General features: G+C 39.6%; 1 protein-coding gene and 1 long non-coding RNA gene across 3 annotated transcripts; one reads left to right on the top strand and one right to left on the bottom strand.

Annotated features, from left to right (window-relative positions):
• Nucleotides 1-19,282: 19,282 nt before the first annotated feature.
• On the top strand, nt 19,283-36,676 carry LOC141931102 (uncharacterized). The gene is made up of 4 exons (XR_012625498.1): nt 19,283-19,327; nt 29,158-29,230; nt 34,330-34,443; nt 36,582-36,676. It is a non-coding gene; the product is annotated as an uncharacterized LOC141931102 (long non-coding RNA).
• Nucleotides 36,677-37,435: 759 nt separating this feature from the next.
• On the bottom strand, nt 37,436-210,251 carry PREX1 (phosphatidylinositol-3,4,5-trisphosphate dependent Rac exchange factor 1). Of its 2 annotated transcripts, none has more exons than XM_074842850.1 (40): nt 209,875-210,251; nt 142,075-142,146; nt 137,579-137,701; nt 130,948-131,052; nt 127,475-127,576; nt 114,367-114,528; nt 108,875-109,008; nt 105,411-105,526; nt 104,299-104,448; nt 100,796-100,943; nt 96,524-96,624; nt 92,908-93,011; nt 92,158-92,207; nt 87,680-87,755; nt 82,176-82,248; nt 80,717-80,859; nt 73,988-74,080; nt 69,821-69,969; nt 68,819-68,904; nt 66,972-67,108; nt 66,356-66,527; nt 64,870-65,063; nt 63,957-64,118; nt 62,476-62,686; nt 61,018-61,279; nt 59,785-59,991; nt 57,284-57,372; nt 56,806-56,888; nt 55,967-56,057; nt 54,112-54,240; nt 53,358-53,399; nt 51,297-51,514; nt 50,102-50,201; nt 49,303-49,446; nt 48,551-48,665; nt 48,035-48,101; nt 47,132-47,319; nt 46,342-46,444; nt 45,727-45,794; nt 37,436-43,507 (listed from the first exon to the last, which is right to left on the bottom strand). In XM_074842850.1, the coding sequence occupies exons 1-40, from the start codon at nt 210,034-210,036 to the stop codon at nt 43,465-43,467; spliced, it is 4,974 nt and encodes a 1,657-aa protein (XP_074698951.1). In that variant the 5' UTR covers nt 210,037-210,251; the 3' UTR covers nt 37,436-43,464. The 2 variants fall into 2 exon arrangements, with proteins under 2 accessions (XP_074698951.1, XP_074698953.1); XM_074842852.1 differs by having other exon boundaries at nt 61,018-61,276.
• Nucleotides 210,252-228,155: the final 17,904 nt, after the last annotated feature.

Genomic DNA, 228,155 nt, shown 5'->3' with positions numbered 1-228,155 from the left:
TATTCTGATTTCCAGTTTTGTTATAGCATAACTGTGCTGCCAACTTCATTGGAGATTGTCCTGGTTTTCTCTGGCGTTCAGTGAATCAGAGATCTCATGTTTGGGAAGCAGACTTGAGTTCTGTCAATTTTGTTTCATAAGTCTAGGACAAAATGATGTTCAGTCACTACTCATTTTTATTATCTCTGTTAAAATTCAACCCAACATAGTAGTACTGTGTGGGTTTATTGTCCCATTGCAATTTGCCTGGTTTTAATTCCGGCTGTCAGGAATATATACAGTCAGTATACTCTTTTTGAACTTAAAAGTTAAATAAAAACTGGGGTTTCATTGAAGCAATTTATATTAATTGTTTTGAAGGATTGTAGTGATAGAAAAATCATGCTTACCTTTCTAAACATAAGCACCTTTTCTATCCCAGCAGTGGGAATATAACTGGTGTGACTAAATTCCATAATTTGTAGAATATCAATATTCAACGTGATCATCTCTGAACCACCACATTTATCTGCCACACATACATCCTTGTCCCCTTTATCAACCACCAAGCTTTCTTACCCATGCATCTCTTCCACATTAACACAGAGCCAAGAGTAAGACCATGATACATATTTAACAGATCGTGTTCTCTCAGCCAAATTATTGCTGGACCTGGGTATGTAGCTGAAGCAGCTGCTTTGAGGAATTCTTCCAATGCTCCTAATTTAGTGACAATTGATTGATAGTTAATATGAATGTTCAGGCTTTCCAAAATATTCTGATTTTTCCACCTGTGTAAATTCATTTACTATTATGCAATTGCACCAATCATATGCATAAGAGGGTATATTTTTTAGGAATCAATTATTCTGGCTAAAGGCTCAGAACCATCCATGTGTTTCTGCTTCTGAAAAGTATGTATGTTCATATTTGTCAATATTGCTTGGAGATGCCATGAGTACATGTACCATTGTGCTAAGTTCATATATTGACATGCATTTTAAAAAATGCACAATCCTGAGAATGTGAAACAAGAATATTTTTCCTAATTCTGTGACTGAGTTTGGACAACCTATATCCTGTCTTTTCAGTACTTTTACACTTGCAGTTGTTTAACTGATGTTTTTTGTCTTTCCGTCCCATTCCAATGTGACTATTGGAAGGAAGTAGAATCTCACAGCTTTGTTATTTTGATTTTATTTACCTTTCTACCTGCTAGGGGATCTACCTCAACTGCATAATTATCACCAGCTGTTTTTACACCTCTCTATACATCAGAATTGGTCATTAAGTTCTTTCTCCTTAATAACTCTATACTACCTGACAGTCCAATTTGGGCTTTGTTTATACCATAATTCATCAAAACTGGAAGATTCTCAAAGCTGTTGAACAATTGTTTGGGATTTATGTAGTTTCATGCTACACGCTGTGAAACACATCTTCCATTTTGTAGTGATTAGACATGTTGCTAATGTGCAGAGGAAGTTGAGAGGAAGTTATGTCCAGGAGCTGGCTCACTCACTCTGTGTCACATATTAAATTATATATACTTTCTGAAAGAAACTTCAGTTATTTCAGTTGGTTTCTCTACCCTGTAATCTAGGTTAGACATTATGAGAAGAAATGAAAAGTGACAAATCTATTGGAAATTTTGCTACTTTCTAGGAACTGGACTGGACCACCAGTTTATTTACACTAAGCCTCCAAAGAGTTATAAAATGAAAATGAGTTTTGGTCATTGTTGACCTGAGGCTAAATTCTACTAGTTCTCTATAGCTGAACTGAAAAATTCCCTATCCTCATCCCAATTATCTGAGCAAATCATCCTGTATAAATAGTTGTTGATACGGGTTATTTTTTCCCTGCTACAGAAAGTTGAAAAAGCAGCCATATATCTGGGTAATGTCATAGGAAGGCTATAGGTTACCTTTATATATTCCTTTTTTAAGTCCAATACTCCAAAAGTAATCAGATAAATGAGACTTTTTAATGGCTGATGATTGGATGAAAGCTTCACTGATTAAAGACCAATACTGACAGAGTATCAATCACTGCTGGTTTTGATTAAGTACCTCACTAATCTCTGTCACTGTATAATGACTATCGTGGCAAACAGGAGTCTGATTGCTGCAGACAAATCATTTACATTAATCAAATAAAGTAAGAAAGATACTGATATACTTTGCTGTTCACGAAAAGATGCTGCATGTCTCTTGCTGAAAGAGTTGGATGGACAACATATCTTTAGAAGGAAAACCCTAACTGAACTAGATTTAATGATCTGTATTCTAAAAGCTGATATTAACAGCAGCAACTTTTGCTCTCACTGACCCAGATCCAGATTTCTAAGCTTGCCATAATCAGTTCATCAACAAGTCAATTTAGTAGGTAAGAAATTCCAAATATAAGTAGCAATTAACCTGAGATCACTACAAATTAACAGATATTAGACTTAATAAAGGGAAGGGACCTTTGCTTTTCTGACCAGACCAGAGAAACAGCAGGTGTTGTCTTCTAGGCATCTTTGTTATTTAATAATTTCTGGAGATAGCTAGTTATTTGAGGATGGGAAACAGCCTTTGTAGTAAGTTGTTAAAATAAAGCCATAACTCCAATTTATAAATACTGTTGCTCTCATACTTCAGTGAAGTCTCTGGATTTCTATAAAAGCATCTAGCTATCACTTTCAGGTCTGGGGAAAACACTGAAGCACTGCTGGGATGCAAAACACATGCTTCTCTGCAGCAAAAACCTCTTGGAGCTTAGATGCAAGTAAGGAAGCATGTATCTTGTAACCGCTGAAACTGTCAACCTTCCTAAAGAAATAATTCACAAATAATCCCCATGGGATTTTCAAACCAGTGTTTCTTTTCCATCTGTTAGTCTATCTGATAGCTGTTTTCAGGGCTTTGTCTCAGAGCTTTGCAGAGAAAGCAGCTGAGTATAGTATTTGGTGAATGTACACCTCATCAAACTCAAGAGCCTACTGCAAAGCATTCACACTTCTATGATGTGAGAGACTCAACCTGATTTGTAGCAAGGTCTTGAATCCAGATATCCCATGTGGCAGGAGAATGCCCTGCTAGCAGCTTTTGGGTACTCATGGAATAAGGGCATCCTTTTGAGGCTGTTTCATCTAGTGGAAATAACTAAAACATATGTAGTGGATGCAGAAGTGCTTTTTAACCTATTGATACTGAGGTTGACGTCTGCAAGGGTTGACTGAGGCAGTTCAGTACAAAGCAAAATGGAATGAAGTCTTCCATTCCTTAAATAATGCAACCTAAAAATTGGACTGTCCATCTTAAGGGCATAGAAGAGATAAGCTGTGGTGGCTAACTGTAAAAGGGCAGATAAATAAATGGGTTGTGAGCACATAATTCATTGCAGTTGTAGTGCTATTGGAATCAATGATGTTACCTAGGAATGAGTTTAGCCTGATGCTAATAAAGCTATCAGCAGAGGTGGGAAAATAACCTTTTTCTCTTGGCCATGATTGACTGAAATCTTTCTCCTGTCATCCAGTAATTCTAAAAAGCTATGTACACCAGTGATGCAATAGAAATAATAAATAACCTCTGTACAAAGGATATATGGTCAAAGACTCAGAGAACACAGCAGCTTATTTGAAATAACAATACATTACTAGTCTTTAAATTAACAACATAAGAAAAATGAACTCCATTTATCATGTAACTTACCTATCTCAGGTATAATATGTATCAAGCCTTTGTATTACTCAGTGAACATTATAAACAAAGCAGACATGGTTTGTCGACAATAATAAAGCAAGGCAAAAAAGATTTTGGAGAAACTTGAATTTACAATCCAAAACCTTGGTTTCCATCACTTCAGAAGCCTGGCTGAATGGAATTGAGTGCCCAATATTCAAGCATAGTTGCTGTAATTTTATGTGCCTGTTAGACATTTATTCATGTAAATGGATGGGCAGTGCCCAATTAGCCTGTGCAAATCAATATTCTATTTCTGTGTTCAATTACAGTAAATTAATGTAACCTTATGCTTTCAAAAATATCAAAATCATTTTTAAAGGCAGACAAAGTTTGGAAGAATGAGAAGCCAGAAATGGAGCTGTCTAGTAAGCATTCATATTTTAAGAAGCTTATCTTGACATTTGAGTGTTGGCCTTGAGTAATCATAATGGCTTTTGCCCAGATCTTGGTAGCTTAAGCAAGCCGAGGACATAGAGTATACCAAATCTTACATGTATACAGAATAAACATTAAAGTCACTTACCAGGTTACATTTCTGCTGTATACAAAGCGTATGAAGACATCTGCAGGGAGGACCAGATTTCATCTCTTTATATGAAGAGTTTTGTGTTTTAATGATATGGTAAGATTAAAATGAAACTAGTTGAATGTGAAATTTTGAATTAGGGGGTGAATTAAGAGATCTAATTTTCAGTAAGTCTTGCATATGTTTATGAGAGAGGGAGACCATTCTTTAAATGACAGATTTTTAATTATATCAACTATAATAATCTTTGGATGGGATACTTTGTGGCAGGCATATTGATATGAGCAAGGCACAAATTTGTTCCTTCTGAAGAATAAGGACACGTCTTCACCCTCCTCCCCACCAAGTGCTCATTCCATAATATAAATAAGCTTCAAAACAATTTGATTTCTTAAAAACTAATTTTCCAATGAATGTGGAAGAGACCTAATAGTGAAAGTGAACATTCAGGAAGTAGTCATGAAATGTTCAAAACTATTATTTTGGAGTATTTTGGTAAACCTTTCTTACCTTATCTTGCCCTTCTTGAAATATATTGTTTCTGTGAAGGAATATGAAAGACCTGCAAATTAATAAGTGCAGCCTAAAGGCTGTGCAACGCACAGTAAATATTTGTTCTGCTTTGAAAAAATGTTTATCCAGCTAGCCATAGCAGGTAGAACATATGGCAGGAGATAAGTCTATATAGCCCCTAGAGGATGATGAGAACTCAGTGATATTATAGCCAAGCCTTAGTAGTCTGTGTTCATTTTGTTTCATTTCCATTCAGTATTTTTCAGTGTGCCAAGGAAATGGAATGTTGTTGATGCTATGTTTCTGCACTTGTCATAATAATATGCCACAGGAGCAGGGAAATATCAGTGATTATATAGTCATGAGATAACATACTGTTACGTAACTGATTCTAGCAGGAACAGAAAATGCAGCAGACATCCATTGTTCTGACAGTCTCTCCATTTTGATGTCTTTTTCAGTAAAAATAGGAAAATATATTAAAAGATTGTTGATGAGATTTTGATGCCATTTCTGTTACTGGAGATGGCTGAAAGACTGAAGGAAAAACAGTTGGATATGTTGATATAAATAAATAAAAAATCAGAAACAAGAATCCAGTCCTTTAAAGACAAAATGAGCCAGAACTAGTAATTTAAGGTTGTGCCTTCCCTTGTGCAGTGTACAGCAAAGATATACTTTTAAAAAGTAACAAGATATGAATCTGAAATTATGAACCTAGCAAAACCCACAAGTGTATAACTCCACTTCTTCCACTAATTTCCTTAATATTTTATATGTCCCAAGTTTCCCTTTGTTGTTTTCTCTTTGACCTGCTGAAGTCTTCCTAATCTCTTAAAGCAATAGGAACATGGAATATGGAACATAAGAATTTCCCGGCTGGATGAAACTGGAGGTATATCTAATCTCATACATAATCTCCAGCAGTACCCAAATGCTATTAGCAAAAAAAGGTGATACAAGCATTCCAAACTTCTCAATGAGGTTTTATGACCTTCTATGATTACAGCAGAACTGATGTTCACCACATACAGGTTTTTTTCCCATTTTTTCAGTTTTGCATTCTTCACTTACTTTGGAAGAATACAAAGCCAATAGCAAATGTCTGGAAATGCTGGTCTTGAAAAGACAGTAGATATAGTTATACCCATAGGTCATAGCTACTCTAGAAAGGTCCACTACTTAGAAATTAATCTTGAGATGATTCTGCAATATTTCTCCAGTATATTGCCAACATTTTCCTACCTTACTAGCACATGAATAGCACACACTGCTGATGAAAAGCATTCTTATCATGTATGTTTCAAATTGCCTTGATTACCTGTAAAGGAATATACCAAAAGTGTGATTCAAATGAGCAACAGCTGTCACTTGCTTTCAGAATAAAGCATATTCAGACTATGGCTTGTGACCAGCAACAACTGATTCCCAAGTTGGGTGCCAAAAGATATATTTCACTGTAGGTCAAATAGGCATACCTTTAATGAGGCTGCTCATCATCCAATTTTAAAATATACTGAACTTTTTTATTAAGCAAAGCCAAATAAAAATAAGACTGCAGTGACTGAAAGACTGGGGTCTTTTTTCCTTATCCCACTTTGCACGCAGAGATCACTCTAGTGTGGTATACGCTTTTCATCTGTCTTGAGCTTTCCACACTGGGATTACTTTACTAAACAATTGCCTTTGGTAGCTCTTACTCATTTTACCATACGATCATATGCTCTTTTCTCACTGCTTTTTTTTTTGTTGTTGTTTTTTACATCTTCTGAGAAGTCAGAGACAACCTCTTAATTTATTCAAGTGCGCATTTATGGAAAATAAACTGAGAAAGTTGTGTCCAAAAGAGAACGCTCTTCTATAGTCTCTCCATTTGTTTCAGATGCTTGTAATTTGACTTTGTAGGGGAAACAAGTCCCCTTAGATCTCAGCACTAGGCATAAGAGGAAGTGGTTTATAAAGGTTCTATGGGAAAATGAATCTAAATCAAAACTGTAGAGAAAGGCTCTGTTTTGAAAAGGATTTAAATGAAATTCCAGATACAGATGGAATGGGACAGACTGAAGGGGTGAAAATTCTTATTTCTGACTGAAATCCTGGACCTAAATTAGAAAAACCTTCTTAGAAGTGCAAAGGGTTTATATTTTTTCTTGTGCCCTTAGATCTGCTACAAATTCATAATATAGCCTTTAAACATTGTTACACAGAATGAAATTCATTTTATTCTGGAAGTCCTTTAAATTAATACTTTGATAGTCTTATTTTACATCCCTGACATTACTTTCCGAACATGCACTAGCTACATTACAGTAGCTTTTCAACCTGCCAGCTCTGTCTTGTTAAGCAAATATCCAACTGGGTATAAATAGGAATGGTATTCAGTAATGGGGACATCCAAGTTCTTCACACACTCAAGACACATTCTGGCTTTTTGCTTTTGTAAAAAGACAAAAGTCTATGAAATGGTATCTTATATGCATATCCTTCTACACCAGAGGTGTTTCTCACTGGTCATAAAAGTTCAAAAAAACCCAGAAACCCCATGAAGCTACCCATTGCTATGAACTTTTTTGCCACCTACTGTCTCCAGTTATATCCCTATGCTGCTTGATAAATTAAAAGAGTTTTCAGAAGATATCCTGTGTTACCAATGAATATTCATGCCCACTTGAAGTCTAATTCTCAATTATAAAGAGGAAAGAACTAGTGTGGATTTTGTCTGAACTGTCCAACCATGAGAAATGTTTCAGGGTATCTGCATTTAAGAGAGTGGGGCCAATGTAATCCAAGGAAATAATTATCTCTGGCCATAATAATAATCACTGACTCATTCTATCCAACTTGAAGAGTCCCAAAGCAGCACTCTGCAGACAACTGGCAAGTGGTATATTACCCTGATTCATCTGCTTGGTGCAAAAAAACACAGCACCTATGTTTGTACAGAACTGCTTGTTGTTGTGTTGTGGGTTTTTTTCTTAATGAGAGACAGGGCTACTGAAAATAAAAAAGATAAAAAAAATCTTCCTTTCTTGAAGGTTTTCATGCCCCACAGTCCTTAGGCCTCTAGAACTACCTGAAAGGAGGTTGCAGAGAACTGGGGATGAGTCTCTTGAACCAAGTAACAAGTGATAGGACAAGAGGGAATGGCCTCAAGTTGTGCTGGGTAAGGTTTAGACTGGATATTAGGAAATATTTCTTTCCAGAACGGGTTGTTAGGCCTTGGAATGGGCTGCCCAGGGCAGTGGTGGAGTCCCCATCCCTGGAGGGGTTTAAGAGTAGAGTTGACATAGCGCTCAGGGATATGGTGTAGTTGAGAACGGTCAGTGTTAGGTTAATGGTTGGACTAGATGATCTTCAAGGTCTTTTCCAACCTAGACGATTCTGTGATTCTGTGATGGTAACCACTGTATTTTTAAAAAGCTCCAATTAGGAGAATTTGCTTTGCAGAAACACAGGTTACAATCACTGACAAATACACCTTTCTCCTGAGAACACAAGAAGAAAAACCCCATTCATTACAGAGTTAGGAGGGCACAGATCTCCCTGGTGTTCAGTCCTGTAGTGTCCAGAATAGCAGCACAGCTCACATAGCTCTCCTGGTATGCATTATCTTGCAACTGGAAGAAGGTGAAGAATCACTTGCTAGTCACTGTAGTCCTTATGGAAAATCAATTAATTAGAAAAATTAGATTAGCTTCAGGCTACAATACAAAGGTACATAAGCAAAGTTTATTTTCTGAGCTATGCAGAGGGTCATCACTGCAATATAATTTCTTTTTTTTTTTTTTTGGGGTACAGGTGAATAATAATTCTAATATCTTTTTTTTTTTTTCTTTTTTTTTTTTTTTTATTAAGTAGTTCAAGGAGACAGAGCTTGAAAGATTCTTTATAGGAGATGCCCGTAGAAGACCATGCCATCAATACAGATTTTGCAGAGATTTTGAAGCTCCAAAAGGATTTTAGATAAAATTTTCCAGAAAACTGTGATGTTGATTTGCATGCTGAGAAGCATGACATTTTTTACCCATCCCCTGCATAATGTTAATCAGTTTCTCACCTCTTTATTTCTGGTTTAGTGGTAGATAAGCTAAAGGGAAGACAAATAAGAAAAACCTTCAGGGAATTAACAAACCTCCAGTAGTTTCCCAAATGTGTGTGCTTATCTATCATCATTCCATAGTGATTTTAGTGAGGTTTATTCTTCAAAGTACTTTGCAACTAACAAACTGAAAACTTCCATATGGGCAATTCTGACAGAGTAATTCAAGTGGTGTCAGTTCATGTCATTGGTAATCTCACTGCCCTGCTGCACCCAGTGAGTGTGATGCTTCTGGAATTGTTTTGTTTCTTATGCACCAGGAGAAGGAAAACAGTATTTGTGCTGGGTTTGATTTGTGGGTTTTTTTGCATTTTACTCAGTGTCACTCACATTTTTACGGACATTAGTGATTTTTTTTTGCAATTATGTAAGTAGTCAAGAATTTTTAGATGTGTGTTAACACTTAGGGAAATGATGTTTTGGGGATTGCTGAATCGAGACAAAATTCCATTCAAATAAAAAACTTAAAAAATTTGGGGTCTTGGTGCTAGAAATGCATAAAATTCTGTGCTTGGCTATGCGAGTGTCTAACTTCAGCTCTCAGGTATCAGTGTGGTGGCCTTCTTGGTGAAGATAGTAAAAATGGATCTAGATGTTAAGATTCTCAGAATTCAGTGATTTTGGTTTGGTCACTTGAACTTTCAGGACCTGATAATTAAGTTCACAGGCAGATCCTGGTATGAGGATCTGAAATCACTCTAGATGTGCAGAGCTTATTTAGTTTGGCATGGGACCATTTTTAGTTTCTAGGTCTGGGCTGATGAAAGTTATTGTAATACATTCTCACTGCAGCGCTAAGTTTCTTGAGGAGTCATCCAGTTGTTGAAATTCATCTCTTAGTTTATCCTATGCAAGTAAATTAAGGTGTACCTTAAGTGCCTGTGGTGATTATCTGACTTTTGATATTTTTGTGAATTTCAAAGATATAAACTTCAATGACTTGGTTAAAACTCCACTAATTAGTTGAAGTTCAATTATTTTATGTATTCCTCTAGCAATTAGTGAATGTATATTGGTGCCAGTGTCAAAAACTGGATAGAAGCCAGTCCAGGGCTCATTATCTCACCAGAAATCCTTGGTTGCTAATCAGCATTTGATAAAGATTAGATGGTTCCCTGCTGGCACTTGGCTATTAAATTCCATTTATACTGTTGCCCCATAAATACTATAAATTCTCTTTCATTAGCAGACTGTTCACAAAATCCTTTGAAAATAGAAGTTTCATTTGAGGATGACTGAACAAAATGGAATCTAATTAGGCTAGAAGACCCCAAACCACCATAATTTCTCACAGTGTAATAGTGCCAAAGTAATGCTTTTGAAGCTGTTCTGCTACAGTATTTCTAAATAAATGTGTGTCATTAAATTAGGAGGGCTTAGCAAGCTGGGATACATGATAGTTCTGGTCTAAAGGGCAAAGATTTATAGATGTCTATGAAGAGAGCTGGGATTTTGTAAATTAAATTGCAGCCACAGTGCATTACTGCATTTGAAGCAACCATTTCACTTTACAGCAGTTTCAGAAGAAAATCAGTTTTCCAGCAGAAGAAGGTACTGGTAAGATTTCACACAGAAACTGGAGGGACACAGTCCCTTTATGTAGGATCTGTAGGGTTCATTATTGTGAATGTATTGTATATAGACTAATAAGAACACTTGATACTTCTTCTGTCCTAGTTATACTATAAGCTTGGGAAGGATGAAAATTTTATCTTGTCCCTGTTTCTCATGTATGTAAGAATAAGCTTGCAGAAAGAGCTGCTGAAGAAGGTGTTCATGTTTCTGAAGTGGTTAGACTCTAGGGTGAAATAAAATGCCATGCCACTGTGTCAGTCTTTCTGAGCATTTATGTGTAACCATAGTTTTCTATAGTATTTGAAAGAATTTTTGGAGATCACATATAACTGAGCATATTTCCTTGGTGGTATTCACAACAGTGGCAATGCTGAATCTCATTGGCACTTATTTGTCATTGATAATTAGACAAGTGGTGCTGCTACCTTAAAATCTTTTGCAGAACAAATAGATTACTGCTAATGCCATTAGTCTTTCATTTATTTTCTTCTTTTTCTTTTCTATTCTCTTCTCTGCTTACTTGCCAATCCATCCTTGGGTCCCCTTTCCACAGTTTGGCCCTCAGGAGATTTAGAGTTGCTGAAAAAGTATCTGATTCTTGATCTTAGTACAAACCAATTTGAGTGCAGATGAACATTTGGCAGCCATGCCACTGACATTTAATTTTAATTTCACTGAGGGAAATATTTGTTTGCTGTTCATAAAGACATTTGTTCATGTGCTGATAAATCTTTCTGTTTGCACTCACTGGGTGATGTGTGTAATGGCAGATCTGTCTTGGGAAATTATAGATATACACTGCAGGCCATAGAGAATTAATAGCCTGGTAGGCATAAATATTGCTAACTACACCCTGCATCCAGGTGCTGCATTCCTCCACTAGTTCCTGTGCTGACCTACAGGATTGATCTTGTTCCTTTTTAATGGCAACCTTGAAACAATCACTGTGCTTGCATCCATCTTCAGGAAGGCTGTGCAATACTGCCAAAAGAAGTAATTTGGGTACAGAACCACAAGGGTATTTAGGGACAAGATTTCTTTACTTAGATGTAGAATTCTCGTTTAAATTATTTGTATTTGGACAGGAAAAAATATGAGAAAAATTAAGATACAATCTAGCCTTTTGCATAAATACGCTATAATTTTCTATCACTTGGATGTTTAGAAGGATAAAAGGGATGTTAATTTAAAAGTTAAGTGTGCAGTTGCAACATGCAAGAAGTGATAATTATGCATTTAAACATGTGTACATAATTAGATGTGCCACTAAGGATCTGATACACAATTGAGTTACGTGGCTTAATGAGTTACCACATGACAACTGAATAACAGTAAAACTACATGCATTCTTTTAGCCTGTTCTAAATATGGATTCAAAAGAATTAAGTCTCTTTCACCCAGGTTTACTCTAACTGATTTACCTCACATTTGTTACTGGCTAAGACTATGCATTTGATAATCACAGTGTAGATGTGTGTAGTGTAGTATGTATTTGATGCATGGTGAATACTTAAATCACAGAAAATTGATTCTGTATCTGAGTTCTGAGGAGTGTTTAATCTCCAACGTTTCTGGAGTGGATCAATTCAGTCAGAACGACTTTGTCCTTATGACAAGGTTTGTAAAATCTGTGGGGATGCTGTTCTATTTCTTCAATAACTAGAACTATGTACCTGAAACTTTCTCAATATTTAGCTTTGTTCTGCTGTATTTAGTTTTGTTCTTTAAGAAATGCTGTTTTCCAATCCCCACCCACCTGCCTTGATCCCTCGTTTTTTTATTAATTTCTACACTAGAGACCAATGGAGAGTTTTCAGATTCAGAAGACCATCAACTATAGGAACAAGACTGAGAAAATTATATGCTTCCATTACTCCCCATTTCACTAAGTAACATCCTTATGAGGAACCTCCTTTGTTGGGATCTCTGCATCAGTAGATGCTGCTGTCTTCATTTGCAAGGAACAGGGAAGCAAAGAGAAAAGGAAATGGTCTGGTGCTTGTTTTTTTGGTACATAATGACTTCCCACCCTTCTGAAATGAGCTCTGGGCAAGCAGTTCAACTGGAGGAGCTGTTTTGCTGGTGGCATCTCAAATGTTTTTCATGCCATAAACTTTTAGCAAAACCTGTTGCAGGAAGCAACTGATCATTCCCAACAACTCAAGCAAATTAGAGCTGTTAATTCTAAGCACCCTTTTAGAATTGAGCAATGCCAGATTCCCAGCAACACAGCTGAATCATTCAGGATGCTCTATAAACATTGAAGCATGCTAGTCCTATATAGTTCTGTAATTCACAGATTTTCTACAAGGCTTAGAAGTACAAAGTACTGCTGTAAGAATGGTAAAGGCAATCCTAAGCAGCTCCTGAGCATTTCAAATGTATTTTCCCTTTTGGGCTGGGTTACCTGATGAGCTGATAGCTGTGCTGTTGGAATAAGGTCTGATAGGTATCCTGAACCCTTGCTGTTAGAGAAGGTGAGCCAGCAGAGGCTGCTGAGACTGATGGTGCTTGGTCACTCTGGGACCCAACTGCAGGTACCCCAAATCCCTTCTGTCATTTCAGTTCCTGCCTGTGACCTCTTGTCAAAAGTCCCTCTCTTCCTTGGACCTCTGAGCAAGTGTCTTGTGACTTTTGACAGTGAAGATCATTATATGCATCTTATTGCATATAGAAGATTGATCACTCTGTTATTTTGGATTGCCCTTTCTCATTCCCCACAGATAATTTGGGCTTGATCTCAGTGGCATATTTCTAGGATATGGTGTACTCTAGGGCACATATAAGCAGGAAAACAGACTGGAATATTTCACCAATACTTTTATAATAAACCTGTAATCACCAGAAATTATGCTGCCTCTCAGAGCAGACTAAACTTCAGTGATCAGAGGGGCAAAAAAAGCTCCATTAGCAATGGAAGATCTCAGACATCCCCTTAAACAGTGATCGGCACACTTAGTACTTCTTTTCTTCTTTATGTTAAAGTTCTCATGAGGGCTGCCACAATTTCTGCGAACTGCTAGTAAGAAAGCACAGTCTGTGTTTGTTCAGAGTGTGGAAACGTCTTCATTTTTTAGCTATGCAGCAGTTCTTCCCACTGAAATGAAGGAGTTAATATTATTTTGTAATCTTGACAGCAGTCACATACATAAATCAGAAGTATATTTCTTGATCTGGAATAAAAGACTGTGGAAGCAGTCAGGCTAGGGAAAGAAACAGCAGAAGCCAAGCTGAGTGTGATCCAGATCTTAGGCAAAGGAAAACAAAGGGGTTTCTGCACAGCACAAAGCAGATAGCTGAATTACCACCAGGGAGCTGCCAAGCTTGACTTGAGAAGCCCTGCTCAGCAAAGTCCTTCTCAACAAGGCTATTTAGCCCCTGTGGAGAGCTGCACTAATATGATTATGTGACTTCTGCTGTGCTGGATTTCTTGCTCAAAGGTACCTAAAATCTTTACACAGGATTAGATCATATGCCATAGAAATACTGTTAAGGAATTGCTTGACTGTATCTGAGAACATGAAAAGCAGGTCAGTGTCCTTGAGTGCTTTGTAGAGCAGAGCAATGAAGCAGCAGCAGAGGAGGGTGTGCGGTATAGGCATTCTGCTTTGTTTTGGACTCATCCCGTGAAATAAATACAAATTTTGACATTTAATTTGCCAGCAACCACCAAAAAGAGACTCTTTTGCTCTCTATGTTGTGGTATATCGTATAAAAATAAAGCTTATTTTTATTATTGGAACTGGCCATGGTAACACCTTAACTGTCCTCAGAATCTTCAATGCTGTTTTAGTTTGTAGACTTGCGCCCACCTGGACATGACATTTTTATACTAAAGTACTTTCTGCCTTTCATTTACCAGCTTGTGTGGTTTCACAAAAATGATTGATTAATCATTCTGTCCTATACAAAAGCCATAATCTGTAATGATAGCTTCAGACATGAGTGGCAGTTTGTGAAAAGTAGAACACACTGAAGGAACATCTCTATTCCTTGTTTACAATGAAATATGTGGTGGGAGGTTAAAGTGAATCATCATGTTCTTGTGCATACTAAATGATAATTGACATATATAACAACCAACTGCCAGGCCTAGAAATAAGCCCGTATCTTCTCAATAATCAAAGTCTGCAATATCACTCTTTTCAAATTCTGTTGTGAGTCTTATTCTCATTACGTAGGGACAAAGGCCATTCTGTTTCAGTGGAATCCTTGAAAACCCAGAGTCAATTTTTTCATTAGGAATGCCATGATTTTGTTGCATAGCTGAATTCTGTGCCTTTCAATGTAGAGATGTTGTTCTGTATTGAGTAACAACCAGTATTCTGGTAATGACAAATGATGACTTGAATTCTGTGCAAGTGCATTAATTGTATCCCTGCTTGAGATTTCCCCTACATGTATGTCCAACTGACAGATTAACACAGGATATATTGTTAATAATCTTCCTTTTCAATGGAATGTAGATCATTTGTATTGCTATGTATATAGCTTATTATCAGCATATCATATGGACCTATACAAATTCAATATAGAACTGTAACTATAAATGTACTGATCCAAGAAAAAAAATCTGTAAAATCTGGAATAGATCCATACACCGACAAACATATAGAATATGTTAAATGGGTGTAAGTGTATAGATATTGACTTTATGAGTGGGTTCAGTAGATGCAGTTTCTACAAGTGCTCAGGTGTGGCAACTGAGGCACGGACTCTCCATTGAGGTGCAGATGGAAAATCCTTTATTATGAAAATGATACATACTTATGCTCTCGCTACCTTAGCTCTTACTTCATAATAAGCAAATCAGCAGCTAGATGGTCATCAACACTCTTATCCCACAAACAGTTCCATAATCTCTCCAAGCTGACTTATCTTTCTCCTAAGGCCTGTTTCTCCTCCTAACCTTGCTGCTTCTCTAGGCCAGCGCAGAGTAGAGCTCCTGCCTGGCTCACTGAGCAGAGCTCTCACCTTCGCTGAGCTCCCCAAACTGAGCTCTCTGACTGAGCTGACCAGCTGATGTCAATTTGGCTCTTCAATATTGAATCTCCCACAGCTGTGCAGGGCTGACAGGCCAGTGCTGACTTCCCTCTTAATCATTTACCAGTAACATGTGATTTGACTCTTAACATATTGAACCTCCCACAGCTGCACAGAGCTGACAATCCCACACTCAGGTGCACTGAGGTATTGAGCTTATGGTCAGGACTGAGCATCTGAAGACAACAGAATGAAGACAACCTCCCCTGTGAGGACAGACTGAGAGAGCTGGGATTGTTCAGCCTGGAGAAGAGAGGCTCTGGGGAGACCTTATAGTGGCCTTCCAGTACTTAAAGGGGGTACAGGAAAGGTGGGTACACTACAGGGAGTGTAGGGATAGGATGAGGGGTAATGGTTTTAAACTGAAAGAGGGCAGATTTAGATTAGATAGAAGGAAGAAATTCTTTACTGTGAGGGTGGTGAGACACTGAAACAGGTTGCCCAGAGAGGTTGTGGCTGCCCCATCCCTAGAAGTGTTCAAGGCCAGGTTGGACGGGGCTTTGAGCTGCCTGGGCTAGTGGAAGGTGTCCCTGCCCAGGGCAGAGGGGTTGGTTTTTAAGGTCCCTTCCAACCCAAACCATTCTATGAATGACAAACAAAGGCTTTATTGGTCTTTTACAGCAGGTGGAATTTCTCCCAAGAAAAGAGCTACACAGATCTTTTATGTATAATCATAGGATGACTATTTTTAAGTATGATCATATATCAAAACTATGATTGATACCATTGGTTTTCCACAGGTTCTTGTGAGTGATTTGACAAGGAAGATATGGTACAGCCCTGTACTATCTCTGAGCTTTTTGTCTTGCCTTGTGGTAATGTCATTCTGCTTCTCTTCTGCCCAGACTCATATGCTAACTTTACTTCCGTTCACATCAGCAGGAATGCTAATGGTAAGGAAGCTAAGAACATATGTAGGTCTTGACAGAATATTAGTCTATGTATGCACTGGATGAAATGAATGTAAGTCCAGGCTTTCAGCATGTTAATTTTACTTGGTGTTCATGCAGGCTAACAAATTGACTTCTGTTTCCACTTCTCAGACTTGCAAGCAATTAAAATAGCGGCAGACATCACTTCAGTACATGGGTAATGAGACCAAATCAGGTCATAAGTAATTTGACACTACACTGATATATATGATTAGTCACGTGTGAACTAATGCTTCAGAAGTTTATGAAGGAGTTTTGCAATACCTAGAGGGCAGCCACATCCATCTCATTGACTCTTGTAGAGGATCTCAGATCAGTTACAAAGCCACAGCATCTCTTTTATCCAGCAATTAAAATAGAATCCTCCAGAATTAGATTGGTACAAGGATTTAAAATCTGTACTCAGCCTACAAATGTAAATGGTGTCCTTAGCTGGTTTGATGACCACAGAATATAATAATAAATTATTTTTTCTAATTTAGCAGTTGTATTTTTTACTTTTTGGAGTTATTTGGAAACAGACAGTGTTTTTTATGCATTTTTTTAATATTCGAATTTTGAATCTTGGAGGATTTTAGCAATTCTATACAAGTAATGTGGTACCTTCCTCCCTTCCCAAATGTTCTTAAAAACAGCATTAGTTAAAATAATTCATTGTTTTTCCAAGATAAATGCCCTTGCCTAGTTTAAATCATAATCTGTTCAGATGCTGCCTTTCTCACAGTCTGGGAGATGTTGATCACTTTTACATTGCACCATTGCGATGTCATCCAAAGAGACAGCAAATATTGCAGATTAATGCTGCCAAAATTGAAGTAATTACTCCCTGAAAGTGACAGGCATGTTATTAAGGCCATATGGCATTATACATAGTTGGTGTAATAACTAATCGGAAACAGCAGTATTTCTAGGACAAGAATGTTTGGCAACATATACTTGACTAAGTCTTAGTATTGTAAATATATACATTTCTTGCCAGGAAACCAAGGAAACCACCTATCCTAAGGATGGAAATCACATCTTCTTTCTAGCAACAGAAAATATTTGTGAGCTTCAGGTAAAAGTGACATTTGCCATCTCTTTTCTAGTCAGTTAGGACTAAGAACGGTCATTATAATCCATAAAGGCAGGCTAGCTAAATTTTTCTATAAGAATTTTTGTTCTGGTTGCAGTCTGAGTGTGCACAGTGTATGTAAGTGATACAAAATTACCTCTTAATGACCTTTGGGGAAAGTACAGAGACCTCCACTGTCCCTGGCAAAAGTAACAGTAGTGAGCTTTACTTGTTTCAGGTGGGTCTTGCACTGCTCTAAATAGAGTGCTGGTGCTGAGAGTTTTGTTAACACTGTAATGATATAAATGCATCAGGACTGCAATTTCCCCAGCCTCTGCAGCAAGTCTGGCCTTATAATGATAGACAAATTAAACCTAGAAAAGGAAAGCTGAGTTAACTGCTACTGGACAGATCAGCCTAATACTTGGGGGCACAGCACACTGCTCCACAAGATGTTGAGTGCACCCTCAGCAAGTTTGCCAGCAACACTGAGCTGTGTGGTGCGGTCGACACGCTGGAGGGAAGGGATGTGCCATGCAGAGGGACTGGACAGGCTGGAGACACGGGCCAGTGCAAACCTCATGGAGTTCAACAAGGCCAAGGGCAAGGTCCTGCCCATGGGTCGGGGCAATCCCAAGCACAAATACAGGCTGGGCAAAGAGTGGACTGAGAGCAGCCCTGTGGAGAAGGACTTGGGGGTATTAGTGGATGGAAAACTGCCTGTGAGGCAGCAATGTGCGCTCGCAGCCCAGAAAGCCAACCGTGTCCTGGGCTGCATCAAGAGCAGTGTGGCCAGCAGGTTGAGGGAGGGGATTCTCCTCCTCTACTCCACTCTCGTGAGGCCCCCCTGCAGTGCTGTGTCCAGCTCTGGGGCCCCCAACATAAGAAGGACACAGACCTGCTCGAGCGGGTCCAGAGGAAGCCACTAAGATGCTCAGGGGGCTGGAGCATGTCCCCTGTGAGGACAGGCTGAGAGAGTTGGGGGTGTTCAGCCTGGAGAAGAGAAGGCTCCAGGGAGACCTTATAGCAGCCTTCCAGTACTTAAAGGGGGTACAGGAAAGGTGGGGAGAGACTCTTTATCAGGGGGTGTAGGGATAGGATGAGGGATAATGGTTTTAAACTGAAAGAGGGTAGATTTAGATTAGATAGAAGGAGGAAAATCTTTACTGTGAGGGCCGTGAGACACTGGCCCAGGTTGCCCAGAGAAGGTGTGGCTGCCCCATCCCTGGAAGTGTTCAAGGCCAGGTTGGATGGGGCTTTGAGCAACCTGGGCTGGTGGAAGGTGTCTCTGCCCATGGCAGGGAGGTTTGAACTGGGTGATCTTTAAGGTCCCTTCCAACCCAAGCCATTCTATGAGTCTATGATCTCTTCCTCCTCTTTTGCAAGTAAGGCAGCAGAAAGATGGAAGTTTCAGGCCTGGATTTTTTTTCCATCCCTTGTATCTGACTTTCATCAAGGCAAGGTATCTTCTGCTTCAATCTACATAGCTAAGTGAAAAAGAATGCCTGTGCCCATGTCAGACTGGGCGCCTGAGCTGGCTCTTTTCCACTTGTAAAATTGGGCTAGTTATTAATCCTGAGAACTGGGAGGATCATTTAACTACCATTTATAGAGTATAGAAGAGCTAATACAAGTTAGACCTTTTATATTCACAGTATCTGTGACCTTGCTAATTTATGCTCCTTTTCAGCCCTAGAAATTGGTTAGACTTGTGAAAAGAAGAGAAAAAATTATTTCTAATAATATTCTTTTTTACTTGTACTTGAATTCAAGTTACTAAGTGGTCACGCACCTGACTGTTTTCTCAGGGCTTCAAGATATTTTATTGTTCCATCAGAGATGCCACAATGAAAACCCTCTAGTGCTTTTTTGGTAAGTACCTCACGCCACTGATACTTCACGTGTTTCAGGTACATAACGTTAATCACGCTTCTAACATGTATTTTTTTGGCATCCTTTCAACTCATTTGTAGGCACTTAAAATGCCAAATGTTCTCTTTTTTTTTTACATGCAAGAAAATGGAGACAAAATGTAGTTTTCATATGAAAGAAATTACAGAAGGGCAAATTCATACATGTCATTGCTCTGTAATTTGAATGTAGTTAGATCAGAAATTTAAACTTAACCCATGATATCTCAGAAAGTAATGTTAGTGAGAGCAAATACAGACAACTTGGTTTGTTTTTATTGAACTCGCAGACAACAGATTATAATTTTACTCCTATTTGCATATTCTGAGAAACAAATTTTCCTTTATCTGGGTTGTCGTATCCTGACTACATCCACTTTAAATCTAACATGGTGATGTGGTGCTCAGAACTGAGGCAGAGATTAGCAATCCCTCTGTTCTTGTTAGGTCAGAGAGGGGAAGGAAAGCTTCCGTTGGAAGTCTCCGCTCTGGTAGGACTTTCAGTCCAATATGTAATGAGTAGCACTGCTGTTCCACTTGAGCAGGCTGTCGAGTTAAATATGTTTCTGGAATGATGCTTCTGGCATAGCCTGCTTAATGCATATGCAATACATGTATTCAAGTAAAATAAAAATGAAATAAAATGTGCAGTGAGTGTGTGAGCTGGAAAAACTTATGCCATTTTTATGACTAACATTGATGAGCTTGGGTGTAAAGCTGTATTTCCCTAGAGCAGGGGGAAAGGCCTCTGGTGTTTACAGTTGTAACACTAGTACAGTCAGGGTTCCTGGAGATGTAAAACAGAAAAATATAAGACTACATGCCTATCCCCTTGAGAGTAAAAGGCGGAGTGACAGATGGACTGTAATTGTTCCAGCCTAAGGACAAAGGAAGGACATATTATGGTCTTCTTGCTAATGCAGACATATCTGTGGAAATAAATGGCAAAACCTATGTTGTGAGCTGTATGACAAAGAGCCTGACTTTGAGATCCAGAAACGCTCAAGTGACGTGAAAACCTCCACAGACATCTATGAGTTTTGGACCTGTCTTGTCACAAGTGCATTGATGTTTGTTGTAGCTTTTAGCAACTGGTGACCAGAAACTGATACAGATGCTTTTTTACAATGGATACATGGGCCTCCCTCTAGTTGGGAAAAGTTAGTTGACTTTCTAGGAGCTCACATGATCTACAAATATGGGAAAGCTCTTCCTGCATAACACTGTTTTGCCTTGTCTATGTTAGAGGGTTTTACTGACAACCTCCTGTTGTTGAAACCGGGGCTAATCCCTATCTGATATAAGATCGTAGATTTCTATTTCGCAGAGATACTAACTTCACAACCACCCCTTCTTCCATTTAGACAGGTATGAAAAATGCTTGAGTGAGGCAGACTAGCTTCTGTTTATTGTTTAGCAGGTGAATACTTCATGTGCTGGAGGGCATGGTGAGGCGGGGGGGGGATGACAGGGGGAACAGAAAACAAGATTGGAAGAGCAAGGACATCTGCTGCTTAAAGACAAATCTGGTGTAATAGGAGTAACTGAAACGTGGCCAGTTCAGGAAATAGGCTGTAATATTACATTACCCAGATACAGAGTTTAAGGACAGGCAATTCTCACTGAGAAAGGAGAAGGAGATATGACAGTATAAATGAGGAAGGACGTTATTCTGAAAACCAAATAACATTCATATGGATGGCAACTCAGACACCTTGAACTTGAGGCTAAAGACTGAAATGTTAAAACAATTATAATAGAAAACAATTACTGATCTCCCAGGGCTAGGTGAAAAGACAGATCAGGAAATATTTATGCAGATGGAGGACTGTACTTGGGCTAGGACATTGATCATATGAAACTGCAATTACTCTGACATTGACTGGAACGAGAATTATGGAGGGATTTAGGAAGCTGAAGCTATGTTTATTGACAGATATTTTTTTATCCTGCAGCTTGACAACCAACAAGATTAGAGGCCATTTGGAAAAAGTTGCAATGGTTAAGTGAAGGGACACATCTGCTGATGCCAGTGCTTAGGTTGGAATGACGTTAGCTGAAAGTTAGGGTGGAAGGAAATTGATGTTGAGTGTGAGCATGATTCTGATTTCCAGATGTGGGGAACTTTGTATTCTATTGTACTCTTGGAGCCGTAACTTTCAAGTGAATTGAAGCAGATATCATTTTACTGGATGACACACTGAGTAGTTTTCGAGGCTGTCTGTCCTGACCCTAAGTTTGAAATGGAATCACTGACCCTAATGGGGTTTGGTTTTCTTTGCCTTAAACTTTTAAGAATATATAGTTTCTGTAAATATGATTTCTGACTAGGATCAAGGAAGTGGACAGCAAGTATCTGGCCAAAATTGCAAAGGCTTAGCTTTTGTAAAGGACAAATTAAAAAGGAGGATTATGCTTGTTAATTAGGGAATAGATTACAAATTACTGGAAAATGACAGGCCTGGAGCACAATTTAAATCACAGTTTGTTTTGATTAGACAAAAGGAAAGAACTTGGTGTTTTTAACAGTAAATGTGAAGAGATAGTAAATCTAAACCAATGTATAATCAATAATATAATACAGTTGTATAATCAGTATATAATACTGACAGTGAAGCTATAGGAAAGAACGTAAAAAGTGTTTAAAAAAACTTCCTAAAAGCAAACTGTGTGAATAAATACTGGCTAATGGGAGAAAAGTCTTCACTCTTTATCTTAATCAAATAGTGCAGTAATTAGTAATAGTACAGTAACACTTTTTAATGTGCATATGATAATACACTATAAAGCAGATAAATATTAATACAAAGCCTGCCATTTCTGTCCTTGGATTGTTATAAGACACTATGATAAAAGTCTGATGGAGAGATAATGCTAACCTCCTCCATGTTGTTTTCATTTACGCCATGGCAGTGTTCTTCCATCTAGGTGACATACACTGAGGTACCCAGTGTTGATGTATATCTTCAGTTCATTGAGAGACTAAAGGCTTTGTTTAATTTATATATAATGGCTGAAATAGAAGTTGCTGTTCTCCCTAATGACAGATTGCAATAGCTACCCAAATGCAAGTGCAATCTTTTCAAAGCCAATGGAATAATTCAAAAGTTAAAAACCTCTAAAAACCTTTCAGTACCACTTATTGTTAACTCATTTGAAGGCACTGACAGTCTCTCCGGACAGGGCTGAACTGTGGCCATCACAGAGAACTTCATTGCCCCTTAAGATAAAGAGAGATCCTAAGTGGAGACTTGTTGCATCCACAACTAGCTAAAACTGGACTGGTTTTTGTAGATGCACAAGAATTATTGCTAGAAAGGCAATACCTGTCCTCCACCCTCTGGCTGATGTGAATTTACTCCACAATGCTCCAGGCTGTGCTAATGTGAATTTTCACCTTCTTGGCTTAAAAAGTCTTTAGCCAGCTTGCTTGAAGCACACACAGAGTATGCTCACTTTACTTGCAAAATACCATAGTGCGATCCAGCATAAAGCTATTGAACTTAGGGTGTGCCATCCACAGTGCTTCAGTGTAAGCCTGGAGGACAATATAACCTTGAAGAGGATGAAATTTATATGTCTGGGGGATGGAGGATAGGGTGATATGGAAGTAACTAATGCCAGCCTGCAAAAAGACAACTTGAGAAGTTATGTCTTGGTAGTAGAAGGAGTTTAGACTGACAAAGCAGAGATAAATATTTTTTCTATGAGATGCAGATGACAGCAGAGTTACATGGCTCAAACAGACCACTGAAATCATCACTCATACCTACAGAAAGTAAAATAAGAAAGACTCAGAGAAGATCCTAATTCAACAGCCCTTATTTACATAATCTGTCCTGCAGAAGTCTTTTAAAATCCACAAAACATAATTTACAGGAAGACCCTTGCCTTTTCTTACATTGACATACTGTTGTTGACTAATTGGTGGTGTATATTTGTAATGATGTAATGAATACTTAATGTAAAAAATGTCTCTCATGGGAGCTTCTGTGAGCAGTTTGCCAGGAATGTCCATCATTACTTTTGAAATGTTAACTCTTTTGAGTGGACAAAGGGGAACTGTTATATTCCTCCAGTCTGCCAGATTCTCGGTTCGTAAAAATCAGCATTTATCTTTTGGATTGAGATTAATGGGGCAGTATCAATTATACCACACATGGATATGTCATGGTAACTTAATAAATTTATAACTCTTGTATTTCCAGAATAAATATGATTTTGAAATGTGGTTATCATTAGCACCCTTTAATAGCCACACCAAACTATATCTTTCAGCAGTCCTGCCTGGATATTCCCTCTGTAGAATATTTATAGAACTTGAGGAAAATGAGGGAAATTAATTTTTTGTGCATATGCATTTTTCAGGTCAGAGAGTAAGAGTTTCATGCATAGGCACACAATTCCTAGTGCTTCTTTCAGAAGGCAAGTTCAGGAGTGATGCGAGTAGGGTGAAGGGTTTGGCTGAGACTGAGGCAGAAGAGGATTTACAGAACATACCCAAGATATGCCCTAAGGATAGCACAATAATTGATGAGATCTATCTATAAAGTTTCAAGGGAGGAAGAGGTATAAAACACAAAGGGGCAATAGCATGGAGGAGTGCTGCTAAGCTGCATGGTTAGAGCCACAGCACTGCTACAAGAATATTGTGCATTTCACTGTGGAGATGCCTGCTGGGAAAGGTGGTCTCTTCTGCATATTAAGATCTTTCTAATATACAAGCTTTTGAGCATATTTTCACAAATAACATTAACATACAGCTGCTGAATGCCAGCTAGAAATGTGTTGTTCTTTCTGCAATATGCAGATGTGATTAGTGCTAAAAATAATACCTAACTGGAAGCTCTGGGAGCTGTATATCTTTCCAATAATTTGTCTTTCTTTTAGACACCAGAGAAATAGTAAAAATAGTCACAGGAACAAGAAAAAGAGCTTAGCTATATTCCTTCTGTTATCTGCAATATAATTTTATTCACTTAGCTCTAGCAGGCTGTTTTCGGAATTTCTTCCCCCTCCCCTAAACGCCTTGGCTGCATTTCTGAGTATCTTTTTTGAGCTTTCTCATTTATGCAAAGGGAATTACCGCCATCTTCTGGTCAAGCACCAGGGAATAATAAAACACCTCCACCAACTTGTGAGCTGTACAACCACCCCACTCCCTGGAAGCAGAGATTTTCAGTGAGGATCCCCATGGATTTGGTGCAGGTCATTCTGGTATGATAATTATACCATTTATTTATCTGACCATTCAGAGAAAAAGGGAACACTTAACGCATCGTAGGTCGGCAGCCTGGTCCAATGGGTCCTGACTAGTCTGAGATTTGTACATGGTTCCATCATTGGTGTAATATGTGAGTGGAGACAAGTCAATTATGTGTGCTATAAAAGGAGGACAATTTAAGCATTCTTTCATTACACAATGTCTTAGACTTCTTCAACAATACCCCTTACAGATCAACAATACCCCTTTGTGTCACAAATCAATGTAACTTGTGCCTGTACTTTTATTTCTGCTTCCTGAAGAGATCGTTTCAGCACAGTCCATTCAAGAGCTTAAAAATCAGTTCAGGTGAATGGCTAAAGGCACAGCTGAATGGCATCAGTTCCTCTTAACTAGTCATATATTGCCAGTAAATGCCTTATGTTTGTTTTCTTTACTGTTTAAATAATATTCTTGCGACTTCACGTGAAAGGGGACAAAACTATTGCCATTCATTTAATAGGAGCAATCATTTCTATAAGGCATTTATGTTTCCCCTAAGAATCTAATCTTTGGTATGATTACCTCTTCTGTGATCTTTCTTCATCAGAAAATTCTGGCTGATATGTAAACCAGCTTAAATATTTATTTATCCAAATATCAGTTTGGAATGATCATCTCCTAATTTTTTATCTTCCAATACCTTGCCTTCATTGAGACCTCTGAGTTCCTAGGCATAAGTAATTTTAAAAAAACACTTAAGTATAGCTGCCTTCAGAGTGAATCTGCCAGCTAGTGAAGTATAAATGTTGGTCTTCTAAATGTTAGTGTGCATTGTATATTGTGGTGTCTGGAAAAGACTAAGTAAGGAGGCAAATCTGCAAAGCACCATTACTGCATTTTCAGAGTTTGGCTTGTGTTTTACAAGAAAAGAATCCTTAAAGAACGAGACCAGAGGCCTGCAGCCATGCACAGCATTGGACTTAACATTTAGAATCACTGTGCTTGTTCAGATCCTTCCTGTGCTCTAATTCCACAGCTCTCAATCGACTCTGCGTGCAAGAAAAAATTTGTCCAGAAGTTGACATGTCTTCTCAACAAGACTAGGAGCAGCATTTAATCTTATTTTTCATTATTCATAGTTTCCATTCATATTTACAATGAAGTGCAATAGTCTTTTATTCCCCACCATCTAGTCTGTGTGATTTTTCAGGATAAAGGACTTTGTGTCTAATCGTTTTTATGTTCTTACTTCTTAAAGAGCAGAGAGTAATTTATGGCATTCTTTCTCATACTCAGTAGGCCTCTGCTCATCCCATTAACTGTTTCTAGTAAATAAATGATCTCAGAGCATTTTGTTATGCCCTGAAGATGCACATGTTTGTATCACGTGTATTAGCCAAATGTTCCATAGTGCAGGAAAAAACAAATGCAGCAGAACAGATCATTGTAAAAAGCCAATCACCAGGAAATAATTTAGAAGAAATCAAACCTGATCCCTGTAAGTTTTGGGGTTTTTTTAATTATCTTCAGTAGATATACAAGATGAATGCAGATTAAGATTTTGACCTGTCTTTGATATAAAGCCTGACAACAGCAGAGAGCAAAGCAGGAATGGTAGCAGATTTAATCATGGATTTTGCCCACATTCAGCAGACCAGCAGGGCACTCATTTCAGAGATTCATAAGATTATTCTTTCCCCCTGTGAAATCCTCTTGATGTTTTCTGGTTCACTGACAGCATCTGAAGATGCATTCTGATCTGATGTGGTGCTACGAACAAAGCAATTCTCTCTGGACCTCATCAATGATAGAAATTGAAAAAGATTTCACTTCTAACCTGGTAACTGATCTTTAAACTCACTTCAAAAAAACACTTGCCAAACTTGCTGAGCTGGGAGTCAGTGAAAGATTGCATTTTTTTTCCAGTTCTCTTCTACAGCATCCTGCTTTTCTGTTGGTCAAAGGATGAAACCAGTGAAGACAGCAATGGTTTTAATCCTAATGGTTTTCATCCCTCAGGTTTACCATCAAGACTACACTTTTTTAAATCTCTAAACAGTACAGGGCCATTGGGTATAGTAGGCTCCACAGTGGTCCTTCCTACTGAAAAAGAAATCATTATTGTTACTATCTTTTCACAAGGTCCTTCACTTAGCTGAACCTCCTCATCTCCCTTCAGCTTTCCCTCCCAAGGTTTAAAACTGAAGGCCATGATCACTATGCAAAAGATGCTGGATGTTACCAGACAGTTTTCGCTATGCCTTTGGTGGAGGCACGAACAGGCTTGACAGGGTAGGTTAGCCATCTGCTCATGGTGCGTTTTATCACAAAGTCAGCCCAAGTTTACCACACAGCATTCAATGGTGGGATAAAGTGAGATAAAGTAGGTGGGTTGTGCTGGCATGAGCTGTTTGTTCAGATGTAGGGCCCTGAGCTGCAGCAGGGTGGCAACAGTAAGCCCCTAGCAATAGACCCTTAGCTGCCGGCAGCCTTCTTCATGGTAGTTATAGTGTCTATGGCTACACCCCTCAACTGGCCACCAGGAAAATCTTTTCTTAGGTACGTCTGTGTCCAGAGTTTCAGAGACGTGAATACTAGATTTTCCTAAAGTACCTCAGAGTGAAGTTACCTGACATGGAGAAGGCAGTACAACAGCTCATTTCTACTGACAGGAGGACAGCCTGCTTCCCCCATGCCTCACTCCATGCTTTCCTCCGTCACCTTGCACTGATTCATTGAACCTTGCTGTGAGCTGATTCAGCTTGCTAACTGAGCAGGAAACACACCAGCGAAAGAATGAATAGATTTATGCTGAGTTAGCAAGTTGAATCAGCTCACAGAAAAGTCAGTCCAAAACCAGCACAGGACGGGGCTAGAACTGTGCAGCTGGACCTCTTCTTTTTGGCTGCAGCAGTGGCTCTCCATGTACACTGTGTACCCTTGCTCTTAGGCAACCAACCCATCTGACCTTACATTTAAGCATACATTAACTGCTTTGCCAAGAAGCATCTAGAATCAAAGGAAGGGATTTTTCAGGGAACTAAATTAAATGAACAGAAACCTGTTGGTTTCTGTAGAAGTTTTTTCTAGGGAAAGAAAACAATAGCTAACGATTTCAGTGTTGCAGGACATGTCAATCACATGGGCAGATGCCAGCCTATCTCTTCTCACTGTCATATGTATAAAGTGATGATGGTTTGTGGTTCTGCAAAGACAGTTGGGGTTTTTTTTAAATCTCTCCCATATAAGATAGAAGATTGTGAAGAAACTATAAATAGAAAGAAGGAATTTACTATTTTACAATCTGGCATATTTTCATCTTTGTTGCACAGCATCCCATATTAAATCATACCATAGCATGCACTGCAGGACTGAAACAGCTGTATACAGGGTGATCTGAATGCAGGGAACCAATTCTCCTGCCCCTTGTACTGACTATACTTTCACTGCTTTCAGTGGAGACACATTTTAAAAAGAATTAGCCAAAAGCTTTTTAGATGCTGTTGATGAGATTCACCTGTAGGATTAGCTAATGATCCTTTAGCAGTGATTTTAATTTTAATATCAAATGATCATTCTTCCTATGAGGAAGCTGGCTTAAATGGGAAAAACAGCATCCTGACATGGTTTTGTGAAGCAATCATCCCTTATGGTATTTTCAATCAGGAAATGAAAGAATGTCTCGGTCTTCCCTTTGGCAGTCCCATGCTCTTTGCTGTTTTGTGGAAAGGGGGGAGGGGGGAGGAAGGTCAGGTGATTATAACATCTCCTTTTAACCCCGCTCTTGCTGAGACTTTTACCTTTCTCATTTTTTATTGCAAGAGTTGATGAACCATAAGTGATTGGCAAGAGAGAGGATAGATTGTGCACTCAGCCTTACCATCTGACTTAATCTTCCAAAATGCAATTTATTCTGAGTGCTAACTGTAGTGAGTTTAGTGGAACACAGGGTTAAAGTGAGAAACTGAAAACAAATGCTCTCTATCTAAAGGCCAATCAATAACTGAATAGTTTGAGAATCCAAACCTCTGCCACTTTAATGTAATTGGAGTGTATGGAAAAGACATTACATTTCAGCACCTACTGGCATCAACTTCCATTATTGGTGATACTAGTCCGAATGCATTCAAGTCATACTGTTGCAATAATGTGGAAGGAGTGGGAGTAGAAGGTTTTGCTGTCTTAAATCTATTTTGAGGGATTTTGCAGTTTTACACAGATTGCAGTTTGCTGCGTATATTGGCTTTGGGACACACATGGAACCTCTCAGTATGTTTGAAGATTTTTATGGGCTGGTCTGCCTAAATCTAGTGAGGCTGAACATGTTTGAAGGTAGTTATGGGGAGTCTCTATAGCAGTCCATCATCTGTGGTTTCTCCAGATGAGCAAGGGGGAAAAAAAGTAATATAACTGGAGTGATATTAAACAACAAATCACGTGAATGACATAATGTGCAAAAAGATATGAGCAGTGAAATTCATTTTTAATAATCACCCTTAATAGTGATCATTCAATTGTATCGATCAAAAATTGCTTTCCGAAAACAATTTCCTGTGACTGCTGGCATGTCTGCTTCTTACTCGTAGTAATAAGTGGGAAAATTCGTTTGGAGAGAGAGAGACTAGAAGAGATTCCCTTCATTTCCTCTGGCTTTCAGAGGTAAGAAACAATTTCACATCTGTTTGAGTGTCATTCAACTGCAGTAAAGAATACCACCGGGAGGACCAGTTTAAGGCAGTTACAGCTAACTCACCTGCTTTGTCATTACAGGGTCTGTTGAATCTTTCTGCACAGAAAAGTTGAGTTCTATATGTATCTGTTTTGGAAAACTCGTTATTTCATGTGTGTGGGTGCATATAGCTATATGTATTACTCTTTTGAAGTGTCCTACTGGCAAAAATAGCCAATTTATCCCAGTGGAGCTAACTGAATATTTACTCCTTTTCTCTCTTTAGGGGATCCAACTACTCCAGGCAGCATTGAAATCTAGCCTAGTATTCTTAATGCAGCCTCCTTTCAGCTTTAGATATAGACAGCATAACTGTAAAGAGATACTAGAAATTTCTTTGCTTAACAGGTTTTTTTAGTTTTAATTCCTCCCCCATGCCATTTTTCAAAATCTGATAATGCAAATTTCAGATTCACATCTAATACAGCATTAAATTGGAAGAACGCACGTGTCCTTTCATGACTTTCCTTGAACATCAATCCAGAGGTATATTTTCAACTGTGATAAAAACTTACACAACTTTAATGGTTAGTTAGTATTTGGCTCTTTTGGGAGAAGAAAAAGCCTGCACAGACTGTGTACTGATCACCAGCAACTTTCTGGAAGCCATAAACAAGGTGACTTGGCACAGCAGAAGAAGTTTCAGACCGAGGAAGAGGTGAATCTTATTATTTCCTTTGCTACCTTAACATGGCAATTTACCTTCTCTATATTTAAGAGGGATAAGGCTATTTATCACCCAGTAAATGCACAGCCTCTGTAGTTGCTATGGATTGCTAATGCAAAGGTATGCTGAAGTTGTAGTTTTAATTCCACTTCTAATTGGAAATTGGGGAGTTTCTTGGAACCTTTACCATAAAGAGACATACTAAGTGGGACTGTGGTTTTGTAAGTCATGGCTACTTATCATAAAGTCTTTTCCCCTGCCTGCTTTTCTGTCTGAAAAAGGCCATTGAAACCAGCAGAGTATTTACTTACTGCTGCTAAATATGGATATTTCCATGAGATTTAATGTATTTTATGAGTATCTATGACTAAAACTTATCTAGTAATGAGGAATGAAGCCAAAAATATGTGGTTACCTATGGCTTTTTTTCATCACTTTGAGACCAGACACATCACAGTCTTAACTATCAAGTTATGCCAGATTCTAAACAGTTTTTCTGACATTTTTTAATGGGGAAGAACCCCCAAACTTGATGGCAGAAGGCCAGAGCTTCTCAACAAGAAGCTTTCTGGAGTATATACAGAGAGGAAGGGCAGGAGGAACACTCGCTGAATGTAAAGGATGGTTCAGTGGTCAGAGGAAGCCTAGGTTCCTATGAAACTGAGTTATTTCTATGCTGCAAAAGAAACTTCTTGTATGACACCAGTCATATTGCTGGCATGCAGATTCTCAAAGGTCTTCAAAACTCTTTGGAGGCCTAAACCATAATAACAATTCTTGTGCTGTTTAAGACTCAGGGGCACCATGGAATTAATAAGGTTTTCTGCTATGGTTTCATTTCCTTTCCTAATAAATCTATTGCTCTAGTTCTGTTGATTGCCACAGAACTCTGAACTAATGTTTCCAGGGAATGGTCCACAAATATTCTGAAATATTTTCCAAAGCTTGGGTATCAAATTTAAAATTTGACTTTGTACATCCTATGCCTAATTATTTATTCATGTGACTAATACTCTGCAGTTACTGATATTGAATTTCAGTTGCCATTTAATCACTTCAGCCATTCACTACCTCAACATTCTTCTGCAGCTCTTTCCTATTAGTGCCTTTGGATTTTGTTATCCTAAATTACATTTTATAATTTGAATAATTCTCACAAGATTATTTAGCCCTTTTTTTCAAATCATTGGTGAACATCCTGGCAGTTGCCAAGACAGATTTGAGAAATGTAGTGCTGATCACACCCATCCTGTGTGAAAACTACCATTTGTTTCTTGTCTTTCAACAACTTTTAATGCAGTCATTTCAGTTAAAATTAAATGTCTCAGATCTTGTTCTCATTACCCATCTGTACAGTGGGGAAATAGTGCTTCCTACTTTATAGGGATGCTGTGGACATAAATACAATATTATTGCAAGCTAGTCAGAAACTGCAGTCAGAGGAGGAGGAGATAGAACAAGTGCTTGATCTCAACCCAGCGCTGGCAATCACACAGACTAGGAGCTGGGAGGCACTCCTAGGTCTGCTATTATAGATAATACCCTTAGTGAGCAGGAAGGAAAATGTTTATTCCACTGCAGCAAAATGTCAAAGGTAGGCATAACAGCAGCATCTTTGGTAAGAGTGGTGTGGTCAAGAGGATGTGTAACGGAAGATGAAATATGAGATCACCAGTAAATATAGCCCTATGTTGACTAGCTGGTGGCAAAAGATTCAGCTGAGGCACTCACTAACCACTGAAACTAGAGGAATATGGTGGTAAATAAGGATTGTTTATTATAAGTAGGTGTGAAAACCCCAAAGATCCTGAGCAACTGGCAAACTTCTGTTCTGAACTTTGTAATTATCTCCTCTTTAAAAAATAAGGGAACCACAGCCATGGTCTAGACTGCATCTCAAAACCCTAGTGTAATTCTCTAATGAGAAATATTAATAAATGTGGTCCATAAAGCACTTCTGGCTAATGACACTATACTGGCTTCTCTTTTTTATCTCCATCTGTTAAACTGCTTTAAAAGGGAATTAAATTGCCTTTTAAAGTTAGATGTCTTTAAAAGGTAAAAATACTTCAACTATTTTCCTAATCTTGCCTTCCTATTTAAGCAAAGTCTCTTGGATAGTTGAACTGATGATATGCTGTTAGTAAGAGAATGCATGATAATTTGTGCAATAGTATATAGATAGGAAAGAATTAGGTGAATGTTTAGTCCACACTTCAAAAAGTTAGAAACTTTTGTTGAGTTTGAGTTATACACTCAAACCTGTCAGTCGTTGCTGGGGTTGGGTTATATACACTCTGTAGCATTGTGATTCCACTGAATTTATGGAATCTACGTTTGATTTAAGCCAGAGTAGGCAAAAGAAATAAAGCCCAAGGTTTGTTATTTCTTGCAGCAAGACACACTATGTATTGTACTAGCTATAAAATTGCTTATTATATCAGAAAACTTTAATAAAACCCCCTGAAAAATAAAATAGAGCTGAGTTCATCAGAGAGATGATGCATCCTTTCCAAATCACTCTTTCCGAGCAATGCATTCATGTGATAGCTTCATTAACTTTCATGCAATAATTTGCAGATAAATTCCATCCAAAAAAGCAAGTATTCAAGCACCACTAATAACATGAATTTGATTTTTGCACATTAAAACTGTGATAAAGCCATACTAATTATTTTTAATTATCTCAGGATGAAAATACGTCATTCATGTAAGTAATTATGTAAGTAATTTAAAGCTGCTTAAATAATAATGATTCCTTGCTCATTGCCTTCAAAGTGCTTATAACCAAATTTAATTTTAAGCAGGATCAAGAAAATAATCACTTGATTCAAACATTAATTACTAATTTTAATCCTAATTCATTAAAACCAGACCTGTTTTTTTGCAAACTCTGCAGGGCATTAATTGACATTTTACAAAATGAGTCATTATTTTGGCATGGAGAAGTATTTTTCAAACGGTGAATCATGACTACCAGAAGGGATTGTTAAAGAGCTACGAGGGAGCTTTGACTTCTTAGAAAAAGCAGCCCTGTTTAGTGGCAGCTCAGCTTCTCCAGGTTGACTGGAAAAATTGTTGTAACTCTTTGCTATTCACCCTAGCCAGAGAGCTGCTAACTAATTACTGGCAATAGGACAGTAAGCTGAAGAAAAAGTATCCTGAAGCAAACAGCCAGCTTTATTGAGACAAACTGGAATAGGATAGGGAACGGTTTAGGTCAGTTTAGAAATGTAAGGATCAGGAGGTTTATTGCTTTCTTTCCAATCAAGTTGGACATGGATAGAGAATCTGAGCATTTTTTTCAGAATTTGGTTCTGGAATGTACAGCCTTATAACTATAGGATGGTTTTATTGGTGGCTTTTTTTGTCTAGCTTGTCTGTACTAGCTAGCCTCTTTGTTAGAAACTGGGGAGAATACCAACACCCGCCTGACAAACTTTTGGATTGGAAATTCCTTTGGGAAAAGACTACCTTTTTCATATGTAACCATAAAGAGTTTAACCCAATTATTAAGTGATGTATTAAGAAAAAATACAATAATCTATCAGTAATTTTTCTGATAGTAGATCTTAAACCCCAATGAGATTATTATAACCATCATGTAACATACTGATTAGTATAACCCATGGGTTTTACCCCTTGTTCCTGAAGCTAATTCAATAGCTCAATTTTGCTTACTCAAACTGTGTGCTTTGTAAATCCCAGGTGATCAGGACTCCACCCAAGGGATTGTACTATCATAGAAGCATAGGATGGTTTGGGTTGGAAGGGACCTTAAAGATCACCCAGTTCAAACCTCCCTGCCATGGGCAGAGACACCTTCCACTAGCCCAGGTTGCCCAAAGCCCCGTCCAACCTGGCCTTGAACCTTTCCAGGGATGGGGCAGCCACAGCTTCTCTGGGCAACCTGTGCCAGTGTCTCACCACCCTCACGGTAAAGAATTTCTTCCTTCTATCTAATCTAAATCTGCCCTCTTTCAGTTTAAAACCATTACCCCTCATCCTATCCCTACACCCCCTGATAAAGAGTCCCTCCCCACTTTTCCTGTACCCCCTTTAAGTACTGGAAGGCCACTATAGGTCTCCCTGGAGCCTTCTCTTCTCCAGGCTGAACACCCCCAACTCTCTCAGCCTGTCCTCACAGGGGAGGTGCTCCAGGCCCTTGATCATCTTTGTGGCCTCCTCTGGACCTGCTCGAGCAGGTCTGTGTCCTTCTTATGTTGGGGGGCCCCAGAGCTGGACACAGCACTGCAGGTAGGGTCTATATCATTTTATCAACAATACTTTCAGGAACATTTCCTGTTCAGCCTACATTTTTACAATTATCAGTTTCACCTTTCTCATCTTTTTGGTCCTCAGAGAATCCATCTTAATCACAGGCAGAACTGGACACAGCTTCCGTGACTGAAAAATCAACAGAAATACAGTTTTGACAAGGAATCATTTAAATTGCAAAGGAAAACCTGCAAAAAGGTAATCTTTTTTCTTTTTGCTCCATGGAGAAGGTATTTTGTACTGACTCAAAATGCTGTCAGCCATTCACTAGACCTTTGGATAAAGCGAACAGAACTGAAAATAGAAACTGAGCTGTTCAATGCAGCAAACACATTGTCCAAACATCACCTTTCTCTGTGTGAATGTAATGACCTGAAATGGGGTGGGGGGGAAGATACTTTATTGAAGCTGTGTAGACACCAATGGATAAACCTGGGGTAACTGTTATTTTCTGTTTAACGGGTGGAAATCATGATGTATTTGTTAAATTGTCAGTGTAAAACAGAACAACCCATACAAGACAGACAGACATTTATTTTAATAGGGTTATCTGTAAAATGAAAATAGTTAATCACTGAGGAGTATTCCCAGACTTTTAATGAGCACAGGACAACAATAAAATAAAAAAAAAAAAAAAAGGAAATAACACTGAAGATTAAGGCCATATGTCAGCTGTAGCAAAAAACTGCCTAGCATGATGTAGTGCCCAGGTGGACACTGGGAAAAGAGGACAAGTACTGTGTCTTCCTCCCAAAATTTCCTCCTGTATACTTGTGCCTGCAGGAGGTGGGCAGCCCCTAGCCTGGCAGGTTTGAAGTCTAAGTCTCCCTACAGGGAAAGTTTGGCAGCGGGTGGTCTCTGGGGTGCCCTGGTCCTGGTCTGGTTGTGCTGCAGCCGTCTCCCTACAGATGCTCAGAGCAGCTGGTGAGCTGAGAGCAGACAGCAAGCGCTGCACGGTTTGTCAGCAGTGCCCCTTGGCACTCGCAGCAGCAGCAGCATGCCCCTGGGTGAGCCACTGTTACTGGCAGCTGTACAAGGAAAAAGTGTTGTCAGAGACCTTCTAAAAGTAGTTCCTATTGCTCTGAACGGGGACTACTTACTCTTTTGCCCTATTGTTCTAAGACAGCAGAATCTGACTTCATATCACTTCAATGTAAGCCATGTAGGCTTAGTACTGGGAGTACTAGTATAAGTTCTCATTTTGAAGATTCCCTGGTGTTATTTGTTCTTTGCTCAAGACATCTTATGAGACCAGGCTATTGAATGTGCCATTAAGACTCTAAGGCAGAGTACTGGCACAGTCACATCCTGCCCCTCATCTCTCTTGAACAGTAAAATGAAAAACCCACAGCCATCTCAATTGATTTCCAATAAGCAAGCAGTTAATTCCTTTTCTAGTGACTAGCTGATTGCCCAGGTGATTAGGATCAAAGGAGAAAGAAGGCTGGGAAGCAAGCCAGTCAAATTCACCAGGGAAAAGGACAGGAATTTCATGAAAACTGACGCTGAGAAAGCAAGTGGAAAATGTTGGGCTCTTGGTGGGTTGAGAAACATTGGGCTTGGGATGCACTCTGTAAGACTAGTGTCCCTTTCCTGATCTGAGCTCTCTGTTTCTTAATCTGAATTCCTTATGCCTGTTTACCTTATTTTTCTGATTTTCCTCTTCCTCCTATGTAGAAGTAGCCTTTGAAACAGAATAGTATCTCCAAAATCTTGAGGCATGACCAGACAGCTCTCTATAACTTGTTAGTGAGAGGGGAAATATGCACCAACTACCTTATTCTCTGATTCCTGTCATTTTCTCCAGCATAAAATATTACTTGAAGGGTAGCCCATTACTACTACTATATATGGCATGTTGGCTTAGTTTGTTTCTCTTTGGTTTCTGTCCCAGTGTCAACTCTTTTAAGGCTGAAATGGGTCTCTCGTTCAGGAGTTGCTGAACCAGTAGCACCTCTTTAAATTTCTTGAAAGTGAAGTGGAAATTAAACCACTGTTAAAAACCAGTGTTAAAAACTAGGCTTGTCCTTGCCTCATAACAATATTCAGGCTACTAGACTTTGAGGACTTAGGGAATTTGACAGGGTGATTTTGGTTAAGAACCAAAACATAACACATCTCAACATGCAATAATAGGACAAAACAGAAATTCATTTTTCACCACACAGGAAGCCACAAACAAAACTGTTCTTGAGTTTCTCCTTTGACATGTTTCTCTCTATTGTTACAAAGAGAAGGAAGCCCAAATCATAGTATCTTGATCAGAGACATGGATGAAGGGATTTAACTCCTCCTGTTATTCCGTTCTTTCACGGAAACCTATTGAACACTTTCAGGTGTGCAGATTTAATTTCTTCAGTTGATCCTTTCAGTGAATGGAAAGTCTTCCCAAATGTAAGCCCCTGGTAGACAGGAAGATGAAGAGTTCCCATTTTAAAGATAGCTGAGAGCACTGACAAGCTGAGTGTATCATCAAAAGCAAGAGGCATTTATGATTAGGTAAGTCTGGCTGGCTGTCCAGAACCTCCTCATTCTAACTGCTGGATTGCTGTGCTCTTGATGCAACACATACACCATGGAAATAATAAATGTTGTAACCAATTTTGATATTCAGAATAAGTGTCAGAACATAAAAAGTTGAGTTTAATACTCTGAGGGAAAACTCAGGACCTGTCTCTGTTTCAGGGTCAAGGGAAATTTTGGATGCACAGTTGGGGGAATCAAAGGCAGAAATACATTCTCCTGGCTCTAGTTTTTGTTTTTTCTTTTGCAGAGGAGGGGAAAGAGATCTAGTTCTTTAGTTCATGCCCTATAAAGACAGAATGTAGTTTGTACACAGCAGGAAAGAGCTCTTTTAATTGTCCCTTGTCCCACAAAACAAAAAAGGACTTTACCATCACATACAGTTTTCTTTTTACTTTCTCAGCCTTCTTGAAGTTCAAAAGGTTCTGCTTAAAGCAATAGCCCAAGTATTTCTAATAACCCAATAGAAATGTCGTCTGTTCAGATACCTTTCAACATTCCAAACCCAAGAGGAGTGCTCTGAATCCTGGCTGGTAGAAGACCCATCGTTACAACCACCTGCGCAGTTTTCTGAGCAGCTCGGTTTCAGCTCTGACAGGCACAGAGCATACCACAGCCACCCAGATCAGTAATACTACAGTGACAACATGGATTAGACGATACAACACAAAGTTGAACAAATTATATTAAGACTTTTATCTTAATGCAGGATACACATGCTTAGTTAAAAATACAGAAACATGAAGAAAAATATAACACTATTAGCACACTAGAATCCCTCAAACTTAACTGGAAAAACCCTCTCAAATACTCTGTACATTCTTTTCTTTTTACAAAACATTTGAAAATGCCAATCCTATAAACTGATATAAAAATACCATCTCTGGAACTTTTTCCTAAAACCATTAAAAGTTCTGTTTCATGCAAAAACATACTGTACAACTTTTGTCATTTCAGGCAATTGTGAGGTAATTGATCTCAGGTGCAAAATGAGCAGTAAATGCAGTAATGCTCTAACAATATTTCTTGAGCTCCTGTAGCTGATCATCAATTAACTTTTAAAACTCTTTTAAATTTGGCCTAACCTACGGTAAGACTACTGTGGCCATTCCTACCCTTTGTAAAAATGGCAAAAATGCAGGCCTTTCCAAAGTCCTCTGTCCTCTTCAATGAGTTGTTTATCCCATGGCATTGTATTAGTGCAGTGATTTTCATCTTGTGGTCTTAGCTCATCTAGAAACATCTGTGAAAGGTTAACTATGAAAAGCAAACCTATTGTTCTAAGATAACTAGGTCCTTGTCTCGAATTCAGCACTGAAGCCCTGTAGGCTTCAGAATACAAAGGTGGAACCCATTCAACTGATTGGGGTCCAGGTACCAACAAATCTTTCTTGTGGTATAGCTGATTGCGAGTGCATCACAGCCCGATTCTCAGCGTATATATGCTGACAATTAGGACCTTAAATAAGCAGTATTATCCTCATGTCAAGCTGTGTGATAAAAGAATTATCAGTCTTTTAAAAACTAAAAGGTGCTACTCTGAAATCCAAATTGAATATCCTTTTGCCGAGACCATATTTTTAAAATAGTATTCACCTAACATCTACTTATAGTCTGAATTCTGATATTCTTCAAATCAAGGAGCAGGAACTGCTGATGATAAGGGAGTCTGAGGAAACTTCACACATAAGTATGAGTTTATTCTTTTTCTCTAACAAAGAGAAATATATTAAATTAGTTCCTTGATGGTATCAATGCATAGAACTTCTGAAGCCTGAAATGGGGCAGAACAAGTACATCAAAAATATACTCATTGGTCTTTCCTTATACAAAGTACTCTCAGTTAATATATTTATGGGAATTAAAAGCAGGTATTTTTATGCATGTCTCTTGATGTTTAGCCTTTTTTCCATCTAGTTTCCTATTTTTCAAGTCATTAGAACGACATTATACATGTTAAGCACTGTCAGTTTTCAAAGCAGTTTACAATTTTTCTCCTTTGAGTCTTCACAATATCAGTGGTAAGAAAATAGTTCCCCAGTTCCCTCCCCAAACTGAAGCAGGGAGGAAAAGCAAATTGCTGCAAAGGAAGTTGGGCATGGTGAGACTGAGCACTCAGAAATTCATGCTTTGAGGACACTAGAATTATTTCAGTCTGTATTAAACAAAGCCCTCTTTAGTGATGTAGTGTAGTGATGCTGCGATGGTACCATCAAAACTGCTATTGCACTATGTTATTTAACATGAAACAGAAAGGATTTTTGCATAGGAAGAAACAGAAGGATCAGAACCCAGTGGCATGACAATGGTTTCTTGGTGCTAATCAAAGCCAGGACTCTCATTCTAAAAAGTGGCAAAAATACCTTTTGCTGTTTGAAGGCTTTTTCCCCCCGTTAAGACAAATAGCTCTTGCAGACTTCTCTGAATAGATTTAAACTTCATAGTTGAACACTGTACTGCTAGACAAACACTAGTTTTAGGTACAAATTGTACTGGGTGATTTGATTAATAAATGGTGTCTTATCAATAGGTCTATGTGCTCTGCTTTTGTGAATAAACTGGTTTCATTAGCTGGTTGTTGGGTTAGGGTGCTTAGAAGCTGCATCAGACATTCATAATGCCAAGTGTTATGACAGATGAAATACTATATATGCTGTTATGGAAGCAGGAGTGTTTCAAATTATTTTTACATTAAAATTCTGATTGTTAAACCTCAGTGCTTTATATCTTCAAAACACTTTAGAACCATGAAATAATTAGTGCTCAAAATATTCCCAAATTAGCACCATTTGCTGATAAGATGACAGAGGAAAATGGATTTTACAGAGTGCAGGCAGATTTTTCTTTTCTTTTCAATGTTTTTTATTCTAAATGGAAATAAGATATGTATTTCTCATATAAAAATCCCAGTATTTCAGTCTGCAAATGAATACTGGAATATGAAAATATCGCATGCTAACAGATAGCCAAGGTCTGGATTAGAAGAGCCATTTACACCTTTGCAAATGCCATGGACAAACTCAGACAAAGCAGGACTGTTCACACTATCTCCTGTCATAGCCAAACACAACTTCTGCAGCCAAACAGGCTGGACGGGGACAGGCTGCCTTGTCCCACTCGCCAAGGCTCTCCTGTGACTCTAGGCACCACTGCGACATGTTTATAAGCCTCTTTGTAAAAGTTATTTCTTTTTTGTCAGAGCTTGACTGGGGGGGGAAAAAAAGTTTCCAGGGTCCAGAACAAGTTTCAGCCAGTGTTTATCCCTGATTGCTTGCACTCCTTTTTCTCCTTGTGGCTGTATTTATGTTTAGATTGAACTGTCTTTATCTTTCTCATTATTATCTTCTTATAAAGTCATTCGTTATACTTGTGTCTTAGGCTAAATAAATCAAGCTCTCTTGGTCTTATCTTGCAGAATTGTATCCACTTTATTGATACCATTCCAGTATCTTTCCTCAACATCTAGCTACTGCAATTTCATTTAATTATTTGGCCTCTGCACAGTAGCTTGAATACTTCTCCATCCCAACTGGAAATTTGTCTCCTAGCACAGGCCGAGCTTTCATGATTGTATCAAATTGCATCTGAGTCATCTTGTGACAGACTCTATAACCAAGGTCCTTTTATTATCAATTAACAAGAAATATAACAAAATACTTTGTTTACAAGTGCACAAGCTAGTATTTGTACAGTAAAATTTCAACCTATTCTTTTCATCACCTTCAGTGTTCAAAGTCTTCCAGCGTTTTTTTTGTGTGTACCCTGATCCTTCTCTAGATTAGTGCCTCCAAACTTATCATCAGCCCCAGCCTTGCAGTATCTGTACTTCAGTGATTAATGAAAATGCTAAGCAAATTCAGTTACAAGACTGATACATAAGAAATTCCATTTCCAGCTGCCACCCAGCCCCCACTTTCTTTTCAGTATTGCCTTCTTTCCTTTAGCCAGCTGCTTACACACCTCATCATCACACTGCTTGTTCCTATTTTCTCTATTTCAACTGTGTTTTCCATATTTTCCACACTTCCAGTGTATCAGATCCTCCAGATCTACAAAATCTGCACTTGCTTGGTTGTGGCAGGCCCGATTCTTACTTTGCTTTCAGCCATGGAAATTCTGCAGACCTAAGCTACTCCCTTTACTTCCAGGGTGGCTTGTGCATTGCTCTCATTCTCCACTTTAACCTGTTTTTTCCAGCACGGGATTCAAACCTTGCAATTTTACAGTATCAAACCAGTTTTTCTTTTCTATTTTAATAGGAAGTCTGCAGCAAAACCACATCTGTAGCCGACACTGCACAAACAGGAAGAGTTTAGCTCTACACTGCCAGTTTGAGCTGATATCAAACCCAACTTTTCCCTTGCAGTTTGAACTTCTGACTTCTCATCACTCCATACAAATATCAGAATTTAAACTGTTCAACAGAACTTAGAGCTAAGGAACTAAAGGGTATAACAGAAAAAGATCATACCTTCTTTCCTTATAATATAAACCAACTTTTAATAATAAAAACTTCTATCACGTTTTCAATGAGAATAACATACACATTTCAATGTAAAACAGTGCACAGTGTAAATGCCCTTAGATACTCTTCTATGCATCTTTAATGTTTACAGTGACTGCATAATGTGGGCCAGGATCCTCACCAGCTGTATAAACTGCTGCAGTTCTGCTGAACAGAGCTGATGTAGACAAAGTGAGGATCTTGGCCTATGTGTTCTTTTTATTTTTGGGTGTTCCTACAGTTCTTAAAATACTAGAGTACATTTTAAGTTGAGGATTCAGTAAAGAAACATCCTTTTCTTCTTCAAACAGCAAATGGCAAGAATAACTCTTCCAAAATTAACAAAAAGTGCATTGAAACAATGATCTGTTCATCTGGCTGCAGTACAAAATGGATACTCAGTAACAAACCCCTGTATCCGACAGCTGGCAATTGATGGGTTGTCCCAGTTCCCTGCAACAGGTTGCTGTAGGTCAGAGGAAACAGTTAAAAATAAGAGATTAAACAAAACATGTTACTTCCCAAAAATTATTTTGGTCTGTGAGTGAAGAAAAAAAAAAACAAAAACCCACAAGGTTCAGAACAATCCGTATTCCCAAACTTGTCATAAGCCATTTTGTGTTGAAGTGTAGATTAAAAAAAATTAAGAGACCTTCATATCCAGATAGAAAAAGTCTAGTTTTAGTTTTTGAGTTGGTTTTGGATGTTAATAAAATAAAATTAAGCCAGCTAAAACTCAAACAACATCACAAATAAAACCCCCAAACCTTTATTTTTCTAGAATATACATCACTGCAAAGCGCTTCTGGATCTCCTAACTAGGAACTGTTTTAAACGAGGCTGTAGAGAAACAGAAGAACAGTAAGTCCCTACACACCCTTCTGCTGACACCTGCTACAACTGAAATTCGTTAGGGATGGATGGTCATATTAAGGCACTCGCTCCAAAAGAACATTATTTCTGTCCTGAGACTGCTGACATGTTTCAATTAGTTTCAGCCAGTAATCTGGAAAAAATTACTGTGTTTAGGATAATACTGACAGAATGGAGAACAATTTTTCAAACAAGAAAAAATAAAGTACATTATATACATGATTCCTTTTTTCTTTTAACTTAAAAGCATCCCTAATACATCTTAATAACTGTATTAAAGACTACTTAAATATTGAAAGATCTTAAATAATGTAGATTTTTTTCAGTAAACTGGGAGTAGCTGTGTAATTGCCAGCATATTGGTCCCATTTTAAACAATATAATTTTTATTTAAATCTTGTATATATAATAACATGATCGAAAACACATATTCCACTCCACATAAATAAGTATAGTTCTTCTGACCTGTTTTAAAAACTACATCTGTTCAAATAATCAGATTATAAGACTGTATTTTTCCTTTGTAAAGTTTCCTTTAAAATCCTTCGCTCCCAATCTCTCCTCTTAAATAGTACTGTATTTCCAGAGCACTAGTAGTAGTAGAGCATTAGTAAAAAGAGTTAATCAAAAACCTGAAAGCTACAGTAAGTAAAATGAAGTAATGTTAAGAAGTATTATGGAATGTATACTCTGCAGCATAGAGAGATTGGTTCTCACTGGGCTGAAGTGGAAAATTACTCCAGAAGAAATTCTTTATGTTCATATTTGAATAAACCATAGATTGTGCTATTCGTTGTTCAAAAGTGCAGGTCAGTTCATGAAAAAGTGGTGTTTATGCAGCTACTGCTCCAGGATGCTGACCAAAATTATGCTGGCAATTAAATGGATGCCAGATGCAGTACAGGGAGAGAGAGATGCATCATTCTGGATTTTCCTAACCAATCCATATCTTCAAGTCCACAACTTTTAGGTGGCAGCACAAACAAGTCATCAGTAAAACTGCGCTTTCTTGAAAAAGAATCATCACTTTTCCAGGCATCTGGCAAACGGCAGTAACATCCAGCTTAGCTCTGCGGTGTTTGTTTCAAGAATTTCTTCAAGAAGAAGTCAAAGCAATACAAGAATCCCTGCACGTGCTGCAGGAGTTCAAAGGCGGTTCTCAGTGCCTGGGTGCGGCAGGTTTGTCTCCTGCTAAACCAGAGCAAGAGCTCTTCCTCTCTGGATTCAGCGCTATCAGTGTCAGTTCGCGTGGGTCCTCAGGCAGGGCTGCTCCCCGCCGAACGCTTGAACGGTGCTGCAACGTAGGTGCCCTCTCACTTTTATAAATCCCCATCTGTAGGTGGCTGGCACAACCTATAGAGTCTTTAAGGCAGATAAAGAGTACAGTATTAAATATCATAAGGATGAAAACATAAAGTTACCAGCATAGTATATGAGAGTCAACTTTGCCTGTACCGTTCTGCAAGCTTTAGCAGTAATCTGATATTCCAGAATACCACTATTTTTAATTTTAATAATTGCAAATTTAGAAGTGACACTAGTTTTTTATTAACTAAAGCATTTACTATCATTGTTTAAATACTATTTGAGACCTTCCATCACTCCCTTTTAACTTTGGCCCAATTTGAGTCTTCAACAGTCTCTTCTCTCTTTTTCTATTTATTTTGTTTTAAAACCAGTTCAGCACTTTTCCTGAACAAAAGAGTTCACCCCTCATACAGATTGGGATACCAAACAGATAAAAGAATGTATTTGCTTGTTGACATGGTTGAACAAAATTTAAAATAAGTAACCATGTTTTCAGAGAAATGTTTTGAATCACAAGATTAGCAAATTGAGGCCAGTGGTTAAATGTAAGCACATCTTGACTGTCATTCATATATGACTGTTTGTGGTAGCTTTTTCTTGGCTTTTTCTACTTTACATTTGAATAAACTCAAGTCTTTTTGTAACTTCTCTTTTAAGACTGCTACTACAGAGTTTGGCAAACCTCTATGCTAGGAAATATAATCCTGAGAATTACCATTAATTCACCAGATCTCCTTTTAACTTTGCTCAGTTTTATTTCACATTATGATGATGGAACCCAGTAGGAACACACATTTATTGCCCGGAAATAATCCAAGTAAATAGTCCTGGAATTTGTCACTGTGATTTAGAAGGTACACAAAAGAAGAGAAATGCCTCATCTTATTATTTGTTTGTAAAGCTGTTTCTTTTTGAACATACCATGCTGTTATGGTCATAAAAACGGAACCAAAGTAATGTACGGCCATTAATAAGGCAAAATAACCATGCTGCTAAAGTGCTGATGCATGACACTGGGGACACAGTACAAGAGTCAACACAGTCTATTATTTTATTCTTTCTTGAAACAGCAATTATAATTCAACAGGAGGATAAGGTTCTAAATGAGAAATATTGCTCTTTTTAAGGTCTCTGAGAAAATAAACCAAGGCCAGACTGTTACAGTAAGCATTATCACAGTCTCTTAAGGCTTAAAATAATTTCCTATAAACATTTTGAGGAGTAGATAGGGATAAAAAAAGGAGGCAGGGCTTGTTCAGACTAACTCAGAAGTCTTAATGGGTGAATAAGATATCATGGTTAAGGAAGTCTTCTTGACACTGAAGGAGTATGTTCTTTGGAGGACTCTAGCACTAGCAAATACACTTGCTCTACCTGAAGGGATGGCACAGCCTTTCCCAGATCTTTTCTGACGCTGATTCCTGCATGCCAGAACTGTTTTGCCTTCACGTAAACAACCCCATTGTAGAATCAGAAGTTTCTCTGATATTTTTACAGACTGATTCTGTATATATTGTCATCTAAATCATGACTATTTGTTACTACCATTGTGGGAAAATGCTGTGTTACAGTTTACTAAAGAATATTCTCTTCACTCTGATATATGAAATTGGAGGAAATTGACCAGAAAGAGATACTTTTCTTAAAAATAAGGGTATTCTTGTCCTGTAGGGAGAGATGATGAACATCTCTAGCTCCTGTTAGGTGCAGTAGGATTCACAAATGTACAGTGCTTTTCAAAGTTGTCTTCTAGACAAAAACATATAGCCCTGGGCAACTGATCTTCCTTAGAGCTGCATTACTGTACAGTGACTCTGACTTGAAGTGCTCACTCTCAAACCTTCTCTGCCATAACTAAACAGTCAAGCCCCTCCACGCACACAATAGTATTAGCCTATGAATTATCTTTGTATATTTGCAGTCAGATTTGCCATTCGGGAATTTTCTTTCTAAGCATTCCACAGATGGCTGTCAATCACTAGCTTTGCCAACTCACAGCAACAGTCCAAAAAAGACCCTTCTCTCTGATGTTACATTTTATTCACAAAATGCAAGAACCTTTGAGGTTAATGATCTGCAAACTGTAAGCAGCAAAGCTAATTAATCTACAGTGCACTTAGTTTAGAACAGTAAGAAAGAACAGGGACTTTTTTCCTTTTTTTCCACTATTGCAAAGATCAAAGGAGATCTTTGGTTATAACAGGAACTCCACAATTGTTACAGAAACATAAAACCAGCACTCAGATAAAATGCATTAATACTCAATAACCTACCGAGGTGCACACTGTGGCATTTGGTCCATTACTTTCAGATTCTTGGCAGAGATTTCAACCCTTGGTCCCTAAGGAAACAGAGAATTTATGGTACTGACAGTATCGATAAAGCATCTGATCCTTAGGGGAAAATATTATAACGGGAGTATGGTTTCTATTTGAGAATCCATTAACTACTTTTAGAAGATTTGGAATCCATTGGGTGGATACATTAGTCATCTGTGTTTACTTAAAAGATGGAATTAGTCCCTAAGCACTTTACAAGCACTGCTGTCTAGCACTAGGGAATTTCTACTATTTAACACTGAGTGAGACTTGTTTTTTTCATATACAGAAATTAGCTTAAATATACTGGATAGTCTCCACCTTCTATCCATCAAGGCACACACCTCATATTATGTACACTAAGGTACATATTTTAATTGCTGTAATGGCTGTACATGCAAAAGTTAATTTCTTCCTGTCAAATATACGTGTAGCTATTCAGACATCAATAGAAGTTTGGCTATATTGGTTTGTAGTACACAAAATACATCAAAATACACTGGTGTCTGTGCAGTGACGTTACTGCAGTGAAAATGGTGGCACACAGCAGACACACACCCAAATACTTACTTGCTTTCGCATGATGTCTGTAGCCTGCATGATGCACTTGGGCAAAAGTCCATGACTTCGAGCAAGGATGGCTGCTTGCTCCAGGGACACGCTCAATGTACTTCTGAACACGGGAACAAGAGATATTAAATCACATCATATTTTAAAATGTATAACCAGATATGTACAGGACACTTACCTGTTAAATATGACTTCTGTTAGCTAGTGTTCTTATATTTACTGTTTTCGTATTTTTACTTACAAAACTATAACGCAACCTCAGTCCTGCATTTCCAGTCTAGTTACACCTCGATACTACACTTGTTTTGAGTCCCCAGCATCATTACTACAAGGCTATATTTCGCTGCTCTTCTGCACTGATTCATATGAAGTTATTCACAAATGAATTTTTTCTTTACTCAATGGTTTTGAGATACTGGAAGAACAGTGGTGTGTTTAGAATCAATGCTTGCACACACCAAGATTCCAAAGCTATTTTTGAGCAACTTCCTACATTTTCAGTGTGTGACTGAAGACAACATTGACTGAAAGTTATATGCAATGAGATCACTCAGTCAGTTGCATTGGTTGATGTGCTGAAACATAAAAAAGTTTGTGTGTCAATACTAATTATTAACAAAAGTACTAAAAGTCAAAACCTACTCTAAAATAAAGACGGCAGTAGATTTCTTATTATATTCCCTTATGATCTACCTTTCTATTGCTTTGAAAAGAATCAGATCTTTTGCTCATATCTCCAGAAAGGACAATTCTCATCACACCAGTAACACATAGGTTTCTTAAACGTCACCTCTGCATCCCAGTGCCGCACATAGTGATCTGACAGGCTCCAAGTCGATAACAGAGCTCAGAGGATATAGGCAGCAGGCCAGCTCCTGATGTGGTACTGCTAGAATATCCTGACTGGGTTGGTTTTGTATTAATGAAAGACTTCATCAGCCTGCAAAGCTCATCCATTGCATTAATGGGGCGAATAAGCTAAACAAAGCAATAGGAAAAAAAAAAGTATCAGTGGCATACTTACACCTTCACTTATAAAGACATTTACAATTCTTTATTCTATGTCTAACACAATAATCTACACAAGATTAACTGCCACACAGTAACAAATATTTAGAATACATATGAACTTTGGAAGTGGAAAAACACAATTACCTAGGTTTGAGGCAATTTTTGCAATTATCATAAATCACATGGATTGTTTACAATGTATATTACAATTGCAAAGACAGTCTCTGATTTTGTCTTCCCTGCAGTAGTATTTAATGCCTTACATTCACATATGTCACCTGCCCAGTTAGACAAATTGTCTTTACATGAGATGCTCTATAACTGTGAACAAAGCATAACTTGCAAATTGAACGTTTGTTCATTTTCATGAATCTGTGGGAGAGGAAAATTATTTCATTCTGTCTAACATCAGACACCGCATTTAGCAGGGCAGTCAGGGTGATACGGAGTCTTATTAGTGCCTAAGATAAGGGATTTGTGTCTACCCCAGTTTTCCACGTTTTCTTCTAAACAAAAGAACTGCAGACAAGCTTCACAGAAATTCAGATCATTTCTTCAGGGTAGGGAACGTTTGGGTTTGTACAGGTCTGCCATATGGGTATCCCATGACTGGGATTTTAGAGATGTAGAAATACTATTTCTATGAGAGAATTTATAGTAGAAATAAACACAATAACAATACCTGGTCAATCTTCACTGCAGTAGTATTGGAATCAGTGGGCAAATTTGATCTCTCTAGGTAAAATGTCCTGCAAAAAGGCCAGCAAGGACCACATTAGTTGTTGTGTCTCATTTCAAGCACATGTATGTATTAGCAGCTTGTATAAAACATTGGAGAAGAACATGCTAAAAATCTTGTACTTCAAGATCTGCTTTCTTATTGAAACATTTTGATTGCAGAAATTTACAGAATCTGTAGTAAAACATTCCAAACCACCTTTTTTTATGTAATTTTCGCTCTGCACAAAATTCTGAAGTAAAATTAGATGGGAATTTCATCCTGTACAGTGCACTACTTCAGAATGAGCTTAACTGTGGAAAAAATATTAACAGGTTTCCCACACAATTAGGATCTCCAATAATCATATTTGTACAAGAAACCATCAGGAACAGAATCTCCTTTTCATTACATTTTAAGGTCCTTAGCAAGAAGCACTCTTTTCAATGTCTTTTAAGCCAAAGGAGAAGCATGAAATACCTGAGTTTACGGTAGTATTGCTGCACTTTTTCAAGTGAAATACCATTAATTTGCTGTGGAAGTTCTTCTAGAGACGAGCCAACTGGTTGTGATTGCCCCTCCATACTCTCCAGAGCTGAAAAAGAAAACAGTTTACTAAACCTATGTTATTAACTTCCTTTTAATTCATTTATTTATATCATCTCACTGCTCAGCAAATGACTGATCATGTCAAGGCTGATTCTGTTACTGCACAAGTTTAATGCATTTCCCAGTATAGGAATATAGTGGTAGTATCATAAAGGTGAGCCTCACAAAAAGCAGTTCTATCTAGCAGCAATCACTCCCTGTTAATAATCCCTTGAAGGAAGTTTCCTGTATTCTATTTTGGTGTGAGCATTTGCTTATCAAGTCAATTTCCAGCCCAGATGATTCTGTCATGGTGTCTGCTTTTAAAAACACTTCTCTGTAGCCTGGGAACATCTCCTGATACCTTCATAGATCAGATTGTCCATGTAGTCCAATACAATGTCTCTGTGGCCTGTACAGGAAGGCATAAAAAAGCCCCAAACTGGCATATCTTGTTCTCACAACTGTGTCTTATTCTCAAATCTAGCACTCCCGAGGTCTTCCTAGAATAGAAACATCTGCTTCTTAAATATGTCTGTAGTTCACAGCTGCATTATGTTAAGAGCTTCATGGTCATCCTTTATTTTGAGTCTTACAACATCATTAGTTAGCTTGGTTTTCTCAAGAAAGCTTTTTATAGACACCTTTTGTAAAGAGCACTGTGTGCAGTTTCAAGCTTCCCCCATTCTGAAACCGAGAAGGCAGTTTGGAGAAGTAGCAGCTGTCAAGATAAAAGATAACCTTCAAGGCCTGACGACTTCCTTCAATGTGGTAGAAGACATGAGTATCTGCAAAAATAAAGATAAAACACTTGCTGCTTTACCACAGCAGGAGAAATGTGAAACCACTGCTATCTGAGTTTGATAGATTATCTAATGACATTTCGCATCTCCACCATTACATGAATAAGGTAGAGCCTTTACTGAGAGAACGCAGGCTCGAAAATATTATACTTAAAAAGATACACAGTTAGCATGACCTAGCATGATGTTTGATGCTAATAAAATAAATGTGGCTAATAATTAAAATCCCATCTCGCTCTATGGCATCTCATTGACACTAAACATGGAGAAAGATCTGGCAGGGCGGGACACGGGACACAAGCGCTGGGGAGGGACAGGCTTCTACCTTAGGTAATGTGGTGATTTACAAACATCTGTCAGGAACTGTTCATCATCTGTCATATCTCCCTGTGTGCAAAATCACACAGGTAAGGTACACTGGCACAGACCATAGCTACAAATCACAGAACGAGCCACCAGTGTCCCATGATGTCAGTCCTGCTTTTTATGCCGTGTATTTGCAGTGGCAGCTGAGGGACTGCTCAGTGCTCTCCAGGTCTGACATGGTCTGTTGGATTTATAATCACGGAGGATAAAACAAACCAGAAAAAAAACCAGAACAAACCAGAAGAAGAGCTTCAAAGAAACAGAGAATACTCACTTGCTACAAGACTTTCATCCAGCTGCTTGAAATAGAAGGCAACTTTGTCCAGTTCAGTCAGAGTGACCTGGATGTCTTCCAGCATGGTACGCTCCTCCTTCTGTAGAGCAAAGAAACAGATATAAATAGGTTATAATGTGCCAGAAAGAGATCATTGACAGGAAGGTATAGATGTACAGGCATGCTTTGGTTCAGGAGACCTAGAGCAGAATGTGGAGTTTTCCATTAACTTCACCCCAGCCAAGTAATTACTAAATGCTCTTTAACTTTGTTATACAAGTTTAGCTACACTTTGCTTAGGTGTCATTTGATGTGATTCACAGAGAGTAGAGAGGTTTAAGGACTAAGTTCAAAGGGATCTCTTTCTCCAAACTCTATACCTACAAATGTGAAGAACAGCCTAACAGCTGCTGCGAAATAAACGTCCATACATTCCATGCAATGTGAAGAAATAGTAGTTACATATGCATATAGTTTGAATTGTATTTAAAAAAAAAAAACCACCAGAAAATGAACACACTCAATCTACAATGTTTACGAAGTCCAAAAAAATGTTGCTTCTCTACAGCATCAGAGCTACTTCTATTTTTTATGCTCCTTTTTTCTTACCATTTTTACATTTACAGTGGCTTATCTACTGTAGCTGTGGCTTATCTGTTCATTAGGTGCAGATGAACAGTGCAAGACCAGATCCTCTCCTCCTTAGATATGGTGCCTCAAATACCAGCACCACGGAAGCAAGACAGAGATTGCAGCCTATCTAGTCTATAAAGGTGTCCAGTGTATAAAAGAGTCTAGATTTTCATGTTGAAATTTTCACTCTTGAAATACTCCAAACTTTTTCACCTATTTGTTGAAATGTGTGTTTTCACCAGAAGATGGCATGCCACACATGTGTCACCAGCAACTGAGGAGTAAAACCACCCTAAATGCAGCAGCATTACTCCAAATACAAAGGCAGACAGATCCGTATAGTGTTCTAGTATGACAGTGGGTGCAGTATCTGTGAGGAGATGAAAATGATGGGATATGGAATATTGGCACATGATTGTCAGCAGCAGGAATCTCTAGAAGTTGCTATAGTGAGAGTTTAAGCATGCTGCTAGAATGAAGGGTTCTGGCTGTGCTGTGAGAGGCAGAGAAGCACACAGGCATGCGTGAGCAGACCCAAGGGTGCCACAACTCTTCATCTTACCACAGTGGGGGAGAGGAGAGACTGGTAGTTTAGTAAAACACCAGTGGCTGCTATCTGTTCCAGCCATTTTCTGCTGGCGTCTCTGCTGCTCTCTTCGTATTCCCCATTGTTGTTGTATCGATAGTTGAGAGCAGCCAGTAACTGCTCTGAAAAGGTGCAAATTGCAGCCACAAGAGACTGACAGAAGATGGAATCACGTCTCAGCTGCAGCTCCGTATCTGCCAGAGAAGGGGAGAGAAGCACAAAGAAGTCATGAGTATACTTGTCTTTAATCTCACTGCCAAAGAGGCAGTTTGCGTGTGTGTGCATGACATTTGGCTTTTGCTGTAGCTTTGCAGAGGCTTAACAGATAACCTCTTCTTGCTGTGTGACCCGGCTGTACAGATAAAGATAGCATAGCTGGAGTACATGCATGTTTGAAAATTTTCTAGTCCACTTGACCGTTTATTACTACCTCTGCCATCTGCACGCTCATTCTTCTGACTGGGAAGAGCTGTAACTCCTTAGTGCCATATCCGGACTGATTCCCTTCTTTTTATGTTTACAGAAGCAAAAGAATTCTTGAAAGAAGGTCTCAGCCATTACTTCTCTCCTGGGCTATTACAGATTCATCTTCCCCCATCCATCTGTATTTTGTGGGCTTCCCATATGCTTAATGCATTAACTGGGCCTGCCCATACGGTACCAATTGGTTTATGTTTCCTGGGAGAATTTCCCCTGTGTTAACTTTGCTTCCAGTCCGCCTGCCAGGCAGCCACATGCTGGTCAAATCAACCTCGTCACACTTAAGGGGATTGCAGGCCAAAGAGGCACATGAATAAGTGAAGAGCTTCTTCCCAGGCACCCTGGGCTCCTCCAGCAGGCACTGCAGTGCAGCAGTCTCTCATTGTCAAGGCACTGTTCCCCAGAGAAAGAAGCTGAAGACATCACCCAAAGGCTTGGAAGATCTGGATTATTTTTATAAAGCACTGAACACAATAGACTATCTAACACACTCCAGGCTCTGGGTCATATTCTCAACTTAAGGGCAACCAATCCTCTGGCAGCACACCTCTGTACCGCTGGAAGCAAGGCAAAGAGAGCTCCCTCGAGGCAAGGGAATCCCTGGTGCCATAAAGCTGCCATAAGCCAGTTCAGCGCCATCTGCTCCTCCATTCTTTCCAGAGGGTGTTCATGGAAATGCTGCAGGAGATGGGGCACAGGTAGAGGTGTGGGGAGTCACTGTATCTGCTGTCACTACAACAGCCTTTGTGGACACCAGACTGATGCCACAGGCTGGTTTGGACAGACTCATGGACCAGCCCTGGCAGGAGCTGAGAGGTGACAGAGCCACGCAGATCTCCCGCCTTCAACAAGCCTGACAATCAAGCCTGGCACAGTGAAATAACAACAGCCTATTCCAGTTATTCATTACCTCATTTTTAAACAAAAGTACACCAAGTAGGTGTTTCAATTACAAAAAGACTGCACATTCACTCCTGGGAAAGGCCTGTCCCTTGATCTGCGAGCACAATGTTTTGTGCATGGTAACAGCTTAATGATGTCCATAGTGTATTTATTTAGGTGCTGCCTGCACATTTAGGTTCTTAGTCTGCTCCTGGCTATAATTTCAGTATACATGATCCTAACTCCTAACGCCTGCTCTGTTTGGAAAGATGACAGAGTCCGTGGTCTCACAGAAAGTTGTGCAATAGGTCTCATTTTTGCTGCATGTTCTTACCACAGCAGGAAACAGCAAAGGCCATCTGGGAAGGAGGATTGTACAAGGGAAAAAATGAAGACAGTAAAAACAGTGCTTGTGAAACATCAGCGAACAGCCAGGTAACACAAGCAGCCTACAGTGAATTGAAATAATGTAAACTGAAGAACAGATGTCAGATGCATGGAAAGGCTGCCCTAGATGCAGAACATGAGAAATGTTATTAAAAATGCCAGGGAAAAAACTGAATGTTAAGGAAAAACATAACATTCTGATGCATGCACATGCATGCATATAAAACTGTAAGTGTTAGGGACTTCTGTATATCTGATGTTGTTTTGCAACAAATCAAAACCCCTTACCTGTGCATTTTAACAAGGCCAAAAGCAGCTGATTCTTCCCATCTAAAATAGTGAAGAAAAGGAATGCTCTAGTCAACGTGATACCAAGGTAGATTTGATTGCATTTAGTTAACAGTCTCCTCATTCCCTACAATCCCTGGCCCCTGCGTGGCCATTTCTATTTACTCTAGTAGTCCTTACTGGCACAGACATGTTAATGACTGAAAAAGAAACAAGGTGTAAATCCAAGCATTTTCCAGGCTAAATGCTCTGTTAACTACCATGAATTAATGGAAACAAATTGCAGAGGTAGATGAATCCCTAAGGAGATGATTTCTCTCCACTGCTTTGCACTGGACTGTAAACATCAGATTCAGCTCCTGTTCCAGTTCAACCAGACTGCAATGGTTTAGGATGTTGTAGTATCTGATTAGAGTTCATTTCATTTTGGAATATACCAAGCATCTCTCTCTCCATTTTCTACAAGGGTTAAAAAAAAGCACAGGGAAATAGATCAGTCTGATATCATGCTGTCTGAACGGGCTGATGAAATAAAATAAGGGAGAGAAAGGTCTTTGGAATTGCTGCACAGGTGAGATCTTACCATACAGCACTGGGACTCTACAAACAATAACCTGTTTTACCTGTTCTTCTCTAGAACCCAGTGCAGCCTTATTACAAATTGAGATAAAATGATAAAATAAACTGCTAGACTTGATTAGATCAAGATCTTTTCTCCCTGAAGCTGATAACAAACTATTCCTCATTTACAGACCTTCCACGTGTTTTTGTATGATTTCCACAAGATTCTTGATGCGCAGTGGAAGGTTCCATGGATCCTCTTGAATGCTGGCTTGAATATTATTCCTGCACCTAACTGTGGTTTCTTCCTTCTGTTTAAATTCTAGAAAAAAAAAAAATTGAGTTTGTTAGCCATTAAGGAAACGCTACATAGCTGAGAGTGGCTTATATAATGTGTATACGGATGAAAGTAGAGATACAGTATCAATAACAACAACTGTGAATGGAAAAGGTTGTTAAATAGATCTAGTACAGAAGGAAAAAAAGACTATTCCTATAATCTCACCATCAGCAGTCTCCTAGCATTGTTTTCAGGATTAAAAGGTATGTGGACTAAAGAGTATGTACACGGGTGACACACACAGTGAAGGGAGTTCTGTACTACTCACAAAGCACAGAATTCCCTTGTTTTCTCTGCCTTCAATAATGTGCAGGCAGCTATATCGGGTAGATCTAGAGTCTCTGGCTGTGCAGAATCAGATCAACTTTTTGGCTGCAGCTGTCACATCCCATAATACTGATGAGAAGTTATGAAATATTCTGCTTTCTTTCACCTGATGGAATCTAATTATTTAATTACAGAGTAGAAAATTTATTCTCCATGACTTAGCTATGTAGCTAAGCCAAATACCTCACTGTTGGTGATGAAATGCATAAGCAGACAGAGAAACACAGAAAATATGTGCCAAACAACTGCTGCTGAACAGAAACGGGATGGCATTCAAATTTACATCCATCACTGAAAGGTGTCTGTGGCAGCTATTAAACAGACACTTTGGTCCAGGATTCCAGCTGAATGTAAGCAGGACTTGTCTGTTCCTTAGTGTGATGAATATGGGATCATCAGTTAACTTCAGTTAACTAAAAGACTCTCTCACTGTAATTAATCTAGTTTTAATAAATGAGACTCTGTTTAAGCAAAATAAAATAAAGGAAGCGAACACAGGGTGTCTGTTATTTCTTCAGTTCATTCAAACAGTGCATGGAAAGAGTAACAGATATTCTACATAAATGTGAATATGTTTGTAGAGATGAGTTCATGTAACAGAACTTCATAGGAGTTATTTCTGGAATTGGGGGGGGAAAAAAAAAAAAAAGAACAGAAAAAGCCCTCTTTTAGAGTTTGCCACTGTAACTTAAAAATAGAGCTTGTCAACAGTTGGAGCGTGACTACAGCACCTGAAGTATAATAGGAATAGTAGGAAACATTTCAGATTTCAAGTGGAAAAGGAAATGCAGCAAATTATCAGAAAATAAAGTCTTGTGTAATTCAGTGAGAGAAGAAACCACATCCTGGGCCTCAAAACCATTAAGACCAAAGTCTCATCATGCTCCCTGAGGAAAAAGAAAACACGGTATCATTTGTTTGCTCTCTATGGGAATCAGTTTTCAAAATAAGTGTCATGTGAGGATGAGTTTACTCTGGCAATTATCCATCTGAAGAAAAGCAGAATAAGTCATTAAGCAAACTCAGGCAGAACCTTATGGTGCCTCAGATCTACAGTGGTCAGCCCCACATCAGCTTATCAGAGTGCTCATTTACCTTCTATCTGACCTATCTCTACTTTGTACTCAAAGATGTGGAGACTTACGAAAGATCTGTGAGGATTCAGTGGCATGTAACAGAAAAGTGTCCTGTGTGTTTCAGAAGGAATTCATATGAAAATGACCTTTTAAAGATGCAAAATTTCAATGGTCAGACACGGTACCTGCCATTAATATATGACTAGGTAGACTGTGTCGCGAAGTAACTGTGGGGCCAGCATCCAAGTTAAGCTCTTAAGTCCTAGCAAATCATGTAGTTAAATACAAACAACCTTTTTATTTACCTTGCAAACTGTGGTCCATTGGAAAGTGCTTGGTTTCTTCAAAGGCCTTAGTTATTACTGGTCCTTTTAGAAGTGCATTGATTGCATCAACCTACAATTGGAATGTTTTCAATCAGTGTAAGACTTGCAGAAGAAAATCTAAACAGAACCATTGTGGGAAAATGCAAAAGCCATTACACTATTTGTATTTTGGAATGATTTCTTGTTGACAAATAGCTTGAAGACTTTCTAACCATGAACTGGCCTCAAGAGCCTCTCACACTGAATACAGCATTTTGCACAATGATGCTCTACATGCTGATGACATAGAGGATAATACCAAACAATTCTCTGGTGCTACACATAGAACCATAGGATGGTTTGGGTTGGAATGGACCTTAAAGATCACCCAGTTCTAACCCCCCTGCCACGGGCAGGGACACCTTCCACTGGACAGGTTGCTCAAAGCCCCGTCCAACCTGGCCTTCTATAAAGACACCTGCTGGCTAAACTTGCGAGGACTCTCCTGAGATATGTAAATGTGATCTACTTAGATCATACAAGGTATTAGAATTTTGTTCACCTTTTCCTTTTTTTCATTAAAACATTTTTTTCCCTTAGTCTAATGCCTGAGATAAGGCAAGTCAACCTTGCTTAAATCACACAGGGCAATGTTGAATGTTGACAAAACTGATTCCTCAAAATGTCCTATAATAGACTTGCTTACACTGTACCCCAAAATCTTGATAGTTTGCCTTCCCGCAAAATATGATTTCATTAAGCAATTTGATCCTTCCAATTTCTTGTATTGACATTGATAAAGAGAAAGCAATTCTGTATAAGAGTAATGCTTTACATACCTGGTTAAAAAGGTGTTCCAGACAGCCATGAAGTTTGTCTTGCTTGTCTAAAGGAATCCTCATATCACTGGGAAGCTCATCTCCTAATAAATGAAAGATTAAAAGCTTTTAACTATGCTACCAAAGAAATCTGTGATGAGGCCACAGATGACACAAGCACACCTTCACACTGGAGTGGGTGAAAAATGATTGCTGCTTTATCTCTAATTCATAGATCAAAATACTCATGATTTTTCATATAATGCAAATGCCCAATAACTACAGAAGCTTATCCCTGCCTAATACCTCTTCTATATTTCAAATTTACTGTGCTTCATTAGGAAAAGAACAAATCTCTATCTCAATGTTCTTGTGATTAGCTTTGAAGAAACCACATTTGCAACTTAAACATGCAAGTGCTTATAATCAGCAAAGACCTACCAGCTCCACTAAGGGGTCTGGTATGAGAAATACACATGTAACCTATGCATGTACTCACCCGATCCCATCTCATCACTGCCCAAGTAAGAGCTATTGCTCCGGACACTGGTGTAGGACAACACTGAGTCCCGGTTACTGTTACATTCACTAGAAAGAAAAGCAAAGAAGGTGACTGAAAAAAAGCTGTCCTTACACCCAGTCTCTGATATACTATCATTCTGGTTTTATTAACACTGCAATACTCAAAACTAATTCTATTATGCATATACAAAAGAAAAACTAATTACATGCAGAACAACAATTAAGCAAGGCCTCTGGGGCTGGCACTGTAAGAGGATGTCTTTTTCCCTTTGTAGTGACCATTCAATGCTTAATATATCACCTCGATCCTGTGAATAATGAAAATGGACTTCTCACCACAGACTTCATCTGGGTCGCATCATTAAACATGCTCTATGAGCATCAAGTAGGGGAGAAATAATTAAAATCTATGAGATTGAGTCTCCACTAAACTCAGCCTTTGTTATCAATTCTCAGGATATTACAGCATCCAACTCCAGCATGTACTGAAGCTGCAGTAGCACAGATATTGGAGATGGGAGAGGAAATTTAAGGAATCTATGCCATCGGAGAATCAGGCACTGCAGATCCTAAAACTATCTCAGGAAGCAGAGGAGTCACTACAGTTGGCTTCACACCAATGTTGGTTCATGCACACCTGGAAAATTCTACTATGAATCTCCTCTGTTTAAAGTTCACTTTACACTAACTATAACTTAACAAAAGTAATCAAAAAGTCTATGGATCTCAGTCTGGCCTCCTTCAATTAAGCAGCACAGTGTTTTTAATGGTACAACCCCAAAAAAAGCCTATAAAATTCTCCATATTGTCTCTTCCTCTGTTTTTATTTTAGACTGAGATGAGAGAAAAATGTAAGAGCACTTGAAAGAGCCCTAACACGGTTCTTGCCTGCCCTCTGTTAAACCTATTATCAAAGAAATCTATTTTTTCTGAAGAAGATTAATAATTATGGCAACTACTCTGCAGTACAAACACTACTGAAATTTGAATTACACCTCCAAATGATCCTGGAGAAAGAAGCATAGCTAATGCAAAAAAGATATTTTCTTATTGGTAATATGCATATTTTTGTAGCTCCTCAGCAGTTTTTCAGATCAAAACCCATCAAAATACTTTTGCCCCCTTGAGTAACTATTATCTGTAATATAAGCTTAATTCTCTGCCTCTAATAAAGATAAGACATTATAATCTTTCTCATCTTACATTTATGTGTAGAATTTTGGAACAGGTGACAGACCCACAGAGACTGTGTGTGATGTCACTTTGTTACCCAGAATAGATTAGCCTCAATTATAGAAACCATTTAAACTAAACAGTGTTCATGAATGGGATTCCTATTAACAATGAAAGAAATACAGCACATCTTAATAAAAAAGCTTCAGAGCACATGTGCAGATTTAAATCTAGCACGATAAATACATGCTACAGATCTCAACACTGTAAGTGCTGGTTCTGTTTCTTTACTGACTTCATATTTGCTGTCGTGGTGACGTTCAATATTTGACTGGACAAGACCCTGAGCGATCAATGTTGCTGGACTGGTCTGAGAGAGAGATTGGACCACGAGGGCTGCAGAGACCCCTTCCAATGCCAGCTGTTCCGATTCTGTCATTTCTGCTGCCCGGCATGAATGTAACATATTACTACTTGTACTAGTACAAAACCAACAGCAAGTAAAGATCAGTAAAGAAACTTCAGCATGGAAGTTTCAAAGACATGTCATTCGTTCAGGTTAGTCTGATCCTCCCAACTCACTTTAAAGCATCTTTACCCCTTCGCAGAGACAAAGTCCTATGGCCTTACTATAAATGTAAAAACGGCCTATTAAAATCGCAATGGTCAGACAGGACTACAACTTGTTTTTCCATTTCTTCTGAAGCAGAGTTTCCAAATGTTTCTTCCCAAGAAAGACAGATTTGGAGTGTGTGAGATTTCCTTTGGTAGCAAATATTCCTAGGGAAGCAGCAGTCAATCATGTCCCAGAAACAAGATTTTGAGACACCTGAATAAACATTTGCAATTGTGGTTTCAAAGGCCCATTAAAAATAAAACCTCTCAATGTCCATTTCTGTTTCTCAGTGTCTTACACATTCGAGAAAATTGTTTGTAGAACTGAATGGAAGCATCCCCTTACAATAGTGGCTATTATAAGACCAAGCAGTCTGCAAACTGCTGAGCTTTTGTAGTTTCCAGTTATACCATACAGAAAGGGAAAGTCACACTAGACCTATTTATTTAATTTTACTTAATTTTCCAGAAGTACTGGTATTTTGGCATTGTTATGAGAACAGGTTTTTTGCTGTGTATGTCTCCATGGAAATAAATGTAATGAAATAACTATGGCTAGTGAATACTTTACTAAGTGAATAGAGAATAACTGACTGACTGGAAAATAACCTGCTCGTTGAATCCCTACCTGGATTAGAACTTCAAAACATTAAATTAGTGCGGTAAAAGTGGCACAATGTTTAGACTAACCTGTAGGAGTCTCTGAAACTCATTGTGTCATGTCCAGAGTCTTCCTGGTCCTCCTCAGAAACTTTGAAACAGACCTTCTTGATTCCACCATGTTCAGCTTTGTCAGGATCACTCTCTTCCGTTCCCAGGGAAGGTGGAGATGTCTCCTCAGTAGATGGTGGCTCACAGGCACCACCCTCTGTAGGTTCTGTTATGGTGGACAAAAGTCTGCAAAAGTAGAACATACAGCTCTCAGGGACCAGGGCGTAGTCTCACAAATGAGGTATAACGATTAAGGCTGGAATCAAAAGCAAGCTTGCCAGCATTTTACATTAGACTACAGCTATGTAAAAGTGTGAGCTCTGAAAGGGGTTCATTGAAATCCATGAATCTCAGTTCACAAGAGGTCCTGTTTCCATATATACCTCCATAAGGTATAGCTTGATCACTGTAACCACAGTGGCCTGAAAGGGCTGTTTTTAATTCACCACAGTCCTCACTTTCCCCATCCAAGGTGCTGGGTTTCTCCTCTGGGGCAGTGCCTCAGCTCACTGGCTCTACCCAGCAGCTACTGCCCTTTCCTAAACACGTTTGAGCCAAGGCTCCACAGGCTTTCTGGGCAGTTGAAGTTCTGGTGCACGATGGGCTGGTTTTTGTTACTGGGATTCCTGGAAGTGGCTGTGAGCGGCTTTAGGGCATCTTTTGGCCTCCTCCCACACAGACCACCCTGCAGTCCCTGTTACCAAAACCCTGCCACTTGTGCACAATACAAAGACGCGCTACTCAAATCCTTCGTTACTACTACTAGGAGACGCATGATGAGAAAAAGGAAAGGACAAAAAGAGGAAAGGAAAACAGAGGTGCCATAGAGAAAGCTGCCTGAAATGATGCGTTCTGCTTAGTCTGCCTTATGACAGACAAAATCTCAAGGGTAGGGTCTATGTCTGTATGGAATTCCAAAACCTCTGTTGGCACCAAATAGATTCTTCTATTGGAATATATAGTAAGCAAAACAGTGGCTGTTGGATTCAGGCAGACTTTTAGGAGCAAAGGACACTAATATATACATTGGTGGATCTGCACAGGAGTAGGTTTGACACAACCAGCAAGGAGCTGTAATGCAAGCACAGGTGTGAACAGGGGAGTACAAGAGTATGACAGCTGGGGCCAAGAGGCACAATGTGCTTTCTGAGGTCAATCCCTCCAATTTTATCAGAATTGCTCTCTGCAGTGCATACAGGATTCTTTACTCACTTATTTATCTGAATGACATATTGCTTCATTTCCTTCACTGCAATGTCAAGTTTGTTAAAAAGGTGCAAGTACGAGTCCTGTATCTCCCGATCTTCCTGCTTCAGCAAAAAACTGAGTCCCCTTTCTTCCTGAATTGCTCGTCCATTCTGCTGGCCAAAGCTACCATCAAGATCTCCATCTTCTGGGGTCAGACATCTCCAGGATGGTGCAGCCATAGTGGTGATGCAATGTTGAGTATATGAGACTGGATTTAAGGTACCTACTAAACATCGAAGGGTCTAGTTAGTATGCCTCTCACGACTTTCCACACTTCACCCCAATAATGATAGTTTAGGATAGCTGGAATTTTAATGGGAAAAAATAAAATTTCACAGAATTATTTTATATAATTGCATTCTATGAAAAAAACATTCTTTAAAAAAACCCGTATTTTTCTTTTCTTTTCCTGGCATGCCAACTAGATGTTTTGAATTTACTGCAGTCCAGAAAATAGTTAAATTATGGAAGACAGCAACTATCCACACATATATAGACAACATGGATAGTATTCAAAAGCATTTGTTGAAATGTTAATGAATTCAGGTTCTCAGAAGTTGGTCTGTGTTATTATTCCAGCTTTACAAACATTTACACACACACATATATAAATAGGATTATGTCCTTACAGAAGATAAATAGAATTCCCTTTCATTTAAAAATGCTGACAGTCTTGGTATGGTACTTTGCTAACCACCTTAGCTCGCATTAATAATACTATGGAATTTTAATATCTTCAAGCAAGCAGGGCTTCTTTATCAACCTCATTTTGAATAGTCAATGCCATTCTTCAGAAAGTTGGTTAGTCTACAGTTCCCTGTGTCTCTTCCAAACATTGTTGCATTTTGACCTTCACAAGACAATGAATCAGAAGCGTATCAGGTGAGATCATGATGATGCAATGTTCGAATTCAAATAATCAGGTTGTAGGACAAATGCTATGTAGCAGCTATTTATCAGAAAATAGATCCTCTTGACAGAGTAGATACTTTCAGCTTCAGTGCACGGAATTTATTTAGTAATGACAAAAGAAAACAGCACTACAATCTGACTGACTCCTGTTTTCCCACTGAATGCAGCCTCTCTTCACAGCACTAGCATGACTATCAGCCCCCATTCACTTTTCTTTTGGTCAGTAAGTCACCTCTGCTAAGTGCAAACAACACTCCAGGACATTCATTATCATGAGATGACCACACAGCTTAGCTAGTAAAAACATTTGACCTGAAGTCTCTTGATGCTTAAAGGCATTGCTATTCTACAACACAAAGATGCTGTCATTTTACTGTAAAATTTTAAGGAGGAAAAAAGGGTACCGGCAGGACTGTGTTTCTTTGGAACTTATTTTGACCTTGCTGAGCAGTGGAAAGACACAACTTTTTATGCAGATAAAATCAGTATGATTTGAAAGTTAATTATTACCTTGTTCCGGATCAAGACCAATAATAGAGGGTTTCCGTCCAATGCGAATGCTGAACGACCTCCCTGCTGAGGTAGTGTTTTTGGGGTATGATACCTCCATGAGGTTAATATGGCAGTTGGTCGGGCAGAAATCCATGCTGTTGAGGGAATGTGGTTCCATGATGGCTTGCTTGAAGGCTGGGCTCACCTTTGTTTTCAATTCATCTGCAAACTGGGAGAAATAAAGCAAGCCTGTGCTACTTCACTTGCAAAAAGTTATGATGCAATACAGACAATCCTTTCTCTTCCTGACTCCTAATCCAGAATCATATGATTTCTGCTGCAGCTGGAATAACACATTAAAAAAAAAGCTCATAAAACAACAAATGAAAGCAATTAGCTATAACTTCTAGGACTCTCTTTTCAAACAGCTCAGGTAATCGCACAAAAAAGCACACATAGTTTGTTTACACTACAAAACACTGTATTTATGTTCACACATAATACAGGCTGGGCGAAGAGTGGATTGAGAGCAGCCCTGAGGAGAAGGACTTGGGGGTGTTAGTGGATGGAAAATGGTCTATGAGCCAGCAATGCACTCACAGCCCAGAAAGCCAACTGGCTGCATCAAGAGCAGTGTGGCCAGCAGGTCGAGGGAGGGGATTCTCCCCCTCTGTCCGCTCTCATCATACCCCCCCTGGCAGTGCCGTGTCCAGCTCTGGGGGCACCAACATAAGAAGGACACAGACCTGCTTGAGCAGGTCCAGAGGAGGCCACGAAGATGACCAGGGGGCTGTAGCACCTCCCGGGTGAGGACAGGCTGAGAGAGTTGGGGGTGTTCAGCTTGGAGAAGAGAAGGCTCCAGGGAGACCTTATAGTGGCCTTCCAGTACTTAAAGGGGGTACAGGAAAGGTGGGGAGGGACTCTTTATCAGGGGGTGTAGGGATAGGACGAGGGGTAATGGTTTTAAACTGAAAGAGGGCAGATTTAGATTAGATGTAAGGAGGAAATTCTTTACTGTGAGGGCGGTGAGACACTGGAACAGGTTGCCCAGAGAAGCTGTGGCTGCCCCTCCCTGGCAGTGTTCAAGGCCAGGTTGGACGGGGCTTTGGGCAACCTGGTCTAGTGGAAGGTGTCCCTGTTCAGGGCAGGGGGGTTGGAACTAGTTGGTTTTTAAGGTTCCCTTCCAACCCAAACCATTCTATGATATGTTAAATCACACACTGATCATTCTGTTGTCACATTTATTCATTGATATGGTGGAAAAGTGTACCTGCAATAATGTGTTATAACCCACAGCTCTGACAAGCTGAAAGGAGTCATTTACAGATAAAGTCTTTTTTCCTCAAAAGTTGCCATTTCAACAACTTGCAGAGCTGTTTTCATACCTCTAGGACACCTACCTCTAAAGCAGTTCAGATTCATTAATAAAGAATACGAAGACCCAGTTATCACAATGAAGCACTGTCTTGAGGCTTTACCAATAACTACTAGTGTTGTACCTCTTGGTAGTTTGTGAGCCTTCTGCTAATGCTTTCCAGCTTAGTGTCACAGATCTGCCGGAACTCATACTGGGGCATGGTGGCCACAGCACTGCTTAGGGATATAAGTCTCTTGCAATTCCTTACAAAGTGATTGTCCTCTGCAGCAAAGGCCTCTAAAATCTAAACAAAAAGACAGGATGTCAGAGATATGAGATTTGACAGGGAGGGAAAATACAGTTTTTTTCCACTGAGTAAGTGGCAAAGCCCCCATGCTGTCATGGTTGAATAAAGCTGCCTTCAGAACAAGTTGCCTTTGTTACTGTCTGAGAACCACTATCATGTCTAATCCCCAGAGTCATAAAACATTCCTCAAAAATTTTTAGAATAATTGAAGTGGATCCACTGTGCACTGTCAAAGTTACCTGCTCTGGTGTACTTTCATGGGACATAACAATAATGTTACTGGGATGTGACAGAAACATTTACTGTTAGCTCATTACTGTCACAGATGACCAAAATACTTCCACTAGCAGCAGTTCTACTTGACTCCTTTAGTGACCCATCCAGCCTATCAGATGGGAAAAAGTCGCTTGACTTTCTTCCAAGGTAAAGCAAATTCTTGCCTGAAAAGATTAATCTCAAGTATCAGCAAAGAGTATGTTACCAGGCAGATAAAAGCAAGAATTCCACAGCTGAGGGCTCCCCTCCCTCTACCTCAGCAGCTGAAATCCAGGAAGCATTTGCCAACTTGCTCATACCAAACGAGCTATTATAACTTGGTGCATTCTAGTGAAGAAAACTCTAAGCAGAGTTGAGAAGACCATGTGCTGCCTCATCCAAAGAGCCAAGCCAAGCCACCAGAGAAACACTTGTATTATTGGCTTCCCTGTTCTGTTTCGGAGCGAAGCTGCCCATGTATGTTTTCCAGTACCTTTGCAGTGAGATTGAAGCAACCTTTTGGTTCCACAATTTTCTCCAGGACAAAGGATTTGATTCCTGCACTACTGACATATTCGTACACCACTCCATGCTCCAGGTGGGTGTTATCCACAGTCAGGCTAACGAGAGGTGTTTCTTCACCAATGACCAGTGGAGAGCTGATGGTCTGCGGTGTCTGGGCTGGAACTAAAATCAGTCATTAGAGGTGTTTGGCAGCACACATGAATACAAGCATGCATAGGGAAGAGAAACCTGTTGAGAGGTATTATTAAATGCAAAGACACAACCTTTGGCTCAAGGAGTCTCTGAACTACATACTGCTAGAGACTGGGAGAATATTCCGAGAAAGACATTTGCTGTTGGCCAGTGCTGGAGACACTGACAGAGGTTTAGACAATCCACACGCTCCAATCCACATTCTGATGTTCTTCCATGTGTGCATGCACACACCCATGCACAGGACACTACTCTTAGTTCTGGCCAGCATTCAGACACACAGACCCCAGCAGAAGCTTTTAAAGGGACGTGAAGTATGTTAATCTCAGAGTCTTGTTTGTAATGACCCTCTGGAAGACTGCCACTTCTCTGTACAGTTTTGGGAAATGCTTCAGAGGCATTTTCTGTGTGGCTATAAGACTGAGATAGCAGGGCAAGGGTGTGGTGAAGAGATAACATTTTTTGCACACAGCAATGCTATTGTCACCAGAGAACAGATTTAAGTCATAATCAGATTTAGATTTGCCAGAGAATTGCTCATATGCCTCTGCCAGGGCACTGCTCCAGCTGTTCCACTGCAGAGCTGCACTGTTTGACCATTAGATTACCAGGCTCACCAGACTTCAGAGGGGATCCACACAGATGTGCATCTGTTCCTGGAGAAGTTGCCAGTGGCATTCAGAGATCCAAGCTCAGTCCTTTGGATTGAAGTATTCTCCCCTAACATCTACTTTTCCAAATAAGCTCTCAACATGAAGGTAAAGCAGTGGTTTTTGTGTTCCACTTTTCTGAGTTGGAGGAAATACACCCACACTTTTTGCTGACACAGTGGTAACATGCTCTGAAAACTTGCTCCAGATCAAAGTAATTTAAAATCTTAATCTCTAATCACAGAAAACCTAGATTATTCCAGGTGGAGTGACTTGCAGACCTCCCCTCTCCAGCTGTTACTGTTCATAAATTCCTGGTTTGCAGAACCTACCAAATAATTCTAAAAATGCTGAGCCTTTTCATTCCGGTAACTGGCTGTCTTGTAAAGATCAGAGAGTCACAGGGGTATGATTTCTATGTGTATCTCAATTTTTTCCTTCTCCTAAATAAACTGTAGCATAAGAGTACTTCTTCTGGCAGACCTCATTCTATTACAAAGCTTTACAAAGACAAGACATATTCTACAATAATTATGTTACATTTCTACTGCAGTTTTCCTTCCTGAACCCCTGAATTGTTCCTAGGTTTCCTCCCTCCATGAGAACCTTTACCTGATTCCTGTTGGCTATTTTGAAGGGGATCCAATTCTGCACCTCCTTCCAGTGAAGAGTCGTCTTTGCTGGAGCCAGGATGACTGCCATTCAGATATGCAGTGGATGCTGCTTGCTGAACTCTGTCCTCTTCAGCATCTTCATGTGTCCTGTACACCCAGCGGTACAATCCCTTTCAAGAGATACAGGCTTCAGCTCTGACCTCAGTAAAAATGCCCAATCTTTGTATACTTGGACTACAAAGGTGAATCTAGCTGTCAATTTTATATCTTCTAAGTTGACTGAAATATCAACATTCCCCCATCTTTCCTTTGAACTTCAGAGAATATACAAATTAGATCATTATCTGGTGAACTTCTAGTTTTAGAATAGTTAATAATATTTAGTACTGTATGCAGCGTATGAATTGGCATACATGTTATTTGTAGGTGTTTTGCAACTATAGGCAACTGTGATCAGCTCCCTCAGTGATACTAGGACCTTGGCATGGGAGTAAGTCAGTCAAGAGAGACATGTATATATTGTTTTTCTGAATATTTAGTGATCATAAAAGCACAGAAGGGGAAGACAGAAGGGCAGGAATTAATGTACATCCCCTGAGGTTTTGTATTCATACCAGTGCTTCCTGTTGTCTGGTCCTGTAGGCTGTAAAGTGCTCCAGAACTTCCATATAATTTCCATGTGTTGCAATATTCCCATTAACTTTCAAAATACACTGCCCTGGATGAAGACCTACAGCTGCAGCCTCAGAACCTGAAAAATAAACAGGAGAGGAGTTAGACAGTAAAGCCATCTGACTATGAAAGAGAAAACTGGAAAGTCTGCAAAGGGTTTGTGGTTAAGAAGAATAAGAAGAGCTGGTTGAATGCTGTCATGTTTCTGCTGCTACGTACTTATTCTGAGAGCTTTGTTGCATAAGGAAAACATCATGCATCTATCCTTTGTATTCTCAGTAGTGCTGGGAAAAACAGAGACCTCCTAGATCTAAATGCATTCATGCTAGAAATTGAAATTCTTATGGAAAATCATTTGGGATTCTTATATGGCTCTTCTAGTCTTATGATTACATTAGCTGAGGTCTTGCTTAAATGTAAAGTTACATTTGTTTCAGCTTGTTGCACTTGAAAGATACAGAACACTTGCATGTTATGCAATTTGCCATGGGCTAAGAAAAAGACTATGATGTACTGCAAAGTACAGTAAGTCCAGAATGCAACCAACTTCAATGAATTTATTCCAGATTCACATGAACAAGACTCAGACCCAAATTCAGCCCCTAGAAATCTACAGTTAAGGTGATTAACTTTAAGGCACCATCATTTAAAATTCATACAGTTTTATTCCAAATGCAATTTGTCTTTTGCTAGCAAAATCCTGAAAAAGGAGAATCTTTCCAGCTGGCACTTCCAGTTTGCACTCTTCAGACTGTTAAAAGGTGGCTATAGGTCTGTTATCAAAGAGTATAATAAATGTGTCTCCCTGAGAACATTGTTGTATTTGGGTGCTGCCTGTTGTCTGTATACTAACTGCACATATCTGGATATTTGTTCTGAAGGAAGGAAGTGGTACACGTCAAACGTCGTATTTTCTGCATCTGCTGAAAATAAAGGTTAGAGCTGAGCTTTATTTGTAGGTCAGTTCACATTTCAGTTATGGAAGTAGTAAATATCTCTGTTAAACTGTGTTTTCTCCTTTTAAAAACACCAAGGAAAGCAGTTTGCTTCTATCTTATATTGATAATTTATAGCAGTACAAGCCAACATAAAGGGAGAAGTAGTCTTCAAGTCTTACACTTTGTGATGTCCAATAAGAAACATGATCTCTCTACCAACCTGCTGATCGCACAGCACATTCAGAACTACAAGGATCCAAACTGTGGCTGACCACAGGCAAAAATATAGAGGAAGCAACAGACAGCATTACACCTCAACTTTTTCTCAGCCATCTCAGTTTTAAATTTTTATTCCCTGTGGCTGTAAAGCTGTATCTCAGTAGTCTTAGAAGAAACAAGGTCAGGTTCACTAGGCAAGTGCACTTCTACCTTGCAAGAGCTCAAGTGATAATGCTTTCTCAAGAGTCTTTCCACAGTACTGTAGATTGCAGTATCACCAGTTTCTTCTACTGCAGAACTAAGTTACTCCTTGTTTTGTGTTGATGGGATTGGTGGCCTAACATTCAGTTCATAATAATGATACCATTTTCTTAGACTATATTCAGATTATAAACACTTTGAGGCAGAAACTATCTTGTTCTATGCTTTTATATATGATGCAATCCTTCTCTATGACAGGGGTTCCTAGTCATTATGGTCATTAAAGTAAGTTGTCAGAACTTGTTTAGAACAAGTTTGACAATGAACCTGGATCTGTCTCAATTGATATATACACACACACACTTCATATATACATGTATACCTATTCAGCTGTACTCCAAGCTTAACTGTACCACAGTCTTTCCACTTACCTCTTCCTACTGCATGAACATATGGTGGTGCTGCTCCTCGTATCTGAAAGCAAAGTGCTTCAGGACAGTCTGGGATTTTAATAATCCTGCAGGTAAATCAAGGAGAAGAGGAAGCAGCATTTTAAGTTAGGCTGCCAGAGCTCTGGGCAGTTCTAACAGCTTTTTTCCCTGGCATTCACAACTGTGTTTTGGATTAAAGAAAGCACCCACATAGTTTACAAATAAATAACAAATAAACAGACCTGAAGATATCATCCACCCCGTCTTCATTCTCCAAGGCAGACCAGAGATTCTCTCTGTTAATTAAAATTTGGCACTTCCAAATTTATTACATCCTTAAGTGAATAACACAGGACAAACTTTTGATGGTATTTATATTTACTTCCATTTCTAGGCAAACTTCAGTGCAGCTGTGCTGACTTATACCAGCTGAGGATCTTTTCCATTAAAAAAAATAAAATAGACTGGAGAAGATATCCTGGACTAGAATTCCGCATCACGTGTTCATTGAGACGTACAATTCTACGGCAAATTCTGGGATTATAGAATCTAATAATGCACAAGACATTAACAGGGCCAAGCCTCAAAAAATACAATAATGGACTGAAAAACTGTAAGGGCTGACATTGTTAGAGTCATACAAAAATAAGTCAAGATTTAATGGGATGGAAATTGCTTTCCCTTGCACATGTATTAAGAGTCTGAGAAGCTTCACACCTGAGACAGGATGACAGTCCTTGTGATTTAATTCTGTTTCTCCACGAGGAAGCCAAAATTTAACTGCAGTGTAAAAAGAATACATCCTAACCTGTTTTTGAAGCACAGAGTTCATCACTAAAAACAACCTGTGACTCTTGTATCTTTCATTTATGTCATTTCTTTCCCTATTGAACAGCTTCTGCATTGCAAAGTGTTTACACAGTTTTCACTACAAACTGCAGAAGAAATATTTAGTAATTGAATCTTCTAGATAATCTTCTGTCTGCCCATCTTGGCACTTACTCTTTTGATTTGGTGGCTACCAGAAGCCTAAGCGGCCTTCGTGAGCAGAAGGACTGGTTTAAGATGGTTTCCACTTCTGAAAAAGGACGTAGGAATATTAAGTCCTCATTGATGGAGTAGATTTTTCTTCCCATCTGCAAGCCAGCCATCTGCAAATGAAACAAACACCACAGAAAACTTTAGATCATTGGCAGCGCCTCCGAAAGTTCAGGATCCAAGGTTCAACTGTTCTCTACTTACAGACATTCCTAGGATTATTGTCATATGGAATACCATATACACATTATTGGTTCATCAAATCATTTGTCAGTCACCCTTAAAGTTGTCTGCATTTACAGAAAACAAAGAGATTTCAACGATATCTGTATAAATATGCCACTCCACAGATATATCTTATTTTGCAACAGATGTATCTTTGTACTTTTCTGCTACTTTTTTTTTAATAGGGGACTAATAGGGGACACAGAAAGTCAGAGACAGATCCAATGACAGAGTTGAGATCCCCTATTCTGCCCGCTGGACAATAACCCTAAACATACCTCTTGATAATCTATACCAGTTAAAATGTGGCATAGCAGCACTTAGACTACGAGTTAGGATATCAAGGAAATATAAAATTCCCTTTAATGGAGTAAAAAGAAAAAATAAGATTATTAACCCTTCCCAGGTTAGAATTACTTCCTACCACACTTAAAGGTCCAGCAGTTGGGCTTTCTTCTAAATGTGACAAAGCCTTTTCCTAATCTGCCTGGAATCCATTGACAAATTTCTTGACTTGGAAAAAGGAGGTCTAAACAGTACTACTCCCACATATGAAATCTGACCTGTTGCAGAAATTAATCTGGAAACATAGGACGGGAAAAGCCTGCTGACTATGTCTATACACGGCTTGGCTTTTCTTAAATATATTTTGTGGTGTGAAAGTCAGAGATCAGTTTACTTCCAAAAAACTATACTTTTTTTTCCTCAAATCAAAGCTATTAAAAGGAAAACCTACAAAGTACTCTCCTTGATTTAATTCTCAAGCTCTCTACAGTTGACAACATCCTCTTGTGTACCTGGAAATAACATTTTTCATCTTTCTTTTTTGTAAATAATCTCCAAAACGCATAATAGGGATAAATAGCAATAGAGTTTTTAATTTATGATAGAATTTGACAAACTTTGATTTATAGGTCAACAGAAATGTTTCTGTTGTTTGCATTTACTTATATTGATGAGTTTTTTAGAAGGTAATAATTATTATATAAATCTCTAAAGTCATTACATTTTAGGCCTGATTTTCCCAAAGTAGCTCATGCACATAATGTACGTGCAGTGCACTAAACTGTTTGCATACCTGCAATCATTGTCATCTGTGGATGACCTCTTCATATTCCTAACTTCTTGCTTGTACATACAGGACACCTGTCTGCTGCACACACACTCATAGCAAATCTATGAATGCATGAGGTACAAAGTCACATATTAAACCCTACAAACTAGCAACTTCCAAATAAAAATCTGGTACTCTACTGGGATATAACTAACCAGGCTAAGGAAGATTAGACAGCATGTCTCTAAGATTAAAGACTCTACAGTGTCATAGAGCTTCTGAATAACGGATGCTCCTTATGACAACTCAATGCAGTTGTCTGGATCAAGGCCACTGTTTTTTGCCAAACGCCAGCAGCTTGCTAGTTGCTATTCATCTGCATGGCCACTGGCCAACTGCTGGCTGCTTGTTGAACACACTCTGTTCAAACCCCAGACATCTGCTTGTCAGTTGGCTGTTCAGAGCAAGGCAGCAACCACACCTCCTAAAAGGATAATTTTTTCCACTGTTGCTTCCTTCTGATAGAGTAACATTCATAAACGAGCACCATTATTTAAACCTGTGGGAACAAGCCCAGTACAATTAACCTGCAAGTGAGCTGGTTTAGAATGGAAGGTAAGGTACAAACTGAGGAGACATTGACTTTCTGAAGACACATGAACTTGGGATAGGCATGGTATGTGCCACAGTCTACATCAGCCAAGCACTACTATACGATTTTTTTGTGACCCTCTGTCTAGGTGAGCTGAGCGAGTGTTAATAGTCACAGGCTGCTGCTGCCAGAAGCACAGGGGGACAATTCCCACAGATAAGAATCCCGGGCTGAGAGCTGCTCATCATTCAGAATCAGGAGAGAAAGTGCACAAGTAATGCCCACTACAGTACTATTCTATCTAAGGGCCAAAACTGAGAAGCTGAACACACACATCAGACAAAGAGTTCCCAAACTGCAGTTCAAGTACCCTATCAGTACAGGAGTTTGATGTTCCAGCAATTCTTTTCTTAACAACTTTTAAACACAGTTTGGGACTGCTTCTGGCATAGAAAAATCTAACAGCTCACAAAACAGTTTCTAAAAAATCTTGAGAAGAAAAAATACGCTAATAATAGAAAGAACAATGCTTGGCAACTCTGATTTTGAATAAAAACCCCAGAGACCCTTGTTGCACAGGCAGGAAGTCCAATGATGTGTGCTGTCACAACTAGTGCCTGACAGTTTTGTTCCAGGTATACTAGGAAAAAGAGATCACAATCCCAAACTCAAACAGAATGTGTTAATCTTGAATAAATCCATGCAAGTAATAATAGATTTGTTCCCACTTAATTGGTGAACCTGGAATCTTATTCTGACCTAAAGTCTGACAGTCCTAATGAAGCCAATGCGCTGTGATGGGCACTGTGAAGCAAAGCTGCATGTCTTAATTTTTGGCCCTAAAGAGTGTGACAGCAGGCATAGGGTCTCTAAACGGCCTACAGCTGCTAGGCCACACAGAACTACATGCTGAGTATCTTTCTAGTATCACAAGGCAATTAAAAAAAGGCCAAGAATGTAATGAAACGCATTACTGTTGGGCCTCAGGTCTTTCCAGAATGAGCTGACAGCCCTCTGGTTCAGAGAGATGCAGATTTAGTTCTTTTCTGGAGCAATATTTTAAGATTAAGTTGAAAAGATGGGCTCATGGTCACAGATAGTTTGTCTTGGAAGATCAAGAAAAAGATTCCTTAGAAAATTGTGTGCTTCTGTTGTCTTAAAACACAACAGATTTGCAGGATATTCCACAGGCACCCAGCCAAAGAAAGGGCAGAAGGATTATCTGTCAGGCAATGATTTACAGCAGAGGTTTAGATTAATAACATTTTTGGCCAACCAATGTTGATTTTGAGCATGAGGTAGAGCATAGGATTGGTTTCTTTGGCGACCACAAAACAAACAAGAATCGGGAATACTGAAATCATTTAATTCTCATATTAAACTTCAGTTCAAAATTCCTTCCTGTTTGACATTCTCAACTCACTAAAATCAGCCTGTCCACTTCAGCTGTTTGCATTGGGCAAGTCATCCAGGAGTTATCTGTAGCCTAAAGCAGTGACCAACAAATTAATGTGGACATCAAAAAATTCTGTAATGGTTGTCCTGGACTTTTAATTAGAAGTACTGTCAGTGTGCTGCCACAATTTACTGTGCAACCCTGGATAAGTCATTTAGTCCTCTCTTACCTTCATAGGTGCTAAAAGGCACCTAAGAGCTTTTAAAAAAATAGACTTTCAGTCTGTCTGTGCCTTATTTTCAGTAAACGGAGGATCACATTGTTATCCACTCAAGGGTTTTGTATGGATAAACAAATTATTATGAAATACTCAGATTCTATGACATTTGGGCCATCTACATGTCTCAAAGAAACAAAGTAAATACATTCTATAGAGCTCTTAAAAAATACCAGGGAGAGAAATGAGTCCATGATTTTTAAGGAAAAAATACAAATCTAAAAATACAGCTTTCACCCAAATAAACCTTGTTTTTGTTGAACATCTTTTCTATACCAAAACAATGTTACTTTCCCTCCCTCTTCAAATTTAAGTTGCTAATGAACCTGAGGTATGCTATCATCACACAGAGATACTGCTGTTGTCCTATCCCTTACAAAAAACATACAGCAAGTCACCCAAAGATGCCAAAACACTTAGTAATTTACAGAAACAGTTTATTATCACAGGAATTATTGAAGATACCAAATTTTCTATTAGCTGCCTTTAAAATGAAACAGACTTGAAAAGGATGGGTTTGTACCTTTTCAAAGCATTGAAATATTCTTAGGTACTAAAACCAAAATTTTATGAATGTCAGGTCTTACCTCTGCAGAAGACCCTCGTCGAACTGACTTCACCACAATTGCTTTGTTCTTTTCTTCTATGTCAAATCCATAGTCATCCTCTTCTGGTAAAATCTTAAAAAGAACACAAGGTAATGCTTTATAAATATGGAGTTAGCTGAAAAGCTGAAGGATGGAGATGAGCAAGGCACGATTGACATTAACTTGCATATCTTAAGGCTGAAAAGGACTACTAGATCATTTGGTCTGCTCTTCTACATAAAATAAGCCATAAAGTTTAATCAAGTTATTTCTGCATTGAGCCCTTACTATACTAAAGCAGAATTTCCAGAGAGTTATCCAGTTATGATCTGCAGTCTTTAAGAATCTATTCCCACCCTTCAGAGTTTGTTCCAATGGTTAATCAACTCTTTTATTAGAAACTGCATTTGGTTTGACTTCTAGCCCTTCACTCTTTATTAACTCTTTCACTTTTAGATTACAGAATTCATCAATATTCAGTATTTTCCACTGGTGAATGTACTGACAGATCAAAGCGTAGTAATTCATTTATTTTTTTTAAATATATCCCACATGCCAAATAATGAACAATCTACGAGTCCTTCTTAGTGATCAGTTTCAGATAAATTTGGGATCTCGGGCCTATTTGTTACAGATAAGACTACACACTACATAAATCTACACCATAACAATTGGTCTGCTGGCTAAAATTCTGGATGAGCAGTGAAAGAACAATTTCTGACATCTACAGGTCCTCTAGAGAACAGGCACTTAAGCTTTGTGTTAGGGAAAAAACACAGGACTCACATCGTGCTCAGTTTGCACCTTTTACGGTTGACAGAAGACTCAGTAGCTCTTGCTACTAAGAGTCTGCTTCCTCTTATTTGCATTGAGGTCATACAGACCCACCTTATAAATATTTTTAAAAATCGTATCAATCATGGCAAATATGTGTTTTAATCATCCTTTTCTAGTGGTTTATTAACAATGAAAGAAAAGCTTAACAAATCACTTCTCATTTAAAAAAAATAACGCAAGCCTGGCCACTGGTAAATGGACAAAGTGGAAGTTCTAACAGATAAACATCTTGCATTTGAGTAAACACTACACATTTAAGAACCATCTGATAAAACAGAACTGAGTTAAAAGGAAAAATAAAGCTATCTATAACCTAGCATGCCACTGGAGAAAAACAAATGCTGAGAATTATTTCCTTGGTTCTGATGATTTCTGCATATTTTAAAATACTGTCCTTTGTCTATTGAAGTCAATGCCATCAGCTTATAAGCTTTGAGCTTTTACAGGAATTCACATTAGAAAAAAATTAGAGAAATAGAATCATAATTTCCTGCAGGAGCCATACAGCCATGTCAAAATAACGCATGATGTAATATATCTACAGGGAAAAAATCCTCACCAGATGATATTCAAATTAAGTGATGGACAGGAACGTAAAAATACTGAAAGGTAGTTTTGCCATTCTTGGATATTTCTAACAAAATATTTTCAGAAACAATGCTATTTATGCATGTTTAGTAAAAGGACAGCTTAGAAAATTGGGTATATTACTAGATTTTTACTGTTGCAAGTGTAATGATTTTCAGCCCAACACAGTATGCACTTTTATCACTTCACATTTGGGATTAAACAGAAAATTACTAGGATAGCTCTTCCCTCCGATTCTCATTTTACACTTGAAGGGACTGTTCAGTTTCTTTTGTTGGATTTTGAAAGCATATGTGAAAAAGAGATATTTGAAAATTTGGAGTCTTTGATTTGCCAAACTTAAGAAGCCAGCAGCTACACAAACTTACATGATTCTCTTGGGTGCAGCTACTATTACTATGCATGAAGTTCTTTTATATGCTATCATTTTTAATAACCTAACTTTCCCTGTTCACTAGTACTGCAAAAATGTATTGTTTGAAAGCAAAGAACCAAAATACTTTTAAAAAAACTCAAATGCAGCAACATCAGGAACTATATCACCATGTTGTAAAGAAAGGAATCTCACATTCTGTGCACTGATGCTCCTGTACTGGGATGCTCTTTTATGAAAAGGTAGAGACTATGGATAATATTCAATATGCAATACTTGGGGAAGGCTATGATTCATTTACTCATTACTGTAAAGTAGTAATACCTTGCAATTCCACAGCTGAACATCATTCATCCCTAAGGAGTCCAAAGCAATTAACTAACTTGCCATCTACAAGAATTATTTCTGTGCCCCTGAAAGCCAATCAGTTTTTTTGAAGGTAAGGCAGCAGCTGTTTAATCTTGAAAGACAACCACGTTAAAAAATGAGACCATATGAGAAATAAACATGTTTAATCAAAACCAGAGGGCTAATGTAGTTGGAACATACTGGCAGAGAGCGGGGAGTGGGGAGACTAAAAGCTATGCAAAAATGGTCTATTACACCTGTATCATGCAGAAGCAGGAACTCTCAGCCTAAACTCTTGGGGACAGCAGCAGCAGAAGAGGCAGCATAGGCAGATCAACCGCCATCTCCTAAACTAGGGTCCAGGATGCATATCCTTCTCTCACAGCCCTCCCTACAGCTCTCCGGCATGAAATCTTCTCTGTTGGACACACCTGAACAGTCTGACTTAGTTAACAACTTCTTAAGGAGCAGTGACTTATCAGATAATGTCAAGTCTGAATGCTTCACAAAACTGAGGAGGTTTCTGTGGCCCTCAGCAGCATTCATTTGATGAGAGCTGTTTTCCTGCCACCTCATCTCCCAGGTTGTTCCAGTCTCCCCAGCCTTTCAAAAGTCCACAGCTCTGGGGCACTAAAACAAAATTTGAAAAGACAAAATTTCTTTCCAATGAGAAACTCCAGAATCTAAGCCACCCCTCCTGCTATTATCTTTAAAGGTGTATTTTGCCACATTAGCAAAATAGGTTTAATATACACAAAATGACTAAAGTTTCTTCCAGTTTGTGAGCTTTGAACTGAGCACTGAAATGGAACTGTTCGTTCTGAACAGTGGAAGATTTACAGCCTAGAGGATGTTTTTCACTTCAGAGTTCACTGTAATTTTTAGTATCTGAATCTACTCAAAGCCCTTATCTGGCCACATACACCTGGATGATGATGCCTCTGGTTACTGACTTGCCAGCCTGTCTCTGTGGGAGATCAGAAATCCCCAGAGGATGGGGTCTTATTAGTGGCTCTCTTCCCAGGGGTGTTTTAAATCAGTGATTTGAATTCTCAAGCTACAATAGACTGTGGGATACTAGTATGATGAAGAACAAAGGCAAATCTCTCTTTTATTCTCTTTGCTGAAATTTTGAAGAGTTAGGTCATTTTATATTAGCACAACACACAGAAGTAATTCTCCTGGAATGATTAAAGATGGAAGAGATTTTAATTAAGGACCAAGTATGGCTTTATTTGAGCAATAAAAATTACTATTATTTATCATGATTAGAAGAAATGCGTTTTACACTTTTATAAGAATTTTAAGGTGAATGCTATGTTTATTGGATTAGCTGATTTAAAATGGAAAAGACATGAACTCAAATGATAATACTACCTATTAGCTAAAAACTTGATACCTGAAACGCTGAATTATAAGAATGCTTTCATTTTCAAAGCTGATTCTAGATGTAACAGTAGTAGCAAAGCCCTATGGATAGATGAGATTTAGCATCCTAATTTTCAGACGGTAAACGGAGGCATGGAATGACTTTAGGTCTTGCCCCGGCCACACAGTGAGTTCACATAAGAAGTTAAATTAAAATCCAGGTACCCCTGACTTCTGTGCTCAAACCATTGGCTTTCATCAAGTATGCTACAGTACTCAGGCCCCTGCACGAGTTGAATTCCAGGACATGCCACAGCCCTGGCTGTGAACTGCAGTGGGACAGGGCAACCACTCTCTCCTGCAACTACTGCAACACACTAGTGAGAATAAAAAATATGGGATACCCTGGAGGAATGCAGGAGGTATCACAGGTCTGGAAAGTCGATGAGGTTTAGACTTACAGTCCAGACCTCCAATCCAGCATGACAGTTTTGAGAATGCTCCATAAAACATACACAGGCATCATCTTTAGAAATCTCTGGAAATGCTTTTCTTCTGAGATCAGAGAAGTGATACACTAGAGTCTTCTGGGGACTCTAGCACTGTGTGTGCACTAAACCTCTTAGCCAACTTTGATGGAGGCCCATCTCTACAGGCAACTATCCTTGTCTGATATTCAGCTCCAAGCCACCAGCTTTAACACGTGTTGTGGTTGGCTTGCGCTAACAAATAGAGGTGCTGATCATAATTTAACAGCGCACTGCAGTAACCAGCTCACAATGTTTGGAGTGAATCCAAAGTCCAAATTCTCTTCAACTATGCAAAGAATGTTGTATATTTTTTCAGTTTGTCATGATTTATGTCCTTCAATAAGAAACAATTGCACAAATAAATGAGTATTAAATTTTGTTTGAAGTGCATTTTTTCAGACTGAAAGCACTTTTTTCCTTGGCATTTCTAATGATATATTTGCCAAAGTTTCTGTTGTTTTCTGTTTTCAAGGGAAAGTTCTTCTGTGATAGAGCAAACTTAGATGAAGGGGGTGAGGGAAGCTGCCCATTAAACATCTAGGATTTCATGGCAGTAGAAAAGCATGTTTCAAAAACCAATGCTGAGGAATTTCCATTAAACTTCCTATGGTAGGATCAGGGGATGGGAAGGATCAGTGCTCTGTATCATGAATGTAAAGAGGTAAGTAGTGATGTTTTTGATTCTCTTGCTAAAGAGAATAAAATCAAAGTCCGGCACAAATTTTTTTGTGGATAAGTGCAATGTATTTATTGTACTGCTATTTGTGGAGTCTTCTTCACAAACTTTGGGGGACAGCTAACTTATTTGTGAAAATGAGGGCAACTCATAGCTTTAGCATTACTACTACTCATTTGACAAAAATCTGTGCCCTCTAAGTAGGAGATTTCTTACTCAGCATGTACGGTTCATTTCAGATTGTTTACTTTTTGAGATAGGACTGTATTTTGACAGACGCTGACTGATGCACTTGAGAAATATAATAGTAATATTAAAATTATTCCTGTTTCAAATATTTCAGTTACCAAATTATGGAGTGACTGGAAGGATCAATTAAAGGTTATGATTAATCACTAGTAAATAGTCCATGTGCAAGGTTTGCTTGTTTTTTCTGTCTCTAGTGAATACTAATAAATGATTATTACATTAACAGAAAACAGAATCAATGAACTTTAAATCTCTCATTTCACAGCTAACATATTACCATTGACTTCTGGCATTTTAACAAAAGTGCGTTGAACTAACAGAAAAAAAGTGGAAGAGACGTACTAGTCAATCTGTCTCCTCAAACTGTCTTGTCTTGATAAGGTAGAAAATTAAAAATACCTGAACAAAGGCAGTTCCCACTAACGTACATGAAATTGATCTCTGAGTGTTTTGCAAATCACAATAAAAAAACTCAAAGTGTATCACATTTTAACTGCTTCCCTTTATCCAACAGCTCTCCATGAGGATAATCATATTAACTTGACACTCCAGTCTCTGGCACTGGATGCACAGAGGAATAATTCTGAGGGACCATGGTGCTTTAAATATTACTTCTGGTCATTGAGACAAACACAGATTGATCTCCTGGGAGACAAGACAACAGTGAGACAGTGAAGTCTGTGTGAACCACAGGAAAAATTTTCCCATATAATGGACCTCTGGATCTTTTCCAGCAATTGTGCTTTTGTAGTTTCTGACCCAAGTTTTTACTCTGCTCCTGCATTTTGCCAGTGTTCAAAGGGACAAAAAGATGGGCCTGGAGCCACTGGCAGTAAACAAGGATCAGAACAAACAGTTTTCACCAATCTGACTACCAAATCCAAACAGCATTAGAATAATCTCAGTGCAGTAAGGACTGTGATGGCACTTAGTGAGGTGGGAATCTGGAGATACAGTAATGTTGCAAAAGCATGAACATAAAGAACAATATTTTTTTGGAAATGGTTTCTATAAACAAAGTAAAGCTGATACTTTTTCCAGTAATGCAGGGCATATTCATAATCACTTAGACAATGATGTCCTGAAATATCTGTGTACTTATCAGTCTTTTAACTTCCATCTGAATCTACCTCACATATAAGGGTGTTTAAACTCTGTTTAAACTTGGTGGCAGACCTCTCCCAAGATGGTAATGCCCATTACTTTCTCCTCCACCACATCAACACTGTGGTGCCTGCTCAGCAAGCTCAAGAAACATATGGTGACTGCTAAAACAAGATCTCAAGCTCCCAGCTTGCTTCCAGACTCTCTCAAGGGCTTCATGGGAATAGAAAGGGGTTGGGCTGTGAACTGGATGAAACGGTCATATCTCTGAGTCTTCTCTTTTCTTGAGACCTATCAGAAATAGGCAGGAACTTACATGCATTTGCACGTGTGCGTGTGTGTGTGTGAGCTATAAATCCAAAGCTCCCGCGTAGTGCAGTAGGATGGTCACATGCTAGAGAAGGAAGCCTGCAACTTACAGATTTCTCTTGCAACTAGAATAAGCTATGTAGTCTGCCCACCTAGAAAAAGTCAGAGCTACAGAAGTTGGAGATCTACATCAAAGTAGCTCAAGAATTAGTATTTATGCAATGAAGAAAAGTCTAGCTACAGGTGCAATTACCCATTTTAATTCTACTCTATCACAATTTTTCTTCTCATTCTCCTCTAATATAGTTTCACAGAAATGTCAAGGTTTACATTAACAAATTTCTTACCAGAAGACTCTTTCCCAGGATGTTTTCCACGAGCTTGAAGTCATTACGTAATTGTTTGCTCTTGGAACTGGTGCCTTCCATCTCCTCATCAGCATAAAAGCGGAAATATAAGGATTCATCCTTAAATTCACTTTTCTCCAAGACTGGAAACAACATATAAGAAATACATACATGCATTTACACAGAGAAAGAAAGAGAGAAACAAAAAAGAAAGTTTAAGGAAATCCTAAATATTTCCCCAGTCTTTACAGAACTAAGACCAGATGCATCCCTATCAGTCAGCTATTCAGCTCTGTATTTTTTAAGCTCCATTTTAGGGATATACTTTTCTTCACAGTGCATAGTAGCTAATGATAGGATGTTTGACCTTCCTGGCATGTAGAATGCAAATAAAATGTAGAAGATCCTCTTGGAAGAAAGATGCTACTCAAAACCTTATGCTTTTTGCCCATGTCAAAATGAATATGGTAAAACTATAAAAGGAGCAAAGAGGAGTAAAATGGCTGTTTAAAGGTGAGGTGGCTAAATAGACTAAGGCTTTTCAACCTAAAAAGAAATTAAAAGGGAAATGAGATCTGTAATATTCTGTAAAGTATGACAAAGTTCTTCATCATGTTTTCAAACATGAGACCTAGAGGCTTCAAATAAAAGCATCAAGTGACAATTTTAAAACCTGAGAAACAACTTCTTTGTTTAACATGTATTTATACAAAGGAACTCCTTGCCAAAGGACACTATGAATGCCAATGGGCTCAAAACAAATCAAATTCTTTAAAGAAAATAAATTATTCTTACATTTCTATCAAGTACTATGCAAATTCTCTATTAGTTTTTTTTACAATAATCTGCTCTCAAACACACTATTCAAAATATGGGGAGCAAATGTTATTTATGACTAAAACTGGATGTTTCATTGGACAAACTATGTTTTGCTCTTAGGACTTTGTATGTGCTATTTGATACTAAGACATATGTGGTTTGTTTATTTTCCCAGTTTAGTAGCAGCATTGCTGAGGATGGATTTGGCACTTCAGATTTGGAAGCTTCAGAGATTCAGCACTGAGGATTGTGCTTGTTGTCCAAGTGGCAAGAACTAGGCAATTTTACTTTGTACCTGACATTTCTTGGTGACATTTCAGGATAGTACTTGGCTTGTACATTGGTCCGATGGCTCTGAAAGAGATGCAGCAAAAAACCATGCCCCTTCCAGCTTGTCTAATCACTTGAGGGCTCATCGTAACTATTAGCAAGGGCATTCACTTGGGAAGGTACTAGGCTCAGACATTTTGTGTAAGCTCGAAGGCTGCTTTTTTAGAAAGAGGTGCTGGGATGCCTGCAATTGTATGCACGTCAGCATGTATGGCACGGCCCGTAGAAAAGGGATTTTCAGTCAGTCAGCTAATCTGACTGAAGTAAGAGCTCCTTTAATTGGCTGTGGGAAGTAATATTAATGTATTACCATGATGCATGAACCCGTTATTGCAGAGTCCAACACCCAGTGCGACAGCTTCCTCCCGAGTCTGACAGTCTCCCTAGAAACAAGAGGATAAATATTACATCTCAGACAACTTCCTAAGCTAAATTATTCCCCTTCCCCACCGCATAGCTTGTGGCTCTGAAATTAGCAGGATGCTCTTTGTAGGGAACAATAGCAAGAAATTAAAATAGCTACCCCCTTGCCCAAATCCTATTCATTCCTATATATAGCATCTCTTGACTCCTACAGGAACTAGGAGGACAAAGACCAGGATTCTGGAAAGTAGCTGTTTAACCCACAGAGGAACATAATATAATCTCAATGTAACGACTTTTTACTTGCAATCATAATGCTGGACTTTAGACCCATTAGCCACAGACAATAAAACTCGCTCTTAGAGAGAGAAGTTGAGAGATCTTATCTATGTTCACCCGAAGGGAGCAAAACCTGAGTAAACCCAGTGTATGGAACTCCAAAGGTCAGACTGGTTAAAATGGCAGTGGCATTCCTTTCCTACACAGCAGACCTACAAACAAAGGCTTCAGTTTCTCACCACCTGAAGCCCTGAGTATATATTTCAAAACAGGTGCCAAAGGTGACTTGCAAATTTACAAATTTACCTGAAATAGCAGCATTAAGTTTTGCATCTACAATTCAATTAAATACAAGAAATGCCTAGTTTTCTCTACGTATCTGCTAATTTGCAGCCACAAGTGAAGACTTTACAAACATGACGGTTATAATTTTTAGGCAGATGTATCAGTTCTAGATAGCACTGGTAAAAGTCAGCAGGCACTACTGGTCTTACTCAGATGAAAAATATTGTTAACACTGCCCACTTGATGCAAGATTACCTGCTTCCCAGTCCCCAGACGTGCACAAAAGAACCTGGGAGCTGCTATCTCACTAAGAGCAGTTGGTCAGATCATTCCAGCAGGTAGGGGACCTGCTGCTTTGGCAGAGAAGCAATTGCAGCATACTACTTTCAGTCCTGCTAAATTAGAAGCTGTATCCTACACAAGCATTACACCTTTTTTTCTCCCCTCCATCTGGAGAACTAGATATCCTGAAGCTCTAGTGGGTAGCATACTGACTTTGTTTTAAGCAAACCAGCTTGCAGACCAAGAGCCCTCTGATCTTGTCTGCAGAACATCAGTCTGACTTCAAGACCCGCTAAGGAGAGCAGTAGCTATTTACCAGGCAAATACTGGCAAAGAACATCGCTATGGTGTAAAGATACTATTTAAATACAGGTTAAAACAGGATCAGCTCTTGCCAGTCAGCAGCACTATAGCTCTTGTTGAAGAGACTTTTTGAGACAAAAAAAAAAAAAAAAAAAAAGGCATGAAATGAGACATTTACAAAATAAGAACTAAATACTGTTGTCTTGGTAGGAAAAAGACCAAAGCAGTTCTGGAGAACTGCATGATTACATAACCACACAAGGAAAGTCAAGAAAAGGGCTTTAATAAACCCAAAGTTTAACTCTTACTATAAACTAATTCCAAGGCTTCCTAAGTCTTTCCTTATTCTCAACATCCTGTCACGTGACAATTCTCAACACTCACTTTGTGTTACTTTATGGGATAAATGGGTAGTTTATTTTACAGTGGCTGGGACTTAAAAATCTAATTTATTCTTTCAACTGTAAATAAACTGAAGGAGAAATGCCTTCTAGTGTTACTCTCTTAACCTTTAGGAATCTACTTTTGGTTTAGGCAACAAAAATCTGTGTAGGAAGGCTCTCAACCAGACTTGGCTACTCCTGATGATGTTAACTTGACCTCAAAACTTTCCCCTAGCAAAACAGCATTCTCTAATTGTAAAATATAACTTAAAATAGATCATTTCAGCTCACCTGTTTGTACTTCTAAATGTTGTGTAGCAATTTGTCCATATACAATGAAAGCAGTAACAAAAATCTTAAAAATGAACCACTTAGAATCAATGATCTTGACAGAACGTGTGTCCCATAACTTTTTCATACAGAAAACTGATGTGAAACTAGGTACACTAGTTTTGACAAGATAATTTAGGTTTATTTAAATACAATCATTGAATTAGAGTCAGCAGAATTATAAAAACAGTTTACAGTCAGTACCATAGTGAAGAATCACATCTAGAGCACACTGTTATTATTACCCTTACTACTGCCACCATTACTATTATTATTGTTGTCTAATTCTGGTAATGATATGATGTCTAAAGCACTAATCATGGTCCATGGCTGATAGTTCTGAGATTCATAAGCCCAACAATTAAGATGGTCTCTGACCTAGATTGTTTACAACCCACATGCAGGAGAAAAGAAAGCAGATGAACACAGATAAGTTAAGAACAGCAACCAAACCACTTTTATATATTTTGTTGGTATCATGGAAAAGGAAAGTGTTAAGATTATGAAGTGCTCCTTCCAAGTGGGAAGGAAGCCTAATGTAATGCAATGAACAGAGGTACAATATATGGATGGATGGAAAGAGATAAGAGACCCACTGGAACAAAAGACCTAAAGAATCTTACCAGCAGGTTTCTACTTTGCATTTGTCCCTTTACTTCCATTCTACCTTTCATAAAATTGGCATTTTAAGTTTCTTAAGACTTCGGACTGAGGATTCAATTGGTAGAGTTTTATCACAGATAATTTCTGGACGTCTGGATATAAATCTTCAGCCAGATGACAAAAGTACTGGGTTTGTGGCAGTGCAGTCTTTTAGTGCACCCTCAGTAGCATGTAAGATTCTGTGAAGTACAAGAGCTCTGGCATTTTAAGTGAGGTCTGTATTCCTCTGTTCTCTGTCTACTAGCAGTGGGAGAAAGATTAGGTTGTAAAATGAAGTTGAGAAGGTCCAGAATCAATAAAAGAACGAGCCCCTTCCCTTCAAGGATTACCTCTAAATATATGTAGGGACCACAATTTAATTCACAGACACTTTCAGCTTACATCCATGTTTCTCCTTTCAGGCTTTGACTGCTGAAACCACTTCCCTGTTATACTCAGAGGGTCATTAAAGTAATGCCTACAAAGAACTCTAATACAGCATTATGTTTTTCAGGATTTGACTTTGCGCCTCAAGAAGAGGCACAAACACATTCATCTCCAATCAGCACTTATGCTCATATGTGTTTCTCTCCACTGTCATACTTAATGCTTCATTTTAGTGTTTCACGCACAATTTGCCTAAGACATACTATGGGGATAACTGCCACAGGATCCAGGTATTGTGATCTATAAACAATAAAAAGACATAAAGCAAATTCAGCGTTGAATCTCTAAATCATTAGGAAATCCCTTGACCATCTTCTATCACATGCAAAAACTCTCTCATAGTGAATAATCTGTGCTAGCATATCACAGGGCACTTAATAAACCTGATAGTCATAGATGCTCAGCTCCTGCAGACCCCTGATGTCTACAGAGCCACAAATGCACTGCACTCTAATAATAAGAGCTCTTAATGCCTATCCAGTCTCAGACTCTGAGTGCACACAATACATAGGGGATAATAACATATATCACATTTGAATACAACTGTTCAAATGTACACAAGATTAAGCCTCGCTGATGACCCAGCTTATCTCTTATCAGAAGTATAATAGCCAACAATTTCCAGGTAGGGGGGTCAGGGTACAACATACAATTGACACCATTTCTTTGATTATAAAAAAAGTTCTTACTCTTTTGCTCTGCTCAGTCTTACGAATATTTGTAAGGGTCAAGGAAATAAAAAACAGTTTTCTTACTAGGGAGGGCTCCACTGGCATTTATAGTCTAAATTGCAAACAGAAATGAGAGACTATCCTTCAAGACAGTCATCCCTACGTCACTAAATCTAACAGAAACAACAGTCCTCACTTTTTTTGTGCACTGCTTCTAAACCAAAACCATGATACAAATTGATTGGCAGAAACAGAAATAAATATTTCCCAGCATTTCTGTGTAACAGGTAGTTATCAGGTAGATGCCATCACCAAGATTTTCAAGAAGAGATGCCTAAAGATAAACTGAAAGGTAGATATTTGAGCAGTTAAATAAATGCATTACTGCAAAAAGCTGAGTATTCATTAGCTCCCATTAAAATCTGTTGTTAGCTAATATGACCAAAGTATGAATGGTTGCTATGAAATAGTTCAATCTAGTATGAAAACTCTAAGCAAATCTCCATGAAAATTACTATTTGTAAGGATCTACGAGCAAAGATTGATATAGCCACATAGATAGGAATTCATTTAAGTCATAGACAGTGATTTAAATGTTTAGCAATGTTCCCCTTTAACTGAGTACAGAAAAAATTTCCCTTGTCTTTGCATCTGTATACATGTATGTATGCACACATATACACAATATAAATTACACGGTCTTCTATATCTCAATATCTGGCTTAATACATTCTGGTTCAATCTTAGTGTAAAGTTCAGTAAACAGGAGCACTAACAGCCACATTAACCTACCAGAATGAAGAAAAATGGGGAAGGAAATGAGCTACCTTTTCCAGACCAAGAGTTGACATTTTTTACTTTGCTATCTGAGTCTTTCTACTGCCTACAGCTCTGTGATTAACTATTATATTGGCCAGATTAGCCTGATTACATCTCTTTTCTTTGGCCAAAGCAGGCTTTTTTTTCCCCTCAGCTTTCCATGAAGAAGACCCAGTTAAATCACATGTAACTGATATGACAACCTCAGTACTAATATTCTTGCTCTCCTCTCCTCTATGCTCTTAACAGGAAAAAAAAAATTGACCATTCCATTCTCATTCAGTTGTTTGGCACAGAATAACCTTAAATCATATCAATCTTATTAAGGTAGGATGATGTCAAATGCAATTGCAGGAAACATTTCTGAAAGACAACATCCCTGGTTGTCAGAGGCCTGATTCGCATTCTAACTAGCCCCCGTTTATGTCATTTTGGCAATATAGAATTTAATGTGATTGTGAATCAGAGCATCATTTAGGACAAAACCAGAATGTGCAGTTGACTCTGTGATGGTGAGCAACATGGCACACTCTCCCTTTAGATTGCTTTAGACTATCAAAGCCAAGTTTTTGATTTCTCAAGCTACAGGTTCTTCTCTGTAACTACAAGGTAAATGTGGGGCAACTACAACTTCTAAGGACAATTGTGCAGTTATTGGTGTAAAACTCTAGATTCATTTTTTAATAAAATTGTACCACACCTCTACTAGATTAAATGAGATCAATGTTGCTTTAAATGTCTTCAAAAAAATCACAAGAAATAGAAAAGATCCCTGAGAACAGCCAGTTCACCACTCCTAGGGCTAACAAAAAAACTTTCCTCTTTATACTGCCAAATAACAAGTTTTCACCAAATGAACAATAACAGAAAGTATAAGATCATAAGTTCAAAGAATCATAATATGTTCAATTACATTGTAATATTCTCCAGATAAATGTTTATTTACTTTTAAATGGAACTGAAAAATTAAGATCCTCATCAAAGGCAGCAGTATCTTAAAATTTTCTTACCTGTGCAATAAGCCAATCCACTAGTTTACTTGCAGGGATTACTGATTTGTAGGTCTTTAGGTGGTAGTCACGGTCTCTAATTAGGAAAGAGAGTTCAGGGAAAATCAGGACAAAAAGGTAAACATTTCTTTTACAATCTAAACCTACATAGACTATTGAGGAAAGAAAAAGAATTATATATGGGGGAAAAAATTAGACTCCCAGCCACAAATAAATAAGACAAAAAATAAGAAGCAGATATCCTTTTTCTCTAGAAGAAAGGACTAGTTTTTAAACTTTTCTAACAACTTGAATTAGGAAGATATTTCAGATCAATACAGAGCAGTGTTAGTTCAAATTTCTCTAGATGTGGTTTCAAGCCATATTCAGTGAGCTCATATTTCTGCCAGAGGCAACCAGGACATTTTTTCACAGATGTACTGAGCTGCTGCTTTAATTCAGGTTAGAATATTGCCACCATCAGTCCTGTTGAAAATCACATTCTTCTGACTGGAAGTCATCTTCTAGTTTCCATCCTAAATCCGTTCATGTCCAGTTTACATTTATTGGCTCAGCCCCATATATAAGCTTAAATAGTTCTTTTCTAGTGTATACCCATCAATGCATTCATGGACAGTAACCCTACATAGTCCCTCTGTGCCCCCTTTTTGTTAGACTCACTGAATTAAGCACCTTTTAGCCTACTCTGTCAATAGATTTTCCTGATTCTCCATACCTGTTCAGATTTTACTTTCTTTAGCAGAATATGACAAAGTAGCCAGATACAAATAGAGTACTCAGTGTTCTTTTATGGAATTAGATAATTTCAGCCATTGTAAATAACAAAAGAAGTGTTGTATTTAGGTCTTGTAACACAACCTGCACCATCTCACACACAGCCCTTGTAGAGAGCAGCACTGTTTCTGAAGTAAGGAAAAGAAACCCTATTGTAACTTGCTGCTTTTTGCAGTTTTCTTCAATTCCTCTTCTCAGAGCCATGGAGATAATTGATGTTTTTAGTCTTTCGTAAAATACTTCTGAAGAATTTTGATACAAATATAAGAGGACTATGTGGCTCAGGACATTGGGCTCTAACACCTTTCACCTCCAGGTCACTGGATTTAATCCAGCTCATGAGAGAATGAAAAGCTCTTTCCATTTTAAGGTTGTTTACTGGCTCATGTGAAATAAATTTTGTGGTCTTGATCCAGTTCCTAGTTACACATCACAAAAGCCGTTACCACAATTAATTTGCATTAATTGGCTCTCTCTTGTTGACAGTCCCAGCAGAGGGGCCAAATGCTGAATGGGCTATGAAGAATTAATTCCCCTCTCACCCTTGGAGGTGGTCCTTCTATTTCAAGCTTGAGGTCCACTGGCATGATTGTGGAAGGGAACTTTCACATCCACTGTGACTGTTTTACAGTCCGGATATATCTATATGGCAGCTCAAGAGAAGACTTTATTCTTCAGTTCTATCAAACCAACCTCTTTCATTAGCACCACGCTATTTGATATTTCCTTTTAACTAAAAATCTAATGTCAAACCACCATCTAAAATTCATCCTACTCATGTTCCTTTTATTAATCATCTACAGATACAAATATGTTGTGACTGGCTTTTGTAAATAAATGCAGCAGAAATGCCTGTGTGTTTGCAGAATGCAGGGTGTGAGAAATTAGAAAGGGAAGCAGGACTTGCAGAACTTGGATTAATAAAAAAAAAACCAACAACAAACAAACCAAAAAAAACCCCATGACAGTATTTCCAGAAATATGCGTCCTCAGGACAAAAGCTTTCCTCATAGTGCTTACACACATTTTTCGACTTGTCTTCCAGTAATGTGCTAAACCCAGCACAAAGCTGTGGGAGTTTTCTAGGCAGTTTTTCCCTCTTGCACTCTTATCTTGTGAAAAAGTGCTTTTGAAATGTCAGAACAATACAGGAAAGCATTAAAATACTGAGTACTAATGAGTAGGGGTTTCCAGATTGTGAGAAGCAACTCCCAACATTTTCATATAGATGCTGACATAGAGCTAGAGTTTTGAATAAGCTGGCATCAGGATCTTGGTCCAAGGCCCAGTCTTTCACTGCTTGTAGTTCAATGCTTGTCAGAATGAATATTTCAACATTAGTTCACTCACTTTTCCCCCCATTTCAATCTAGCCTAAGCAGGAGTAGAGCATGAATCATGGAACGCTATCCAGAACCATGAGCTGCAGGTAAATAGTCAAATATAGATGTGGGAACCATTGAAATTTTGGCAGAGCCTTGCCGACTCACAGAAACTAGAGGAATATCATATTCTTCACAGGGTCTAGCCCATCTACACACTGAAGTACTGTCCATCACACGTGTAAGTGGGAGCAAGTTCTCCCACCCTCACAACTTCCCTGAAGTAGATCAGAGACATATTCAGAACCTTCTCTACATCTAAGATTTTTCAAAATATTTTACTTTTTATGTATCAACCCCCAAAGTACCATGCTTTGTTTCCAGTGGGGTATATCATCTTGTCCTCAAAGCACATCAGTGTCAGAGTTTACTTAAAGAAAACTATAAAGGCAAAGGCTACATGGAAACTCCCAGGTTTCCAGGGAAGACAACTAAGCAAAACTACATCCCAAGGTTGTCAACAAAATAATTGAATTTTGAACTTTATGATTCTTCCAGAACCTCTTGGCATACGCCCCTGCTACTCCAAGCAGTTTTGCCAATTTTCTATAAGGAACGTTGCACCAGAAAAGGCCTCATCAAGCTTGCTAGCATGATTTCAGGGATCAGCAGTCTGAAGATGTCAGATAAACTAGTGGTCCAAAGGCACAGCAGAAAGTAATAGGCTTTGCACAACTAACTTGGCTGAAAGCTAGCTCCTTTAGGCTAACATTTGGCTTGTCAGAAGCAAAAAGAGAGACTAGGACATGAAAGGATGGCAGCCTAGGAGATTCAGTTTTCTAACAGGGAGTTCTTTTCTAAAAAGAAGAGTGAGTAGGAAAGGGAATGGTGGGAAGAAGAGCCTAAACATACTGAGAACATTAAGTCTATCCAGAAGAATCTTAAAAACTTCTAAGAGTCTGCTATTTTTCACTGGTCATACACAGTTTAGATTCATGCTGTCACTGACACAGATTAATCATGATAGTAGAAGATTCTCCAGCGGGGATTCTATTACAAAAGTAGCACATTGATAAAACACCACAAGACAGGACTATGGTAGCTATTTTGTCCTAGTTGATTCTCTAAAACATAAGACTACATCCCTTTCAGTTTGTGGGTACCCTGAGGTCAGTGAAATTTTTTGAATTTGCTTACCATTACCCCTACTCTGTATGTGAATTGCCATCTTACGGGGTGAAACGTGTCTGTGCAAATACACACATGCATATACATAACCACCTTGCCTACCAAGGGCTGCATCTGCTTTCCTGGTCTCTCCATACCATTTAGGCTAATTGAAATCTATACTACTGTAGAATGGCTATTTTGGGAAAAAAAAAAAAAAGCAGAGATCTAATTAGGCAAATTTATGACTGATGAACTGTAACTGTCTTTGCAGTTCCTTTTAGCATGACAATGGCATCTCTCAGTGAAACATCTGTTGTACAACTCAGGGACAAGAGGTCAGTTTTGTTGTATTTGGGACTCCAGACACGCCCACCAGAAGTTTTTTTTCTTCGGCAGCTTTTTGTATGTAAAAAATGAAGTTTTCCTAAGTGAAAATCCCTAATTTTCAATTATAAACACCTAAACAGAACACCTACATGGTTCAGGGTGGTTTCCATTATAGGGCAGAAATGTTCACCTCATGCCACAGTAACGCAAAAACATTTGAAAATTATCTCCTGGGATCTGGGAAGACAGTTAGCTAGCACTTGCAGATTATCTCAGTTCTTTAGCGTTTATTTATACAGAGCCAAGTTCTGAAGATTCCACCTAAAATTCTCAGGGTTTTCTTTAATTTACAGCTTCAGGTTTTATTCGACTTCAGATTGGTTTGTGTTTGTTTAGGGTGCTTTGAATGAGAGAATCCTACCATCACATTGACATCTGTTTACATCACTTTAGCATCTGTTTACATCACTTTAGCCTCTGTTTACATTTTCTATAACCCAAATAATACAGCAGCTACAATCACACCACACAATCTGCCCTAAATCAGCAGTCACTTATTAATCACACCTACTTTAACTCATAGAAAATGCCAAAGTAAACAAATAAACTTGTGTCATGGTAACAGCTCTCATGAACTAACAGAGAAGGCAAATGTCAGGAAGGCAGTAACACTGGCCTTTCACTCTCCCCGTACCCAGTTCCAACATCCTCCAGCAGAAGTACAACTACAGATCTAAACTGTGGAAATAGAAGAGTAGTAAAAGAGCCAAGAAAATGCAGAAAATTACTGTTTATAATAAGAAATAAGAAAGATTTCAAGAGTAACATGTCATCCTTTTAACAAAGCCAGGTAATATATACAAGGGGATCATGAAGGTGAACTTACTTTACCACTGGAGTATATAGGCAGTGTAGTCGGCAGTAGAGCCTCACACCCTGAAGAAGGAAAGATGCATGGTATTATCAGTTTTTTCCTTTTCAAAGAAACACTGACTAGCTAAAGCTAGCAAAACCTGAACATTGACATCTCTACTCAGCTGGAATTATCATTGATTAACTGTTTTTCAAAAGAGTTCCCTTATCTTCTCTGTCAAACATGCTTTTGGAGGCAGGGAAAGAAGAACGAAAAAAAAAAAATCTGTTCTTTTATCTCTATTCACCTCCATTCCAACATTTTCTCCATTAATCCTGACTCACAATTAACCCATGAGCTGATGTCCATAAGAAGAAATCCAATTTATTAAAAGGTATGTGGGCAGATATGGGATCAACAGAACTCATTTGACATACAATTATCAGGAACAGCAGTTAAATATTGATCTCTTCTATCTCCCTGAACCATAATGCCCAGATTTTCAGCAGACATGCTGTATTATGGCCTACTGTTTTAAGACCTTTTGTTACTATATTAGGATTGTAGTCTTGGGTGCAGTTACAACTGTACTGTTATTTATTGCTAAGCTCTGCTTCCTCTCTCTAGGGTGAATGTCTCCTATGGCATTAGGATGGATAGCTGAATACAATAAAGATAAACAGCATGAGGGATCTCCTATACAACAGGTCAATGACATTCAGAAGTAGAGCAAATGCTTTTGATGCAAATCATGAGGTTCCAACTAAGAATGGTAATACGAACCTTGGACATGATGTCTTCCAATTCACTTCTTGGTTTGTACGTTCCATCATCGTAGCGAAATCTGTACATCACCTGCTCATTCTTAAACTGGTGCTTATCTGAAACTAAACCGCCAGTATGATAATTAAAATTAGTCTTTTCTCCCCTGTCATGTTCTTCGTAGGTCAGTTGGTATGTCTACACCTAAGTATTTGCTGGTAGCTATCATTTTCTGGAGACTCAGCTCTTCAAATTTCCCCTTATTGTCTATATATATATATGCTTATGTGCATCAACAAAAGCAGTTTTCTAAAATACTGCAGCTCCAATAAAATTGAAATTTCTTCCTTTTACACCAGATTCAATTTATGTGAGGCTTTGGAAACAGTCCTAGTGAAGGTAGTTGGGACCATATGACTTTTTTCAATCACAGCACTGAAGTAATTTTTGCAGCTGCCTGAAGTTCTGCAATTCCAAAAGCAGAAGCATGCTGGTAAGAGGAACTACAGCTGTTAGGGGCATTCTTCTACCATGGTTCTTGTATTTACTAATGAGTTCCTTCTAAAAATTAAATAGTGTTTTTGAGAGACTGCTTTTTCACCCAGAATAGCCATTCCACAGTAGGGCAATGCTATATACTGATAGGTTTTAAAGACAAGGACACAAAAGATGTTTCAGTGTGATAAGGAACCATTCCAAAAGAAGCACTGGCCAAAATCAGAAAAGAGTTAAAAACCATACCCAGTTTCAAACAGATTTATCCGATGCACCAGATTGGAAGAGAGTTGAAGTCTATATCCAATTATATGTAGGTTTATCCTGTCTCTATTCTAAGGTTCTATTTTAATAGAACATGGAGGTGGGAAACCCTCATACTGAACATAGTAATTTAATAACTAGTAGAAATTATTTGTTTCACTGATCATTAAGTAAGTTGTAATTATAAGTAGAAAGTGCCAACGACTGTTCAAATTCAAAGTAATAATGAAGTATTTTCCAGATTTTACAGTACGTATTATAGAAATGCCATTGTTCACAGCTTAATTTAATGGAAACCAGTGACAACTATGTAGAAAAGGAGGAGGAAATCTAGAGAAGAGCAACCAAAGCAGACAGCAGATGAAGTGGGGTAGCTTAGGCACTGTAATCTTTCTTGCCTTTGCCAATGTAATAAAACCACAGCCAGATCTTTGTGCTGGGGCACCCGTGAATATTTTGGGTGCGGTATTTCATAGCGTAGGCACAGCATTGGATGAACTGAGAGAAAATATGGATTTACACTATTTAAGATGCATCTTAGCCTGAGTTTGATTAACCTGAGAAAACTGATTGCACTGGATGACTGAACTGGGTTAGGCATACTCAGAAGTATCAGAACTCAGTTTGAGATTCAGTCTGCCCCTTGCAGAGTGGGCAGGATAATTGTTTAGAAGGCAGGCACCAGAAATTCTTAAGACTTTTCCTCATTATATAGGACATCCTGGTCTTTAAGTTTCCTGCTTTCCATGATATTTTTCCTTAATTTGGCAGCATAAAGCAAAATTTGCAGGATCTGGTGTATGTCCTTTTGTATACAGTGGAATCTCTAAGCTGTGTAAGCTATTGACTTCTTTGAGTATCTGCGTGCTCTGGATTTTGTATTTCTAAATCGAATTGAGAATCGAGTCTGCAGAAAGCATCTTTTGTGTCTGGCACACAGCAGATCAGGTTCTGATCACTTCTGCTCTCTGTGACAGGTACCAGAACTTCCACATCAGCAGTCCCAGATAAAATAGCCAGAAGTAAAGGAGATACAGAGGAAACCGAGTGATAAAACACACAGAGCTCAGCACTTAGCAATCTTCTATGGCCCTGCTTCTCAGGCAGGCTGAGAGATCAGCAGTTTTCACCTGACAGTAATGTTATGCCAAGTGAAAACAAAAGATAAAAGATATTGCCTAATGTAGAGTAGAGGTAAGGGCTTCATTATGGTGCTTAAATTCTTGCTACATTAGGAGACACATGATGGGATACTTTCATGTTTAATGATTTATCAAAATCTCAAGGGTTGTTTCCTTAAGCAAATGCAGCGTTGCAAATACCTTCCAATGTCTAGTAATAACTGTCATTGGAGACACTAACATCAGGAACTCTAAGTAAATGTAACATTCAAACCAAACCAGATGGATCTTACCCAGGTCATCTGGATAAGGGGAGCAGTAGATGTATCAGCACAACTTTCTCTGAGCTGTAAATTTGTGTTTAGAGAAAAGGGACACTGCTGCAAGTGTCAAAGCATGAAGTTATGGCAAGGTAAACAGTCATCATCAGTCTCAAGAGAGCTTTTTCCACCAAGAGTGCAAATGTACACATTCAGAACGTAGGCAAGTAAAGGTGTGAGTGCAAAAGAGTATTTTTCATCCAAAGGGGGATCCCTACACATTGGAGCCAGTGTTCCTGTTCTCCAAAGCCACAGTTAGATGTTCAGTGCTTTTGAGCTCATGCTCAAAGCCCTTCAAATTCTGAATGTACCTGAAAGTATGTCTTGGTACCTGGGGGTGGAAGCGTATGTGCATGAAGGATTATGGTACTCTCATATTAGATTTCTCTATGTGTTAATTAAAAGAAGATAACAGATGTCATTTCTTAACAGTCTTATTGTCACCTGAAAGACAAGTTTGTGGAGCTGAGTTACCAAGAGATTAAAGCAAGACTAGTCTAATTAAATGGCTCCCTTATTTAAATTGGTTTCCAAGAGACTGCATGGAAAGGTAGACCACTGGTGACTTAAGACCTATATACCATATTCCTTTGATGTGCATTTTGCAGCTAAACTCATCTGAATGTTGAAATTGGGGCATCTGCTGTTTAACTAAAATAGGGCTGTCTTCCTCTGTCTGCATAACTTAATATGAAAACAATAGGAAACAGCAGGACAAATCTGGATTTAAAGGCTGTAATCTGGAGAAACACATTATTTTAGTAGAAACGCAGATAGCACAGAAAATTTTCAAACAAGCATCTTGTGCTACTTTGCTCATGTAGCACTTCTGCATGCACTGTTCTACTCTTCTAAAATACCCCTCATCACAACACTTCAAGAGCATCTGCTGGGTGTGATAAAGAAATATGGTGCATCGCTATTTTAAAAAGAGAGACATTCTTGCCAAATGAGCTGGAAAGAACAAATACCACACAAAACCCTCTATCATCTCTTTATAACAAGCAGTCTCTCATTAGAAAGAATGACCCATCGTCTGGAGCCCCTCACTGTTTGTACCTGTGCTCCATTCTGAAAGAGCACTGCTCGACTATTCTCCATGTTGCCGATGTCTCATATGGAAAGCTGTATTTATTAATCATTACAGATTTTCAAACACACTTAGTACAAAGGAATATATTTCCGATATAGTCCACAACAAAGACATTGCAGAGAAATCAAGCAACTGCAGGCATAAACACTTTCAAGATACCCAACAAGTCCTGTTTTCATGACATAAATTTGCCTACTCATTAATCCCAAGAGTCATTAAACATTTTGAGGATTTGATGGCAGGAAAGTATTTGAACGTCATGTGAACAGCTGCAGTTAGTTTTCCACCTTAATTTCCAGGGCATTACTGAAATCTGGCATCTCTTTATGGCATGGAGCACTCACCATGATGAATGATTCCATTTTCCAGTAGTGCCTGTCCCAAGTTGACCCCTTCCTCTGGTTTGCTTATCTCTCCAATCTCTGTGAGCCACGATACAAACTCACTGCAAACGGAAGCAGAACAGAAACAATTAGCTATTTTGCTCTGAATATAAGCAGACACAAGCCCCTCTGCAAGTCATCAGTCAACCACAGGAGAATTTCTCCTTGAAGCAAGTGTGAAAACTGTTGTAATTGATGATACCTCTCCTAGGTGGCTCAATTTCCTACATTTCTGGAGGAAATGCTCTGCAGAAGATCCAGATCTCGTATCTGTGACTTTTCCCACTATTCCCCTTAGCTCATCATAAGTAGCATGCACACAAAAGGTAAGACCACCTGTCTGGATCTATAAAGATGCTGCAAATCCTTACTATATTGAGCAATCCAGACATCCAAGGGGGGAAAGGAAAGCAAGATTAACTGATGACCTTAAAAACAAGTTGGACAGTAGAGAAAACAGCTGCTTCTATCCAAGCTATCCCTCCAAGCAGTATTCATGGTCTGACTTAGTTACATAGGCTCACCTTCCTTCACTGGGTCTGATTTCTGCTCCCTCCCCTCAGTGGTGTAATTGCCTTGGCTTTAATGGAATCACAGTAGGACTTAGGACAGAAGATTCAATGTACTGAATTCAAGCACAGAGCAATAAGAGAAAGCATAAGTCCCACTGACAGGTTAATTTAATGTCATTTACTGGAGTTGGTGCCTGGCAGATACATAAATGATACTTCTAGTTTATAGAGAAAAGACACCAAGTCTGTCTGCTCATGCAGCACAGACAAAACCTCTCTCTGGTGAGGGGCAGAGCTGCACATATGGGCAGAACAAAAGCCAAAAATGGATAGATATGTAGGATGTTACTCAATTAGAAACAGTAAGTACAGAAAAATGGACATTGCAAGCCTGATGAATACGGCACTGCCAAAGCCCTAGGGGGCTGAGTTGTTTGCCAGGTTAATTAGCAATTATACTAGAAATGTGTTAAATTCGTAGAGAAGAACAAAAGGAATATATGAAAGTAGAGCGACATATGGGAAATCTGAGTTCAATAAACTACTTGGGTGTTTGCCAATGTGCAGAGGGTTGCTGCTTATCAAAATCAGTATCCATGCCTCCACTTGCGGGCTCTAAATGAAGTATTTTTAGTCTCTTCATGTTTATCAGAGCTGACTCATCTAAGCTGTAGGTAGTATTTGCATTTTGCCTTTAGAATAACAACAACAACTTCAGTACTGGAAACTCTTCAGTTTGCTGAGGGGCTACTCTGTAACTGTCATAGTGTAGAAAAAGCAGCAGAATCTATTCAACTATGCCAGGGGAGTCCCATGGAAACCAGTAGAGTTTTGTAAAACTCCTAAAGCCAGAGTACTGTAGTGATGAGTCAGATTATCTCCTAAGGAAAGCTCATTCTCAATTTCCCAGTGATTCTGAACTGTTTCTAGAAGTATTTAAAAGCTGAAACAGAATAGAAACTGCAGAGGGGGGAGAAGTAAGAATGATCCTCCACACTCATTACTGAGAACACAAGACACACACTCTATGGAGGGCTCCATCACAGACATGCTGGCCAATGACTATAACCATGTTAAGTACCCGGGGTAGATGTTCAGTTGCTACACATTTTTCCATCAAGTGCAACGGGTCTAGGGTCTCTGGCAGTTTACAGCACTTAAATAGTTGCCCAAAACTTCAGCAGAGCACTGCTACCCTGTTAGCTTTTCTGCTGCTTTTATTTGGAACTGTGTCCCTGGAGTTTATTTGGATCGAAAATGTAAGGCAGTCGTCTTAAAGTTTGAAATTGCAAGCTGAAAAAGGAAAAGAACTGAATGCTACTATCACAGCTATGAAGCTTCAGAACCATGGGATGATTTTTTTAAGAGCTACTTTAAGACTTCTGTGGCATTTAATTTGTAAGCAAAATCAGTAATCATTTGTTCTGAAGGCTTTATAAACACTGAAAATTGTATGATTCAGAAACATTCCAAGGGGGGTTTTAGGTGTGTATATATATGTTGGACTGTTGCTAAAAAAAGCATCAACTCAAAAAGTGGATGGAAAAGCTTGATTTGTTTCCTCATCTTGTCCTAAGCAGTTCTCCAGTATAACTGAGAGTATCCTCACTTTGCAGTGGTACTGTGCTTAGTTCTCATTTGGCATGCAAGTCAGGACACCATCTCCCAACTATACCTCTGAAATTAAGTGACTTAGAACAGCTGTGTTTCTACTCAAGAAATACACAGGAAAATCCAACCCATCCAGATTTGTGCAATCTTATCAGACATGTTTGGAATCTCCTGAGGTTAACAGATCCTCTCTATTACAAGCTCAGTACAGTTCAAGGTTTTGCAATCAGTTTAGTGCAGTGTATCACTAGTCACATGCCTAAATGCCAGTACACCTGAGGAGTGGTTAGGAAAATGGATTTGCACTCAAGCAAGTCAGTTGCTGAAGTTAAGTTCAATAAACAGCCTTATAAATAAATGCATATGGTATTTTTGAAGATAGTAAGATTAGTTCATGCTTTTTTTTCCTGCAAACACATTTTCTCTCTTGAATTATTAGATGCTATCTGATATCCAAAGGCCAAGAGAAAAAAATTTTTTTTGTGGCCTTAGTGTTAATGTCAGCTGCATGTAGCAGAAAACCACTAAGCATATCTCAGCACAGTTATTAGTGACTCCCTTTGGCAGGAATATCTGAAAAAATTAGTAGGTCACAGCCAATATGCATTGTTCAGGGGAAACCCCAGGAATGAAACAAAAAGTCTGCGAGCCATGACTGGATTGTACTGATGGAGTTGCACTCAACTGAGTTGCCCAGGACTGTACTAACAAGTGACTGTTGAAAAGATACCTGCAGAATTATTTACTACAGGAAAGTCTGGAACATTAGCAGAAATAATGGTTTTGTCAGAGATCAGGATGCCTGTAGGTATCTCAGTCTGGGCTCAGCTACCCACTGGCAAATTTAAGTCAGGTTGTCACTACTGGAGTGTCAGGTGGCTGTCAAGCAAATTGAGAGGGCAATGAGCAGTACAGATTGTGGAGCATGTAAGAAAATAGACGTTTTATAAGAAAAAGAAATAGCAGGAAATCCCAGGTAAGACTTGAGACTAGGCAAAATATCAGGAAATTCACAACAGACTCATATCAGAACTGGAAGAACATAAGTTTCTGATCTGGTACTTCTTGTTGCAAAGAAGATAGAAAATGCTATATCATACCTTCAAAATCAGAGCTTAAAAGGTTCCAATTTGAATCCAGCAAGATCAATGGGAGTGGGGTGGGGCATGTGTGTGTGAAGAAGGAAAAAGCAACCAAATCTCAGAAAGTCAAGAATTTTTTTAAATAGCTGAAATATCACCAGCCTATGCTACCAGATCGCCTTCTGTCAGGCAGAAGACAACGCATCATTCCACACCCCGTACACAAGGAATGTTGCCTGCAAACTGCCATTACAGAGACCAGGGGGAGGGAAGGGAAATGAATGGATGATCTGCCTCTCAGAATTTTGTCCCACAGCTGATCATTTCAATCATAAACAGCTGAGGAGGAAAAAAAATCTTCTCAGGTCAACTAATGTGTCTCCCTGTGCGCCATGCAGGACATTTCCCTACAACAGCCCCACTGCTACCACATCTAATCTCTGATCTGATTCATCCACAGGGTCTCTCTTCTACAGCCTCATACATGTCATTCTTAAGAATTATTCTGTAATATGTAGCCTGAGTGAAAGAGGTTTTTCCTAGACAATAAAGCCCTACACTTCTAACAAATGCATCAGGTCTCCTGATAGAAATTAAATTTTGTGTATCTGTTACACTGGCAAACAGGAAACTTCTAAATTCAATCCCAAGACTTAGACAGTTCTGCTGGATTTAAACATCACCTGGTAAGCATTTGCTTTTATACAAAAGAGGACACAGGTTAGGCCACCAACAGCCCTGAGCTTGTGGGAGTTAAGGTATTTTTTCTTATTCCTTTTGCCGATTTGAAACAGCTGTTATGAGTTACTGTACAATAGAATGAGCTGTCATTATACAGGCTGTGTATGGTGTAAAATAGAAATCAATGATTAATTTTAATAAATGACAACTGTAATGGGGGTTATGACCTTTTCAATTAAGCTGCACCAAAGCACATCTGATCTGACCTCTCAAAGCCACCCCCAGAAAATCCAGAGTCCATTCTTTTAATTGTATGAAAGGGCCTTTTCAATTCAAATGCCACTTACTTGCCAAGAAAGCACTTGGGAACAGTACTTAATTTTCTCCTCCTGTCTTTGATAAGGTTCACTTTCTTGCTCATCATCATTTGGTACAGCTTCTCTCCTTTCTCTGCAATCATGACATACGCATCCCTCTCCATTCCCAGTTTTAAACCTGGAATACAAAGCAGAAACTCCTTCAGATCCTTAACGTCCGATAAAGTGTTTGCTCAAATTCAAAAGCTGAGGCCAAAGAGAAAAAATGGTAGAAATGTAAAAATTAACTGACTTATTTTCCAAATGGGGGGGAAATTGGGTCATTTATTTATCTGAGTACAAAACTGTCATTGGTGAGTTCAGCACCACCAAGATGCTTGGCAGCTTTTGTTCTCTATTTTAAAAAGTAGCTTTAAACTTATAGTTACATCACATCACACAATGTTGAATGATTTACAGAACATGAAGAAGTTCCAAAGCAAGATAAAACATATACCTTCTGAAACTGATTTCCTGTTGCAATTTTGGTTTTGACCTTGGAATAACTGCTGGCATAAGACTTGAACAAGTCAGCTAAATGCTTGACAGAGCAGACGACTTTGAGAGTTCTACTACTTGAAACCAAAAATAAAAAACTTCTGAAATCAAACTCACATCCTTACATAAATCAAAACTAGACAGGAACATTATTTTTTTATCCTTTCTTAATTAGCCTATTTACTAATACTCTTAGGCTAAAAATACAGTTCGACAATGAAAGAAATACTGAGTGATTTAAAGAATGATAGATAATTGGATATAAAGAAAAATTCACATCTACTTTGTATGAGTTTCCACATAGCTCATGTTAACTTGAAAATTGCTAGTCAGGAGGGCAATTTCTGAAAACAATAGGTGTCTATGTTACAACTATCATCATAACTTGCATTTTCTGGCACTCTTCCCTTTAGATTTGCAAATTGCTTTAGGAGGACAGCACATGAGAAAAGCTGTTTTGCTTGCTGTAGATGTTTTGTGTCTTCTAGCCTGAACAAATCAGTTTGTTTTATCAGTATGTTATTCTAGAACTTGCAAATCTAGGCAAATCTGGAGTCCAAAGCAGAGGCACAAATTTTAAACATCTCTAAGATGAGCTTAAAAAACAATTCAGGCAGCCTGAATTGATCCTGTACTTCTACGCCTAATTTTTACAGAGATTGACATTAGGCAGAATTTGAGTGATCAGTGTAAGGCTAGAAAATGAAAACCGTACATTCTTTGGGAAGAGCAGTTCACCCTAACTGGACATAAATCCTGTTGCTTTATGGTAAGATACTGAAAGAATTAATAGTCTTCTGTGTCATCAGAGCTGCCTTCTAGCTTTTTGAAAACGCTTAATGCATAGGCTTGAAATGCACGTTCCAGAAATTAGACTTGCACAACATTTTGTCTTTCAAGTAAGTATTTCTTTCATGTGTCCAATATCTGGCTAAAGGTTTTGGCTCCACAAATCCCCTGGCTTATTGCCGTTATTCTTCCATCCTCCTCCTCTCCCAATACTGTGATCCAATTCAATACGAATGCTGACACGTGTAGACGAGGATAATTTGCAATGTGAACTTGTGATAGAAAACAGCCTGTGTAATAGTATACATGCTTCCTGCTGGTCTTACATCACTGAATTCCCCAGGCTCTGATGTAAATGGCAGACTGGAATGCACATTCTACCCAACTCATCCTGCAGAATTGGGAATCTCACCAAGTTTTCTAATCCAAACACTGATATCTCTGTGACTTTGCAAGTACTCTGATTCAAAGGAGATTTTCCAATAAGGCCTGGAATGTCTGCCAGAATATCTACGCTTATCCTGAGTGCCTGTCATCAGCTGCCACATCATAAAACTGTATGACAAAAAGCACCAGAAAAAAACCACTCTTACTAGCCAATGTGGCATGGAACATTTTGAGAAACTTTCTATTAAGGAACAGTTCTTTTCCCCTCCTACTACTTATTTCAGTCACCTCCCCATATTCTCAAGCTCCCTGTTTATATATAGTCTGTTTTTCTAGTCCTGTCTTTTTACTTCTTATTGAACCTTCTCTCTCCTCACACTTTTTACCTGATGCACATGAAATTCTGCAGAGCACTAGTGACCTCACAAAGTGAAAACTTGCTATGAAATACAGACTTGCAGATCTTTTAGAGATATGATTTAGCACTCAGAGTAAAAATAAGAGCCAAGAAACGTATTTTATTAAAAGAATATATCATGTGGGAGATTAGAATCCCTGCAGTAGAGTGGGGTGCAGAACTGACCAATGAGCGAAAATCAAAACAGATTCTCTCTGTTGCCTTCAGGTAGTTCTTTTGAATTTACACCATGCCTGATCTACATTTTGAAAGTAGTAGGTAGTATCCTTGCTATTATCAAAAGGTGTATTGGGCTTTATATATGATAACGTACATTAGAAATGTTTTATATTCTACGATAACAAATAGCACTGCAACGCACATTGTGTTTAGCAGATTAAATGCAAAGTACTGCAACATAAAAACTAAGGTTTGGATTTCAAAGGACGTTAAAGGATTTAGATTATCTGCTTTCATTAAACTTCAGTGACAGATCTGTAACTTTCTTAAAATACTTTAAAAATCTAAAGCATTATTGCTTAGCAAGTACAAGTTCTGAAAACACACTACTATAAAAGGGTTTCAGACTGACCTCTTCCAATACTAGCATAGATGAGCAATTACATCTTTAATGGAGTTGCGTGTTCAGAAAGGGGAACCACTTCCAAAAGTCAGGCCCAGAATGTTTTAAAATAAGTGTCATTGTCGCTGGCAATGAGCTATTATTTTTCCCATTGAGCAAAGAGGGAAGTAGGTTCACTTGTGAAAGATAGTTCCGACATTTAAAGGAACTCAGAACTTTTATCACCCACCCTGATTCATGGGTTTGTGAGCTTGCCTCTATTGTGCAACACTGTTCCAAGATAAGCCTAGTTTTTGTTTCATTCCACAAGAAAAGATAAAAGTGACAAGCATCTGCATACCTTTGTCACTGTTCTCAGTCTAAGCGCAATATTTCTAGAGTTTTACTCAATGAACTGTTCTGTTTATTTTAAGATCATGAAGGCCGAGTTTGTGAAAACGAGTTTGTGTCACTGTCTCTGGAAATAGGCTTCAAGCTGCATTTTCTTTCCTTTTACTGATAAATACAATACAATTTTATCTTATTTACAGATAAAAGACCAAAAAATGTAATTGATTAAATGTAATTTTTTCACAGTAACACAAATCACCAAAGAAACTGATTCTGGTAAATAAAAATATTTGATAAATATACTGACACAAGTCCATAGAAACCTCAAGGTATACATTCAGAAATATTTGTTTTCAATCACTTGATTTTCTTTGTCATTAAGGGTAGATTTTAATTCTGTCCAAGGAGGAAAAACCTCATCTTTTTCTCTTAGATACTTACACATGTATATACATTTCTCCTTTGTACGGAAGTTCATTCAGTGCATTAAAAAATACATTATCCACTTACTCTCTCTCTGCTCCCTTTCCTTGATTATAGCATCCAGCCATTTCTGTTTGTCCTCTGCAGTCTTGGCCATACAGACAAACCATTTGTTTTTGGCTGTGTTGTGTATCTTCCAACCATTTGTCACAGTGTAGCCGTTGCTGTGGTAATCTGCTGTAAAAACCCAAAGCACAATGCACACAGTGAACAGAAGTCCTGCTACTTTAATCAAATCAGTGTGCAACACCTTAATTAAAATTTTCTTCTTTGAAGACCTTGATTTCTGGAGGTGTTCCTGATGCATCAGTCTTACTGGCTGTCCATGTGACTGGTTGGTACTTACCACTGTGGAAATACAAATATTAATAGAAGTATTCACAGCTAGACTGTTCAAACTGACTGTTTCAGTCCTAAGCGTGACTTTCACCTCAGAAGAACAACTGAAATATTTTAAATACGATTACAAGAGTGAAAAAGTCTATGATGTTTGTTCAGGTTATTTGTTCTGAACTTTCTGGGGACACACTAACTTCTTGCACTGTAAAGATTTTTGTCCACAGGGCATGGGAACTCTTTATGTGTCAACTGTTTAAGGGTATAATATTAATTTCTGACTTACTACAATAGGAGCAGGGGCTGGTGTGGCTTTTGTGGATGAATTCAGAAACCCATCTGGTCTTCCTGCCTGTGTCAGAACACAGGAATCGTGACACAACTGCCATTCCCACATTTGGTTCATGGCGACATTCCATGATACTGATTGGATGCTAAGACTAATATTTGGTAGTATTCTAAGTGAGAAGAAGATCCAGAAATTCTGTTATGATAGCTGTAATGGCTTAAGATGTAAGAAAATAAAGGATGGAAAGAAGATAAAGTATCTTTTACTAAATTAACTTGGATTAGGAGAAAAAATAGACAAGCTTCTGGGTACACAAACTCTTCATAAGGTCATTTAAGAATGAAGGACTAGTGCCTGAAAGCAGCTACATAAGCTGGTCTAATAATGAAGGCATCAGAAGTTACATAGCTTACTTCAGATTTCATTAAAGGAGATGGATAAGTACTTTTGTACGAACTTCCAACATAAGATCTGGACTTGCTGGGTTGCTAAAAGACAGCATTTGGTCTCTTACCTGTTCCATCTTCCACATTCTCCACCTCCATGACTTCCGTGTTTATTCGCCCCCTGAAGATATAAAGGGATCCATTGATTGACTTCGTCCGTTTAGATGCTTTTTTCCCAGTAACTCTGCAATTAAGATTTAGACTGTTAGCAACACATAAGCAAATAGCGTAACACATGTACACATAAATCAATCCGAGATATAACTATTAAAAAAGGATTCCAATATAGTGTTTTGTGGTATTTGACCACAGCTCTGATTTTAATTAACTAGAATACTCAATCAGCTCACAGAGATAAGCATACAACTGTGTCGGTACAGTGATAAAGAGCTTATTTTGCAAGATTACGTGAAGATTGGGATGCTTTCAAGTTTTACATTCTCAATGACTGACTGAAATGCCAGTACAACCGAACTACACATGGCTTTGGGATGAAAACTGCAATATCACCTGACACAATGTTACATTTGCCTCCTTTGTTTGCCTAAAGCTTTGATAAATTTGTGCTACGTGTACCAAGTTTCAAATATGAAATGAAACATGCAAAGAGGCTAGTGTCACATGGTCTGTCATAGGTGTGTTAAATGTCATTGTATGGGGCATTTGTGAAAGTGCAGCTGTGGCAGTTTTACACCAAACTTTACATCCTTATCCAGAGAAGCTTTATAGCTTCTCTGCCGAAGTGTTTTATAAAAAATTTCAGGAAAGTACTTTTCATTGCTAGCTATGTTCTGACTTTAGAATAGGTTTAAACCTATCTAACTGACACCTGCTGAGCTTTAATATCTAAGAACAACCCTGCTATGTGAACCAAAACACAACTGGTCAAATGATCATCATTTGAAATGGCAAGCATCCAAACTCTGTACAATAAAGGGATTGCTATGGCAACTTGCCAGAAGCTCATAAGATTCAAAGAATATTGCAATAAAAAACAGCTGGGGAGAAAATTTCTGTCAAAGTGAAATAGCTATGATAAACTGAGGTGAGAGGAGAATCACCAAGTTTTTCTGAATGATTTTTCCTTTTACAACTACCTTTAGTGACAAATATACATATAGTGATGACCATATATTTACATCCAATCAGACTGACAGGGACTGAGATCTTGGGGCTATTAGATCATTTCCTAAAGACGACTATTGGAGTCAAAAGGAAAGCTGTACTGGCAGCCTTAGTGAAACCCTTTAAATACTCAACCCATTTCCCCACATGAAACATTGCTCCTGACATCAGGATTCAATTTTAACAGCAGCCTATGATCCTACTAAAAAACACAAAACAATACTCAGCCCTGAAAATCTGTCATCAGTTTGTCAGACTTCCCTAAGCTTCTGCAAAAGATGAGATTGCAGTCTTAGATCTAAAAATCACAGATTAATTCTGATTCTAAACACATCTTAAATTGGTCTCAACAACACTACTCCTAATTTATGCTATTGTGAAAAGATATGATGCCCAAACTCAAATAGCTGTATCGTTGACTACTTATCAAAGATTGAGGCCTGAATTCTGATTGCACTTTTCAATCAAGAAAAACTCCAGTGATTTCTACAAGACAAGCATAGCATAAGCGAGATAAGAACCAAGACATTCAATTTCAAATTAGAAACAGACATGGACAGTTTTTTGGTGCTTTTTTTCAAAATCTGTGTCCCACTCACATGTCAGTTGTTTGTCAAGCAGCTGGCCAAATGATCACACCAGCACAACTGGATAGACATTAATTTCCATCCTGGACTAATTATAAATAGCAGCTAGACAGGAGAAATATCCAAAATTAAAGTCGTTCAGCAATCCCTAAATATATCTTTTACATTAGGCAACTCCCAGCAGACTTAATAAAATATTCTACTTTTTAATGGAAATCAGATTCTGCACATTTCATCAGTTCAAGCTACATTATTAGACAAAGATAAACAATATTGGTCCTTTGGGAAAATCAAAGTGTTACTGCAGCCTCCTCCAAAATCAAGCCAAACTACAGAGTAGCTCAGTAATGTCTCCTGTACAAAAAGAGAGTTGTTTAAAAGGCAGTAGAACATTTTGTTTTCTACATCTTAGTATTCTGGGAAAAATGCCTGGACAGTGCGGGAGGGGCTAGGTTAACCTGAACTACAAACAGGACTAGAACACCAGTTTCTAAGAGCTCTGAAGAAGTAAAAGATTAGATATCAAATTGATTTCTTTTTTTTAAGGAATAGTTTTCTACACACAGATTTCTGAACTCTGTTTCATATGGAAGTTTGGATTTTGACAAATCTGGTAAAGTGTCAAAATGCTTCACATCTCTTGCTTCATTTCAGCAGAGTCAGAAAGCTTCAGTTAGATAATATTAAGAGTCATATAAGATTGAACTGTGGGGGGGGGGTTTAATTTAGTTTAAATGTTTATATTACATTCTAATAATTTCTAATGTAGATTTCACCTAATAATTTGTATTTATGTTGTATAGTTTCAGCATTATCCACACAGAAAGTCTGATCATTACTGAAATTTTTTTCCCAGATTAATGGCACCACAATTTCCATTGAACAAATTGTGGGAAATAAACCCAGATTTTGAGATATGAGAATTTTCTTTGGAGAGAACACTCTGGGTTTTGAGAATTTCTAACTGGGTTGGCCATTCTACTTGGCTATCACCAGTAAAGAAATGTAACTTGAAGAAGGGGGAGGATATTACAGGAAAGGAAGGAGGAGGAGAATCTGGAGTGTAGAGAATGTATTGTAAACTCAGAAAGGCCCAAGACATGAGAACGAGACTGGAGCTGTGAAGGTGAAAAGCTTAAGAACTGAAATACAGTATAATTGCTGCAGAAGCCAATTGCCCTCCACTCTGCCAATGCTATTTAAATAATAACCAGTAGGTTCTAACAATGTTTAAGTTTTATAAGGTGGAATGACGCAAAAATTGTTACTAGGATAAGAAAGGAAGACAACGCACAGAGCACATGGGCTGCAAATGCTGAACAGTAACTTGCTAATCTTCATCTCTTCCTCACTCCTCTATGCCCTGCATCTATTTTATGTTTTCTTAGTCTTCCACTTTCCCCTTTCTTGGCTTTGTATCATTTTTCACGTCACCCTCTTCTGCTTGGAATAACCTCACAACGAAAGTTGGCAAAGCCTCCTTCTTCACATCACTCCTGGAGACCCATCTGCTCTGGGAAGCTTTCCAGCTGTAAGAACTCTGTGTTTTTTCTGCACTGTATCAACTTCTGTCTTTGGATTGCACACTTCTCAGGGTGGGGACCCCATTACTGTCTGGCATATTTATTCTATCATATAGTGACTTCTTTCTCATATAGTCTAAATAATAGCAATAGTCAAGAACAGAGGAAAGTCATGCCTGTGACTCAGCTCTGCAGAGCAACAGGGAATACAGTGAGCGATCAGTAATTGATCATACTTTCAACTTACAGAACTTCTGAATGGTCCCATTATAAAACTATAAACACAGAGGGACTCACCTGGATTTCCTCTTGCAATACACCAGTAGATTATCAAATAGAAAGAACATTCTCTCCTGGATGTTTCCTGCTGAGATTTTTAACAAAGTCCCTTGGAGCAAGAGCTGTGTGCAGATATCTGTCAGATTTGACCCCTGAAACACAAAAATAAACAATGTCTCTTTTCTAACTTTTTGTGTGTGTGTGCAATGAAGGATTTTTACTAAAACGCTGTTATTTTATCTGCATGTCATTAAACTGAAATAACTGATACACTCATAAGGAGGAAGTGCTTAATTTCTTAATGTGGCTAAACACATCATGTTTTCTCTGTATTGCAAACATTTTTTTGGCGCCCTTATACACCACAATAAATCTTCCCTATTAAACTCCAGGAGACTTTTTCCCGAAAAAATCTTTCACTCTCAAAGCAGCTGTATTGTGAGTCTCTCAAGACCATTAGTCTTCCCTTCATACCATGAGCTATCATTGCAAATATCACAAGTGATGGCTTTAGGAATGCTTTATAAAAGAATAATGGCATTTCCCTAACGCTGTAGCTCTGATAGTGAGAAACATCATTATTAACTTTCTCTCTGTGAAGTCATCTCAGCAGTGATACATCTCTCCAACTCTTTCATTAGAAGTATACGCAGGTGCTCTCCTTTCTGGAGCTCTAATAAACACATGCAAGTTAGAAACATCACCATGAACATCAGAGGTTGAGTCCTGGACACTGTGCTAGCTGTTATGTGCAATCCATTATATGCACTAGACAGCCACAGAGACAACTGAGCTTGGTGCTCAAGACGCTTTAGCCTTTGAGGATGCCCACAAGCTGAAAACCACAGCAGATCACTCTAAAACATTCACTCCCCAACCTGTTACTCAGATTATCCTAGGAAAAGTGATCATACAGTCCTTTAAATGAGGCCTTTAGGACCAAACAGTTGGGCCCAAATGAAAAACAACTATAGGACTGTCCCAGGTTGCTCTCAGGACAGGCAAACTCCAAATGTCAGCACATTATGAATGCACACAGTTGGGAATCTGCTCCTCAACTGTTCCATTGGCCAAACAAGATGGTTTGTCTAAACCTTAAGCACTAGCCTTAAATTCCTTGATCTAGTATTATTTGGAAGGTACAAGAGCATCCTATCAATAAAGGTCTGTTTTCAGAAAAAACACCCTGAGGCCATGGAAACATTCACCACCTAGTTCTGGATCATCTGTTAGTTTTTGCATTTCTCTTTTTGTTAGGAGGAAGAACAACTTAGGGTAACAGTAACTTCCTTCCATGGTCAGCATGCCGATAAGGAGGTAAATTAGACGATTAAGATCCACTGCCTTGAGTCTTACTGGAAAGGAGAATTGACTTTGGATTGCAAGACATTAATTATCAACAGAACTGCTTGATTTCCAGAGGTCCATTAACCCTATACTCACAAATAATAGAAAAATTTTGTAAGACACAATTCATCCCACTAAAAGAAACTGAAGACTTCTCTGTGCACAGGCGTGAAATCCAGCTCCATCTAGAAAGTCACCCCAGAAAGATCGGTTTGAATTATATTAGATATTGCATGCGTGTTGCTTATTTATTTTTTTGAGGAAGGCGCAGTCTGCTGCCATCAAGCTATGCAAGGGAAATCACTCAATTGAAATCAGCCTTTCTAAATGCAATGCAGTCACTCTAAAGGTGTGAATGAAGCTTTGACTACATAGTTCTCTAAATTGACTCTTGACAGCTGTGCTGTCCATGTCATGCTTTTAGTTAACAAGGAAGCAGCTATTCTTTAAAGGCTGCCAAGTATGCAACACCAATTTGTCTGTTCCACATATGTGTGTCTATATGTTCTGGATAGAATGATACAGGAACTAGCTAGATGAAATAGTTCCATCTGCTGTCCTGATATATTTTATTTTCTTAATCATTCTATAGAAAGAGTTAATACATGACCAGAAAGGTGCACTTGTTAATTTGAAAATGACCTGTTGACCATTACTATCTCCAGAAGAAATCACTGTATCTCAGAATTATGACCCCAAAGGCCTGCTAACAAATACAAATAGGAACAGACACCAACTGACTGTACAACATAAAAGCATGCTCCTCACATGGTTTGCCCACGCAGAAATCTAGGTTTCAGTGCACCTCAACATCAAGTACTTAATTTTCTAAAAGATACCCAAAGACAGCAAAAGCAATGCGCTCAGTGACATCAGTAATTGGACTCAATCTTTGATCGACACAGGAATCACAGGGTAAAATTATCTGGCCTATTTTGTGCAGGAAGTGAAAGCAAATGACTGCAATGGTTGCTTCTTGCCCTGAAATCTAAGAATCTTTATTTTTCCATCAGACCCATCATGATGGTATCTAAAGGCTGTTGATGCATTTCCTGTTTGCTGTTGACCTAGCTACTTTACATTTATACTGATTTGAGAGGTTTTTCAAAGTAAGAAACAGAATAAGATTTATTTGATATTTTCAGAGACAACACAGAATTTCTCATCTTCCTAAGTGGGACCAAGCTGCAGGGGGGAGAAGAAAAAAAAAAAACAAACATGACAGCTGGCAGAATTGAAAATTACAGCCAGTTATAAAATGATTGATCTGCTTAAGAACTAACAAATATCTTGCAACTCATGCTGTTCTGTGATGGGGGTTTTGCTTCCCTATGCATTTCAGGCTGGGAGAATTTGGGGATATGTAGCAATTGCTCAGTAAAAATAATTCACAAGGACTTACGAGGAGGAGCTCTCCCCATACAAAAATCAATATATAATTAATAGAAACAGCATAGTAACTTGTTCTTCACTAGGCAAACAAAAACACTGTATACAAAAATCAGTATTCTCATGCATCCTCTACTTTTCTTTCCTCTTTGTTTAAACTAATCTTTGTTTCCCAGAAGGATTAACCAGAATCAAATGGACCTGTCTGAGCCTAATCCATAACATACATCTACAAGGATTCTGTGCATTCCAAAAGAATGAATCTGAGCAGAGTTCATTTTGATGAACAGACCTCTGATTAAGCTGCAGGCCTTCAGCGCCTTCCCAGATCTGGCCTACTTTAACATGTCCCCTCATTATAATCTGTCTCAAAGAGACTGACAGGATGATGCCAGTGTATGCTCAGTGTATGACAGTGATAGTGATGTTGTATTAGAGAGGGAGAAGTGGATTGGTGGGTGGAGATGCTGAAGAAAAAATGTTGAACTGAGGAAATTGGTCTAAAAAACAACTACTGCTCTTAGTGAAGTTACAGATGACTCAAGAGCAAGGAGACTCTGCAGAAACAAAATGATGTTACACTGTTCTTCATGTTAGAAATATTGAGGGTGGCACTGATGGCAACAGGATGGCAATAGGACCAGGTATGGTCCATTGGGACAGTTGGAATAATTGCAAAGTCATAGAAACCAGTGAAACTGCTGGTTTGGTTCAACAGAAACACTAGACAAGGTGGAGCCTGTTCCAAATTATGTCAACAAATTAACGCTTAACTTTATGCTGGGCTGCTTGCACACTCCCAGATTCAGGCTACACTCCTTATAAGTGTAAAATACTAGGTCATAATTAAGCTGATCTTCACTACTTTTTGACAATTTAGATGCCTTGGATTAAAACAGCTGGAAGCTGTAGGCCTTGTCGATTGGTATGTATGGCATAGAAATGTATGTACAGGGCACCAGTGTTTCAGAATCCATATCCATGCTAACAGAAAAGGGAAATTTTCTATTTCACAGGAGAGATGGCCATCAGATAAACTAAAAACAGGCATAAATTTGCCTTACAGACTTCCTTCTACAGCCAGCTCTGTAACTTACAGCACTGCATTGTTAAGCTAAAAATTTATTTAATTCAGCAATTGCAGCTTTCCATAGATAGAAGTTAGGAGCTCTTCTCATTAGGAATAAACTGTGAAATACACCTGAAAGAACTAAAAACAGTTATTTACAAACATAGCACTTTGCTCTAGAGTTACAATTCATAGGACCCCTAGCACTGTGAAGATAGGAAACCATCAATCAGTTTCAAACTTCTTTACATGTACAGAAGAAAAAAACGCCGCCATGTTGAGCACTGGCCTATATCTGTGATGTATAAAGCTAGTTTTCCTCCTTTTAGTATGCCACCAGAATAATTTAGATATGTTCCACAGCTTACTGGGAGGGAAAAACACTTCTTCCTTTTTGAAATTTTGAGCCGAGTGACCTAGGTGACTTTGTTACAAAACAGTGTATATAAACAAATCTGAAAGGGTTTTCAGCCCCAGGGTGTTGTTGTAGATAAGTTAAACCCTAAAAAAAAAACATTAAGTTTGGGTACCACTTCATTTATGGCATCATGGACACTAATAGTCATTCTTCAGGCTCCCTGCCTCTTGCCTAGATGACCCAGGAGTTGAATTTAACCTGAAATGGTTTTAACTGCTTCTAGAAGTCTTGCTATATAGAACATTATATGACTTTGTTTGCTGAGTTTGCTATCCAAAAATTACACAGCTGGATATCTGGGTTGTTCTCACGTCTTTAGCTAGATGCCAAGAACATCCTTCAGGGAAAAAATGAGCAAGGTTTAAAACATACATGAAAGATAAAAAACAACCCAAAAGAGAGTCATGGAGAGCACCCAAGAGTCCGAACATGAGGAAGTTTACATGACCTCTAACAAAATGTCCTCAGCTAAGAAATCCTCAGCTGGCAATGATCAGCCTCGACATTTTAGATGTCAGTCTCACTAAACACCGACGCCAATCTCTCCATGAGACCATTTAACACCACTGACTCCCTATGGTGCACCTCCCAGAGGCTTCCAACTCCACTGATTCAAGGGCCTCAACTAAAGTCATCACAAGATAAGCTGCCAACCGTTTGCACACCATCCTGACTTCCCAGTATTTATACTGTGGCTCTTGTTCCAGATTTCCTCTTCCCCCAAGCGTCACATTCTAGTTTTCTCCCTTCCATAGTAAATGCTTCTACCTACTGATAAACACATCACTAGAAACACATCCATGAGTAACTTAACTGAAGCAAACACAAATATACCAGTTGCTTCCTAACGCTTGCTAATCTAACCTTTACCTTTTATACAGGAAATCCATATGAAGCTAAGCAAACTAACTTTCAAAGCTCCCAAAAAAACTGAAGGCTTGTAGCAATGGAAAAAGAAACTTGTTATTTAGACCAGTCCTGATTTCATCTTCTAGACCTATTTGTCCTTCAAAGGAGATCTGCCCATTTGAAATTTCAGTCCACTCTAGCTTTAACACTCTTCTTTCTTTCATAATCCCATTTGTTCTGCTATAATTTAGCAGCAGCCTGCGCACCCAAAATAAACACTAAATTCTAAACTCAGAGTGATGCTGCCCACACCTTCAAGGGCATTTACACATCATGTAAGAAACAGAAATCCCTGTACACAGTATGAGTCACTAAACTTCAGCCCATTAAACTGTGTAGCGAACTGCCTCCAGGGAGGTCACTAGTCCTACATCATACCTCCCATCCTTCAATGTGGGACTGCAACTGTTCAAGGGCTTCCAGTTTCTCCATCTGTCTCTTGGTCTCGTTGATATTTGTGCAGACTGTCTTCATGGCCTGTAATGCGTTCTGGACAGCTGGGTGATCTGGATGCTTAGAGGGAGTCCTCTTAGCTAATTCCTTTAAAAAAAGAAAAGAAAAGAAAACATGCAATGTAAACTTAGAAGCGGTTCATGGAAATGCACAAGTATTAGTGTGCAATCCCATAGGAAAATGCCAGAACCATCGCAAAATCAGAGAACTGTGGACATGTTACTGTAGATGTTGTTCTCTGTTCTTCACCTGTGCAGGGTTGCCGTTTTATATGAATGCTGCTAAATAGATGAAGCAATTGCTCATGTTAAATATGCCGGATTAAGAGAGCTCAAGCCAAATACGTTTTGCTGTGTCACATGTTTGCTTCCAGCGTGAACCAAGGCCAAATAAATTACAAGGTTACATAAAAAACACACTGTCCACTTCAAAGACATGCAATGGACCATTGACCTAACCATGGTCTAGATGCTATACAGGCCCCAGTGATGTGCATCCAGTATTTTAGTGATGCTGCACCAGGTCCCTTCCATCCGATAAAAATTCTGCCTGTAGCACGTCTTATCAGGAACAACTAGAGCTATGGAAACAGGGTTTTCCATGAACTACGGCCTTACAGGAATAATGCTAGGCTGTACAGCCCACCCACAGTACTTACAGAAATGATCAGGTGTAGGTTAATCCCAACCCACATGAAGCTTTAGGACCTAGGTTGTTTAGATCTATAACCAACAGAGAAATACAACCAAAGCATAAATCAGATTCACCTAGGAGTGGAACTACCCTCATGAGAAGCCCATCTCTTTCCACTGACCAAAGAGGGATTCCAGCAAGACACCTCTCCTAACTCAGATACCTCAGTGTATGGGGTGTCTGTACCTGGGCACTGGCAGGGGGGCTGCAGGGGCCTCTGAGGAGAGGCGAGGGGCTGCCTCGTGACGGTTCCAGCCGGCTCCACAACAGACCCACAGCAGGGCCTGGCTGAGCCCATTGGAGAAGCTGGTGGCACCTCTATGAAAATGTGTTCAAGAAAGGGCAAAATGCAGCAGGGCAGAGAGGAAAAGTGTGTGAGAAACAGCCCGGTGAACACCAAAGTCTGAGAGAAAGGCAGGGAGGAGGTGCTCCAGGCACTGGAGCAGAGATTTCCCTGCAGCCCCTGGAGAGACCCAGCCAGAGAAGGTATCTCTCCGCAGCCCATGGAGAGGACCACAATGGAGCAGATACCCACACTGCAGCCTGCGGAGCACCCCACGCTGCGGCAGGTGGCTATTCCCTGAAGAGGAATTGGCCTGGAGAGGCCATGGAGGAGCAGGTTCTCCTGACAGGAACTGCAGCCCATATAGGGCCCACATGGACCAGGTTTATCCTGAAGAACAGCAGCCTGTGGAGAGCTCATGCTGGAGTGGAGAAAAGCATGAGGATGAAGGAGCAGCAGAGGAAATGTTACACACTGACTGCACTCCCCCATTCCTCACAACTCCTGCACTGCCCAGGGCTGGGGGAAAAGTAGAGTTGGGAATGCAGGAGTGAAGTTGAACTTGGGGAAAAGAGTGGGGGCTGGAGGGAAAGTGGTTTTGTTTCACAGAATCATCTAGGTTGGAAAAGACCTTGAAGATCATCTAGTCCAACCATCAACCTAACACTGACCGTTCTCAACTACACCATATCCCTGAGTGCTATGTCAACCCGACTCTTAAATCCCTCCAGGGATGGGGACTCCACCACTGCCCTGGGCAGCCCATTCCAACGCCTAACAACCCGTTCTGGAAAGAAATGCTTCCTAATATCCAGTCTAAACCTTCCCTGGCGCAACTTGAGGCCATTACCTCTTGTCCTATCACTTGTTACTTGGTTCAAGAGACTCATCCCCAGCTCTCTGCAACTTCCTTTCAGGTAGTTGTAGAGGGCGATGAGGTCTCCCCTCAGCCTCCTCCAGACTAAACCCACCCAGTTCCTGCAGCCGCTCCTCGTACGACATGTGCTCCAGACCTTTCACCAGCTTTGTTGTCCTTCTCTGGACACGCTCAAGTCATTCAATGGCCTTTTTGTAGTGAGGGGCCCAAAACTGAACCCAGTAATCGAGGTGCGGCCTCACCAGTGCCGAGTACAGGGGTAAGACCCCTTCCCTGTCCCTGCTGGCCACGCTATTGCTGATACAAGCCAGGATACCACTGGCCTTCTTGGCCACCTGGGCACACTGCTGGCTCATGTTCAGCTGGCTATCTCACTATCCACATATTTTTTAATTGGCAATAGATCAAGTCAAGTCTGTTTTTCATGTGATAGTAATTTGTAAGTGATGCCCCTGACTTTATCTCAATCCACAAGCATTTATTCATCTTATTTTCTCCCCCACCCCATTGAACAGTAAGAGAGTGACTGGGTGGGCAGCCAGCAGCCGGCCAAGGTCAACCCACCACATGCAGGTAAGCACCTACAGCTCTGCACTCGATGAGTCTGTGTGTCCAGAAATTGCAGGGAAATTCACTAGCCACAGCTCTCCCATTACTACACTTCCTGACACATAAAAACATTATTTTTTGAAGGAGGAAATTGACTTACAGAAAAGTAACTTGTCCAATGGCAAATCACTTGCAGAACCAAGACTTTCTGGCACTCAGTTCAGTGTTTTAACCTCCAAGACAGGCCCATGGCAGGTGAGGAGGTGTCCCCAAAAGGCAAAGTGGGAAAAAGTGCTGGACTGGGAGAGAGACCAAGAGAGCAGCAGGACTCTTCCCCAGATTATGTTTAGGAGGTTGGGGCACATGTTTTAACTAGAGAGATTAACACAGAGATTAACAACATCTCTGCTCTGAAAGAGTTCCTAAGAGACTCTGCTTCTCTTGATTCAATGCACAACAGCCCAGTTAAACACTGCCCACTGAAAAACAGCAGTGGGAAACCTTGGGACCTGACAATATTAACCAGTTTGGCAAAAGCAGTAACCACTCTGAACTCACAATTCATCGTTTTTTAGACCAATAGCATTTTATAGTCAGCCACAATTGGATAAAAATACATTAAAGAAACCTTAACTAAGGCTGGTAATTTCATCTTGATATATAATATAGTGTTTAAGACCCACATTTTTAGATTGCCTGGAATATTTAACTTTCTCACTGTGTTCTGTTTTGCCTCAACATGTTATTTGGTTGTTTTAAAGTCCTGCGTCTAAAAAGCAAACTGCTGCTGAATTGCATCATTTTGCATGAGACACAAGAATGAGTTTGAATATAGCCAGAGAGCCTGCACAGCACTGTGGTCTGAACACAGCTAAACTGCTTCAATCCATAGTTCCCACAGCTAAGGGCAAAGACAGCCTGCTACAGTTGTTGTCCACCCAAGATAAGTGATTACAATCCCAGAATGCCTGTCATAGCCTCCAACTAGGCTTAGTCTGTGCTCTGATTTGTGTTTTGCTTCTCCACATCAGCATGTTAACCTCAGCAAGTGTCTCTTTACCACAAAAAATTTTGCCATAATGGCATTAAAGGTCTTTGTGCTATGCTGTCTTGTTTGGTGCTGATACACTCTGATTTCAGGTATGACCCTGAGTACTACTGCGGCTTGCCTTGCCTGAGTTGGTCACACAGCCTGTAATACAGGCACTGCTCCTAAACTTACTTATGTCCACAGAAAACCTCTAGATCAAATTAACTGGTACTTTTAGGCTTGAGTTACATGGCCTGTCAGACTGGAGGGATGTGTGCTGAAGTTCAAGTTCTGCTGAAGCTTGCATTAACTTATAGTGGCTATAGTAGCTGCTAATCCAGACACTCTGAGCTACTAAATCAAGGAATTTTCTCTGCCTTAGTGTTGATTCATAGATCTACTCTACAAAGTCCTTTAGACAAGTCACCTCTAGCATGTGACAGGTTTGTGCATACCTAGCTGTACTTTTCCACTAGCAGGAGTACCTGTAGAATAAACAATCAGACTTTGGGCTGTTCAGATACCAGCAAAATTGGAAGGCATATTTGAAAGGAGGAAGCTAGAGTTAAAAGTAGTACAGATTTGTTTCCACCTTTGCACAGACCTTCTCAGTGCTTCCTCTCTGCTTCCTCACACTGGTTGGAGCAAGACTTAATTCACTAGCACTGGTAAACTATCTTGAGACCCAGTGTTACAGAAATGCAAAGTATTTTAAGTATTTATTTATTAACTTCTCAGTTTTGCATAACCTTTTAAAGTGAAATTTGCATCTTGAGATTAAACTACTTGGCCACTGAGACTCCTTTAAGTAATGCAAGAGACAAGTCTCAAGAGAATCAAAATATGGCAATGGCAGGTGCTCTCATTCCCACATAGACATATTCTGGAGACAGAAAGGCCCAAATGAATGGACAGGAGTGTTGACGTCTGTCCAATGAAATATAACTACTCAGTTCTTTGCATAAATTTGGTATTTTGATAATTTAGTCATAGCTAAAATTTCTCTTTTCAGAAAATTATAAGTGGAGATTGACAATGGCTCTTGTCAGATGGATGACAGAGGAGATGGGTAATGTGCTGACAGCTGGGAAAACCATTAAGAGAGAGGAGTTAATCATCTTAAACTTTTGGTTGATTTACAGAGTGAGTAAGCACATGCACAGGAGAAAGAGGCTGGCTGATACAAGTATCAGTTGATACCACAAAAGAAATTCCCTACGCAAGTTTTTACTCCACTTTTGCTGAAGATAAGGCCAAGAAAAGTAAGTGTTAAAAAAGAAAAGGCAGAAGAGAGGTGTTGCATTTTGGTTACACTAACCTCTGCTCCATGCTTCCAAAACAGAGTGCAGTATTTTTGCTACATGACTCTCATTAAAAATCCATGAAGTTCTGCAGCTCAAGTGTCACCCACACTGCTGTGGAAACAGGCATGTATACACTAGCACTGTCTAAACATCCCTTTCTGAAATATCACCAAGACACAGTGAAAGAACTCTTCATTCACAACAATCCTCTGCTGCCATAAACATCATCTTCCCCACTCCCGCTAGCTGCCTACAGTTCTGCCCAAGGAGCAGGGGAGGAGGCTGGAAAAGGCAGGGATGGTGCTGGCTGGGCCACTTGGTTGCCTCAACAGCATAAGCAGCATAAACAGTCAGAGAACCTGTCCCACCACTGTCTAGTCTTAAGCCATCTGAGGAAGAGCCATGCTGCTTCGACACTGCCGTTCCCCAAAAGAGCAGAGCCTAGCACTTCTGAAACGCAGTCAGGGAGCTCCGGGTACTTGTTTATTTTAGTGACAGATTTATGATGTGTAAACTCTGAGAGCATTTGACAACATTTTGAAAGGCAGCTGAGAGACAGACCAGATGGCAAACCTTGGGTATGACTGTCTTGTCTTCCATAGAGCTCATATATATTGTTGTCTGGAATTACTATCTTATGTATTGCAACTTGTGCACTAATAGAGACAGGAAATGAGGTTGCTGTCACTTGCAGAAAACTATTCTGTGCAAAGAGTTTCTTTAAGTAATTCATAAAACACATTTACTTTCTAGCTACAGACTTGTTAATCCTTCAGACTAACCAGTAGTGGAGAACAGAAAAGCTGGTATTTTTCACAGCCTCGATCATCTTCACCATTATCCTCCAAATCCTCTCTCTAAATCTAAAAATCTAAATCTAAAAAGAAGTTTAAAAAAAAAAGAAAAAAGTTGCAAAGCTATTCCCTATCATAAGGCAGGGGGAAAAAAAACCAAATATCTCTGTTCTTTAAAGAACTAAGACAGAAATGGGAACTGTGTCCTCTGGGCACAGAATTCTCCTTTTATTTGATGCCTCTTTCACAGCTGCAAAGATTGAGGTTGTGCCACTCATAACACCTACACACAGAACACAACTCATTTTACAAAGGGAGTAACAGAGCACTCCAAGACATCTACATCCAGCTGTAGTGTCCTCCTGAACAGCATACAGAAAGGAAGGGTAGGACATCGACATCTGATCTACTCAGAAATGTCAGGTTTTGATTATACAATGGACTAAAATGATTTCCAACTTAAGTATTTCAGTCTCAGATGCAGTTTTAAATAGCTTAAAGCTAAAAGAGTTCTGAACATTACAGAATCTAAATATAAGAACTAAATCGAATAAGAAGTAAGACATATCAGCTGCTCATATATTTGTCTATTTGCTAATTGTACTTAACCCCCAAGAAAACAAACAAACTAGGGGAGAGAACTCAGCAAAAAGACCATTACATAGGAAGATGCAAAGAGGTGGCAGGACGGATGATGAGCAAACAATGCAGGCAGAGGAAACCAGAACGTTTTTTAATGCAAACACAATTTTAATATTTCCTAGAAAAAAGGATGTTATTCTGCTTCACCGATCTTTTTTAAAAAAGAAGTCTCTGTCATCCTTCCCCACGTCCTCCCTTGCCACACAAAAATGATTGTCTGTGTACTTACAACTGACAACCCAACACATGTTTTGCAGCTGAAATTTACAAGTCTCTATATTTTAAAAATTCCTTCCTCCTATCTTTATACTCCTGAGGCCACTCAGACATGGCTTAACATGGATTTTGCACAATGAATGTTAACATTGTGCATTGACTGGTGCAAATCATTGCTTGCCAAGCTGTCTCGCTTTGCGCTACAAACCAGCGCATACATAAAATACGGTCTCAGAGATACATCCGTTGGTTACCTACTGAACAGTTCAGGATTACAGAGATAACAAAGACAACATATTTCTTTGCTTATCAGTTCCAGAAGTTGTGTTAATAAACAGTTCAAAATGTGCTTTTTTTAAAAAAAAAAAAAAAAAACAAGCCTTTCTGTGAATATAAATGTTTCCAGGAGTTCTATATTTCTATTTTAGAGTTTTTAATATTTGCTTGTATTAAAATTTATTTTCCACTTAAACTAACCAGAAAATAAATGTTACACTAGGCTCTGTGTACGTGCCAATCATAGCAGGTTTTTTTGTTCTGTATATTTTTAAAATTTATGATTTATGTCAATGTTTCTGCAGGGTAAAGACTAGACAAGCAATGATAAATCAGTAAAACAGATTATATTCAATGTGCCATCAAATCTATCACACACACTAAATTAAAATGTAACAAAAACATGTTTCCAGTTTTATAAATATTACCAGTTATTTGTGATTATATATAAAAAGTGTGGAAGACAGAAGTATGATTTATAAATTGGCAGCGTTCCTTGCAACTCTAGGGTATATATAATTTTTCATGTTGTGCTACACAGAGTTGGATTTCAACCAATGTCATGAATCTAAGAGCAACATCACTTTTCTTGAAGGAAAAAAGGAATTGGGGAAAAAAAAAAAAACACCAAACAAAACACACCAACAAAACCCCAAACCCCCAAAGATAAAATAAATCCAATTCTGGCCAATTAGAAGGTTCTGTTTCTTAAACATCCCTGAGGAGAATGGAGAGGGAGAAAAGAGCAACACAGTGAGTTAACCTTTCTCCATCCTGTTCTGTATCCACACCACTGGCTTCCCATCTTTCCCTTTCAAAATCCAGGCACTGCATTTATTAAGGCCTGTGTGTGCCCTACTGTTGGGCTTTCCGAGGGCTCAATCTGGTTACTCAGCTTTTTGCATCCAGGTTTTTCTGTCCCTCCTAGGACCAATGAGTCTTCCATCACATGAAGCAATACACAGTTACTGCCCTAAATCGTCCATGGAGCTGTGTACATTAGGAGAAATTTTTAGAGGATCAGAGGTGGAATGTGCATTTCTGGCTGGAGTCTGAGCAATTCCTTAAGAGAATAGACATCAAACAAGAAACAACCTCTGTGACATGCGCTGGGCTAGCAGGAACCCGTAGGGGAGTGGCTATCATGTGCTGCACATTCCTCCTGTGTTGGGAGGAAGGAGACTGCTCCTAATCCCCACCCCCAATGGTGTGATTAACTCATGATCACCACTCCCCTAGGGTTTTCTTCTTGCTGACATAAATGCTCTTTATTAAGGGAAAAGGGCTATTTTTGTTCAGAGATTGGTTTACACAACAGCTGCTTCTACTCTTAAGTAGTGTGGTTCACACTAATTAATACAGAGTCATACAATTATTACTGGTGAGACAGAGTTGCCTTAATCCAAAACGTTCTGCTAGAAATATTTACTTGGCAAGCTTTCCAGTGTACCTAAACGCACTGGAGTTTCAAGTCACTCACACAGTATATGCATCTGTTTGCTGCTTTTCTTCTTACCAAATTATAATGGCCATCACAGCAAGCACAGTTCTGTTTTGTTCGAGACTAGTCCAAGCCCCTTTTTCACTTCTACTGAAATTTTATAATGGAGCTTATCACTAACAAATATTCAGAACTTCTATATCCCTAAATAAGACTTCAAATCACTTGCTGAAGTTTCACAGCAAGAAAAAGAAGTGAAAGTCACATTAGAGGTTTCAGACTGGGGATAAAACTAATTTACTGACCAACAAATTCTGTACTAATTTTACTGCATGCTGTCTGAAGCAGACAAAAAACTGTATTACAGACAAAAATATTAATTTCATTACTTCTCTATTTGCACAGAGATTATGAAACACCATGGCTAGGTTTGAGTCCCATCCTTCACACCTTATGTAAGACTTGCAAATTAAACCAAACAAAAGCATCCAAAATTTTAAAACTCAAAATCCCCCAAAAACCAAAAAAACCCAACCAAAGCCCCTGTTTACAGTCAGCCACTCCAAAGCTGCAATGTTTGGTTCACAAAAAATGGAAACTGCATTTATCAGTCACCATCATTTGAATCATTGTTCTGTCTCCATCATTTGTTAGTTCAAAAAACCAAATAGCTTCATCAGAGGATGAGAAAAGAGAAGATCACCAGTAGTAGGATGCCTTACTTTATATTGGAAACTATTGGTAATATATGCTTAAAATGTATCTGCACTTGGGAAATATTCCAGTATATTATTCCTAATTAAGTAACCCAAATTAATTTCATGCTAGATGCTATTATTCTGAAGAAGAATACTCATATATGGTATTAATAAAAAACACTTATAGTCTTTTAAACACGTGCCTTACCCTACTAATTTAGGTTGACTTTCAAACACGGACAATTCTGAATTACTTTGTTCATACTATCTTTATCAAATCTAACTACTTAGCTATACTAAATACTTATGCTATAACAAGGTCATATCAAAGTTACCAGAAAATCTGGATGCTCACAAACTCTTGCTAAAAGCAAAGTAAAAGAGGAAAGTAGGATAGCTCTGGTCTATGACTTTTCTAATCAGTTGGAATACAATAGTATCTGTTTGCCCTGGGAATTAGATAAAATAAGATCCAATCCCCATGAATACAAAACAGCTATTTCAGGAGCAATAACTGCAGTTCAGTAGCAAAGGGAGAGCAAACACTTAATTTGAGGGTCGTGTTATTTTTAAATCTCCTTTTTTTTTTTCTTGCTTGGAGAGTTGCATTTTCCTGGTCAGCACTAAGAGAATCAGCCTGTGTTTTCCCCTAGCTGCTCTCATGCGTAAAACATTTGTGTCCACTCTGGTAATTTTGTGCTAGCAAGTATCAAACAAGTCTTGAATGGGAAACAACTTATTCCCTATGAATTCATTACCTTTGAGAACCAGCATCAACTACACTTTCTAATGATCACAGCTATTTTCTGAGCTGAACAACCCCTAGTAATGGCATAATCTCACTCACTGAGGCAGATTTGTTGCCTAACCAAAATTAAATTCCTCTCAGCTTTTTCTTAAAACTTTTATTTCCTGTCCAGGAAATTTCAAGTACTAAGCAGTGTGTGATTTCTATCAGGCTGTATACAGAAAGAAATCCATAGAAAAATGGAATGCAACACCACAAGACACCTCCTCACAGCTCCTCCCGTTCACTCCCTTCATGGCTATTTGGTCAACAAGTACACATGGGTCTGGGTCAACCCCACCACAGCCAAACACCAGAGTCCCCACCCCAGCAGGAAGGCATAGTGTTGGCATCAGAGGACAAATTTATTCTACCCCACTGTGCCTTGAAGGCAAGAAACAGTGTTTCAGTCTTAGCCTTGCTGGTCTTGGCTTTGGCTTTCAAAGAAAGGAGGTTTGTGCCACCAGGCCTTTTGACATAGACAACTGTACACATGTGAGAAAGTGGAAACCACCAGTTTATTTCCACAGGCCAATATTTGATCCCCAGAGCCCAATGACTACAGTTGCCATTGAACTTGGAAAGATCTGAATTAAGGTTTAGAAATCTTTTATTCTAGTCTTTTTTTCACTACCCCCTTCCAAAACAAAAAGCAAAGCAAGATAAACTGGTCCATTTGTAGCTCTTCCAATCCCCAACACAGAACCCCATACTTTCCAAAAGACCTGCCCTAGAATGGTACAGAGGAATGAGAAAATTTAAACTGAAGAATATCAAAGTGTCATTGCATTGATGATGCTACAACCTTGTAATCAAAGGTGTGCATTTCTTTTAGGTGTGTTTCTGTAGCGAGCATCCTCATAGCATTTGAGTAAAAGCCCTGAGATTTCAGGAAAATTTGTAGTATTGGCAGGTTCTGCCATTCTAATATTTTTAAAGCTTTCAAAACAGAATAGAGATTTTAATTTGTAAGTCAAGCTTCTGTCAGTAGATAAAAATTTTACAGATTATCCAAACTGATAGAAGTCTACCACTCATAATTATGTTTCCCAAAAAGCTTAAAAATTAAGCAGGTCTAATTAACAATGTGTGATTCAGCAACAAAGTCATTCTAAAAAGAAAAAAAAGCAGCACTGAGGTACAGAAGAAATGTAGAGATTTCTCTAAGACAGCCATGTGCATGGTTTAGAGCTGAGATCCCCAAACCATGCCTGAGAGATGACTGGTGGTCCACATACTGAGTGGTCAGATACCCCACTGAAGTCAGAGCTACTTCAAGCTTATCAAGGACAGAGCAAAATAGAAGAAATATGGAGTACTACCAGTAATCTTTTGGTCCAAAAAGTTTGGAAAATATTGGGATAAAACTGGTTAGAGATCACTTTTAGATACGCATAGCAAGGATACACCAGATATTGACCACGCTGACTGGATTAAGGTATCTCCAGCATGGAATAAATAGATGAAGGAACCTGGTCTTCAGGCTCTGTACTCATTAATGACTCCCTTCATAGAAAGGGTAACCATGACAGGAAATCTGCAGGAGATTAACACTTCATCTTTTAGTAGCAGCACAAATGTAGAGATCAGTTCAAAATCAAGAACCCAGTCACTATTTCCTCTGGCTGAAGTTTCTTGGAAAATAGAAAAGGGATCTCTCTAAGGAATCAAAACGGTCTCCAATTTTCACTCTTGAACACAAAGCTAGATAAGAATCACAGAATACACCACAGACTGAAAACAAGAAAACAAACAGTATCAAAATACTTGGTCAGGAATGCACATTTTAAGGTCTCCACATCCCCCAGTCTGTTTACCATATCAGACGCCATAGGAACTCCCCTTCTGTGCACATGGATGTTGCTCACAGTCATCACGCAGATCTGCAGACTGAACAGGCACCAAATTCTCTCCATACTAACCCCAAATAAACACAGTGGACAAACTGAGGCATCACTGGGTTTTCAATTATCTCTACATAACCAGTCCTCTCTGAAGATAAATCAGAGCTGGAGCCACTTACGTGCTTTCCTGATCTAGACATCCTTGCCCTGTCTTGACTATTATTAATACTCTGGAAGAAATGTTCGTAGCAGTCTCACACACTAGCTTCTTCTGCTATGTGCCTAAATTGTGTGTGCTTTTGTTTGTTCAAACTGTAAATGGAGTTGTGGATAGATTGACTGCACTGATAAACTGGCTGTATACACATAAACCCCAGTAGCTAAGTCCATAAGGAAGGGTGCATGAACATCTGCTGTAAGACGGGTTTGTGCACAGCTGCATAGACAACAGAATAAATCCACCTGTAGGAAAGACATATTTTGAAAATTCGACTCTGAAAGCTTCAGTTGGATGGAAAGAAAGAATTTAAATATTTATCAGATAAAAAACCAATTTTAAATGGAACAACAGATCAGTATTGAGCTAACAAGCTTGTACCTATGAAAACCCTTAAACACGCTGAATGTATGGACACAGCAGTGCAACAGCTTTACATGACATGCAGTTGATTCATGTGGTCAGCCTGGGACCAAGAGCACCAGATCATCACAGGTTTCTTACTTTCTTCCACAACTCAGAAAGGGACCTTTCTTTCAAAATATGAGGCAATTTCTTTTTACATTTTTTATTAATTATTTTTCTTTTAGTAAATGTAATGTTATTCTGATTGAGAAAGAGACTGACTTCACTGAAGATTTGTGGCTGTTAGCCACAGAGTAGCTACAAGGCCACCAGTGATGCAAGCTCTCCCAGAAACTGCTTTCTCCTTTTTCCTCTCCTTGTCCCCACCAGGCATGTGACCCAGCCCTGACTTGGAGGGATGAGAGGCAAGTTAGCTCTTTTTAGGTCTTTTATTCTTCAGCCCCTACACTAACAACACTAGCAAGGGGGCCAATTAGTCCCAACTGCAGTAGTCATTTCTGCAATGACACCAGTCCTTTGGGAACTCGTCTGAGTCGACCAAACAGTTTTCAAACAAGCTGCCAAACAGCTGTCAGATGATACAGTATTTTGATCATTACTGACCTGAACACACTCAAACTAGAGACCTCGTGATGAAAGATGTATCCCATTTAGAGTCCCCAGAGCCATCCAGTCCCTCAGAACACTGATAGAATTCTATTTGAACACAGCTTTTCAGGACGTGGCTAAAACTGCACTCACAAGCCTTAGTAAACATCTCAAGAGAACCAAAGTCAGAAGGCATTAGTTAGTAAGTTACCCTGTCTGGTCTACCCACAGCATTACAAGATTTAGCAGCCTGTCAGCATCAGACAGCTTTCTGACTACACATAAAAAGCCATTTTCTTCAGAGAGGATCCAACTTTTAGAAGTGCAAACTGGGAAGGTAGTAGTGACAACAAAAGTCAGGGCTAAAAAAATGCAGAATCACTCCAAGAATAAAACAACCATCTGGAGAAATACTTTCTTTAGTTTACCTTAAGCAGAAGTGGATATTTGCAAATTCTCTGAATTGGAGTCAGCAGATAACCCTCTAGTGGAATGTCTGTCGTCTTTCTGCCTCCCAAAAGCATGCAACCCTATAAGCAAAAAAGGAAAAATTTTATCTCAGACACAAAGATTTCAGATGCTCTTTGACAAGATTTTGAATTCCTATAACACATATTACAGTCAGAAAGCACTTTGCCACACCTTGGATACCAGAAATGGGACTTCATTCACCACTGAAATACAGCCATCAAGCCTGCAAAGTTCTTCGTACATCAGCAAAAGAAAATGTTGCTATGGATAACAGTGGCTGCGTAGAAAGGTATCTTTCCAGAGAAGTATTACACAGCTGGTGACTCAAAAAATGTCATAACAATATGATGACAATCAATCAGCAAAACTAGATGCACCATTACCTAAAAGAATCCAGCCTACCCCCACCATTGATACAATCATTTGCCTTTATTCACTGTGCAAAGTTTGTACTGTTGGTCCAGAAAACTCTTCAAGGCTAACATAAAGCCTACTAACTAGTGATCATGTAATTAACTCTAGTCCCATCCTTATGTCTGAAGGAAATCAAAGTGGAATTGAAATAAATGAGTCATCTGCATCACACCCACCAATTCTCTGGCAAAACATTATGTCTAAGCACAGCTGGACAAACAGCATAGGCGCACTGGCTGGCTAACCAGCACACATGTAGCCCTTAACTTGTCACAGCACATGTTGCTGCCTGGCCAGCAAAAAAAGCTATGGGACATGCAAGCAAGGCTACGTTGTAGGTAGGAGGTGCAAGAGGCAATGAAATTTAAGGAAATCAGGTTTCAAGAATTCTGCAGCTAAATAAAAATAAAAAAATAAAAAAAAAGGGTTTCAGCATTAGTTTTGTGATGCTCTGCGACTTCCAAACAGAAAGAAGGTGAAGGGCATTTCCTTACCTAGCAAAATTACTAATATCCCAGTGTTGTTTAAACACAGTAAGGAAGAGGACAAGTATTAGACCAATACACCAAAGAAATCCAAGTCCAAATAGATTCTAGGTTGAGGAACAGAAGCAGCAACTGATCAACCCTCGCAATACTCACACAATGAGTTCACACAAATTTGGAGGGGCCCTGCATTCCAGAAGAATTATTTCACAGACAAATTTGCACACACTACCTCAAAACAAGTGATGTTCAATTTCTCCATAGATCATGGAAATTCATTTCACAGGATTGACATGGAAGGGTAGTGCATTAAAAATGGAAAATCTACAGTCCTTGACCGGTCCTTATTTTATCACAATAATCTGTAATCTCTGTGTGATAAACAAATACTGAACCTACTGTAAACTTTTTATACATTTCCCTGAAGATTCTGTTATTCGCTGCTGCCAGAGATAGGTAGTGGACTAGAGTGGACAACAAATCTGTTTCAGACAAACTAGTCTACATTCCTATGTTTGACCATGAATCTGGACAACTTTGCTCCAGAGATCACCCCAGTTGCAAACCTGTCCTGTCAACAGAAGCTGAAGTTTAAATTCAGTTCAGCCAAGATGTGCTTGCTTTGGGGCATCACTGATAACATTTTCCCCTGTGAAATGTGTGCTGTGGCTCAGACACACTCTGAAATTTAGTGGGTTTTTGGCTGTAGTTCAACAATCCTCCTCTTCAAGGAATGTTCACAGACATCATACATAAATCTCATTAGTCCTAACTGGTATTTTTACAGACAATCGTCTGTAAAATAACCCTTCCCCAGGCTATTCTAGATCTGTGGCGTTGGCTACCAGCTCACAATGCTCCCTGTCCAATTTTCCAAGTCTCGAGTGATTCAGTCCTTCCCATCTCTTCTTTCAGCCCTCTCTCTAGCTCTGGGCTCAAAACTGCCCTTTAACACTTACTGATTTTTCAAACACATTCCCACATTCTATATTTCAGCAGCTGTGAGGGGGCAATCAGGCCAAATCTATCCTCACAAGCAAAGCTTTGTATTTTAATGCCGCTTTCTCTGCATGGTGGCATTATAGCATTGGCTTTAGGAGGCAGAGGAGAAGAGAAAGGAGGCCTGGAAGAAATTACAGCAGCCACAGCAAAGTAGACACCTCAGTACAGCCTCTCCTTCCATATTTGCTGCTATTTTAAGAGCTTCTTGGATTCAGGTGCTGCAGCAAGCCACAGCAGACAGTGTGACATCTTTTATGTGCCTCATAATCAGTTTGCCAGCTGCTGCCGGTAACACAGACAGGAGGCTTTTGCCAATCCAGTGGAAGTGGAGAACACTGAATGTTGGGAAGGATGGTGTTTACATGCACTTTTGTATCTCCTCTTTCTCATCAGTTTCCCTCAACAGAAGCACCCAGAGGAACTCAGGAACAAGGAAAAATTTGGTGACTCAAACTAATAGTTTAACAAGGTTCATCAAAACTCAGACATGACAAAGAGATTCTGACTACCCAATAGCATGAGTGCTTGTCCTTGCTGCTCCCTCTGAGGCCTGTATTTTGTGGCTAAAAGAATGCTCTGGCCCTGTTTGTGACAGACATTTATGCCGAAGTTTTCTTTTGCTGTGCTATATTGGGAAAGAGCAGACCTTTGGCAGAAAGAAAAAAGCACAGAAAGCAGCACAGAAAGAAGCGCAGGCCCTTTACAAAAAGACAGCCTTTCTTTTACCTCATATAATTTACTAAGAAAAAAAGCTAATGCACTGAATTAGTTCCTCACCTACATGCCAACCCCATTCAAAGTGCCATGCATCCATGGCCAGGAAAACAAGACATCCAAAACTCAGGCAGAATTGGGGTGAAGGCTAGAAGGAGAAACATCCAAGAAAAGAATGAAAAATAAGGAATGTTGGGCAGAAAGCACTGTCTACTGGTTGTTTCTCCTCCCAGCCCATCTTCTATAGAGGCATTTGAAGGCTGTATGCCACAGTCTCTCCCAACACAGATACTAATACATCATGGGTTGCATGGGGAGTTAGGTCATTTTTGATACAAGCAGCAATGACGCAGTCAAAACAATTCATCCAGACTACATTTCTTGCCCACAACTGGACTCATGGGGAAAAGGGTGTCAGAAGGAAGCCACATTTTTCTGGTGGGTCTGCAGATGGTGAATTGGTCAGAGAACTGAGTAGGGAATCAGATCCACTGGGAACTAGTCACAGCTCTGCTGCTGACTTATTGCATTACTTCTTTCACAATCTTTGCTCAAATTTTCTGTTGCGTCTTTAAAAAATAAAATAAAATTAAAAAAAAAAAATCCTTCCCTGTTTCCACAATCATTCATACCAGAGCTGTGCTTAGTTCTGTGCCTGAACTCATCAGTGATTTCAATACCTATCCATCCTGACTGCTGCATACCTGGAATTGGTAATGTCTGCAAAATGCCCGGCGTTCCTGGGATACCGAAGGGTTATTATGAGTACAGTGCAAAGTCAGATCATTAAGTCAAGAGTGCTAGAAGGTCCTTACCAGGAGGAATGTTCTCACTGTTGGGATCTTGTTCAATTCCATCAGCAGTCTGAGTGCCTTCTCGTGGTTGCTACAGTACTCCTCGTACACAAAGAATTTGTCTTTCTGCAAGGAAAAACATAGTAACTTATTGACTCAGACAAAACTGGAGTGTCTGTTTTGTGACAGTCTGATACCAAACTCTTTACAAAGGGTGTGCACTCAGAGTGGCATTAGAGTTGCAGTTTGCATGAAGCGCGTGATACTCCTCTAATTTAAGTAATGTATAGACATGTTCCACTGATTCCTAACTTACTCTGTTGTATGTTAACATCAGCTTTCTAAGCACGGAGACTTTCAGCACTTTTCCTCTTAATGCATCACTAAAATAATATATTCTTTGCTGAAAGAATGGATTTTGCTGTCTCAGGGGTATTTCCATGTATGTCAGGATATTCCAGCAGAGTGAAGCCAGGAGCAAGGGGGCTGAGCACTCCTGCAGGAGGCAGAAACAGAGATGACAGGGAAGAACCAAGGCCTGGAAGAAGGTCAGAGATATGGAGGGGAACTATAACACAAAGCAACCAGCTGGAAATCCCCTGCCTTTCAGGGCTGAGGGGGAGCCCCCAGTGAGTTGGCTGGTTCACTTCATGTTCTGAAACAAGCAGCAGACCTCACTATTTCAATGCAACACTAAGCAGCGGGTCAGCTGTCCATAACAGCTTCCCTAAATGGAAGAATTTCATCAAATACACACAAAAACCCCAACATATTACAGAAATTAAAGGAAGGGAAATGTAACTTCACAACTAGATTGAGGTACTTACACTGGAACATGTCACACCCACCAGCACATGTAGTGGAATGAAATACCCTGTTAAGAAACAAGGGTCAGCTGGCAGTACCAAGTTCTGCTTTACTGATCTTCAGAACCATTTAGTGCAACTTGAACTAAAATGATCAGAGACGCTGAACCCATTGCAAACATCGGATATCTGGAACCACTGAAATGACTCACAAAAGAAACAGTAATAACTATTTCCATGCCTGAGCAGCTCAGGCAAGGAATGAGTTAATCTTTTCAAGGCTGTTGGGAAGCACTGAACTTCCAGCAGCTATGTTACGAGATTCCAGTATTGCATTCACTGGAATAAAAGGGGAGTCAAGAGACTGTATTAGGCTGTAGTCAGGTTAAATGACTCAGAAGCCAAAAAGACCCAAAAACCATAATTTTTTGGGTGCTTCTCACAATAGTAGTTTCTTCCCTGGTTCAGGTCAGCTTCTGTGCCACAATGCGGTGCCATGCAGAGGTACTCAGACAAGCTGCTTTGCATATCAAAAGTAATCTAGATGCATTAGTGTGGCACTTGGCCAGGTGTAATATGTGAGGCCTTTCAGAGCTGGCATCTCAGGGCACCGTGCCATGTAGACAATGCCCTCCAGAGTTTGCTGTGGCATTCACATCATTAATTTTCTATTTAGGATCCAGGCCTGAAAACATTCTATCTGAATCTTTTCATCTCCCCAGAACTAGCAAGTTAACTTTTTTTGAGTTTTGATTAGACTCCTAGCACTCTTCAGAGATGTAGAGCTTCCTGCATCAGCAGAAGATATCTGCAGCATCTAGCTACTTTTCAGACAGCTCATGGTGATCCAAACAGAAAACTACTGCCAATTGAAGGAGTTCAGTAACATGAATCCAGGGGAATACAGCTGCACTCACTGAGCATTCCCTTCTTGTGTTAGTATCAGTTTAGGAGAATTTGCAATTCTGGTCAGATGCTCAATGGCGAGATGTACATGCTCAGAGACTGTAAAATGCTTTGGGGTTTGGTTTATCACTAATCTGATGAAATTTTTTCCCTCCTTATACTTCCAAAGGAAGAAGTGATAATAAATAGATGTATCTCCAAAAACAACAACAATGGTACAAAGCAAATAAAACAACAGCCACAAAGAGTATGGTGCAAAGAGCTGGAATGCAGATGTTCGAGACTTTTATCCTTCACCTACAGCTGTTCATATTAGTACTGGAGTGTAATACTGGGAAGCTGAAAAGAAACAAAGGCTTCTGACGACCAGATGCAGGAAAAGGCAAGGCTGGGTCCATAGCACAATAGAAAGGAGGCAATTGAGAGGCATGGGATTGTTTACAACCATAAAAACTGGAGAGTTACAGAATGAGAAGACAGATATATGAGTTTCTCCTACATTTCCTCCTCTCACCTCTCCTCAACTCCCTGGATGCACACAAGCAGCATGCTTGAAACTAAAAATAGTAACCATTAACGCAACAGCATCCGTTACATAAATGCACACAAAATGTCATTGCTCAGGTTTCTGACTGCAGTTTTGAGTGCCTGGAGTTTTGGGAAATTATATTTAGATCATGACAAAATCCCTTTGCTCAAGTCAGTACAATAATTACACGCACACCAGAGTGCTTTCATCAAGTCTTTTCCAGCTGTCCTTCATGCATGAGACCCACAAATATGAGAACTATGCTTTAAATTACTCAGTGTCTGAAGTGTTTAATTTCCTCTCTGGGTGACATTCAGTCCTGGACTCTCCCATCCCCTGGTGAGGAAATTATCAGTTACATAATTACAGATGTTAGCCCAGGAATTCTGAACCTGCAGTTACTCCAATTTAAAGTGCAATTATGGTCAGAGATGTGACCACATAAAAATGGCACCTTCTTACTCAGCAAATCTGCTGGATAGACAGCCAGACCTGATTTTAGTGACAGAAATAAATCTATACTGTTCTTAGTTTGGTTAAAATAAATCTTTAACCAATAGTTTATTCTCCAAATATGTTGTTTTGGGTCCATTAGAACTGCCCACAAATTAGTGCAAATTTGAAAATAGCTTTGACTAGAAAAAGCAAATAAGACATTTTGAAAATTGTAACAATTTTATTTGGATGTATTTTTAACAAGGCCTGGCATTTGCTTGTTTCAAAGCAGGCTGAAACCAATTTTGTCAACGTGAAAAACCTAAACAAAACAGAAGATATAGTTCTCAACAAAACAAGATCCCTGATGACTTTGACAGCAAAACTGATCACTGATATAACATCGCCCCTAAAAATGAGAAGAAAACATGTTTCCCTCGAACAAGTTTCTAGCTCCTACATCACCAAACCTCTAGCAATACAGCAAGATCAGAAATGAAGCACGTCAACTCTCTGCCCTTCTGCTCTGCAGACTGTCACACGTCTTTATGACCTGCACAAAGGAGCCTATGCTGATGAGGTGTCATTATTCCAAGTTCAGTGTATATGCTCTCTTTGATGTTAAAGACTTGTTCTACATGCCATTTTGTTTAAGGCTGCAGATTCGATTTTGAATGAATGTTTAAGTATGTTCTTTACCGTTTGTTATGGTCATACTGAACTATGAGTCCAGAAGAAATTCCAGCACCTAGCATCAGACAAATGAACTTCTCATGATCATCTGATCAAATGGAGTACAACTAGGGCAAACAATGTCTGTCTTCTGATGTAAAACAATTTTTCACACCCAAATATCAGAGCAAGTGCATTCCATCGTCTGTTAAAATATTTCAAAAAGTACATCTGCAATGATTGCTCTTTTGGAACCCCTGCAAAATCTGCCTGCTTGCAGATGAACAGAACCCAAACACTGCAGTCTGATGGAACTCCACATGGGGAATCTGGGGATCTCTATCAAGGATATATGATACAAGGGAACTTACAGAAACCATGCACCACTAAGAAATGCAGTGTCTGGAAAAAACAGTGCTTCAGGAATTCTCAAACTGTTCACCAACTTTATGAACATTTTTAACATTGAGTTTCTGAAGAAAAGCACCTGTGCTAACATCTGGCTGCTGACAAGGACTGGGTTCATAATCAGAACTAGAGAATGACCTTGCCAGATGATCATGATAAAAAATACACTGATACATTCAAGATTCACAGGCCTTATGTCACTTCCCCACTGCAAACTCCCCCAAGGATACACTGTGATTTGATGATAATGAAAAAGCAGCACTGAGGGTGTTCTTCCGAGCACTTCTAAGCATACTGTAACAAGAGAACCTTACCCAAAACGAAAGACCAAAAAAATACGTTACCCATGTTTTCCCTGGGTAAAGTACAACATACACTCTGAAAAAAGCTCTTCAGCCATGCTGCAGGAGTGCATCACTGCAAGAGAACAGCTGGCTTTTTCTCCAGAACACCCGAAGCGTGCTGCAAGGACTTCTGGTGGTGCAAAATACCATATACCATTTAAAAAAACCTGGTTTTGGCACCATGGAAACACCTTCAGGAGTATTGTTTCTGAGGCACAGGGTTTTTTTATGAATGCCTCTGCTTCACCAGAACAGTCCCAATCAGGGAAATGGAGCTTTGGAAGCCCAAGTAGAAAGGAACTAAGACTCGCTCTGAACCACAGTTGCCACTGGCATCTCCCTGTCACTTGCTGGAGATTCACTGTGGAACCCTTTACTGTAACAGGGCACAGATCCCACCTCCCTCACTCCCAAATACCCACAGTGAATCTCGTCTTCTAAATCCTTGGTACAGTCTGCACACAAGGACAGATTATTTTCTCCTCTCCTTATAATCTTCTGTTGACTGTTCCTTACTCAGACTTGAGGTACCACAATGCTTCTAATGTATTCCTACACTTCCTTAAAGTAATTATGAATGAGACCAGCTTTTTCTATATATTCTGAATTGAATATATGTTCTGCTTCCTTCTGCATAAGCTGCTTCTTCCCTAGTGGATCATGAAACAGTTGATGTTCACATTATTTGCAGTGCACTCCACAGACAGCAACGTAAGCTGATCTCAGTCCAATTGCCTCTATCAGAAGACAAAGTCTCACCCGCACTCATTCCTATGCATTACAGTTTCATAATTCCCGTATTGTTGCATGTTTGATAAATAAGGAACATTACATAATTAGTACATTTAACAGTAATAAAATTACAAAATTATATGTTCATATACAAGAAAACACTACCAATAACTACATATACCAGGCTTGAATTCAGTCAAATGACAGGATGTTAACATTTCTGCTTATTCAGTACCACTCTGAAACACAGCAGATAATTTGACAGCATCACTCAAAAGCCATCTAATTTTGATACCCTCCCTAATGAATACTAATATATTAGTACAGCACATCTTGTTGGTAGGCAATGATTCTAGTGAGTACTCAAGGCTTTAAGTAAGTTCACCAGTATGTTTTTCAGCAGCTGACACTCAGTCCTCACGTCTAATACAATTCTGGGCATGGTCTCAATATAACACTGTCCAACACTATTTTAATAATTGTCACAGCATAAATAAAAATTAAACAAGGGGGGGGGTTGTTGGTAAAGCTCTATGAGTAATAAATGGCTGTATAATTGCTGTCCACTCAAACCTGATGAACTACGAGAGCACGAATTTTGATTATGAAAGCATAATAGAACATATTTTGATAGAAAGTTGGCCTGTGGCTTAATGCAGTTAATAAGAATTTGAAGAAATGGCTATTATGTATGTGCTTTCTAATTTTCAAACATCTCAGGAGGGCTGCTCCAAGTGAAAAAAAATGTGGAACTTCAAACTATTATACATGTAAATTAGGTAACTTTGCATTTAAATGAGTCCAGCTTGCAACTAGGTGTATATAATAACTGATCTTACATATACAGTATGCTCACACGTTAGTCAGAGAATGGCACACATACATGATTGAAAATTGGGCCAAGTTAAAAACAAAACACAAATACACCACAGGAAGAATTTCACAGTATAACAAATAAATTACAATGAGAGGAGCAATGGTAGGATCATAAGCTGCAGTTGCACAGTGCTTTCCTGGATCACCTAGCAGTACCAATCTGACTGGATCAGGCTGGCACACATGATGCAGCAGGAGAACAAGTAATACAGCTAGCAGGCATGAAGTCAGATGACAAAAGTAACTCATCAGAACGTTCTAAACAACCTGGAACTGGCAGAGTGAATTTGTATCATACGACTACTTCACATTTTGAGTATCTGACACTCTTGAGCTAGCATTATGAGTCCAAAAGCCAGATTTTATTTATTAATTTTGAACTACAAAATGCAGGTACTCATTTATTCCACGGTAGAAGGCTGTAACTTGTACCTTTTTCTGCATTTCTGCAAGATAAGCCACCGCACATTACCTTTCATTTACTGAAGGATAAATGTATGCACAGACAGTAACTACTGTAAATGATGTATTTTCCTTTGTTTTTAATTTTGATCTTTGAGGTTTTCAAATTTTTAAAAAATTTTAAAATGCACATAATTATTCATTTACTTGAGATTGTACTGCTTTTTTGAAACATTTGGAACCAAAGAAGACAAACTCTCAGCAATAAAATGTGATCAGCTGGGTGAGGAAAAAAAGGAAAAAATTATTCAATGGGAAAAGGAAGGGTTTCTAAAAATAATTTGTTGTTTAACTGAGTTTGATGTGGCTTCCATTGTTCTAACCTCATTCACAAGTTTTTTCCCACCCTACCTACAACTTTCATACAAGACGCACATTGTCATAGTATTGCCACAAGCCTTCGAGATTAGGGCTGGCTAAAGGGCATGGGAGCTTATGACAGGAAACTGCATTTTCAGATAGCGTTAAGTCATTGTACTTACAAATTTTAAGAAAACATTTCCCAGTTCATGCTGAGACTGAGGTTCTGGTTGTAAACAAAATTCCAGGGCAGCCAGGAACTCCTTGTGAACACCAAGAATGTCTTCAATGTTAGAAAATAAGATCTGAAATATAAAGATAAAAATATTGCTAGCTGTTAGTATATCTCAGAGTGTTTTGTTAAAATAGTAGCACCAAAATATTGCAGCTCTAGACTTGCCATGATAGGATCTAAAACAGACAGGGACTTGTACAGAGTGAATTACACTGTATTTGCCCCTTTCCTGGCCCCCAACGGAAATTTTTATTGCTACTGAAGTACCTGCTGTAAATTAAAGTTATCTTTCCAGACACCTGAGCATGATGAATGTGAGCAACCTCTTTCAAGTCTAGAGAAGACTTCATACGAGACCAACCAGGTGAACAGAATCGCTAGGACCAAACACACTTTTTCAGGAGATAGAAGCAGAAAGTCATTTGCCTTTCCTTCCCATGCATCAGAAATCATTTTCTGGAAGAAAGGCACTTGAAGCTATCACGCACAAAGATGCACCTCTAAATAAGAGACTAAATCTCTGCCACATGGGATCTAGCATTTCACTGACAGGAGTACAGAATAGTGGAAAACACTTTGCAAACCACAAGAGCAGCATTTTAGAGTTCCCTTTCACTGATCTCAGTGGTTCTCAAAGGTGTATGTAATGGGATAGAGGCCCCTAGTTTAGACATATACTAAAAGGTAATTGTGCAATCTCGCAGCTCAATGATCCCTAATGATTTAAATATACATGTGCTAAGGGGAATAAACTGCCAGGGTGAAAGCTGCGATAAACACATGACTTTTCTAAGTCTTAACGATTTTCATACAAAATATGAGAAGAAAGTGAGAATACACATATGGGAGATGGAATGCTACCTACACAGGGGGAGAAGTCCTGATGCATGGTGACACAGCCATCAGGATTGACAGCCACTGGAGGAAAGCCTGAATGGGCAAAATAAATCCTGGAGCCTCCAGTGACATACATATTGCCAACAACATTTTCTATCACTTTGCTTTAACTATGCCACTTGCAAAGAGAAGTCAAATCAGCTTTCACATTGGAAGCAGCCTCCCATGTCTTGCACAGTGAGTGGGTGACACTCCTCTGAACCCCAAAGCATGCAGCCTCACAGAGCCAGCCTTCATCTTTCTGGTGTTCAATGTGGGCAGTGATTGAACCTTAACATCTTCCAACACTTCCCAAAGCACCTTATCATAACACTAAGCTTTTCAACTTCATGCAGTGGAATTTATTCACCAGATGTGACAGATTCAGTCTGGTGACTGGTGATGTGGCAGTAATTCAGAAAAACAATAACCTGTCAATTAAGTCTAATTATTAAAGACAAGAATGAAACCTCAATTCCTAGTTAAAAAAACATTTTCTCTCTGGTTTTGCAAGGGTAGACAAGATCAGGAATTCAAGGAGCCTTTCTCTCGGCACGTACCCAGGTTCAACTCTGTATCTTCTGTTATTCAAGGATGGGCAGAGTATTTCTCTCAAACTCCTTCTGCAAGCATGTGCAGAGAGGAGCCTGTTGCATCTTCCTTGTCTTTGCTCTGCTCTCACTTCAGGAATACTGAGATACAGTAGTATGCACCATCATTACTGCATACTTGTGCCTCAAAGCTCCTTTCTAGCTCTGATAAACTAAAAGATTCCAATACACTGAATGGGCTCTGAACCAAAATAAAGGACAGGGAGCTAGGACCATTTGCTTCCAGAAAACTTCCCGTGCTAATTCAAGCAGAGCATAGGATGGTTCTGTCACACAGCTGAAACTGATGTGATGACATGGTAGCCTCTGTCTGCATGGCTTTGCCAGAAGCTGTGCTAAAAGGGGATTAACAAGGAAGAGGAAAACATCTGTCAAGAATGATTTTATCCCATCACAAGCAGTCTTCAGGGGGTATTTTTTGATCCAAGGAATATCTGTGTAATCTAATGAATTCCATGGTGGTCAGTAGAGCTCTGCTTGCAGCAGAATTTGCAGACAAGAATAATCACTTGGAAATCAAGGCAGCAGAGAAACCTTGACTGCATGTGCTTCTCTATCTAATACACAGCTACTGTTTACAAGCCTCAGGTGAGGATCTATGTCTGGCAGCTTCCATACACCCTCACGTTGCACTGCCTTCAATCTACTCTATCAGTAAAGTGACATCACTGCCCTACTGTGAATGTAGCATAATACTAACATATCAACAGAGTTATTCCCACATGAGGCAGCAAATAAAATAAAAACATTTTTTAATGATGTTGCTGCAGCTGTTAGTCACTGGAGTATTGTAAAATCTGGGCCTGGCACAGGACTCAGTGTGGCCTTTCTGGAACGGGATACAGTGGCCTAAGATTTCAGTAATCTTCAGTGCTTTGCACCAGCTGTAGGAGAAACCTGCAAAAATAATACTGGGAGCAATAACACAAATTATCCTAAGAAGCACCTTCTCCTTTTGCTCAGAGGGGAGTGACTTCCAGAATACCCTGTATTTTCCTCTAGACATTTCTGCTGCATGAAGAGAGGAAAAGACAGGCTTCTTTCAGAAATTCCCAAACCATTTATACAGTCTCTGCTACCATCTTTGCTGCTACAAGCCACTTCGCAGCTCTCTGGTAACTCAAGAGACATAATATTAGCAAGCAGAGTTACCAGAAGTCCCGACATCACCTTGTTTGTCCTGCCTCTACCAGCAAGGAGTGAGAAAGGAGAAGGAAAGAAAGAACAAATACCTTTCAACTGCAGGAAAAAAAATTAAATTATCTGGGGTAGGGGGAGAAGGGTGGTGGGAGGGGGAGAAAATATTGACTCTGATCACGAAAACTGTGCCTTTGTGATTTTATTTCACCAGCAATAGGTTTAGGCCATTTATTACTGAAGAGAAGCTCTGTTATTGAAAGCTGGGTATTGTAATAATAAGAATAAATGAGGTCTCACTATGGCCTCAAAAAGACCCCCCAGGCACTTCAAGAACGACACAAAAATGAAGTGGTACTTCCCCAGAGGAGTGTGATGAAGCTTCAAATACAAATACATTTAAATCAGCAAAGAAAATATGGATTTCTCTTCACAGGCTCTGTGGGAACTGCATTTGATTATGTGGCAGTCATAATTAATATTCATTTTGATGATACAGGAATAATAATAGAATAATAACTTTCATCAACATCTGCAGCTGTTCAAATTGGCAAATAGTTGGTAGGTTTATTCCTCAGGCAGAGCTCACTTTTTGCACACTTCTTCACACACGATATCTATTGTCACTCATCACTTGTCTACTTTTCTCTTCAGCCACCCCCAAACTTACTTCAGACTCCAGATGGGACGTTCTTGGCGAGTGGGGACTTCCAAATTTGAAGACAGCAAGAGGTTTAGCTCCACAAAGCTGCCAAGCTGTATCGCTACCAGCCCCTTCTGATGCCAGTCAGTCAATACTACAGTATTGCTAGCCCGTAGAATGAACAGCAAAAATGGGGGCTAGAGCCCTGCTGGGATCTCTGTGCATTCAAGTAATACTAGTATGTGAGGAACCATACTAGAAATGGAGGAACCAGCCCTGGGGAAACACATGCCAGCTGCAGTAGTGCTGGCTGGTGTGATATACCTATTATTGCTGTGCCCCACTCCAAATGTAAAGGGTAAAGTTGATTTAGGAGCTACAGCACCAAATGCAAGCCCAGTAAGCCCCTAATGGCAAACAAACTGCACTCTGTCCCACTGATCATCAGGTTTCACCTGCATATGTGTACAAAGAGGGTTTTAGTTTCACATGCATATGTGTACAAGGAGCATTTTTAAGCCAAATTACTACAAGAAAACGTTGCTTGTATTTATGAAAATAACAAACAGCAAGGTCTCCTGTGACCATAGGCTCTAGAGAAGCTAAGACCACAGAGCTGTGAGGTACATGTCCTTTATCTCTTTCCAGCGTAAAATTCATTCAGGAACTCCCTCATGCAAGGGTCTCACGTTACTCAGCCCTCCCACAAGAACCCAAATTCCTTCCCACTAGAACATAAAGGAATATTCCTGCCTCCTTCTCATAAGTCCTATCAATTTGAGATTCGTAAAAGACAGCAGAAACAAATTGGCTAAAACAGACAAGGGCTGTGCATTCCCTGCCTTTCCTCTCAAAGACACTGAAAAGCCCTCTCTGTCCTCTACCCACCATTTCACAAATCTTGCCAAAAGTTAGTATTTCTGACAACACTACGCTGTTGTCAGATTTCACTGAAATTAGCTGGTGGGATGAAAAATTGCTGGAAGATGACAGCTATATGAATGGGCAAACAGATTGACAGATAAACTGTCAACATGAGCCTCTTTTCCTTAGGGAAGCAGTTTAATAATAAGGATCAATATGACATAAGGATATTTGATATTCATATCCCTGAATCTAGCCTTTTGTTATGTATCACTTTCCCTACCAAGAAAATTGGGAAGATAGAAGAAATACCTTAACATTCTCCTCTGTTATGTACTTCTCAGCTTTGTCCACAGCATTCTGGCGGATCCGGTGAAGAAATGCCTACAGAGATAAAAAAAGATTATGTTCAAATGGCTTGATACAGCTTGATTCTACTCTTTTATATCCTCTAGGTTCCCATCAACACAGTGTTGGTGATTACCTTTAAGACTGAAAGAATGCAAACATTTACCAAATCATTACCACAGTTCTTGGACTCAGGGCTACATTCAGCGCAACACAAAAGACATTTCCTATAGTGTTGCTGGGCTTTGCCTGGCAATAAATGCCTTCCCTCTGTTGAAACTTTTAGACTTAATTATCTGTTACTACCAATAGACTACAGCGAGGGTCTGTTTGTTTTTTCTTTGAAGGTTTCCCCTCTAAGATGCAGCTGGTTTGACTTCTGGAGGCAGCATGCCTGACACACATCTGTATATCAGCAAGAAGGACTGCAAAGGACGACAAAAGGACATTCATGCTGCTGGAGCTGAGGCATGTCAGAGCTATGAGCTAGGGTTATGGACAAGTTCAACAGACTCAATATGTGGGGAAGGGAAATGGAAATTGCCAGACAACGCCTGGGCCACATTATCTTGTTCGCTGTATTTACTTTGGTTAAAAACGGACAAAGCAATGCTGGAACTTTTCACCGAGGCCTGGTTTCCCCTTCCCTCAGCTCTGCACAACTGTGGCTTTAACAGACAAATCAATAAAAAGCTCTGGGCCAAATACAAATGGACAGCGATCCCAGTTTCAGCCTTCAAAGCCTAAGTCTGCCTACTGGAAGTGGGGACCTACTTGCATTTGCACTGAACATACCCACATATTTGATTCAGTGGGAAGGGTTTAGCAAAGCACACTGCATGGGATTTCTACCTCAAATCTCCACTGTTTTAGCAACTATTGGCTAAAGGGCCAACTGAGAGCCAACCTCCCACAGGCATCAGAAGAGAGAGATGCAAATACCTGCAGGTGAGACTGAAGGGAAGCCAGTGAGGACAGAAGCTGCTGTGATAAACTACATGACCCATGCACAGAAGGGTAGAGGGCTTTCCTCTCTGTTCTTGTTAGTGGTTTCTGACTTGCCTCCCACACAAAGGAGTGAGCCCTGGGGAGTGCTGTGAACAAGGAAGAAAGGAACTTTTCTTACCTACCTGAGACAGAGAGGGGAAGCGGGTCATTTCTTTGTATTTATGGTACAAAGCAGCTTTGTTACAGCTTGAAAATAAAAGGCTTTTAAAAGTTGAACTATTCCTGAGCAATGCCCATGTCAGCTGATGCACACTCAGCTTTTTCTTTTTTCCTTTTGCCTGTTGGGATTGGCAGCAGCTTACAACCTGATAAGAAGCAATGTCACTGAACCAAACTTAGAGAGGCCTTCGCCTCTGGTATTTTGGTTGGAAGACAGAGAGCATGTCCCTCTGTCTGACTTCCAGCACTAAAAAGGGGATATCTCTCTTTCTGCTTAGCCATGGCTCTCTGTCATTTGTCAGCCATTCATACTTCACAGGACAGGCACTAATAAAAAAAGATTAATTAATGAGGTGCACAGGCCCTACATTTTTTTTTTCAGTCCTGAATTCTCAACCTGCTTTTGAACAAATTTCAAGGACTATAACCACGTTGCTCCTCTTGTATTGCTAAACAGGAAGGAGATCCTGGCTAGATTCCAGCTAGATATGGAGAGCTTAGAGCAGGTTGTGTGAACTAAGAAGTCTGAAGAACAGATTCCTGTGTTAAGGGGACAGGACGTGTGCCAGAAGTGGAAGAGGCATTTTATAAGAACCAGCCAGTCTACCTTGCCAATAATCTGGTCAGGAACCGCTGCAATGTTAATGTACTGCCCAGCACCTTGGCAACAGTCAGGAAACTGTCTGAGATGAAGTGTTCAGCATGATGACTAATGGCAAGAGGATTGACAGGAATAGCTGTTGCCCTCCCACTTCGGTGTTGGGTGTGATATCTGAGCATTAATAATCAGGCATCTGATTTATATGAGGTAGCACATCATATTAAAGTCACTCATTCTCAAAAGATAAGCTGGGCAGACTTTTCCTTGCTTTAATCACATCTCTGTTTAGAGACAACAAATCCATTTCAAATGATTAAATAATCTACAGGGTTAGCAGCTCCACTGGTGACTAATAGTTACCTGCATTTTAGTCCCAGTATGGTGTGTCTAATAATAGAAAGCTGGTAAACAGAAGTGCAAATCACATTAGCTGTTACAGGCTAGTCAATAAAAAAGCAGAGTCTGTGTTAATCTAAAAAACAGCTTTTCTGTGATGCTTGTCTGAAAAGATCATTTAATGTGAGCGTGAGAAAGGGAGAAAAGGAAAGAGAAAAATCAAACAAAAAATTATAAAGGCATAGAAGCAGGAAGAGAGTAGAAAGGATAAAAGACATAAGAGGGAAAGAGGCAGTCAACTTTGTATAGTTTGTCAAATCTTCTACAGCCTCTGATTTGTCTTGATGTGCATGAACAGCAGCCTCTCAAGTAATAATAAAACAAGACAGTTACAAGAGATATTGGTCCTAGAAATTTAGTAGTCTACTTTCCAAAATGCAAACTCCCCAAAAACATCAAAATTTAATGGATGCAGAACTACTTGTTCCCCAGTTTTCAACACCTTCTCAAGTGCAAACAGAATCTTTTGCAACAAAGCATGATGAACACAAGCTATTAAACAGCAGCTCATAGAGCTAACGTTGCATGCCCTGTTCACATGACAATACCACTTTCCTTCCAAACCACTTCTAGCCTGGAAAAAGCAGTCCTTTTCCCAGAGATGTTGTTCAGACATTCAGGTCAGTGTTTTCCAAACTTCTCAAGTGATTTTCTGTGCTACTGGTTTTACTAGGCTCTAAGCACATCTGTATCAACACCATCCCTCTATTCACCCGGTGACACAGAGTCTAAGACCCATTATACAAGTAGAAGGCAACTCTCTTTGGGAAACATAGCTACAGGGAGTGGTAGGATCTTTTATTAGACCTATTGATTTATCTGGAAAATCAGACGGGTATTTGGGCCAGGACATGAAAAAGGTGATGAAAAAAAAGAGAGAGGGGGGTGATGGTGAATATTAGAAAACTTGCCATGCCCATATCTTGTTTATATTCCAAAATATATTGTTATTAAAGAGTCACCTAAAAATGTTTCTGAGGCAAATGCTCTCCCTGGCTGCTCCAACCTCTTCACACTCTACACAACTCACACATGAATTCAAGGGGTCTAGTCCTTACTGTTTTCCATCAGGAACTTTCAGGGACCCCTCAGTATAACCCTCTTCATCCACAACACTTCTGATCTCTGCAAAAATGAGCTCACTATCCTCCAGAGATCTTCGAAAGCATAGGGGCCAGCTTTCTTGGGAGCTCTTGAAAAACATTCCTAGGACTTAGGGACTCTGAAAATCGTTCCTTGGACACAGCAGGATTATCACGATCACCTCTCCACCGCAAACAAAGCAGAACTCTCTATTGTGGTGTGCTGTTGGTTTCCTTCACTTATAGACTATCAGGGATTCAGGGAAGGACAGCAGCTTATGATACACACTATACCGAAACAACAATCACACATCAGATCAGTAAGATACTGTTGAAGAGCTAGGAAGAGATGAACAGGCAACAAAAGTAGACTTTGCTTCCTTCTATCTGCTTGTTATATGCTGGTCAGGACTGATATGAGGTTAAAAATTTCACAAAAAAACAGAGATGAGAAGATGGCAGAAAACATGCCATCTTTTCTTCTTATCCCCACAGATGCTGCATGTGCTCTCTTGCCTTCTGTAGTGTTCTGATGTGCTCACACTGGGCCAGGTCTCCGAGCAACCCAAGCTGTATGGTGGACTACTGCTCGCACAACAGAAGAGGGGAGAAGGACTGGTAGAGCCCATGGGTCCAGAACAAAAACAGGTCACAGCACAATGTAGGGAAAAAATGGGAAATCATGCTGATAAATTTTCATTCTCCTGAAAAAGGTCTGTGAAGGTCTCCTCTTTCGTGCATATGTGCTAATCATTAGGAAAACAGCCCACAGAGGATTTGTTTTTGTTTAAAATTCTACTGCTGCATCAACATAATATTTATTTGTGCACTGTGACTTGTTGCCCTAGAGGTCTGCTGCTTCCAAACTCAGCAGGCCATGTCTGATGCTCCTCATGTCATGCATAAACACGGTTTGTATTTTGTCTTACAGTACAAATGCCTTGCAGGATTCAACCAAATATATGACAAATTAGAATGAGTGGAGTGAAATGCTTCCTTTCTGCACCATGTCATGTTGGATAGGTTCCTTCCAATAAATACTAATACAAACATGTTACAAATCTAGAATGCAATTTAGGTATAAAAAGTTCATTTCAGTAAATAAGTACTTTTTAATGGCCACTTTTTCATGAAGGTGTTTTGTTCTTCAGTTGACTATCCTTACAGTCTACTGTTGCAATGAAACCTTGCTGCTTTGAGTGTCTTTGCTGCACCTCTGAACCACAAAAGCACAAAGCATACTGTAAGCAAGGAATCTGTTAATTGTAAGTTGTTCTTACACGAAACAGACTGAAGCAACTGGGATTTCTCTCAAATGCTTTTCAAATGGCCCTTATTGAACTTTAACTTGCAGTCTTAACTTCATGAGGGAAAATTAGTGTTTATCACCTTCTATGTAGCATAAGTAACACATGGCAAAGACTAGAGATGAGACAGTGAGAGTTTGCTCGTGCCCCTTCTCAAAATTCATGTCTAAGGCAGGTACTTCCTCAAATGTTCAGAAATAGCAAGAGATTTCTGATTAAACAGCAAAGCAGGCAAACTGTGCATAAGCCCAAGGGAAACGAAAGGGAGAACAGAAACAGACAAAACAGTGATGAGGCAACTGGCTACCATATCCAGAAGGAGCAGTATCTGAAAGCACAGTCCTATGAAACCCGTTTTCTGAAGAGGTGACTGAAATGTCATATTGCTCTTAAGAGACTAGTGAGACAATTTTGTTAAACTTGTGATCAGGACTGATTCAGAACAATGGAGGGATCTAGATTAGCCTAGTATTTTCAGTGTTAAAATTAATAAATTGTTTTACACTTGTGCAATCAATTGTTTAAAGCTTCTTGCAAGTGCAGACATTTTGATTCCAAGAAAACATGCTCACAGTGAAAAATGAAGAGGTGACAGACAATGAATTTCATCATTTGACCATCACAAGCACAGGAGCTACGCATTAATCTGTCTCTGACAACACAGAGTAAAACTTGTCATAAAGACTTGAACAAGAACTTGCAAGTATAAAATTTCAATTTATTTTTTTTTCACCACTTGAATAAGTGTTGCCACTAAATGCGGCTGTTAGATAAGCCTTTGCCTCCATTGCAGTACAAGTGAGATACCAAAAAACTCCCTTCTCTTTAGCAAATAAGTTTGAAAGTCCTGTGGACTTGCTCTACTGAAATAGTCTGATGATTTAAAATGAATGTTTGCTGAAGTTTGTTTTAAGAGCATGTGCATCCTTGCTCGTGTTACTCAATTGTTAGCTTTGAACCTTGTCATCCTGATCATGTTCTTTTGCTTTCTATCAGATATGCAGTTTATAAGCTAAAGCTCTACACAAATGACAGGAAACAAATATCCTGCATCCTACATCTGAACTGCCATTCTCACCTGCACTGAAGTCTTGAAGACAATGCAATAAATAATCTTAAAATAGCATAACAATGACTGAACAGGGCTATTTACACAAAATAACTCCATCACAACTTTTTTTCCCCCCTTCATAACAACTAAGTGTGCCTTTCTATGGAAAACTAAGTCTTTCAGCACTTCCCTTTAAGTATGTTGTAAACATCCAAATGCAGATCTCGCACTGAATGGTAGCACAGCTTTGGGTTACCAACCAATTAGGAATCAAGTCACTTCAACTGGAGGTGAACCTACTTCAGTTCTATTGTTCCTAGAGTGGTCTGCAGTCCTGTGCGCTGTTAACCAAGATCTACTAACTTCCATTCTAGAGACAGCTGGATTTAAAAGACAGATGAAGACATTCTTGTGTAAATTCAGACAATTGGTTTTCAAACGTCTCTTACCTTCCTGGACAAAAGCTAGCATATACATGTAGAATACCGGGCCTGATTCAGGTTTTTCAATTGTGAAATTTCAGTTAGAATATTGGAAATCAGAAGCAACTTCTTTGACCTCAATAGCATTACACATGTAAAATGGAGCAAGACTGAAGCAACTCTACTACTTTTGAAGAGTATATTACTGTACTTCTTACACTGTAAAATGGCAACCCTGTGTTCACTCATTGCTCAATTACTGGCTGCTATATTAACATTTTATATAAAAATACATTTTAAATTATCAGCGTCTGGTAAAGGAAGAAAGAACGTAAGCATCAGACGAGTGCATTATACTGAAATTCCTGCATAGAGTATTTCACCTATGAAGAATATTTTTCTCTAGATCCTCTTAAAACAATAAAGAGCCACAGCTGTGACAGTGAGCAACTCTGCAAAAAGTAGCTCACATCTACAGCCAAATTAATTCATCAGCAAACAGCTGAACCGGGACTTGCCTGATAGGCAGAGGTGTTTAGTAAGAGGAAATAGCATCAGAAATATCTTTTATTGCCCTAATTTCAGGCTTCCTGTGTATCAAATTGGCTTGAAAGCCTCAAAGCTTATTGGTACATGTTTATTTTTTGATCTATCCCCTGAAGAAGAACTAAACTATTAGCTAACCAAGATGATATAAAAAAAAAAGAGTAGTCATGTACATTACAGAATATCAAACACATTCTCTGCAAACAGTTCAGGCTGAGCTGTAAGCTTGCATCACTGCCTACCTTAAGCAGAAGGTCAAATAGACTCTACGGTACAGTTATTTAAATGACACTTCTTTTCCAAAAATTACAGCCCTTAACTACTTATACCGATTACCTATGCTCTGTGATACTCATTTCACTATTTTTGAAAGCAAATACAAAGATCTCTGTCTTCAGAACGATTACTCCTGTATCTCTGGGGACAATGACTTTCTTGCTCATATGCCCCAACTCCACTCCTCACACCCACACTTCCTTGTTTTAATTAGATTTTTTTCATTCCAGTGTTGTCATTTAGAGTAACAATCATTTCACACGTGCAAAAGCATGGATGTTACAGCATGAATCATCTCTTCCCACAGAAGACTGCATGACCATTTGCAAAAACAGTAGACTCCATCTCAGGTGAAACTTCAAAGACCATCAGAAAACAAATGCAGCTTTCAGCTGCAAAATCCAGATGTATCACAGGGGAGAGATCTTTTTTATCTGAAGCATGCTTTCAACAGGTATTTTTTTATAATTGGATAAACATATAAGCAATAAATACATGTATACCTATTACAAGACTCCCACTGATACTGACAATTTAATAAACACTAACTGAACACTGATCATGGCAATTTGAAACCTCTTCCCCACTTCTTAGTCTGACATACAGTGAATCCTGATAAATACCAAATGAAATATGGTGAAGCATTCAGAAACTCAGCTGTTTAAAATTATGTAAGTGTATGTATGTGTAAAATGCTTGAATACATAAACTGGATTATTTCTTTATACACTGCATAAGAGAAATAGCCACTGCTTATGTAAGCTATATGCCTGAGATGGTTCCAAAAAAATCAAACTGATTTGTCCTTAACCAATCCTGCATTTTAAGGCTCATGCAGTTACGACCACACTTCTCTGATTTATCTTACATCTGTCTTGCCATTGAGTGTTATACTGTGTATAACATCAAAGTTAATGAGAAACAGTTGCAAAACACTGGCATTGCAGAGCACTGGGATTTCCAATGGTGCTTGAGGGAGTCAGACATTCCAATTGCTTTTTACTTAGACTCTCTTGACATGGGTCCACCACAAAATGGTTTCTGGCAACAAATCACTGTGGCTAGGATTCACCTCCTCTAATTGCACCCACCTAAAAGTTGAAGCCTACCCTAAGTTAGTGATACAGGTTCCCTCTACAAAAAAAAAAAAAAACAATGGGCAGGCAACTTCAGAGGATGAGTCACTGCACTCTAGGAGTGATGTTTAAGAAGAAAGGCTGAATTACCCTCTAGAAATGCCTTTCTCTTTCCATTAAGAGAGAGCCTGGGTGACAAGTTTAGATTAGACCACCCTCCTTGCCTGTACCAGTTTCACAGCATCTGCAAATGCAAAGTTCCAGGGCAATGAGTGTTACTGAATCGTTTCTAAATGTGAACCAGTGACTGTGTCTCTCAGCATGGATGCTACAAACATGGGGGCATTGCAAGTTGACACATGCAAAATTAATGCACACAGACATTCTCAACACAGTAGTATTCTGGGACTCATCACAAGTGAATTGATCTAGCAGCACTTCCCAGAAAAAGTAATTTTCAAAGAAAGCTCCAAAAAAATCCCAGACTATATTTTTATTTCCAGTGTACTGATGTTTACACCGGAATTCTGCAACAACAAAAAAAGGTCAGACCAAATTCATTCATGCATTGACTGATGAAGGAAGGTGAAAGCAAAGGGAAGTGAGAGTGAAATACAGTTGCAGTGTTTCTCACTGCAAAGAGAGATCCCTTTCTTAAGGAGGGCTTGTTTTCATTTGAATTACAAAAAACTTTTTGTGAAGTGAAAGAGAGGCTGGTGCTGCAGAGAGGTCCATTGTCTCTTCTCTACCATTGCCCTGACCTCTGCTATCTCCTCCTCCCCTCAGTCACTATTTGCATCCTCAGGCAGGTCAGAAGATCTTTATTCATTTCAGGGTGCAACAAAAGCTACATTTTTCACCTTTGAAATCCTTCAGGACTCATTTCTACTTATTTCTTTGTATCTCTTGTACCTTGTCTCTCTTGACTCCTCTTTATACTCTCCCTCCTCTCCAACACTACCCCTAAATTGCTTTGAATCATTTTTGTAGATGTAAAAAAAAACCCGCACCCTCTTCTTTGCAGACACACAGCTTAAACATGGCCTTCTGTATCAAGCCTGTATGACTCCAGCTCATTTTTAATATCAACAGAAAATGTATTTGTTTGGATTTGCAAAGGAGCTTAAGAAAGTTATGCACCTAATTCTCTCAAACCTTTGGAATATTCTTCCTTTTACTGGCCTCTTCATGTCTTTCTCCCTGTCCTACAATCATGAGATGATTTTGATGATCTTACGACACCATGGAACTCTTCAAAATGCTTTCAGGATGCAGGGTGTTTGAATAGTGTGTTTTACTTCATTCCTCTTTTATGTAGAGGAATAAATCCTGACAAGTCTGTGTCTGCTTAGCTTTTTATGCTACTTTAACAAAAGTGTGCTTCAGGAGTAAGGGCCCAGTAAACTACACATAAATACTTCAGGATTTGACCCATATTACTTACATTCACTATGTCCATAACTGAGAGAAGCCTGCAGACTGCAACCACTTCTAGATTAGTGATGTCTCCAGCTACTAAGATGCTATCAGTACCAGGGAATGTTTAATCATGTTTCAGGCTCTATACAGCTACTCCTTTTTCAAGAGGGAGGTAGAAGCATCAGAGTAACTAGAAACATCAAGTGGTCCCCAAAAACAGTAAAGTCCAGACATTGAATGTAATTGCAGCAAGCAAGATTCTAATCTAAGCTAAAGAACTTTAGTATCAGAAGGATTATTCTCTCCCTTTTCAACTCTTTCTCTTTCCAGTGATGGTGTCTTAATATATTAAACACTAAATAGACAAGATAGAGAAAAACTTTAAAATTAAATACAGTATCAAAGTCCATGGAATCTTTACATTAGTTGCAACATCGGCTAGGGCTTCACCAGTGCTATCACCCTCAGCAGGTAAGGATCATAGAGAATAGATAAAGGCTTTAAAAATGTTGAATCTTGTCTTGCCTACTCAGTTTCTGAATATGTGTAATGAGCCAATCATTTCAGAGCCACAAAGTTAACAATTTTGCTTCAAGTGAATAGTCAGACAAACAGAACTCTCAGTATGTGCAGGGGTGTAAATCCACATAACTTTACTGATTTGCATGTGAGTAGACCCACCTGACAATCTGGCCCTTAGTCTTCCAACTGAGTTTATGTGATGATATTGATAATACCAATTTTCAAGCTTAGATTGAATCTCTGAGCTGAATGAAGCAGACCAGTTCAGCTTACTGCCATCAGGTTCACTGACACTTGTTCTAAATTATGTTGTGAATCTACACTGGGCCCAAGTACCATGATCTCAGGTGACCCACAAACTTGATCTACATTGCAAACACGTAACAAAATCTCAGGATCCTGTTTCACTAGGAACATGTTGTCTATGCCCAGCTGATATGTACTTAGAGTCTCATAAGCCAGTTTTGCATCAGACCGTGGATATAAATATTGAGATTGCTTTTACGGGTATCTTCTCAAGAAGATATCTATCTGACCTCAATTCATGTGTGTATAAGCAGTTAACAAGCTGAACGAGCAGTATTCCATGCACTGACTTACACATGCTGTGTTTCTATCAGGTTGTCTATCAAATCAAACTCTCAAATGCACATATAATGTATAAATAGTTGTGCTTGATTCTTAAAAGGGCCCAAGAGTACAAGCTGACTGAACAGAATTGTACCTTCTCAACCGATAAAATTCAGAGCTACAAAAGAACCAATCAAAATGTCAAAAATATGCATTTCACTTTAGAGAGGTCCTCAGAAGTACTTGCATCGGATCTGTTTATGCACTCACAGGTTTCTGTTAATCAGTCTTCACAGCTGAGGTAAAATGGGAAGCCGTGAAATCTGTAGGTGCCTTATCCAGAAAACTAGTGTTGGAATTGGCAGCAACTACTAGAAATCCCAGTGAAACTCCTGATTTCCTGAGTTCAGACATATTGGCCACCAGATTTTAGGCAGCAAGTAACTGCATTTGAGAATCTCCATGCAGGTATACTAGACACAGGTGCAGTAGTTATTTCTAGTTTAGGAGACTATCCCCATATCTGCCTGTGCAGCAACCACAGTCAGCTCTCCTCAGGCTCTTTACAGGCAGCAGTGTCTGTATGGGCTCCCTGGCTAGGGCTATAAATTCTTATGGAACTTTTCCTTCTTCATAACCAGCAAGTGGGGCTCTGGTGCAGGATACAAGTATTAGCATTCCTGGCCTTTGGAGCTTGAAATTTCCTGCTGGGAGAAATCTGCTTAAGTGCCTGTGGTGTGACAATGGGGAACGCAGCTTTCCGTGGAGGCACTACAAACTCCACAAAAGGCTGTGACGTTCTGGGATTCTCACCACTGGAGGCTGAGGAGAGCGGCTGTTTCTCTGTAGCCTGTGAAAGGTTTCCAAGAACTTCAAATGCATGGAAAAATATGTGATTTGGTGAAAAGGAGTAGAATCCCAGAAGGGGAAGGAGGGGGTGGAAAAAGAGGGAATTCCGCCTGTCCCAAGTCTTTACTGTTAAAGGCAGGATGGGCTGATGTTCATGGAATCAGCTCTCTCTCCCCTTCCTACCAAAGCACACCAGATAATGTGTGGTTCATGCGGCTTAAGGCTGCTTTCAAGCAGCAAACAGCACATCAAGCTCTCCCTGCTATGAATTCTCCCATCTCATAAAACACACAGTTAGGCTATGTTTATTTGTGAGCTAATAGATTAAACTTCTACAGGTAAATGGAAAATGAATCTCAAGAAGGACACTGATCTGAATTTTCATCGTCCTCACACAAAGGCCACAAGGCAATGTGACACATCACCCCCTCAAAATCAATGAAAGCAAAGTTTAGTCTTCAATTTTTTGTCTTTATACAAACTGCTGGTTAGACCACACTACATGCCTTCTGAGAAAAGAAAGTATCTGTTTACGGAGATACCTAGTTCTGTATTTTGACTACGTAGTAAATATTTCTTTGTATTACAATTTCATAATTCACTGAGGAATAATGCTGTAAATAAGAATGAAAGGTCCCTGGTCTCTGATCAGACCATCAACCTCTCCTTAAGTAAGTACAGGGAATAAGTTTGCAAAAACTACTCAGCACTTAATGCACCTTTTCTATCCAAGCACTCAGATTTTTTCACTCAACTTTGATTAATTAAAAAAAAAAAACCACAGAGTTTTGTCTGTTTTCAGCTATGCCATGATTTCATCTCAGGAGACGTATTTCCAGGCAACATGGCAGGAAGTATTTCAACATTTGACTAAATCTAACCAGTCAAAAAAGCTGTTAATTTAGAGTTGGTTTGTTGGTTGGTTTTTGTTGTTTGTTTTTTTTTTTCTTCAAAGAAACACAATGCATTTATACTTCCTGCCACAGAAAATTAAGGAACAGCTTCAGAGCTGCTACTTTGCATGTGCTTTACCCTCTGTTGGTGCTCACACACAACTGCTGATTATGCTTGCATGCAGAGAAAGATGGGTTGCAGACACAGCTGCACCTTGCAAAATCTGCCTTGATGTATTTGCAATTATTTACACACAAAAAAGAGGAAAAAAAGAAAGAGCATTTTTCACATGTTGGTTTCAAAGAGGAATTAGAAAAATTAACCTCACAAGCACATTTTTCATCACTAGCCCTGAGCAGGAACAAACAGTTTAGCTGATGAAAAGCTGCTTGCTAAAAGTACAGTAGCTGATCTGAGCTTGTTTTCCTAATTGAGCCCAATCTAACAACGTCTGCACGGTTTAAAAGTGTGCACCATCTGACTGCAGCTGTTCATGGTGATGGCACACAGTGTTTTCCAGCCATCTTTCCGATACTGGAATAAATGCGTAAGCAAAGACTGAACTGGACAAACAGGCAGGAGAAAATCCTCAATTAATTTTGAAATATGATGCCAAAATTTTAACCAAACCGGAAATCTCCCTGAAGGCAAACAATGTTATTTATGGGCCTTGGGTTGTTTTTTTTTTGTTCTCTTTCACAAATAGCACTACACCCCTAAGCTCTACAGAGAAGCACAAGCCTACTGCAGAGTGGTCTGGAGCCAACCTCTGTCCACAGAGTACCTCAGAAACATCCTCAGAAGGCTTATTCATGTCAGAGCTCCTGCCCAGTTTTACAGACTTAAAACATTTGGACTATTCAAAAAAGCACCAGTTTAGGGTGCCTAGCCAGACCTAAATTCTTCACTGCATCCAATACTCAACAGTAACCTGTCCCATTCCTTCTCAGACAAGTGGAAAATTATGCCATTTTGCCAGGTCAAAGAGCTAGACAAGAGTACAGTCTAAAAATATTGCCTGTCCTACTGCCCCAAGCCAGCCAAAGAGCCGGGTTTCATAGTTCCCCTTCATGTACATTTATTTTGTTGTGACAGACTAAAGAAAAGCTCCCTCTCATTGTGGCATTTCTTCTCTGCACACATGTTCTTGCAGAACACAATCATATCACACACAGTCTTAAACCCCAGCTTCCTCTGAATCAGAGCAAAGAATTAGACCATTATATTTTAAACATAAAGGGGAAGTTGAGAGAGAGTGAAGCTTGCTAGCAGACCCTGAACTGAACGGCTCCAGCAAGCAGACTGCCCTCCCCAGCATTCCCATGGCCTCTGACTTGTTTTGAATGTTTGTGAGGTACGTATGAGGATGGACAGGGCTCTCTTAACTACAGGCTATATGAAGAGGTCATCTTCACTTAGAGCTGTTTAGAACTGATGGGTCAAATGTTTTGTGCTGTGTTAGGAGGGCAGTGCTGAAAGTGAGCTAGCAGTTGTGTTTCTAATTTATGTATATTCTACAGCAAAACTAAAAATATAGCTTTGGTATCCATTTGTTCTTCCTTTACAGAGGTGCAAATAGATGGAAAAACTTAAAAGTAATTACTAAAATTTTAATTTTACTAAAACTGGTGTTGTTATCAAAACAGTTTGTTCAAAGTGTTCTGGTGTTTTTAAATTAAAAACAGTCAGAAGTTGAGCTCCCTTCCTCTTAAGTCAACTGAGTTACATTGCTAGGAGACATGAAGCACATCTCTCCAATCCAACTTCTGTTTCTGCAACCTGCCCTTTTCTCAATAATGCCACCTGTTTCTCCCTTGCATTGCAAAAGGAATGATTAAAGCAGCTTATGGCCCTATCACCAGGACAGTCCTCTGAAAATTAGAACAACTATTTTTAATGCAGGTACTTCGTATCGCCAGACCTGGAGCTAGGATTAGATATGGCTTTGCCCACCACCCTCATCCAGCTGTAGGAATTGTCCCTGCTAAGGAAAGGACAATGACCACACCGCCTACGTGTCAGTGCACTGACTGGTGCATTTAGCAGTCCATTCATTCAGGCTGCCATTTTCTCTTCTCAAATATTTTCCCCTCAGCTGCCTTTTCATGAGAGGCTGAATAGTAGCACCTACTGTCTAGCCAAGAAATTCACACAAGGAGTTCCCTTTGGAGCCGATACTCCTGCCATTCATCCTATCTGTCAGTGCAGCAGCTCCCCATCCAAGTCCATCATCAGTCACCTCAGACACTGCTGGCACCACTTCCCTCAATGACCCATCTCTACCAGCCCAAAGAACAAACCTCTAAATATGCTGCCAAAGCCCAGGTCCACGCTGGGCCAAGGCAAATAGCTTATTTAACACTTCATCCACCACATTTACACACTGGATTGAATTTAGCCTTTGCAAGGGTCCTAACCGCATCTGTGAACCCAGCTGATTGCCAGTTACTGAGTGCTCACACATAGCATGGCTTTTATTTGTAATAAAATATTTAGAGTGGAAAAACACCCCAGAATTTAATAAAAGCAACAGTCTCAGATTGCCAATGACTTGTGGTGCATCTATTCAGATGCTCGGAATTCCCTACATAAATAAAACTGGACTTTCAAGTTCTGCCAATTAAATAAATGCCTGTTTTAACTCAGTTTTGTATTAAAACAGTAACCAATTTTACTTATACAAAATAAAGTGTGAGGTCCTGGATTGTAAATAGGCTCCATTTGTGGATGTATTTTCACACAGTTACTTTGCCTAAATAGCTGACTGTTCAGAGAAAAAACACATCCAATTTGCATACCTAAGCACAACTGCGTAAGACAACTTAAAGGCAAAATGCACACACAAAACTGTATTTAGACATCTGAGTTTTAAAGCATTGGTCATTCCCATGGAAAGTACAATAGATATAAAAGCTTTTTAGGAATAAGTGTGTATATAAATTACTCTGAAAGCTTATAGAGGCAACATGTGTTCTAGACAGTTTGTTTCAGCCTTCTTGTACAGTCAAGTTCCCAAGAAAAGAATTCTGGATGCTCCATCAACTATCACCTCAATATAGGATCCTTTATTAAAACCTTTTTTATTTTTCTTTGAGCCATGTACCAAGTTAAGGAACTGTGTTTAAATGCACTACAGATGGTGGATAAAGCAGAGAGAAGAGTAAAAGGGGGACTGCAACTCTTCCTTCTCTGCTAGCAGAGTCGCCTGCTCTCTGTACTCTGGGGAATCACTCTGACCTGGAAAGAGCTCATCTTCCTGCTTCAATCTACTGACACTGAAAGCTGTTTTGTGGTTTTCTGCAGCCTAGGTATTAAAGAAGCAATACAAAATGGAAATAAGAGTGTGATTCCACAAGCAATTACACCAACCAAAACCCCTCTGCACCCAGTCCCTGGCTGCCCGTTCCTATCCTCTGCCTTGTACCAACATTGCTGCTTATGCAATTAGGCAATTGTAGCCTGATTGCAGCCGGCTGAGGTAACTCAAACAGCCAAACACTAACCACACAAAAATCAAGTCATTCCCTCACAGCCACCTTAGCTTCCTGAACTGCCTCATCACCCACTCATCTGAGCATTACTGCTAATGTACGTAAGCAAGTTAGACACAAATTATTTAAACTACTGCACCCACAGCTCTCCTCATGTTTTCTAAAACTTACACTGGAGAGTGCCCATCTTCTGCTACAACATACAGAGCTACTCAAGTTAAACTGGGGCGATGGTGAAGATGAGGCTGCAATGCTTGGTATAAACCGCAGTTTAGATTTACATCCTGTCTCTGAAGCCCAGTATAGCCCAGTAGAGCAGGACAGCTGACAATTCTGCATGCATCCAGCCTCAAGTGACAGGAGAACTTGCTACACTAATCTACTATTGTGTACACTTTCAGGGTATAGAAGTAAACAAACAAGAGGCTTAAGGGTTTGCTGTAACATCCTGTGGCTAACACCCTGTTGGTGCCTGCATGAGCAGAAGTGTTAACTGACTGGCAAGTACACCTAAGAAGCATGCCCTGATATTCAGGGAGGGGGAGGGCACACATTTTTTCCCTAAAATTTTCAAAAACAAAGGCATGTGGCCTCAGTGTCAAGTCTTCTCCATCCATCCACTCAAGTACAGAGAGCTGCTTTAATTTCAACACTGCAGCTTTTTTTCTCTTAAAATGGCAGCCTGCTTGTTCTTAAACTAAAACAATAACAGGCAGCTCTGCAGTGATGAAGCTACAAATAAAACATGGTATCTGCCTCTCCGCAATCTGACCTTCCCTGTACTTAATAACTTCCCCATTTTATTTTATACAGTGCCACCTGTATCACTTGCCCTGATTTTTTTTCCAAAGAGTACACTAGGCTTTTCAACTTTGGGACATGTCTCACTTTGTACCTGTTAAGGTGGAACACAAAGCAGTGGGCAAAGAGTCAACAACAGGAAAGACTTGGAGACATAACTCAGGTCTTGCCTGCACCAAGGGATTGGTTTTGGTCATGACCATCAGCAGCCAGAAACAAGTCATCCTTGCTTTACCCTAACGTATACAGGACAAACTGCTGAAAGCCTCAGTTGGCACTGGAGCAGCTTACTCAGGTTTTGTTAGGGAAGCTGGTGCCAAGAGGAACTTTTGCCACTCTGCAAAAGGTTTGCACTGGTGCAGCTTTGTGTCACTCAGCAATGGCTGTGTGCCGGACAAAGCCATGGCCTTGATGTGGCCAAAGGCATAACTTTTGTTGGATGTCTTGGGAGGAAAGCTCAGCCAGAGGGAAAATATGCCTTGTTAGTCTCCCAGATAGGAAGCAGAAGGGAAGCAAAACAAGAACTAATCAAAAAAAAAAAATCTTCAGAGCACTTAAAAACTTGAAAAAACAATACAGAGCTCTGACACCAACATTCCTGACAACATAAAAACAGCCATGCCAAAGAACAGTGGCTTGCTCTTGCTGTCAGCCGCCCACTAAAGACAGAAAGTAGGCGATACAAAACACCCATGCAAAACACTGAGAAACCACAGCAGGAAGTAATAAGCATAGATGTCACAAGAAGTCTTTATAATTTGTTTTACTTATTCTTTAATTCTCCTCCAAAAAAACTAAAGCCTCCTTCAGGGCAATGCCCATGCCTGCATGCTCTACTGAAAAAAACCCCACAACTGGAAACACACCACCGTTAAAGTTAGGTGCCTGTGTACAATTCAACTCCAATGTTTGCTATCTTCTCAGTTTTGCTAGAAATATGGTCTGTCATGCTATGAGTGCCTCTAGATTTGAGTGGAACCTGTAAGAAGTCAGCATTGCAATCCCTGGCAAGGTGGCTGGTTTTTTTCTTTTGACTTCTTTTTTCCTCTCCCACTAGTAGCACAGTCCTTGAGGCCATGCAAGACACCTCAATGGGAAATGGCTGCTGCCTGCTGTAATACTCTTCCAGTGACTCCCAGCTCTCTCCAGCTAGGAATCCAAACATTTGTTGGCTTCCCTTACTACTCTGGAAAGCAACATAAGGCAAGATGTGATTACCCGCAAAAGTCTATATGCTATTTCTTCTGTTACGACTTCTAGCAACTGGAGCAGAAAACAGTAAAAGCAAAGCATTTTATTACTGCTTGCTAGATATAGAAACTGTATAGAGTCTCTTTATTTATTGAAGACTTCTGTAAAGCTATGCATGACCATATAGTTTCAAAGATCAGTGCAGGTGGACTGGTTGCACTAGGATATCTTCAGCGAGTATCCTTCCCACAAGTTCATGAGAGCTACAAACAAGAAAACTGGGTGACAAGAAAAACATGCTATTACTTCTGCATAACCCCATCATGGGAGAACTTCCTGAGAGAAAGACAAAGAGAGGTCACCCATCATATTGATCAAAAGCGAGCACACTCTTTCAAACAAAGACTCTATGAATTCCTCAGCGTGCTGGCACTGTATCTCAAGCATGCTGCTTGAGCACTTCAGCACTACAAACAGATTAAGAGCTGTGTCTGAATGCCACTAGCATAAAAACACAAGTCTGAAATGCTATTTTGGCATGCAAAGGTGTCACCAAAATACATACTATTTGTTAGTTTAAAAAGCTGCATTGGTCAGACGGAAGGACATATTAAGGGTAATTATCAATACAGATGCACAGACTGAGACGCCACAGACAACATGAATAACTCTATACTCACTGTCTGTATTGACCCTCACTTAATTGGTTGCTCTTCCCTCATTGGCACCATGTAATAAAGGATCAATCTCTGATTCAAATGCACATGCTGATTGAACTGGCATAATTCTACAGAACTAGGAAGTGTTGACCTCAGCCTTAAAGGTAACAGGTCCTTTCCTATTAATGGGATTTCTGACTCATTATCGTACTGCTAATTTACATAGCTTTCATCACATCACTCCTGATGCCTTGTCAATTACTGAATGTAGAGGCAGGCTGGTCCCTCATCTTTATCTTGTGCCTTGCCCTGGAGCTGCCAGCAGTGCTTCTAATTACAGAAGAACTGTCACAAACCAAACTTCATCTTTAGGGCAGAACTCTTAAAGGAATGAACCATGCATGCAGGGATGCCAGAAATCTTCTGAGATGTAACCCATAGCCCCGGATCCAAGGTCTTCCTGTGCATTATAGTGCTGCTGGCACTTTATAGAGGAGGCAGGAAGCTAATGGCAATGACTGTTCAGAATCTAGACAATTAATTACAGTCCCATACTTACAAAACCTCCCCATTATCCTAGCATTCCCTTCAAAATCCATTGCTTTTAACTAAATAACATTATAACTTTACTGCTGTAACAAATTATATTGAGCCTTATTCCCCAAACGTAGTAGAGCAACTTCTAGGAAATGCCTTTCTTCTATCATAGAAGATGCTGACTCTCTTTTTTCTAAGTATTTAATAAAATAATAATCATTTCCATTTAATTCAAATAATTAATTTTTTAGATCTGAATGCTGAAGCCACAAAATAACCACAGGTTATTACAGGAAAATCTATTTTAAGTACTACTTGGGTTTTGTTATCTTTCCTACAAAAGCTTAATAAATCACCATTAATTTGCAAGGGAGGAATCATGTGGGTCAAGCAAACTCTATGCAAAATATTAGAATATTTCAAACCCCTCTGTAAAACAATTAGAATATAGATCATATTAAAACAGATAAAAACTAAGTTTTTTCAGTTAATTATGAGAGGAATTTTGATCAGAAACTGGATAACAAAGTAAAAAAAAAATCACAGTACAGCTAGGCATGGACAAAGACATGTTATAGATACTGAAGCACACTGTTTTCAAAGTAGCTTAATGATACCTATATACATGTTTCACATTGTAATCACAATTATCCAAAAGGGCCTGTTAAAAGGAGTTACAGCACAAGTGACAATTTCCTTCCCAGAATTCAAACTTCTTTTCTTCAGTCTTTCCCAGAAACAGCAGAAGGAACAATAGAAAATATGGGTGAAGGAGAAAGGCAGACCTGTAAAGAAGTGAGGGAGGTAAAAAGAAGGCCAACTTTTCCTTACAAAGTTTCGCATACTGCCCTGGTATAAGATAGCACTGGAGTTTGAAATAGTCTACGTCTCAGTGGACTGACTTCAGAAAACCCTTCCTTAAAATTTAGAATGTGCCTAAATGCTGTCCCAGAATTAAATGCTGTCTTTGACACAATAAAAAAAGTTATGGTGGCAATACAAGCACTGTCTAGGAACACACATAACCTTGCTAAGATTTCTATGCACCATTGGTTTTTTTCTTGCTCTTTGATAAATCCAGTTATAACATCCTTACTTCTGGGTTTACAGTATGCAATAGGATGTTTTGTTCTAGTCTAGTGGAAAGAGGAAAGCAAATGCATCACTTCTATATCAGAAGGTAGTTGCTCTCCTGACGGGACAGTCTTTTCCCAGGCCTCATGAGGACAGAAAACACAAACCACACTGGCTCAGTTCACAGAGGTCTCTTGAAAGACAGCAGACACACTTGACTACTCTAGGCCTTTTGATTCACGTTACTCCAAGATATGGTCTTGGGTTTACGATCTGGCAGGATCTGTTTCTCTTGTCTTGGTGACCCTGCATTCTCTGCATTTGGATCTCCAAATTTCATGCTAAGCACTCACCACCTACCTCTTTCTCAGATAGATATTTAACATGGAGACTCCCTGTGGGTAAGACACCATGGGACATGGCTTGCTTGTCAGACCACCAATATAACTTACAACTGGTTAAAAAGGATTTTGATTTTATAGAAACCAAAATACCTGACTTATACCAAGGTTTATGGGGGGTTTTTTTATATTAACAAGTATACAAACATGTATACATCTTCAGTTCCTCTAACCAGTTCTACACTTTCCCTCTCTTCAGTTGTCCAAGGCTTTTGTTTGGGTGAAGAATTTCACAGGAAGTATCAAGAGACTTTTTTCTCATTTGCTTCTCTCCTGAGAGTCCAGCTTATTCTTACCCTTTGTGTTTCTTCTGTATTGTTTCTAGAGACTTCAGTTTCTTAAATCAACATGACTAGCCTAACAGAAGGGAATTACTTCACCCCCTGCCAGAATACACAGGATTGTTTAGAGAAAAATATTTTTGCATTGATGAAAAAGTCATTGTCTTTCAGTGTCAAGGGTTCATTTTTATTGTTCTCTAGTCACAATCTATTCAGTGTTGTTAAATTTAAACACAGAAAGACAAACTAGCAATGCCTGAATTTAAATCCCACTAATAAAGTGTTGCCATTTATAACCTGGAATAATCCACCTACAACCTGCAGTAAATCACTTCAACTTCTCCACCTGTATTTCCTAATTTGTGAAATGAAACCAGCATAATTTATCTGTATCCTTACGTGACAACATAAATGTTGTATAGATTTAGACAACGCCTATCCATCCTATCTCTTATAGTGGCAAGGAGCAGTTGCATAAGGAAGAAGTATAAGAGAGCAAGTACAAACTGCTCATTCCACCAGCATACTCTCCTAGTTTCTGATGATTTCCAGAAATGACATTCACATCATAATGTTTAATACTCACCAGGGCACCTCTTCTCCATGTACTTGGCATCCGGTTTTGGGGAGTAGATTAGTTCCTTTCATGTGTGAAATATAGGTGAAATCCTATCAAGTCAGTGGGGTAACTAGGTATGTCATTGAGGTGAAAAGTTCACCCCTAAGAAAGCCTAAACTCTAAGTCTCTATTACTCTGTTTCCTTTACCCATTGGAGGTTTTACGTGTTCTCTTTTCTAATGAATATTAGATTTCCATGAACAGTTTTCCATTTACTGCATTACCATCTTGTTTTTCCACTTTCAACCCCATTTTGTATATGTAAATATTAAAAGAACACATACTGGGAAATATGCTTTTAAACTATGTCAGAGCTGTAGGAACTATACTGGCTGGTAAGCTGAGAGTCATTAGAGAAACAGGATATGAATAAGCTAAACCCTTCAGAGAAACCATCATGACAATAAACATCCTTGTGCAGAGCTGCCCTTAAATTATGATCAGAGAAACATGAACAGAGAAGAGACACCAGTCTTGCAGCAAAATTCTTACCGACTTGAACACAAGCCATGGTAGTGACTACCTGTGAAAACTGGGCACTAGCTATAGAGGCTGGACAATTAAAAATGGAAGCAAACTTGTCATGAAATGTAGGCCTCAGAGGATTACAAAAATCAAACTACAAACAAGCAGCAGAACTAGAATTAGAGTCCAGCCATTCTAATCACAGAGCCATTCCCGTCTCCAGTTATTAGTTCTTGTTTTCAACTACTTACGGTCTTAAGGGACTGGTTTAAGATAGAGATTTTGGAGTAGGTATAAATAGAAGTCCCTCTAGTTTTAATTTCTTCTGGCACCTTGGCATAAAAGAAACCCAGTAAGGGAACATCAAAAAGGGATCTGAGAAGAAAGAGTAGAAAACTCACATCCTAGCAATGGATAAAGCATCAGATTTTAGGGGGGTATGATCAAAAAATGTTTCCAGGATAACATAAAGGAACAAAATCAAAGACAACACAGAGCTACTCTTAACTTCACGAATGGACACAAAAATATACACCTCCTATTTATGGAACTGTCTTGCTCATGAAGTACCTTCTATTCATGACAGGTGCCATCAATTTCTCATGGAGTAGCTTAAGCAGTCCCTATGAAAGCTGGTACCAGAAAGCTGCTTGATCACAATGTGGAAGTTGAGCTCTTTCAAACTATTCAGCAAAAGATTAAATTAATCAGCATATACCTTATGATATACCACTGAGGAATATACCACAGAAAAATCTAAAAACACTGGCAAATATACTTAAATCCTTTCTCCTTACCATTCCACTCACCAAGAAAGTCTAACTTGCATTATTATTTTTCCATTGTAGTATCCTCAGGCTGGAAAGCAAAGCTCTTAGAGATAAAAATGATATGACTGAACTACATAGCAATAGAAGCCAACACGGCTGAACTGCAAGGCAATAGAAGTTATCCGCTTAAAACGTGCAGGGAAATACTGCTTCCCTTAAGGGGAAACTTCTTTGCTGACTCTCACCTGGCATTCAAGAACTAAGCGCACAGTTAATAAAAAAAAGCCTAAGTGCCTCTTCCTTTTGAGTCATCACACCAGTCACTGACATGCTTCAAAATTCAGCAAGAAAGTAGTAATGGAGGAACAACATTTTCCAACTGCTTTCCTTCTAAAAAACTTCATGGTAACAGATTTTTAAAAGATTCATTCACATATACTAGTGTTGGCTAGCCTCTGTCACATAAGCCATAGAAGAAAAGGTTAAAAGACATACAGTGTTGTCCAAAGGCTTATGGTGACCGTTAACTATGGGAAGGTTTATGCCAGGTAATATCAGTGAGTCATGCAAGGATATCTTAAATGCTCAGACTCACCAGATAAAACTTCGATCATTGTAAAACCTCTTGTCCTATCTAAGCATGTTCCAGAGACAATTCTGTAACTGGCTGAATACCTCACAAGTTACTCTTTCCATGTCCTGTATCATGTTACATTTTTTGATAGTTTTTGTAGGACATGAACATACAACTGGGTCTTGTAAATCATCTTTTGGGACTGACAGATTGGTTCTGAAAACTGGCTGCATGGACAGGGAAGTGTCATTTTTTTCTGCAAAACACCCAAACCCTCTACACCATGTACACCAGAAATGACAAGCCTCTCAGAGATTTACAGCTTCTTTGTAGAAAGCAGGTGCTCTTAAAAATCACTGGTTCTACAGTATCCCTGGGCTCTTATAGATACCATCAACACGCTGGCTGCTAAAACCATGAGCCAACTATATTCTTTTCTCCATGAAGTGTACCAGTGGTGGGATAATGTAGTATCAAAACTCCATTCACATCTTGTTCCACTGTAATGAAGACGGAAATATCTTATCTACGATCTAGGTGGAGAACAGAAGAGCTAAAAGCAGGTATTATTACTCAGATGTAATACCAGCTGCTGGAATGACTCTGTGCTTTGTATTGACATTTGGGGAATTACTTAAATTCCATGACAGTGGAAAAAAAAAAAAAAGTAGAAGAAGTTCCATTTCTTTTGAGTCTGTCAGAGGTACTCAAGGCATTTTACAGAAGCCATGATCATGTTTTTACAGCCCCCAACCCTCTGCAAAGCACAAACACAATAACAAAATAACAATACACGTTGCTCCACAAATAAGGTACAGAAAATTAAAGCAGTTTGCCAAAATGAACGCAGTTAAGTCAATCACAGAAATCAGCACAGACCCTATCAGCCTGGCAATTTCAAAATATGAAAGAGGAATAAAAGTGATACCCTCCTAGCATATTCTTTCCATATTTAGCCCTGTGCAGAAAAGCAATGAAATTATTTTCTTTGTTAAGAACTCAGACCCTCTAGTCTGAACAGTTCCAGACATTTTATTCATTGGCACATCACTGAGTTATCAGCTCTTCTGGGCTGCTACTTCTTTTATTCCACCTTCATGGCTCTACTACAGGAGTTCTTTTGCTGCAAGTAGTTCCACACTAAGTTTGTAATGGGAAAACATAGCGCCTGCTCTCGGATGGTGAAATCTATCCTCAGTACAACACCCTGCAATACAGTACTCTGGTATACCTGGAATCACTTGTTCATGTTATGGGGAAGTGATTCTTCTAAAAGAGAAAGGTCTTTTGCTCCTCACTAAGTTGGCAGAATCCTGACTTAGCATTTATTATCATTATTTAATATGCTAATAAATTTAGCATTTATTATGAAGATTATGTAGATATCTATATGAATTTTGGTCATCACCATCAGCCTCACAACTTACTAACATTTCCCTTTAAAACAACTATAGCAAAATGCTTAGTTATTTTACAGAAACAGAAAACCTTAAGAAGAGTATCAAACATCAGAGCCATTTCCCTTCAAACAGAAAGTGAGAGAAGGGAGTGAACATGAACTTCAGCATTTCCAGAATGAAGCAATAGTAGCTGAAATCATTTGGTGAAAATTCTGCTGAAACACAACTCCTAGAGGAAGATCTGATGGACAGATAAAATTTCCAATAAACCTTCTGAATAGATGTTGATTTTTAAAAAGAAAGAAGAATCAAAGACAAAAACAATTTTGCAACTTATACAGCATATTTTCCTCCAGCAATTAATTTTCATAACATCTTTGTGAATAACGTACAAATCCAGAAAAATTTACACTAACAATGCCAGAGAGGAACCAGCATCCCAGTGAAGCCAGTTTTGTGAACAACTGCACCTTCAACAAGCAGGTACAAGACAGCTTTCTCAGAAACCAAAAGAAGGGAGAGAATGAAATTAAGGCCTGATGAACAAAAATGTCACCAGATCTAATCTTCAAGATGAAGCCTGTGGTCAACATTATTTTTGACTGCATGATGTTCAGTTATTTTTTCCCCTCTTTACTCTTTTAATCCACATATCTCTGAGCTTCAGTGCTGAAAAATGTAACTACACAAATATGGCAACATCACAAAAACACAAATAATAAGTCATGCAATTTCTAGCCAAATTTTGCAACTAAGTCCAAAAAATCTTTAGCTAGAAGCCACTGAACTCTTGAGTGCTTATGAAAATCCTAAACCTCCTTAGCTCATCCAGCGAATGTAAAGAATTATTTGTACACAAGTCTCCACTGGTTTAAATAAATTAGTAAAAATCCTTCACCAAGCCAAAACTAATGTTTCACTGCTTAGGTTGCTGAGGAAGCTAAGGCTAATGCTTTGCAAAGGTTTAGCTTTACTGATGCACTGATCTGAGTTTGACAAATACTGTACATCACTGGGGCCAGAAATGAGGCAGTTACAATAACTGAGCTGACACAATCACTCATATCTAGACGAAGTGACAACAAAGTATCAGATTTTTCAAATGTGGGGACAGGGCAGTATTTTGACCTTGTTGATTTAAAGGGATTTAGTTACACAGGTGCAAACCTCTGTAGACACTCTGCTTTCGATGGAAGTATCTTACATCAGGTTAATTTTAAACTGTTCCCAGTTATCTAAGCTAAACGCAAATAACCACTGCTAAAAGAGGTTTTGCACAAGAGTAGCGCAAAAGGTATAAGAACACTTCTCGGGTTACATGAGTGCATCTGTTTGTGTAAGTGAGGAGTAAAGTGACAGTCTGCATGTAAGGAGAAAGGGTGGCAGTGAGTTGGGAGGAAACAATTCAGGGAAGAAATGAATACTTTTTCATAGAGGGCTACATGAAAATAATAAAAGAAGCCACAGTCCAGTTCTAGCCATGCTTTCAGTGTCTGCTTCAAGTCACAATGAGAGCACCAAAAAGTATGAGCCTTTGTCAGGCTGACATTTGCATAACATTGCCAACAGTTCCTTTGATTCAAGATTCTGATCAGGGCCCAGTTTCATAGCTTGAAGTAACCTATTTGTGTGTGCTGATTGCAATGATGCTGGCTCCTGAGGAGCTCCAATTCTAAAATCATCCCATAAAGGTTATATTTATGGGGTGAAATCTGGAAAGGCATTTTAAATAGGAAATGTGATTTTACTGCTCAGGTATCAAGTGTGACACTGATGTCACATAGCAACACAGGGATGGATTCCAGGCCTCAGTCTCACATAGCAACCATTATAATTGATGCTACCTACAAACACTCTCAAAAAATACGGCTGTTTCCTCTTTGTTCCAAAGCTCTTTTGTTATTCATTAAGGACCACATATTCAGATGGTGAAAAAGGATGTTATTCTAGTTCTAAAATCTGAGGATTCATGAAGATCATGAAGCTCTCTCTCCTGAATCTCCAGCATCCCCAGGATTTGGGGCATTTAACTAACAAAGTGAAAGCATCAGACATGCCTGATTGGCTTTGGACATTTATCTGGAAGGAGAATGTACAAAGTTAAGATCTCATCTATGTGCCTGGTAGTTCAGCAACTCTCCCTTCTGGGAACTCCAGGATTACTGTAACTCCAGGATTCCCGAGAGCCTCCAAAGTTGCTGCCACATTAAACAGTGCTCTCTTCAGTATTCACCCACTAAGAGGAAATATGAGGAGCTGAAAGCCTCTCCTCACAAAGAAAGATAGGCTCAGTTACCAAAGTGTCACATGGCAACAACATAAGCTGTCACTGACCCAGAAGCATCAATTTTACATTACAGTAACTACAATGAGGTAGTTACTGAGACTGAGGTAAGTCTCCCACTGCAAGTGATATTCCTAGTAGTATTTCTGCACACAGCAGACTTTTTCACTGAGGGCTTGCATTTCTCTCTATTTCTGAAGTCTTATCAACAAAAATGCACTTATAACTTCAGTACCCACAAAAGAAGCCACAGGAAATCTGACTACTAAATGCAAGCAAAATTACCAGTGCTCAGAGTACTTGAAAGGAGAAGTGTACATACTATTTAAGTTTTGTTATAAATAAGATGAGCAACTGATCAGCACAGATGTCCCTAGAAAAATCAATTCTACTTTCAAGCAGTGTTGTAAATTGATCTGATAATCAAACTGAGACACGCAAAACAATCCAGGGATTTTTAATCGTAATGTACATCAGATGACAGAACATTAGTCAAATGCTTGCAAACCTCTTAATTACTGCAGTACAGTGAAAGTAAAAGAATCCTGAAATCAATATAGAATGTTACAGGCAACCAATACAAGAATGCAGAACTGGAATGATTAAGGTCTTTGTGTTCCTAAGGAAACCAGCCGCCTCTCACCCCCTTCCTTTCATTAACATCTCCCAGAGAAATGTCAGCTCCAAGTTCTTCCCAAAGCATTCAGTAACATTTGAATCTTGGAAACATGCCTAGAAAGTTGATTCCAGTTCTGATGTGAGGGGTCTCCTGCCTCAGAGACTTTAGATTTACTTGTACGTAAGAAATTCCAGTGCACTGTTAGTATATGGCACCAGGAGGAGAGGATTGGTGAAATTCTACCACCTCTTTCCACAGTGGGCAAGAAGCAAAGTTCCTTCGACCCAGAGGGATGGTGTAATAGCAAGACACTTCAGGCTTTCCCCTTAACACAGCAATTCACTGCCCTGGACTGAGACCAAGAGCTTACATTGCATTGCTTGCTTCTCACATTCTGTTGTCCAAGTTACTACATAAGCATTACCATGTATTATTTCTGTGCATTGATTCTGTAGCAGTAATTTGCAAAACAATGATTAAAAAAGAAACTATGGCCTAAACAGATATGGAATCATGTTGCAAAAGCCTTAAGATCGGTAGCTCCTCCTGGACAGCCTCAATTTATAACCTATCCCCACAATGAGCAAAAGAAATGTTGATTCATCCTTCATGGTAGAACCTACTCCTCTTATAATTAGAGCTAGCCAATTAGTCCTAATTTGGAATGAGAAAACTTTCTGAAATATTAGAAGTTAACATCTAAGAGCATCTATTTGAATTGCAGGATCTGAATTTCAACCAGCTCAGCATGTAGGATACTCAGTCTACTTCATAGCAATGGACTAGAATGTCTGAGAACTGTTGAGACACACACAAATTTCCACAGATGTAGGATTCTCAGTTTTATCCATTCATCTTGTAAATAAATAAAATCTGACTTGTCAAGGCACAAAACTACTTATTCTTCCACCTCTCAGAGAAGACAATTTTAAGGGAAAAAACAATTAAATACATATAAGTAGCATCCCTTAGGGTGAATGAATCCAAAGCTATATATTGCTACTGCACTTAAAAAGAAATTTGGATTGATTTACAATTGTAATCTGGGGTTCTAGTAAAGGCTTTGCTTTGTATTGATGCTACTAATGACTGAGGTTCTTGTAACAAGCAAATGCAGCTGCCCTTGACAATGGACAAGTCTCTAGGGAAGAGATGAGGATTGCATAATGAAGTTAATGAGGTTAGTGTAGACCAAAACTTAAATTCTGTAAAACAAGCAGTGGAGGACAGAGTGTTTTGTAGACGATCCGCATGAAAGCACATACAGTCTCTCATCTCTCAGTAAATGCTATAGAATGCTTTCATAATTAAAAACATTGTCAGGCCCTAAAGTATACACATTTCACAAGGAGATACGTTTTTTAATAATAGGAAACTAGTACAAACTTTTCCATTACATATTTTTTTACTCTAAAAGGGTCTTCACTGGATAACAATCAAGACTCCATTCTTCAAAATATATACATACGTATTCACTATGCACTTAAGAAGTGAAGAGTATTTTCAAGATGCAAACCTTCCTTCCATAATAACAAAATTACTGAAAGTCAGTACTAATTATAACCTGTAAATTTTCATAGAATCACACAATGGTTTGGGTTGGAAGGAACCTTAAAGATCCTGCCATGGGCAGGGACACCTTCCACTAGACCAGGTTGCTCAAAGCCCCATCCAACCTGGCCCTGGGAGGTCCAACACTTCCAGGAAGGGAGCAGCCACAACCTCTCTGGGCAACCTGTGCCAGTGTCTCACCACCCTCACAGTAAAGAATTTCTTCCTTATATCTAATCTAATCTACCCTCTTTCAGTTTAAAACCATTACCCCTCATCCTAACACTACACTCCCTGATAAAGAGTCCCTCCCCATCTTTCCTGTATTTTATTCTTTGTTTATTCATGAATTCTATTCTTGAATACTCAAAGTTGTACTAATAGAGAAACAATAACAGAGAAACAAGGGTTTAGGCCAGCAGTTTCCAAACCAGAAAAGTAACTTTCACTTGCTCCAATCAGCTTCAGAAATATATCTAATTTTCCAGCATCCTGAGTACGCATTTGCTTAGTGACACCAGTGATATCTGCTGGACGCCAAACTGCTCTGAAACTCAGGTAACTATTCGGATAGATCTTGGATGGTTTTCCTTTCTAATATGGAACACCTTGTATAACTGTGCTTCCACTGAGCTGTGTTACACAATCTGTCCCCATTATCCACTGTCTCCTGAACAGCTGCGCTAGGGACACTTTGGCTGGGGGGTGAGAAAACCAGTGCAAGACATCAGCTGCATTCACCTCCTACTGCCCTGGGAGTGAAAGCATGTTTGTGTCTCTTAAAGGGCTATGTTGGAATTCACCATCCAAATAACTGGAGAATACTTTCTTTAGAAATAATTGGTGGGATCTCCCCATGTGATCTACTCATGGTACCCAGGTGATGCTGCTCACAGTAAACTCTGCAGATAAGTCCTCACCTTTGTTCACGTCTCAGAAAAAATGTTAACACAGTTGCTATTACTAACAGTGTCCTCACAGTGCAACACTTGATGTGGCCTACGTCACACATCTCAGATCTACTCTTTCAGGCTTTCTGCAGACTCAAAAGTACACCTACACTGCATTTAGCAATATATGGGTAGCCATATCTAGCATACTTACCCCATCACAACAGCAGACATCTCTAAACTATGTGCTGTGATGTTTTCTTTTTAGTCACACAGAAGACAAGTTGGGGCTAATTTTTAAACAAAATGGAAGCAGATGCTGTCTAGGACAGGACAGAATAGCGAGGGCCGTGGTGGGATCCAGGCTCTCATAGCCAGTGCTGATTCGTATGGCTTCATCCAATGCTATGCTTGTTTTCAAAAGGGTCCTGAGGTCTGACTAACTGAGCAAAACTTCTTTCTTTACTTGTCCTTTCTGTTCAAATGTGTCCTCTGGCTTACAACTCAAGAATCCATGCATTTCTCTTGACCTGCTTTAGGTTCCTTAATTAACTGATTTAAACACACATATACTGAACATCTTTTTACATTTCTGTCATTTGTAGCTGTTAGTTAAATTTTGTTTTATAGAAGTGACTTTTGAATAACAGACCCATTGTTTCTAGCAAAGAATTGACCTCAGAATCTGTTGGTAAATATGACACCAAATCACCCTTTGAGGAAGACAGACATGCTGATGTCAATTTATCATTTTGCTTTGTTCACGTTGTGCCTGTACAAAAAATACCATTCAAGTGGCTCCCTGTCGTGAACATTCTCTCTGCTTTACTAAAATCCATCTCAGCTCATGGGAAATCACTTCCAGAGGAAATCGGAGAGGCCCAAAGATCCACAAAATGGAGTCATCCTATTATGTGCACAATTACACGTTTGCAAGGGCTGCACATACAGAACTGCTCAACCTGATGTCATACTCTTAAGTACCTGAGACTTCTCTTTTCTTTAGTCACGAAAAAAAAAAAAAAATCAAGATTATCTAGAAAAAAGTAAGATGATGCCATGAGTTACCTCAGTAAGAATTAGAATTCCATGAACACCATGGCCAAAATAATTTCAAGATTTTCCTGCAGAACTGATGGCCTTCATACCTCAGAAGTGACATCTTTTCTCAATGACTCTGACATCTTCTGGCAGCCAAGGCATGTACCAGAACAATCAGCTGATCACCTTGGCATTATCCAAGTACAGCAAACCTTCAGTGACACTTTGTAGCATCATTTGTCCAACATTTTACTTTGATCTCCCTCCTTCTTTTGAATAGGGACTCTTTTGTAATTTAATTATTTACCATCTCAGCAGCAAGGCAGTTGTAACTCTCACCTGGGACAAGATGTGTGAAGACACAAGCTGATACATCCTGCTGCTGTACAACTGTTAATCAATTACAACTGTTAATCAATTACAATACAGGGAATAGAAGACTAGGTACTTCAGGGGCTTGGAGTTGGTAAAGAATATTTAAAATACATTCATCTAAATTTTTATATGGTTATGTAAAAATTTGGTCATCAAGTTGAATTTAGCTCACTCTAGTAATGTCCTAATATTTTTCTCCTTTTGCAACTGCATGAAAAAGGTTCTATGGGTCACAAATTAATTTTTCTAAAACCACCACTGCTGTAGGCACTCATCTGCAATCTTGGTGGTGGTCCAATTAGAGAGAAATTTCACTTTCCTTTCAAACAGAAAGGTTAAATAAAGTGTGCTGCTACTGCCTGTGTTTGCCCCACTGCAACAGACAGCCTCAGTCTCAAAAAGCGTCAAGCCCATCAGCCTCACCAAAATTGCATGGAAGTGAAACCAATAAGATACCAACAGCAATGGCTGATTTGGGATATATTTTTCAGACACATCTAAAACATTACTATGGAAGGAAGTGAGGGAGAGTTACTACCTACCTGACTTAAGTCCTGTACAATTCCTAATGGCATCACAACTAATGTTTGCTTGCTTTCCAGCCTTATGCAAGCAGCCATATGAAGCTCAAACTTCATGATGTTGTAGAGGTTAACTTCTCAGCTTGGCTAGAATTACAGTATTTTGTGGAATTTAACACTTCAGGAGAAGATGACACTCTAGTGATGCCTGTAAAAACCAAGCCAGATGTTCAGCCTGTAATGCGTCACAGTCCTAAATGCATTAGCAGGGAGCAGTGAGTCTAAAGGCCTCCTAAAATGAGTAACATCCATGCACTCACTGCAACGCACCTCCACTTTCTTTACTGCAGCCACAATTATTCCTCTGAACTAAGCAGGGCAGAAAGCATTTAAATTCTTACATAATATTCAGAAAATCACTAGGCCTGATTCTTCTCTTTGTCACTCCATTGTGCCCATGGAGTCTTTAAGGATCCCAGGGGAGTTATACAAGAAAAAAGCATAGTCTATCCTGCCCACTGCACGTGCATTGGCTAGCACAGACACAAATGGCAGCCACGTCAGCTTCTCTTTTACCTAAATACAGAGTGGAATTACCTGGATTTACCCAAACAGAGAAAAGATAAAATCTCTCTGAGCAAAACATTCAGAGCTAACTGGCTCTTGACTTCCCTGAGGATAATTTCTACCCAGTCAGTATAACTACTCTGGATTCTTCCATAACATGCTAAAGGAATTGATCTGGGTTCTTTAAAGTTTAGCTTCTTAGTCTGACTCCTCTCAAAGATGCCCGAGCCGTGCAGTCAGTTGTACGCCCCCAAAGTTAGCACTGTGCTTTTCTTCCACTCTCCTAAGAGGAAATTATAGATACCTGTGATCTACAGCCCACTGATGAGTGTCATCTAAACCTTTCTCTTTTCCTCCTCCCCCAAACCACTAAGCTACTTTACTCTGCACTTCATTTCCTCCAAAGTAACATATTAACCAGTACTGTTGGGGTTAAACAGGAAAGTACACGTTATGGAAGTCTCTCCTTTCCCTATTCTTTCCACCCATGGGAACAGCCTCAGACTACACCTCTAATTTAGGGTTGACTTCTCAGGATACTCCAGCATCACACTTCTATTTATACCACAGTCTATGATGTGGCATTAAGTATACGCATGTAGGCCTAAAGTGCTGGCACTCTGAGGCCGGTTCCACCCAGCCATCTGCTTCAGCAATTAGGCACTATGGTATCTCCTACAGGATAACAGAAGGAAAAGGAGGCTAACTACCAAGCTGTCTGATGGGCAGTCTTTGTGCATCCCCCCACACACCCCCGACCTACTCCACCCCCTGCTGAAGTGTTGAAGTCTCAGCAGCAAATCTGCAATGCCAATGAATTGATGTATCTACAAGGACATTTGGATCTATCAGTAGAGGTGACACAGTGAGAGCTAGACTGCTAGACACTGCCTAGACACCAATTCAGAGATAGCGTTGTTCCCTCTATGTGGAGTCTGGCCAAGCTGTGAATAATTTCAAACACAGAGCTCCATGGGGGATCACAGCACTTACCTGATAGGCATGGGGCCCTGGATTTCAGGCCTGTTTTTATTTCAATTGAGTTCCTAGTGGCAAGAAATCCCAAAGAAAGACTTCCCCAAGCAGAGATGTGATACAAAGCAGTTCTTGAGAAATCATTTTTAACCCTTCAGGGTGAGAGGACTTAGATTTACCACAGCAATTAGTCACACAAAATAGGAGGGAAGGGTGCAGGAAACCAATTCCAAAATTGTTGTGGCAACAGAAAACCTCCAGCTGGGGCAGCAGCTCCCGAGGGGATTGCCTGGAAAAGCCTTGCACTGTTTGATGCTCTAAGCCAGAGGTATTTAACCTGATGGATAGGTAGGTTATCTATCTTCTTTCTGTGTTTGTAAGCATAGGATTTCCTTTTCAAAGCCAAACTGGAGTAGCGTGTAAGAACCCATCGCTTCCTGGAAAATACTGTCTATGCTGCATGTGTACAGAAAACCTGATGCTTCTGAGTAACCACATTTATTGGCTTGCATGTTAAGAAGAGCTGGTTCAGAAGAAAAGGCAAAAATAGATAGGCCATGAGCAAAAGTCATGGCTGTATCTAACACCTTCAGTTCCATTTCTTTTCTGTCACTTCCACTGTTCCTAATGGTGTGTATGAAAAAAGGAGAGTGTTCCCAGTCCACTTCCCCACTGGTTCACCTTCTCTATTGCTTCATTTCTGACTTGCTTCCTCCTCCTAATGCCTCAGTGCAGTTTCATCATCATTCCAGCCCTCTGCAAGCACGCATCTGTACTGCAGAGGGGAATATTGAAAGTCAGTCTGTACCATAAAGCAGACCATTTGGTTACACACTATGTGCTGAATTTGCCTCAAGACTGCCACATGAAGCTCCTTCTAAAGGAATTGTTTGCAGTCATCCTGGGAACCACATCTGATCCAATGAAAGGAATATAGAAAAACAGGAAAAAATAAGCTTTTATCCAGAAACTATGAAACCCCAAGAGGTGCAAAATAATATTTTCTGCACAGAAAAGTGATCCAAACTACAGCATAATTTTCTTGCTGAACTACAGAGCACATGAAGTACAGTTTCTTCTTTTGTTGCAGTTAACTATAAGATCACATCCCCTTTCCAGCAACTAACAGCTCTCTGCTACAGATCACAGATGAGATGGGCCTGTCTTTGTCCATCTCCCTCTCTCCTGACTACTAGGCTGCAAAGAACATGTCTTATTCATCTCCAGCAGCAACACAGAGCAGTCAAAGCAAGTGCTGAACATCAACACACATGAAATCAAAGCTATCTACAAAAGCAGCCTGCAGGCCACAACATGATTTAGAATTCACAACACCTTTTTTAATTCTGCCCCTGGAAATACACAATTGATCCAGAAATTATTCCAGTAAGATACATGAACGCAGGAAAAAGGGATAAGGGAAGACTGAAGAAGGCTCCAAAACTTCTATGGACAGCATTCCATTTGTTTGATTTCATTTGATGCAGCGGAATGATGTTCACTGGAATTAATTCAATTGCAAGCAATAAAAATATAGAGGCTACATAATAAAATTACAATGATACAGGTTAGCTCTGTTTGCATATGTCAATGTTATTGTTACAGTAAATATTTAGCACCTACACTGTCTCAGATGCAAAACAAGGCTGCAGATATGAAACCATCCTCTGGCTCAAGTGACTACAAGAGAAAGCAGTACACCTGGGAATGTCAGTTAAAGGTGAGAACCAGTCTGTTATTATACAAAATATCCCCCTTAGTATTAAAGGCTGTAATGCGAGATCTTTAGGTCACTGACTGGATTCAGATGTCATATTCCTTTCATAGAAGGGGCTAATTATGAGATGACATTTAATTCTTGACAAAGCTTCTTCAGGAAGACTAAGCCAAAACGATCTTTTTTTCCCACCAAAATAGTTGCTGGTAAGACTGTGGTACCTCAGCAAAAAAAAAAAAAAAAAAAAAAAAAAAAATTAGCATAGATGATACATAAAAAAATACTGAAACAATACAGAGAGACATCTCACCTGTGATGTTTTTAGACCAGGATGTAATGTACATACACCTTCAGACTTCCTATAGCTGCCCTTAGAATCAGTGCCAAAACTTCCTGGTGATCTCAGACTGTAAGCAAGATTAATTGTTTAGTTTTCCCTTTGTCCTCTAAACTTAAGATACTTCTTTAGACTTCAGATAGATAAATCCTGTGAGTAGCAGTGATTCACTGCCAAACTCTGGGGTCTTGCTAAGTATTTTTATTATTTATCATTATCTTTGCAGACACAGCCTTAAACCTTGTAAATGCGGCATTAAACAACTACAAAAGGTCTTTAAGATGCAGGGAATATATGAGGATTTAAAAACTCCTCTGCATTATTCCTGAGCTCACTTTGATTTGGTGTCCGTAACAAGTAACTTATGAGAAGGAAATGCAATCATTTTGAGCAGCTCCTCTCTGCAGTGGTCTCATCTGGGAGAACTTACTATCAGCCAGAACCATCTCCTGGAGATCTGCCCTCATTTTCTTCCTGTGAACTTGTATAAAACTGTCTCCACTCAACTGCCTCTGAAAAATGTACAACAACAGATGAGCGACAGCAAGTGCCAAGGGAGCTCCAGCCAACAGCAGCTAAGTGAGCCCATTGCTGTGCTCCAGCTTTCAAAAGCATTGTGGGGGTATCAGAACAACACAGATTTAGTCAAGAAAGATTCAGATCATTAAAAAATACATGTGCTGCAAGAACAAAGAACACCTGATAGTTCACTCAGGACTGAAACAAAATTACAAAATCACATTCTGCTCACAGTTTTCCCAGCTAAAATCCAGGTGACTCCAGAACCTGTACCAGACATTACAAAGTGAAAAATTTGTTTTCTTGATCCTCTATATCCCACTCTACTGCCCTCAGCTACTTCATCCTTAGGCAAAATTGTTTGGCAACAGATTTCATTAAGGTTTTAAAAAAAAAAAAATTTTTGACAGGATTCAAGTGTTGATAAAAAAAGCTGGATTCACACTTTAGAAGAACACAAAATTCATTCCACTTACACTTGAGATCTCAAGACTGTCCAGCCAATATGCTGCAGCCCTGCATTCTTCAGGCAGAGAGAAAGATGCATGTATCTGTTCTCACAATAGCCTGAACTTTTTGTACAAATGCCAACAGGACTACTAGTCAGGACCATTCTGAGGAATCACGGAAGAAGATCACCCTTCTAGAGAGAAGTGCGTTAAGGTGTTTCAACTGCAAGATTTTATTCACACATCCCATATCGGTGAGGCTGGTCAGGTCTACATATGCAAAAGGATGCAAACTCCCAGGAGAAAATAAGGGAGTCACAACAGTCATGAAACACAAAGAGCGCAGGAAAGACATAATGCACACCATGGTGTGATATTACTAAGCTCCGCTGAATCTGCACTTGAGCTATACACAAAGTCCATCACGTAACTTATTCCACCTCAGATGCGCTGAGTTAGGATGCAGATGTGTCCCTTACTCAGTGTTCCATGAACAGACAGTATTTCCTCTTTAACACTGCTCGTCCTGGCTACAGGATACTCAGCCATGCTAACTCGCAGTGCTGGATCTCTCTCCTTGTATACTATGACTGTGCTTTGGTCTCTGACAGAACTAGTTTCTTCCTGAAAAGCGTCTGCCTGCACTGAATGCATCAGATAATTCAGCCAATTTACAGTAGAGGACAATCTGTCTCCATTGCAACACTTCACCCAACCCAACTCTGAGATCTTGCCCTTGACTCTACCAAGATGTTGGCTGATACTGATCAGCTTTCCTTGCCATCTTTTCTTACTTCCCCATTTAAACATGCACATGTGTGTATGTTTTTAAAATGCTGGTGGTGTTACCAGGGGCATTTTGGCTGCTGCATCTGTTTGTATTCTATGCTACATTACTGAGAGTCCTGCTAAGATACAATTCAAGTTGTTACTGTGATACTGTTTCTTTACACTGGGCTCTTAACCGCTCTATGATCTACACTGAAAAAGAAGTATTACCCAAACCAAGAAAATAATTCCTGTCTCCTTATTCTGAAATCCCAGTGAAACATGAGTAAGAGCAGAAAGGGCATCTGTTTACATAGGGGCAAAAGAGTATGAGAGTTCAACTGAAGGTAGGGACAGCTGGACTGTGTGTGACGTGTAACTCCTTAACAGTGCTACCATATGGTTGTTGGTGTGGGACTGCAACAAAAGAGATCTTTGACACATGTCTATTCCAGCTGCTAATGCGTAATCAATCTTGATAGGAAAAAAAAAGTTTATTTCCTCTACCTGTCTTTGACTCCCACTTGAATTTAATCTTGTCCTTTTACCCACTGTTCATCCCATCCTCCCACGAATCCACTGTCCATTTCCACAAGCAAAGAATCACAGGTTACATGCTGGCCAACTGGCCACAGTAACAGAAATAGAACTAGCCACTGGAATTGGGTGTTTCAAGAAAGAGTCAAATGGCTGCCTGCCATGGGGCAATAATCCTTTCCAGGGATTTGGTTTAGGCAGCAAAGACAACTCATGCAGCAGCCTGAAAGGCCTCATGAGACAAAACGTTCATGCCAGCAAAGCACAATGCAGGCCCAGTAGTTTGTGACTAAATCGTGGAGATGACAGTGCAGAGCAATTTTATTCAACATTGTTTATTCCACAGTTTTTCCATATGCTTTAAAATGGAGAGGAACAAAATAAAAATTATAAACAGACACTTCTTCCCTTAGACAGGAATCTTTGCACAAGGGCCAAATCACCAAATTAGCCAGGAGTACTGAGAGCTGGAAATGATGGGAGAGATGAACTACTCCGAGTAAAATTCCCAGCAATGCTTTCCCTAACCACAAACAAAAGTTTGGGAGACACAAGCAGTCTCAGTTTGGGGAGCTGCTTTATTTCACATTCCATCCAAGTCTGACAGTGTTGATTACAAGCAGTAGGCATATATTGATAGCGCGTTTTTAAGACACATCCTGTTCTGTGATTACCAACGCAGTTCTTCTGAAACCTGAATGTTCCATAAAGCTTTTAGGGGGCTCCTCCAATCCAAAGAAATGTCATAACATGCTTAAGACTGCATGTCATTCCCAGACTTCCAATCATTTCATGGTTTGCGATCAAAGCAGTTGCTTATATTGATACAAGAGGTGAAATTTGCAGTAGTTATCCCAGTCATGCCTGGGTGCACCTTGTTGGTGTGACAGAGCATATTATGTGGGTAGCAAGGTGTGATGGACACAGAATAAGAAATCACACAAAGCTGGTCCCACCATATGTCTGTAATTACCAGGAATCTATATTCGATAGTGGGTAGTGCAGTATATTATCCAGTGCCAGTATACTCGACTGTGAGAAGTTATAAATACAACAGTTAACGGCTACATTTGCATTGTAGAGACAATTTGCAGACAACTGGTATCAGGCAGCCAAATGTCTCCTTTACAACAATGCCTAATCCACACAGCACTGTAGTAACAAAAAGAACTACTAGCTTTGCATCAGCTTTCTGGATCTCTTCCCTGCCAAATGATAGCAGGAAAAACTGCTTGTTGTCCCTTCCACAGCAGAACTAACACAGGTCAGCCTCTCAAACCCAACCCTGCGCATGTGAAAGAAATAAAATAACCTTCTAAACCATTCCAAACAGACACAACTTTGGGAAGAGAACCAAGTTAAAAAGAATTGGCAGAATGTTATGACAGTACCAGTCAGAGAGGCTATCAAAATAACCATCCCATTCAAGGGCTTCCCTCAAGCCTCATTTCATATGCCGAGGCAAATTGGTGTTGGAGTTGTAATGCTACAGAGGAGTCAGAATGACCTACTTTCACTCTCTACAAGCTGAGACACATCCTAGTCCCTATTAATAATATACACACTTCAATTTAAATCATGTGCTATAATCTGAATATTGCTTTAGTCCTTAGAGTAATAAAAAAAAAAATCAAAAACCTAGTTTACAGAAACATCTTTAATACATGAGCATTTCAGATGCTTGCCACAGATTCATGAGATAAGGTTTGATCCCAAAGAATGTGTTCACTTTCTGTTAAGCCCTTATTGAAGTTAAACCTCCTTTTCTTCAGTGAGTTTGGCAGATTATGGTGCAAGAACCCCCTTTTTGCTCTCAGAGGTTATGAATTTTGCAGATCAGATGTTGTTAAAGTTAGAAAAGCATCCTTTGTGTTCCACTAAGGTCTTCATAAACATTAAGAAACTCTTTTCCCATTCCAATACTCAAAAGGCATTTGACAGGGGAATAAACATGATAGCTTTATCCTATCCTGTCAAATCACTGTCTGCTCCTGCGTCCCAGGAATCTCACATACACCCAGCATCTTCCAGCCTAAAGAATCCCAAAATGCTTCCAAAGTCTTAGCTGATGCTTCAACTGCAAGAGTTCACCTTCTGGCTAGAAGCAAGAAGTAAAACTGACTTACAGGAATAAGTGTGGATCACCTCTCACCAGCCAGCAGAGGTTACCAGAAACACACAAATTACGTGCAAACTGTCATTAGGAGAGTAGGTAAGCTCTTACCCTTTAACCCAAAAGAAAACAAAAACACTTCGGAACCTTCTGGCCAGCCCACAAAGTAACAGTCCTGACTCCTTTTGGGTGTCTCCATACTGTAAAATAATCCAGGAAAAACTGATCAGGCACATGTAATTTTCCAAAGCAAAAGAGGAACCAGTTGAGGTTATCTAGGCAAAAGATCAAGAAAAATTCAAGCAGCAAACAATGTACTTCCAAGCCAAACAACAATCGAGGTTCACAGAGCCTCTCTGCAAAGCTCTCCGAGAGCTTGGCCTGGGGAAGAAACCGTTCGCTTAGTAGAAAGAGGCCTGTCGACTCAGCACCATGAAATTGAATAAAACCTCTTTGTGGCAGCATCCAGGGGAGAAGGACAAAGGGCCTCTGCCACTGCAGCGTTTCTGAATGACAGAGGCCTCCAGCACCTCCAGCACTCCTCCCACCAGCAGCAGAATCCCAGGAAACTGAGTGCTTATTCATGACTTGGGCTCTGTCCATTTTCTGAGTTTCCCCCTGTATCCTCCAATGCTGAGTATTTAACAATATCTTCTTTTAGCTTGCCTCTTGTCTGCCACTTCCGCATTTAATTGCAAGTTCATGGGTATTAAGTGGCCTGCACAGCTGAACTAAGTCATCTTGATTTGAAGGCTCCCTTTCCTCATAAAAGGGGAAACAGTTCTTTGTCTGTGCCTCTGTCTGTCTCCATTTCCCCTTCCTTGGTCACTTCTCCCCTTCCCCCTCCCTCCTCACTAATTTTTCTCTTTCCTGTTCCCTTTCCCATCCTACATTTCTTTCTCTGTCTCCCTATAAATCAAATTCACACGTCTCAGAGATGTTGATGTGCGGCAGGGGAGGGAAGGCAAAGCTCGCAAACCCTGGCACTTGTTCTTAAAATGGCTCCCAGGCTTCTGCAGGAATTTCTAGTCTGTGTCAAAGTCTGTGGCAGAACATAACGAAACAACCCACTGCTCTCTCTCATGCTAAATGCGTGGGCAGGCTGCTTCGTGTTAATGTACCTGAACAGCAGTTCACTGATAACTAAACCTTTGCAAAGGTGGGATATCCTTTGGGATGTACAGCAAGTTTCAAAGGAAAATATGTAAACTGAAGCTGTTACTTCTGCAATAGTTAACTATGGAGAAGAAGCAGTAAGGATAAACAACACACACTCATCGAGAGATGAATTCTGACTGCAGTGATGTCACTTTCTGCTCTCACTTACTGGGCAAAACTAGTTTATCACCACTGTCTGCAGTGTAAAAAAAAAAAAGAGGAAATAACTATTGCAACAGGTGTCAGTGTGAAAGGAACTAGAGTCCACATTGGCCTTTTTGACAGTTGCTATATCAAAAAGGGGAAAATCTGTGCCAAAACCAAGAGCCATAGTAAAACAACCATTGCCCAGTGAAACCCAAGACACAAACCCCCAGCATTAAATAGTTAATTGTGCCATATGTTAACCAAAATTTCACCGCTTTCTTCCATCTCCCCTCTTTCCAAGCTCTCTGGACACCTACAACATCATGATTTTATGCCCTTACTAAAGAATTCGCCCGAAAACAATCATAAAAGCAAATTCATGGTGTACCAGGGTTACCATTGTACTACTCTTTCCCCCTGTCATTCTGCTCATGATGATCCTTGTTCACTGAACCTCTGGCTCACAAAACTCAAAACACTAGTGTTAAAACTTACCGTCCTGCAGGACTTCTGAAGATATATTACAGAAAACAATTAAGTAGGGTTCAAAACCACTCTGTACAGTAGTTATTATCCTTTTTTACAGAAGCAGGCACAGAAGAGTAAACTGCCCACTCTAATCCATCTGCTGAACCACTGTGACAGCAGGAAGAGAACCTGATCGTGAAGCCCACAGTCCGCTAAATCAGTGACAAAACTGCTTTTACCCTCTATAAGATCAGGATGCGCAGCCCTCCCACCCTAGCTCCCAGCATTGGAAACTGTAGGCTCCTGCCTCAGCCCTTGTTGAGACAACATTCAACAGCAGTCAGCTGTTAGAAAGGGCTCCTAAATCATCACCTGCCAGTGTTAGAGACAGCCACCTGACACAAGAGTTAACTCACAAATTTGAGATTAAATACTTTCCCCACTGAAAACACTGGATTTACTGAAGTAAAACTCTCATCAGGAAAACTCTGTCTTCTACTCCCAGTATTCTTTCAACATAAAAATGTAAAAAACCAAAACTTTGAACCAGAAATCTGAAATCAAGCTAATTGTGTGGTAGGAAATTCCTGGGGTTTGTGAAAATCTTCATATAGAGAAAGGAATGTTATGATCTGCAGAAAAAAAAAGAAAATAAAATCAGGAAACATCTTAGTTTTCAACTAAGCTATACATATGATGATAGAATGTTTCATTTCAAATACCTTACTTGGAAGGAGCAATTGAAGAATCTGCTTTATGGGTATATGGAAGAGCATTTGCCCAAAAGAAAATCTAAAGGTGGGGCAGCAGAGAGGAAGGGAAGCAGAAAAAATTCATCCATTGTTTCTTTCATAAAGTTTCCAAAAATATTAATGAAATCAAGACAACTTATTCTTTCAAATCAGTTAAAAAAGGGCAACCAGGCACCTCTCTGACACCCTTCTTTCTTTCACATCCTCGGGACCCCAACAACTCAGGTCCTGCTCCAGCAGCTCGATAAAAGACAAGGCATGTGGAAACTAGTTATGATTTCCCTGCTAATAACAACAAAAATTATAAAAACTATAAGCAAATCTGATTTGAGGACATAAAAAACCAACATTTTATTGTTATATTTTATTCCAATTAGTTAAAAAGCAGTGCAGAAGGGAGGAGGCCTTCTCAGCAAGGGTTAGTACAATCCTGAGCGTTCTGCTGTGAGAAAGCATAATTGTCTATATTTTTAATGTGGCTATTTGAGCAAATATTGACATGGACTTAGAAAACTCTCCCCAATTTTTGAGATCTATGTGATTTAAAACAAACATTTACAAAGTTTACTCAGCAGTATACTGCACAACACACAAAGAAAGGACAAGTCCATATTCTAAATATGCTGCCTCAGCACTTCACGAACATGAACACAACTTGGAGCAGTAATCATCTCTTTGCAGAGCTGTAAAAATAACACCATAACACCAGAAGGCAGCCACATCGGTTTGTTCATGTGTTCTCTCTCTCTGTGCTCTACACTCATCTCTTCTGACTGAGAGCGTTCATGACATGCATATGACACTTCACAACACTTCCAGAGCTGCACACAGAGGGGCAGTGGCAACAGCAAAGTCAAACTTCTCTCAAGACTGCCCTCAGTTAACATTATTTTATTGTCAGAAGAATGAATTTTTAACAGTTTGTCACTGTAGGATGGCGACTCTTGGTAAGATAGAGGAGGCAGAAGTAACTCTTCTCCCAGTCCTACATAACAATTTTGCCAAATAATCAAGTAGTGGTCCACAAATAACAATGGCTTCTGGTATCACAACCTCTTCCAGCGGCTAGTCTTAGGCTGTGTGAAGATACATGCATTGCTTCTGTGTTCAAAGGTTATGGAAACAGAATTATCAGAAAGCTGCAACACCAATGCAAGGCAACAGAACAACTGCCCTTCTGCTGCAGGAAGAGCTCCAGCCTCTCTTTTACCAAGCACTTAACACACTCTTGAAGTTTTATATCCATTGAAACAGAGAAGTCAAATTGCCTCAACAATTCAATACATCAAAGCATGTGTCTGTTCAGTAGTTGTCAACAGCAGCTGGAGGTCACCCGAAAGAGCTTTTGGGTCACTGTCCTACATGCTTTGTGCAGCGTGGCACTAACACTCAAAAGCAGGTTTTGCTAAGTTCCCCTGACCCCAAATTTGTGGAAGGTGATGGTAAAACACTTCCATTTTGCAAGTCTCTTTTTTTGCAATGGAATCACTGTAATTTAAAAGCTCAGGACAAAAGCCATTCGCATTACTTCCCCCCCACACACACAGTCATTAGTTATTCAGTCTCCTCAAAGCCTTAAACGTATGGACAAACCAGAGCTCTGTCCCATGAAGAAGCACAGTTCATGCTTACCATGGAAGAAGACAATGCCACCCATGCTCCTCCTGCTAAACTGCCAATATGATTTCTACCTAGAAAAACAAGCAGCTCAATGTGTAAACAGATAATTATGGACCAACAAATGAACTACAGGACAAATGATACAGAGCCCTCCAACCATAAGAGTTTAGCCGTCTTTAAAATCAAAAGGGTTTTTTGGAAGGGATTTTTTGGGAGTGGGGGATGGGGAGAGTGGTATTTTAATTCTGAGCCTTTCAGTGCTGGTACACTCTTATTCCACAAGCTGGTCTCAATTTGACTGAAGCACAGACTTCACCACACTTCATTACACACCTCTGCTGTCCAATTGCGGGTTTTTTTATTCTGCTCTCCAGACATACAAATCTGTAAAACTGAAGCTGTCAAAGACCTCCTCAGGGCCTTCTGTGATAATTTGCATGCTTAAGACTACACTCCAAAGATAATTTTTTTTTTTCAGTTTTAAGAACAAAGGAATGTAAGCACATAAAGAGATAACAGAGGGAGAGAAAAGAAAAAGAAGCAATACGAATTGTCTGAGATTAAGTCCACAAGAGAAACCAAGGGACTAGTGTGCAACCTGCAAGTGGTCTTGGGTAGTTTGGACACACCCAGTCAGCACATATACCATTAAATGTGGCTGGCACTCTGCTAGGCATTCTGAGAAACCACATCCCCTATTATAGCTACAGCTACTGTCAAATGTCTCTTGATACAAAGCTAGTAATTATTACTAATGGTATCATTAATTGTCATTTTACTACATATTGTAAAATAATATTTTGTTCTCATTAAGCTCAAAGAGCACAAAGTCTCTTGGAAACAATTATGACAAAATAACAATTAAGTCTAAGCAGCTTTTAGACACTGCCTGTGCTGTTGTGGGAAACAAAAGGATCCAATCCCACTGACTCGAGGCATTTAAGGAAACACAGCTTTGATACAGCAAAAATAACCAGGAGTCCTGAAAGGAGATCTCCTGAAAACAGCCGATCAGGCATATGCTCAGGCAGATCGTATCTTGCAAACAGATTTCAGAAGCAGACTTTAGAAAACAGCACCATCTGGATCAAATTTGCAACTCTATCCATAAATAAGAAGGGACAGCTTATGGCACCACTGCAAGCATATTTATAAAGTGTGGGAATATTGGGCTGAGAGGCAAGAGTGCTAAGGGGAAAATGCTGCCTACAAGACTGAAAAATGCAGCTGTACCACTAAGGAAGTGGTGTGAGGAAGCCACTTCACAGCAAAACAAAACTAGCCAGGACAAAGATGACTGGAAATGAGGCAGTTCAATGCCAAGAATATTCAAAAAAGGTGAAACCAGCCAGGTTCTGGAGCTAAATTGTAACTTCTGAGCAATGGGCAATATTCTTTCATCTGCACCGCAAACTTCCATTCTACTATGGTGCTCCTCTGTGCAGGGATAGCAGAGCCAGGCCTGTAGGGAAAGCTGACAGGCAGTGTCTAGTTCCCTGGGGAGAACCTGGAAAGAGGATTTCAATGTACAATTGAAAATGGTCCAGTGATTTATACCTTTGAGAATCCAGGCAGACAGAACATGCTGTTACTGTTTTGACCCAAGTGACTAGCCAGAAACGCTGGGGAGTTGCACACTTTCCCAATTAAAAGGAGAAAATTCTTAATCAAAGTTAAGTGATTTTGTGTATCTACAAAAGCACACAAACAGGTGTAAAATAACTAACAGTGTTCCTCATATGATGGAGGCTATTAGCATTCTGACAGTCCAGTCACAAATTTATATTGTTGTCTTTTGGATGCCAAGATAGTTTAAATCCAGCCGATACTTTTCAGGTAATAATGAAATATATAACCGAAAAAGTTTTCTGAAACATTCTGAATTTAAAATATATAAACCAGCTCACTTAAAGAGACTTTGGCCAATTTTGTACAAGGTGAGAGCTTCCCAACATGATATATAGATTGCTACAAAAATCTTCAGATCACCATATTTGCTGGACATATCTGAAACTGGAAAGACAAGAAATAACCTGGCAAAAAGGGAGGATCTAGACAATAATTTTAAATTACTAATATCCCCCAAATGTGAAACATCCACCCAGTATCACAGGATGTCCCCATGGTACCCCTTTCTACCATTGGTAACAGCATCATAAAACTGGATTCCACATCCTGACTGGGGAAATTTGTAGCTCCAAGGTTACTTCTGTTTCACTTGTTTTACTATTATTTTTCACAAAACAAATCCACACTTTTTATGTGGTTTTAGGGATTTGTTCTATTTTTAAACATGCTTGGCTTTTGGAGAACTTAGGTTAACTTGTTTAGAGTAGCTTACAAAGCTAAGTCATTTACTTTGATAAGGACTGGAGTGATTTAGGACTTCACCACCCCTTCTACTCGGTTACCACTTTGCTGCTGGAAGTTACCATGTCTGCTCTCAGCCAGTCTGTGCGCACTACTCCTTTGCTTCGGCATAGTGTCAGACAACTCCCTAACTTCTCACTCAGATATATTAAAAAGCCCTCACAAATTTCAGTGAGACCAAAAGGATAAGAGTTATGAATACATAAAGTAAGGTAAGAGGAAATAATCAAAGGAAGGCTGCCTAAAAGCAATTTTAAAAGCCTTTGACTAATTCCTTTCCACTGTTTAAAATCAAAGAATGAAAGAAATCAGGACTATACAAGACCAGAATGCCACCCTGTACCCCAAGGCAGGCACACAGCATCTTTTACACTTCTGTGAGCAGTCTGCCTCATTCATTCTCAACAAGAACGAGATTCAGATGCTTCACAACATTCCCTTTATCTATTCCACTGCTTCATTATCCTGACTTTTTGAAAGCATCTCCTAATTTTCTCAGTTGCTGCCATTTAAACCCATTACTTCTTGTCCTATCAACCATGTATACAGAGAAGAGTTTACTCTCTTCATCCCAGCAACATTTTCTGCCTGACCAATCCAAATGAATTCAAGTTTTGCTTTGGAACATTCTTGTTGTCCTTTTCTGGATACCAACAACTTGGGAAGTTTTAACACCAAACTAGACGTCCTGTTAAGCAAAGAACTTCAATAAAATTATTAAATTAAGAAATCTTTCAATTTTAGCTGTACAGATGTAAGAATTTATTACTTGTGCCTGATTTCTAACAGTAACAGATTAATTAAAAAGAGCTTTCCAGAATGTAGTCATACTTGCTTTATAGCCCATTAATCTTCTTCCCATGTCCAGACTGTCTCCCATAGCCTTCCTTGTCCTCTTATATGATGATTATGTCTGTCACGAATACAGAAAAACAAAAAAACAGACTATGGTATTCAGCTGTTTATTCAGTAAATGCTATGATCACCAAGCTCATTTTCTAAGGATCAGAGCCAAGGCTGCATACGCCAACTAGCACTGCGTCCAAGCAGTACATTCTAGGTGGGAAATCCAGACAGAGAAACATAGATTGCCTCCCTGCTCTTGTATACAAACTCTTAGGGTTTACACACAGGAAAGGGTATGAAGTAATATGTCAGACAAAAGGCATTTCAGTTTCTTCTCATGCTAATGGCACTTCAGTTGTTTTGCAAGGGAAAAGTAGATCTCAGTTCCTGATCTTCTGATTGGATTTTTTAGCCTTTTTCTTCTCTTTTCAAAAATCCTTTCTTTTAATTCTCTTCCACAGGCGTGCCTGTTCCTTACTGTGCCTACTCTTGGCTCTGCTGTGAGCTCATCTGTTCTCCAACAAAGCAAGCTATCACCCAGAAATGCTTTCTTGTTGCTCCCTCATAACCAGACGTTGGAGCAATCATGTTATTCTGTTTGAGTTATTTCTGCCCCTGAAGAACTGCTGGCCTCTGTTTCCTCCACTCATTTGTACATTCAATTTTTTTGTCTTAAAATTCAGAGCAGCAGGGATTGAAGTTTCTATTGTGTTCCCACCACTGAAGTGATTCCATACCTCCCTGACATTTTATCGAATGAAAGATTTACATAGTGGTATATGAAAAAATTGCAGATTTTTTGTTGTTGTTTTATTTTCATTCATTTTATTGAAGAAACAGCCACTGCAACTGGAGAATTCAAGACCTGGAAAGCAGATATGAGCTGCTGAGGAGAAGCATCATCCAATATTTAGCACCACACTCTTTATGCATGAATACCCTCTCTAACTCACTCCAGACTCTGCAAAGATTTCCAGCTCATGAATGCTTTAGCAGTTGGTACCACACATCACACACATCAATACGTTATGAATTTGGAGTTATGACTGCTCTGTAAACTCGTCAAGACTCCACTTGAATCAGTAATAGCCAAGAATTCACTACCAAGAAACAAGAATCCCATAACTCTGCTATAGTCTATAAGGTACATTCCATCAATAAATGGGCAAAGTACATATGTGGTGTGGGAGGAACTATCCTGGCACAAGTTTTAGGAACTAAAAACATAGACACATAGAAAGCAGGCAACTGCCTCAAACTAGCAGCAATTTACTGCCAAACAAGATGTTTAGGTAGGATGGTGCCAGTATTCCAGCCAGGCCTCGTGTTTTACTCCTCCTGGGCAGTAAAGCAGGGTGCAGTACCTTCCTGCTGTGGAGCGGGCAGACCCCAGGCCCTGTGCAGGCAGGGACTTGCACAACACCTCTTTTTGTGTGCGTACAAACCTAACTGAATCTCTTCCCTCTTCTGTTGTATATTCACCACTTACTGCACAGAAAACCAATGTCAGAGGTGTTTTAGAAATATTACCACTCCTGCTTTGGTAATATTGCCTGCAAAGATGTTTTTACATATATACACAGACTATAAATTCAGCTGAATCTGAACTATGCAAAATACATTTTTCTACTCTGTTCTCTTACTATCTTCTTTACATCTTTGGGTACTTCCTTTATAAGCAAAATTAGTGAGAATCTTTACATGAAGAAAAAAGAATACTTGATTTCTCAGCACTTCACACCCTTCTGTTTATCACCTTGAAGGTTAAAATAAGTACTAGAGTCACTTTGAAAATAGTTATTTTATACTATAATTGCTATAGGGGCAGCTTCAATCAGAGCTGGCAAATGAACAGCAAGGGCAGATGAATCCAGGAAAAAGTAGAGATTTGTGCAAGTAACACCAAAAATAACAAAAAAACCTGCCCCATAGCTCTGAAGATTAAATTAACAACTTTTCAGCATTCTCCCATGATCGTGAGTCAGGAGACTTTTATACAATTACTTTCCTCAAGTTCTAGACCCATGAAAACTTTCCTAGTTGATGGTATCCGAGATCAAAAACTTTTCTTTCTGTCTCATACTAACCCTCCCCTGACCACACTAATAACTCTACAGGAAGAAACAGGACACATGGAGAATTGGCATTTCATGGTTTCTCTCCATCTCCCTCTTGAAATATATTCCGCCCGAAACCAATGAGAACTTCTTCACTGGGTACAAAATTCTGGTATGCACAACATGCACACTTCATGTAGATCTCATTTCAGTGCTGATTAGAGAAAGATGTGGAGAAAGAATCTGCTATAGAATTTCACTGCACATCGCTCCATATTTGAAACTAATCTGAAATGGATCGACATCTTTTCTTTCCCTTCTCCCTCATTCCTACAAACTGAATAACTCCATCAACAAGGACAAAGTGTGATAAAAGCTGCCCCATCAGGCACAAACGGAACACACATTTTCAGAAGAGTGTTGTTAAGGAGATCTAAGTATCATGGAGCATCAAACTGTTTTCTTCCAGGTACTTCAAAGCAGATCACCCCTTTGGAGAGGCATCCCAGAATCCTGACAGCTCTTTGTGTGAGGCTCCGTGATGCTATGTGCTGCAAATAATGCTGGGTGTCTCTAATTGGAGTGACACTCCTGGTGGATGGCATTGTGCATCCTACCCAAAAGCTTCTAAAGGCAGCAGAGTTGCCCCAGTAAAACAGGGAGGTTTGACAACTGAGTATCTTGTTACCAAGACACACCACATACAGGGAAAACTGTAACTAGTTCATGTCACTGCCTGGTGTTCAGACTGTTGGGAAAGACAGACTTTTTTTCCTTTAAGAGAAGATTTATATAATGATGAGTGAAGACAGAAATTATTCATTTAGCCAAATTCCACTTAAATGCACATTAGAATGGACAGGTAATAATACATCTCTAAATAAAAAGCTCAGCAATTTAAAAATCATGATATTTCTGTCATTAGTGCCACAGCTGGTGTATCATTAGTCACAGGGAAGTACACTCAAGCCCAAATTACTCCCCACATTAAAAAAAAAAAAAAAAATCACAAAAAAACACTAGGGAATTTGTCTTCACTTCATCTGAAAGTCTCTACCCTTCTGACCAATTCCACCACCTCAGCTGAAACTTGCTTACACAGCAAATATAAGAAAATAACATAAGCCTAAAAAACAGAAGCACACTAAGACAGCACGTTTCTCTTCCTCCTTTGACATTGTCCCTCAAATATCATCTGTATTTAACATTTCTGTATTTAACATTTCTTGATTCCAAAAAGCAAGCTCTAGTCTTACGGTGGGGGTTCACTGCAGATGACTTAGGTGACCAGCAAAGGGTTGGAAGATCCATCAGAGCGCGGTCTAGGAGCAAGCCGTCGTACAGCAAGGCTGTGCCTGAGCTCTCCTACCCTCACAGCTCCTGCCCTCACACAGTACAAATAAAACCAATATCCATAACATACTCTCAGCCAGCCCAGGTATACGGTACCAACTCAGATCTCCAACAGAGAACCTCTGGCAAATACTGTGTTTGAAAGCCCCCAGGTATCTTCCCCACCACCTTCCTAGCATTCACTCCGTCTTAAGTATACGTGGCAAAATAGGTAAATGCCTAATGGTGAGCAACTCCAGCTGCCATTCTACAGATAACTATAAACTGTTAATTAACATCCATTCAGGCTAAGGTCTCTGACTTTCACTTGCAAACTGATTAAAATGAGACAGCTGAAGCAGTTATTGTCCTCTACTCTCTGTTCCTTCCTCTCCTGAAGGTCACACCTCTGTCTCAGAAAAGGCTGCACAGAATGTGCATCTGTTGCTTAAGCTCTGCCCTCTACAACTCAGCATTTAAGCATTTAAACAAACCACTGCAGCCTTTAGTCTGCATTTATACATTAAGCTGTAAACTATAGCAACTGAGGATACAAACCCCAGACATCTACTCGTACCATGGGACTTCAACTTCTAGGAATGCGGCAGGGCAAACAGGCACAGTGATAACTGTCATGGGCAATCCACTTAAACATGCTTACAAACATAAATCAAAGCCCTAAGCAGTGAATTGGAGTGAAATTGGTGGGAACATCTTCTGGTTTGGTCTATGGTACTCTAAGACAATGATGTGAAATAGGGATTCCAGGATAATGGCATATCACATATATTGGCATTCCCAACTGTCTGCAATGGCCAGGAAATACTGAAATTATAATCCCAAAGCATTCATAATATTAATATTGTGTTCTGCTCTTCACCAACCAGTCCCAGTGGACCTTCACGTGTCCGTCTCCTTTGTGTCATGCACCAACGTCTCTTGTCTGCTCCAGCAGTAGGTATAAGGAAAGTGAAAACACTATGCTCTCTCCTCTCCTCCCTAGACAAAGGTACCTCCACCCCACCTCGTAAACTGCTGGAGTGGAGCAGAATACAAATATAAGCGCGAACAACCAAGAACTTGTGATGTGGGAAACAAGATGTGGCAGGAGGTTGTACTGGTGCAGGGATGCTGAACTAGGTGGAGAAAAGCAATATAACACCATTTTGGGCTACAGTACCCATCACACCAGGTGTCTCAAGCATAAGTCTATCACATCAGCTGGGGTGAGAGAAAAGGAAAGTAATGTTCCTATGAGGGCACTACTTCACCTCTCCCCAACCCACTCTCCCTCAAAATCTCACCAATCTTATTCAAAAGGTTCAATAGTATCATGATTTGCAGAGTTATGTTAGGCTACTGTTTTTATTTTGGTACTGTGTTAGTTTGAAAAAGGCAGTAGTGGCCTCTGAGTCATAACTAGTAAACAAAAGTCTTTTTACGTGAAAATAAGGAGAATTAGGACAATACCCAACAAGGGTGTTGACTGAAGATATATCTTCAAAATTAATGAAAAGGAGGCAGCCGAAGTCTTGGAAGATCAGAAATGTGCAGAGAAGCACAACACATACCAAAAATAAACCCTCCTTTTCTGAAGGACAGGCTTGTACAGTGAATTTCAGGATTCAACTACTTCTTTAACTCACCTTCAAACTTTAAGTCTGAACCTTGGAGCTAAAAACTTAGAGAAAGAAACTTCCTTTCTGTGGCATCTCTGAAGTTCCAGCTCCTCACCAAAAATCAAGAAGTGCCGGGAAGCCACACAAGTGAAATGTTCTCTATACTGACTTTCATAACTAAACTTTCTCCAAATCTCTCCTTGGATTCAGTTTGGCCTTAGTTTGCTGAAACAGACTGGCTTTTCCTAGCCAACACAGGGGCAGCACCAGCAGTACATTCAAACCAGACATTTTCACTTCATTTCTGTCTTTTACACCCTTTGTGCTCAATGTGTGCTAGATTGCAGAACTCAGGCTTGCACTTGCTGCTTTAAAAAGTACTTCTGCACAGTGTTGAGAGAGTTAGTTTCAGCAGCTAACACATACACAAGCAGATTAGGCAAGTGTGAAACAACCAGATGTCTGAGTGCGCTTGCACTTGCTGAGATTCTAGCATAAGCACAACTGTTCAGACAACTGCCATTGAGTAATTCTGAGACATAACATAGCTTCTTTATTTACATTTTTATTACTCACTGAGAGCAATGGGAAGCTGCTGACTGGCAATTCCTGAAGAGCCAAGACTTACATTCTAGACCGTATGTTCACACAGGACTACAGCAGGAAAACTCTCCCAGCAGTCTCTTGCATCCAGCAGAGGTGCTCCCAGAACGCAGAATCATTAATGCCTCCCATCCCCATTGATTCTTGGTCTGTGCACAGAGATTGTCAATACCAATTCTGGTTATGCCTAACAGTCCCCCTGGAATTGAGCTAAGACCATCAATCCATCATGAACTAACTGCCAAGGATGTGTCAGCTGGTTGCCAGAAGACTGAATTAAAGAATGAAAATTTTTGTTGCACTTTTTCACAAAAAATATGTATACCTTGTGTGACATTTTCTGCTCAGGTTTTTCTCCTAAAAGAGGTAAGGAATGAATACAAGATATTTAGCTTCAGTTGCTGACTCTGTTAGTTACTTCCCCTGCAACCTCTGGACAAGTCACTTTGCCTTTCTGTGCCTCAGTTTCTCTATCTGCTAAATACCAGTTTTCTATTTTGAGATAATACAGCCAAAAAAGTGCTGCATAAACACAGACTAGTATCTTTATTCTTAATGGACTTCAAAGCAAAATTTTCTTCTAATTAAAATAGCCTGAGACTCTTCTTTCCACTGGGTTAAGCTGTTTTTTTGATACCATGCTGCCCCAGCAGCTAACCCAGAACCACATTAAGAGAGTACTGATGTCATGCAGCCTTGCCTCCAAACACACACCACCTGGACATAGCAACTGCTGCCACTGCAATTTTATTCTTGCTTGCTGATTGCAAATTTCAGTTCCTCTGGTTGTGTGCTGTAAAAGTTTTTGATTCATACTTTACTTTCCAAATATTGTGGCTTTTCTTGTGCAATTGCTTAAGAAAGATGCATTGGACTCTATTGTGCAAAAGGATCTCTTATGACACATGCATATATACTGCATACATAGAACAACAGACAAAACCAATTGTGAGGCTGGCTGTTCTTTCTAGCTTTATTTTATGTCAAGATGCATATTAAGCCGTTTTTAAATGTGGAAGGAAACAGGTCAAAGTGAAATTCCCGGATGTACCTTGCTGTTTATGATGGTCATATTCTATACAAAGAAAATGCTGATACTGCAAGGTGACAGGCACCTGCTAGAACAGGCTGAGCTTTCCCAGCTCCTCCTGGCTTCAGCACCCCACAGGATAAGCTCCATAGACATAAAAGAATCCTCAAAAGGTGCTCTACCAGACATAATGCAAACAGAGTATCATCCTAAGTAACCTTTCTTTTTTCTTTTTCCTCTTCTACTCAGTGTAACTGCAGAAAACTTCCAGCACCCTTCACCAGCAAATCGACCCATAAAGCAAAGTTTCATCAGCTTGATCTGTTCACCATGTCAGAATCAAGATGCAGCTGAGTACATTAAATATTTAAAGGAAGAGAGGCTTAACAGTCGAAAAAAAAGAGGAAAACATGCATTTCTCCAGGGAATGTTTTTCTCACTAAGATTGAGAAAGCTTTGCCCCATTTGGTAAACATACAAAAAACTCACACCCAACCAACAACCAAAACCAAAGCGAAGTAATAAAAACTGTGCACAATCTTTAATTTATAACAGAACTGCCCACAGCTGATTTTTTCACACAACCATCATAGCTGGTGAACAGTGGAAGACTATGTAATGACGTAATATGTCTGCAATGACCTGTTCTAATTCCAGAAGTACTGATCTGTCCTTCTTTTTGACTTCTTCCATTCATCTAGAACCAATACTCTTTCCAATTGCATTTAGTTCAAAAGCCTTGACTATAATTTAAATTTACTGATCCATTTTTGCTTCTAAATGCTTTTTGCTCTCACTCCCTCAGTTCTAAGTGCAGTTATTCTGTAAGTGCTGAACAGAGAAAGGAATGCACAGGAGTGAGAAAAACACGTGCAGTAAGATTATCTGTCCTTGTGCAATGGCTTTGCAATTCACTGCAAGGGAAGGCAATGGTAAACCAAGAATGTGAGTGCAACATGAAGGCCAGAAGACTGAATGCAGCAGAAATCTAGAAATTCAGTGGTGGCAACGCTGGAGCTCTGACTCAGTAAAAAGCCCAGCAAAACAGATACTGCAACACTAAATGCACTGGATTTTGCATGCACTGTACCATTTAATGACTAAATTCGAAACTTCAGTGGTACTTCTGTCTTGTATAAATAACTTAATTGGTCAATTTCACTTTTCAACTATACCTCCCAAAAAAACCATCTTTGGTCCATATAGCCTGAAAATCATTATTTATTTACTGCTAAGTTTTCAGAACATGTTCTCCTCATGTGAGCAAAACACTTGTGCCAATACAAAGAAGGAGATATGTATTTGTAACAGGGATAGTTTAAGAGCCGACAAAGGAGCCAAACTCTGGGAACAAAGTGTCTTCCCAAAATCCATCTCTCCTTTTCCTGTTGAGGGATCATGCCTCTGACAACTAAATGCTCACAGCAAACACACTTCTGCAGCTCTCTTTGGAAATCTTCCCCTGCTGTTCTTCCCTTATTCTGTGTCTTGTCAACACCCTCTCCTCACAAACAGCTGCTTCCCATCTGAGCTGATTTCTGAGCACAGCGTCAGTAACACAGAGACAGAACCACCAGCACCCAGAGGCATATGAGCTAGAAAATTATATGCAAGTGTCCAGTGATTATCTTTTAAAGCCTTTGATTTTCCACATTAAAAAGGGAAGTAAATAGAAATGAGCAAGCAGCACTTCATGTGAAGGAGGAAAGTGCTTTCAGTCTACAATATCTCAGCTCACAACTGTTATTAATGACACTCAGAATTTGGTAATTAACATCCAGTTCCTTTTCACACTGTCCTAAAGTAGTCCCCACACATTCAAATTGTATTTCCTTTCTGTCTCCTCCACAGATCAAGAAAATAGAAGACCTTGAGTAATGATGACAACAGAGTCAGTAATAACAAAAATCCAAGGAAGGCTGACAAAATGTATTTCCAACACTTCTGGCCTGGCACCTAGAACTTTCACATAATAACAAAGCATTGGAAATAAACCCACTTGCACCAGAAAAGCTAGCACTGGGCCTGGGTGTCAGACATGGGCATCACTGTTCTACCAGAGTCCTGTTTCAGCAAGATGTGCCACAGCCTGGGGTGGGTCCTCATGCTATGCCTATACTAGTAAGCTAACAGTGCCAGGACACGGACCTAAGCCCTGCAATTCTGTTAGAAAACTGTTAGAATACTCCTGACACCCTTTGGCTCCAGCCTACTAGCATTCTCCTAAACAATTCATAGGCATGGTGCCAGCATTAGGATGGGCCAAGGACCATTCCCAGTAGGCAGTCTGAATGCAGTCATCCTACTTTGAGACTCGGAGAGTTCAGTGGTACTAGACAAGACCAGATCATGCCAGTCGGCCTCAGGGACAGAGAATAAAGCCTGGCACTGTTTTGTTTACTACATTTGTAGCCTACGTCTCTTGCTTAACAATACAGGGCATTAACCACTGATCAGATCTAACAAGACAGATAAACTTTTGCCTCTATGCCTTCTCCTCTGTGACCTACATATTAAATAGCACACAGCCTACTAATATATTAGGCTTATCCATTGTTCTCAGAACCACCTGGATTCTGTTTAAGAATCGGGTTTCAGAGTCCGAAACATTTACCAGGTCAAAAGTTTTACAACCTTCTGTTATTGCCCCTTCAAACAAAATGAAAGGGGCTTCTTTAGCCACCTAGTGATGAGGTTAACAGAAAACGGCTCCCTGTGAGGTGATGAATTCAAAGCAGTTGTCAGATTAGACAGAAAGTCCCATGGGACCAGAGACTTTGCTGTGTAGCTAAAACCCACCCACCTATCCGAGATAAGAACTCACTAAAATGCAAATTCTTATCAGGACACTCTCCCCAGAGCAGGGCCTTCACCAGCAACACACAACACTTTGAATATCAGGGAACTCCTCTCATTGTGAGCTTCTTCAGCCTCCAAACTAACCCCAAATGCAACCTTTAATGTTTTCCCCTCTTTCCTGACATGTATTTCCCTCACGTATCCCATGGCAGGTTGTTTCAAATTACTCAAACCACACTAGGATGCCAGAAGCATGAGCAGGCAAAACTTTCAACACAAAAGTGTTATCACCGAAGTGATTGTAGATAAGAAAATGTATAAGAAGATGTGGACGATGTTAAACTTTTTTAAATCTAAGCCCATTCTATCATGTACAAAGGTAGTTAACATCTGACAGTCATCCAGTAAAGTAAGTCTCACAGGTTCAAAGTTGCTTCTTAATAAATTGCTCAGATCACAAAGACAAGCATCACTCCTTGGTGGCAATCTCAGCAGTCAGGGTCACCAGCTGCAGAGGACTGTGCTAGCCTCTCTCTTTAAAAGTGGTCCAGTCAGGGAAGAGGTGAGTAGTGTGCCCCTTCAACTATCAATATTTGCTCATTCTGACACATTAGGGGAAGACACATTAGCAGAAAGAACGTGGGTTTGGTATCACTGGTAATGACACTGGTTCACAATTAAACCAGCAGCCTGATTTGTGCAAGTCAGACTCCTAGCCCAATCACATCAAGTTTCACACCCAAAATATACAACCAAGCAGTTCCTAATATATCCTTGAAGAAGCCCTGAAAATGTTGGCCCTAGCTCTTAGACAGTGGCAACTAAACAACTGACAAATCCACAGGGAATATATAATCAGCACCCAGCATATTAGAGTGTTTGCTCCTTCAAAAAAAAAAAAAAAAAAACCAAAACCACTGTATGACTAGGCCAACTAAATGATGACTAGTCTACAAAGATTTTTAATGACTAAAATACAGTACCTGTTAAAAAAAAAAGTGCCTTCACTTTACATAACCTAAGTGGTTTGGGAACCAACAAATTCACCTGTTGGCACAAGAACTGACCACAAGCAAAACCAGAAGTAGAAAATGAAAGTTGGGTTGAGAACGGTCACAAAATTTACTCAGTGAGTCACGAGACATCAGATAAGTTGCAGCAAGGTATTATTTGTATGGCTGATATGCTTCCATAAAAATAATTATAGCAATGGCAATAGCAGTGAGATTGGCCCAATACCCTTACATGAACAGAGATGTTCCTTTAATTCAGTTCCACAGTCCCATCATCTCAATAACCACCCTACCTTGAAATAACCAAGGTGTTGAAATCTATTACCCTTTTTGCAACTCAAAGATACATGGCATAAAATTGCAGCTGTTTCCGGAACTGTAGGAAGTCACGTTGCCAACCAGTTTGTGACAAGTTCTTCTGCCAATAGCACTGGGTGGAAAAGCAGGTGGGCTTTCATACATAAGCATCATGATGCCCAAAATGGTCAATAGCTGTCTTTCTGTCACTAGGTTTCAAGGGACCCATCAGAGCTCCCATTCAGCTTTGGGCAATTGCTATCTCATGGCTTGACATATGGCTATCAGCTGTGTAAGCAATGAGTTACTCTTCTATGGAGGAGGGCTCATTAGGAAGAGTGAAGGAACTGTTTTCTTGCCACAGAGCTGTTTTCGCTTATTCTGGTCTTGAGATCTGCAGTTCAAAAGGAGCCAAGGCCTCTTCAGATGAGTGGCTTCTACAGAAAGGTGAAGGAGAGCGTATATGCAGGAGTCAGGCATTTTAGTCTCCAGATAACAACCTTAAGGTTCTCTCCCAGTACAGACCTACTGCAGTTCTGAATGTCTGCTACAGCTTGACTCACTCACATGTGCAGAAGGCAGTGTTAACCAGGCTTGGCTAGGCAATCAAGCAGGAATCTTCATCTGCAGTAATATTAAAATCCAAGACTTTGCTCTGGTCTTAAGCACGCTCTTGGTGCAACCCCCAGTCCAAGCCTCAGTTTGTGATCCAGCAGGGAAAAGTAGTAAAAGGTAGCATTCAGTCTCTGTATGAGAGATGGCTTTGCATGAACTGCACTGCTCCACAATGAAGTCTCTGTAACTGATTGAGAAATTACACTGTTGCTTATTTCAAATCGTTTTCTTGCCTCTAGCTGTTAAAGGCTGAGAATGCTGCAGTCATTCCCACTGCTAAATGGGAACTCTTCAAAATAGATAAGAAACATGGGGAGACAGTGATGCTTCCAGTCCATCCTTCAAATAGACAGGACTGGTTGCTTCAACACAAGTTGAAAACACAACGCAAAACACTGAGACAAGACAAAAAGGGGGGCAGGGGAGGAATGGATTGAAGCCACCCTGACAGAGGAGGAAAGAGCAGCCAGCCTGTGCCACAAGTCCAACCCTATTTTTTATGTCCTTAATTCAAACAGCCTTCATGCACTCTGAAACAGCATCACCTTTGATTACACTAATCAAGGGATCATCTGTCAATTCAGAGCATTTAATGGAAATACTGCCATGTAAATATGGATTAAGTATCCCACCACAATACAAAGGCAATGGTAATAAGCAGCAGTATTAGTGAACTACACGTGCTTTCATGTCATCTAAAGCACAAAACAAAAGGGCCTAGCTGAAAGATGACTGCAAAGAAACCTAGCCATGCAGTCAGAGAAACAGGGAGATACAACCATTTGGGACAATTTCAAAGATTTGATCCACAAAACTGATTTCTGCAATCATGGCAATTGCTATTTGCCAATGAAAAATAAAAATCTTCACAAACTAGATGAGGCCACAGAATATATTTTTATTTCCTAATTTCAAGAGTATCTCAATAAAGGAGATGAAGTGCAGGAGATTTGAAAGTCTTTGCCACAGGAAAGGACTGGTCCAATAAGATGCAAGAAGTCAAATAAGGTTTCTGCAAAGCTTTTTCATTAAATCCCCACTTCATACAAGAAAACTGATGGTAGTCTTTGTAGATAATGAAGGCCAAGGGGATAAGCAGATATATGGTCTCTGGTGGTGACCAGTATAGACTGCCATTGGTGATTCTTGAAATCACTGTGCAAAGTCAAAATATACGCTGCCATTCACATTCTAAAACACATCACAACTGTGCAAGGCCTTTAGCAGGAAAACACCCATTGCAGGCTGCAAATCCATTTGAGGCTGAAAACAAAAACAGAAAAGGGATTCTATAGCTGGAAAAAGAGGGAAATTCACACATAGTCCCTTATATTTTCTTGCAAGTGCCTGAAGGAAACAATAGGCAGGCAACAGAAATAAGTAATTTCTCAAAAGCTTCATCTGTCACGGACTCATCTGGGTGCCTGCAGGTAGACACTTCACTTGGGAGATCCTGCTTTTTCAAGCCTCACTCTCTCAGAGTGAGATGCCTCTGGGACTGCCAGGATCTGAACATAGGAAAGCTGGCTTGAAAACACATCACTCTCTTCCCAATAAGTAGGGTTCAGTGTTGCCCAGAACACTGGGGTACATCCCAGAAGTCTAAATGTTAGACCGCTTCCATAAATCCACTATGCAGGCACCTAGTCATGGGCACTGGTATGAGCAATGAGTTGTCCTCAAACATAGGTACAAACTCAGATAAACGTTTCTTAAGGCTCCTGTGCCACAATAATACTTCTGTATAATGAACAAAAAATGTGAAGTAATTCACTCCCTCACTCAGTACTGCTAAAGCCTCAGGAGTGTCTCGTGCCTGCATTTCAGGCACTAGAGTTCAAGAAAGATATAGATTAGAGAACCCAGATAATGGCACAGGAATTATCAGAGGTAAAATTAAATAGTTTTTGAGGAAAAAAGTTAAATAATTTGACAATTTAGTGTAGTTTGAAACAAAATGTGAAAACATCCATGACATACTTGAGGGTTTGATGCACATTTTTCTATGAGAAATAGATTACCTCTGTGCTCACTGCAAAAAGAGGGCATTAGCCATTACGCTAGGCATTAGAAAGACATTTCTAATAAGGACATCTGAACACCAGGATAAACCATCAGAAATGATCCTCCTTTCAGATGAGAACATGATGGGATGGTTTGTCAAGATCTTCTCCAAGACTGCTTTTCATGATTCTATGATATGATGTAAAATTGTAGAACCACATTTCCCATCCCTGCAAGGCAGTATTCCTGCCTACAGCACAAACACTGTGTGACCTGGGAAGTGGAAAATTAGTAAAGCTTTCAAACTTTTTCTCTTACTATAGGGACAAACAAGCTCCCGTAATGGGTATCAGTCTGCTTCCTATAAAAATCAGCCCAAAATTGTGTAAAATCAAACATGCATCCAACTCACTCAAATAATTTCTGCTGTGATGCTTGTTTCACTTTTTGATCCACATGACCTTTCCTACCAAAGCCCAGGGTCTCTGTCCCTCCCTTACACTCACTCAGCTCCCAGACTACTATTGCAAGTGAGTTTTGTGGCAGAGGCACCAGTGTGGGCCTGGGAAGCACAGGGCAGCCTCTCCCTCCCCCCCAGAGATCACAACACATGTTCAGCCAACAACTGGCATCCCTGAAGTGAGAGGGAGGGACAAATGGCAATAGGACTGATTGATGATATCACTGCAGTTGAGAGGAGGGAGAGATGCAGAGCCAGAGTCAGGTCAAACACCTCATTCTGAAGGATGTAATGAGACCAAAGTGGGCCAGAGATAAAGGATAACGAGGGTCAGATACACACCAAGCTGGAAAGAGTGAAGGGGAGCACAGAGAAAAGAGGTTTAGTTCTCACCTATGTGGCAGTAAGCCAGTGAAACTACACAGGGGATTTATTGATATTTCTCATTGTGGAGTGCAAAAAGAACTAAACAACTTTGTTCATATGAAAAATCTGCTGTACTCCCATATACCTTTGATTTGCAAAGCCTCATTGCAAAAGGCATGGGCTGGTCACACAATTTTCCAAGTGAAAAATTAAGCTCAGATGTGCATCTCAGAGCAGAAGAAAACATGGGAATTCTGTATCCTCCATCGCTGCTCTTAGACCTGTGGCTTGTAAACTGGGCTCTGCAGACCACAGGCTCAGATGAATAAATATTTTCAGAGCTTTCTATTTGCAGTTTTGCTTTTCTGTTTTTCACTTCTGCTTCACTTTCTACATCCAGACTGTTTTCTTCACATTCTCTCTTTGTATCCAGTGCAGAAGAACCTTTTCATCTGTTTGCATTTCAGCCTTTAGCGGCTAATTTTGCACTACACTTAGTCCAAATAGAAAACTCCAACAGCAGAATTTCCAGTCCCAAATATTCAAGAGTCATGACACAAGCCCCTAAAAGTTCATGAGCATTTATATTACCCTAATGTTATATCTTCAAACTTTGCTTTACCACCAGGAGGGCTACAAACGTGCCATTTAAAATGAAAGCTGCAATCTTCCTCAATTTACATGTGTCAGGAACCAGACTTTTAAGAAGAATGTCCCATGTTAAGTCTCAACAGTAGAAAATCTTGATCATTTGCAATCATAACTGGCTATAGGTGACTGCACGTGACCAACTGACTGAAATAACAGAACAGCAAAGCTAATTTAGGTCATTTCCAAACAAATTTCCTTTTCCTTCTCCTTCCTCGCCCCAATTGCTCTTTTAGCTGTCTTATAATAAAGGAGCAACATTACCCAAACCATATGGTTCACCTTCCATAACCAGAGTTTATCTGTATCTACTGAGGGTGAAACAGGCAGAGAACAGGGTAGGACAGGAAACCACACCTCACAGCTGAGACAAATGGTCTGTTTGCTACTCTATCTGAGCACCAGAGCCCTAATCTTGGATGCAAACAAGATTGTGAAATACAAAAAAAAAAAAAAGCCTGTGATACTTATCATATTTCAAGATGGGTGGAGTGCAAAATCCAGAGATACTAGATCAATTACAACTACAAAGCAAGCAAAAAAAGGGAGCATAACATAAATATTTTGAGCCTGTAGGATGTGGGTTAATTTATCTGATGGCACGCGTCCTAACGTAACATATTTATACAACTAATAAGATGGAAAAAGACTTCTAGCCTTCATATAAAAATAAAGGATGGCATAATGTTAAAACCTAAAAATAGTCCTGGTACAACTACTTATCCAACTTGATACCTGTCTGATAAAGACAGTTCAACTTTCATAGTTTTCATGCATGCACAGAACACACAGCAATTGCTCAAGCCAAAGTACATCCTGTCATTCTGACATTAAAATTTACAAGTTGGTGGTTTGTCTCTGGAAAGATAAAAGAGCTGCATTTATATACAATGTGGAGAAGAATTTGGCTTTCCATACTTGCAATTACCTAAGTTGTGGGAGCTGCATATGCAGGCTACAGCTAAGTGCTCAGTGAAATTAAAGGATGGCAAAAAAAAAAAAATGTGTATGCAACAAAATACCTACCTTTGCAATCTAGTGTATTGGATAATTACTGTTACTACACTTCCACATGTAATTCATATGATTATATCTACAAACTGGTAAACCAAACCTTTAAATAACATCTAACAGTGAGTGGCCACTATTCAATCTGTTTGTAGAATGATGGTCAATGAGTATGTCTGAAATTGCTCAGGGCTCCTGTATCTCCTTACTTGAAAGTTGGTCTTTAATTACTGCAATATTAGTATCACAGATTTGACTGGGATTCTGTGGAATGACCATGTGGCATTCAAACCAACCACAACCTTTCTTTTCTCAATGAATTGTCTGCGACTTTTCCATAGTCAACATTTCCATTGACAACGCAGGCAAGAACAGATACCTAGAAAATGGGTAAGCTTAAGGGCTGCAACATGCGGACATTGCACCTTGGTTCCCAAAGACTCTGCTGTCAGCTGCATATTCATGTACAAGACTGCATGGCACCAGACAAATGCTTTGACATTTACCCAACTGGTCACTCAAACTAAATTCTCCCCTGGTTTAATTTTGTCACATAGAAAAGAAATATTTACAAGATCACATATAAAATGTAAACATTTCTGCGTACATTGCAGAGTTAAAAGAGGCCAAAGGATTAATTGAATCTTGAAGTCTGGAGACTGAAAATCCTTATGGTTTGTGATCTCATCAGAGACTTACAACAGAATTATCTGCCTTTATCTCTTTGAAGTTTATCTTACTCCATCAGTAACTTTTAGTAAAGTTCCATTAGCTTCTAACAATTTTCCACTTGCTTCTTATTTGATCAGTAGTTCTTTAATGACGTTGGCAGCAGTACCTTTTCATCCATTCCCTGTAGTTCTCCCTGCTGCTTAAAAGGCTTGGCTGTGTAACGAGCCTTTATTAGTAAAGTTAGTAACATATCTGCAGTATTATCTATTAATACTCCTGATTTACACAGCATTTCTTCAAGGAGAAGCCCCTATTTTGCAACATCATACCTACCTAACAAAATGGCAGATAAGACAGGACACAACACAGCTTGTGGATATTCATGATTAAATTAGTAACTTCAGACCATCAGCTATGAGCTGCTGGAAAAGAGTTAGTCTTCTCTCAGCATGGTAACTCCTCATTTTGAGGCTTAATCTGGGAAAAGTAAGACCATCAAAACCATTAGATGCATGAGTATCATATCTGTATTGTATTACCATTTAATATAAAAACCAGACTGGTTAAAAAAAAAAAAAGCTGTATCCCTCAGAATTGATCATCTCATCTTCTGAGATCTGGAACAAACCACAGAGAAACACTACTGGGTTTCACTCTCTTGACAGTTCTGATACATAATACTGTAACACGACCTATCAACAGGAGTTCCAGAAACTAAACGGGAGCAAAACTGGCTAGGAACGCCTTCTTGTGTCCAAAACTCAACGTAATAAAAATGTTACAAACAACATACACAGTGAAAAATAACTGTATGTATTAAACCTAACAGACTGAAAAGCCTAATTTAGCTGTAGTGGCATGGGACATCTAAGTTAAATTTGCAGATATTTGTCAAAATTACTTGAGGTGTGAAATCTAACAGATTCTAGAGACTAAATTTTTTTAAAATAGGTAAACATCTAGAGCATTTTTATTAAATGTGTACAAATCTCACAGCAAAAATGTTCTTCATGGTGAGTAACGCAATTTTTATCGTGAGAAAAGAGAACTCCATGCTCTATAACTTTAACGATACCCACTTTATTGATCTATAGAAGCAAAATAAGACCACAATCTTTTAGGCAAAGCAAATAAGGATTGAGCCCTTATGTTTACAGCAAACCTACTTTTCCTGCAGCTTAGCAAGAAAAGGTTTCTAAGCATACTTTTCCTTTAACATGGTCACATATTGGTCTTCTAAAAAGGACCAAAATACTCCTAATAAATCGAAGTTACTTTGATTTATTTTCAAATCCATAGTATTAAAACACTTAAGAGATTCTTCTGCATTACTAGGGAACACAGGAAGCTGCTGCTAGCAAGCAACCTCAGTGCTGTGAATAAACCCATAGAATTTAGTTGTTTGCTTTTTAGAACATTGTTTATTGAGAATACTTAATGAGGACTAGGGCTTCAATAGCAAATATTTAACAAAGAGCACAAATTCCCTCACCTAACCTTTTTCTAAAGCACAACTGTCCAGAAAACTCATTCTGACGATAGAAATATATGAGATTTAGCCTTCCTTTACTTATCAAAGCTATTAAAGTTTCTTAAGCAAAGGAACCTGTGCCCTGCATATCTCTCCTCTCGTGTTTGACAGGAACAAGTTTCCATAAGATCTGGGAACTGCAGCTGTCCTGTACAGAGGAACTGCAGTCTTTTCTCCACAAGTCAAAATTGCTTCTGCAACATAAGGAAGTATAATCACTTTCAGTACAATTCACACTATTAAAAAAAGCCCTAACATCACCCAGCCACATCTGAGTGTTAACTAGGTGCATTACCCCAGAAAGTGTAATAGTTTACATTTATTTTGCACTGGGTAAGTGCTACTCACATAGAACATGAGATGATAAGAAAGAGACCCATGGGGCAGGAGCAGCAGTTCCTATGCAGTAACGTCAGAGCACTCACAAAAACAAACTAATGGGAGTAAAGTGGACTTCATTTGTGAGGCCCAAGTAGATTTGAGAATACAGGGTCCCAGTGCTACAGCATTAGTTTAATTGTTGTCGTAAGGCAAAACTTTTGCCCTATAACTGCCTGCAATTCCAGTGACCATCTAGATGACCTTATCCTTGCATGTCACGTCAGCTGTGGGAGTAGGGCAGAATTATTTTATTTGTGATATCTTGCTAGGAGGCTTTAAGTTATGGCCATCCACCAACTTTATACAGAAAATATTTCTCACTCCAAATTTTATTTTTAAAAATTTCATCCCACTACCGCTCTTTTTACCCTTACATACTGCAGTAGATCCTCATTCTCCCTTCCTTGGTGCCAACACCATTCAACTATCTGAATGCAGTTGTACAGAGATTCAGCCCATTAGAACTAGGTCAGTGATTGAAGAAACTGTCATTATTTAGCACAGCACATGAACATTCGACACATGCTTAAAGTTAAGCCTGTGTGTGAATGCTGCTCTAAACCAAGGCCTAGAGATCAGAAAGATGCTATCCCTCAGTGCTTTATTCAAACTTAATCACCAAAACACAAACTCCATAGGGGGTAAAGCCATACTATCAGAATCAACCCCCCAAGATACTACTACAGTCAAGCTACACCTAGTAGCTAATAACGAAGTGACTGCAAAGGCCTCTGACTGCAGTGCCATCCTGAGATCACAGCCAAGTGTTCTCTGCATCTTCTCCTGCCATTACCTAAGGCATATTACTCACTACTGCTCTCATGAAAACTGCCAAGTTAATGAATATAAATAAATAAAAGACTTGTTTTGTGTTTTTTAATATACGAAAGTGCCATTAGTTAACACTGTGAATGCATTTAGCTGTAAGAACTGAAGGTAAAAATATAGGCAGCTTGAATCCACATTCCAGCCTGCAGCTGACAAAATCTCAAATTCAGTACTTAGGACAGAGGAGTTTTCTGAGGGTTTTTTTGTTTTGTTTTGTCTGTAGGGTGGGGCACATCTGCAACTTGCAGCTTTTTTAAGAATCTCCTCCCACTGAGACAGAATCCCAGTTCTAAAGGAAGCTAACTGGCACTTCAGTCAGAAGCTTTCTGAAATGAAAGACTCTGAGTTCAACTATTTGAGAGAGAAATGGAGGGTTTAAGAAGAGACTAGTTCCTAAAGCAACTACATCCTTTTCAGGTTTTTTTGCTAGACAGTTTGCCACTTGGGTGAATCTGAAAAACACTGAAGAGAAACTAATTTTAAAAACCAAACAAAAACCTTGCCAGAAAGACAAGTCAAAAAGGGTCCAGAGTCTAAGCCCATTTAGATGAAATCAGGGTTTAGCAGTTATCTAGCAAAAGACCAAAAAGAATTTCTGCCCTGTCCAAATCTTTTTGAAATCTCTGCAGAGACTTCCCTTGCTTTGATTCTTGATCTCTGTGTGATCAAATAGTTTATTCTTCTTCTTTTTTATGGCATATCTGTTATCTAGTAACTTTTACTGCAGGCTCTAGGTTATTTGCAGGAGTGTGGTGGTATGCTGATGAATTCCACATCTAGAACCTATATAAGAAAAAGGAAATGTCCAGATGGAGCTTTACTTCTGCACTAGTCCACGGATAATTTCAGAGGCGGGTATAATCGTCTCCACATGCACAGCCACACCCGGCCCAATCACATATTTATGTTTACCATTAAAGCAAAATACATACAATATTTATTTATAAATAACAGGCAGTAAGGGTGGAGTTTCCAAGTGGGTGTAACAGCAACTTCTAAACCACACCAACAAAAGGGACGAGGCGTTCCGAAAGGCACATTCGTTTCTGGAGCCGTCCCCGTCCCCCCGCCGCTCGGCAGCGACACCCGCGTGCTTCCCGCGGCCCGAGCCGGCCCCGCCCGCGCCCCGGCCGGGGCGCTCGTCCTCGCCGGAGGAGAAAACGCGGTTGCTGGCGGCCCCGCTCTGCCCGCGGCGGACCCACGCCGGCCCCTCGCACATCCCCCCGCTCCCAGCCTCCCGAGCTGAAGAAACTCCCCCTCGGCGGAGCGGGCCTGGCCCCGGGTACTTCCCACAAGTTGTGCCAAGCGCCGCCGCGACACACTCGCAGCCCCCGGCCCGCGCGGGGAGGAGCCGGCTCCGCTCCGCGCCGGGCCGCCCAGCCCCGCCGGTGCCCCTGAGGGGGCTTCCCCCGCCCGCGCCCCGCGGCGCCGCTCACCGACTGCAGGAAGTGGAGGGTCCCCACGTAGTCCCGCTCGGTGCTGAGGATCTCGTTGAGGACGCAGAGGCGGAGGCGCAGCTGGCGGTCGGTGTCCTTGGGGCAGCCGGCGGGCTCCGCGGCGCTGGGGGCGCCGGGTGGCGGCGGCGGCGGCGCCTCCATGGTGGCGGCCGCGGGGCGAGGCGTTCCGCTTCCCCGCCACTCTCCTCGGCCGCCTCAGGAGCCCCCCATGGCCGCGCGGTGCCCGGCGCGGGTGGGCAACGGCAGCCCCTACCGCCCCTCGGCCCTGCCTCGCCCGCGGGTGGAGGCGCTACAGGGGCCGGTCGCTGAGGGGAGCCCGGCTGCGGGACATGCCGGGGTAGCGGCGCGGCGAGGCAGCGCTGAATGAAGAGGGAAGGGAAGCCCCGGCGGCGGCGGGGAGAGGGGGGGGGAAGCGAGAGGCGGGCGGGGAGGGCGGGACGGGGAGGGCGAAGGCGGCGGAGCCCGGCCCCTGGGGGCCTGGCCGGGCCAGCGGCGGGCAGCGGCCTGGCGGGGCGAGAGCGCGGGCGGGTGGGGGGTCAGGCGGCGGGGGCGGGGCGGCGGGAGCGGGGCGGCGGGAGCGCGTCCTGGCCCTCCCCCCCCCCCCCCCCGCCCAGCCACAACACCCACACACACACACACCCCCACACACACGCACGCACGCACACGCCCGCGCTCCCTCCTCTCCTCACCCCCCCCCGCAGCCCCTCACAGCACAAACCCCCTCACACCTGCCTCGCACCCGCACTCCCTCACCCCCCACACCTACACCCTCCCACGTGCCTCGCGCACCCCGCACACCCCGCACCCACGTCCCCCATCTCCCCGCGCTCCACATGCACCTGCACCCCCTACACCGCACTCGCACCCCACGCACTACGTTGACACAGCACACCCGGCCACGGGACCCCCCCTCCCCCCCCTCACATTAGCACAGTGTTAGAGAAACACCCGCGGCTCTGCACGGACAGAGCACCCAGGGTGCCCCCGCCCCGCGCAGCGCCGAGGGGCGGACACACAAACACAACTCGAACCCAGGAGCGCGAAGGGAACACACGCACCAGAACGGACACATACGCAGAAATAGCTATCGAGACATCCATGCCAACAGAGAATATACACGACAAATGTGTTTCATAACTGGTTTTTTAGGTTAGTTGTAACTGCTTGTGCAAAGTGAGCGCGAGGCATGGGGGGGGGGGGGGGGGGGCGGGGGGTGAACAGGGCAAATTGCGCACAAAAATAGACCGAATCCTGTGACTGAGTGCTGCTCCCACTGACTTCCAAAAAGGTAACTTGATTCGTACCCAAACATCTTCATTGCACCATAAGAAAGCTGCCATGCTTTTGTCAAACTACAAATACATATTTATTTTGAATTAAGAAAAATAGTTTCAAGAGGAAATTTTAATGTGAACTTTTAAGTGGCATAAGGGTAGAGACACATCAAATCTATTCCCTTAATCACACAAATAATGTAATAAATCATCATCTTCCTCAGGCTAAAACAAAATACCTCTTTGGGTATTCTACCTTAACAGCAACTTTTTTTCTGTCGTGACTGATTTTCTTTATTCTGGTTAAGTTTTCTATTCAGGAGCAAATGGTGGCAGTCTAACATAGACAATCCTGTCATCCTGAAGGCTTCATGGATATCCTATTACATGAAATGAAAAAACAGCTCTTTGGTCAAGATATAGTTGCAGCAGGCTGCAGGTCTGCAGTATAAAGAAAATATCTAAGATGTTTTCAGTCCTAGGCGTGGAAATTGCCTTTATCAAGTAACAATAATATATTACTTTGCCACGTCTCCTTATGATGTTGCCTCAGGTCAAGGTGCACAACGTGCACCTTCACAAACATGACTCGTGATACGTTGTCATACCACTTTCTGCAACCTCATCAACGAGAAATGTTTCCTTCACTCTAAGTCAGTCCGAAACACGATTGCTCAAAATGGGAAGAAAAATACGGGAAAGCTCTTGTGTCCCTAAATGTAGGGGCTCTGGGGGAAAAGCACTGAGGGGAAGGGAATAGCAAGGGATAACTCAGGGTTTTATGCAGATCTCAGCTGTACTGAGGAGCACTATGGGGGATGGAAGAGCACCACAGCACAGGCCTGAGACAAGGACAGGGAAGCAAAGTCTTCAGAAAGTCAGATTAGACTCTAAATTCACTGGTTTTCTTTCAAGTTGTTTATATTTAACCTTTCGATTTCTTCTGAAAGTCACTACAGCATTTTCATTTATTTACTCATTGTGTCTCCAGCTGATGTCTTTTTAAAAATAAAATGTTTTGCTGTTTGGGGAAAGTAGCAAGACTCTGTTCTAAAAGATCCTGTTTAAATAACAATACACTGTTAGAAAAAATCAGCATCCCCAAAGCTACGCCCCCACCCTGTGGCTGAATGAGAAAGTTGTTAAAGTTGTTAATTTCTTAACCGTCTCTTGTGTTTGCCTCAAAAGTCTTACAATAATTTCATTTCCATAGCAAATACTGGGACAGGAGACCATCATAGAATCAGTGGGATGTTATCTGAGCAATGCCTGAACTGCTGTGGTGTGTGTGCCTTTTTTTTGACATTATGTGTGAGCTACATTGCGTCAAAATACTTTTCTAGCTTTATTGTCAGCATTAGAAGCATTACGATGTAAGGATTTTTAAAAGGACGTTACTTGTGGCTGCAGAGATTAAAATGTTAAGAAAAAGTTTACATTAAAATTAAAGGGAGATTTTTCACTCTTTTTAGAAATGGTTATCTCAGACATACACATAATCCTCACTTCAGAATGGATACTTTATTAGTAGCTAGCAAGCCTTTTCATTTTAAAGACAAAAATCTGTAATTAGCCAGCAAGCCCTTTCATTTTTTTAAAGGGATATTGTGTGTTAACTGAATGAAGCTTCAACAGAATATATGTCCCTTCTAGCTTGTTTTCTTTTTGCTTCTTTTTCATTTTTTTATATTTTTAAAAAGGAAGTAGTTTACAACTACTGTTCAGTTTTGAAGAGAATTTTTACTGCCAGTAATTCTTTCAAGTGAGCACTTCAAAAGCAAACAAAAAATGCTGCTACTTTGTAAAACAGTCAGGGAGTCAATTATCAGGAGGCTGACATATCAATTACCATGAAATTCACCATCTTTTGTTAAGATGTAATTAATTTACATGTCCTTGTAAGTTGTTTGGGGCTGTGATATTTGTACATTGTCTACCACAGTAGCACCAAGGTGGTAAGGTCTCTACATAGTATCACAGTACCAAAGAAAATAATCATCAATTACGTGTTTGTCTGCTTACTGGCTGTATTCACTCTTGCAGGAGAAAACATTATTCACTATTGGCCTGCTGAAGGCTCTAGGAAAGCTCCCAGAGAGTTGCATGGGATGTGATTGGGACCCTATTTGCTGTAGAATAAGATTTAGAAATCCACAGTGATTGTAGAATTTGTTAATTTATACTGATATACCCTTTAGCCTCAGCAAGGAAGATCTGATAAACCACCCACCTGCCTCTTCCCCAGTGTCTTTTTATTCTCCTTTAACCATTGTACCTTCTTTCTGAAAGGAGTATCTGTTCATCAGGCTGCCCAAAAGCATACCGTTCTGAAGTTTGCTGAAGTTAATGATGTTCTTTCTGCTAACTCAAGGAAATTTTGAATCAAATCCCTATTTCTGACATCAAAAAATTACCACTTATGCTTAGTTTCAATGTGACTTAATGGCAAAGGCAGATGTTCAAGTGCTTTACACATTCTGCATGACCCCTTGTCTGTGCACACATTGTATATATGATTTATATGAACCAATCCCATACATTTATTTATTTTTTGTGGTGCTAAATAAACTCCAGCCTCACATGCTTTGATTTATGAAAATGTTTATACAGCTTTTCAGTGGAATTTAGTACACCGCAATTTCACAGTTTATTGAGCCTCTCTGTGGTGAAAAGCATGTGGACAATCAAGAGTGTTGGGTACAGTGTGCATCTAAGAGACAAGGTGTCTGAACATTACTTTCCTGTATTGATCTGCACTGGGTCTTTGTGTGGATGGTCTTACTGTTGTGTTAAAAGAGCTGCTGAATTATAAGTTCCTGTACGTTAGTGTACAAGGTGGTTTGTCTGGATCTCTTAGTGAATATGGGTCTCAAACAGTCCAAACTAACTTTAAGAGAAGCTTAAAGCTGGGAGCAAGCTTTGCGTGGAGCTGCGTATGAGCTAGTAAGTGCTGCAGAAAGGCAGGCCATCACAGAGCTGCTGCTCACATCATCACAGTTACACTCTTTCCAGAGCTGGTACATGATGTCCACGGGGCACCCTAAATTTACCATCTCAGTTCAGCATTTACTAATCCACAGGCCGTTTCACTGAGCAGTACAGAAGTGCCCAAGGACTCATGGAAAATCAATAGGTTGGTGGATCCCAAAAACAATTTTGGCACTCAAGCCCTGTGTATGATGTACCTGGCTCAAGGTAGTTTAAGGATTTCCTGAGCTAAAGGTTGGATATGGATCATTGTTTTTAATAGTCACCAATGGGCCTATTTCCTAACGAATGCTCCTAAAGCCTTTTTCACACATTTAAACTTTTGGCTTTTCCAGGATCCTTTACCAGTTGGTTCCACATTTAATGATGTACCGTATGAAAAAAAAAAAAATCCTTTTGCTTCAGATCTGATCATTTTCTGGGTTGCACTTTAACTCTTGCAAGAAACAGAGCTTAGTCACTGTCCATGCTTTACTCATCACTTAAGATTTTGCAGATCTTTAGTGTATTTCCTCTCAGTGGTGTCCACATGAACTTGAAATACCTTAATCTGTTAGATTCTCCTCATATTGAAGCCATTTCGCATGGCTGACCATCTTTATTGCCCTTCTCTACCTATAGCAGTTCTACTATATCCTTTTAGAGATGGCAGTAATGGACTTCTGCAATACATTAAAGATGTATGTGTGTCAGGGACTTGTTCAGTGGTACCATGATGTCCTGTATGATGTTTCCATATAGGTTCTAAAATGCTGCTTGCTTTTATGGCTGCTGCTGAGCAGAGAATAAACCCTGACTCCAGGAACCGTTTATTGAATGGCAGTGGCTAATTTAAAACCCGTCATTGTTTCTGTAGATATGCAGAGTAATTCTAGAAACTTCAGTCAAAATAATGTAGTTAATAGAGATTTCCATCAGTGTAATTGAAATCACATTCTGGCCTGTGTGTAGTGGACATGAATCACCTTTCACCTACCGCTATATAATTCATTGCAGCTTACTGATTTCACTAAAGCCACTGCTGATTTATTCTAGCTAAGAATTAATCCCTTTGATTTCTACAAATGATTTATCTTCAGGCAAGATATACAGAGGTATTTTGCAATAAGCTTTTCAGAAATAATTTCTTAGGTTCTCACTCTCCAGGAACCTAGACTGCCAGTGGAGCATTTGCATTTCCCTTTTTAACATCAGCATAAAAATAATTTTAGAATAAAAATGCTTGGGTAACTTGACTGCAGAGTGACTTGGAACAAATAGAGGGAGGCTTAGAGTGAGCACGGGGAACAAAGAAACAATTGCTAGGCAGGGTTGGGTGCAATTCTCTTTGATTAGAGGATAATATTGTACACACATTCAGTTAAACTCTGAAAGCACTTAATTAGACTCACAGTGTGTGGCAGAAGGAGGTAAGTATTATTATGTCCATTTGAAAATGGAGAAACTGAGATATAGACAGCTGAAGTGGCTGCCCAAGAACACAGTGTCAATATGTGCAAAGCTGGAATTCAGGAATTCATGACTCCCAGCGTCGACTTACAGAGCCCACTCAAAGGGGCCCCCACGATGTCACACAAGTTTCCAGTCAGCAGCTCAGACTTTAACCATGGTGTTGTTCAGGCCATCTGGGAGTGTGATTAGACAGCAGTGCTGAAGCTTGTGCTTCTCCGTGGCGTCCCCATGCACCTACTTATTTGATAACTCTAATATCCCAGAGAAAACTGAAGGTTAACACAACTTCATGACAAAAAGGATTGAGGATTTGAGAAGAGGGAGATACTATAAACTATGTCATGAGACCTGCACACAACATTTTGTAAAACGTTATATCAGTTTCACTTAGCAGAGGGACAGCACAATGAGAATGGACAGTTGTTTCCATGGTAAGGTCAGGTGAGATAGACAAAATTTTTGAACATATTCCTGGTATTGAACTCACTAATTAATTGGAAATGCAGCCTGTTTCCTTTTCATAGGCTTCAGTGAGCTTTGTGTCAAATCCTAAATGCATATAATTGAGGAAGAAGCATGTCTTATTTCATACATTCTATAATCAAGACACCCAAATTTTGAAGACACCCTGGGAGAAGGTTGTATTTGTTATTACTCACTTCTCTGATACCTCTTTTCTTTCCACTGCCTGATTCACCTCTTTTATCATATTTCCCTTCTTTTGCTCTTCCTCAATCATACCCACCTACTTAAAACTAATCACGTACTAAAAAGTGCATAATTAGATTTTCATGATGCTCTTTCCTGGCGTAATTTTTGATTATGTAATTAAGGGTTCTCATTGGGCTCTTGAGCTGAGAGAAGATTTTTGGTTTAATTAATCAAAAGGTCTGCTCAATTCAGGGTATTTTTAAGCAATTTTGGTTTCAAGTAATGTACAGAAAACATTTCTATTATTCCTGACATACAATGTTATGTGATATGCTCTTTACCCTCTAAAGTTGAGAAACATTGTCTTGACAGAAGGCTTAGGTACTTTTATCTCAAGCACCAGAATTAGGGGTGGGGAAAACAAGATGAATCAAACAAATATGCTTGAAGTAGGATGATTTTTTTTAGTTTTGCTAATACATTTTTTTATTTTGCAGATTGGAAGTTTGTCAGATTTTGATGAAATAGTCAATTAAGTGATTTTTTTCCCTATATGAAACCATTTACAAGTTTGCAATTCCTTACATTTTTTGCTGACAAATAAACATTCTTATGAAATTTATTGTTTTGGGGGAGTACTAAGAGAGACTGCTGGAACTTTTGTAGATTGTATTGCAAGTAAGTATTTGCCCTGAGCTAACACAACCAAGCAAAAGTCACCTTTTGTATTTTTTTCTCTATAAGTACATGAAGACAAAATAACATGAATGATGGTGCTTGGTTTTATTTATAAATTGCTTCTTCCTAATGGCACGTGTATTATTTTCAACCATCAGTACATCTTGCAGGAAAAGTCACCTACTTTTGTGTCAGCACAACCAATGTATATAAAAAGGCAATGAAGAGGTGGAGACTAGAATCATGCAGCCACTTCTAAACTCGTGTGGTTTTCATAACCAGAGCTCATGGAGCAGAGATTTGAAGATCAGAGAGAAAATGTTTTACATACTATCCAGCAGGCATCCACCCATCTGCTCTTTTCTCCAGTTTTATTCTCTGCTTTCTCCCATGCACCTCAGTGGTTTTGAAGATGTGGATCTTGATTTGGGGGGCTAGGGATTGGCAACAGCTCAGCAATCTGTCGTCTTCTGGCTTTCCACTGCAACATGATTAAGAGGTTTGATGGATCATTCACATGCTCAAGTTCAGATCATGCTTAAGTGATTGACTCAGCTGGGGCCTACTCCCTGTGCTGGTGTAAGGGAAAGGAGCAAGACATAACGTCATGCTGCGTCAGCCACTGCTTGGACACTCAGTGTAGAGTCACAGAATCACAGAATGGTTTGGGTTGGGAGGGACCTTAAAGATCACACAGTTCCAACCCCCTGCCATGGGCAGGGACACCTTCCACTAGACCAGGTTGCTCAAAGCCCCGTCCAATCTGGTCTTGCTCCAAATGTATTTGAACAGAGATGTGATTTCTGTTTTTTGTCTGCACCTGCAATTTTTGTCAGATAGACTTTTTTTCCCCCTTTTTTAATAGTGGAGGACATGAGTAACCTAATGTACATTTGTGATATGGTATGTGAACTCTTCTCCACTAAATACTAAGAGTAAGGAAGGTCTGCATTTGATAAACTAAAGATCTTTTACTAAATATGGGCTGAACCAGTTAGATATCACATTGGCACAAAATAGATAGCTTTGTCATAATACATAACTTTGCCATTTACAGTCTCCCTGGGCATCTTCTATTCAGGGTAAAACTCTTCCCATGGTTATTGTAGCACACATATTTTATATCCATAGGGCTGATTTCATGTAATTGGGAAAAATTTAATCCTTTCTGTAACTTAGACTGTGGTTTTATGGTTGGACTTGAGTCAATCTAAGTGTGAGCTACCCTTTTTCCCCTTTCTACGTTGCTGCATGTTTTCACCACATCCTTTGTGACACTGTGGTGAACGGGATCAGCAACTGATCAGCTGATCCAGATGAAAATTAACCGGAAGGCAAACAAACAAAAGGTCCTTTTTCAGTCAGATTTGCTCCCTGACTGGCTCAGTGTGCAATCTCTGAGAGCTACTGCTGGCATGAGAGGAGGCGTAAGGTCTTGTGGTAAGGGCAGGGTTGGGGGAAGGATGGGACTGCCTCCTTTGGCAGTAACTCATATGCAGATCAGTTTAAAGCCATTTGTGAAACTATAGCTTTACCCTGCTGCGTGCATCAATGCTGGATGCAGTCCATGGAATTACAACCACTTATATAAGGTCAGTGCATGGGCTGTGAGCTCACAGTGTAGGAGTAGAAAGACATTCTGGGAAATCATCACCCAGCTCTAACAGAATACTAATTGACTACAACAGTCCCACTAAGAATGGGAATCAGACTTTTTTCTGCCTTATTGATATTTTCAAAGAAGGCTTTTTTTTTTTTCTCTTGCTGATTTTGTGCAGAAACATTAAAATTAGATGTAGCAATAAAAATGCCGTTAAACTGACAGTATCACTCGTGAAATCACAGAACACTTTCATTTGAATTACAGTGTAAATGCTGTACAAGTCATAACAGGAAACCAGTGATAGCAGATTAAAGTTAGGAGGCCTACATGCTTTGCCACAGAAGATGGAACTTGGTGTAAACACTAATGGCCCAGAACACAGCATGCAGAAGGTCTTCGACTGAAAATGGAAGGAAATGGGGCAGATCTGTTTTTCTTGCAGCTTTTCTTAACAACAAAATTGCATTAACAATGGCAAACATGTCAGTTATGGCTTCTTTGCTTTCAGAAGCTCAGTACTTTTGAGAAATCCTCATTTTGGCCAAACCCTTCTAGTCCAGAGGTAAAAAATGTAAGTTTTGTTTAGAATGCTTGATTGGAGTAGAAGTGAAAAAATACTCTTTCCTTTTCAAAACTGTAGGAAAATATCACCATGTAGACTCAATGCTATGATGGAATTGATGGGGGGGGGGGGGGGGGGAGTTAATTTGAACTGAATGTAGCTAACATGTTACAGAATGCTTTGTTTAAACAAAAAAATGCTTACCGAAGTCTTAAGGTGTTTGTCTTCAGCATGCATGACATTTGAATTTTGTAGCTCATAGGTGCACCCTGCTGTTAAGCGACTATAAAGTACAAAATGCTAAGCAGGATTTTCTTTCCCTTTCTGAGGATGTTGACTTGAACTAGATTGTGCAGCGGATTTTACACGTATTGCTGATCACGATGATTTATTGCATAAATAGTCCCAAGACCTGAAATGGACCTCCACAATTCAGACTCTTCTGGAAGTCCTTGCAGACTTCAGACAGCAGCCCTGAGCTTTGCCATTTCCTGGGGAAGATGGCAAAATGCCATTTACGTTTGCTTTCTCCCAAGCACAGGGAGAGGAAACACCTCTTTAGAAAGTGTGCAGACAAAGCACACTTTTTGAATGGCTGATGCTTTGGGCATGACTTGCACTAGAGCTGTATTTTCAGTGTTCAAGCACCAAAATCGCTGCAGAGCCCCATCTTTCCTGTGCTCCTCTAGAGGGGTATAAGAGTGTTTTGCATGTGAAGTTAGGCTTTGGCTAGATTTCTGTTTGTTATGCACCAGGTCACAGCAACGAAGAAAGCTTGTGCAAGGTAATCATACAAATAGTCCAGCTGAAGTCATTGACAATAGGTGTGTGCATAAGGGTGGAGGGCAGTGGGTTCAGTAAATCTGCGTCTCCACATTTCATCTGAATGACCTCTGATACAGAAATTATTTTGCCACTCTACTGACTGAACAAATTACAGAACACTTCAGTTTCAGATTGAACAAGCTTCCTAATAACAGCAGATCAGGACAGTTAAGAGCTCCTTCCTTCTATGTCAGTACAACATATTGCAACTAAATTTTTGTATAGGAGGTTTCCTTAAAATGGTAGCTGGCTTTTAATTAATGAAGTACAAAGATATAGGGGGAAACCAGAGCACTAAAATACCAGTTTTAAAAATATGGCCAAAAGAGCCAACATTATGATGAGACAGACACATTCTAGTAGGTTGTGGAAAAGTTTCCAGTGACAAGAGCATAGAAAAATCATTTTGCACTTTATAAACTCACCAGTCTGGAGGGAGAGAGAAAGAATCAGTCCCATACCCCAAATTTCTCCACACGCACACACTTCAGTTTTGTCGATATGTTTCTTTTGTTCCAGTAATATTTAGTCTCATAAAGTATTTGTGAAACACTGGAAGGATAAAGAAAATGAAGCTTAATTAAAATAAGGGTGACTGGAGAGCTCACTAGACCCGTTGGGTTGCACATGTTAATTCTGGCCCAGGAGGCAGAAGGTACAAGAGGCAAAACCAGAACAAAGCTCCTTTTGTTTAAATGAAGAGTCCTCTAAAGAATACCTAACAGCAAATCGAGAATAAATGAATACAGTAATAAGCAGAGAGAGGAAGCCTTTCCTGCTGAGAGGAAAGGAAACAAGTCGTCTTAAATCGGAATCAAGGAGCCAAGGAACTGTCTTGAAAAACAGCTTTATGAAAAACATGAAGAATTCTGCACATGCATGAATAAAATCTGTACTGTATGGTAAAAGCCGGGGACATTTCTTGATGACTCTCTGAGTTTCTCACAAGAAATGATGAGATATAAAGATCAGATGAAAGGTCAGAGAGAAGGTCATTTATCAATTTAATTCCTGGTGCTACTAATAGCTCTCCTTGTGACTGAAGTCATCCCACTTGTAAGCAAAATCAGGACCGATGCACAGGCGTGTGTTTCAGAGGTGGAAAGCAATTGCTAAATCCTATAAATCTGTAAATGTTGTTCAACTCTTTTCGGTTTAAGAAATTCTGACAGGATTTTGTTATATTGTAAGACAGGATCTTTGGTAGGTTAGTGTTCTGTTTCCTTCATTTTTACTGAATACAAGGTTTCTGTCAACAAAATCTGAATAGTTACACTATTACCTATGTTGAAAAGCAAAATACAATGCAAAACAGGCTTTTCTGTGCACCAGATAGAGTGTGTAACAAGGCAGTCCTGTGGCATTCAGATACGTGCAAGTCTAACTAGCACTTGCTTGCATGGCAAATAAAGTCTCATTATCACCTCTCAGACAGGAAAAATTGCAAGTGAGTGATTATCCAGCTCTGGGTCTTCCACCTCTCAGGCACTTCAGGGTGTGAGAGCTACTCAATTTCATTTGTGTCTTTCCACTCAATTAGACTTCTCACTCTGCAGTCAAGAGCAGTGATTGGCAAAAATATTTTTCCCATCTGCTCTCTCACTCTGGCTGCTATTTTTAAAAAATAAATACACTTATTTTTTTTAAAGGCAAGTTGTTTCTAATGTTCATATATATTTAGGTAATTGTAAGCTTTTCTGGCCTAAACATGGTTCTAAAGACTATAAAAGGAAAATAGTCTCAAATTTTCAAGCCTGAGTATGTTAAGCTTCTTAAAATGACTGTTTTTAGCACTGCTACCGACCAGAAGCACACAGTGATATCAGTCAGTGGGAGCAGTGGGTGTTCAGTAAAATAGGCCATGAAGGTAATCCTATTTGGATATGTGAACACTTAGATTTAGAATTTGATCTTTAGATTCTATTGCATCTCTGGTTGTCTAAACACTGTTATACTCCTAACAGATGCTATTATTGTTACATATTATTTGTTATTATGACAATAGGCAGAGACTGCAGTTCAGGATTGAAGTGCCTTTACCTGCTTCTGTATAGCACATCTGAAGATGTGGTTTACAGTCCTGAGTCATGTGAGTCTTGTAGTCTACCCAATACATACCAGACCACTAGTGCTTTCAGTAAGGGGCTCCTTCTGCGAGGACTACTAAAAAAAAATCTCTAGTTTGTTTTTCATTGAAATGTGGGATTTTAACAAAATTATTCTGTGGGGGAAGTGTCTGCTTTCTTTGGATATATTGCTGATCCTCTGAAATGCAAAAAATATGAAACTGTAGATTTTGGGTTTAGCCAAAATGTTAATTTTTCAGATTTTTTTTATAAGAAAGTCCAAGTTACCTTGTAAGAGAGACAGCTGAAAACCTGATCAGTCCTGCTGGCTTTGTAAGGAAAGAAGTATTTAATTTTTATTGAATTAGAATTGTATAAATCTCACGTATTCCATATATGGCTATTACCCTTTGTAAATTTCTTCAAGGTAAAATATTAAGGTAAAAGGTAAAATATCCGCACTGTGCAGGGGTACTGTTGTAGGTTTCAGAGGCATGACTGTGGAGGTAGAAGAGTATCCGTGCATTAGTGGAGTGCTGTATGTGGACTAATTACAGAAACAGCTGGTCTAATTTGTCTGGCACAGCACTGTGTAAATACAGCTATATTGGCTCTCCTGTCAAAGGATTTTTTTTCATATGATGACATTGCCTGGTGCTGTTTAGATATATTGTCAGTGTCCTTTTCTCAAATTACAGAGCTGCCCTGGGTAGGAATGCAAGTTCAGTGTGAGATTGCTGGCAGTATGTTGGTCAGAAAGATACAGAAGGTCTGAGATCTGGATTTGAATAAAACAGTGGGAATGAGAGGGAGAGAACTGTGTATAAACCTCATGATGAAATGTCTTGCTAATACCACCCAAATACTCATATAAATACCCACTTAATAATTTGTTTTAGTAATCCTTCAGTTACCTCAATTACACTGTTAGCAATGGGAGAACTTTACCATCTGGATTTATTGATTTTAGGGCATGCAGTGTTGAACTGGAAAAAATTTACAGAGCTGAGACAGTGAATCAAATGTGGAGTCCCCTGGGAAATCCACTAATAAGTACATTACTGGACAGCAGGGAAAACAGCTAGAAGCCATGTAGAATAAATAGAATCAATCCCTATGGAAATGATTAAAAATGGCACAAGGGAAAAGAAGATCTACAAGGAATTTCTGCTAATGCTGGACTGGGAACTGAGCTACAGTACAGATCAGTGCTGTTTTCCCAAGAATTTTCCTGTCCATTCTGCATCTTCTTTTAGGGTGAGGTTTTCTTCCTAATGCAAAATATGTAGCAATATGCCAGTGGGGGAAGTTCTGTGAGGTTAGCCCTGTCAATCAGTGAGGAGCACCTGGCCCTTGGGCAGAAATCCAGAGAAGCTTCTTGCCAAGGAAGTAGCTTATACAAACTGTGAACTGTGTCCACCTGTTAGGCATTGTATGCTCTTGATTTATGTCTTGCACTACAGACATATTTGCTACAACTAGCTCTTTACATCAGTTTAATAGTAATTGTAATTGGCACTGAATTCACTTGCAAACACATACATGCAGATACATGTATTCTTTCCCTGTTTATCTGCCTTCTGTTCTACTTGAAAGGCTTCTTTCCTTGTATGCCTTGAACCATGAATCGCATCATGCAATTAAACTCTGTATGCAGCACGGTGCTATGTTCAGTAATAATGTTGAGCTAGTCTATGTTGCTTTTGAATTAGCCACATAACTTACCTTCTCCCTCAGAAAAACAGCTAATGTGATCATAAAATATTTTGAGGAAAAGAATTAAAAGACTCTGAAAATAGTTCTGAGAATGATACCAAACCCATTATTCTTTCCCTGCAGTTAGTTGCAAAATCTCATTTCAGTGTGATGAGAGCACTGTTTGCTGAGTGTGTCTAATTTGACATTAGAACTGTGTGTCTTGGGAGATTAAGCCATTATGTGGGCTGGAAGACATTAAGATATTATGCCATGTGTTGGAAAGCCCAGGCACATTGGGTGCTCAGGTGAAAGAAGGCGCTGTTCAAATGTAATGTAGACTAAAACTTTTTTTATGATATAGCGAGCAGGTAGAGACTTATCAGGAGGGCAAAGGGGCTCCTAATACCATGTCAAACCACCAACCAAAAGCACCCCTAACCATGTAAAGGGCAGAACTCCTAGTCTCTTCCACCGTTACCATGTTGATGGCTATTCTTTCTCTGACAGGCCAACATTGACATTTTTGCTTTTACTTTAGAAGGCTGTCAAATAGACATAACACACTCATGTGCAAATATATGTGTATCTGCCATATTCACAGTGCTGTTCCTAGCAGTTTGATTACCTGGTTGGTAGCTACTGAGTTTGAAGGCTGCATATCTTTTCTTCCCTTTTTTGGGATCATAAATGGTTATTTGCAAAGATTGATGTGTTGTCCCGTTGGTTCTGAAGTTCCATAGAGTTTAACCATAATATTGTCCTATCTGTCCTCATCATTTAAAAAATAAATGTGTTTCCTGTTTTCTCATCAAAGTACAGAGATGTTAGAAGAGTGGAGGAAGAGTATGTGATCACTTTTTTATGAGACCTCTGGATGAAATAATTCTAATTCAGTCTCCCTAGTCAGAGCTATTTTGAGTGACATCTGGTTAGAAACAAGTAATTTCTAGGCTTGGCTTCACGTACCCTGTCATTAAGGATATGCCACTACTGCTTTAGGAAAGTAGCCATGATTTGTGAGAGCATTTCTTTCATTTTCAAGTGGATGCATAGCTTTTGAGATTGGAGAGAAAACCTTCAAAACATGAATCCTTACTGAGGCTAACAGAGAACACAGCAGTTTTAAATTCTGTAAAAACTCGTGCCTTTTAAGGCAATCTGATAGCTTGGGAAGCTCTATTCTTGCTTCCAAATGCTTGGATTTAGCACTGTAGAAAAAGCTAACCTGTGAACAAGGCTGCCAAGGTTCACACCATAGAAAAGTACCTTTTTCAGCTACCACAGTAATCTTACCATGACATGTTGGCTCAATCTCACATTGGCACAGAGAGCAAAGGCCTGGGACATTTTTAATATTTGTCTATGTATCTTGTGCTAAACTTTCATATGTGTTACAATGTTAGAATAGGAAAGAGATTCTGATCCTATTTTCTGCTTTCTGTATCTTTACATGAACCAACTTGCCATCTGCTGACAGAAACTGTAGGTTATTCTACATACAAATTACAGGTATGTGTTAGAGGACGGGTCACATAAGAGACCTGTACTTGTTCTCTGTTTCTTTCCTTAATCTGGAGTAAAATACTTTGTAGACTGACATATCAGTGTGAGGTTGTGGTATATGGAAAACACACCCATGCCAATAAGGGGTGAAACAGGTAATCTTAGAGGATGGGCATTGACATATAAGGATAAGCCGTAATCAAAGTCATCCAAGCCATGTTATCAACAAATTTTGAGGTTTCAGACAAAATATGAGCCAGATCTAAACCAGCCTGGCCAATAAATTCTTTGGCATAAACCATTCTCCCATTCTGCCTCACTCCAAGCTCTCTCCATGGTTGAACAGCACTACAGTGTGTGCTGTATTCCAGCAGAGCCTAGAAATGGTTGTACTGGGCTGAGGAAAAATCACGTTACATGGCAGTGGCTCCTTATTAACTCAAGACCAGCTGTACTGTTTGCTGTAGTTCTCTTTGGCTAGCTGGATTGCTAGCAAAATGTTAGGTCTTGCAACTGGTGTAGGAGCCAAAGCAGATTTGTGGGAATGCTAGCAAGATCCCCAGGCTTCCTCTTTCTCAGCTTCTGAATGCATGCAACAAAATTACAGGGGATTTCACTGATTATGTGCACATTATTTCCTTGTAACTGTGGATCTCTTTCTGCTCAGACCTCACAGCTTTCTGAGTGATTAACTCTGTGACCTGGCTTGTGGCCTCTTCACAGAGCAATGGCAATGCACCCATGCTTTCTGAGTGTGTGAAAATCAGGTTACTCAAGGTCTTTCCTATCTGATTGACTGTGCTGAAAGGCATAATGCAGTGAAATTGTTTGTCTCCAAATGTCTTGGTTGTGTTTTGGCTTTGTTTGAATTAGCTGGTGCAGAAAGGAAGTAATGTTGCTTTTTTTTTTTAATCTCTTACTCCTTCTGCTTTTTTATTATTTATAGTAAGATATTACTTAACCATATGCCTATACTAAATGGATTTCTAAACTCCCAGTGCTGCATTGTAATATGACAAGCATATGAAGCCATTGCAAGCATTTGGAATTTTCTGTGAAGATAACACATAAACCACCATAGATACCTAATGGTCTGAAAGAGGCGGGGACAAGACAACACCAAAAGTTAAGTGTCTGTCTGTTATTATGAGAACAAGTATCTCTTTATATGGGAACTGTTAAAACTTTTAGAAACAGAAAGACATACCATATTGTCTACTAAGAACAAGGCAGTGTTTTACCATGCAGGTGTTCATGCAATTTACTGTAAGAAAGCAGCCATATTACAAAAATAGGGTATCACAGGTTTTATTACGCACATCTCTAATTGGAGGTAGAATCTGGGGTTTGTTGTGTATTTCTATAGTGCCTGGCAGGGAGCTCAGTGTAATTTGGGTTCATAGTTGCAACATTTTTATTTTTGCAAGTCTTTCTTCTCTCCCCCAAGCAAGGTATCTAATAGGCATTTGGTTCAGGTTTGGTAGTCCCATGCCATTTGGTTAGCAAATGTGTCACAAGCAGCCAGTAATGGTAAATTTCAATGATTTACATGTGCTGCCTCCATAACTGTGTATGCAAATCAGATATACACTCTTCTGAAAATCTTGTCTTTTTTCATACATGCTGACACGAGTGTCAGTGAGAACAGTTCAGTTGGTTTAAAATTACTGGGTGGATACAAGCCACTGATCAATACTGGAGTTAAAAAAAAAGTTGATTAGATGAACCCACTGTAGACAGGGTCCAGTATGTTGCAGGTTTAAGGGAATGTAACTGTATTTCTGGTCTCACTGATTGCAGTGTGGCTTCCATGTCATGTAACAGGGACAAGGCTGTGCATCTGCTTATGTTCCCCACTGTGATCGGTATCAGACACAGCCACTGTTGACAGTGCTGTCCTAATGTGCAGTATAGGAGGACATGTTCATTGAGTACCTCACTTTTCTCTTCCCAGGACACCCAAGACAGTTCAGGATCTTCAGATGATTTATCTCATTCCCTTTCTGGCCACTTTCCCTTACAGTTTTTTTCTTCATCGTCCATAATCACAGACATTCTGGAAATACCTTGCTTAGTAAAAAATGCAGACAACCCTCCCACCTGTCAAAGGGCATACAAGCACATTTAGAAGGGGCCTTCATGCTTCTCAGTTTTGACAGTTTTTGTGCTCATAATCTCCTGCCAGCTTTCCATGTCCACTTCGGTGAAACCTGGGAATTCAGGTGACCACACAGAGCTCATTGTTTCATAGCTAGTGGGTGGAAAATTACCTTCTCTAAGATGAACTGCTTTTCTATAGACGGTCAGTAGGACAGGCAACTGAGTAAGCCCCACAATGAAGAAGGAAGACTTACTCTTCCACATGGTCACCTTGGTGTTTGTGCTTAACTACACAGGGACTTGAGCCATCTAGTTTTTAATAGCATAAATGAGACCTTGAGTAACCTGATTTTCACACACTCAGAAAGCATGGGTGCATTGCCATTGCTCTGTGAAGAGGCCACAAGCCAGGTCACAGAATTAATCACTCAGAAAGCTGTGAGGTCTGAGCAGAAAGAGATCCACAGTTACAAGGAAATAATGTGCGCATAATCAGTGAAATCCCCTGTAATTTTGTTGCATACATTCAGAAGCTGAGGGTCATCTGAGACATATGCTGCCTTTATCCCGGGAAGGGGGGATAAAGTGCTATGACCAGTAGCAGAAAAATGTTAGCAATGCAATCAACATTGAAAGGACCCACAGTTTACAGCAGCCCTTCATTCAGGCTGTGATTTTGCATGTGTGATAATTAATATATCCTTTCTTGTTGCATTCACATTTATATAGCATTGCAAGCAAAATCAAGCAACAGCTGAAAAATTTCAGGAGGACAAGGGGGTTTAAAATATCGGAACCCATGGTGGGAAGTAGTTTTCTAGCTCAAACAGACTGTAAATGTTTCAAATGAACTGACAGAT

Source organism: Strix aluco, chromosome 17 (genome assembly GCF_031877795.1).
Source record: "Strix aluco isolate bStrAlu1 chromosome 17, bStrAlu1.hap1, whole genome shotgun sequence".
Classification (NCBI taxonomy): domain Eukaryota; kingdom Metazoa; phylum Chordata; class Aves; order Strigiformes; family Strigidae; genus Strix; species Strix aluco.
The sequence above is the reverse complement of the archived record's forward strand: the minus strand, read 5'-3'. Positions and strand labels throughout refer to the sequence as shown.

Bases quoted from the DNA above. Each gene is read 5' to 3' on its own strand.
- PREX1 (XM_074842850.1), bottom strand. From the start codon at position 210,036: ATGGAGGCGCCGCCGCCGCCGCCACCCGGCGCCCCCAGCGCCGCGGAG. The intron at 80,860-82,175 runs GTAATACATTAA...TGTTGTTTCCAG, and splicing joins TAACGGGTTCATGCATCATG to TCTTGGAGAAAAGTGAATTT. The intron at 54,241-55,966 runs GTAAATAAAAAG...TTTTTTTTCTAG, and splicing joins AATGGACCACAGTTTGCAAG to AATTTAAACAGAAGGAAGAA.